The 288,358-nt window shown below is 40.1% G+C and overlaps 13 protein-coding genes and 2 long non-coding RNA genes across 19 annotated transcripts; 11 read left to right on the forward strand and 4 right to left on the reverse strand.

The window, feature by feature from the left end:
• Positions 1-14,778: 14,778 nt before the first annotated feature.
• On the forward strand, positions 14,779-63,398 carry LOC134874864 (F-actin-uncapping protein LRRC16A). Its single transcript, XM_063899097.1, is given in 39 exon segments — positions 14,779-15,173; positions 20,785-20,882; positions 34,148-34,198; positions 42,239-42,298; positions 42,904-43,025; positions 43,922-44,019; positions 44,108-44,178; positions 44,480-44,553; positions 45,307-45,382; positions 45,881-45,969; positions 46,233-46,327; positions 46,619-46,705; positions 46,781-46,884; positions 47,456-47,533; positions 48,077-48,153; positions 48,346-48,450; positions 48,899-48,968; positions 49,466-49,547; positions 49,638-49,737; positions 49,936-49,990; positions 50,156-50,328; positions 50,445-50,513; positions 50,633-50,726; positions 51,804-51,902; positions 52,085-52,213; positions 53,467-53,589; positions 53,714-53,889; positions 54,499-54,586; positions 54,678-54,845; positions 55,096-55,162; positions 56,101-56,158; positions 56,160-56,352; positions 56,720-56,835; positions 57,090-57,603; positions 58,268-58,310; positions 58,507-58,704; positions 58,877-59,014; positions 60,995-61,153; positions 61,470-63,398. Coding segments are annotated over 39 exon segments (4,362 nt in total). The 5' UTR covers positions 14,779-15,133; the 3' UTR covers positions 61,595-63,398.
• A 77-nt stretch (positions 63,399-63,475) lies between these two features.
• LOC134874865 (secretagogin-like) lies at positions 63,476-70,223 on the forward strand. The gene is made up of 11 exons (XM_063899099.1): positions 63,476-63,674; positions 65,178-65,248; positions 65,683-65,778; positions 66,586-66,675; positions 67,216-67,272; positions 67,873-67,950; positions 68,029-68,084; positions 68,192-68,237; positions 68,451-68,510; positions 69,431-69,499; positions 69,621-70,223. The coding sequence occupies exons 1-11, from the start codon at positions 63,617-63,619 to the stop codon at positions 69,744-69,746; spliced, it is 807 nt and encodes a 268-aa protein (XP_063755169.1). The 5' UTR covers positions 63,476-63,616; the 3' UTR covers positions 69,747-70,223.
• A 1,440-nt stretch (positions 70,224-71,663) lies between these two features.
• On the forward strand, positions 71,664-74,216 carry LOC134875222 (adhesive plaque matrix protein-like). The gene is made up of 4 exons (XM_063899695.1): positions 71,664-72,662; positions 72,735-72,863; positions 72,955-74,060; positions 74,145-74,216. The coding sequence occupies exons 1-3, from the start codon at positions 71,664-71,666 to the stop codon at positions 74,032-74,034; spliced, it is 2,208 nt and encodes a 735-aa protein (XP_063755765.1). The 3' UTR covers positions 74,035-74,060; positions 74,145-74,216.
• Positions 74,217-77,840: 3,624 nt separating this feature from the next.
• Positions 77,841-80,099, forward strand: LOC134875223 (mucin-2-like). The gene is made up of 3 exons (XM_063899696.1): positions 77,841-77,939; positions 78,028-78,071; positions 78,157-80,099. The coding sequence occupies exons 1-3, from the start codon at positions 77,917-77,919 to the stop codon at positions 80,097-80,099; spliced, it is 2,010 nt and encodes a 669-aa protein (XP_063755766.1). The 5' UTR covers positions 77,841-77,916.
• A 280-nt stretch (positions 80,100-80,379) lies between these two features.
• On the forward strand, positions 80,380-80,985 carry LOC134875200 (uncharacterized). Its single transcript, XR_010167174.1, has 2 exons — positions 80,380-80,831; positions 80,916-80,985. It is a non-coding gene; the product is annotated as an uncharacterized LOC134875200 (long non-coding RNA).
• A 3,410-nt stretch (positions 80,986-84,395) lies between these two features.
• On the forward strand, positions 84,396-147,408 carry LOC134875462 (protein MTSS 1-like). The gene is made up of 14 exons (XM_063900048.1): positions 84,396-84,751; positions 93,780-93,841; positions 97,520-97,593; positions 127,636-127,720; positions 129,813-129,904; positions 130,031-130,105; positions 130,728-130,739; positions 136,401-136,558; positions 136,762-136,869; positions 137,702-137,799; positions 138,272-138,497; positions 141,340-141,492; positions 141,667-141,823; positions 142,821-147,408. Exons 1-14 carry the CDS (start codon positions 84,680-84,682, stop codon positions 143,468-143,470), a joined length of 2,022 nt encoding a protein of 673 aa, XP_063756118.1. The 5' UTR covers positions 84,396-84,679; the 3' UTR covers positions 143,471-147,408.
• Positions 147,409-149,823: 2,415 nt separating this feature from the next.
• Positions 149,824-176,754, reverse strand: tmem65 (transmembrane protein 65). 2 transcript variants are annotated; one of them, XM_063899943.1, is made up of 7 exons: positions 176,160-176,754; positions 158,884-158,928; positions 157,498-157,565; positions 157,285-157,339; positions 154,230-154,272; positions 153,642-153,747; positions 149,824-153,029 (listed from the first exon to the last, which is right to left on the reverse strand). In XM_063899943.1, exons 1-7 carry the CDS (start codon positions 176,422-176,424, stop codon positions 152,904-152,906), a joined length of 708 nt encoding a protein of 235 aa, XP_063756013.1. In that variant the 5' UTR covers positions 176,425-176,754; the 3' UTR covers positions 149,824-152,903. The 2 variants fall into 2 exon arrangements, with proteins under 2 accessions (XP_063756013.1, XP_063756014.1); XM_063899944.1 differs by having other exon boundaries at positions 154,230-154,316.
• A 1,503-nt stretch (positions 176,755-178,257) lies between these two features.
• rnf139 (ring finger protein 139) lies at positions 178,258-187,993 on the reverse strand. Of its 3 annotated transcripts, none has more exons than XM_063899584.1 (7): positions 187,484-187,993; positions 187,053-187,199; positions 184,411-185,066; positions 183,444-183,591; positions 183,236-183,342; positions 182,423-182,674; positions 178,258-181,509 (listed from the first exon to the last, which is right to left on the reverse strand). In XM_063899584.1, the coding sequence occupies exons 1-7, from the start codon at positions 187,644-187,646 to the stop codon at positions 180,745-180,747; spliced, it is 2,238 nt and encodes a 745-aa protein (XP_063755654.1). In that variant the 5' UTR covers positions 187,647-187,993; the 3' UTR covers positions 178,258-180,744. The 3 variants fall into 3 exon arrangements, with proteins under 3 accessions (XP_063755654.1, XP_063755656.1, XP_063755655.1); XM_063899586.1 differs by having other exon boundaries at positions 187,120-187,199; positions 187,484-187,602; XM_063899585.1 differs by lacking the exon at positions 187,053-187,199.
• A 366-nt stretch (positions 187,994-188,359) lies between these two features.
• tatdn1 (TatD DNase domain containing 1) lies at positions 188,360-195,145 on the reverse strand. 2 transcript variants are annotated; one of them, XM_063898520.1, is made up of 12 exons: positions 195,058-195,145; positions 194,459-194,524; positions 194,332-194,381; positions 193,921-193,984; positions 193,719-193,829; positions 192,795-192,837; positions 191,977-192,062; positions 191,850-191,890; positions 191,101-191,177; positions 189,268-189,338; positions 188,873-188,999; positions 188,360-188,753 (listed from the first exon to the last, which is right to left on the reverse strand). In XM_063898520.1, the coding sequence occupies exons 1-12, from the start codon at positions 195,134-195,136 to the stop codon at positions 188,651-188,653; spliced, it is 918 nt and encodes a 305-aa protein (XP_063754590.1). In that variant the 5' UTR covers positions 195,137-195,145; the 3' UTR covers positions 188,360-188,650. The 2 variants fall into 2 exon arrangements, with proteins under 2 accessions (XP_063754590.1, XP_063754589.1); XM_063898519.1 differs by having other exon boundaries at positions 193,686-193,829.
• Positions 195,146-195,690: 545 nt separating this feature from the next.
• On the forward strand, positions 195,691-198,675 carry ndufb9 (NADH:ubiquinone oxidoreductase subunit B9). The gene is made up of 4 exons (XM_063898499.1): positions 195,691-195,844; positions 196,975-197,167; positions 197,720-197,833; positions 198,325-198,675. The coding sequence occupies exons 1-4, from the start codon at positions 195,756-195,758 to the stop codon at positions 198,454-198,456; spliced, it is 528 nt and encodes a 175-aa protein (XP_063754569.1). The 5' UTR covers positions 195,691-195,755; the 3' UTR covers positions 198,457-198,675.
• Positions 198,676-204,288: 5,613 nt separating this feature from the next.
• LOC134875224 (zinc finger MYM-type protein 1-like) lies at positions 204,289-206,481 on the forward strand. Its single transcript, XM_063899698.1, has 3 exons — positions 204,289-205,421; positions 205,557-205,662; positions 205,931-206,481. The coding sequence occupies exons 1-3, from the start codon at positions 204,289-204,291 to the stop codon at positions 206,459-206,461; spliced, it is 1,770 nt and encodes a 589-aa protein (XP_063755768.1). The 3' UTR covers positions 206,462-206,481.
• A 7,774-nt stretch (positions 206,482-214,255) lies between these two features.
• On the reverse strand, positions 214,256-272,266 carry LOC134874482 (uncharacterized). The gene is made up of 5 exons (XR_010167068.1): positions 271,982-272,266; positions 267,301-267,414; positions 223,180-223,247; positions 215,461-215,526; positions 214,256-215,328 (listed from the first exon to the last, which is right to left on the reverse strand). It is a non-coding gene; the product is annotated as an uncharacterized LOC134874482 (long non-coding RNA).
• pomca (proopiomelanocortin a) lies at positions 220,045-223,297 on the forward strand. Its single transcript, XM_063898507.1, has 3 exons — positions 220,045-220,098; positions 220,902-221,027; positions 221,741-223,297. Exons 2-3 carry the CDS (start codon positions 220,911-220,913, stop codon positions 222,287-222,289), a joined length of 666 nt encoding a protein of 221 aa, XP_063754577.1. The 5' UTR covers positions 220,045-220,098; positions 220,902-220,910; the 3' UTR covers positions 222,290-223,297.
• On the forward strand, positions 225,964-229,133 carry edn1 (endothelin 1). The gene is made up of 5 exons (XM_063898540.1): positions 225,964-226,166; positions 226,397-226,547; positions 226,883-227,038; positions 227,214-227,315; positions 228,201-229,133. Exons 1-5 carry the CDS (start codon positions 226,106-226,108, stop codon positions 228,337-228,339), a joined length of 609 nt encoding a protein of 202 aa, XP_063754610.1. The 5' UTR covers positions 225,964-226,105; the 3' UTR covers positions 228,340-229,133.
• Positions 272,267-282,222: 9,956 nt separating the features above from the next.
• si:dkeyp-92c9.2 (uncharacterized protein LOC571482 homolog) lies at positions 282,223-283,985 on the forward strand. The gene has a single exon (XM_063899831.1). It carries the CDS (start codon positions 282,312-282,314, stop codon positions 283,299-283,301), a length of 990 nt encoding a protein of 329 aa, XP_063755901.1. The 5' UTR covers positions 282,223-282,311; the 3' UTR covers positions 283,302-283,985.
• The last annotated feature ends 4,373 nt before the right edge of the window (positions 283,986-288,358 follow it).

Raw genomic sequence — 288,358 nt, forward strand, 5'->3', positions numbered from 1 at the left:
GGGGCATTATGCGGTCCGTTGACCTGCTGCCTTACCTTGTGTGCCCTAAGGACATCTCTTCCGAGCAGCAGTAGTATTTCTGCCTCTGGGTCCAGTTCAGGGATGTGCTCGGCAATGTGATGGAGATGAGGCTGATGAAGAACAGCGTTCGGTGTTGGAATCTCAGACCGATTATTCGGGATCTCATGACACTCAATGAGTGGTGGGAGAGAAATGAGCACTGTGCCATCCAGTGACTCGATTTCGAATCCTTCTGCCCTCTTGCCGGATGTTTCTATGATGCCGGAGCAAGTTCTGAGATGGTACGGGAATGGTTTGCTCTTCACACTGAACAGCTTGAAGAACTCTGGTCTTGCTAATGAGCGATTGCTCTGGTCATCCAGGATCACATAGGCTTTGATGGCCATGTCCTTTGAACCCTTGGGGTAAAGCTTTGCGAGACACATCTTTGAGCATGAGCGGCTCCACTGGCCTGGACTGCAAACTTCTGTGCAGCTTGCTCAACGACAGCAATGTCGGGATCGTCTTCTCCCTCCCCGCCGTACTCTCGTGACGGTGAAGGAGCCTTGACGGTTTGAGGAGGTGGGCCAGGGTTGCATGGCTGTATCATGACTGGTGCTGTTGCATTCAAAGCACTTCACAGAGAACCTGCAGTCTTTGGCAAGGTGAGAGATGGAGGCGCAACACTTAAAACATATTCCTTTCTCTCTGAGGAAGGCCTTTCTATCATCGAGGAGTTTATTCCTGAATGTTCTACACCTTTTAAGGGATGGGGTTTGTTATGTAACGGGCAGTTCTTGTAAGGGTCGTTGGTTGTGGAAAGATCCGTTTTGTGCACTGAGATGGGTTTGTTGGTGTTAAAGTTCCGTGAAAATGGTTTGTCAGGTTTGGTGGGTGTTGTGGTGCTGCCTTGATGAATGAAGCTAGGGTCGCTACGCTTTTTTTGCCTCGTAGCTAACAAAGTTGCAAAAATACTCGAAGGGGGGGAAACGCCCGTCGCTTCCTTCTTTGTACCGTGACCTGCGGACACCCACTTCTCCTGAAGCCCGTAAGGGAGTTTGTCCACGATTGGTCCTATCCCGCGAGAGGTGTCCAGATAGGACAAGCCGGTCAGATATCCATCTTCTTTAGCACCTTGGATCTCTGCAAGTAGATCCCCAAGCTCACGTAACTTCAAGTGATCCTTGGCTGAAATCTTAGGAAAGTTGTCCAGGCGCTGGAACATTGACTTTTCGATGACTTCGGGGGCAGCATAAGATTCACGCAACCGTTCCCATGCTTTGTCTAGAGCAGATTGGGGTTGTTGACATGCACCGATCGCATGCGTTTAACCTGTTCACTAGATTCTTTTCCAAGCCATTTGGTCATGAGGTCCAACTGTTGGGTTGCTGTTAGGTTGACTTCGTTGGCTGCACTTGAGAAGGAGGAGTACCATGCACGATAATTCTCGGGCTTGTCATCAAACTGGTACAGCCCTGAAGTCACAAGGTCTCTTCGTACCAAATACTGTGCCAAAGGCTCCCCTAAATTGGACGTGGGTGTGCCAGTTTGAGGGAAATGTCGTGGAGTATACGACGGAGCATGAGCATTCATGGTGGGGTTGGCTCTACTAACCTTAGCCTTTGTTTCAGTTTTAGTTGGGTCAAATAATTCTGGTGGAGACGGTTGCTTGATGTCTGCATTTTCCCTGCTGACAGGTTGTAATTGTGAATCGTCTTCCACAGGTGGATGCCATGATATGAAGCTGTCATGTGACCTTGCTTTTAGTGAGGGAGCAACGGGTAAGGGTGAGGAAGGAGAACGATTTTTAAGGCTGATCTGGGATAGAACGTATTCACTGGTGCGTTCGATTTTCCCCTTTTCGGATTCAGATTTCCCGTCTTCGATAACAGACTGCATCGCCTCTGCGTCTTCCAACACTCGAGCTGTCACTATGGCTGCGTCAGCTTCTCTATGAAGGGTTAGCACTTCCAACTCTGTGTCTAACCTTATAGTTTCCAATTTATTTTGAGCGTCTCTAGTAGCTCTTTCTGCTTCTCTAGCAGCCTTTTCCAATTTTAGCTTAGCCTCCTGGCTGGCATATGAAGCTCTCACCTTTGCTGCTTCTGCTTCAGCCCGAGCATGGGCTGCCCTTACTGATGATGCTGATGTTTTGCTGCTCCTAGCACTGCGACAGCCGCCTGTTGCTTGTTGCCATCGCGACCACTTCAAAACATCCATTGCTGCCTTTTCACTGTAGTGTTCTCGTGCAGTGTGTCGAAACTCTGACTAAACACTGAGTTAAACCGTAGCCATGAGACAAAGTCGTAGTAAGCTTGACCTTTTACTTTCACTTCTTCATCAACAGACGGTGAAAACTGCAAATACAATAATACAAAAATATTGTGTCTATTTATGACAACCTTATGACTAACATCACGTTATGCCATAGTTATAAATAACAACAGAAACTGTCCAATACTGAAATGAGGCATTCTGATTGACAATTGCATCACTTTTTAGCTTGTATACAACACATCAAACAGTTTTTCGAACTAAATCCATCATAATATAACATCTTCAACATGTCCTTTAACAATCAAACAACTCACGGCATTGCCACTCTGATGCCTCCAAGTGGATGCTGATTGATTATGTTCCGATGCACATGTCGGCCATTCTTTCTACCCAGCTAAGTTCAACAGGAAGATCGCCGGAAGAGACTGAACCGGAAGTGACTAAACCGGAAGTGACGTCGTCGCAAAAACTAAAACAACAAAATAATATTAATTTTTACATTAGCTAATTTAAACTGTAAAGTAATTATTTAAGAAATAAATGTAATAATATTAAATGCCTGGAGAGGCAACACAATTACATTTTAGCAAACTTTTAGTCAAAACATTTTTCTCTCTATAAACTAAGTCAGGTTGACAATACAGTTATCTGAAATTGGAATCAAGGTGACAGTATTAAGTGTTGAAATTCGTAAAGCAACATCTCCCTCTCTTAACACTTTGTGTAATATCTGGTGTTCTGCTATAACGGTCATACAGAGGCAGAGCGCCTACCCCTTTAAGAGAGAGAGAGGGGCGCGGCGCTGCATGTGCGTGTGCATGGTAGAGCGAGCGAGAGTGAGCGAGCGTGTATGAGTATTGAGAAGTGAGCGGAACAGCAACACCAAATCATATGTGTAACAGGTTTTAATAAATACAACGGCTTCCAAAAAAGAGATTGCCTGTCCACTTATTTGGGTTGGGTGGGTTATTGAACCCGAAGCCGGAAGGTAAAATAAAATATCCTGCATGTTGAATGTCTGACAGCCCACCAACACTTCAGTCTCGTATCGTCTCGTCAACGAAAACAAAATATAGATTTGGTCATAGTTTTTATTATCAAAAATCAATTTTTAGCTCGTATTTGGTTTAGTTTAATAAACGTTGTTGACGAATTTTTTTTGTCATGTTTTCGTTGCAAAATTAACATGACCAAAGAAAACCCCCGTCTACGGAAGCTTCACTTTATTCACCCCATTGTACAAATTTGGCTGCAGTTCCTAGGGGGCGATCGCGGGCGGTGAAAATAAAGGCCCTATGGAGCTAGGGGCTGTACATCATTCCCCTGCTAGTTACAAACCCCAAAATCTACTGTGGTTTCCGAGAGGTCGAAGGGGATTTTCTTAAAAGGGAATAATTGGGGGTCATAGCCTTTTGTTTTCTTCAGGTTGGGCAGTTGGACCCGGTTCTGCTGCATCCCCAAAAGAAACCCGATTTGGTAAATTGAAGAACCCCCGAGGGTTACGACGAAGAATACGCTTTTGGTTGTCACGAACATCAACACCTCTTAAGGTCCCAAACGCCGTTTTTAAAAGAGAAAGAAAAAGCTCTTGGAGGACTCTGAAAGGACATAACCCGAATTTTTTTTTTGTTAGGCAACTTTGGATGTATGATTCCACACCATACTTTGTATTGAAAAAATAAATTTAAAAGTTAACTGTTTACGAGCAGGGTTTTGTTTTCTTCCTGAGCGTATGTTCGATATTGCTTAGCTCCCAAAGGGAAAAACCCCGCTTTCTGAACAAAAAAAACATTCCGTAAAAAAAAGTTGATTAAGAAAAAGCCGCGTCAGTGTGCTGAAATTTTTTTGCAAAAAATTTCAAAAGGGACGTTTTTTCGTTCCCCCAAGGGAGATAAAAGGAAATGTTTTCCTTTTATTCTTATATCTTCTTATGCACCTATCTGCGTGGTTTGCAAGAAACCCGGTATTTAAAAAATTTGGGGGGAAAATTGGCATTGTCAATCCCTAAAGGAAAATTTGAAAAAATGTGACTGGCTCATGATTGTACTTTGTCAATTACTTCAAAAAACAGGTCGGAAATAATTTGTCAAAGCAAAAAGGAGGTGTGCCTTCAGGGTAATCTTGGATTGATTCCACTCATTAAAAAAGCAAAAAAAAAGCAGATCAGTTGAATGGACTGATTTTAATGACTTTTTTTTTTAAAAAACAACACATAACCACCCCAAAAAAATGCGCTAAAAGAGGCGATCTCAATGAATATTTTTTAAAGTGAGGTAAAAAGGGCCGATCAGAAAATTTGGAAAAGGGCGGGGCCCCCCATGAAAAAGGTGGGAGAGAAAAAAAAAGTCAGCATTAGGAGTAAAAATGGTCTTTATGGTGTCATTATCCTCTAGAAAAATAAACATTTTTATATAAAAGATACTAGATAAAAACATAAAACCGATTTAAAACCTTGTGAAAGAGAGATTTCAAAAACGAACAGAAAAAAGTAATACCCAATTTTTTTTCCCCAATTGAAGGCAAAAAAAACCTATACAGCAAAAACTTTAAAAGAGGGATGATGTGAGGGCAAATAGGAAAAAGAGCAAATTTTAACAAGGCCGGGGGCCCCCCACCCCCCCCACCACCCCACAAAACCCAAAAACAAAAAAATCGCAAACAAATTTTTGAACAGAAACAAGAAAACCCCGAACTACAACAGAACACGGGCCCAAAAAGTTTCTTTTTCAGACCCTTTAGGGGAAAGAGGCTCTTAAATAGAAGGGCTCCCCCGATTGTCTGTCCTGCAATGTGCAAGGGGGTATTGGTTGTACAAATTTTAACCTTTCTTCAAAAAATGATTTCTTTTTCTTTTGGGAAAAAAAATTTTTTTCAAAAGTGACATTCTTCCTTGCGATGTCCCTTATTTTGTACGTTTAAAAAAAAGCAACACAGAAGCCATCCCCACATTTGGGGAATGTGGAAAACCCCCCCTTGCTTCCCCTTGGAAAAAAGGGGAATCAAAAGGGTTTAAAAGACATAAAAAGATGAGTAAAAAGGTTTCATAAAAATTTCAGACGATGCTATATTAACTTTTAAAACTTTCAAAAGTGAAAGAAAAGGGGCCCGGGAAAAGGGGGAAAATTTTAGCCTTTAAGGAGTCTTGAAGTACAAGGGCGAAGAGGCCTGAAGGGAAAAACAGGGTAAAAGGGCAAATACACAAAAAGGGGACAGTGAAAGGGCGAGAAAGGACCAGAGGGGGGACAGTTAAGACAGGAAAATCTCGTGAGAATCTGGAAGAAAAACAAGAAAAAGAGGGAATTGTTCAATGGTGATTTCATTTAGTTATGAAGTTATGCCTTTGTGTCTTTTATAGGAATTTAAAAAACTGGGGGTGGGGGGGGGGCGTGCTAAAAGAAAAGGGGCGGGCAAAAGGCAAACCCCAAAAGGTTTAAAAATCGGGGCAAAGGTAAACGTCAAAGTAAGGCCCAAAAAACAATAAGGGCAGAAATTTTTCCCTTTGCAAAGTTCAAAAATGCTAGCTGTGTGCTTTTCAGCCTGCACGCATTTTGCAAAATCCCAAGTCTGTTGCAAGAATACAAACTGGCTTATGCTTTTTTGTCACAGACTAACTTGACCCAAAAAAGGGGTTTAGGTTGACTCGGAAATTCTGCCCAAGTTAAAAGTGAGGTTTCATTAGGAAATTTTAAAAAACAGACAGAAAAAGGTGTACAAATTCAGAGTACCCCCTTGAAGTCAAACTTAAAAATGCCCCAACTTTCCTTCCTTTTCCCTGATCTGTTTTTATACTTTTTCGATATGTTATAAAAAAAATGTTACCAAAGGGGTTTCAAAAAGATAAAGGTTTTGACTTTTGGAAATAGTTAATTGTGTACACATTGTTTTTTTGGGTTAAATTTTCCCCATGTAGCCCTTAAAGAGATCCCGCCCCAAATGCTCAGAAAAATGCCGTGATTTTCGGGCCAGCTGTCAGAGGCGGGGGAAAAAGGGGTAGAGGGGGGTTTGGAAAAGGGTCTGGGAAATGGGGCTGCAATTTACAGCGCCCAAGTTACGTTTTGCGCAGTATTTTTGCACTGCCCTCACCCAAACTTTCACAGATTCGTTTTCGGCCCAGTGGATACTTTCTGTAAGAAAGTGTTAAATTTTAATAAACTTTTTCAAAAAAGTCATGTGGACTTATATTGTAGAGACCAATTTTGAAAGTTATTTAAAAAAGCAATCCAATGAAGATTTTAAGGTAAAGGTTTTGTCTGATTGGGCCCTTCAATGATGATCTAAACCCTGTACTGAGATAATCTATTATTATATAAATATTCAAGGAAATCTGTTTTAGGCTACAAAATTAATACCCTTATTTAGACCTATATCAAATCGAAAGTGGAGAAATAGGATGTTCTGGGGAGTGGAGGAGATTTTCAGTCATATCTTCTCTCCCCGATCGGTATCCCCAAATTTGATTTTGGCTTTTTTAAAAAATAAATGAAGACTTACAATTGATCTCCAAAACTTGATTAATCCCCAACGCCCGGTTACCTCCATGGGATTTTCGCCCCCGATGGGAAAATAAGGTTTTCTTTGACATCCCGAGGGCTAGCACACTAAATTTTTTACGAAAGGCCATAAAAAGGAGTTCGATTACAACAGAAAAAAAAGGCACTTTTTATGGGGGGTCCGCTAAAGGAAAAAGCGCCAAGCGGGGAAAGGTCCCGATGAAGGGGAATTGGGGGAAAGGGAGAGGGGTCCCAACAAATTTTATTCTATTTCCCTTTTGGAAAGGAACATCTTTTTGTGAGAAAAAATATAACAAGCACTTTCCCCCGTTTCAGCCCAATTGGTTTTTCTTTTCCCCCGTCCTCTGTCGGAGGGGATTGAGACCCATCGGGGAGCCTTCACCCCCTGCAGGCTATAGGCTGACAGTCGTCGTACATTTAAACACCAATCAGAAACCATTCTTTTGCTAAAATCGCTTTACCTTTATCCTTTCCATGCTTTTATACTTTTCTAATGTTAGGTTTAGGCAATTGTGTGTGCCAGCCCCCACCCAAGTCGGGCCTACAAATGCTTGGGGGGCCCCTCTAGCCTCAGGGGGGGGGGTGTCCCCTGTGTGGGGCGAAGGGCTGAAAATTCCATCATTTGAGGGCCCCCTCATTAAGTCCATCGGATAACTTTTTACGAGGCGAAGGTAAGAAATTTTTCTTAAAGCAAAAAATTTTTAAAATGGCTTTTAAAAAAGGGGTGAGTGGAAAATAAAAAAATGTATTCCTTTTTTGACGGAGGGAATAAAATGTTTTTTGGGGCACAGCAATTTCTATGAGATCGACGGCGCACCCCTCCGAATGGGTCCCCCAAACACACACAAGCCCAAAACCATCTCCCGCTTTTTTAAGTTTAGAGTGAGTGGCCCATCGATAATCGAATTGGTCTTGTGGTTGGGGTTCAGACACATCTTCATTTCAGAAATTCCAATATTTTCATTTCAAACCCAACTTACATATGCATTTCCTCCCCGGGAAACTTGATGGCACCTCAAAAGGGCTCCCCCCTGGGCCAAGGGGAGCGGACTTCATTGACAAAAATCAAAAGACTTTTTGCGTCCCAATTAAAGGGGGAAGACGTGAAAAGATAATGCGTTTAAACCCCCCAGGGGGGGGGATTTTGAGCCGGGTGGGGTTTTTAGGCCTGAGTTATTTCTCCCTCAAAAACCTCCTTTAAAACTTTTCCACTTTTTGTAAAACTTCAAAACTCGCCATCCTTTTTCCAAAAATAAAACCCTAAATCAGTTAATACTTTTAACCTTTTTTCCCCTTTTATATCCCCTTTTTTTAAAAAATTTTAATCAACCCTTAACCCCCTTTCTAAAATCAAAAACCCCTCACCCCCCTTTAAACAAAACCCCTTCTAGATCTTTAAAAAACATAAAATTTTTCAAAAAAACAAAAATGGCCCAAACCTTTTAAATTAACTTTAATAAAAATTTAAAATTTTCCCCAAAAAAAATTAATTGATCCCCACATTTTAAACCCCCCTTTTTTTCCCAAAATCCCAACCAAAACCTCCTTCCCAAATCTTTACCCCCCTCAAGATTTTTCTTTTAGATGTACCAAGTTCTAAAAGTCCCTCCCCTAAAGGATCATTGAATTTTCTGGGATCCCGAAAATTTTTCCTTTCCGGAACCTTAAACAAATTAAATAATAACAATTTTTTTTGGGAGCCCTTTTTTCTTAAGTGGAAAACCAAATCTCCGGCCCGGAAATTCCGCAATTAACTATGGCGCATTCAAATCCCTTGGCCCTAACTGTGAGGAAGATGCCGGTTTTTCCCTTTTGGCCCAACTTAACTGGCTTTCCGGAAATTAATATAGGGCAGGGATTGTGAAACTTGTTTTGAAAAATTTTCTTGGGGGAAATAAAACAAAAAAAAAAATTTTTTAAATACAAACTAATGTAAAATAAAAAAATAAAGCCAGGGTACAATGTGCATACAACTAAAAAATGCCCCGCTGTCTTGGTGTGATTAAAAATTACTTCCTTACTCCATAGAGTGAAAAGTTACCCCAGCCCCACTCCCCTCCCGGGACCCCCAAAACCGCCCCCCTCTCCCGCCCCAAAAATCTCGAGGGGCCATGAGGAAAATTCCAAATTTACCCCTTCATTTACCCAAACCCACATTTTCACTTGTAAATCTAAAACTACTTACCCTCACTGATATATTTTAAAATTAATGCAAATTTACAAGTACAATATGAATACACCCTTTAGCTTTACATGAAACTAAATTTTTCCCACCCCAAACTTTACTATCCCGGAAACTTTTTATTTCCGGGCTGGTTGGGCAGGGCTGCAGAAGGAAACAAAACCCTCCCGGGCTGTTCACTGTGAAGTCTGCTGCTGGGCTCCCCAAGCTGATCACGTTAGGTTTTCCCAGGGGGCACATTTGGAAGCCAACGTTCCTCCCAAGCGAATTTGATGAGGCCTTTCACCTTTTTTTTCTTTAAATTAAGGGGGTTAAAAAAAACATAATAATTTCCAAAATTCCCACAAAACCCCTTTTAAAAACACTTTAACGGGGCCCTTTAAAAATTCCACAACCACCAAACCCCTTTTTTCGGGTTCATTAAAAATTTTAAAAAATTTAGGGGGGGCGGCCGGTAAGAAACCTCCCCAAAAAAAAACAAAAAAAAATACACATTTCAATTTTTTCAAAAAAAAATATCATTTTTAACCCAAACCCCACTTTTTTCTTTTCTCGGGTTTTTTTTTTTTAATGTTTTGAAACATAGCTTCAGTTAAAACTGTTAAAATTACCAAACTTACATGCGAATAATTAATTCAAATTTAAAAAATAAGGTACATCCCCACGGGGTTATCACTCGTCAAAAAATTTTTAGTTTGCCCACCCCCTTTTGATTACTTTTCCTTTGAATGCTAAAAAATTTTTAAAAATTTTTAAACAAATTTATCTACACCATTTTTTAAAAATTTTTTTTTCCAAATTTTACCCTACAAAGCCCGGAAATTTTTCCCCGGTAAATAAAAAAACCCCCTAACCCCCCCTATTTTTTTCCCCAAAAAAGAAATTTAACAAACCTTAAAAACTTAAGTTTTTAAATTTTTAATAATTTTAAAAAAAACCCAAAACAGTAGGGGGTTCAAAACAGTCCCAGGAGCCAAAAAGTGCCCGGGGGTATGCGCTGTTGTGGAGGGAAAAGGGAAAGGGGAAAGGGGGACACAAGGTGCCGTAAAGCAATTTATCACGCATGACGTCATCCGATTTACAAAAACCTAATTTTAGTCAAAATCAAGCGAATATAAAATACTAGCTATGTGTCGTTTGTGAGGATTATCCATTCCATGTTTAAAAAACTATAGCAGTGATTTAAAAAAAAATTATATCCAAAGAAATGTAGGAATCTATGGGTGGGGCTCCATAGGACCACATTCATTCTGCACTGGCCCACCAGCGCCCCCCAGGTGCAGTACCATACCGGAACGGTTTTGAGAGTGAACGTTCTCGTCAATATTAAAAGTTCTCTGTCCAAAGGCACTGGCCAGAGGCATTCAAGTAAAAGATCATCATAATCCATTACCGATTAAAAACACAGCAGAGATCAAATGTTTCCATGACTGAAGGGAGAAACAGGAAATTTCATTTTATTTTTAGCTTGGAAACAACATTCTGATCTATAGTAAAACCTAGATATTTATATGTAGAGACCATTTCAATGTCACACATTGGACTCCTGAACTTGTTTGTTTTGTGTCATACTCGGAAGTTTTATCAATTTTATGGATTTCGCACTGGAGTCACAGTAATCAGGCTTGTGTTGCTGATTCGCACATTATCGTTTCTCATAAGAGTTCAGTTTCAATTGATGCTGGTCTTTCAAACGTTTCCAGGTCTGCCACATTAGACGGAATCACTTTGGCCCAGTAGTGTCTGACTACCTGTGAAGCTCATCAGGGTGCGTAGCTTTTTGGGGGTTCCTCTGTCCTATAATGTGTTGAAACGGCTTCTCTGTAGTCCTTTTGACTTCTGCAACATAGTGACATCACTATGTAACAATCAAACTTCTATTGGCTAGCGCTCCATGCTAAGGGGCGGGGTATCTATCTAAGCGGTTGACCAAACACAACCGAGCTGGCCAGCTAACCAATCAGAGCAGACTGTGCTGTACTGGGCTCTGCTTTAAGATAAGATATGCTTTATATATCCCAATTTGCGAAATGTGTTTCGCCACAGCAGCATGTTAACAAGGCATTGCACACAATGTGTAAATAAAAAGGAGTAGGATATAAACATAAAATATAAACACCTCAAAATAAAAAATGAAACAAAACTTAAAAGTGAAATATATACATAATGACAGTGACATATGTACTTTATCTAAAGACCGTTTGTCAGTTTTACTATGAAGGGCCAATTATAGCTCACAAAATATAAAAGTGATATATGGTTTCAGACAGTGTGAAAAGAGGTGCTGTCGCACATGCAATATGAGAAATATAAAGAGCTACTTGAACATTAAAGCATGGAGACATGTCACAGTAAAGGTACAAAAGGACATATATGAACCTGAAAATGAGCAGGATAGGGCCCCTTTAATAACAAATTCGGTTTACCTAACTGCATAAGTGGATTATGGACTCTGGGTATGGACGCATTAATACATTTAGGAAGTCTCTTATGCTAAATGTTCTCTGATGTCCTACTATAGGCACAAAAGGAGCCAAATGAGCCAAATCCGCCTCTGGTTTGAGTGGGAAAATTAATCTGTACTATGATACTGTATATAAGAACTGGACATAATTGCCATGGAATCCTACATTTGTTTGTGGACTCTTCCATGTTAGAGTGAATCACTTTGGTGTCACAGCATCAATAACAAGTGATGATATATTTCTAATGATCAGAGCCAGGAACTGCAGCTGAACGTCACAATATAACAAGACACAACTGTAATGCTTACTGGCTCAGAGTTCAGGCAGAGTTTAGACTTGGCTTCGGAAGCAGAAGGTCACCGGTTCCAAGTCCCCGAAAGACAGAGTGCTAGCAAAGTATCCCTGAGCAAGGCACTGTTCCCTACACTGCTCCCCAGGCTCCATACATATGGCAGCCCACTGCTCCTAAGACAAGGATGGGTCAAATGCAGAATACAAATCTCCCCTCTGTGGGACCATTGAGGGTTCCTTCTTCTTCACAGTAGTTCTCTTAATTTTGTGTGTATAGATTTGATGACATTAAAATAATTCATCTTTTTGGTTGGAGAACACTGCATCAACTAAATTAAATCTCACAGAAAAGAGACATATTTAAATGTAAGATTATGTGTGACATTTTCTGATAAAGCAACTCATGTAGACAATAACAATTATGATAATCAATCCTATTCTACTTACGCCTGCACCTCACCCTTAGGATACAGTATATGTTACCTCGATGGGGTCTAATCGTGTAAGACTGTTCAAATTTCTATCATCTTGTGCTCAATTCAATGAATATTCTTGAATCTAAATAAATCTCAAACCTCTGCCTGCATCACTTTGAGTCTCCTTCATGGCATCTTGAGTAACCTGACTCTGACGTATGATTCCTGTGACATTCTGGAAAGAAACTGTTCCTGTTGGGGGCGGGTTGTCACTTCCGTTGGAGGACCCTGCGTTTACTTAACAGGAATGTGAAATTCTTCTGAACTTACCCTGGAGGAAGTTGAGGGATCAGTTTCCACTAAATGGTTCGTGGTCTGTGCACACTGATTCAATTACACACTGGGGCGTAATATGCATCTCCTGTCCGGGAATATACTCATCACTTTTTTTATTCTTTGATACTCGACCCCTTGGGCATGGATGCATAAATGAATTCAGGATGTGCCCTTACAGTATATGTCTATGCTAAATGTTTCTCAAAAGTCACATTAGAGGCACATTAGGAGCCCAATCAGCCAAATCCAGCTCTAATTTGAGCCAAAAATTGTCTTTTAAAGTTGATATTTGTTTTGTTGCCATTGCCGTCTTGGTTTTTGATGTTCATTCATATCTCAACAGCTTATGTCATAGCAAGCTAGCTTGCGTCATTATCTGTCAGCCTATCTCCTAATTGATTGTTAAATATTGCAAAGGAATCAACCAAATCGTGTGAGGAAATATCTGTTGAGTGATGGCACAGAAAATCCCTTTTGCGTTTTTTTGGATTTATGAGTCTTAATCCAAACCAAAAGCAGATGCAATTGTTTCAGCACCTTGGACAGATCATCCTCTCACACCAGCCACTTTGTATCTGTTATAAACCCAATTTTCCTATATCGTTTAATACACTAAAATATATGTCAGTTTTTAAAGAAGAATTGGAAAACTTGGCGGCTTCAGTTAGTTTGAAGATTGTTTTAAGAACCTTTAAAACTCACCTGAAATACCTGAATACACAGGATATCATTGCATTATATTACATGTGCTCCAAGTTTACAGTGGTCAGTTAATCAGCTGTCTTGTATACAAAAAAAACTAGGTCAAAAAATCCTGTAAAATCATGTTTGGTTCAGGTCAAAATCTAGATGGAAGTGTAGGTCACATTTACAGATTGTTAAATGGTTCCATCTAGTGTTCAATTTATAATAACACACCGGAACTGTTTCAAACAGATCTGTGTAGAGCAGCATACTGTAATGATTTTAATCACAGGAGCAGTCTTGAAGATATTTTTACTGAAATATAAGTCAAATCTACAATTTGGAAACGTCTTGATAGTTTTTTGTTTAAAATAATTTTAAAAGTGCAGATATTAAATAGGTGCATGTTAACAAATTTGCAGCAGGTAGGATTTCTATTGACAGTGACATTGTATTATAATATGTAGGCCAACTAAATAGTAGCGTAAGGTAAAAATCATATTTTTAAAATTCTATTTGAATACTCGAGTAACGTTTGTGTTGTATCATCACCACTACTCAAAACGAATTATCACTGGTGTGTGTGTGTGTGTGTGTGTGTGTGTGTGTGTGTGTGTGTGTGTGTGTGTGTGTGTGTGTGTGTGTGTGTCAGTGGTGGGAAGTAACTAAGTACATCTACTTCAGTACAATTTTGAGATACTTGTACATTACTTGAGCATTCCCATTTTATGCTACGTAATAGTGTACTTTTACTGCACTACATTTATTTAATCCCTTTAGTTACTTTACAGATCTGGATTAGTGATGTGAAATATAATCAGCCCTTAAATCAGACTTTAGTTCCACTAGAATCCAGCAGCTACCCTGCAGTATACAAAGTCATTAAAACTAGCTGCACCTTTACCAGCTCTGAGAACACTTTAATGATCAATCATTATAAAACATATCAGAGATATTATTCTGAAATGGACCAATCAAACAATGACTACTTTTACTTCTGGTACACTAAGTTTATTTTGATGCCACTACTTTTGTATTTTTACTTGAGTATAATTTTGATTGCAGGACTTTTCATTTTAACAGAGTATTCCTACACTGTCATACTTCTACTTTTACTTGAATACAAGATCTGAGTACTTCTCCCATCTCTGGAGAATATATATAAAAAGTGCAAATAAAAAATTAAAATATTGAATGGGTGTATGTTTAGTATATGCAGTGCGTAGGATTTATATAGACAGTGACAATGAAAAATGTCGGCCTACAAAATAGTAAGGTAAAAACGCCTGATTTAAGAAATAACCATTTCCTTTTCTTTAAAGTAGATAGAGCAGGTTGTTTTTTCTTATTTAAATGTATACGTTTTTAGTTATGCATTTAACTTACTAATACAATTTTAAAACTAGTACAATTCTTTAACATTTTACTTTAAATCCACCAAAAGAGAAAATTCAACACTCCCCGGCTGTTATATTTGTCTATGGGAAAATTGTAATAGTTGATGTACATGTAGATGTCCACCAGGGGTCGCGGTTGTCCCATTTTTAGCAGCATAAAAACTTTTCAGGACAACTGAAGGAGAGGAGGGGTCACTGGAGTGTGTGTGAGTGAAGAAATGTGCCTCGCTGATTTGTTGTCATATTACACACACCGACTGTGTTCCCTCTTGGACTATGTCTATGTCCCAAACTGAAACCACCTTTATTTAAGTCCTCCTGTCACGTCCAGCTAGTGTAATTCAGAAGTAGCGCAGTTGTGTGTGAGTGTGTGTTTACAGGCATGGAGGATGTACTCAGTAACAGTTAGGTAAGCAGGGTGTCGACAGGTGAAGAAACGGGGCTACACCTTTACGGTATTTTATCTCTTCCTGAGGTTAAACCTGCCCTGTCCTCCGGCTTCACTTCTCTGCTGTACCCGCTCCTCCTGTTCTCCTCACCGGATTCCTCTTCGGGGTTTACCTCGACAGCAGAAATGTCGGAGGAAAAAACGGATATTTCCAACGAGCTGTTCGGTAAGATAACGTTAAGTTGGTGGTCGATAAAGTAGTGTAACTTGACCTGACTTAGTCGTTGTTTTGTTGTTGTTGTTGTTGTCCAACTTATCTAACAACTTGGTGTAACTTTTGCATCATGTCAGGTACAATTCAGGCTTTCAGTTCACTAAACTAAATGTCTGAAAACTTGATATAAACACATTACCTACTCACTAAGGGCACCATTGAGGTAACCTTTATCATAGTATTGATACTTTAAATTATGATTAAGTTATCAAAGCTGTGTTTTGAAGCCACTCATAAAAAGGTATTGCATAATTTATTTTAAAACTAGACTTAAATGACTGTCATAGGGATAGGAATACAAGGTAAAAATGTCAGGCTGATTAAACAAGGCAACATCTAAGTTATATTGTAGATATGCTAAATTGGCAGGCTAGTCCTACTACAAAAGGTAAAAGAATAGAATAAAGTTAAATAAAATATTATTATTTATTATTTATACCACAGAAATTATCTTGACTTTTATGGGGGCAAACTTTTCATTGGGTGTCCCAGTTAATTCTGCAGTATTGCTGTGGCTGCATTTCAGTATGCAGTTATTTTCATGCCTTCAGGGCCAGGCAGCTACCTGAGAGCTGCTCCTCTGTGCCACTTCCTTATCTGAAGGGGGGAGAGGGAAAGCTTTGAGAAAGGGGTGTGTCCTGTGAAATTCCTTTGGATTGTGAGATATAATCAACCCAGACTACATGGACGACTGAGTGTCAGAAAGAAAAAGAAAACAAATGTAAATCACTCCGGTTTTTGTTATGGAATGAAGCCTAAACTGCTGACTTTAAGTTAAAATGGCACTAATGTAGCAGGCCCTGATTATCTTCGTTAGTTTGACCAAAATACTCCTTTGCAGGGTGATTGTTATGAATTTAAACAGTTGCCATCTGGTATTTTTGGTCTATTATCTTGATAATTAATTGACCAAACTGTACTTACCAACAGTAGGAAGTGGCTGTAATGTAATACAGAGAGATGGAAGAAGTACTCAAAGTATTTACTGTAAGTAGCAATACTACAGTGCACAATACTCAGTTAAAAGCAAAAGCCCTGCATTCAAAATTGTACTTAATTAAAAGTACACAACTATTTGCTTTAAAATATAATTTGAGGTCCAAAAGTACTCATTTAGCAGAATGAGCCAATTGAGCACCATATCTTTACTAATATTATATTATAATTATTGATGAATGAAATTGTTCAGCACTTCAATGTTGCATTTGTTAAAGGTGTGTTTCTTTGAAATATCATTTTATATAATCTTTATAATAATCTGCAAAGTATTAAGCAGTTTAAACTGTGAAATAAATGTAGTGAAATACTGAAGTAAAGTACAAGTACCTGCATGTTACAGTACTTGAGTATATGTACTTTGCAACATTCCACCACTAGGAATACATCATTATAAAACTTCCCTGAAGGCTAAAATAATTTTTGAGGACTTTTGAGTTCCCAGTCTGTTCTCTTAATCAGACTGTCATTAGAAATCAACAGCAAACCCAGCACTGGGTGGTGAGGCTGACTCACACACCCCGTGCTCTCTGTTACGGTGTCTGCCTCTCGTTCTCACACTGTATGTCACACTGGACTGACTGATGAATGGGGCTTTTTGTTGCCAGCTCCTGCTGATGAAGGGCAGACTGACCTGACGCTGCTCATCAGCAGCAGTGAATACTAAAGACCATTTCATCAGGGCTGGACTTGATGTGGACAAAGTGAAATGAAAAGTGGTGTAGGATGGTGGACACTTTGGGAGGGGGCCACACAGCTCATTGAAATACTAAAGCATAGTGAGTCAATCACTAGTTAGCATTGATCATTCCAATTCAGAAATGATTTAAACAAATCATCGTCAACAAATCCTATCAGCAGCTCCTCCTGTGCTCATTGTTAGGTGACAGCTTTAAAAAAAGTACAAAAGGATTCATTTCATTATGAATTCATCTGCTGTTCCTATTCTTGATTCATTGCTTAATGTATAACATTAGAAAGTAGCTAACTCCTATTGAGCTCCACCTACAGTCAAAAACCCAGAGGGATTCAGTTTACTATAACATAAATGATCAACAGCAGCAAGGTTAGATTAGAAAATAGTAGGCTTGTTTGCTTGAGAAATGACTAAAACTATCATTTTAGCACCAATATAGTTCTTGATAACACTTTTTTTGATTGACAAAAACACATTTTTAACCATCTTATGGACTTGCTGTTTTTGCTTGTTTAGTCTGATTTAAGACAGTTGGGGCTTTCAGATATTTGGTCTCAAGTCGGACTCAAGTATAAAGTCCACATCTATTTTTGACTGATAAGCATGGATGGATGGATGGACGGTCGGACGGTCGGACGGTCGGACGGTTGGTCGGTCGGTCGGTCGGTCGGTCGGTTGGTCGGTCCAAATATGTAATACATCTAACTTTACAGCAGCGGAAAAATGAAGAGACCACTCCAATGTTTCTTAAATCTTTATCTCTACATGTATGGCAGCCATTCCAGTGTGAGTTGAATTCCAACACAGATAAAAATTGCCAGTACTTTATAGAATACAATAAAAGAAATAAAAAAATGTAACTCAAAAGACGTTGTAAAAAATAAAACAAGAGAAACTGATAATGCTGAAGTGGTCTCTTAATTTTTTCCGCAGCTGTATCAAATGATAAATACTATTTTGATCATCCACAAAAATCAACAGAACACAAGGCATTAAAAAGTTACTTAGAAATGTCTGTGGGTTAGATCTGCTCTTCTGCACTTGGGATGGAATGCTTCCAGAGAGAAAAAAAGCCCCACATTCTCACAATTGAGGATCATAAATTAGCATCTGCTTAGCATTTTTGCTGAAATGAACACTTTTATGTTATATACAATTTATCTGATGCTTTTATCCAAAGCAACATTTATAATAATTATGTTTGGGCATGAAGATACAAACTCTAAAAAACAATTATCTTTTATTGGCCCAAGTGCGGTCGAAACAGGTGGAAGTGATTCTCTCAGCTCCCCTTTTGGACGAGTAGGTCATCACATCAAAAAGTGATTTTATGAGAAAGCTGTTGTTCTAATCCACAATGATTGGTATTGTAGTTAAAATCCCATGTGGTGCTAGACGCATCCCTGAAAACATTTTGGGTTTCACTCATTTATAGCAAATGAAAGAGATCACTGCAGGATATTATAGTGTTGGAGCAGCCATACACTTATAAGAGACGTGTCGCAGGTTATTACAGTAAAGTCTGCTGTGGGAACTCCTTGTTTTGAGTGAGTTGGACATGGGGAGAAGTCCATGTGTTTCTGATCAGCCTGCACACTGCTTCCTGCTCTAATGTTTTCATCCTCCTCATGACCTCATCATGTGTCTGGGCTCAGCATGATGTCACCAAGGGCGGGCCAACGCTGTCATACTCATCTATACTCCCTCTCACTTGTTGTTTCTATATTTTACTCTACCGTCTTTTTTTCTTAGTGCCTTCTTTTTTATGTCTCTTCCCTCCCTCTCATGCTCCCTCTCTCTCTCTGTCACTTAATCTTACTTCTTCACCCTCCCCCCTCTTTTCCCCATCTGTCCCCGGATTTTCCCACCACTGTCAATGTGGGGAAAAAACAGCTTCACTGTAAATCCAGCAGACCTTCTGATCAGAATAAAGACCGACGCATTAATGCAGAAAGACTCATTACATCTGCTTAACCCTGTAAAGCCCAAATATAGAAAAACATTAGTCATTTCTTTTTACCTTTCAGATGTTGTTGTAGGAAGCGTCTGGTGCAGAAATGAAAAAGTTTTCACGTTTTTTATGTTTTAGTTTTTATGGACATTTTGTAATATTGCAATGTAACATAAAATAAATTAAAATGAAATTTGATGAACGTATTCCACAATGTGTACATTTTCTACACATTGTGATATAAAAAATATATATATTTGAGGCATTTTACTTACTTGAATCTGACAAATCCAAATCCAATAAAACAAAGAGATGTTGCTTGGTTTTGAGATTTGGAAGTTGTGTGAGTGTATGGCCAGACGGAGGGACCTATTAACACATTTACTACCCAATAGAATTGTGAGGCTGAACAAAAGGACCGTTTGACTAACACTGTAAATGTAGTCTTTAAAAAAACAAAAACATTTACTGACTTTTTTTAGGATAACTTAAGGTGATGTTGTAAGATTACAACCGAGGCCTCACAGGGTTAAATCAGAAAGAATATCCCGCTAAACCAGGGGTTATATGATGCAACATATACCATGGACAGTAGACATATAGTTTTCACGCTGCGCTCTTGCATACCAAACAGCCCATAAGCATGTGGTGTCTCCTTTTCAGTGATGTACATCTTAAAGGTTATGGTTTGTAAAACATGGTGGAAACATAAACTCAAAGGCCTTATGGGGTGTTACAGTCCAGGTTTAGGGAAGCTTTAGGTTTTGTATGTTGTGGAAAACAGCTTTACATCTATCATTGCTTACATTGTTGTTTCTAAACAGAAGTAAAACGAACTGTAAAAGAAAGAAATCAGGGTACCATGCACAGTATTTCCCAATCAAAATGAACAAAGCATCTTTTGAAAATATTCTAATCACTCACGTTTACTTTTTTTTTGTTACCTAGAGCATTTTATGGTATTCTCATGCCCTCTTCTAATATGATTTCAGTTTTACCCGTAATGGCAAAGAACATAACTTAAATTGAAATTAATTATCAATCCTTGCCACATAAGCTTGAATGATTTCCCTGCGACTCACAGTCAAGTTTGAGAAGATTTATCTAGCTAACTACCGGAGTTAATGTTTGATAAGTCTTTTCAAATGAGCTGATATGATGATCAAGATGGACCAAATAATGTTCGATAATTTAACCTAGGTTGGCAGATACAGCTCTGAAAAAAATTAAGAGACCACTACAGCATTATCAGTTTCTGGTTTTACTATGTATGAGTATGTGTTTGAGTTAAAGTATTTTTTAATTTAAAATGAATGTATTCTATAAACTACTGACAACCTTTCTCTGTGCTGGAGACATACACTGGAATGGCTGCCATACATGTAGAGATAAAGATTGAAGAAACATTTGGGGTGGTCTTTTTTTCCAGAGCTGTATTATAAATTCCCATTATTATACATCACAAGAGATGTTGTGATATTTAAGATATACAATTCTTATTCTATCTAACCATAGCTCTTATGGTAAAAAAAACAACATATATTTATGTTGTTTTGCATTGTTGTTGTTTTCAAACTGCCAAGCAACAAGAACGGCTGAGCTACTGTAACCTCCGGTGAGCTCCATGCATATGCTGCAGGAACTGATGCTTCGAACTGGGAATACTGCTCAAGTTGGTTGTTTTTGTAAACTCAAGTTAATCATAAACATGACCCCATTTTAAGGCACCCTTAAGCACCAAATGATCTGCATGTTAATGAACCCCTTGGCTAGAATTAAAGCTGTGTTTCTGGTTAAGCAAGCTGAGCCCTGCAGAATGCTCAGCAGGAGTGAAACAGGGCTTCAGGCCATCGACTCTCCACTCTGATGCTCTTGTACCGGTTCTGTAATATTTTGTCATGTTTCCCTGTCTGTTGTAGAGAGTGTGCGGGAGGCGGTGGGCCGCAGGGTGAAGCTGACCCTGAGGCGCAAAGTCCAGCTGGAGGTCAAAGGGGACAAGGTGGAGAACAGAGTGCTGGTAAGTGACAGCTGTTCAGTTTTCTAATTACCACAAATACAGTGGGAATTTCATCAACATGGTCTTCAGGTCATCAAGTACAGTAGTTTGCGTTATCGCAGAAGGGTTCATGGGAGAGGTGAAAGAATTCAAACTGATCTTTTTTACAATATGGGACCTTTCATCAAAACGATGATCTTTTAAAAAAAAACATTATTCTCCTTTTTCTTAAACAACAAATGCAGTGTCATAGACAGAAAAACAGTTGTGCAGGTTGTCAATTATTTTTTAATTATAAGACAACAGTAATAGTACAAAAACATTTAGAATGATAGACAAACAAATGGTGGAAATCACAGCACAAAAAACTAAAACAAATCAAAACATAAAAAGGCTGAGATAAATGTTAGTCATGGTTGATTATACTAAATCTGTATTCTAATTCAGTTTATTATTGTTATTGATTATAAATTTAAAAAATGATGAATCAGTTAGGGAAGAGTACACAAACTATTGATGATCTTTTTTTAACATAACAAAGTTGTTTCTTTCTCTTTGCTTTTTCTGTTTTGTTTTCTTTTAATTTAGAGCGTTAACCCCTTATTAAAAGCTGAGACCATAATTCCATGGAAGATACGTTTCCCTCTAACTAATTGAGAATGCAGTTTAGTAGTATGGAAAATTAATTTTGAACTTGAATATATGTTTTTTTTTCTCTGGTTATGGTCCTACATTTTTAAATAATGAAGTTTGGCATTGAAGTGTTTTGAGTGAACGCAATAGATTGTATTTTAACACCATCAAAGGGTTGTAAGTCAGCACAGAAAAAGAAGTCAGTAAAGGGAACTGCCTTAGACCTATACTGTGTAAGGTTATCAAAGGTCACTACTACTGTTTGAGGTCCTTTGCCCTGAATAGTAGCAGCCCAGCTTCCATAGAAAAGTTGGCAGGCTGCCTGATTTATTATATGAGTGAATCATTTTATTGCTCCTTTAAAGAAAGAAAAGACTCTGCAGTGGTGTGGGTGTGTTGCTACACTTCAGAAGATAAAATATGAACCAGGAAGTGAAGGTTTACCCAGACACTACAGAACATAACATACTACTTTGAGGCAGATTTGAACAAGTTATCACTGCCGCAGTGATTAGTTTTTCAGTCTCTACGCCTACATAGTTGTATACTGCAGGGCCTAAACCTATTATGCAAACTCCACAATTTCATGGCTATTACACATAAATATGTGTCCCCATTCTGAAAGTTTCAGGATAAAGAACCTGTTTTTGTCCTGATCCATCTATATAAAAAATGAGCTGATAAGTTTTGGGCCACGTTGTGATGTCACAATGTTTTTTGGGGTTGTGCAACCGTTAGCCAATAACAAACCAAGGTAACACCCGCCCACCTTATCACCTGAATCTCCTCCTAGAGCACCACTGGGTTTTTTTAAACTAATCATCTCACAGAGGGGCGTGGCCAGCAGCAGCTCCTTAACATTTAAAGCTACAGACACAGAATCAGCACTTCCTAAAAAAGGCTGAAGCAGAAGGGTCTATGGGACACTACAATGATCTGTTTGGTGTTTCAGCCAATGAGAGACATGTTCTGTATATATCTGAGACCTATAATATATTGTTGAAAAAAAGCATGATAGGGGACCTTTAAGCCATGGTTTCCTATGCTGTATGCGCTGTAGAAAACCGAGATAAATGTGTCATTTGTGATATTGAATATACAATCTGATTGATAGCGAGCAGAGTTATCGTTCATGGTAGCAAGTAATTACAGACAGCTCACTACAATTAACAAATGGCTCTTTACAACACCAGTAGAGTGGTTTGTGTACCACATTGCGTTCCATACCTTTTGAACGTTATGAGTGCACCATCTGATAGTCATATTGCATTTTTGCACTAAAATAAGCACACTACAGTAATACGCTTATTGAGATACAGCATAACACTCGTCTAATTATTAAGTTCTGATGTGTTGCATGTATCTTCTGTTGTTGCTGAGCTAAGCACTGAGTCTTAAGTCAACCCGCAGGATGGCTGCATGTGGTTGTTAAATACTTTGAATGACTGTGGCTCCAGAAGCTCAGTCTGAGAGCTGCTGCTGCAGTGAGTAGTCATCTGATGGCCAGTGTCTGTCTGTCAAGCTCAGACCAGTGCTTCCTTGTTTCCCTCAGATGCCGTGAATAAAAAGCATGATCAGCATTTTCTTCCTTTATAAGAATTTGTGTTTGCTCCCATTCAGCTGCAAGAGCCACTATTGTTGGGTGTTTATCCCAAAGGTGTTGGGTGGGGTTGAGTTCAAGGCTCTTTGCACACTAAAATACCCGAAAGTTGACTTTAATTAAATGAATTATGTCAGCAGATTTCACATGACTGTATTAGGTTAGTAGTATTTGGTTCAAATTAATATTATTGCTTTCAACTAACCTAATACAGTGAAATTTGTTGACATAATACATTCAATTAAAGTCAACGTTTCAGTTTTTTCAAGTACAGTGAAGATTTTCCACATCAATTCCCAACTAAGAAGACCATTCTTTCTGAGTGAGGGCTTTGTCATGATGAAACAGGAAAGAGCATTCCCCAAACTGTTGCGGCAAAGTTGAAACTAAAATATAATGAGACTTCCCATGCTTGGAAATAGGAAGTCCAGGCTAAACCATAGCTAACAGCCCCAGATCTTTAACAGCAGCATTTTGTTTCCAGCTTGTGAGTGTGTGTCATTGTCGCAAATTGTGCTCCTGGAGACTCTTACTGAAGCAGGAAGCATCACAGAGAAGCATCTGCACACTTTAAAGGTGTTTATATTTCTGTCTGTCTATGGACTTGTGCCCTTGGACTTGGACAGTGCAGACGCCTTTCTGCTTGCTCCTGCTTTTGCTTACTTTTTTTGATGATTTTTCCTATTTTTCCTTTCTGAAAACCTCGAGCAGTGGCTCCTGGACCTTAAGTTATCACTGGGACGGTTATTCTTCAAAAATAGATGGAGGGCTTTGGCAATATTTCAGTAGTTTTACGACGACCTCAGTCTGATAGTAGCGTGGCCTAGCAACAGCTAAAGCCTAGACTGCTGGCTTAGCTTAAGCTAGTTAGCAGCAAAATGCCTCCCCTTTCTGCAGATGACTTTCAAAAACTTCTACAGAAGATCGCCGTGTTGGAAATAAAAATGCACCGGTTGGAATTTAACGTGGAAGTGAATGGACTATGTGGGAATGACACCACTCTAGCAGTTTTCCAAAAGAATCGACAAGGGCATGCTAACTCACAGCTAGTTAGCAGCTACAAGGATTCCAAGGAACAGGAGGACCTGTGCTGGGTGATACATCTACAAGTGGTAGTCCTCCCTGGATCTCTCTGGGTGCAAAGCCTAAGAGTAAATCATCATGGGATTTGGGAGGACGAATAACCGGCAGAGCCCAGTGCTCTGAGGTCTGTGATGCGACCGGCTGGCCTGCATTGATATAACCCAGGCAGAGCGCCTCCTCACCCCCAGTTCATACTAGGAATCAGCCGTGGACAGCTGCTAAAGGGAGGACTGCAAACAATCCTCCTAAACCACCAAGCGTGCCACTTCAGAACAGATATGCTCCACGGACACAGAACCCAAGATCTTTTTCTGATGACCTGGATGCTTCTTCACACAGCAGGGTAAGGACCAAAAGTTACTTGGAAAGTAAAAGGCTACAGGGAAAGCTAACAACTAGGCCTGAAACTCTGATGGTGGGTGACTCTGCTGTAAGATATTTAAAAAGTCTAAACAACACCAAAGTACTCTGTTTTCCCAAGGATATGGTTGGTCTCTGACTTGGCTAACAAGATCCTGCATATTGGGGCTGAACAACCGACTGTGAAAAATGTGGTACTGCACATTGGAACAAATGATGTCGTGAAACAACAGTCAGAAGTGCTAAAAGAAGACTTGCTGAGGTGTTCATCAGTGGCCCTCTACCGCCAGTCAGAAGAGGAGTGGAGAGATTCAGCCGATTGTTTGCACTGAACACGTGGCTCTCAACTGCCTGTACTGAACATTCTGTTCATTTCATTGACAATTCTAACTTTTTCTGGGACCGCAGACATCTTTTTAAGGCAGATGAACTTTTTCTGAACAAGTCAGGAGTAAAATTGTTTATTTCCAACATATTCAACTGCCTGTGTCATCAATCTGTTCCCTATGCCAAGGACAAGCAACACGAGGAATCAAAACAGGAGAAAGACACACCACAGTGCATAAAAAGCCTTGAAGACCTATCACTGCACCTTCCTGAGGAACGTCGTGATTATGGGAGACCTATGAGAAAAAAGGAGGGTTCTCGACTGCCACCCATCCCCCTTATCAACGCCTTTGAGGATACTGTCCCTTCAACAACCAAACCGCCATCCAGCTCTCTGGGCCCAGACTTCTCCAACCAGCAGCTCAGTGACCGCCTACAATCCTGCCTGAACATGGTTCAGGAGATTCGCAAGCAGACCCCCGTCCCTCAACTACAATCACCGAAGCAGACGCGTGCACCAGCTCCCCCGTATTCATCACCATGCCTACCACAATCATCCAAAACAAAAGGTGCACCACCTCCTCCCCCTTCGAGACCGAATCAGCTGTCCCCGGAGCCTGATAAGGATGTGTGTGTAAAAAAGGCAACAAGCTCTAACTGATATGTGCTGGGTCCAGGCTCAAGGGCGTATGGCACTCTCAACTCTTTCCAGAACATGCCAGGACCCTGCCTGACAATAGCTTGGCCGATATCTGTGTTGATAGGTTATAGATTACAAACGGTGAATCAGCTTAGAAACAGAAAGCGCTCAACTGTTTATCAAATTTAGCTGCGATTCCACGTCAGTCACAGTTTGTCACACAGAATCAGACTGATAGTGTATTTAACAAGCTGAAACTAGCTTTATTAAATGTCAGGTCGTTATCAAGAAAGACATTTTTAATCAATGATTTTATCAACAAGCACAATCTGGATTTTCTGTTTTTAACTGAAAATTGGATAGATCAAAATAACAGCACAGCTGTTCTTATCGAATCAACCCCTCCCAACTTTAGTTTTATGAGTCAGGCTAGAATGCATAAGAAAGGGGGTGGAGTTGCTATTTTGTTTAATAATTCCCTTCAACGCAAGCAGATATCTTATGGAACCTTCCCATCTGTTGAATATGTGGCCCTTCAGCTGAAATGCTCCTCTTGAGCTATGTTCCTAAACATCTATAGACCCCCCAAATACTGTGCAAGCTTTTTTGATGACTTTGCTGAACTGCTGTCTATAATGTGTATTGACTTTGACCGTCTAGTCATTGTTGGCGATTTTAACATCCATGTTGACTAGCCCGGGGACAGAGGGGCTAAAGAACTGTTCTGTGTTCTTGATAACTATGGACTGACTCAGCATGTAATGGTTCCGACGCACAACAAGGGGCACACTCTAGACTTAATCATCTCAAAGGGTCTGAACATCTCTGAAGTTGCGGTGACTGATGTTGCACTCTCTGATCATTGTGTCTTCTTTGAGAGCTCTATTTCTGTTCACACAAATGTTCAAAAAGAAATTACCACAAAAAGGTACTTCTCTGAAAACACACAAGGGAAATGTTTGTTCAGAAGTTTTCTCCCACACTAGCCCTTGCTAATATCTCAGTAAATGAGCTAGTCGATCTTTTTAATTCAAAAGTAAAAAATGTCATAGATGCCATTGCTCCCACTAAGGTAAAGGAGGTATGTGGCAAAAAAATATCTCCATGGAGAAAGGCCATGAGCGTGAGAACAGAAAAAAGAGGGTGGAATAAAAAAAGTCACGACAGTCTTTCTTCTCTGAAATCATTGCCAAAAACACAAACAACTCACATGCCTTGTTTGCTACCGTTGGGAGACTAACAAACCCCCCAGTGTCAGTAGCATCAGAATTTCAATCCACCAGGACCTGCAACGAATTTGCCTCCTTCTTCACTGACAAAATTCAGAATATCAGACAGGCAGTCGGTGTTTCTGTATCAGGTACAGCAAATGTGTTCTCCTTGTGTCCACTTAAAATCAATTCAAACACCATGACACAATTCCATCAGATTAATGATAAAGACCTAGAGGACATTATTCAACATCTGAAGTCCTCCTCCTGCTGCCTTGATATTATACCTACAAGCCTTTTCAAAAATGTTTTTCATAGCATGTCCTCAGATCTACTTCATATAGTAAACAGGTGTCTTCACTCCAGTGTATTTCCACAGGCCCTAAAAACTGCAGTCATTAAACCGCTCTTAAAAAACAATAATCTGGACGCTTCAGTAATGAATAATTACAGGCCCATATCAATCCTCCCATTTCTACGTAAAATCATTGAAAAAGTCGTTTTTAAAAACTGAGTAAATTCTTGGATGCAAATAACTGTTTTGATGTGTTCCAGTCAGGCTTTCGACCGCACCACAGCACTGAGACTGCTCTTGTTAAGGTCTTCAATGACATCCACTTAAACACAGACAGTGGCAGAGTCTCAGTGTTAGTATTATTAGATCTCAGCACTGCATTTCACACTGTTGACCACAACATATTACTAGACCGACTAGAAAACTGGTTGGGACTTTCAGCAACAGTTCTGAATTGGTTTGAATCTTACTTAAAGGACAGGAAACACTTTGTCTCTATAGGCAGCTACACATCAGAGCTGACCAATATGACATGTGGGGTTCCTCAAGGATCCATCTTGGGGCCTCTTCTCTTTAACATCTAAATGCTTCCACTGGCTCAGATAATGAAAAGCAAAGAGGTTACCATAGCTATGCAGATGATACACACATTACCATTTCACCAGGAGACTATGCTCCAATTCAAACACTGAATAAGTGCATTGAACAAATCAATGACTGGATGAGTCAGAACTTTCTCCAATTAAACAAAGACAAAACCGAGATAATTGAACGACAAAAAGTCAGTGCTGAGCTTCAGTCAGCAATGTTCAAAACAACAGCTAATGCCAGAAGCCTAGGTGTAGTCCTGGACTCTGACCTGAATTTCAACAGTCACATTAAAACAATCACTAAGTCCACCTACTATCACCAGAAGAACATATCTAGGATTAAAGGACTAATGTCACAGCAGGATCTAGAAAAACTTGTCCATGCTTTTATCTTCAGTAGACTGGACTACTGTAACGGTGTCTTTACAGGTCTCACTAAGACATCCATTAGAAAGCTGCAGCTGATTCAGAACGCTGCGGCTCGAGTCCTCACTAACACTAAGAGAGTGGATCATATCACTCCAGTTCTGAAGTCTTTACACTGAGAGAGTGGATCACATCGCTCCAGTTCTGAAGTCTTTACACTGAGAGAGTGGATCACATCGCTCCAGTTCTGAGGTCTTTACACTGAGAGAGTGGATCACATCACTGCAGTTCTGAAGTCTTTACACTGAGAGAGAGGATCACATCACTCCAGTTCTGAAGTCTTTACACTGAGAGAGAGGATCACATCACTCCAGTTCTGAAGTCTTTACACTGAGAGAGTGGATCACATCACTCCAGTTCTGAGGTCTTTACACTGAGAGAGTGGATCACATCACTCCAGTTCTGAAGTCTTTACACTGGCTTCCTGTCTGTCAGAGAACTGATTTCAAAGTTCTGCTGCTGGTTTATAAAGCATTGAATGGTTTAGGCCCAAAATGCATTTCTGATCTCCTGCTACATTATGAACAATCGAGAACCCTCAGGTCTTCTGGAACGGGTCAACTTTCTGTCCCCAGACTTAGAACTAAACAAGGAGAAGCAGCGTTCAGTTATTATGCTCCAAATATCTGGAACAAACTCCCAGAACCCTGCAGGCCCGCTGCAACTCTTACTACTTTCAAATCCAGACTGAAAACATCTCTTTTTGCCGCTGCTTTTAATTGAACTGTTCTGATCAAACATTGCACTGTGACTTTTACTCATGTATTTTATACCTGTTGTGTTTATTTCATTATCTTTGCTGTTAAATGACTGTTTTTAAATGCCTTTTTATAATGTGTTGATACTGCACTATTTTTTAATGCTCTTAGTGTCTTTCATGTTTGTAAAGCACTTTAAATTGCCTTGTGTTGAAAGGTGCTCTATAAATAAACTTGCCTTGCCTTGACTGAAGTGTATCTGTGATTGCACTGCAACCCTACAAGATCAAGTCCTCAAACTTTACTCGTGTGTAGATGAGAACAAAATAAGTCAAGTTCAAAATAGGTCCTGCATTAAGGCCCTGGCCCAATTAGGGCTCTTCAGATGTCTAGTTGCAGAAGTGGAAAGTACATTTACTCAAGTACTTTTTGACTTATCTGTACTTTACTATTTCCATGTATTGCTTTTATATACTTCTACTCCTCTACATTTCAGTTGCAAATATTATACTTGTATCATACGTAAGTTTGTACACATAAAAAGGCATGATATGCTTATATGTTAGATTGCATTCCTGTATTACTAATCTACACTTACTCAGTGCTTTTACTTTTTGAATTTAAAGTACATTCAGCTAATAATTCTTCCTACTTTATATTATTCTGAAATAGGCCATTGTGCAGAATGAGTACATTTTGAGTATATTTTCATGCTAAAACTGTTGTACTTTTACTAAAGTACAGGATCTGGATACTTCCCCCAACAGTGTCTACTAAATGAATGTGAAGGGCAGGTTCGACAATAAGGGCTATCCATCAAGGGAGCGAGAAGTAAGGGGGTAGGAAACGGATAATCCCCCCCACACACTTTAATTTATTGGTCCAAATTGGTGTTGTGGCTGGAGTCCCATCAGAACATCGTCTCTGACAGTTAATGTAGATGTTCCAAATCAGTTTCAGTAGGGCAACATTTCCGGATGCTGCTGCAGCTGCACACTAAGTGATCTGTTATTTCTGAATCATGGACGACATGTTGAGTCCATCTTTTTATCTAAATGTGGTTTGATCACGTCATTTTTCAAGGTTGCAATAAAGTTTTAGTATGATAGATTTAATGCCGAGTTAGGAAAGAGGCGGATGTTTCTGTGGCAGGGTCTCTGGTTTCAGGTTCCTGCAGGTATGTGAACTCACCTCAGCTCCCTCTGTGAGAGCGTGTGAATTAAACCTCCAATCAAAAGGCTTGTGGATGTTCTGATTTAACCTAAGAACGCTACTGACACTCAACCACCCTGTCAACCAACAAAGTGCTTCGAAACACATTTTCTGTCTCATATTTTTCACATTTCTCTTCCTTTGACCACATACCACTGCAGTCAGCTCTTGTCGGGACTTGACTGAAGCAACCGACTCACAGCCACAGGGTGTTGGGACACACACGAACACACACACCACATTCCACAGCTGTACACCAGCAGATTAAAAACTAAATGCCCTGATTTCTTCAAACCAGCAGTGCTGAATGTTTCATGCTGATGTGTCTGGCAGATTTGCTTCAATTGTTTAAAGAGATTCAATACAGATTGTTTCCTGAACCACGTCATAAGAAAAATAAACCGTAAATCTGAAAGAGGAAGGCAAACTGCTGTAAAGAAGTTTCCCTGAGCCAAAATAAAAAGCAAATACAGCTGAGACCTCTTCAAAGTTTAACTTAAGGACAATACGAGGAACTGGGATTTATCATAACAGACCATCATTCTGTAGCCTACATTTTAATATAAGTGGCAACAAAAACAACTAAATGCTGAGTTCAGTAATGAAGAACATACAACACCTAAATTACATTTTCATTAGGTTTCAAAGCTTTAGGTTTGTAAGGGTGCGTCCCTTTTATACCAACTTTTGTCACATAAACAGCAACAATTGCCGTTCATGCCTCTGCTAGCTGCAATTATTAGTTTAATTAGTTTAGGTCATAAAAAGTCATAAAGTAATGAAAAATACTTACCACACATATTTCCAATGCTGAATTTGTGTTTAAATATAAATAAATAATGAAAAATTGCAAATGTTCACGACTTTACATTACATAGCATTTAACTGACGCTTTTATTAAACGCGACTTACAATGAGTGCAATAAACCATAAATTAAGAACAACATGGTGAGCGATAACATATTTACTTCAAACAAGCAATATTATTGTAAGTGCTGCTGTATAAGAAAACTCTTTAAGCACTGAGAGCCAGGATAACAAAAAGGCGTGTCTGTGTTGGGGTGTACCTGGTTCCGCTTCGCAGTGAGGGAGTAGCAAGCCGATTGGCAGATGCAGAGCGAAGTGCTGGAGTGTATGGTTTGACCATGTCTTAGATGTAGGATGGACCAAATCCCCTCACAGATCGGTAGGCAAGTACCAGTGTCTTGAAGTGGATCCTGGCAGCCATTGGAGGGAGCGGAGAGAGGTTTAGTGTGGGAGAACCTGGGGAGGTTGAAGACCAGTCGGGTAGAGCATTCTAAATTAGATGCAGAGGTCGGGTGGTGTTTGCAGGTAGACCAGCCATGAGTGTGTTACAGTAGTCGAGGTGTTAGATGACCAGAGCCTGGACCAGGACCAGCACCACCCTCTGTGTCAGTAGGGGACGTTCCTCCTGATGTTGTACAGACTGTATGTGCAGGAGCGTGTTGTAGCAGCAATGTTAAAAGTTGTAACTGGAATCAATGAATAATTTTTTTTTGCCTGTAAAATCTTTAAATAAGTGAACAGAAAAAAAAATAGTGACTGACTAATGGTTTCCCTGACCTTAATGGACGGCTTTAGGGAAGATCAAATAAAATATCACTTTAACATTTTGGTAAAATACAAACACGTTGGAACACCAAATTGAAAAGGATCCTGTTGCAGTTTTAACAATTATATTTGCAAACAGAGCCACATTTACTATGTCTTTTATTTTAGGTTTCCATAAAATGACTTACTCCAGCTTAGTTTATCTTATTTTTCCTCCAACGTATTACCGTTGTGCTTTAGCCTGTATTCTGTGTGTTCTCCTTATATGCATATGTTGCTCTATGGAGTTACACAACATAAATGTCAAACAGCAAGATCCCATTGTTTGATTGGGATTTAAAATAATTAGGGTCATGAGTATGTATTTTTGCCCCAATATTGTATAGAAATATTGATAATTACAAAAGCTAAAGTTCTGTCTTTGAAAACCCATATTGTTATCAATACATCATCTGAATCAATAGACTCTGCAGTACATCAAACACTGTTAGCCGTGCAGCCCGATCCAGATTTCTCACTGGGACCCATCTGTGTTCTGTTATGTATTCTCCATATGTGGACTCATTCACCTGCTCACTCCCACGAATCAACCTGCTGCTGCATCTGTTAGACACCTGAACCAGGACGTTTCCAGACTTCATTAACTGAGAGCAGGCTGTTCAGAATCCCTGGCAATCCCCTCAGTCACAGAGGACGTAGCCTTTGACCTTGAGTAAATGTGGGATGACCTTTTACTACGCTGGAGGGAAACCGTTCATTAAAATGAGTTATTACTTTTCATTCACTCATCTCAAAGGTTTTTTTGAATGCAAAAGAGATTTTGTTCAACGACATAAAATGTGTCAGTAAGTACCCCACTCATAAATGTCCGAGGCCTTTTTGTGTATTAATAACAGAGGTGGCTAACAAGTGGCTAAGTGGGACTACTAAACGCCATCACACCGAACATTAGCCACCTTTAGCTTAGCGGCAGTGACATTATGCCAGCGTGATGTAGTTAGTTTTTACTTCTGGTTATTATATTTAGGTCATCACTGCACCACTCTGTTACACCTGGTTCTATTTTTCTCTTTCTCAACTTTTCATTTCAGTGAAAATGTGCTTTGACTTGCACCATTTAAAACCCTAACACAACACTCATGCACTTGTGATTCAAAGAAAGGTTACTACTGTGGTCAGTTAGAAACACACAGTGGCAGCGGCTGAGCCAGCGGCCACAAAGTGCTCTCGCTGTGTGCCAGCACAGAAGTTCCACACATGGTGAAAGATAATATATGGTATTATCCCTCTCAGTGAAAAACCTCTCCTGAGGCCAAGCTGCCAGCTTTCTCTGCCAGTGAAGCTGTTTTATTGTTTTAACTTGTGCCTGTTCTGACATTTCAGTCTCATCTAACCATGCATTGTTTTTAAATTATAAAAGTACAACACAGCTTGTATTAGACATGATCATTTTTGTTGTAACTTGTGTAGTACAGAGTGTTTGTTCTGGAGATGTATGCTTAACATTTCTGTATGTTAAAAAACTATTCATTGGTTTGTAGATCTTTTATGTCTTTCTTTTCTTGTTGTCTTGTGATGTCTGGTCTTAATGCAGCAGTTAACGTATCTCTAACCCTAACCCCCCTAAAGCAGGGGTGTCCAAACCTTTTTCACTGAGGGCCACACACAGAAAAGATACGAATGACTGGGCCACATTATAAATAAGTTATTGTGCTTTTTTTTATATAAGATTTGTTTGAAAATGTTTTCAACTTTAATTGGCTGAATTTGTTTGAATATTGGTACATGTATTATATTTTTAGATATATTTAAGAAGTACAATATAGAACAAGTACAAGAATGGAAAAATGGACCACGGGCCGCATTTGGCCCCTGGGTCGTAGTTTGGACACCCCTGTCCTAAAGTAAAAGTAAAAGAAGAAATGTAGTAAAGAGGTCAAATCAAATATTATGTCGTAATAATACACTTACTATGACAATACATTCAATAAATAAATTGTGGACAACGAGGCAAGGCTAACATGTAGTTTAAAAATATACAGATTTAACCATGACATGTCTTTTAGCTGAGGCGAATGACATACACCTCAATACCATATACATTTCTATGGCAGCAGTTAGGGGTTAAGTATCTTGCCCAAGGACACTTTGACATGTTGACTGCTTAGGTTGGGGATCGAACCACTGTATCTTGGTAGATATCCATTTACCCTTGAGACACAGCTGCCTACAAACCAAGTCTCCATTTATCTTTTCGGTCAAAATGGATAGAGGAGATGAAATATTAAACTTGTTCGGGTCTACAGCAGCAGCACTCAATGAGCACGGAATCGGGAGGACTGGAATTAACTTAACTAATGACTGAGTGTCACGAGTTTCACATCGACTACATTTATACTAGCAAACTAAAAATTTGACTAAAAAAGGGATGAAGTTGACAAGATATAATAAAACTAACCAGAGCAATTTCACAAGAAAATGAATACTCCCAGGTAAATCAAGTCTCCTCAGCTTTTAGCCTTTAAGTGTTTACTAAGAGTCTCACAGGAGACAAGTCCCTCTCGAGTCCAAGTTTCCTTCTCTGTTATCTCTGATCCTCTGTCTGTCTCTGTCTAATGTGTCTCCTTCTCTGTCCTCAGGCCCTGGCATCCCATCGAGCCTATCTGCTGACAGCACGGGTCCCTTCCAAGGTCAGTAAATCTCGAATGTAAATCCTCCTCTGACTCTTTCCTTTTTCCACACTTCACTTTCCTCTCTACATCTGATCTTCATCTTCATTCTTTCCCTTCTTCAAGTTTTTTCAAATCTTTATTTTTAATCCTCCTTCCCCCTTTTCTCCTCTTTAAGAATGTTTGTCATTTGTTCCTGACTGACATGCTGCTGCTTGTTCATCCGGAGTCAAGTTGTGTTTTTTTTTCAAGTCTGAGCATTTTCTGAAACTCTAACTCTGTCAAATAACACACATCGACATTTGTGGTTCCCAGAGGAGGAGCCCACTGACTTTGGTGACCTGTCCATACAGGCTTATATTTCATATCTATGTTTGTTATTATTGTACTTCAAAAAAAAATATATAGATCATATGTATTTATTTTTCTACAAACAGAGGAATGTGTGAACAAACTCAAACAGAAAGCAAAGTGATGCCTGACTGTTAAGGGAAGAGAGAGAACAATCCTAACAGTGTTTTTGCCCCACTTTTGCTATTCAATAATAGTTCTAAAAAAGCCCCAACTCATCAGTCAGTTGTTGGGTAAATAAGGATTGTGTGATTATTTAGCCTGACAGGACTTCAGGGGGGTTTGTTTAGCAGTATACTGTACATAAGATAGATATTTCATCTGTAAAAGGGAAGTATGTCCTGTGTTAAGTATTTATGGAAAATAAAGGAACTGAAATCACACAAATGACTTGGCTGCGTGCCAGGTCACCTTTAGTACGGATGCATCATAACCTGCCAAACTTGCAAAAATAATGCTGATTTCAAGGTCTGAGAAGTTTGGGAATTACCCCAAAAGTTGGTTACAATACGTAAGTTGATTTCCTTGTGTAATGTTTGAAAACACAACATTTCTTGCAGTTTGAACTCACCCCTTACGTGCTGAAATTGATTGTGCCACCATGTGGTATGTATTTGGGGGTTTAAGTGAAATATTTCAATTATTTCGACTGGATTGCTATGAAGTTTGTATACATAATACAACCCTCAGGATCATCCTCTGATTTTACATCTTACACCACACCATACAAAAATAAAATACATTTAAAGGGGCCCTATCATGCTAATTTTCAGGTTCATATTTGTATTTAGCGTCTCTCCTGGGACATGTCTCCATGCTTTAATGTTCATAAAGCTCTTTATTTTTCTCATACTGCCTGTGCTGCAGCACATCTTTTCAATCAAGTAGAATTTGTTTGAGCAGTAGTGGTACATAGTGTTGTCACTATCGCAATGGAGGTGTTCCATTTACATGCTTTAAAAGCTATATAATATGGCCTCTTTTTACCAGGCTGTGCAACTAATCTCTGCCTCTATTCCTCGTATTGCGCTCACATTATTGCTGAGTCTTTATTTGTTCCTTGACTTCTTCCTCCCAGTTCTCTTTTTGTCTGACTCATTGTAGGGTCTCTGTTCCCTTCTCTCTCGCTCTCTCTCTCTCTCTCTCTCTCTCTCTCTCTCTCACTCTCTCTCTCTCTCTCTCTCTCTCTCTCTCAGACCAATGGGATGATGAGTACGAGTACATTTTTCCTTCCCTGGCTGTCTCTCCTGCTGTGGGATAGTGGCAGGATGAGGAGGACATTCTGCTGTCTCTAAAAACTCCAGCGGTAGGAGATCTTGAGACTTTGGGGAAAAAAAGCAGCCTATCACCTTAGTGTGAAGGTTAAAAACTTACGCTCCCTGGCGGGGGTGAAGGAGTTGAGGTGGACAGAGTTTTTTGGCAGGGGATTGTCCCCGAGGGGCTGCTGGCGGTCCCTGTACAAACCCCCTGTTGACAAACGGACCGGTGACCTCCAGTGTAGGATAGTATATGGGGCCATAGCTACGAACAGGTATCTGGTGCACCTCAATCCTGACACCGGGGAGGGCTGTCCTTTCTGCTCACAAACAGAAACTTTACATCATTTGTTTGTTCAGTGTCCCAGGCTGGTGAGACTTTTCAGTCAACTACAGTCATGGTTTCAGGGCTTAGGAGAACTCTTTTCTTTTTGTCTGTTTATTTATGGTCCACCCTACTCCGCAAAGAAAAAATATGTACACACACTAATCAATTTCATTCCAGGACTGGCCAAACTATCTATTTGGAAAACGAGGAAAATCCGTGTGAGGGGTGAGGGCTCTGAGGATGCAGCTCTGATGCTGAGTTTTTACAAACTAACCAAAAGGGCTGAAATGTTTGTGAACATCTGGGGTGTGCAGGATGTGCTGTGTTCAGTCAGAGAGAACTCTCTGGTTCTGAATTTGTAATCTTTTTTTAATTTTATTTTTTCTTCTGTATGAATTTGTTTTGTTGTAGTTTTTAATAACAGAAAAACTAATGTAATTGAAACTAACTAGAAATAAAGGTCTGTTTAAAATTTTTAAAAATCTCTATCTCTCTCTCTCTGACTCTCTCTCTCTGACTCTCTCTCTCTCTCTCTCTATCTGACTCTCTCTCTCTGACTCTCTCTCTCTGACTCTCTCTCTCTCTATCTATCTGACTCTCTCTCTCTCTCCCTCTGACTCTCTCTCTCTGACTCTCTACCAACATGTGAACCGGTCTCACCATATGGAGACATTTGATAGTTTTACCCACAATGCAGCTGTGAGAACACAGCTTGTGGGAAAGGAAAACAGCAGGAGGAAGAAAAGTTCAACCTGGAGGGCAAGCGACAGAGACAGAAAAACATTCTTTGAACAGGTCTCTCTAGATTCTCGAGTACTGAAAGCGCTGAGAACGTACTAAACATCACATTTTAATCCCAAAGACGCTTAGATCTAAAGCCTAAACTGTTGAGCTTCCTAGTTTCAGGCTTCAGAAATCACTTTAGAAATTATGGGTCATCAGAGTCCTGTATTTTTAAAAAGGAGAAGTGAACCCATGGTTAAGCGCATTTCTAAAATTACTGACGCCTTTTTTTCTCAGCCTCTATTTTAATGTCTGTCTGCCTCCAGGTTTTGGGCCTACTTCTCATGAGTGTGTGAATCAGGCCAGGCATTATGGGAAAGTGTGATGCAGCATTGTTGATCACTCTGATGTTGGACATGGCGATTGGGCCAAGGCGTCTTAAAGTTCTCAAATTTAAAACCCACATCCTGCTGAAGTGTCTTTGAGCACAGACAGATCCTGACCTCTTCCCTCTTGGCAGGAAGAATGCCTAAATCAGCAGCCTTACATTTATGACAGCTCGGTATATGTACTCACAAGTATGAATCCAGACACCCAATGTGGTATATTTTGAACTTTAGTGCACTCAACCATTTAGTTAACAAAAGAGGGTGTAAAGAGTGAACTATTTTTCAGAATAAATTCATGATAATTAATAATCTTATTGATCAATTGAGAGGAAAGGAAATAGATTTGAATATTGCAGGTGAAATGATTATAACAAGCTCCTATAGCTCCACTTATCGAAGTATGGAAGTCTATATTACACAGGAATTATAATACAAAATTGATAAAACAAATAAGTTCCACACTGCCTGTATGTCCATCTATTTCCGTTTACTGAACTTGTGCTGCCCCTTTAAGAGAGTTAGCAGAGTGTCGCTCGTTTGGCACCATTTGTCCATGCTGACTATAATACTTTACATCATATAGCCGCGGAAAAAATTAAGAGACCACTCCAATTGTTTCTTAAATCTTTATTTCTACATGTATGGCAGCCAGTCCAGGGTGTGTTGAATTCCAACACAGAGAAAAAGTGCCAGTAGTTTATAGAATACAAAAAAAAATAAAAATCATTTAACTCAAAAGACCTATAAAAACTAATAATTGTATAATGCCCTCGATATTGACTTAAGTAAAAGAAAAAGTATAATAAAATATGTACTATTTTGATAAGCAATTAATTGTTACCTTTTTATGCATTTTTCAGGGTTTTTTATATATTCACTGAAATTATTTGTTGGACTGTTGAACAGGACGTGTTATCTTTGTTCTCTGACATTTTATAGACCCAAACATGAATCCACAGATCCACTACAGATTAATTGATGATGAAAATAATTTTGGGTAGATACTGTAAGAAGCTTTGCCTGTCAGACCTCTTACAGTACAGTGTATTTTAAAGGTTGGAAAATATACTGCACATGATAAATACACACAAAGCAAACTGCAACAACTCATGAAACCTAAAATAACCACTGGATAAAATCTGTTAAACTTCCTCTTCCAGCTGAATGTCTTCAGTGTATTGTTGTGACATTTTAGTTATTCTTTCCCAAAGCAATTATGTCAAAAGAAGAATTTAAATATGTCCCAACCCTTGAGGATCCACAGCAAAATGATCTATTACGTTGTTTAACCTACTCACTGGATTTCTTTGTTTTACAAACAGTTAAACAAGACATCTTAAGTTTGGAGGAACTGAAACTGAATGACATTTTTTTTCTGACATTTGATAAACCAAACAATTCATCTAGGTAACAATCTGCAGATCAAATGACAATTAAAATGATCCTTAGCTGCTGCTCTATTAAAAAAATGTGCCTATCAAACAGGCCTCTGACTCTGCCGTGACTTACCATTTTGGACAATGTATTACGTCAAGAATACAGTTCACAAACTGCAACACTGAAGAAACTTAAATAACCCCCTGAATCAAATCTGCTAATCTCTGCCAGCTGACCCCTGATCTGTTGTTCCAGAGTGGCCCAGTGGTTTTTCTGTGTGTGTGTGTGTGTGTGTGTGTGTGTGTGTGTGTGTGTGTGTGTGTGTGTGTGTGTGTGTGTGTGTGTGTGTGTGTGTGTGTGTGTGTGTGTGTGTGTGTGTGTGTGTGTGTGTGTGTGTGTGTGTGTGTGTGTGTGTGTGTGTGTGTCTGTGTGTGTGTGTGTGTGTGTGTGTGTCTGTGTGTGTGTGTGTGTGGAACAGAGGGTGGTTTGTTCCTCAGTGTGTACTGTCCCGGCAGAGAGAGGCAGCAGAGGGTGAAAAAAAAGACAATGGCGGAATTTAACAGCTGGCAAGGAAAGGAGGGGAGGGAGGGAGGGCACTCCCTTCTCTCTCCTTCTTTCCTTAGATAAAAGTCCAAATTCATATTCACTCCCCTCTGTCTCCCCTCTGTCTCCCTCTCTAGGTCTCTCCCCTTCTTTATCCCGCTTCTACATGGTGACTCATTCCCTCTTTCTTTTCCTGTCTTTGTTATCTCCCTTTTTTCCCCCTCCCTTTCACTTGCATTTTCTTGGCAGCGAGTTAATAAGTTAGTTATTTTTACTTTCACCCTCTCTCCTGAGTAAAGCGGAAATGTGTGTGAGGTTGTGTTCCAGACTTTTGTTCTGCAGAGAATGTGTTGCTTTTGTTTTTCACTTTCCTGATATCTGTGATCTCTTTCCAGAGTCCTTGTTGTCCAGCTTCATATCTTTAATCCGTTAAATAAAAACAATTCCATCTGCAAAGACTTGCATCACAAATGTGCGCACCACATCTGTCTGTCGTGTACGAGCATGGGACAGATGTTCATTTATATATAATGCTAATCCATTCATTATGCATTTAAAGAGGCCCTATTATGCTTTTTTGGGTTTCCCTTCCCTGTAGTGTGTTATATAGGTTTTGGTGCATGTAAATGGTCTGCAAAGGCTACAATCTCTGTGTTCCCTCTTGAGGGAGTTTCTCTCTAACACACTCCACCCCTGCCTGAAACACCTCCATTGGGCTCCCCTTCCGTATTATAATGACATCACTCAGTAACACTTACATTTCTATTGGCTAGCTTTCCAACACATTGTACGTGAAAGGCTAAGGGGCGGAACATCTCTAAGTGTTTGACCAATCAGAACAGAGCTGGCCAGCTAACCAATCAGAGCAGACTGGGCTCTGGTTTCAGACAGAGGGTGAAAAGAGGTGCTGCAGCACAGGCAGTATGAGAAAAATAAAGAGCTTTCTGAACATTAAAGCATGGAGACATGTCACAGGAAAGGCTAAATACTTATATGAAACCTGAAGATGAGCAGAATATGTCCTCTTTAAGATCAATGCTCTGATAAAACGTGTTACCCACAGTGACTGTCTTAAGCTCTCATCATGCTGCAAAGCTACAAACAAGTTGAAGCTTGGCGAGAGTCAGCTTAGCCGACCTAGACAGTGACGATGTGATGTTAAACAAGATACTGTAACTGTAAAAAATAAGTACATCATTCCTTCTCTTACAGTCCTAATGAAAAGTATTTTAAAAGCAATTTCAACTCTTGTTTTTTTAATTTAATGTACACTAGAGTTTGGTCACTTTGTTGCGTGTGACCCTTTGCTTTTGACTGCTAGAGTTAACATTCCTTATCAGTCTGACTTTATGACTCATTTATTTGTGCTGCTATATTTATAGCATTTAGCATTATCCCTAAAGTGTCAGTTAGGAAGGGTTACCTACTGTAGGTTTGGTGAGGCCTGTCAGCAGATATTTCTCCCATTCAGCAGCATGATCATTGCAAAGGCCAATCAGTGAAATTGGGCGACCCACTGTGACCCACAGTCCATAAAAATTCCAAAGGTGTTGTAGGGGGTTAATGTCATGGCTCTCAGAAAGCCAGTCAAGTTCTTCATCACCAAACTGGAATCACTGGTGTTTATGTTGATCTAAGCCAGTTCTGACCAGACACCTTTAGAGGAACTTGTTCTTCTACTTCTGGGAGTACTGGTCTTTTCCCCCAGGCTAAAAAAGCATTAGGTCGACATTTCTGCAGTAAATGCACCTAAATTACACTCAACCTTACTACTCCTAACAGATCGTTATCGTAACTACTGCTACTGTGGTGTGATCTTTTCAACAAAATCATATCTATTTGACTCTGTAGCTGTAACTCTTGTGATTAATGAACTCTTGTATTTTGTGTTTGTGCCTTCTACTGCAAACCACATTTCCCCTCCAGGGAAAATAGAGATTAACTGAATCTGGAGCTTGTTTTGTGTACAGAAGGCTTAGTGTTTTGCATTTTCCTTATTTAAAAAAACACAATGTATTCCTAAAATGTTGAAAGCCCATTGTTTTGTCTTAACATCATGTATACTCAAGTGTTTCTGCCATTGAAGCTAAGGAACCCTAGCAATAACAAGTCAGAAAACAGTTTCCTTGAATATATACTCTTGGAGGGTTGAAGCCTATTGAAAAAATATATTCTTTGACTGATATTGCAATTGCGATATGATTCATACCTTTGTTGCATCAGTATTCAAGTTTTTCTAGAAAAAATATTTAATTGGTGGTAATTTATTTATTTTTTTGCAAATAAAAATTATGCTTCTGTTTGTTTTCAGTCTGTATGAGAAAGGGAGGTCTCTGCAGCACTAGAATATTAAATACTGAATTATATTTTGACACATATTGCACCTTATTTGATGTGGATATTGAACTCTTATTGGGATTTTAATAGAATCACAATAACTTGTTCAGCCCCTATCCAAAGTGTGAGTTTGATATCAGATGTGCAACAAAACAGTAATGGCTCTTTATGACCTTTAACCCCATATATTGAAGTGTTGTCTAATATTCTTTTCTCTTTTTCTCGCCCAATTTGTCTTTCCTCCACCTGCTTTGATTTGTCAAATACAGGCACGTAAAGAAAACGCTCAAAAGCTCTACGTGTGAGTGAAAGTTGGATAGATGTGGAATGTATGCGTTCCGTCATTGTAAGATTTGATATGTCGTGCCTGTTAAATGTTTCCTGGGAAAATCCTGGAGTTTTTACAAATACAAAGACATGTATTCCCATGAGGAACATTGTGGAGAGCAAGTTCTCCTTTGGTTATTTGATGAAGCAAAAACCACAAAAAGTCCACATTAAATGTTTTCTATTTTCGTAATACAGCACATGTTGTCCTGCTGATGCCTCCTTCGGCCTCTAGTTTATTTGTTGTTTTTGTTTGTCTGACTGTTTTTTCTGTTTATTGTAACTCTTGTAAAGCGACCTTGGGTCCCCTGAAAGGCACTATATCAATTAGAGCAATTATTATTATGAAGAAGAAGATCTCAAAGTACAAGATTAATTTGATGTATATTTAATGCTGAATTTCATCCTCTGTCTCCTCTTCCATATCTAGGTTGAACACTCCTTCAGCTACCTGGATATCCAGGGAATCAGCAGCAACAAGCCCACTCAGGTACACAGACACACAAACAATAATGCCACACTTATTGTGCATACAAACACATCTGCCTACATTTGGATGGCAGCTTAAAAGTTGCACAAACACACACTTACAGAGATGCTCTGATGTATTTCAGCACCTGATGTTTGAGGAAGGATAAGGAGGGATATTAAAGACCGATTTATTGGCTAAATGGCTAAACTCAGGTCAATAAACAGATCAATCAATAAGAGAATTGTCTTTTAACTGCACTCCCTGACTGCATTTTTTTGCCTGGCAACCAAATAAAAAAATGTTTTCTTTCTTTAAATGTTCTGATATCATATTATTATTTCAGCCCTGTTAATGACTTTGTGAAATCCCTACCTTGAGACTTGAAACAGTTCTAAATCTTCTTTTTATTTCTATACATCCTGAAACTTACCTTTCAAGAACGTGCGACGATGCCATCATATTCGGGGTCTTGAAATAAATGACTCGCAGGAGGACTGTTTTTTTCCCCCTCCTACTACAGCTAATTTTGTCCCTATTTATTAGTTCATTAAAATAAATAAACACAAGGATGCATCCTTTTGAGTGGTGGCGTGATGTTGCTATGTGGTTGTCGCCCCCTGCAGTTGGTGTTGGAGTATGAGCGCGGGCTGTGGAGCCTCCGGCTGGGTTCGGTGGAGGAAGTGGACGAGGTGATCGCTCACATCGGCAGCTGCTTGCACCGCATCCGCCCCGCCAGCTCACCTGTGTAGGTACCACACTGAGGATCCAGTCAGGGAAAAGTGGCAGGGAGCTCTTCAGAGGCTCCCAGAGGCTCAAACAGGAAGCAGACTGTTCACTCTTTAACTCTTTAATCAGAGACTAGGAGGATTTTAAATGCTTCACAGCATGTGTCTAAACAATTGTCTAATAACTTATTGTTACTCTATGGGAATGGCGTACATGGTTTTAGTGAGAAACTAAAAACATGTAGCTCACTTAAAAGATATGTAACAAAAGTATTTGGGCATTAGTTTGGTAAATTATAATTCAATTGTAACTTTTGATAATAAATAAGTTATGTCCTAGAAGGATGTTCTTAATAAATTGTAGATTTGCTTGAACACAGATGGTGGACGAAGATTATTTACTCTAATCGTAGCTGTAATTACTTACAGACCTAAAATACATTTCAATTTAAAAGAAAAAAACAAATGTGTTACTTTTACATAAGTCAGTGATCTCACTGATAAATTCCTACATCATCAGTAGACGAATAAATTACTCAACTAACAAAACATTATTCTGAAACGATTTGAAACAAATGAATTAGCCATGAAAATTATTTGTCAAATTACTCAAATAGTTTATTAGTTCCAAGCCATCAAATGTGAAAATTGGCTGATATTTTTGTTTGGATTAATAGAATATGTATGGATTGTTAGTCCGACAATAATTGATCAAGACATGAGCAGCACATGAATTGAAAAAGGAAAGTGTGAAGGGAGTAAGTTGTCAGTAAAACTCATTTAAAGGGCCTCTGGTTCCCTGCTTCTTTTCGTCTGTGAAACTTTACATGACAATCATTTAAAAAGTTCATCAAGTTTAGAAATGATTGATTCTCTTTTTTCCCCTCCCCTCTTCCGGCCTCTCTCTGTAAGGAAGGAAGGTGATGAAGAAGCTGAGTCTGAAGCCTCCCGAGAGGACGGCGTCTCTCCAGGCCCTCTGGGAGGAGCAGAGCTCTGCAGACCCGGGTCCCTGCGGTAAATCAGCCTCAAGATGTGAAACCAATATTTAGTCAAATTTAAAGTGTATTTACTGTAAGTGGGGTTTTTTCTCACTATTTTGCAGGCGGGTTTTCTCATCAGTACTGGTGTGTGTGTGATTACCTGGGTCTGCCGTACAGAGAGGAGGTCCAGTGGGTCAGTGGTGTAGCCTGAGAGTCAATCTGTTTCTCTTTGTTTCTCTCATTTCTATTTCTATTTTTGCTTCATATACTCCTTCCTGCTTTGGTTTGAGTAATATTTATTACCTGCAGTATACTTTGTGCTTCTGCCATTATTTCTTTGTCTGTTACATGTCTTGTTTTTTTTCTGTTTAATATTCGTGTCATTGTGTGGGCTGTTGCTTCCTCTCTTATTTTCCTCATTTTTGCTTCTTCTTTTCATGTGCGACTGCACCTCAACACACCGTAGTAAAGCTAATCCCTCTTCTCTTCCCCAGGATGTGGACACCATCTATCTCACTCAGGACACCAAAGAGCTCAACCTGCAGGACTTCATTCACCTGGAGAACAGGTTTGTACACTGTTCAGCGCCTTGGGTTTGCTGGGAAAAATGTGTGTGAATATGCATTAAAATTCCAACAGTTAAACAAAGTTAAGATACACCAGTGAGAAATACTTTGATAATTGTATTTTTACCAACACTTTAACAACACAATCTGTTGAACCTTTGAACATTTAGTTTGGGGTTCTGGATGAAGGGGTCACGAGATGCAGTTATTCTGTCGGCTGAAATACATAACATCTATCAGGTCTAAACATTTGGGCATAAGCCAATTTATTTAGCTTTTTTTTTTTACACAAACCATTATAAGAGGGCAAAACACAACATGAAACGGGACAGAATTAGCTCCAACAAAGAGTGGGAGTATATGAAACAGTAAATAACTTCTGTGTGTGTTTGGTTCTTTAGTGAACCAAAGTTGACTTGGTTATATGAAATGTTGGGATCTTATTCACTTTGTTTGTCTTGTTATTTATTTATGTTTCTGTACACAAGTTTTCATCATATCATACTGTCTTGTCCTTTATGTGTATCTCTTTCCTTTACTAAATCAAGGAAAAATACATTTATTTTCATCAGTTTGAATTGTTTCTTTATTCTCTTTTTTCATTTGATTTGTTTTAAGATAACATTTCTGAATCAGTATAAATCAACACAATTTACTCCTATTTTTACTATTCACTCACTATATTATCAATATCACTATTATCATAGCAGATACAGTACATATTTAAGTTATTTTTATAAATGTTTCCCCTGCAGGGATCTGGTGGCGATCATCGCAGCTCTGGAGTACAACCAGTGGTTTACCAAACTCTCCGCCAAAGACTACAAGCTGGTAACATTTATACAAACAACTATATACACGTGTGTCTGATTCCTAGGTCAAATAATTAAATAGAAAGAAAAGTAATTATCAGTAGACGTGTGGGATAAAAAAAAATCTATTGCTATGACGTACGTGTAACCCAGCGGATCACCTACTGCAACAATCAAAAACCTCACGCACACTCAGGTCTGGCAGCTCCAATCTCTTTGCTTTTCCACGGACAAAACTGGCCACGTTTGATTGACTGTCCTGGTTTTATCTTTCTTTTATTTACCATGTACGCTCTGTTTTTTAGCTAAGCTCCCTTGTTTTGCACGTCCTGCTTTTTTATTTTTTAAATATGTTTCATAGATCATTTTTAACTAAGCACCTTGAGATGACACTGTTTTTAAAGTGTTCTATTCAAACAAAATGTATTATATTGTTGTTATTATGCAGATGTTTGTGCTTCAAACTGAAAACCAGCTGAGATAAAATTAAAATTGTGTGTGTGTTTCTGCCCTCCAGTCAACAGATATATGTGAGCAGATCTTGAGGGTGGTGGCTCGGTCCAGCCGCCTGGAAGAGCTGGTGCTGGACAACACTGGACTCAGAAGGTCAGAGGTCAAACAATAGAAGCCATATCCTGGTCATGTTTTCTGCTTAAATCATTTTTTTCTTTTTTCAAAACTAATTCCTCTGTCAAGTAAGTAAATGAATAATCTGTTCCCAGGACCAAAGTCCATTCAGGAAATCAAATGTTTGTTTGCTAGCTTGTTGATTGTGCCTGATGTAAGGTGAGAGGTTATCACATTTCACACCATTTAGTCTTGCCAAACGTGATCACTCCTCGTGCCGCTCTGTTCTTTCTCCTCTTCAGTGATTTTGCTCAGAAACTGGCCAGCGCTCTGTCCCACAACCCCGCCTCCACGCTGCACACACTCACCCTGAGCAACAACTCCCTGGAGGACAAAGGTTAAAACCTGTGCACTCACACAAACATTATTGAGATGCTTATATAGATCACATACTGTTTGTGTCCTTAGATGTGAGATGGAGATACATTTATGTAGATATGGCACATTAGATTGATGTATTTTTTTTTTGTTTCCAACATATTTGCAATAAAGTTACATCTATTGCTTTTTTTATAAACCATTAAGTCTTTCAAAGGCCTCCCAGTGCAGTGATGCGCCCCCTGGTGGCTTTGTTGGATGACCCATAAAGTCCTAAAACTCCAAAGACAGAATTTGTTACTCTCTGCAGGTGTTGCTGCTCTCAGTGCTCAACTCGCCAAACTGCCCATGGGCCTGAAGCACCTGAACCTGTCCAGGACCTCCATGTCTCATAAAGGTGAGCAGAAGAAACAAACATGAAGTCATATTTTATTATTGTGAGACAGGAGACTATATGTGTGTTTTTCTATAGGTATAAGCAGCCTCTGTCAGGCTCTCTGCGCCAACCCTGCAGTGGCCTCCGCCCTCACACACCTCGACCTGTCGGGGAACTCGCTCAGAGGAGATGACCTGCAGGTATGGAGACACCTCCTCCATTTCTGCAACCCAACAGTTTATCATACTTTTTTTTGGTAAACTTTGGACTAAATTGGAGATCGAGAAGCTCCAAAAAAAGGCGTTTTTTTAGGAGCTCTGATATTCTTAAATTACGGCATTGATGTGTTTGGATGTTGTGATGTCTCGAGAGGATTAGGATCTTCAACTTGAGGTGTGGGTCCGATGAATTAAAGACAGCAGGCAGCGATTCCAAACTTAATCTGGTGTATTTTTAGTTTTCTCACAACCATTACAAACCTTTATCCTCACTAATTAACAAAGCATTTTTGCTGACTGCTATATAAAAAGACTAAAGCCACTTCTCCTCAGTGTGCACCTAAATCATTATCTCTTTTTTCTGCTGTATCCCTCCCCCTTTGTGTTCTCTCACAAGAACAATCAGCAAGCACTCTTCCGCTGGGCAACAACCATCTTCCGGAATGCCCTGCTGATTATGGGAGTTCTAGTCCCTGTTGCATCCACTGAGAGGGGATGTATCTGCCCGATAATTAAGCACCCTCTCACAATGTGTTTTTTTTCTTCTGCCCAGAACCTGCACAGCTTCCTGAGTAACCCAAACTGCCTGGAGACTCTGGATCTGTCCAACAGTGACTGCTCTCTGGATCAGGTAAAATCAGGCTGTACACAAACAAACGTTTTAATCTATTATTCATCTTATTCACAAGTTTAAAAAGTACAGTTATTAGACATTATGGAGATGGGAACTGGGACACCATGATAAGCTATAAGCTTCTCATCTGAGTTCATGTATTAAACAGAAACATTACAAGATAAAAAAAACACTAAATGATCAAACCCTACCTGATAAATGGTCCCAAAACATGTATTTAATCAGTCTAAACATGTGTCTAGCAAGATATAATAAGGACAAATACATTAAAAGGGAAATGGTATAGATACTGTATATTCATTTCAGAGTAAAGTGAACTTGTGTAGAATTCCCCAGCCAATTATTACATACTGTATTTACACTTACACTTTCAAGACTTTGTTAGGCCCACGTTAAGATGAAGATAGAGAGTTAATTAAATGACTTAATGGTCATGAAAACACATTATTCTATTGCAGGTTATTTTTGTCTGCACTACTAACCTGGTTTGAAATAAAACGTGTTTTCACCTTGTGCTTAAGTGTAGCTTTATGTCTTTAGGTGTGTGCTTCTCTGCTCAGAGGATGCCTGAAGCATCTCTCTGTCCTCAACATGTCAAAGACAGTCTTCTCTCACAGGTCAGATATTAAAACCACCCTACTATCACTATTCTATTTCAGATTACATTATACACTTTGTCTTTGGACTGGATTGGCAGATTGCTCCGACACACTATTCAACAAATGCTTGATAGTTTAAATGCACATGTATCTGTTTGAGATATACACTGGTTGTGTTGTTTTAACACGTCTGTCCTCCCCTTCACACAGGAAGATTAAAGAAATCCCTTCGTCCTTTAAGCAGTTCTTCAGCAGCGCTCTGGCTCTGAGCTCAGTCAGTTTGTCAGGAACCAGGCTGCCTCTGGAGGCTCTGAAGTAAGACAATCCCCCTGGAACCTCAATACCCTCAGCAGTACAAGAATGATTCATTTTGTGAAGTCCAAAACAAATTAGGAGTCAGAGTTACGGATGGCTGCACATCAACTGTGTGAAAGCTTCATTTCACAGGGAATATTTACAGTTACTTTTATAACTGGCTATGTGTATAGCATGCAGATACTGCATCAGTTAGCTTAAAGCAGAAAATATTTCACGTAGATTGAGGGATAGTTATGCAGGAAGAGATCCATGACAGATGAGAAAACAGACTTATTTCTCTACAAAGCTGTAGGTGTAGTGAGAACAGCAAATATGCAATGACTTGAACTACTTTTTTCTACTGTTTTAGTAATTCAAAATATAAAATATTGCGATATAATAAGGCGATGATACAGCTTTCTGTAAGCTCCTGTAAACTGATAAGTGTTGTGTTTTTTGTCCGCAGAGCGTTATTGTTGGGGCTCGGCTGCAACCCAAACCTCAGCGACGTGTCTCTGGATCTCAGCTGCTGTGAGGTAAAACTGAACCTTAACACACAGTTTGAAAATGAGGAAACATAAAAAACTCAAATTGATTCTAAAGAAAGAGGGGACATATTATGTTCTTTTTTATCTCATGTTTGTGTTTCGTGTTTCTCCTGTGACATGTCTCCATGCTTTAATGTTCTAAAGCTCTTTATTGTTCTCATACTGCCTGTGCTGCAGCACCTCTTTTCACCCTCTGTCTGAAACCAGAGCCCAGTCTGCTCTGATTGGTTAGCTGGTTGTCTCTGTTGTGATTCGTCAACTGATTAGAGATGTCCCGCCCCTTACCCTATCACGTACAATGTGTGGGAACACTTGACAATAGAAGCGCGAGTGTTACACAGTAGAGAACAGAGGGATTTTAGCCTTTGCACACCATTTACATGCACAAAAACCTATAGAACACACTACAGGAAAGGTGAACCATCAAAAGCAAAATAGGGCCCCTTTAAAGTAGTTTATTTAAATGTTACACTCTTTCCTCTCAGCTGCGTTCAGGAGGCTCCCAGATCCTAGAGGGGTGTGTGGCAGAGATCCCCAACATCTCCAGTCTGGACATTTCTGACAACGGTGAGAACATTTTAGGTGTGAAACATTCATATTGGCGCCGTGTTTACTCTGATGCCAGCCTGTTGATGTTTCTGTGCTGCTCCTCCTCAGGGCTCGACATGGACCTGACCACCCTGCTGGTCTGGCTGGCCAAGAACCGCTCCATCAGACACCTCTCACTGGGCAAGAACTTCAACAACATCAAGTCCAAGTGGGTGACTAAGTGACCAAAAAGCAAGATATACCAGCTCCCTGAAAGTTACATTACTGCTGGATTGTTATTTTATGAAAGTACTTTAAAATAATGAATGTGACTCAAGGATGCACTTAAGTGGTGCCATATATATGTATAATGTTACTACACAATGCATTGGTTTGTCATTTAATCACATTTTGATTTACTCTGCAGAAATGTGTCTCAGGTCCTGGACAACCTGGTTCACATGATTCAAGAGGAGGATTCAGTACGTGAACCATTTAAAAAAATGGAAATTATATATTTTTTATTGTGATTCATACCAGTTATCTTGCTGTTTTTACCATTTAGAATTACCCTCTTGAAAAAAATAAACTATATACTGTATATAGTTTATAATATAATATTGAATATAAATGTGTTTCCCCTGCAGCCGCTGACCTCTCTGTCCCTGGCTGACTCCCGGCTGAAGACCGACCTGTCCATCGTCCTCAACGCTCTGGGCAGCAACTCCTCTCTGACCAAGCTGGACATCAGTGGAAACGCCATGGGAGACATGGGGGCCAAGATGCTGGCCAAAGCCCTTCAGATCAACACCAAACTCAGGTGAGCAAGGAAACCACATTATCCTGCAAAACAAATATGAAGTGTGGGAGCTGCTAAAGCTGTGAGGCTTTGTGCGTTTAGGTATGTTCTGATCAGCTTGGTTTGTGTGTGTGCAGGACGATAGTGTGGGACAGAAACAACATCAGCCCCCAGGGTCTACAGGACGTCGCTGCTGCTCTGGAGAAGTAAGTATGAAGCACTCACTCGAGGTAGCATTTCTATATGCATGCTATCCGTCCCGCTCGGACTTTGTACTAGCATTAAGGAGTAAGTCATGTCATGTTACTATTTTTTCCCCCCTCAGGAACTACACCATTCGTTTCATGCCTATTCCCATCATGGATGCTGCTCAGGCACTGAAGGCGAGCCCAGAGAAGACGGAGGACGCCTTACTAAAGGTCATTGCCCTGTTTCTTAAATGTTTTAGAGTTATCTATGACATAATAATAATAATAATAATAATAATGATAATAATAATAATAATAATAATAATAATAATAATAATAATAATAATAATAATAGATTTTATTTAGAGGTACCTTTCAAAGCACCCATAGACACCTTACAATTGATAAAATATTCTTAAAAACGGTATAAAGGACAGTAACATGGGACATGTAGCACTACAGTGAGTAGGTTGAACTGTCACATGTGTTGGGAGAAGGAATTCCAAAGTCTCGGAGCAGTGCAGCTAAAAGCTTGAGCACCCATGCTGACGAGGCGTGGGGCGAGGACAAACAGTAGACCAGCGGAGGGAGGTCATCCACACACCCACTCTACGATAAGATAAGATATAAGAGTATTAAAGGGGACATTTTCAGGTTTATATCTGTATTTTTGGTTTCTACTAAAAATATTGACATGCTTAAATGTTCCAAGAACACTTATTCGTCTTGTACCGTCTGTCTGAATATATCTCTATACGCTGTCTCTCTTTGAAACGCTCTTTTTTAGCGTCTGTCTCTTTTAGGAGCCCCTCTGAGAAAGCTTAGTCTTCTCTAATTGGCTTCCAAAGAAAGTGTGAAGGTAGTTCAAGCTGCAGAATGACTGATTTCACAATAATATATATAGGTATTATTACGTTTTTATCACCAACAACTACATGTCATATAGTTTTAGCCACGCAGTTGGTCCAATTTGAGTTACTTTTCAAAATACCAGGTAGATTATCGGTACAGTATGGAATCATATCATATAAGCATAACATGTGTGTTTAAATGTACAAAGTTGCTAGTAACTATGAGTGTTACATAAATATAGTAACAGTAGAATATGTGCCCCCTTAAATGTAGGGAAGAAGAAGTAAATATGAAAATAAAGGGAAGTACTCAAGTTAAGTACATATATGTCAAAAAGTACTAAAGGCATTTCAAATACCTAAAAGTTTGAAATCTAATATTTTCTGTTTAAAATATGATCTGTTCTCACATTTCTAAGTCGTTTTGAGAGTTAATTAGTTGTGTTTTGTGGAACAGATGGAGCAATACCTGCTGAGGAACCATGAGACGCGTAAATACCTCCAGGAGCAGGCGTACAGGCTGCAGCAGGGGATAGTCACCACCACCACGCAACAGGCAGGCACTCCAGCACACACACACACACACACACACACACACACACACACACACACACACACACACACACACACACACACACACACACACACACACACACACACACACACACACACACACATATCCCATCTGATGAGAACATAGAAGGGTGTGTATTCTGACCTGTGATGTGTGTGCTGCAGATGATGGACATGATGTGTGTGAAGGTGCAGGACCACCTGAACTCTCTGAGGTTCACAGAGACCAACTCGGTCCAGGAGGACATGAAGGTGGCAGAGAACTTCATGAAAGACGCCAGGAACTCCAAGACAGTAAGACCACATGATTTATGGAAATAATAATAGATTGTTTAACAAGTTAATGCGTTTAACTTTTGAAGCAATGCGGAAAGGCGTCCCATTTGCCATATCTTTGAAAAACAAACAAGAAATACATTACTTCCTGTCTATCAAGAAAATGAGAACTTGTGTGGAAGTTTTAAAATGTGCCTCAAACGAAAGCATCTTGTGTGCGGGCTGGTTTTACTCATGCATGCTATATGAAGCCTGGCACTGGCTAATATAAAGAAGACATTCACTGCAACAGTTATTTCAAAGAAATCCATGTCAAAAATGAAGAAAACAAAAAAAAAGAAACACATTGAAAATATAATTCTGAGCTTTAAAACCAACCTTACAAAGATACAAAATAATCCTCCAAATCCCGTAGTTTACTGAATATCTAGAGACAGTAAAAACTCTCCTTTATGTGTTAGACAACTAGCTCCTGTCTTAAAACATGCATTGGGTGTTAAAGTTACACATATAAAAACATTTCCATCCTTTAAGGTGCAGATTATCAACTGCCTAACATTGATAAGGGGACTATATGCACATTTTAACTCACGATTATCCTGGCCAAAATAACTATGATCTACAATATTATACCAATTATCATAAAAACTATGCTTAAAACTCTCAAAATGGCACCCAAACAAAATATAATCACTTTACATTGCATTTTCTTACCGAAGATATCACAGATTGTAATTAAAAGAACAAACAAACAACGTTAAATAAGGTAAACATCCGACGGTGCCTGTGCATAAATGAAACGTTACATCAAATGTAAAATGAGATGTGTGTGTCAGTTCTTTCTCACATGATAAATCCTTTATGTATTTTCACTTATATACAATGACCATTGGCTAAACTGCTTTCAACTAACACATTTCCGATTATCCCAATAATGGAAACTCACCAAGATTAAGATCATTTTATATATTGTAATCAGCAATATATAAATCCTATTTCAGTCATTTACTTTGACCTGCCAGCCAACTAAATACGTCTAAAGCCATACCTTAGTACTTTATTACTTTCCTCCTGTTTAAATATTTCAACATAAAGAGCTGTTTATAAGACCTGCAGTGAATAATAAAAGTAATTTGACATTGTACTCTTTCTCCATGCCTCAATTGATAGACAGTTCAAAAAGGCAAATTGACAAATTGAAAAAAATACACAAAAATACTTTCAAAAATATATCTTCTTCTTCTGAACGACCTCCCCTCTCCTCCCTGCAGCTGCTCCCTAACCTGTACCACCTGAGGAGTGGGGGGTCCAGTGGAGTGTGTGTTGGAGCCATTCAGGACAAACTGGAGTCCATGGCAGGAGAGGTTTCCCGGGTGATGGACGAACAGCTGCAGGTACTGAGCTGCTGTTATGACCTGACACTACCTGTAACACGCAGTCCTCTGGGACAGTCATTTGGAATGTAATATTATATTTATGACTTTCTAAAATCAAACTGTGATGCCTCGTTCTCCCCAGACGATGCTGGTGTCCATGGTGGACACTGCCGAGGGTCTGTGTCCTCATGTGATGAAGAGGAGTAGCCTTCGCCAGGAGCTCTTGAAGGCCGGATCAGGGAGGATGAGCGTTCCCCGCAGCTTCATCAGCACCACGCTGCTGCAGCAGTCCGGGGTCGACATCATCAACAAGATAAGGTCTGATCTGCTGCATGAGCAGTCATTTACGCTCAGTAGGAAAAAAATCCATGACTGTTAATTCAAGGAGAACATGTCTAGTATTGACTGACTGATGTGGAATTTCAAGGTGGTAAATCCATTTCTCTTCATTCATGTGTCATGTGCTGCCATGACAAACTGGTTTTCTGTGACACCCTGTGTGCTGAAAACTGTGAAATTACAGAAGTCTACATTTAAATACATGTTTTTGTATTTGTTTTACATATTGTTGACACCTTAAGCCTTTATGTTATATATAAATAATGAAAAGTCCATTTTAGTTTTTTTGCCTTTAGTTTGTACTTTCTTAATCCTGTTATTTAGTAGTTTATACCCTTTCTTCTGCTGCAAAAATAAACATCTACTTACAATCTAACAAGAACCATACTTGCAAGAACCATGCAGGATATGCACATCTGTCTTGTAATGCATCTGAAGGCCTTCAGTAAACATCTAACACTTAAATAAAATAACACCTGTAAAAATGACTCACAGCCAAGTGTGTGTAACAAGTTGGTCAGAGTATACTAAATAGTATTTTCCTTTTTTGTTTTATTTATGTATGATGTTTTTATCTATTGGAAACAGTGAATTGAAGCTGAGCGTGGCATCTTTTCTATCTGATCGCATCGTGGATGAGATCCTTGATTCTCTGTCCAGATCACAGCACACTCTGGTGAGTCCCCTCTCTGCATGTCAGTCTGTCTTTCTTTTTGTGTGTTTTGATGTCATTACATCCCTATCTTACTTTCTCCTTCTGTCTTCAGGGTGACCATCTGATCAGGAAGAGTAAGCCACTGCTGCATCATGATCCCCCGCTGGAGGCCGAGGTTCTGGATGAAGTGGTTCTGCAGCCAGCCAATCACAACCAGGAACAGAAACAAAAACATGAGAGGGATCCCAAACACAGGCTGGAGGAGATGGACACATGCAATGTAAGAGAAAAACAAAACAACAATAACTATTTTACGCCAGTCACTGCGTATCAGTGTGTAAACAATGTTTTTTTGTCTCTATATATGTTCTGTGTTGTAGTGGAAAATACATCACCTCAGCACATTTGCAGTTCTGAGCGGACATTGTGGATAAAATAAACATTTGAAATGTCTACTGTAAAAAAAACTCTTGCCACCCATCATTTTAACTCCTAAAATAAATGAGTTAAAACCTGTTTTTGTTCTTCAGATGACCCCTAAATCCAAGAGGAAGAGTATTCTGGTCAGGATGCTGCGCCCCGTCTCTGTGGCATTTGGTGAGAGAGAGAAAATCTTGTGTTATAATGTAGCAACTATAGACACAATCCATGTCCCTTACTTCTCCTCAGAAATACTGTTCCTGCCCTGAGCATTTCCTGTTCAAATCTTACAAAATGGTTACTTATATATTTAAGTTGCCTAACCCTCTGCTGTGCACACTCACTCCAAAGTGTGGATATTTTTATATCAAATATTATTTTGTTTCTGTCGAGCTTTGTAAACCAAGTGACCAATTAGATGAAGTTAAAACCATGAAAACAGTGGTTTTTTTTGGTAATTTTGGATGTAAACTTAATAGAATTTGGAGCTGGGTTTATAATGTTTCCAGTCAGGATGCTTTTTTTTGTTCTCCTTTAAAGGTTTACAAGCCAGTGGCCTGGTAATATTTCCTCTTTTTTTGTTGTTGCTTTTTTCACCAGGTTGGAGATACAATATGTGAAGACCATGTCAGGTTTTTTAGGGTGTTGATACCCTCAAACTTTAAATTGTTCACAAGCTCTACAGAAGCTCAGGGTCTTCATCTCCATTTTCTTAAATCAACATTCAAATCCTTGTTTTTACTGATAATGAGCAGGTGTTCCAAGAGCACCACTGTATAAGATTGTTGATTTCCTCTCTATATAAATTCTCATTGTTGCTTGTAGTTTGGCAGATCATGTTACGGTCATCTATACACTTTACAACAGAATTCTCTTTATGTACAACTAGAACAAGAAGGGACTAAGCCCAAAACACTGGGGCATTCCAGTGTTGGACACTAGAGTGAAAGAGGTGTAACCACTAAAACTATCTGACTCAGGTCCAAAATTAAGTTGCAGAGCATGGTTCTCTCAAGTCCACTTTGTAGTTTTGGCTTTATTCAATCAACAGGCTGCAATAATCATTAGTAACAGTTTACTTTCCCACATGGCCTTGCCTTCTGTTGGACCAACAGAGATGGAATTTGACCTGGACAAAGCTCTGGAGGAAGTTCCTATCCATGTCGAGGACCCCCCCCCCTCCTCCCCCTTCACAGCCATTGGACAGAGCGTCAGCCTGCTATGGAGACCTCCCCCCTCCCCCTACACCACTGGATACAAAGTCCGTCTGTTTAAGTGAGCTGCCAGCTGTGGAGCACAAGATGCTGGAGAGTCACACCAAACAACGGCCTAAACCCAAGAAGAGGACCAGACCCAGCCGACCAGCTGTAGGTGTCCCTCAGGGAGCAATAGTTGTTGTTTTTTTTGTCAACTGTTTAGTATGAGCACAAGCACACATTTGTCATTTATTTATTCACATTCACCATTCAATCTAAATCCAATAAATATGTATTTAGATCTGCTAACAATAACATTCGTTTAAGAAACGGATAGAACCTAAAATATTGTTGAATTTATTGTTAGAAATGTGTTTGATCTTAAGGTTGCATATCAGTGCTTTTCATGTTGGGCCTATTAACACTTAGCCATGTTTGTGATATTAACATACGTTTATGAAGGCCTTTAATTCCCTGACGAGGTTATATGCTGCCTGCCTAAAATGTAATTGAGTCTCTTCTCTTTGTCTCTGCTAAGCGGAAATCCACCGGCAGCTCGGCACCGCAAGATGCAGAGCCAAACAGCATAATGGGAAAGCTGGACGAGGGCCTCGATGACTTCTTCACCAAGAAAGTCATCAGACTCAGTTTCAAGTGAGGATCAAGATACAAACCTAGACCATTGTTACAGATTTTGGCAGGAGCACAACAACTCAGTTCCATCAACACATTTTTGTGTAAAAGACAAGGCAGATTGTACAAAAGCAGAGTACAATTGTGTGTCATCAGCATAAAAAAAGTGACCAGATGCTTTCTCACAATGTTAAAACCTTTTTGAAATGGTTAGTTTGTTAGCTTGAATAAAACTGAATTTAGTTTTCTTAATATTATTATTTTCTATCCTGTAGACTTCCCAGTGTAAAAGGTCCTACCTCAAGCCCGCAGGAATCAGCAGATAAGAAACGTGAATCCAGGAAGAGTGGTTTCTTTAACCTCATCAAATCCCGGACGTCCCGCTCGGAGAAGAGCACTGGAGCTGCCTCCAACACTCCTCCCCACCCTGCCTCCACAACCACTGCCTCAACCTCTCACTCTATTACCCCAGTGAATGAGGAAACAACGCCAACATCACCCACGCCTCACACAAAAAACCCTGCCACTGTGGTGGACCCCCATCAGGAGCTCCACAGGGAACCATCCTTGGAACACACAGATTCTGAGATGGAGGTTTCTCTGACGAATACTGAACCTGCTGAGGAGCGGAAGACTGAGGAGGATGTGGAGAAGGAGAATGTGGAGAATAATGAGAATCTGGAGAAGAAGGGGAGCCCCCAAATGTCCCGCCATATTGGATTCCCTTTGATGGGCATGGGCCTGATGGCTGAGATGAAGGCAAGGCAGGAGAGAATGGCTGTAAAGAAGGTAGGTGAAACTTAGCTGTCAACATTCATAATAGTATTTATTAAACAAATTATTGGTACCAGGAGTACGGGTAGCTAAAGGTGCTACTTTTTTGACATTCTGTTTTGATGGCAAAGCTAAAAACTTGCATCAACTAGTCAAAACAGCTAATTACAACAACCGGTGTGACCTCTTAATGCTATGCTGTGAAGGATAGCATTGCTATTAATTTGTATTAAATTGATGTGGACTCAATTGTTAGGAAATCACAGCAACATAAACTTTAAAATGAAGATTTAGAAAGCCAGGTTTTTTAAATGTAATGTAATTGTTTATAATAAAAAGGATTATAGAACAGGGATAAAGTGCTTATTTATTATCTGGAGTCTAATAATTTATAATAAATTATTATTTTTATTATTATTATTATTATTATTATTATTATTATTATTATTATTATTATTATACGTTAATATTAGAATGTTTTCGTTTTTATTTGTATTTTTTTTTTTTTTTTAATCATTGTTTTTTATTGTATTATCATATTTTTTGTTTAACAAAACATGTTTGACTTATGCAATACTTCATTTCAATATTTCATTTGATTGCCACCGACTGCTTCTCTTTAATTGTTGTGACAATTTATCTTTAAACATGAATGAAGATCTCATCTTTCTGTTTTTAGTCCGAGTCGTCATCTTTGCTGGACAAAGTAGAAGAAGACAAAGGTGAGTCTCTTCTTCTTACATTTTTGCATTGGCACTTGAGTATGTTGTGTTTCCAGCCAAACTTAGAAGATTAAATATTTCCTTTTTATTACATATATCTTGACAATGTGATAGCTGTAAATAAATGTCCTTAGTCATTAATTCATTGTTGACATCGCACAGTATTAACAAACTGTCTCTGTCGTTTTTTCTGTAGCCAAGTCGGACGTCCATCCCACTGTCCCAGCAGAAACTGAAGAGTGCAAACCAGAGCCGATACCAAGGTCAAAACCACCAAGCGTCACCCCCAAACCCCCTCCTCAGGTCGCCAAACCCCTCCTAGGGCCCCGCATCTCTGGGCCCCTCAGTCCTGTCAGTCCAACCAGTCCCAGGTCAAGCAGCAACTTCATCCTCGGTAGGCAACACTCTAAGGACTAGCTTTAGATTTTTCAGAACAACTGTGGGACATCAGGCAGACATGAGAAGCTTTGACCATTTCAAATATCTTAATATTACCACAATCAGTATTTGTATTCTTTTTTGTGTAGTAAAAATAAATAAATAGTTCTTTGGTCTCTGTTTCTCAGATGAATCTGCTGAAGCAGCAGCAGGAAACTTGTCAGCCAAAGGTCCACTTCCTGCTCCTCGCCTGAAGAGGGTGCCGTCAGAGCAGGAGAGGGAGAGCACCAGCAGCAGCTCAGCAGGACCCCTGTCCCCTCAGGAAGGTGGGTACCTTATAGAAAAGGCATTACCAGTAGCAAAAGTAACAGGATTTTAATTAAGTCATTTTTAGTGAATAACAAAACTGTATTATTGTTGTTTTTATTAATTGTACCATGTGAAGTGTCTTTGAGCTCCCTGAAAAGTGCACTTTAGATTGATGAAATAAAATCAGGATCATAATCGCCGGTAGGTTTACACATATGAGGAATTGTCTTTGTTATATGTGATGCATACGAAGACACAGAAAGAAGGATACGTAGCTCAAAAAAGAATATGACTGTTATCACAGCTATTTAAAAAAACTAGTTTAAGACTATTATAAAAAAATAAACGTATTATTATTTTAAAACAATCCTTATTGTTAGGGTTGTGTAGAAGTAGTAGAATTGAACTCATTGGTAGTATTTTATTTAAATATGTCACATTTTGGAGTGTCCTAGGGGCATAGTTTTTAGGAGGTTCACCTAGCGTATTAGGAAGATAAATAGTCAAAGTCCACTTTATTGTCAAAGTTTCCACATGTGTTATACATACAGAAATTGAAAGACCGTTTCTGGCAGTCCCACAGTGCAAATATAAACAAGAACATCTAACATAAAAAGATAAGAGCCTAGAACAAAAAGGGGGGGGGGTAAAAAGGGGTATACAAAAAAAAAGTAATATATACATATGTTCGACACCATCAACACAGTTTGACGGAAGTGCAAGTAGTCCTTTAGTGCAGAAAAATAAAAAAAATACTTTATATGCCAGAGCAGTTTTATGCATGCCCCGTTTCTTATTTTGCATTATTCCCCCCATCTTAAACACAAATCAAGAAACCCAAAACACTGAAAGGAGAACAAAAAAAAGGTAACAATGAATCTGCAGGGACTCAACTAGCACTCAAGGAAATAAAAACTATTGGGAAGATAGATGAAGGACCGGCCTTGCTACCCTTATACTGTATGTTCTTTCTCCATGATGAAGGTAGCGTGACTCAGCGCTCAGCAGAAACACTACATTTACCAGGTTACAACTTGTTTAATGAATGCTTTGTAGGCCGTATTTGACGCCTCCACACACCATACACATCAGAAGCAAAGGTCCAAGCCTGTACTCGACGTGTCCAAGTGTCAGTGTGTGTTGTAGTTTAACACGCGACTGTAATTAAGCCTTTAAAAGAACTCTGTATTTTTCCTTAAAAAAGCATTTCTTCGACATCATCACAAAGGCAAGTTGTTGTGCAAAAAGAGGTGTTTTAAAAATAAGAGACAAGCAAAAAGGATAATGTTCACATTTAAAAAGTGTTTATTACACCCTGACAAATTGTGACAAAGTTATTTACAGAATGGTAACTTGTTAAGATATCCTTACTAATGATCATCAGAATATGGTAGTATTTGGGTAAAGTGGGTTTTGTAACAGTGATCCATTTAAAATGAAATAAATAAAAGAAAAATATATATATAAACATAATAAGCTAAAGGGACGCTATTATGCTTTTTGGAGTGTACCCTTTGCTCCAGAGGGAGTTTATTGTTAGTTTTTTGAACATTAAAGCATGCAGACATGTCCCAGTGGAGGGACAAATACAAATATGAACCTGGAAATGAAGTAAGAGGATCGAAGGATAAAATAAAGATATTTCAATTAATATAAGAAGTTGAAGTAAAATGTCCAGTTAAACATAAAAAAAACAGAATTAAAGATATTTAAGAAGCCTTTAAGAAGGCACTGCAATTATATATATTTGAGGGGGAAATATTGTTTTTGGTTTTTCTTTCCTAAACAGAGTACAATGTATGTATTCATGTAAACAAATAATCAAAAATGAATGATAAACATTCAAATCAGTCCACAATAATCATTGTCATTACTGTTAGGTCCAGGGACATTGGGGCAGTTGATGGTTTTATTACTTACTTTAATAATAAGGGTGTTTGGTGAAATGTTTCATTACAATCTATACATCAGTGTTTTTGTTTCTTCTCTGCCTGCAGATGAGTTTCCTGGGGATGGTGATGCGTTCGAGCCGCTCAGTCCAGCAGTAGATCACAGCGCCGGCGGCAGACACTGGTCGTCTCTGAAGAATTCAGCAGTTCCCCCTCTTCTAGCCAGTGAGGACGACCGAGAGAGAACCAAGTCCCTCCCTGCCTACGGTTCAACTAAACTCACTCCTTTCTGGCTGTTACATCTTCTTTATTAAACCGAAAATTAGCATATAGGGCCCCTTTAAGTACAATACCTGAGTAAAAGCACTTAGTTATATTCCTCACTACTCATGTGGCAGGTAGTGTGTTTTAAATCAAAAGGTGTTAGTCAAAATGCATGCGTTTGGGAAGTAATGTGCAACTGCTTTAGATTTTTGGACGGTCCTTCCTCGATTTCCTAGTCAAGGAAAAAAAACATCTTTCATTGTTTTTAGTCCAGCTGTTCCCCTCATGCTCTTTCTTCATCTGTATTCTCTCCCTGCAGTGAGTCCTCCATCTCTGGCAGACACTGATCTCAGTCCAGCTGAGGAGGAGTTTTTATCTCCGACCGCTGATCTGAAGTCTGACAGCAAATCAGAGGACGATTCAGACGACGCCCCTTCAGTCTGACACCAACAACATGTCTTCTCTTTTGAATACAAAGTCATACAGTCGAATCAGGGACAGTGGACAATGATTCATTTTTACAATTCCTGGTGAGGACACTGTAAAGAATTTCTAGTCACGCGATTATCAGTTTCCTGACCCTGGATCAGTGCCAGCTGTTCAGCCATGGACACCAGAACAGCCCCATTAACGCCTCTGTCAACAGCTCTAATAGGACCATAAAGAGAGGCCAGATGTTGTATCTGCTGCAGAGACATCTGTTAGATAACCATATCCAGATATAAAATGTCAGTTAGTCCAAAGCACTGAGGAGAAAAAGTCTCTCTGTCCAAGTACGTCCAGGTGAGGCGGTTTGTTTCACTGTATTTCCACCCTATTTTTACCCTGTAAACATTCAACATTCAACGCATTTTGTAACGTTAATTACAAAATGCCGAATTACAAGAAAGAAAGTTTCAAAGCCAAAGATAATTCTGCTGCTGAAGCCAGAGTTGAACAATTTATTTTATAAATGTATCAACATTTCAATCTAATGTTAAGAAAATTCCGTCTTCATTTTTAAAGAACGTCCATCTTTTCCATGATTGCTAATGATGCTAAACTGCTAACAAAGGTGATGTGAAATTTTACCATAAAAAACTTCCAGATGTTATAAATATATATATATATATATATATATATTTATATAGAGCTAGTGAGGGTTCCTTAACATCTCTGTTTAGTTGCTTCTGAGCATTTCCTTCAGCTTTCAACCGCATCTCGTTCCTTATATGCGTCAGTATACAGTGGAATATACAGTATGTGTCAGCTGTTCTGTGGCGATGACTATCTGTAGATGGAGATTGTGAGATGTGGTTGAACGCTGTGGAAAATCCAGGAAGTGGGCTTTGATTTGGGATTTTTTTGTTTTATTAAATTACTATTTACAGGTTCAAGATGCTCAATAACAAGGTATAAATCATTACAAAAAAACACATTAATAGATAATATAATAAATATGTATCATTTCAGTTATACAGATGTTTCTTACACTGAAAGAAATCTTTAAATTAGATTTATTTTACAGTGTGAAATGCAGAAAAACAACTCTCTCGGTTGAGTTGCTGTGTTCATATCATGTCATATTAATTTCTGACTTATATAATATGTATTAATATATATATACTGTTTATTTCAACATCCACCTTTATGTAACAAAAACTCAAAGCAGTTTCTGAAATGTCAAATACTGTATATCTAATCTGTTGTCTAAAAGTGCCTGGAGAGTCAAACCACACTGACAAAAGCTATAACCTACAATGCTATGCTGTAGTTGTTCTCCATATTTAGACTTGTGAACACCTTTATTTCCTGCTGTCACAATTCAAAAGGTTAGCATAAAAAACATAACTGCTTGATTCCTCACATTCATCAGCTTTCAACCTGTCTCTTGACCTGTAACATACAGATGTCTGTGAATCATGTACTGCTGCACTTACACATCTGTTATGTACCAATGTAAATATGTGCTAACAATACTATATGTTTATGGTTCTGTATAAAATAAATGGGGTTTATATCAGAGTAAAATGCACAAACTCTGGGGTTTATATTGTAAAAAAAATACTAGAAAAAGATGCTGTTGAATCTGCATGAGTTTCCTTTTATGGTGATGGTTTTATTTTATGGGGAAATATTTTTCTGATCTTTTTTTAAAGACTTGTTTTATTGTGTGTATTCCAGTGGTTCCTCAAGCCTGGAAATGTGACATTTCTGTCAAATATTTCTGTATTTGTATGTTTATACCAATAAATCCAGTTTAACTGATGGTCTCTCTGTTTCTCTCCTCCCCTTCTTTTTTCTCCCACTCTCTCCCCCTCCCTTCTTAATATACAAGCTGTTGAATCCCTCTCCGGTGTCATTTTGTTGAGAGACGATTGAGATCAGAACACTTTTCCTTTCAGAGAATAACGGATCATCTGAGTGTTGTATCTTGTTTTCTTTGTGTTGTTGTCACCAGCTGGACCGCGGGCAGGTTTCAGCACCATGGACAGACTGGACGCTGCCGCTTTCCTACAGATCTGGGAACATTTCGACGTGGATGGTAAGAAGAGATTTAATGGCTCTGATGTCAATATGAGTGTCAGCATGTAAACTGAGTGAATAATGTTTAATGTACTTTTAAATGTGTTTAGTTTAAGGTAAGCTTTATTGACCCACAGCGCGCTAATTCAAATATTGGAGCACAAAGACACAATCGGTACAGATAAATTGAGAAAGTCCACCAAAAAATAAGTGGTCTATGTAAAAAGTAAAAAATAAACAACAAATGTAGACATGAATTGTAATAGAGCAGCGTCAGTGTCAATATATGTTGTTTTGTTAGGTCTGTGTTATCAGTGTACACCAGACCAATGTATCTCTTAGTATCAGAATCATAAAACAGGGTTTCATGCAGCTGCTCCAATTTAATGAAATAAATGAAATGTAAAAATATAGTATATGAATAATCATAAGTAGAAATGCGAGTTATAACTATACAATTAAATAAAGAAATTAATAAAAACATAAGTAAAAGAATATGTGCACATTGTACTACAATATATAACATTATATATTTTTTGTGAACATGTATATAACAATATCAACAGTGGTGTATTAGTAATACAAATATAGTGTTTGTATTGATTTTGAGAGAAAAAAAAAAGTAAATGATGCAAAAAATCTGTTACATATAAACATAATATAGCATTTCATGCTCAATTATCAAGAGCTCCTGTGTGTAGGTGTAGGGAAAAGTATGGTTATAATATAATATATGGTAAAGTAGTGAAATATAAGACTAGAGTATAGAATAACGGAGTAGATTGCAATAGAACAGGATAAACTATACATTTACTGTAGAAGACATTTAACATGTAACTCGTGTCATATTGTTTTGATAAGTTTAAGACGATATTACGTATATGTCATGACATGGACAGACAGCTGTTTGATCAATCATTTTAATGCAGCAAATCAAAGATGACTCCGGGATCAAATGAGTATATACTGCATGACAAATAAATTGATTAATTTATGATGTAGGTCAACATTTTGTTTTACATTTTCAAACTTCTGTTAGATATATATTTCACTACAGTTTTATTAATTATTACAACTTGCCTTTGAACAGTACCAAATATTGTAAAACTAATATTTTAAAGCTTTTAAGGTGGGTTTAGAGAAGTGGTCCTCCATGTTTCTTTGGAAAATCCAGCTGTCAGGAACCAGAACATGCATTTTGTAATTTTAAGCAGCACATTCATTAACTGATCAAGAGTGGAAAGACAATAAAAGGTATGAATTAAGAATGATGATGATTCTTTAAATTATTTTAAAATAATTATTCCTGACAATATCACTGATAATCAGTTTAAAGCTCAAACATCCAGCTGAAGCCATAGCAGCAAACTTGCTAGCCAGAAGCAAATCAACAAAAATGCAAGGGTGAAGGACTTCTGTCAATCTACACACAAGCAATTTTACCCAAAAAAGTAATAATAACAAATACATTTCTTCCATTATATCCTTGTTTGTTAAACAAAATTAGTGTTTTTTTGTTTAGATAGCGGTTACATCGAAGGAAAGGAGCTGGACGCCTTCTTCCAACACATGCTGGAAACATTTGGATTGAAGGTAAATAGAATAAATATAAGGCTCTTACATTAATAGTTTTACCCCCTAATTGTTGATAAAAAATAATGAAATGTAGTCATTAGTGGGAATATAAAACAACTTGACCTTTTGATTTCATCTTGTTGGCCTTGTATGATCAGTACATCTTTTCACTTATTCTCATGTTTAAATAAAAATAGCGTTCAGCCTTTCATTTGAATTCGATATCAATGACCAACCCTCTGCTACACTGTTTTACTTGATGATTCCACAAGGGGGCACCAAATTCAGAAATGTCAAAATGTCCAAACCCTGGCTTTAAAAATGTAGTTTTACTTTGCCTTAACCAAGTATCTACTTTGACACATCCATTCATCATTCAACTGAGACACTTTAACAAATAACACACTGCCTGAGTTGATTGGAAATCTCCATTAAGTCCATGCTGTTTTCAGAGAGAGGAAATAAATGAGGAGAAATTCATCAGACTGAGAGAAAGGTTCACATCTGCTTACGACTCCGCAGCTGACGGACGCCTGCAGATACAAGAGGTACACTTCCTTTTACATACTGCATGTACACTTTGCTGATTATACTTGATCACTTTTAGAGTAAGTAACATAATAAATGCAGAACTTTTACTTGTAACGGAATAGTTTTACATTGTGGTGCTGTTTTAGTACCTTAACTAGAGGCTCTGAACACTTCCTCCACCACTGCATCCAAACAGATTATCTGTTTTATGCACTTCTGTCAGGATAGGGATAGTTTCTGCAGGTTTTCAACTGCAGTTTGAGGTCAGCGATACAATAAATACAGCCACAAATAACCTCTATGGAAAAAAAGGTATCGAAAACAATGTATTATAGGTCTCAGATATACACAGAACATGTCTCTGATTGGCTGAAATACCAAACAGATCATTGTAGCATCCCATAAACCCCTCTGTTTCAGCCCTGTACCAAAACAGCAGATTCTGTGTCTATAGCTTTAAATACTAAGGAGCTGCTGCTGGCCACGTTGGTCATGGTGTTTTAGGAGGAGATCCAGGTGATAAGGTGGGTGGGTGTTACCTTAGTTGGTTATTGGCTAATGGTTACACAACCAAGAAAAACATTGTGACATCACAATGTGGCCGAAATCTGATCAGTTCATTTTCAGACAGGTTTTTATATAGATGGATCAGGACAAAAAGAGAGGGATTCTTTATCCTGAAACTTTCCGAGTCTATTTAAGCTGGGGGGGACATATTTACGTATAAAAGACATAAAAAAGTTGAATTTCCATAATATGTGACCCATTTAAAATGTATGTATCATGTCGAAGCCTCATCAGTTACAATTGATGTGTCTTCGCAGCTGGCCACCATCATGCTGCCAGAGGAGGAGAACTTCTTGCTTCTGTTCCGCAGAGAGACGCCGCTGGACAACAGCGTGGAGTTCATGAGGGTGAGGGTCAAAGGTCAACATATGATACACGTACAACATATTTGCGAAGTATATAAAAGGAGGACGGGAAGCTCAGGAAATATAGAAATAACACAACACAGCATTGGAGTTGATTAAATACTAAAGAGAACATGATGCAAATTAACAGCCCTTTCAAGGAATACGTCAATCTAGTTGTGATGCTGAATGGATGGTGAGTTGGTCGGTCAATATTTGAAAAATGTGTTAGATTTGTTACAACTTTGACTATGATTTCTGTTTCTGTTGAAAGGTTCTTAAAGTTTTTGGTGACCTTATCTCTCATTCCTTTCCAAAATCTCCACTTGTGTAAACAAATATGATTTAGACACAGTTTAATAAACCTTTTGAGTTGTTAGAGGCTTTTTCTATTTTGGAAAAGCACCAACTACACAACAAACAACTTTTTTTAAGAAACATAGAGAATTACAGTATAAGTGTATTTATGATTTTTAGAGTTGCGGTTGTGATTAACATTTCATGTTCATTGCATTTTCAGAGATGTGTCTCTTGTTTTTGTAGATCTGGAGGAGCTATGACACAGACAGCAGCGGCTACATCTCAGCCATCGAGCTCAAGGTAACTGATGAGTCTGTGGCTGAAGGGTAGGAGGGTGGATGAGATCACAGTGATCTTCTGGATCTGGGCATCTGTGACTATTGATTTATAGAAATATGCTGTGTGCCTTGAATATTTGCTGATATGATATATGAGCATTATTTATTTGGCTTGCTCAAACGTCTATATGTTGTATTGTTTAATTAAATATTTAGTTTTATTGCATTGTCGGAAAAATATGAAGGCACCTTGTTGTGAATTTGTTAACTGAAAAGTTTGAGGAGATCTGTCACAATTTAACTTAAGAAACACATAAATAAATACATTCAAATAGATAGCAAAGTTCTATATTTGTTAAGATAATTATAGATTTTTTTGCAAGTGCAACTGCAAAAATGTATACATAATTTCTGCTAGTGCTGGAGAAAAAACAGTAAATTAGGATATTTATGTTATGTTAGTCTACATTAAAATAAAGCTTTCTTTTTTCAGTTTCATTTCTCCAAACTTTAGACTTATGTCTGCTTTCAGTGGGCATTATTTAGAATGATTTGAGGATTTAAAGCAAAGCCTCTATTACTGTATCTCCTCTGGATTTCAGTCCTCTTTTTGTCCCTTCAGGGCTTCCTTCATGACCTCTTCCTACAACATGACAAGTCCATCACCCCTGAAAAACTGGAGGAGTACACTGACACCATGGTAGACTGCTCAAATGTTCATACTGCTGACATCTTTTTGTCTTTGACTGATTCCTCTCTGACATGTTTCCTCCTGTAGATGAAGATGTTTGACAGAAACAGGGATGGCAGACTGGACCTTAATGATCTGGCCAGGTACTGTTGACCTGTGTCATCTGACAAAGAGGAGACGACATTACACAACATTTGAAAAAAATAGAATTATAATGATGTTTCTAAATATAAATCTCTTGTTGTCTCAGAATACTGGCCCTGAAAGAGAACTTCTTACTGAAGTTTAAAATGGACGTAAGTTTAAAGAAATTAATGAGATGTTAATTCATTTAGTATTAGATTTTTTAGCAAGAGAAGACACTTACAACTCAGCTTAATCTGACTATGTATCTCTAAAAGGAATCTATGCTTTCAGTAGTTGCATGCTAACAGTAGACTGCAAATGTTTCATACAAATATTGAAATCCTATTTTTGGCCATTATGCTCCATTCTGTGTTTGCTCTCAGGCTTGCAGTCAGGAGGACAGGAAGAGAGACTTTGAGAAGATATTTGCTCACTATGATGTTGTAAGTTTGAATTTAGATGTGTGTTTAATGAGTGACCAAAAGGAGCAGGGAGGGTTTTACATATAAAACACATCGAAATCCTATAAAATAACACCTGATTCCAACCTTTATGAATATGTGCCAAATTCAATTCTGATGGAGCGACAACACATTTAAGGGCTCTATCATGCTTTTTGACATCACTATGTAACATTTGCGCTTCTGTTGGCAATCGCAACAGAGCCGGCCGACTAACCAATCAGAGCAGACTGGCGTCTGGTTTCAGACAGAGGGTGAAAAGAGGTGCTGCAGCACAGGCAGTATGAGAAAAATTAAGAGCTTTTTGAACATTAAAGCATGGAGACATGTCCCAGGAGAGGCACTAGATACAAATATGAACCTGAAAATGAGCATGATAGGGCCTCTTTAAAATTGTGCTGTGCTATAAATGGGTTTTTTCGGCCAGAAAAACATTTTTTTATTAGATAAAAACACAGAGAAGCTCATCTTAAGAAGCATTATTATTTCCGGTGGTCCATCTGTACAGTACATACATTTGAGGGATTTCCTCTAAATTTGTCAAATATGTCCACTTGGATTTATGGATCAATTGATTAGAATTTGATAATTTGGTACAATAATCACTATGACCACACATATTTGGCCATAAAGGAAGAATTAATTTGCTTACTTTGACAGTGTGCGTGCACGCAGTAGCAATCGGGCTTACCTTGGAAACCATATGATCACTGATTCAAGTCTTAAGGAGGCCGAACTATGGCAGCCCCTTTGCTCTGACACCTCTCCAACAATGCATGTTGTGTTTGTGTATTTCGGGCCTAATGTGTACAGGTCCTGTTTGGCATGTGTGTAACTGCAACTGTGAATCAACAACAGAGTGAAACACTGAGAGAATAAATAAGGTATGCCTTCTTCCATAGAGTAAGACGGGTGAGTTGGAGGGCCCTGAGGTGGATGGATTCGTCAAAGATATGATGGAGCTGGTGAAGGTGCCCTTACATTCCCTTATATACAGAGCTGATACACAATGTTATTGATGAGATATCAGTCAGTGTCACTCATCAGGAGTCTTCTGACCTCTCTGTAACTCTTCCACACCTTCTCCTCCAGCCCAGCATCAGTGGCACAGACCTGGACAAGTTCAGGAAAGCTCTGATGGGTCACTGTGACATCAACGGAGACGGAAAGATCCAGAAGAACGAGCTGGCTCTCTGCCTCGGCCTCAAACTCAGCTAACGGACCCCCACAACATTCACACGCCTCTTTCTTTCCTCAACCTTCTTTCCATATCCCTTCTCTCTTCTACAGTTCTAAATTCTTTCATTTTTCAATTTCAATGTGTATCTTTTACTGTTTCCTTCTGTCTAAACCATTACTTCTACCTTCCTATTTTAGCAGTATCTCCTCCCTTAAAGGCTCTCAGTTGGTGTTTAAAGAATGATGTATCTACATACATGCGTTATGCTCATATATACAGTATATAAGCTTAGTACATTTCCATAGTTATATATATTTATATTAAAATATCTAGCAGGTGAGATAATGATAAAAGTGTGTTAAATGTGAAGCCTTGAGTTGGGACATAAAAAAAGTTTCAGTTTTCTTTCTTTCTTTCTTTGTAATGTTAAAATGTATGAAACCGTGTTTGAATGACATTTTAGTGAAACTAGTATCATGAATGATGTCTAATAAAATAGTTTGTGTCTTTGTGAACTGTGTCTTTCTTAACTGACACCATCAGAGTGCTACATAAAGTACTTTCAATCACAGCCGGTGGCTTTTATAGTAACCTAAAAGCAAGGGCTGCTTGGAGGAAAGAAAATCAATTTGAGTCTTAGTATGTGCTTTGGGAAATCATAGGCAGTAATATCAAATATGCAGTTTTCAATAAGTCACTTCCAAAGTATTTTTTAAATCCCAAGTATATTTAAGTATACAAACAGTGGTATCAGGTCCCTCAACATCTCTCAACTTCAGTGGAAGAAAACAATTTCTTATACATCTTAGTGGAACATACATGTAGATTACAACTTAAACATATATGTGTATGTAGTTTATTACAGCTGGTCATTTCATAGTGATTTAGATCAAAAGATTATACTTTTTAAGTTGTAGTTTTTAGATCTTCCTTTGCCTCTGTTGTTTTTAAGCAGGAAAATCAAAACCTAAATAAACCAAAACAAAACTAATATAAACATCTATTGCCTGTCAGGGGAATTTTGCCAAGCAGCCAGGTAAAGGTTATCATTTGGTTAAACAGACTTTCAAAGCAGAAATTTGTCAAATTAGCTAAAGACACCTGCCCAGGTTGCAAGAGGGCAGAGTTCCCAAGCTGATTCCAATTACTTCATCAGTGTGATGATTGGGCAGCTTATGCACTGGCACTTTAAAAGGACCACTGTCTTTGCATCAGGCAGGAATCTGAAACAACAGTTTATGTTTGTATTTGCTGCACACCACTTACAGACTGTTTGGTTTCAGCTTTACAACAAAAATGTCTTCTGGATTTTGTGTGAGGTAAGATACTCTTATTTTGTCAGATTTCCTTTTTTGTTATTCTACTTATCGGTTTTTGGTTGGCTAATGTTCAAATCTCCTTTTTTAGAGTGATTGTGCTCTCACTCTTGATTTTTGGGCAGCAAGCAAAGGGTAAGAATTGATGGTTCTCAAGCTGCAGGTGAATTCAGTTACTTTCCTTTAAGGCTGTGTTTTGACTAATGTTTCTCTTTTTTAGCACTCAGCTACAGAAGTGGAGGCTCCAGTGGCATTACACCTCACTTTGATTTTTCAAGAAGCCTCAACCCTGCTTCCACTTCCAGTGATGCCAGTTCAGCACAGCCTGAGAGTGTTTTGGGTAGGTCAGCACCCTTTTACACTGATAGAGCTTTATCTGAGAATATGAAGCCAGCTGCTGCACCAAGTGCAGGAGGTTATAGGGGTTCTCATGGCAGGCAAGTAAATGGTTACAGTCCAGAGGGAAGTGTTTCTAGCTACAGGCCAAGCCACCCAATCATTCAAAAACCAAACCAACTACCTCAAGTTAACCCTATTGCAAATGGTGTCCTTCAAACCAAAGATGCCATGTGGGATTTCACTTCACCCCAGAATGCAAACTCTTTTGAGTCTGGTATTGCTTCAAGTTCTGCAATTGAGATGCACTCTGGTCCGTACTCTGAGCTACCTGATGCAGTGCCATCCAAGCCCCAGCAGCCCTATAACCCTCAAAATCCCCAGCAGGCCGGAGACAAGCCTAAGCCCCACCAGCCCAAGCCCTATGAGCCAGCCTACCCTTCAAATCCCCTGCAGTCTAAGTACCAGCCCAAACCCCAGCAGGCCAAGCCCTACCAGCCTTCCTATCCTTCAAATCTTCAGCAGCCCAAACCGCAGCTGTCCAAGCCATACCAGCCTGCCAACCCTTCAAATCCTCAGCAGTCCAAGCCCTACCAGCCTGCCAGCCCTCTGACTCCTCAGCAGTCCGAGCCCTACCAGCCTGCCAAGCCTTCAAATCGTCCGCAGGCCAAGCCCTACAAGCCCGCCTACCCTTCAAATCCTCAGCAGGCCAAGCCCTACCACCCTTCAAATCCTCAGCAGTCTAAGCTCTACCAGCCCGCCTACCCTTCAAATCCTCAGCAGGCCAAGCCCTACCAGCCTGCCAGCCCTTCAAATCCTCAGCAGTCCAAGCCCTACCAGCCAGCCTCTCTTTCAAACCCTCAGCAGTCCAAGCCCTACCAGTCCGCCTACCCTTCAAATCCTCAGCAGGCCAAGCCCTACCAGCCTTCAAATCCTCAGGAGGCCAAGCACTACCAGCCTGCCTACCCTTCAAATCCTCAGCATGCCAAGCCCTACCAGCCCGCCTACCCTTCAAATCCTCAGCAGGCCAAGCCCTACCACCCTTCAAATCCTCAGCAGTCTAAGCTCTACCAGCCTGCCAACCCTTCAAATCCTCAGCAGTCCAAGCCCTACCAGCCTGCCTACCCTTCAAATCCTCAGCAGGCCAAGCCCTACCAGCCCGCCTACCCTTCAAATCCTCAGCAGGCCAAGCCCTACCAGCCTTCAAATCCTCAGCAGTCTAAGCTCTACCAGCCTGCCAACCCTTCAAATCCTCAGCAAGCCAAGCCCTACCAGCCTGCCTACCCTTCAAATCCTCAGCAGGTCAAGCCCTACCAGCCTTCAAATCCTCAGCAGGCCAAGCCCTACCAGCCTGCCTACCCTTCAAATCCTCAGCAGTCCAAGCCCTACCAGCCTGCCAACCCTTCAAATCCTCAGCAGTCCAAGCCCTACCAGTCCGACTACCCTTCAAATCCTCAGCAGGCCAAGCCCTACCAGCCCGCCTACCCTTCAAATCCTCAGCAGGCCAAGCCCTACCAGCCCGCCTACCCTTCAAATCCTCAGCAGGCCAAGCCCTACCAGCCTTCAAATCCTCAGCTACCCTTCAAATCCTCAGCAGGCCAAGCCCTACCAGCCTTCAAATCCTCAGCAGTCCAAGCTGTACCAGCCTGCCAACCCTTCAAATCCTCAGCAGGCCAAGCCCTACCAGCCTGCTTACCCTTCAAATCCTCAGCAGGCCAAGCCCTACCAGCCTGCCAAGCCTTCAAATCCTCAGCAGTCCAAGCCCTACCAGTCCGCCTACCCTTCAAATCCTCAGCAGGCCAAGCCCTACCAGCCTGCCTACCCTTCAAATCCTCAGCAGGCCAAGCCCTACCAGCCCGCCTACCCTTCAAATCCTCAGCAGGCCAAGCCCTACCAGCCCGCCTACCCTTCAAATCCTCAGCAGGCCAAGCCCTACCAGCCTTCAAATCCTCAGCAGTCTAAGCTGTACCAGCCTGCCAACCCTTCAAATCCTCAGCAGGCCAAGCCCTACCAGCCTGCCTACCCTTCAAATCCTCAGCAGTCCAAGCCCTACCAGCCTGCCAAGCCTTCAAATCCTCAGCAGTCCAAGCCCTACCAGTCCGCCTACCCTTCAAATCCTCAGCAGGCCAAGCCCTACCAGCCCACCTACCCTTCAAATCCTCAGCAGGCCAAGCCCTACCAGCCCGCCTACCCTTCGAATCCTCAGCAGGCCAAGCCCTACCAGCCTTCAAATCCTCAGCAGGCCAAGCCCTACCAGCCCGCCTACCCTTCAAATCCTCAGCAGGCCAAGCCCTACCAGCCTTCAAATCCTCAGCAGGCCAAGCCCTACCAGCCTTTCTACCCTTCAAATCCTCAGCTGCCCAAACCTCAGCAGGCTAAGCCCTACCAGCCTGTCAATCCTTTGAATCCTCAGCAGGCCAAGCCCTACCAGCCTACCTACCCTTCAAACCCTAGGCAGCCTAAACCTCAGCAGGCCAAACCCCTGCAAGGGCCACTCCAAACTAAAGCTGAAATGTGGGACATTTCTCCTTCTGAAGGAAGTGTTGCTTCTGGCTCTAATGTGCACCCCACTGACTCAAACCCACCATTGAATGTTGATCCAAGAAGTTTGAGAGAACTTCCAATGTCCTTCCCGTACCAGCCCAGGTGGCAGCAACAAATGGTGCCAGTGTAGAACAGACACCATTGACCTTCCTAACTGTAAGTTGGTTTAACTTGACTATTGCTACAATGAAGTAAAGGAAATGCTTTGCAAATGTTCTAAATTGTATTTTCTGTTCTCAGGTTACTGAACTTGCCTGGAAGAAGTCTGTACTGGCCTCAACTTTGAATTCAATAAAATGATTGGAACACATTCTCTTTGGACTTGTGTTTTGTGCTGCACAGTATCCCAGTTCCTGAACATGAATGATGTCTGATAAAATAGTTTGTGTCTTTCTTAACTGACACCATCAGAGTGCTACATAAAGTACTTTCAATCACAGCTGGTGGCTTTTATAGTGTCCTAAAAGCAAGGGCTGCTTGGAGGAAAGAAAATCAATTTGAGTCTTAGTATGTGCTTTGGGAAATCATAGGCAGTAATATCAAATATGCAGTTTTCAATAAGTCACTTCCAAAATATTTTTTAAATCCCAAGTATATTTAAGTATACAAACAGTGGTATAAAGTCCCTCAACATCTCTCAACTTCAGTGGAAGAAAACAATTTCTTATACATCTTAGTGGAACATACATGTAGATTACAACTTAAACATATATGTGTATGTCGTTTATTACAGCAGGTCATTTCATAGTGATTTAGATCAAAAGATTATACTTTTTAAGTTGTAGTTTTTAGATCTTCCTTTGCCTCTGTTGTTTTTAAGTAGGAAAATCCAATCAAAACCTAAATAAACCAAAACTAATATAAACATCTATTGCCTGTCAGGGGAATTTTGCCAAGCAGCCAGGTAAAGGTTATCATTTGGTTAAACAGACTTTCAAAGCAGAAATTTGTCAAATTAGCTAAAGACACCTGCCCAGGTTGCAAGAGGGCAGAGTTCCCAAGCTGATTCCAATTACTTCATCAGTGTGATGATTGGGCAGCTTATGCACTGGCACTTTAAAAGGACCACTGTCTTTGCATCAGGCATGAATCTGAAACAACAAAAATGTCTTCTGGATTTTGTGTGAGGTAAGATACTCTTATTTTGTCAGATTTCCTTTTTTGTTATTCTACTTATCGGTTTTTGGTTGGCTAATGTTCAAATCTCCTTTTTTAGAGTGATTGTGCTCTCACTCTTGATTTTTGGGCAGCAAGCAAAGGGTAAGAATTGATGGTTCTCAAGCTGCAGGTGAATTCAGTTACTTTCCTTTAAGGCTGTGTTTTGACTAATGTTTCTCTTTTTTAGCACTCAGCTACAGAAGTGGAGGCTCCAGTGGCATTACACCTCACTTTGATTTTTCAAGAAGCCTCAACCCTGCTTCCACTTCCAGTGATGCCAGTTCAGCAAAGCCTGAGAGTGTTTTGGGTAGGTCAGCACCCTTTTACGCTGATAGAGCTTTATCTGAGAATGTGAAGCCAGCTGCTGCACCAAGTGCAGGAGGCTATAGGGGTTCTCATGGCAGGCAGGTAAATGGTTACAGTCCAGAGGGAAGTGTTTCTAGCTATAGGCCAAGCCACCCAATCATTCAAAAACCAAACCAACTACCTCAAGTTAACCCTATTGCAAATGGTGTCCTTCAAACCAAAGATGCCATGTGGGATTTCACTTCACCCCAGAATGCAAACTCTTTTGAGTCTGGTATTGCTTCAAGTTCTGCAATTGAGATGCACTCTGGTCCCAACTCTGAGCTACCTGATGCAGTGCCATCCAAGCCCCAGCAGCCTTATAACCCTCAAAATCCCCAGCAGGCCGGAGACAAGCCTAAGCCCCACCAGCCCAAGCCCTATGAGCCAGCCTACCCTTCAAATCCCCTGCAGTCTAAGTACCAGCCCAAATCCCAGCAGGCCAAGCCCTACCAGCCTTCCTATCCTTCAAATCTTCAGCAGCCCAAACCGCAGCAGTCCAAGCCATACCAGCCTTCCTACCCTTTGAATCCCCAGCAGGCTGCCAACCCTTCAAATCCCCTGCAGTCTAGGCACCGGCCAAAACCCCAGCAGCCCTCCTACTCTTTAAATCCCCTGCAGGCCAAACCGCAGCAGTCCAAGCCCTACCAGCCTGCCAACCCTTCAAATCCTCAGCAGTCCAAGCTCTACCAGCTTGCCAGCCCTCTGACTCCTCAGCAATCCGAGCCCTACCAGCCTGCCAAGCCTTCAAATCGTCAGCATGCCAGGCCCTACCAGCCCGCCTACCCTTCAAATCCTCAGCAGGCCAAGCCCTACCACCCTTCAAATCCTCAGCAGGCGAAGCCCTACCAGCCTGCCAGCCCTTCAAATCCTCAGCAGTCCAAGCCCTACCAGCCTGCCAGCCCTTTGAATCCTCACAGTCTAAGCCCTACCAGCCCGCCTCTCTTTCAAACCCTCAGCAGGCCAAGCCTACCAGCCGCTACCTCAATCTCAGCAGGCCAAGCCGACCATCTTCAAACCCTCAGCAGGCAAGCCCTACCAGCCCGCCTCTCTTCAACCTCAGCAGTACAAGCCCTACCAGCCAGCCTACCATTCAAACCCTCAGCAGGCCAAGCCCTACCAGCTTGCCAACCCTCTGACTCCTCAGCAGTCCAAGCCCTACCAGCCTGCCAACCCTTCAAACCCTCAGCAGTCTAAGCTCTACCAGCCCGCCTACCCTTCAAATCCTCAGCAGGCCAAGCCCTACCAGCCCGCCTACCCTTCAAATCCTCAGCAGGCCAAGCCCTACCAGCCCACCTACCCGTCAAACCCTAGGCAGCCTAAACCTCAGCAGGCCAAACCCCTGCAAGGGCCACTCCAAACTAAAGCTGAAATGTGGGACATTTCTCCTTCTGAAGGAAGTGTTGCTTCTGGCTCTAATGTGCACCCCACTGACTCAAACCCACCATTGAATGTTGATCCAAGAAGTTTGAGAGAACTTCCAATGTCCTTCCCGTACCAGCCCAGGTGGCAGCAACAAATGGTGCCAGTGTAGAACAGACACCATTGACCTTCCTAACTGTAAGTTGGTTTAACTTGACTATTGCTACAATGAAGTAAAGGAAATGCTTTGCAAATGTTCTAAATTGTATTTTCTGTTCTCAGGTTACTGAACTTGCCTGGAAGAAGTCTGTACTGGCCTCAACTTTGAATTCAATAAAATGATTGGCACATATTCTCTTTGGACTTGTGTTTTGTGCTGCACAGTATCCCAGTTCCTGAACATGAATGATGTCTGATAAAATAGTTTGTGTCTTTCTTAACTGACACCATCAGAGTGCTACATAAAGTACTTTCAATCACAGCTGGTGGCTTTTATAGTGTCCTAAAAGCAAGGGCTGCTTGGAGGAAAGAAAATCAATTTGAGTCTTAGTATGTGCTTTGGGAAATCATAGGCAGTACTATCAAATATGCAGTTTTCAATAAGTCACTTCCAAAATATTTTTTAAATCCCAAGTATATTTAAGTATACAAACAGTGGTATCAGGTCCCTCAACATCTCTCAACTTCAGTGGAAGAAAACAATTTCTTATACATCTTAGTGGAACATACATGTAGATTACAACTTAAACATATATGTGTATGTCGTTTATTACAGCTGGTCATTTCATAGTGATTTAGATCAAAAGATTATACTTTTTAAGTTGTAGTTTTTAGATCTTCCTTTGCCTCTGTTGTTTTTAAGTAGGAAAATCCAATCAAAACCTAAATAAACCAAAACTAATATAAACATCTATTGCCTGTCAGGGGAATTTTGCCAAGCAGCCAGGTAAAGGTTATCATTTGGTTAAACAGACTTTCAAAGCAGAAATTTGTCAAATTAGCTAAAGACACCTGCCCAGGTTGCAAGAGGGCAGAGTTCCCAAGCTGATTCCAATTACTTCATCAGTGTGATGATTGGGCAGCTTATGCACTGGCACTTTAAAAGGACCACTGTCTTTGCATCAGGCAGGAATCTGAAACAACAAAAATGTCTTCTGGATTTTGTGTGAGGTAAGATACTCTTATTTTGTCAGATTTCCTTTTTTGTTATTCTACTTATCGGTTTTTGGTTGGCTAATGTTCAAATCTCCTTTTTTAGAGTGATTGTGCTCTCACTCTTGATTTTTGGGCAGCAAGCAAAGGGTAAGAATTGATGGTTCTCAAGCTGCAGTTGAATTCAGTTACTTTCCTTTAAGGCTGTGTTTTGACTAATGTTTCTCTTTTTTAGCACTCAGCTACAGAAGTGGAGGCTCCAGTGGCATTACACCTCACTTTGATTTTTCAAGAAGCCTCAACCCTGCTTCCACTTCCAGTGATGCCAGTTCAGCAAAGCCTGAGAGTGTTTTGGGTAGGTCAGCACCCTTTTACGCTGATAGAGCTTTATCTGAGAATGTGAAGCCAGCTGCTGCACCAAGTGCAGGAGGTTATAGGGGTTCTCATGGCAGGCAAGTAAATGGTTACAGTCCAGAGGGAAGTGTTTCTAGCTACAGGCCAAGCCACCCAATCATTCAAAAACCAAACCAACTACCTCAAGTTAACCCTATTGCAAATGGTGTCCTTCAAACCAAAGATGCCATGTGGGATTTCACTTCACCCCAGAATGCAAACTCTTTTGAGTCTGGTATTGCTTCAAGTTCTGCAATTGAGATGCACTCTGGTCCCTACTCTGAGCTACCGGATGCAGTGCCATCCAAGCCCCAGCAGCCCTATAACCCTCAAAATCCCCAGCAGGCCGGAAACAAACCTAAGCCCCACCAGCCCAAGCCCTATGAGCCAGCCTACCCTTCAAATCCCCTGCAGTCTAAGTACCAGCCCAAATCCCAGCAGGCCAAGCCCTACCAGCCTTCCTATCCTTCAAATCTTCAGCAGCCCAAACCGCAGCAGTCCAAGCCATACCAGCCTGCCAACCCTTCAAATCCTCAGCAGTCCAAGCCATACCAGCCTGCCAGCCCTCTGACTCCTCAGCAGTCCGAGCCCTACCAGCCTGCCAAGCCTTCAAATCGTCCGCAGGCCAAGCCCTACCAGCCCGCCTACCCTTCAAATCCTCAGCAGGCCAAGCCCTACCACCCTTCAAATCCTCAGCAGTCTAAGCTCTACCAGCCCGCCTACCCTTCAAATCCTCAGCAGGCCAAGCCCTACCAGCCTGCCAGCCCTTCAAATCCTCAGCAGTCAAGCCCTACCAGCCAGCCTCTCTTTCAAACCCTCAGCAGTCCAAGCCCTACCAGTCCGCCTACCCTTCAAATCCTCAGCAGGCCAAGCCCTACCAGCCTTCAAATCCTCAGCAGGCCAAGCACTACCAGCCTGCCTACCCTTCAAATCCTCAGCATGCCAAGCCCTACCAGCCCGCCTACCCTTCAAATCCTCAGCAGGCCAAGCCCTACCAGCCTTCAAATCCTCAGCAGTCTAAGCTCTACCAGCCTGCCGACCCTTCAAATCCTCAGCAGTCCAAGCCCTACCAGCCTGCCTACCCTTCAAATCCTCAGCAGGCCAAGCCCTACCAGCCCGCCTACCCTTCAAATCCTCAGCAGGCCAAGCCCTACCAGCCTGCCTACCCTTCAAATCCTCAGCAGGCCAAGCCCTACCAGCCTTCAAATCCTCAGCAGTCTAAGCTCTACCAGCCTGCCAACCCTTCAAATCCTCAGCAGGCCAAGCCCTACCAGCCTGCCTACCCTTCAAATCCTCAGCAGGTCAAGCCCTACCAGCCTTCAAATCCTCAGCAGGCCAAGCCCTACCAGCCTGCCTACCCTTCAAATCCTCAGCAGTCCAAGCCCTACCAGCCTGCCAAACCTTCAAATCCTCAGCAGTCCAAGCCCTACCAGCCTGCCAACCCTTCAAATCCTCAGCAGGCCAAGCCCTACCAGCCTGCCTACCCTTCAAATCCTCAGCAGGCCAAGCCCTACCAGCCCGCCTACCCTTCAAATCCTCAGCAGGCCAAGCCCTACCAGCCTTCAAATCCTCAGCAGTCTAAGCCCTCACCAGCCAGCCAACCATTCCAAACCTCAGGCAGGCCAAGCCCTACCAGCCTGCCAACCCTCAGATCCTCAGCAGTCCAAGCCCAACCAGCCCTGCCAAGCCCTTCCAAATCCTCAGCAGTCAAGCCCTACCAGTCAGCCTACCCTTCAAATCCTCAGCAGGCCAAGCCTACCAGCCTTCAAATCATCACGCGTGTAAGCGCTACCAGCCCGACCTACCCTTCAATCCTCCGCAGGCAAGCCCCTACCAGCCTTCTAACCCTCAGCAGTCTAAGCTCTACCAGCCGCTACCTTCAAATCCTCAGCAGGCAATCCCTACCAGCCCGCCTTACCCTCAAATCCTCAGAAGGCAAAGCCCTACCAGCCCGCCTACCTTCAAATCCTCAGACAGTCTAAGCCCTACAGTGCCACCTTCTAACCTTTCCCAGCAGTCTAAGCTCTACCAGCCGCCATTACCTTCAAATCCTCAGCAGGCCAAGCCCTACCAGCCCGCCTACCCTTCAAATCCTCAGCAGGCCAAGCCCTACCAGCCTTCAAATCCTCAGCAGGCCAAGCCCCACCAGCCTTTCTACCCTTCAAATCCTCAGCTGCCCAAACCTCAGCAGGCTAAGCCTTACCAGCCTGTCAATCCTTTGAATCCTCAGCAGGCCAAGTCCTACCAGCCCACCTACCCGTCAAACCCTAGGCAGCCTAAACCTCAGCAGGCCAAACCCCTGCAAGGGCCACTCCAAACTAAAGCTGAAATGTGGGACATTTCTTCTTCTGAAGGAAGTGTTGCTTCTGGCTCTAATGTGCACCCCACTGACTCAAACCCACCATTGAATGTTGATCCAAGAAGTTTGAGAGAACTTCCAATGTCCTTCCCGTACCAGCCCAGGTGGCAGCAACAAATGGTGCCAGTGTAGAACAGACACCATTGACCTTCCTAACTGTAAGTTGGTTTAACTTGACTATTGCTACAATGAAGTAAAGGAAATGCTTTGCAAATGTTCTAAATTGTATTTTCTGTTCTCAGGTTACTGAACTTGCCTGGAAGAATTCTGTACTGGCCTCAACTTTGAATTCAATAAAATGATTGGAACACATTCTCTTTGGACTTGTGTTTTGTGCTGCACATTATCCCAGTTCCTGAACATGTCCACACCAACTTGCTTGTTTCCTTTGAACTTCAGGGGTTTCTTTTCCTTGCTATTGGTTTTTATAATCTAGGTACAATAACATTGTGAACAGCAGCTCACAGTACTGTGTTTGCTAAATGTATTGACCAGTAAGTTTGAAAGACTTGACTAATAATGTTCTTCACTAAACATTTGGAACTCTGGTGACTTTGCTTAAAGGGTCAGAACTCTCAATGATGAGGATCCAAAATTATTTCAGGTGGCAGACTCTTATCTGGGGCCTAACTTGGTTTATTGGATGACACATGACAAGCTAGTATTACTTGAACCAACACCTCCAGAAACAAGCTGCAGAAATGATTGGCTTGGAACTAAATCCAATGGTGACGAGGCAGGTGGATTTATGGGCATTAGTGTACAACTCAAGCCTCCATGGGCTGCTGCATGTTTCAAACAACTGCTTGTTATCACTGCTGTGAGAATGCTGTTTACAGATTAACATTTTTAAAGGCTTTCTTCACCTCTTTTTTGTGTACCATCACTGCCATATTTGGAGTATTGATTAACCTGGTGGCTCACTGTAAAGTGAGACCTGCATTGTTAGGAAAGGAGTCAATGGAGCTTCAGAATAACAGTTGGGCAATAAGAATCTGAAAATAAAATATAGACAAACAAAGTTCTTGAAATATTTTTCATGTCAGCTTTGGATTGGAATTCCATTTTGCAGTGTAATGTACCTATTTTTGGGATAGAGGTTCAAGCAGCATAACATCCTGACAAATGCATCACGTACAGAGAGCTTGGTATTCAACGCAAACACACTTTCTGCTATTTATTTTTCATGAGGTTTTAAAAGTGCACTGATTAAAAAGCGGAATGGATAAAGTAGACTAATCATGATAAGACTTAAAAAATACCTTCTGTACTCAGTTTAAAATGCTGTGGATCATAGTCTCCAGCTCTGCTTCTTTTCACTTTCCTCCCACTTCTTCTCTCTTCTTTCTCCCTCTCCCCCCTCTCACTGATAGCTGTTATTAGTTTAGTCTTCTCCTGTTTGGAGGAGATAATGACACAGAGCGAAGCTTTTTGTGTCTATCAGTTTGCATGTGGTTGTTGTTGCTCCCTGTCATTAAGCAGCCAGTCTGTATGGTTAAGATGACACAGCTTTGACCGTTTGAAGCTTTGCCAGCTTTACCATCTTATCCCAGATCTTCCTCCAGCAAACAGGTCGGCCCCAAAGGCTTTAGTCCAGCCACCAAAGCTCCGGTGTAGGGCCAAAAGTCTGCAGGTTTTCCCTCTCAAATGCTGTTGTGGAAATTGTTTTGCAGATACATGTATTGTACATCACTGCACGGGAAAACAGTCCTACATAAACAGCATTTTAAGAGACTCTTCCTTCTTTGAATTCATATTTGAAATATTCAAAGATCTTCAAAGACATTTGACGTATTGTACTGACAACATTTATAAAGAACTAATTCAACTAACATTTTTGTGTTTAATGGTGGTAATAAGTGTATTTTGTATAGCTATAGTGGGATTATTCTCCTTAGTCTACTTCTCTGCTCTGATTCTTACCCTTAGACATAAAGTAAAGAAAAAATCGAACATCAAAGAATTGACATGCCTCTGCTATTGCTTTAAAGTTACATGTCAGCTATATTCCGATATTTTTGATGGCCACAAGCTAAGAACTAACAAATATCATCCTAACAATAAAGGAATGTGTACAGTACATGGAGGTGAATGAGAGGCACACTAAAAAAATGCTACAGATGAATCGGGTCAATAAATGCAGTCCATTTAGTTTGGAGAAAGTATTCAAAAAGAGGTTCACTAAATACCTTTTACCACTAGGTGTCCTCGATCTTTAATGAAGGCCACTAATGAGAATGTATTCAGATGAGAGAATAACAATGAGAAAGGGAAGAGTACAGGCTGATGCAAATATTTGTAACTTAATCCAATCGTTGAGTAAATAGAAACCCATAGGAATCCTCAGAAGTCATGAAAAAGTTTGGCATGAAGCAGGGAAATATGTTGTTAAGACATAAATGCAACCAACCTGATTTTAGTAAAACAATGCAGTAGTTTAATGTAATTTCTGGTGGAGTTCTTTAAGTTCACAGATTTTGAAAAAGAGGAAATATAAGTGATCCTGCTGTTTTTTTCCCAAGGTTTTTGGGGCTCTTGTTGAATCTGGACACATCTGCATGTGCAACATTGGAATGCAAACTACATTGTAGATGAGGCAGGTTTTAGTATTAACAAATATTATTCTGTAAAATGAAACTAACTCTCCTTGTTTTATCATGTGTTGTCTTCTTGCCGTCCTTCTCCTTGTTTCCTCCTCACCCTAAACCTTTTACAGTTACTGTTACAGTTCAGTGCACTACTCAGTAGGTGGCGATGTCGCTTTAAATATTCGAGAGATCAGAGCTGAGCCTATCAGGTTATCTATACTGTACTGGAGGTCAATACTAGACCTTTTTGGGACGATTAAAGGTATTGACTCTGGTTTGATATCCAACTGTGGTTAAATGATTGGAGTACAACGTTTTTCACAAATAACGTTTACATTGGTTCTTGTACAAATACTATTTAAATAATTTGATTTAATTGTATGGTATTTGTTTTATTATAAATTTGTATTTTCTAATTCTATTTCACAGTATAAAGTTGATCTTTTCTGTGAAACTAATGTGTGTTTATTATTGGGCGGTAGTGGCGGAGTCCGTAGGGACTTGGCTTGTAAAGCCGAAGGTCACTGGCTCTAGATCCCAAAAGACCATGTGCTACTGAGGTGTCCCTGAGCAAGGCACCGTTCCCTTCACTGCTCCCTGGTAGCCGTACATATTACAGCTATCTGCTCCTAACACAAGGATAGGTCAAATGCAGAATGTAAATTTCCCTTCTGTGGGGCGATTAAGGGTTCCTTTCTTTCTTATTTTTTAATTGTCTTATAGACTCCTTATTATAAATTAACTTTTTTAAATTCAGATCTTTATTCTAAATGTTGTTTTCTTTGTTTTAATTGGCCTTATTGAAGATTTAAGTGGTATTATTGATTGTTTAAAAAAAACGATCTCATTGATTATTGAGTGTCGATAAACAAGGCATACTGTTTTCATGTTTTTATTTTTCCTTAAGATTAATTGTTTATAGCCTACTAATCTTTGCTATTCATTATATTTCTATGTCCATTATTATTTCATCCAATTTAACCCTCTTTTTTCATTAACAGAAAGCATCCTCAGCTGAGGGCGGGGCCAATTGGCGGCGCGTTCACGTCCCTTCAGGCTCGCGCCCTTGCAGCCACCGCCGCGTCTCGTGCAGCAGCGCCAGTGAAGCAGCTCGCGCTCTCTGTGTAAAGTTCTCGTGCTGTTTCCAGCTGGCAGTCCTCTCCGCTGCACCATGCGTCTCCTACCGCAGACACTATGGGATGTACCCGCTCTGAGAGGACACTAACCCCGGGCTCTGCTGCTGCCTGTGTCAGCTCTCTGCTCTCCTTCAGCCGGGGAAACCCTGCCGCGCCACTCTGAGCGTTTTCATCCACACCGCGCCGCTTTCCTTCTTTAATTTATTTGTTTCCTGCCGTTTCATTTATGGACCACATAAGCTCTGAATAGAGTGTTTGTAATTTCCGTTTACACAGCTGAAGATGGAGTCGGTGATGGAGAGGGAGTGCAGCGCGCTGGGGGGGCTTTTCCAGACTGTCATAGGAGACATGAAGGTAACATCATTATTATTTCCTCTGACTTGTCATTAAAACTGTTGATAGCTCCAGCGCCTGTAAAATCTCCTGTTGCATTAAAGCAGGAAAAGCAGACATTTTATCCCATGTGAAATTTCAAGGCGTCATCGTTAATTTGCTAATTATCCAGGAGGGGAGAAAGGGGGAGTGAAGTGGGTGTGTTCAGGGCCTGGTGCCTTCATTTCTGCAGTGAACTCCCACAAAATAAAGAGCCTACTGCATTTAAACCCAGATTCCTCCTGCTGGTATCCACACACAGCTCACAGGATGAATGACAGTGACAGACTGTTGCAGTGCTGTCACAGAGCAATGTCTTCCCTGAGCTCCACACACAGACTTTTCGGGAATGTTTTCAAAGCTTTTTAATTACGAGAGAGCTGTTAATGACTGAGGATGGACTGGTTTGGATCATCTGCTAGAGTTGTGCATATAATCTAAAATAAATCTGCTTAGTTATACTTGCTTATCTGTAAAAGACATTGTTTTGTGTAGCAACCTAAAATGAAGTTGCTCAGATACAGTATGTTGTCGGGATTGGTTGATTTATGAATCAACAATAAAACATGACCTTGTTCCAGCTTCTTAAAGGGGCCTTATTAGGCTTTTTAGGTTTTTTTTACACTCTTCCCCCTGCCTGAAACGCCTGGATTGGACTTCTTGTTTACTTCTGTAACACAGGGACATCACTATGTCAATCTCGCGCTTCTATTGGCTAGCGCTCCAACACATTGTACGTGATAGGCTAAGGGGCAGGACATCTTTTAGGCGGTTGACCAATCACAACAGAGTCGGCCAGCTAACCAATCAGAGCAGACTGGGCTCTGGTTTCAGACAAAGGGTGAAAAGAGGTGCAGCAGCACAGGCAGTCTGAGAACAATAAAGAGCTTTTTGAACATTAAAGCATGGAGACATGTCACAGTAGAGACACTAAATACAAATATGAACATGAAAATGAGCTCTTTGCGGGCCTTTGGTAAATTGTAATGGATTTTTAAAAAAACATTTTCTTACTTTATACATGTGACAAATTAAGAAGTAAAATATATCTTGCAAGTGAATAAAAGATGAATATCTAAGAAATGATCGAACCTGTTTCATGATATTTTAGTAAATATTTTAAAATATCAATTTTTCTTTTCTTTTAAGATAACTTTTATGACTCTCCAGAGTCTGTTGGCATATTGAGTTTAGCTCAGTTTGTTGGCTCACTGTCTGGCTTATTGTAGCCTCCTGTTGACTAAGTGTGTGTGGGTTTATATTACTTATATGGGGATATACATCTTTCTTACACACTCACATTGTGATGACCTTTTCAACACAAAATCAAGTCCCCCAACCTTAATCAGCAAAAGGTCAATTTGAGGTTAAAATATTACATTATACAGGATATTATATAAGAGTCAATATAATTTCCTGTAAAGTGATTGAAACACAATCCAGTGTGTCCATGTGTGTGTCAGGGATGTTTGAGTCTATAGGAGTGTTTTAGGTTGAGTGTCAAACTAATCTCTAGGATAAGTTAAGGTTAGTGTGTATGCGTCTGCAGGTAAGGGTCTGCAGCAGCCTCACAAAGTAACACAACACACGCACACACACCTGTTTCCATGGTGACATAATAACAGACAGGTGTTTTCTCACAGGTGTGGTGGTTGGTTCACAAAGGGAGGTCTGGGAAATCTGCCACACCCTCTTTCCCCTCCTTCCCTCTCCCTCTTTTCCTCCTCTTCTCCCCTTTTTTCTTGCTACTCCTCTTGGTCTTGTTCTCACCCTTTTCTTTTTCTCTTTCCTCTTTTCCTTCATTTTCTTGTTGTTGTCATTTTTGCTACATCAAGCCCCACCTCCCTTCCTCTTCATCCTTTCTCATCTCTTTCATGTTCCCCTGATTTTCACCTCCTTCCTTTTCCCACTCCTTTTTCTGTTTTATTTTCAGCATTTTCAAGCACCTCCCAATTTGCTATTACTTTCCTCTCCTTTCCTTTTTCTTCATTCCTCCTCTTTTGTGTCTTCTTACATTCTGGTTTTCTCTCGTAACCTTCCTCTGATTTTCCTTTCCCCCACATTAGTCTTTAAATCCTAATTCTTAAATGTTTGTTTCAGTGGCATTTTGTTTCGTTAGAAAAGGCCTAAACGTGTAACAAGCTTGTGTTTCTCCTGATGCACGTTGATACAAAAATGAATCAAATGCAACCACACGTTTTCGTAATGTGTGTAAAGACTCACCCCTGCCTTCTGTTGTTTGTTGTATTCACAAACATGGATGCTGCAGAGACGAGCTGTGAGAGATTTTGCATCGTGAATCTGACCAGAGTAGACCTGTAGAAGGTTTTACTCATAAATGATAAGCATGTTCAAAAAGAGTCAATTATGGCTGGTCCAAAACAAGCTTATGTTAACTACTTTTAATACAGTTTAATGTATTATATTTCACAAGTTCATGAGATCTATTTTCAACATGTTGAATTTGATTATACAAGGTAACAAAGAACTTAAGCTGCAGATATATGTATATAGTGGAGTAAAATGATAAAGTAGCATAATGAAGTCGTCTACTTAAGAATAAAGTTAGTGTCATTCAGTTTTCCTCTCAATAATCCATGAAAACACAAAAACCTACAATGTGTTAGAACTTCTCTCAATACTTTCAGACTTCCTGTGTTTGGCTCTCAACTCCAAACCTAAGATTTTTTAACAATACATACAAATAAAAAAAAAAGTTATTATTATTATTAAAGCAGCTGGTCACTTTAATTTTTAACATACAACCCGGAGCAATAATCACATTTTCTGGGACTATTTTCAGCAGTGGATGAGTAAGTGTGTTCATTGTAAGGAATATGCTCCCAGTGTAACAGTGTGGCTTATTGCTGTGATTTTAACAATGGAGCTGTGGCTTAGAGGAAGCAGATACACCAGACTTTGATACAACTTGAACGTTATTGTTATTTTTATCTTTGATTGCTGTCTCAATCTGTTTTAGTAAATCAAATGCACCCACCTGTGAGACAGCGTGATGCTTCATTTATACCTGTGACTCGCAGACAGCCAGATGCAGGTTTGTTCCCTTGTTAGCATAAAGGAGTGGGTGGAGAGAGACTTCACTGTGTCACTGTGGAGGGACTCCAGGCTGCTGCTCCTGATTGTCTACATGCACAGGTTGTGTTTAATCTGAGAGACAGGTAACAGCCCCCAATCCTTAAACTAAATATAAACCATGAGAACATATTATAATCACTACCTGAATGTCACAATTCCTGCGCGTCTGTCACTTATAACAGGGCTGTTTTTCTTTAATTCTCAAAAAGTTATAAGATAATATGTGAAAGACTCAAATATGAGTATCCATTTCATACTGCAGGAACTTAAACCCTTTACATGGGATTTAAAAAAATATGAAACCTGGCTTTAATGCAAAGTTATCCTTTGTTGCCACCTCATTTTACACTAGAAGTGTTCAGGATACACAGCATTAGCAACACAAGTTGGACCATACAGCATTTAAATAATCAAATTGATTTAGGGACAGTCAAAAATAAGATATATTCTGTAGGTATTAATCTTAATTGTGGTTAAAGGGGCCCTATTATGCTGACATATGCAGGGGGGGGGGGGAACTCCCGTTGGACAGAACACACAGATTTTAGCCTTTGCAGACCATTCACATGGACATAAACCTATATGACACACTACAGAGAAGGGAGAATTTTACACAATAATTGGTTTATATGCTCTTAGTTCAGAGTCCAGGCCTGTGCTGAGGTCCAGACAAGCTTGTTGGTGCTCCAAAACAAACCACCCTGTATTTCTTTGGATTGCTCTACTGTGGACACAATTTTGTTCAATGATGAACTAAGATGTGTTGCAATGTTTAGCTGTGTGCTTCTAAGTAGCTGGTTGTCCTAGTTGTCTTTGTTTTGACCTGAACGAACAGTGACAATCGCCGCCTGCAGCCCCTGGAAGTATCTTGTGACTCGTATCTCCTTCTGAACTGAGCCCAATGCTTTTTTGATAGCCGTCCATGAAATTAGCAGAATAGTGGAAGTAAAACAAGAACCCAGAGCAAAGGCTTCAAAGTTTAGGGTTAGGTTTCAAGGCTCTGGGAAAGATTTTTTACATTCAAACCTGTGAAAAATCAAAATTGTTCAGTATACATGTACTATATGTTAAAAATCACCCAAAACAACTTTACTTTAACATCCTAAAATGATCTTAACTCCTTGTAGTCATTTATACTGAATATGTAAATGTGAGTGTGTCGGGCTGTTCATCATCATCACTGTGCAGCTTAAATTGTAGACACATTACTGCTGATCCGTTTAAGTGGAACCTATCTGAATGTTTCTCCCTGGAGGAGAGACTTGCTCATCCTCTAATACTGAAAGCTGCTTCCCTTAATCTTAAAAATGTATTTTAATGTGAATAGACGTGTATTTGAAGGTTTAAAGAGGCCCTATTATGCTTATTTTAAGGTTTACATTTTAGTTGTGTTCTTCTACTGTGACATGATTTCATGCTTTGATGTTCAACGAGGCAGAGTCTGGTCTGATTGGTTAACTGGCTGGCTTTGTTGTGATTGGTCAACCCTTAGCCTATGATGACAATGTATTGGAGCGCTAGCCAATAGATGTGCGAGTGCTTCATAGTGAAGTCACATTGTTAATTTAGGAAGTAAACAAAGGAGTCCAATGGAAGCGTTTCAGGTAGGGGGGGTGGGAGTGTGTGTGGGAGAGGAACTCTGGGATCATTTACATTCACAAAAAATCCATATATAACAAACTAGAAGAAAGGGAAAACCCCCAAAAGCATAATAGGGAACCTTTAATGTGTGTTATGGTAGCATCATCCTAACACAGAGTGTGATTGGACCACAGGAAGAGGATCTTGAACAAGGGATTGATTGGCAATTTCATAAATAACAACAAATTATCAAAACTGTGGAGAATACTTTTTGGATGATAAGCTTATCGAGCAATCCATAATAAATCCACATTCATTTCAGCACATGCTGGCTGACTTTTTTCTCATTTATTGGAGAAGGTAGATAATCAGAAGTGGGCCTTAAGCTACAACAGGTTAGGAACCCTGGTATAGATCAGCTAAAAATGAAAAGTACTGTAATTCCTACTTAAAATAAGAACGACACATCAATCTATTGCATGTTAAATGTAATAGTTTAATATTTCATGAGGATAGGGAGTAATTGATGTGAGGCAGCATGGGACATGCTTCCTCTTCCTGTGAGAGTCAGACAATTGACTGGAAGCACATTTCATTGTATTGTGTGAACACCTGTGAACACCACGGTGAAGCTCACTTAAAAGAAAACCCTTTTAACCTTTTGCTAAAACAACCAGATTTCCTAGCTTGTGCGTGTGGTTTAATCTAATGCTTCTAGCTGAATGCTAATCACCATTTATCTTACAAGGAGCCGTCTGCTTAATCACCTCTGAGCTAAAATAATCCTGCTCTTTTTTTATTTGGGTGGCTTTTGTGTATCAGTATTGGGATCGTCATGGAAACATCACAGACAGTTAGCTCCGGTACCTCGGCCAAATGGGTCAATTTGATTTGAGTTTTTTTTTGTTGGCCTGATTATTGACTTTGTTTCTCTCTCTGACATCACACTTCCTCTGTGCTGTGCTTACTGTGTGAGGTCAGTGGAAGCAAGTCTGATTGTTAGAGATGAAATATTACTGAAAGGACTCAAAGTATTATCAATCTTCTCATCTGAATTAATGCAAGACTATTCTTTTAAGGTCCAATTTAGCTACATTTCTCTGGTGCATAAATGGTGTTTCTCTTACAGGGTTCTGCATGTTCATAGCAAAACAGTTCCTGTTCATCTGCTGTTCCTGCCTGACTTTCCTGCAGTGACAGATCCACAAAGATGTACACCTTTATGTAGTGGGGACCTAGCACCCCAGTTTGATCCACCTGGGGACCTTTTAGAGAAGGTGGATGCTTGAAAAGCTTCACAAAAGAAAATTATGTTTGCACTTTTGCGAATATTCAGTCATTTCCTCAGGCTTTTCACTTTTGCTTGCAGATCAATTCCCAGCTGGAGGAAATAGATTAGTGTTTATTATCTCAGAGGATCAGTGATAAAGAAAAAACAAACAGGGATTTCTTGCTTTAAAGCCTGTGCAGGCGCTCAGAGAGCCAAACAAACAGAGCAGAGGATTCCTGAAGGACCTGCAGCCTGCTGCCTCCGGTTGTTGCCACGGTGACAATTTATGTCCTCAGTGACTGATTGATGCAGCGGCCCTGCCCTCGCCTGGGTGTGTGAGCGAGAGAGGATTTAATGAGATGTGGGTATATATACAGCGTAATAGCCAGGAGATGATGAATGGGTCATGAAAAGGATAGGATGAAAAGGAAGTGAATGAAAAATGTGCAGCGTATGAAAGCAAGGTGGAAATAGAAGTATGAGGAAAGGAGAGTAAAAGAAACAAAGAAAAAAACGTGTGAAACGGAAAAACATTGTGTCTGTGTGTTTGGCTGAGGATGCATGCACGTGTGACCCTCCCCTCCCTACAATATCCTTCTCCGTCTGAAGCCCCTCTGCAGCTGCAGCAGCAGCACCGTTACTATAGCAACGGTAACCAGGCGATGACGCTGGGCCTCACTCCCACAAACAGAGGGAAGGCTGAACACACCCAGCTCAGTGTAAGAGAGAGGAGGGTGACGCCCACAGGGTGCAGGAGGGTTTCCAAATCTATCTTAAAATGATAGTGTGAATATTGAGCCAGATATGAATCACTGTCATCATGGCCATAATTACCTCTGTTAGAAGACTTATTGTCCCAGAAAAATGATATTACTGTATTGAAGACTATTACATGCTCACTACACCCACTCAAGGAGCAATGACCTTCTAGTTCTTAACTGTAAGCAGACAGATGAATTGGAATATAAAAAATATCCTTTAAAAACAGTACTTAAACAGAAGTTACAACGCAAGCAGTGTTAATAAAATCCCAATAGTGAGGCAAACACTCCCATCGCCGTCATGTCTTTCCAGCACAGCTGTAAATATCAATCTTTTCTATAATGGCCATCAAGGAATCCAGCCATAACCCAATGTAAAGAAAAATGTTAACGATGTTCTTCTTTTTAAGAAAAGTCTTTTGATGGTAGGAAAAATCCTGCTGGTAATTCCTTATGAAAAGCAAAAATGATAATGAACATGTCAAAAAATCAGAACACAAAAATGGGATTATTTTTGGAACAGGCCTAGCTACCTTTACTTTACTGGTTGTGAAGAAATACACTAATCCCAGTTTCTCCAGGGGGATAACTTTAATGTTTTGTTTCAGTCCAACATCCAAAGATATTCACTTTATTTTGATATAAGCAGAGAAAACATTTATTTTGTCATTCTTGCATGTACCTGCATAGTTGACTTATCAATTAAATCTTGAAATAGAGCTCCAGAACAAAAGCACACACAGGTCACCAGATGTCCACTTCTCGAGATATAGGGAACTTTAGCTGCAATTATAACTTAAGTAAGTTATTCCTTTTTTAGCTACTTACAGTAACAAAGGGCTAAAGAAGTACAAATGGAACTAAAAAACAATAAAACCCTGAAATAAATGTGTATTGCTCTCCATCTCCATTTTTGGCAGTGGCAAATAATTAATCTCCATAATCTGTGTTTCAGGCTTTCTGCTACTGTACTGTGGAGAAATCCTGTCCTCACCCTGCATATCTAAAGTACACTGAGTTCATACACACCAGGCATACACAAAGAGTTCAAAAACTCTTTTTGAATTCTTGGATTTAGTCAAGTCTGATCTACCAGATCTACTGCTCTACCCTCAGATGTTTTCACTGCTGTAAAAAAAAAGAAAGCCCCACCCCAAAAACATGAGAGGCTCCCCGCTGACATCAGAAGCGTACCCCAGTTTCTTCTCTGTGTGTGGGGCTGCAGTGGCTCAGCGTTGCCCTCCATGCAGCATGCTTTCTGAACACACACCCAGCAGTACCGCACTGCAGCGCCCTGCTCACTGTCTCATGTTGAACCCAGACAGTGGACCCAAACTGTATGTGCATGCCTGGGGGCGCTTGTTTTGCTTCCTTTGGACATGCTGGGGTGGGTGGGGTGTATGGATCGGCGTATTGATTAGTCTCCTTGTTGTCTGTTGGATCACTGCTGCCTCTGATTTATGTATTTTGAACCTCAGGAGCTTTTTCTATTAGCAAACTTTCTATGAAGAGGAATTACTTTGGCTATTTTAAAGTTGAGATTGTCTGTCTTTAATGTAAATTAATATGAAACAAAATGTGTGTTTGAGAACTGCAAACCAAAGAGAACGTGATGGAGGCTCTTATACCAGTTATAGCTACTCTCGCAATATCACATTCTCACATATCCAGTTTCTTTGTAACCTGGTTTGGGCAGACATATAGGAGGGGAGGTACATTTGTAAAATATAGGATGAGAAAGAACTAGGCCTAGGCTTTTTTGATTACCAGCCATTTGCATAGTGTTTTCCCCACCTTTTTTAAATGAAAGATGATCAAAACCCTCTTTAAGTTTACATTAAAATACATATTTGTGTTTTTTACATTGCCTTTTATTGTGATGAATGAGGTCAGGTTTCTTTTTACGTGTTCACCAGCTAGTGTCTCATGTGATTAAGAAAGGTAATGCTATTTTAAACAATTTATTCATTCATTTTATTTACAGATCATTATATTATATTTATGTAAAGAACCAAATCTCCCCATACCCCACTTCCCCCTCAACCCACATTGACACACTGACCTGATACTTTTCTTTCAGCACAGAAACTGACCTTATCCAGGATATTTGCCAGACACAATCGATCCACTCTGAAAAGATGTTTGTTCAAAGCAACATTAGAAACTGTAGAGCGCCACTGTTTAACCTTCTAAGAAAAAGAATCAACTTGTTGGTTCACTGCTGCTGTGTGTGTGATACAATCTGCTTGGAAAACATTTGAAAGTTCAATATTATGATCTTTTGTTCCACTTTTCATTTCAGGGCAGTTACCCTGTCTGGGACGACTTCATCAGCAAGGCCAGCAAGCTCCAGTCCCAGCTCAGGTACTGATGGACGTAACACAAACAAATGAAGGAATCATTTACATCACTTTGACGAAACACGCTGCACATTTAGAATACACAATGAGTGAAAGAAAAGACACACATGCCACGACAAATTCAGAAAACAGAATATTTCATAGCCCATGCCAGCTGTCTGCCAGTGTTACCAACTTTCTGCACCTAAATTATTCATTTTCAGACACTCTTTACTAAATAAAAAACATTTTACAACTTATTTCAAAAGTATCGAGGAATATATTTAAAAAAATGATATTATAATTCATTGTCATCCATGCAGTTCAGTGTCATCCCGGTTTGATCGAGTGTATGGCCTCATCTGCAACCTCTAGCAACTTTTGGAGCTTATTTAATTGGATAAGGGTAAAGCCAATATCTTTCATTTGAATAATAATCTAATCATTATCTAAAATATAATCCAATAAAATGATTTATGAAATATCCTGAAATCCCATGATGGCAATGTTGAAAATGAAAAAATGAAATATCTTTTAATCCTCTTTTTTACATATTTATCAGTTTTTTTGTGTTTTGGTATTTGCCTGTGTTTGTGTTGTCAAATGTGTTTCATTTGCTTGTTTTTTTCTTAAATTGTAGTATGTTTAGATCTCTCTGTCATTGGAGTTAATAAGGCATTATTTATTCTTCATATATCTAATCATAAGACATACCCAAGCTACCTAATACATTTACATTTAGTTTCTATGAGATTAGATGCTTCAAGACAAAAAGAAAGAGACCAAAACGAATGGTTAAACTGACCCACTGATGATAGAATGGCGCAGTGATGACAGATTTTTGTAGGACGTTAACATGGCAAAAGCCCTCTTGAAAAAGTGCAAGAGGGTTTCAATACGTTAATTATACTTATACGTTTCCACATTTTAATGAGACTTGAAAAATTGAACTGTAAATGCAATCGCCAGATAGTACAAAGCTAACGTTAGGCTAAAAACAAACTACATCCCGGTCACATGACACTTGTTAGCAGCAAAGTTTTTAAGACGTATTAAAGCCTCAGACGTTCTCTAGGGGGATTTTACTTCTTAGAACAAAACGTCAACATCTCGTTAGCTTCTATAAACCTATGACCTTGTTTTGGTTATCAAACTAAAACCCATTCTAAAGCCATTGAGTTTGAGACGAGGGAGTGCTAACTCATTTCTGGGTTTGGGACTCATTTCTGCCATTTTATTGGCAAAATGTCATCATGCAAATGTGTGCACAGATAATACACAAAAACACACATGTCAAGAGTGTGTTTAACGTAAGCTCATGAAAATCCAATCAGTCTTCTTCATTAAGTGTTTAAATGTCATGCTCACCTCGCCTTGCCCTCATCTGGTTCACTGACACAACACACACATGCACACACAAACACACACACACACCAGTGAGAGTCAAGTACACAGAAACACAGAGATAATGTACACGTAGAAACTGCAAACAAACAAACATTAAACATTAATTTGTAATGAACAATACTACATAAACACACATGAACCTTTCAGTCATTAACCACCCACTAACATCAAACTGCACACACACACACTAGCACAACTCAATTAACCTTCCGTGGCTGGCAGACATTAATGATGCCACCATAAAGTCATTATCAGTGAAAGGGATCAGCAACAGCCTCCAGAGATTCTGCACTGGGCCAGAGGTCAGCAGAGGTCACAGCTGATTACCAACTCTGACTGCATCACTCCTCCTCTTCCTCATCACAGGAACACACACATTACCATCGCTGTTGCTTGTTGTATCCTGTCAAACCTGTCTACACATTATATGCCATTACAGAGGGAGCACATTTAGATTGACTTTCCATTTCCCTTTGTACAGCAGAATCAAGGTTAACCTCAGGATGCAGGGACGTAGTCAAGTATGTTCAAATGAATATTAAAGTAGAAATGTTATGCAATGCGACAAGTGTTTTCCTCTTAAGATTATTTGATTATTATTATTATTATTATTATTATTATTATTATTCATTTTTTAAATTTGGACAAAGAGATGATTTTTATTTATTTTTTAAAAACGAGGCAAATATCACGGCCTCTGACGACCATGAACTGAACTCTGTATGACTTTCGATTGGCAATGTTTGCTAGAGGGGGTAGGATTACAAAAGTTCTTATGCTTCTTCTTGCCCTTTTTGAACATGAACTTTATTATTTGTACCTTGTAAAAAAATCTTTGTTAACATGTTCAATAAATAGACTTAAAATAAATACATATATATATATATATTAATATATATATATATATATATATATATATATATTTATATATATATATATATATTTATATATATATATATATTAATATATATATATATATATATTTATATATTTATATATATATATATATATAAATATATATATATATATATATTTATATATATATATATATATATATATATATATATATATATATATATATATATATTTATATATATATATTTATATATATATAGATATATATAGATATATATCTATATATATTAATATAGATATATATCTATATTAATATAGATATATATCTATATTAATATAGATATATATATCTATATTAATATATCCCTTTTATAAAAGATGACGTGATGAAAATAAATATTTGGTTAACAGATGATAAAAGATAAAAGACATGGGGATTACCAGCAGTTAAACATCTAAAGCAACATCCTTTAGCATTCTGTATTTTCATGATTTGGCCCTTCAAGCAAGTGCAACAACAGAAGACATAGCAGGGCCAGCCGATAGCACTAACCCGGCTAGGTTGCCCGCCTGTCCGGCTCTGGTTCTGAGCTATCTAGTCAACAGCAGCTACTGTTAGCAACAGTAAGCGGTTAGCAACTAGTTTTCTGTCCATCAGCGGGAAACCCAGAAATCATTTTCTCTGTAAAGTACCGTAAACTTTTACAAAGTTATCTCGGGTAAAGGTGGAAGAATTTCTCAGATGGTTTACTTAAGTAAAAGTATCCTTAATACGTTGTAAAAATACTCTGTCACAAGTAAAGGTCCAGTGGAATCAACATATACTACTCACTTTCCAGTACGGCCCATATCAGAATGAAAGGTATAAGATTTTTGTATCATAATTATTAATGCATTATGTCATCGGTAAAGGTGGAGATCATTTGTATTACTTGATATACTGCTGGCTAGCTGAACCTACAATACATAATGATTAATTAGTTGATTATTTTCTGTATTATGAATCTATACCTGCAAAGAAATGTAGTGGAGAAAAAAGTAGCATCATTTGGAAATACTCAAATAAGTTAAAGTACCATTTAATTGAAATGTTCTATTTACATTCCACCACTGCTCTCGGTGACTGTACAAGCTGCTCACCAAGGTTAAACAGTAAAGGAACAGGAATTCAGGCTGACAGATACAGTACCATTCTCCCTATCACAAGTCAGTGCAGCACTTTACAAATTGGGCTAACTGAGTACCTGAAAGCTGTTGTGTTAAGGTCAAGTAGTTACATAATGTAACTTTAATACTGTGCTCTCCCTGAAGTTGACACTATTGAAGCTGGACCCAAACTAGAGTTTAATCAAACGTTCTATGACACAGACACTGAATTTAAAACGATATATCAAATGCTATCTCCTCCTTTAACCTAAACTTCCTTTGCTGTGTTTCCCAGGTCGACGGTTGTCGCGGTAGCAGCCTTCCTGGATGCCTTTCAGAAGGTGGCCGACCTGGCGACCAACAGCCGAGGTAAGAGGAAACCTCTCCGTCCGTCTGTCTGTGTTTGTGTGGAGGTCGCATTTGAAGTACTTTTCTTTTGTGTTTTCTGGAAGCTCTTTGTGTTTTTCACCATCAGAAATGTAAACTGCTGGGGATGAATCTCAATAATTGATGGAAGTTGTTGGACTTTATTGATTGGCTGCTGGATGTGTCAATCAAAGGATTTCACATTGGATTTTGTCATATTCTTTGTATTTGGCATTTGCTCACGCTTGGTTCAAGTGATGGAATTGAGCCATACGGACTTAAGGGTACAAAAAATCATACATTTTGTGAAGGTAACACAAACATTAAAGTCTTTATTAAAGATAACATCATTATTCACACAGCTTTTGCATTGAGCTCAAACAACATTCATCTTCATGTGTCTGGCAGTTCAAGAGGAATTCATTTGATTTCTCCATTTACGATGCGTCTGTGGCTCTGGCATGCAGACTGAAAGTCATTATTTTCCTTCAATATCAGAGGATTTGTGTAAAATCACCAAAATAAACTAAATTCAAAAAGTCCTATTAATGTTGCATGATACCCTAAAGACCATGTTGTTGAGTACTTTTATAATCAATACCATCTCGGCCTATTTGCTCACTTAAAGATGTGTTAAATATTTATTATAGTATATTGTTTGATGTCTAGAGATGCAATGATAAGGAAACTAATTGATACAATGAAATTATTTTTATTTTTTGGGGGGCGCTAAGATTGGAAGCAGCTGTCAACGTGACAACGACCTAGGCTTGGTAGAAAGAGCTGTTCCTGTAACGTTCTTTGAGTTTTGGTTGGACATCTAAAGTCTTTGAGCAGCTGGGAGGGACATTTCTACATATTTTCTGACTCAAAGAAATAAATAAAAATGGCACATTAATTGATGAAGACTTTTTCTTCTTGCTTTGTGGTCGTCAGTGCCAGTAGGTCTCAGTGATCAGTGCTGCTGTGGTGGAGACGCAGTTTGCACATTTTCCATTGATTTGTACTTTTCCATTATCGACAAATGATCAGAGGTGGCTGTCTTCCCCAGCGCTGGACTGGAACATCAATAGAGGTGGCTTCCTGGATTCATTAGAAGAAGCAGGAGGCCTTGATGGACAGTTTAGTGTGTGTTCTCTTTGTGCTTTATGTTTTTATGCAGTGCAGTGTTCATTTTTATCTTTATGTTGGTACATTTCCTAGGTAACTTAATATCTTCATGGTGTGTGTGTGTGTGTGTGTGTGTGTGTGTGTGTGTGTGTGTGTGTGTGTGTGTGTGTGTGTGTGTGTGTGTGTGTGTGTGTGTGTGTGTGTGTGTGTGTGTGTGTGTGTGTGTGTGTGTGTGTGTGTGTGTGTGTGTGTGTGTGTGTGTGTGTGTGTGTGTGTGTGTGTGTGTGTAAACATTTAGAGGTTTAGAACCACACCCCCCTGTCCCTACATCCTCCTCAAGTGAGTTCCTCCACCTACCTGCTTTTACCTGATGTGTGTATATCAGTTATACTGCAGACTTGTTCTGTACTCAACCAGACCACGCTCTTTCCTAAAGAAAGTTTTGCCTACCCTAAACATAACCATAACATGTGTCATTATGAGCAGATGTGGTATTGCAAGGTTGCTTATTTGCAGAAAACCAATGATATATAGGTGAACCTTTTTGCTGATTCCAACATCGTAGATTTTGACCTCTTTTTTTTGCTGTATTACACTACATGTAGTGCTCCCTTTTGTATTAATGGGATTTTTACATCAAAGTATTTAATAACCTTTTGGTAGTTTAGTCAAACCCTTCAGCCGTAGTCCTATTTGTGTTTAATTTAAATGTTAAGCAAGTTATACAAACTCTTGCTCATCAATCAGTAGGCACTTGGAGATATGGGAGATAAATAGAGCTCCGGAAAAAAAAAGAGCACTCCAAATGTTTCTTGACTCTTTATCTCTACATGTATGGCAGCCATTCCAGTGTCTGTCGAATTCCAACACAGAGAAATGTTGTCAGTAGTTTATAGAATACAATAATAATAATAAAAAATCCTTTAACTCAAATTCATACCTATAAATAATAAAACAAGAGAGAATGCTCAAGTGGTCTCTTCATTTTTTCCGTGGCTGAACAGTACATGTATGTGTTCCCTTAGCTGGGGGCCAAGACCCTCCCAAGGGGTCCTACATGTAAGATAAATCTTAGGGCTTAAGAAATCAGAAAGAAGAAATACCCAATTACTACTTCCAATGACCCAATTCAGACTTTTCTCCACAATTGTCTTTACTATTGTACTTCTCGTAGCTCCCTGCCTGCGACAACCATCTTGTTTTTGGGGTTGATTATATGTACGTCAGTCCCAGCCATGTAAACTTGATATCTCAGGAAAGCCTAGTGGGAATTTCTTCAGATTGGCCACAAAGGTCCAGTTGGGCTCAAGGATGAACTGATTATATTTGCTGATAAAAGGACTTCACAAAACACTTTATTTTAGTTTACCTTTTACACTTATTATGACCATTCTACACAAATGTAACACAATAATTCAGATACACAATGAGGTGAAGACATTTTGGACAGACATGCAAACTACAGCTTCACTGGCAGAGTCTGACTGGCCTAGTTTAATAATGGAACAGAGAGAGTTTCTGTGTAGAAATTGCCACACAGCTCACAGGCCTACAGAGTTAAATAAAACCCTCTTCTTTAAAAAAGCACACAGTCTGTACACATAGGTCTCATCATTGGGAACATCATATGTAGCACATAAAACTACACTGTGAATATTGTGTCATCTTTCATGTTGTTCGGCCTGCAATCTGCTCAACTCTGACAGATGTGTTGAATTATTAAATAAGAGGTCACTCCTACCAGTATACCCAGTATACCCAGTCTGCTGAATTCCTCATCTCTCATACACTGCATTTCTAATGGGATGGTGAGACATCAGATGATAGAGGGGTGATGGAGGAGGGATGGAAAGTGAGAAACAGATGGACCTGGTGTTGGAGAAGCCAAAAGCGATAAAATAGCACATTAGCAGGAGTTTGAATACAACCCAAAGAGATGATGTGCAGTGCAGGAATGGGAGAGGAGAGCAGGTAGAGTGCAGGGATAGAGGGCAGATGGCGCCGGGGAGAGGAGAGGATGGAAAAAGATGGATGGAGAGGGGAAGGGGGAGGGAGGCTGTTGGCTGTCATGTCCAGCCGGCTGCTGCTGGTGCTCATGGCAACAAGATGGAAATCACTGCAGGATTGAGTCAGAGCAACAGAAGAGATACCTTATCTTATCGCTTATTTTATCTCCTCTGAATCCTCCAATGGGGGCCAGAGCCCTGATGGTCACTTTATCTGTCTGGGATTAAACCATTCATCAGCTAGGCAGAGAAATAATCGATTGGAATGGCATGCCTAACAAAGACCTGCGTTGGTATTGAGGTATTTGCTTTGGAAACATTTAGATATGTTTACTTTACTTACTCTAAAACAAGATTAATATCAAAAGCACGTTATGATATACAGGAATATTCTTGTTGAAATGTATTTGGAAGATTCAAACATTGTTTCTTAAGTAGAATATCGTTATCTTCTCACAGCGCACGCACACAGACAGAAGCAGCACAACACTATGGAGATGAGATGCAGACATCCTCCTCTCTACCTGTTAGTGTGTGTCGGTCCATGGTTACTATAGCAACCTGCTGTCGAGGCAGATAACGTCTTTAAAGGGCCGGTGAACGCCATCCCTTCAGCAGAGGCCACGTCAACATGTCGACACCTGGTAACTGGGTCGGACAGAGGAGGAGGTGGAAGAGGAAGAGAGAGGTGAGGGATAGGAGAAGGGAGGAGAGGACAGATAGGAAGATGCGTGTACAATCAGGTTGGGTGCAGTTGAACTTAATCTCTAACAATTTGTATATGTCTTATAAAAAATATATTTCAAGCAAAAAAAAAATGATACTTCACAAATATGAGCGATGGGTCTGCACAATGCAGGGTTTGCTGTCTCATGTTAGTGAAGCTTGTGGAGAATACTTGACTTCCAGATGGGAGTGGAAACTGTTTTGTACACCTTAATCCATCTGCTCATTCAACCACAGATAATAAAGAGGAACCTCAACATCCCGGGGTTAGTGAAACGCTATCAGAGCTTCCGTATCCCATTGGCAGCCTAACTGCCAGCAGTAAAAACTGTAGTAGCTCATGAGCCACCAAAGGCTGTAAAGGCCAGATGTTGTTTTGGGGGTAAAACATTCCCACCATGAAGCTGTGTGAGCTGCAGCATATGGAACTCAGCCCCCCCCCCCCCCCCCCCCCCCCCACTGGTCCTTTTCAGTAGCAAACTGAAGCACCTGAACTGACATCTAGCATTTAAGCATCTAAAGCAGCAGCATGATACTGTATTTATCAATAATAACTTGTTTAAAACCTTTATATTTATGTGATAGTTAAACATCGCTCTCCAAAATAATGAGCATTCAGGAGCTGCTGTAACAGTTTCTGATAGTTTCAGGAACATGAACAGACTCAATCAGACAGGAACTTAGCAGAACACCCTTGTCCTGTATATATTTTTATACTGTAACAATATGACATCTCTTCGCCCGAAATAAATGCCCTAGACCAGAATGTAGGTTTGTGTACAGTAGACAAAAGTGAAACCCTGTTTTAAAAGTGAAAGTGCTTTGGGCGTTGAAGCACATTTTTGTATTGCTCAAACGCTGGTACTAGAACTTCCTTATCTGTTTGTAACGTCATTGGGTCAAAAGATACTTTTTTCCTATTGGAAAAATAGACGCTCAAAATCAGCGTAGATTTTATTTGGATACCCCAGTAGAAACAATAGCCTTTATTTAAATTATTAGGTCCTAAAAGTGGTTTAATGCACTTAAAGCAAGAGTTATTTTCCCTCTCCTTTCATTTGACTGTAAGACAAGACCAGACGTGACGGAGCGAAAAAGAGGAAGGACAAGTGTGCATGCTCTTTGAGCCTAAGACCCTGGATGATCCAGGTATTATTGTTCTTTAGTCATGCCAATTTTCTCTTGATGTGTCACTAAGAAACTTTAAAAGGCCTCGCTGAATGCAATTCTCCTCATACATCTGCACACATAGTAGTTTAAACACCAAAAGTATCACAGGCTCTGGTGCAGTCACTATCTTCATTGGTTTTTCCGTGTAACTCTCTGTTCTCCTGCCTCAACAGAACATCTATAAACCGGTTACAACAGGTCCACAATGCTGCAGTCAGATTACTCACTCGGTCCAAAAAAACTTGCCACATCACTCCGATCCTTTCCGCCCTGCACTGGCTCCCTGTCCATCTCAGAATGCAGTTCAAAGTTCTGGTTTTTACATATAGAGCTGTCCATGGCCAAGCCCCCGCCTACATTCACGACCTGGTCCACCCTTACAGGACAAACCGGGGCCTTGAGGTCCTCTGACAGGGCCTTTTAGAGTGCCACGGAAAAGGCTAAAAACTAAGGGGGATCGTGCCTTTGAGGCGGTGGCTCGGAGGCTTTGGAACGAACTCCCCCGGGGCCTGAGAGCCGCTGACTCAGTGGAAATGTTTAAGGGGCATCTGAAGACTCACCTTTTCAGACAAGCTCTTGGGGTGTCGTGGGAGGTGGGTTTTTAGCTGCCCCTACACTGGTGTTATTTGTACTGTTGTGTTTTATGCCTTTTATTGTACATTTTACAGTTGTTATTGTGTACTGTTCATTTATGTTGAGAAGGGTACTATATCAATACAATTTTACTTACTTACTAACCAAACAACCACACTAAGAGTGTTGTGGCTCAACGCAAAACTACTATTATATCCAGCAGCTGATCACAGACCTGTATTGCAAGCAATCCTTATGAGAAATCAAATGAATCCAAATAATTTGGGAACCATAGCATTATGGTATGTGTATAGCTTTTCAATTAAAAAAAACACAACCACTCTTGATTCTACATTACATATCTTTTCAAATCACACAATTTAAATATTTTTGGTATTTTTAATGGCGCTACAGTTCCATCAATTAAAAGCAGTTTTGTTAAAATAAATACAAAACACTACAAAACTCTTAGTCAAATTGATTCTCTCAGTTTATGCCTTTTTAACTTAACTTTTAACTTAGTGATACATACAAATGCATTTTCCACCTGCAGTGTTCCCTGGGAAGTGTTGGAAGTGGGAAGAGGTGTGTTGAAGCTTTTTCTATGAAGAGCTCTTTCTCAGCAAGGTTGCTCATAGTTTGTAGAGATAGCATAACTTTATGTTGTCTATGTCGGGGAAATCTAGACAAGGATGATTGCAAATAGTCTCATCCTGTGTGGGAGAGGAAGTGATTCTGATAATTGTAAACATGACTCAGCGTTTACCAGGTGTTGTTTACAATGCAAGGTAAAAAAAAGTGTGTGTGTGTGTGTGTGTGTGTGTGTGTGTGTGTGTGTGTGTGTGTGTGTGTGTGTGTGTGTGTGTGTGTGTGTGTGTGTGTGTGTGTGTGTGTGTGTGTGTGTGTGTGTGTGTGTGTGTGTGTGTGTGTGTGTGTGTGTGTGTGTGTGTGTGTGTGTGTGTGTGTGTGTGTGTGTGTGTGTGTGTGTGTGTGTGTGTGTGTGGGTCCTCAGCAGCTCACAGATGGCCTCCTTTGGCAGCTTGTCCTTTAGTGATATCATCTCAGTCGCAGGTGAGTGATGTCATATCTGCAGTGTCCACACATGGCAGCATTTTCAGGATGTTTTTTTTAAATCAAGGTCAGATAGAGCTCCTCACATAAACTTCCTTTAAAAAATATAAACACACAGATGTATTCAGCTGTTTCATGCAGAGTCCTCTAATAAATACACACATTGTTTCTGCTAACAAACTGATGTTTGGTAATTATTATTATTAATGATGCAGATAGTTGGCAGATGTTTACAGTGCTTTTCAAAATAAATTCCTAAAATGCTGAGGACTATCGGGACTGTTTAAGGTCAAAGCTTGTTAACATCACAAATATCTTAGCCACTAAGTCAGTCATGATATCTAATACTTACCAAATCGATACCACAATGATTTAAAAAAATTGTCCGTAATTGTTTTTCAAAAATATGCCAGGTACCAAGTACTTTCAGGGCTTCAAATGAATAGCATCCAATCGCCCAGGGGGCAATATAAAATGTTTTTGAAACAGACATTAGATCTTACATAAGACAATTCTTTATCAGGGTGTGTTGAAAAAGGCAAGGAGAGCTAGTTAGCTGTTAGCTGTTAGCACACGGTGGGCACAGCATCCTGCTTGGCTAAACAACATAGCCAACAGCTAACAGCCAAAGAAGCAGGCTCCATTGAGCTACATTTAAATCATTCATGCTCTTTTGATTAAACATTTTTGTAGTGAGCTAAGGTTAAGCTTAATCATGATGTGTTCAAGTGCAATCTTGTAAAATGTTGTTTTTGATGAGAAACGTGAATGAATGGTTGTCTGAAGGTTTTCACTTTTATAAAACATACATTTGCGAGGAAATTAGGACCTGTATAACTCGAAAACCACTATGAAAACAGAAGAAAAGGAGTGTGTGTTGAAGAACAATGGATTCATTGTTTTTTTCACCGTGATATGGAAATTGTTGAATTTCCCTGGTACTGTGTTCAAGGTCAAGGCACTTTTAGAATCAAATCACACTACACATTGGCTTTGGAGATGATGACCCAGTTTTGTTTGGCCAAGTTAGCAGTTGTGTTTGGACGAGTGCTTTGTAATGTTATTGGTTACATTTACACAACATGTCATAGGAGCTAGTCAGGACATTATCAGGCTGATAGGCCTAAACTACTTCCTTACAAGTTTCTGCCTCCATTAGTCAGTAGATATTAAGATTTATTGTACACTTGCATAAATAAATTGGCCAAGTATAATTCTACAGCTGACTTCCACGATGGCGCCAGCCGAGGGTTCTGGGAGATTTGTTACATAGCTGAGCTCTTACAGGGTCTTATGTAAACAACATGGTTAATACATATGAGATGTAGTGAAGATCACTCTGTCCTCTCAGAGTCTTTAGACATCTGAAAATAGCTGTCACATCATCATCACCTCTCTTTGTACCTCTTTCATTTTCATGCTCTTCATCTGTGCTGTATTGCCTCATGTTAGTTATGTTCCTGCCCTCACTTCTCTGCATACCATTCACACAGTTGCTATGTGCCCGCATACTTCGGGGTCCAGTGGGAAACTGTAGCTTTCTGTCAGTTGCTGCTTCACTTCAAACCATCTCACGTTTCCTCTGAGATTCACACTGAACCCTTTACTGAACATCTGAAACTGGGGGATGTTTTACATGTCTTTGCAAAGACCTCATCTTCCTACATATCATAAATAACAAATGATTGTGAGATAAAGAAGAAAAAAAAGAGTAAAGTAAGGAAATGAGTTTTCCATATGTATACAGAGAACAGCTGGAAAGAAGTGAAGGATAGCAGATGCTCAGAAAAAAAAACTGTTTAATAATTTAGATTAAATTTGAATTGATATATTTTGGAGATAGAAAATTAGATCTAAATGTTAAAATGGTAGGTGCACATCCTTCTCCATTTCCTCTTACATTACAATGAGAATTTCTAAAATATTAAAGCACAATATTACTTAATTGTTTTTGGAAATACAGCTCCGGAAAAAATTACGAGACCACTCCAAATGTTTCCTAAATCTTTATCTCTACATGTATGGCATCCATTCCAGTGTCTGTTGAATTTCAACACAGAGAACAATTTTCAGTAGTTTAAAGAATACAACACAAAAATAAAAATAAATAACTCAAAGACAAACCTATAAATAATAAAACAAGAGAACCTGATAATGCTGAAGTGGTCTCTTCTTTTTTTCTGCGGCTGTACACATCATGTAACACAAAAACCCCAATTTTTCTCTGTCTCATACTCTGTGTGACATGCCAACAGTTTCCAGCTGGGGGAGGAAAATCAGTTGTGGGAAGTGACTATCTATTTGCCAACTTGTGATTCATATGATTCATTTCACAGTTCAGTGGTTACACAGCAGATCAAAGGGGGCAGAACGCTCTCAGAGAACAGGATGATGTTGTACCTGGATCAGACTTTAATCAGCAGACATAAACATGTGCTGATGTCAGAGGCTTGATCTGGCCTGCAGTCAGGGGGCTGGAGTTTCTGTAAAACTAAACTCTCTGATCTTATGCTCCTCGTCCCACCAGCTGAGCACACATCTCTATATCCTGCGCTCGGAGGTCAAACATTCACAAACACAGGTCATGACATGTATGCACTTATAACAGGGATTACAATCTTTAAATACTACACTTGCTGCTACCCTGTCTGCTGACTGTGGTTATTTAAATGGAGCTAAGAAGGCTCAGATAACACCTTTCTTTAAGACTACATCTGGTCCTGTTTTGATTACAGACATTCTTCTGTGGATAAGTGCCCATTTATAGATAGTGGAACATCACTGTTAGATGGTGCATGTCCAGCTAAGTAAATAACAAAGTGCTTCAATCTAAAAAGAGACGCTTTTCTCCTCCTGTCCATTGAAAATGTAAACAAATACTGCAGATTTCCCCTTTCACTTACTTTCAATAAAACATTTGACATCTTTTGGGAAACTAATGCTGCTTTAGTATTTTAAAAAAGGCAGATTAAAAAGGTCTCGGAATTTCAGCTTGGTCTGTGCGAAGCCAATTCTCAGGGTTGTATTGTCGACCAATTTTTTAGGCGGTAAGATAGAGCATATCTACATTTAGTTAGGTGACGAGACCAAGTCCAAAGAGACAGGAAGCTAAGAAAAAAAGAGACCAAAAGCGCAGAGAACTCAAGAAAGCATGAAACTTAACTTAGACCAATGCAAAGAAACACAAAGATCAACATGCTCCACATTGTAGTGAGTGTAGTTTGGAGTGAACTCAGTCTCGACAGCCCTTTGGCTTTACAAACAGCAAACTAAATCGAGCTAAATGCTAAACTTAGAATTCTATTGGACATGAAATGCTATTAGTCAAGTGGAATGGCACTTGGAGAGCACAGACCTCTGTGAAGGTCACTGAAGCATTCAAATGCTTCTTGGATGGTCCCATTTCCTAAGTTGGGAAGTTGTCTTCCAACTACGACGTGTTCACGAGCTTTGACACGTAATACAAAAGCGTCTTAAAATATGACAGCGTAATATAACCGTTAAATCCTCCACATGATTCGGATCCTCTCCAAAATGTAATAGATTCTTTCTTGGTGAAGGCGGAAAAATGTGGCCCTCATGTTGGGACAGACAAACGCTAACAGACTAACCCCAACGACAAAAGTGATAGAAACCTTATATGTGTCTTTATTAGGGATACCTGGCAAACCCACTCAGGACACACAGTAGAACTGGTCCTGCAGGTCCACATTAGACTACAGACCTCAAAATGTTCTCCGGATCTTGAAAAAGCTGTAAACTGTCGGCAGAGCTAAAATCATTCCCTGAGTGAGCAGCTCCCTAATCGTTGGTCTCTGCTGGAATCACAACTCAAACTGATCCTCAGTCAGCTTATAAATCACACACCTGTGTTTCTCTCACACTGTGTTTTACGTGAGATGTGAACTCACTGCCAGCAGCGGCCGCAGCAGCAGCAGTGTGTGGTCTTTAAGGGCCTCATTTTGGTATGGCATCGCCACGGCAACAGCAACAGCTGCCTTGTTTGACGTCACAGAGAATGTGATCCTGTGTTAGAAACACACACATGAACACATGTAGCATATGAAGTCAATGCAGACAACCATGTAGGCTTACTCTATATCCAATTAATGCAAATGACTAGAGCCAGAGCTAGCGGAGGATAACAGCGTGTCCTGGGACAGTTAATCCACCAGCGCTACACCTGCTTCTGCTGAGCTGGGCCCAACATTTTCATTTTCATCTGTCCGGTTACAAACTCTTTACTCAGCTGCTGCAGAGTGTGTTGGATATCCATCCCGTTAAGAACTGTAACTTTTGCGTGCTGACGATTTAAAATTAACATACTTTTGGAGGAGGGAAAACTTATTGAAAGATTGCAGGAATAAAGAAACATCCTTTCATAAATAATGTTGTGCCATGCCAGTATTGGGGGTAAAATAACTCTATATTTTGTGAACTTGGCGTATTATTATTGACTACAATAAGGACGAGTGTGTTAAATGGTGTATGTTCAGTAAAATATACTTAAGGTTTGCCTTTTTTAGTAGGTCGCGATAAGATGTGCCTTTTATTTTAGGCATACAAATCTCTCCTAAAACATAAAAGCAGAAAAAGAGACCACTCCACATTTTTCTTAAATATTTATCTCATTCCAGTTTCTGTTGAATTCCAACACAGAAAAATGTGTCATTAGTTTATAGAATACAATTTTAAAAAATCATTTAACTCAAAGACATACCTATAAGTAGTAAAACCGGAGAAACTGATAATGCAGAAGTGGTCTCTTAATTTTTCCCGGAGCTGTATGTCATATCAATTTGTAATAAAGGTTACAAACCTTATAAGAAGGCTTTGGGATTGTTTCCTTTAAAGCATCTTGTAAGAAACAGAGTGAAATAGAACAGATTTTCCTGATACCAAATCAGAGGAATATTTCCTACAAGTAAATGACTGCCAGTTCCAAGAGCACATCAAACCTTCAAATCCAAGTTTTAGTTTTAAATTTGGCAAGGAAGGACACAAACAAAACAGAAATAAAAATAAATAACTAACTGAAATATAAAACATGCACAGAAAAACAAGCGTTATTGCCAGAAAATCTTGCTAATTGCTAATTATTAAAGCGATATCCAACAATCTGTCTCTCTGAAATGTTTTTGTCTCTCGGCATACAGTAGCACCTTAACAGGGGTGGTGGGTGGTGTGTGTGTGTGTGTGTGTGTGTGTGTGTGTGTGTGTGTGTGTGTGTGTGTGTGTGTGTGTGTGTGTGTGTGTGTGTGTGTGTGTGTGTGTGTGTGTGTGTGTGTGTGTGTGTGTGTGTGTGTGTGTGTGTGTGTGTGTGTGTGTGTGTGTGTGTGTGTGTGTGTGTGTGTGTGTGTGTGTGTGTGTGTGTGTGTGTGTCAGCCAGAGGGTATGTTTGAATTATTAAGCAGGGGTACCCAGCAGGTGAGGCTGTGTGTGTTCTTTTCATCCCCTGCACAAACCGCTTCTAATTAGTTGTGAACCCCACCCGTCTGAGGCAGCATGAGAAAGAATAATTAAGCGCTCCCTCTGCAGGCCCAGACTGGGGCTGTGTCGGTCTCTGCGGAAAAACACGAGGAAGGAGGAACCTCCAGCTGCTGATGTTCACACTTCTTTTGAGGAAACCGGTCGAGAATTAAGAGTAAATGAAATGCTATGGAAATGAAAATAAAATGTTAAAGAGGACATGTAACTCCGAAGTGAGACCAGCCAGCTTATAGGACTCTGGTAGCTGTCCCTCCTGAGAGCGGGGTGTTGTTGTGGTGACGGAGGATACCGTAGGAGGTCACAGCCATTTGTAAAGGTTGAGCGGCTGTTTAATAATTCACCAGTACACCATCGCGCTGCAGAGATGAGCTCTCCCTTCACTCACTTTAATACGACTTCACTTTCCTGTTGACATATTAACCTCTATTATCTGACACTACAGCTCCACTCATTTTCTGCATGTTGTTTGGAATAAAATGACTGCATTTGGCATGTTATGAGTTTGTGGCGACCAAAACAGCGCTAAAACAGAGATAATTCTTTACATAATACATATTTAAATTCATCAGGAAGACACAAGCACAACTCATTAAGCAACTTGTTGCTTCACGTTCACACTAACACGTTTATTAAGTGGCTACATTCGAGAATCTGCGATGTGTAGTTCTTCTAAATTGACAGAAAATCCACTAAGGGAAAGAGTTACACATACAGAATCACACTTGGAAGAGATATTCTGTAGGTGTTTGTGTGACACATTTGAAAAAATCATAAAGCATTTATTGACAATGTGAAATATAAGACACACTTTTTTTTAGATTTGTCTTTAGGCATTATATTATTGCCATATTAAAGTGTATTTGTTCATACAGTATATTTTGTTATATAGGGACATTCACAAAGATCACACATGAATCTTTGGCGGTGTGTGTCTCCTTTCTCCAGGGAGCTCCAAATGGTTGGATCTAAGTGTCTGGTTTAACAGACGAAAGCCAATCACAGATGAGAGAGAGCTGCCTCAACAGGCCTTTGCTAGTGAACGCATGCACACACACACACACACACACACACACACACACACACACACACACACACACACACACACACACACACACACACACACACACACACACACACACCTGAAAACCTGTCAACAGAGACCACCCACACAGTTTGTCACTGACAAAACACACACAGAGCTACAGTATGATCACTTGATGATCATGTCATGCTCAGCCTCTCTAAACTGTATCACTAGTGAGACCTGCTGTGATTGAGTATTTTCAAATCAATTTAAAACGGATGTTTTCTCATTTTTTAAAAATCATATTTCACCTCAGTCTCTCACAGAGATTTGCCGCAGATCAAGTGACTTTAATTGAGTCAGACCAGGTCATGAACCTGGTGACTTCAGCTGCAAAAAGTACCTGCAACTCACCTTTGACTTTAATTACTGCTATTGTCATTTTTTTTACATGTTGACGTTTCACTCTGTTTCTGGCCTACTTTTCCACACAGAAAACTGATAATGTTTTAATAAGGAATAACGAATCAAATTGTATAATTGACTAGTGTATCAATCAGTCTATCAATAAAGTTTTATCAGTTTGCATCAGTAGCAGAGGATGGACAGAAAATGACTTGTTTTGGACAAGTATAGGACCTGGGGGACTAAAACAGTAACAGCATTGTTGCTCCTGTATGGCTTTATATAGTTTATGTCGTCATTAACCTTTTCTTCTATCAAGCGTCTTAGTTGAATATTTGATTCTAATTGGTCAATTGTGACTTTTCAGAGGTTTTTAATACTCAATAACACACTGGTGCTAAGAATAATAATGAGCATTGCGCAGCAGAATCAAGATAGAGAGGGAAAGAGGTTATGAGTGTTGGACGTCAGATAAATGAAAGATGAAGACAGACAGGAAGTAAACACTAATGGGAACATGGTATGGGCTCTGGCAGTGTTTAAGGACGTGTTCAGTGAGTCAAGTTGTTGGTTTATTTAGTATGTGGCCGTGTAATAAGCTATATAATAATGTGGATAATGTGGAACGACCACCCAACAGGGTGATCATGGAGCCAGTTGTGAAGCGGAGAGATCTTTATCACATCATGCCTTACTTGTAACTCCTTGACCACACTTCCCCACAATCCCCCATTTTCAAAAAAGCATGATGTCTTTAGCCCTTACACAATTAGATGATTATTAAATAGCTTTTATACGGAAAGGAATCTGCCACAGCTCTTGGCGGCCAATGGAATTTCACTCACAAAGGATATGCCTTGGTGTTGGTCACATTTCAATCTTAGTATTATAGATTTGTTTCCCCAAATAACTTTTGGTGTGACAGAACAAGTTAGAATGTGTGTTTGGGTTAGGAAATTGTACAAAACTATTGTTGGATAATGACAATGATAATTATATTTAAACAATGTTTACCTTCCTCATGATCAGTTCGCACTGAGGACTTTCTTTCAAATGCAGTAGAAGAGAAGAGACAGCAGACTGTTGCTTTTCATAGGTAAGCTTTAAGTGTGTGTGTGTGTGTGTGTGTGTGTGTGTGTGTGTGTGTGTGTGTGTGTGTGTGTGTGTGTGTGTGTGTGTGTGTGTGTGTGTGTGTGTGTGTGTGTGTGTGTGTGTGTGTGTGTGTGTGTGTGTGTGTGTGTGTGTGTGTGTGTGTGTGTGTGTGAGATTAGTGGTAAGTGCTCTGCCTTGTGTATATGGAGATAAGGTAAATCTACAAAGAGACATTCCCCTCCTCTTAAATCACACTGTTATTATCTCCGTCTGTTTGAATGTCTTCCTTTTTATTTCCACACTCAGAGCTCTTTTCCCTGTGCTATAGTAGCTGCTGTTTACTGTCAACATGTTGACGTGATTTCACTGCTGCTGTTGATAATTACAGCTGACACTTTATAACAGTTACCTGCTCTGTGTACTCTACGAAGCACTGCAAAATGACAAGAGCACACAGCTCATCATTTGGAGTAGCAGGGTTCAGAAGGATTCACTCTTTCCATAACTTATTCTCTGTTGGTTTGGATAAAACCAAGAGCCCATCCCTTTTCTGTTACTGTACATTTTTTTAATGTTGCAAAATGTTAATTTGCGTCAGTGTCATGTGACCTGCAGTTCAGACTTAGACCACTAGGCTGAAATTGCTGCACCATTTAGAAAGGAGGACAAATATAATACAAATGCCAGTTTATCTTCCTGGTAGATCGCTTCGTGACATAACCCGGCGTATTTTGCCATATTTTTCTGATTAGGAAAAGTGGAAATGTTTTATCTTCATTTTTATTGACGATAAAACATTTCCACTTTATACAATCTTGTAATAATGAAATTATTGTTAGATGCTGTGCTGTGTTTTGGCTTCCAACACGACCCTAGCGTTCAATGACAGAAAAAAGCATTTTGTTACAGATGGATACAAATTCCCCTCCTGAATGGAAAAAAATAACAAACCCCCCACTTTATTCAACTTTAGATTCAGGTTTTGGATGCTAACCATATACGTCAGCAAAATAACAATCAAATTCTTAATGTGTAAAACTAGCGGTCCTGGTTACTTTTTTGATATTCAATTACACAATTATCCACTCAGTCCAGAAGCTGAATTGAAGGAATACATTTCCTAACTCTGTTCACAGCATAGCTATCATAAAATGCAGACTTCCTGTTGGACAGTGCTACTGCTGCAAAATATCTCCTGGAAAGATGGTGGGCTAAAAAAAAGTTTAGCAAAGACATCAGAGATCATAGAGGTTCCAATCCAAATGACTGAACTTCCAGCTGACTCAGATAAGGACACATAGCTAAGTGGAAAGGACGCATACAGCTTATGGATCTGTCTTTTTTTTTACCCTGAACATCCTAGACCAGATGCAATGGCTCACAGATACCTGACACAACACTCCAGAAACTCCCCCGCTCATTTTGAGTCATTTTAGAAAGCACACTTACTTAATCTTATACCAATAACCTATGGTCTGCCCAAGTATTGCCTTAAAGGCCTACTGAAACGGGTTTTGTGTGCTTAAATGGGGATAGCAGATCAGTTCTATGTATATTACTTGATCGTTTGGTGAAATTCTTGTATTTTTGGGGAGCACGTACAAGCTGAATAATTGTCAAGAAAAAAATATTTTTATCAGCCGGCGAGGACCTTCTCAAAACAGTCTGCCTGTACCGGAAGTAGCAGACGTCTTTCTCGTGACTTAACGAGTGTAACTGTACCGGTGTTGCAACCATGGCTAGCAGTACTAGTGAGAGTGATTTCAGCGATGAAAGCGTCAGTGAGCTCTCTGATGCCCCTGAGCCGTCATCAGATGGAGAAATCGACGTGGCAGAGCCACTGGGAGTCCAACCATATATGTTTGAGCAAGCCGTGCGGTGTCAGACGCTGGGAGTGACAGTGACAGTGGTGAGGACAATGGAGCCGGTGGAGGGATAGACCATGATATAGATCGCCTACAAAATACAGAATGGTAATTAGTATTCCTTTTGACCCTGGCCTGTTACCCGTCTACTGTCTTGGGCGACATCTGTCGCCAAGATTCTAAACTGCCTCCCAGTCCTGGGCGACATACAGCGCCCAAACGGCATCGTGTGTAGAAACGTTGTTTAAACCAATCAAATATGTATTGCTGTTGTTATACCCTTTGGGACCCATGATAATGCACAACCAGTAGACAATCGTGCCATTGGCATCGTGAAACTGAAAGGAGTCCATTTATTAACAAATAGTAATAATAATGTCAATGACCAATACAAAAGTCAATTCCACATACATGTGCCTAACATTACAGGTGGCCACTGCCACACCGCACACAAGAGATCCATTAAAAAGCTGCCCCGGCCCTACTCTTTCACAGTTCATAGTACAAAGTCAGAGAGTATGAGGACTGCATCACTGCGATGCATGGTCTACAAAGCACTTATGATAATGTGTATAGATTAGACACTTGTGGATTATATTTATATTAGCTGCAGAAGGCCGCAATGCATCGCTTCCCACTCGAGATTTTCGTCATTATAGCCTAGAATTAACAAAGCAAAACTCGACGAAACACAACAGCAACATTGGACGCCAAACTTGTGGTTACACTCGTGACGTCACGACAAAGCTCCGCCCCCAAGGATCTCAAACAAGAACATTTTCCGGGATTTCATGGCGCACAATTTGAAGTTATTAATTATTCCAGTAATTCGACCGCAATGACATGGGTTGCACTGATATGTTATTCAGTTGTGTACCATTAGACTGCATGGTGTGTAGTGCTGCACTTCAGTAGGCCTTTAAGAACACAGATTAATATCATGATGATTTCCACCAAATCATCAAACCCTTCCCCTACCTGACTCTATAGAGATCATAAAACAACAAGCTTAAAAACATTAGGCGAGTGTGACACCTATAGCGGAAAGTAGAATAGCAACCCCAGTGTGGCTGTGTGTACTTCAGGTAACTCCCAAAGTGGGTTTTTAGATGCTTTAGATTCTAGTGCAGAGTGCCTTCCTTTCAGACAGAAAGACTTTGCAGCAATCGAAGCAGCATCTCTTTGCAGACGAGCTCCAACTATGAAGTGACACAAGCTTTTAGCATTCAGATACAGCTCTCTCACGCACACACTCTCTCTCTCACACACACACACACACACACACACACACACACACACACACACACACACACACACACACACACACACACACACACACACACACACTCTCACACACACACACAGAGGGCAGGGGGTGTACACAGTCAGCCTGCCAACGTTTTCAGACTACAGATTAGCGGTGAAATAAGAACTGTGGTTTCACTCGGGGGCCTGGCAGCAGCTCAGGTCAAACAAATCAAGCGCTCACTTTGCTTTTGTTTTGGTCTCAGTTCTGTGTGTGTGTGTGTGTGTGTGTGTGTGTGTGTGTGTGTGTGTGTGTGTGTGTGTGTGTGTGTGTGTGTGTGTGTGTGTGTGTGTGTGTGTGTGTGTGTGTGTGTGTGTGTGTGTGTGTGTGTGTGTGTGTGTGTGTGTGTGTGTGTGTGTGTGTGTGTGTGTGTGTGTTAGCTGAAACTCGTCAAGGCTGCGGACGATACCGCCAGACACTTTGTTTTAAAATGTCAGGATTAAAGAGCGTCTGATATCAGCGTGATCTTGTTTCTGTATTCCAGTTTCTCTGTAGATTGAAGTGTGAGTGTGTACAGTGTGTGTGTGATGCTGGGAGGTTGGTTTGTCTCTGTGTCCTCCTCAGTGCTGTTCACTTGGTCCTGTTTTCTCAGCTGCCACAGTAGAAAGATATAACTGTTCCACTCGATCCATGAATATTTTCCCAACCTTTCCTCCAGAGCTCCACAGAGGCTGATAAATCTGCCGACATGTGTTTGTTGAACTTCAGTGAATTACAGCGGAGATTACAGGACAACTGCTACTGCATTCTAACAGGTGCAACTCCAGTTCAAATACAGTTTACAACACATACCCACCTGCAAAACCAGTACAATTCAGACATCACCTTGGGCATGTGTCACCATCTTATCTGATATTTTTTTATTTTATCAGCTAAAAAATCAGCTGTAGTTCAGTTGGTTGTTGGTAATTATTGTTTGCATTCATCCATTGTAAACGGGATGAGTTCATAATAAGTTCCATAATTCTGAAGTGGGGGAAAATATTTTGAGAAGAAACACTTCAATGCTGTGTAAATAGTCACAATTTTAAGAATAAGTCACAGTTAAAATTAATAACTTGTCTGAATGAATGATCATTATTTCACAGTAATATAACATGTCATGGTTCTACTTTGTTTAATAAATCCATTATTTTATGACCCTATTTATTTTTGTAAAATTAAGTGAATTACAAATTTACCTTGAAATTACAACTTAATTCTTACCATATTTTGAATGTTTGTTCTTAACTATATGACTGATACTATGACTCAATTATCCAAATCTGAGAGTGGTTTAAAGGACTTCTGAAATGTCGAGGTGGGAAATGTCTTCATTGTTTTTATATTGAGGAAATTAACATGACCAGAATGACCTTTCTAGAAGTTGTCATTTAAAATCTTCAAACGTATGGATTTGCACTCCTCTTTTTGATAGTATATTTGATCAGAAACCTTAAAACATAATGTTTCTTGAAAGAAAAATCTAATTTTAATGCCAGGCAAAATAAATATGCTTTATTGCTCATCAGGACTTTAAAATGAAGGTGCATGTTTTATGAAAAAAAAAATATGGACACTAATTAAAACGACCAGCAAATCTCAAGTAACCTCCACCTGTTCATGATGATTTCTTTGAAAGGCTGTGTCTAATAATCGTAAGGTTGGGGTTTGGATCCCAGCACTGCAGTCAACATGCCGTTGTATCCTTGGGCAAAAACGTAACCCCAAATTGCTCCTGATGGCATGGCTAACGATGTGTGAATGTAAGTGTCCTTCAGCATGCTGCCCCCTTCATGGTAGCAGTTAATGGATGAATGATGACTTGTATATGTCCTCCTTTGAGGAGTTGTAAAGACTTACAGGCTCATATAAATCTTTCTTCATTCATTCACTTGTTGAAGGTTACACGGTGAAACGATATGTCAAATTCCAAAATGTTGTTATTCAGGCACTACCAACAACAACAAAAATGTGTACTTGCAATTGTGTTTGAATGTGCAGCAGCTTACTGAGTGGAGGTCAAAGCAGCTGACAGCACAGCAGCTGTCTCACCGCTGATGATTGACAGTTATCACTGTCCATGACAACGCATACGCTCCCGCCGGGACACCAGCTATACCCGTTACAGCTATAACAAAAAATATAATACCATTTAAACCCACACTGGTTATGATCATGTGTCTACAACGTGAGACCGGTGTGCATAAGCTCTGAAATTAAAAGATTATTTAGAAATTGCTGTCGTGTTAAACAAGTAATCCTAAATGGTTTGAGTTCATTCCGCAAATTATAAATGATACGACTATCTGATACACGATAGTAAAATCCAAGCAGCAGCAAACTGATACATGGGTCTAACTTCAGGACGTAATGAGAGAGGGGAGATATTCCCAGGATGCCTTTTAAAAGAATCCTAAGACTGTACTGTAAACACCCCCCTCCCACGCACACACACACACACACACCCCTGCAGAAGGCATCCTAAGACTGCAGCCTGCACTGCCTGGCATCTCTGGACTGCTCCCCTCCCTGGTTCTGTGTCTGGTATTCCAGGACCTCACGACCCCGTCACCCCCCGAAGACCTGTGAGGAATTCTGTTTACTCCTCGCTAAAAACTCCCACCTTACACCGTAACCCACTTAAAGTAGAATGCCTTTAAAAAAATTACATTTATTAGAGAAGCTCTTTAATGTCCCACAAAAAAGACTCTTTTAATGTCCCACAAAAAAGGAAAAAGTGGATCCTATTTCCTGTATTTAGTGAAATATTGGATTAAATTGGTTCTCGTCCTCTATAGAAACAACCAGTATGCCCATAAATCTGAGAAATTATGAATATTGCACCTCAGTTGTGCCTGCAGAACATTTTCAGACGTCTACAACTATCATTAATAGGGAATGGAAGTCTTTTTTATTATTATTTTTGTAGTATACTCCACTTTTATCACATATTGTCCGGTCTGCCATGCCCTGTAAACACTGTAAATCTTTGAATCTATCTTTGAAAGTGGTTATGTAGCCTGAGAGGTGAAACCCAGGGCAAACAGGGTCCTGCTGCTCCTGCTCATAAATCTGCTTGCTGTGAGTGTACAGTACAGTATGAACAGAAGCTGCCTCCTATCAGTGTCAAAGGGGTTTGTAAATGATGCAAAAGATAACTTAACCTGTGAGTGAGGTTGGGAGTGCAAAAGGGATACAAAAAAGTGGTACAGGAATGAGTCCTTAAAGCTGGAATTGAGTTAGCCATTAAGATTTACGGTTCCCTCGTCTCATGGTTTTGATTAGATGCCTGAAATAACACAAGTTTACATGATGTTCATATTTTATGTCAGTAAATAACCCACCTGTGAATGTCTGAAGCGTTTATGTGTCATAAAAACAGCGGTTGCTACAGTAACAGGTGACTACTAAACGTCAAGGCTGATCATGAGCTGCCTTTAGCTTAGCGGTGGTGAAGCGCAGCCTTGCAGCCGAGGTGTCTACAGGTGAGTTTTGTATTTGCAGCATTTTGATTATTTTACTTTTAGTAAACCCTGCTCATGTTTCAACACGTTGGAAAATGTTATTTAAATGCTGTGGACGTGTCGTCAGGTTGGTGAAGGTGTTTCTTCATTTGCATGTGTTTTGCCTCATTTATGTTTTGCGCATTTCTCCTAAAGGAAATGTTTTGGGCTGTTTTAACGCATTTGCTGGCCAGCAAACCAAAGTGTTAATATGTGGAGACTCTCCTGCTGAACAAAACGTGAAAGTATCATAACTAGACTTTGCCAAAGATCTTATTTTCTGCAATATTCCAAAATTGTTTCCTACCCAAAAAGTTCCCCCTGCAGGGTTTAGTACATAAACAAGCTGTAAACTGAATCTGATGAATCACGGGTGGTAAAGATGCCTGAAGAAACTCCTTCTGTGTGAAGTAGATGTTGGTGTGCAGCTTAGTCTCTCCAGCCGAGCTCAAAGTGACCTCTGTGACGTGTGGCTAATGAGCTGTAACTTGGTATTTGGAGCCTCGGCAAGCGATGGACGGCAGCGACACTTGTTCTGCTTGTTGACATGCGAGACTTATTGAAGAGATAAAGTGACCTTGTGCTATATGAGAGAAAGAGAGATGCTGACGCAACCACCAGGCAACACTATGCAGCTGTTTGACCCTTACCTGATTGGTTACCTCTGCCGTCTGTTCAGCCAGTCAGACTGAGGCAAGCTGTGACATCATGACTCTTCTTTTTGTGGAAGTTTGACATGTTTTTTTGTGCTGCTTTTCAATTAGGTTACAGTGATAAATGTGTTACAGAGAGATGTAATCACTAGAGCTCAGAGAGAGAACAGACATTGGAGCTGTCCACACTAAGAACGATAACTGAAATATGTTGTTTTAAAAGTTGTTTTCACTCAAGTGGAAGGCAGAGAATTTTGTACAAGCATTTGCAATAGTTTGCCAGTTTGAAGCAAATATATATCTGCATTTTTTCTTGTTATGAGATTGTATTTGCTGTAAGTCACTTTGGATTGAAGTGTCAGCTAAATTAAAGAGGCATTTAATGAGCCACAGCCAATTAAAATCCCTTTATCTCTCTTTCCTTACCTCTGTGGAGTAACGGCAGCAGCTACTTTTCTTTTTTCTTATTAAACTTTTATTTATAAGATAAATACATGCTAAATCCAGTGTTTTCTAAGTGTTATATCTGCCGTATGGCTGTTAGCCAATTTATGGCATATAACTATTTTCGAACGTTTGTTCTCTGATCGTCCACCCAATGCAACTTAATAAGGCTTACATTTCGTCATATTACACGAGGACAGAGTCCCACCCTCACTGTTTGAGTGACAGTACATGCAGTGACCACTGATTTAGCAAAAATGTGGAAAAATTCAAACGTTTTTGACAAATGTTTCCTCTTCTTCTGCCTGTTTCCATCCATTCCTCTGTCCTCTGCTCCTCCTTCATCTTCTTCTTCCCCTCTTTTCTCATGCTCCAGTTCTCAAAAATAGCTCCCCAGTCGTAACATTCCTGCAACAACATGGCCACAGTGGGTGTATGAGTGTGTGTGAGTGTGTGTCTTCAGCTGCTCTGGTTTCTCAGCCCAGTTCCACCGGTGTTTGATTCGAGCAGCTCCTGTGGGGATGTGACGGCCGAGTTCATGTCTCAGTGGATCCTACTGTATGGAGGGAGACGGGTTTAGATTCCAGGTCACAAGTGTTGTCTGCAAAGTTCAACACCCTGCGCCGGTTATACTGTCGTTATCTGTAGATCCGCTCCACAGTGAGTGTATCGTCTCAGAAAAATCGGTCAGGACACTCTGAGCAGCCTTTAAATTAAGGTTACATTCAGGCTCTGTCTGGATCATATTTGCTACCCTGCTGGAAGCGTGTTAGAACTTTTTATTAACTGTAGTTTAACCGTTAACACAGTGATGCAGCAGCAGAATTGTATGCAGAGAATTAAGGAAATTATTCAATACTAGAGTTTGAAAAGTAAAAATAAATCTGAAGGTGTGGAGTGAGACTCAAGTCATTTGTATATATTATATAAAATATATTTTCAGACAGCAATGTTATAGACTGCAATGCTAATGCTATAAAGCATATTGTTGATTTCTCTGAGTACTAATTTAAATACGCTGAGCTTTAAATAAATCACTGCAAATGGATATAAGTCAATGCAAACATATAAGCAGTCACACATTTGAGACAAAAACTTGTTTGATTTAGAAAAAAAATGCTTTAGGGAAAATGTCTGTGTTACCAAAAGTGAAATGAACTTGGAGACGCAAAAGACATCACGAGGAAAATGTTACGCAAAACTCACAAATGCATTCAGACACTTTATTCTTTGACTAGTTGCTTGTTCTGCATGAAGCTGGGATCAGAACTTCCTGTCAGGGTTTGAGTGGATCGGTTTGGTGTTGCATTTAGATGAGCTGCTGAGGAGCCTCCAGGCCGTTCAGTCTGCAGCTGCAGGTCAGACAGAGACGCTGCTCTGTCCCCCTGAATTGGGTCAGTCAGGCCTCAGTGCCAGTCATTACACACACACACACACACACACACACACACACACACACACACACACACACACACAGACTCAGTCAATCAGCTGAATTGACCAGGATATGATTGACCGACTGACCCTGCAGGAACAGAACTACTCTGCTGAAACCAGGATGGGGAGTTTGATGATTGCATGACAGGAAAAAAAAGCCTATTCAAACTTCTTTGTTTTAAAGTGCCAGACATTTGTTAATGGAAGTATTTGTACAATATGAAAATCTGTTTAACTTTTTGGACTGACCCTGACTTATTAGCTTGAACAATAATGATGCTGTTGGTTGGAAATGTATCAGAATATGCTTTTATAATAATACACAACTAGTATGTTTTCTTTAAACTAACAATGATATCTCTACTTCTGCATTTGTATCAATATCGTATTTAATTAATTTGGTCCATATGCATGGGATATTCATGAACCTTCATTTGAATGCTGATTTTTTGGGCAACCAATGCCTTTAATACAGTGACAGTGCAGTTCAGAATCGGGGAGACAGAGGGGAAGACGCGCGGCAAAGGGAACCAGGCCGGATCCAAACCCGGGTCCACTGCATGGGGACCAAACCCCAGCACACGGCCGCCTGCTCCACCCACCGAGCCACACGACGGCTGGAATTCAAACATGTTTTTTCTTCTTTGGTTGATTTCTTTAAAACACATTGAAGCTGCTTTATTAAAAAGTGATACACAAGGTTATTAATTAGATTGATTTAAATCAAATATGTTGTTTGCCTGTGCAGGTAAAAGTAATGGCTCAGAAACATCAACATTTATTCCATAATTAATTATGAAGCTACTCGATTGTAATCAGACAAGAATCGAAGTGATGAACATCTCTTGATTAAATTACATGAACTTATTCCTTTAATTTAGCATGCTAGGCTGCCCAGAGAACTATAATAACGTGGTCCCCGGCTTGACAGTTAGCTTGTGCTAGCAATTAGCTTGTTTGTTACTGTAGTTTGGTAACCAGCCCAGCTTTGCCTAATCTGCACAGATTTGATGATGAAGAGTTGAGTTCAGCTTTTACATTTTTTTGTGATAACAATTTTGGTTCAATTTTCCCTTCCTGCTCGATGGGGATGCTTTAATTGAAGATAATGTTGATTTGAAAGCATCCAAACGGACAAAGACAAGGCAAGGCAAGGCATGCACACTTCAAAGTTAAAAAGCTGCATATAATGTCATCATAAACAAAGAGAACTGTGTAAAAGGTTTTTGTCTTTTGCATTTACTTATTAGTTTAGTTGTTTCACTAAAATAAACATGATTTAAACCTATCATGGCTTTAAAATAATATGCTATAGTTGAAGACACTCTTATCTGCTTGTGCCCTATTTCGTGATTCAGAGTGAAACGGCAGCTTCATGTGTCAGTGAAGACTTGTCCAGGCAGCATCTTGGCACAGGCAGGAATACCATCATCTTAAATCCGATCCCATTACTCGGCAGTTTTGGTTGAAATGATCATCTTCCCTTTGTTCCGCTCTGCATCTCACCTCGTTTTAAATCTCTGGTTTCTAAGCCCGGGGCTGGGACCCGACATGTAGTCACCACAGACAAAAAGGACCATTGTTGGGTTACAACCATCTTTAAATATCATTCCTGTTAAACTCATATGAAACTCCAGGCTCTTAAGAATCTAAACATAATACATAATAACAGTACATGATACATATAATAATACAAAAGAAGATTTGGTTGCCTGAAGAAGTCCTGATGCCAAAACACATCAGAGTTTGTATACCCAAGTCTACCATAACAATGCTCACAATAAAGGCATTTTAAATGTTTAAATAGAGTGCCTTGGACTTTTATACATATCCTTATCTGAAAATCATCTCAACATCCTTTGGGCTCCTACCCAAACATGGTTGGTTAACAATTGGTTGTCATATTCTGTCTACTGGCTATGTTTAAGTTGCAGCAATGCAATACAGCTCCGTAAAAAATTAAGAGACCACTCCAAGCCATTCCAGTGTCTGTTGAATTCCAACACAGAGACATGTTGTCAGTAGATAATAAATACAATTAAAGACAAATATATAACTTAACTCAAACACATATCTATAAATAGTAAAACAAGAGAAACTGATGATTCGGAAGGGGTCTCTCAATTTTTTCCACAGCTGTATATCTGGTGTTCAGTTTAGCCCTCCTTCAATCTTGCGACTGACCGCACCTACTCTAGCTGTGATGTTGCTGCAGGCAGGACTGCACCTGTGAGACTGGAAATGGCCAATAGTGTAATAACAGCTAATGTGTGTCACTGCAGAACAGCTATAGAAAGGAGCTGAACACAGTCTGAGCACAAACTGACCTGGTTTGTGTGAAACCAAAAGGCAAGGTTCATTTTGAGTCAGTAAATTAGGATAAATCTGAACAAACATACTTATTTTTAGCCAAACCCTGAAGTTTTACTAAACCTAACAATTTTTTTTTGTTGCATTTTGTTTTGCTTCATCTCACACTGTTACCCTTGTGTTTGAAACCTCCTGGAGACAATATTTTTTCAGTCACAAAGGGTCATATGAAGTTGAGAAACCGGGCTTCCAGCTGCCAGTGCAAAACCAGGGCGAAATTGTGTAAATCCTGCAACTCTGGGGAATGAATTTGACTCTTGAGAGCTACAGGGGACTGATGAAAGTGCTCATGTGTTCAGCAATGTACAGTATCAGTCTTCAGGCTTTTGTTGATGTCCTGCATTGATGATGTGCAAATAATGCCACGGTGGAGCTTTGTTTGACAAATGTTGGACTGATACAAAAAAAAATATGCTCTTCCCACTTCCACCATCGTTTTGTTGAAACAGTCTCTTGGCACTAGCAATTCTGAATATTATAATCCTTTTAAAGTACACTGGAGCTCTGCGGGTGATCGTCTGCAGTTTATTTCACATTGCTCAGTTGGCTGATGTGAAGTCAGCCTGGACTGATCCAGAAGTACAACACCTTATTCCTCAAAGGAGCACGCCAGAGAGGAGGAAGTGAGAAGATAGGATGTAACACCTCCTTAAGTGAGAAGAGAGGAGGAAGATGGAGAGAAGGTCGGAAGTGTAATGGAAGGAAAAGAGAGAAGAGGAGAGCGGAGGATGATGTGTGAAAAGAGTGAAGTGAGGATGGTGGAGATATATGGCGTGAAGGAGTAGAGATGGAGTTGGAATTGGAGACTTCAGTGGTGAGAAAAGTCAGTATATCAGCCTCCAAATGTTCCTGTGAAACCCTAAAGGAACACGCTAACATGTCTTCTGGATTCTACAAACGATGGCCACCATGGTGCAGAACACGTAGAGCATAGACTTTATATATTGGAAGATGAAGCACAGTGATGTCACCCATTGGTTTGTGGACCACGGATTTCAAGCCATCTTTTTTTGAATCAAATTGACCAAGGGTGGAGCTAACAACAATGGAGTGCTGAACAACACATTTTTATGCCAGACAAAATGTTACAGTTTACTTTGATGAACAGAAGTCTCAATGCAAAAGAGCAGGGAATTAGAACATAACTGATTTCAGTATAAAATGGTGTTTCCGACAGTTCTGCTCGGATTGATTCACCTGACCTTTGAATCTGCAGGTCTACAACTTTACTAGACACATACCAAAACAGTCCAAAAACTATTTTTATGTGGCCTTGATCGATAATGACCTAATTTTATGGTGAAATAAAGCGGAAACCAGTTTCCAACAAGGACATAATATATTACTAGAGTGAAGACCTTTCTTGGAGAGTCAAAGTGAAAACATATTTCCGGATCCAGTGGCTTCTTACTTGGTCCATGCTACACCTTTCCATCAATGAAAATCACTTTAGTAGTTTACCATAATCAAGATGACATAGAGAGAAACAAACCGAAAAGAAACCAGGACCTCCTTGGAGACAGTAATCAAACTGATTTAGATGTTAGACTTGAGTATTTATGCCTGAAATGTTTCCAGAAAGTGTTCGCAGAGACTTTCTGCACGTTTATATTCCTCACTGTCAGTCAGAAAGATTCAAACATTCTCAGCAGCTAATCCATCATCATCAACAACGAACAGAGCATCCTGACCACATTTACACTGTCATTGTATCCCTCTCTACTGATGGTCTTCTTGTGTAGGGAGGAAGGGTTGCCCTCAGTGGCTGCACATGTTTAAGGTTATTTGGAGGCTGAAGAGGAGAGAAAAGGAGAGAATGTGAGAGGAGGATGTGTAGGAGAGAGAGAGGACATGTTGAGAGAGGGAAGAGCAGAGGAGAGGAAGAGGTGTCAGTGGTGCAATGCAGTGCTCACCACCCCACCCAGACACACACACTCACATGGAGACTATACTTATGGGGACCTTTCATTCACGTTATACACGTCCTAGGTCAAAAAACCCTAAATATTAATTCAGTTAACATTTATTTATATGATATACTGTAAAAAAAATAGTGAAAAGAAATGATCTTATAGGGTTGTGACTAAAGATTATTGCCCTTGTCTATTAATTTGCTGATTTATTTTCTAGATTTATCTACTAATCGTTTGGTCAAAGTGTCAGAAATTGTTCAGGGGTATGTTTATAAATGTCTTATTTTGTCAGTTCAAAATCATTTACTTTAATATAATCTAAAAAAGAGTGATTGAAAACAGCATTATCTGACAATTTTGCATGAAAAAAGATGTACAAATTCAACTATTATCCAACAAGTTGATGATTATTATTCCCTGGATCGATAAACTGACTTATCATTGCTGCTCTATTGTCAGATATTGTTAAAGAAAATGACAAAATCAGAAATATGAGAGAAATATATACAAAATAAGGATGCATATACAGTAGGTTGGATTGTATGAACCTTGCATGCCGTTATGAAGGTCTTCAGATGTATGCTAGCACAAACATTAGCGTGTTTTCCAATGGAGTGTGTTAGAGGTGTTGTTGGTCTCTAGGCTGACAGGCTGAGGTCTGGTGAACTTTCCCCCAGGAGGGAGTGCTCTGTCTGGGGGAGAGATAGGAGGACCATCTGGCCCCTCTGGGTGCCTGTTGAGCTGCAGCTGCACTGACAAGGAGCTCTCAAACTGCCTCCACCCTGCTGGAGTGTCCTTTAGCAAGGGACACATTTAGAAGTCCCTGTCAGCTTCAGGGCTGCTGTTCTGGAAACCACATCTAACCTCCTAATTCTTAACCTCGACTTAAAGTAGTTCTCTCTCTCTCTTCCTGCAACTAATGTCTACAATAATGTTGATCAAGCTCGTATACGTGTCTCTCCACTCTAGAGTCTTTAGAGTAATATTTAAAGGGGCCCTATTTTGTCCTTTTTAGGTTCATATTTGTATGTAGTGTCTCCATGCTTTAATGTTCAAAAAGCTCTTTATTTTTCTCATACTGCCTGTGCTGCAGCACCTCTTTTCACCCTCTGTCTGAAACCAGAGCCCAGTCTGCTCTGATTGGATAGCTGGCCGGCTCTGTTGTGATTGGTCAACCACTCAGATATGTCTCATCCCCTTAGCCTATTGCTTACAATGTGTGGGAGCTCCAGCCAATAAATGCGCTTGTGTTACATAGTGATGTCACTATGGGGTTGTGTTATAGAAACTGCCTCTGGAGGGAACACAGGAATGTTAGCCTTTGCAGACCATTTACATGCACAAAAACCTGTATAATACAAACCAGGAAAGGGAGCAAAATACAATAGGGCCTAAACTAAAAATAGCTACTGTTTTTTACCTTGTTTTGTGTACTGTCCAACAGATTTACAGATCATTTAAACTCATAATTAGATGAAACATTTATTACATCGTTCTTAGGGAGGCAGGACAACAGACACAGTTAACCTTTTACTGCTGTAGCTGTTACATTCATGTGACTCTTCTGATTGAGTTGTGACTTTGAGGGAAAAGAGACCCTTTTTTGCTTTTTAACAAAAGGAGAACTTGTGAGTAAAGTACAAGAGAGGCTTTCAGTTGTGATTGCGTTATAGTCAAAAGTCCTATTGAGGCTACATATGTACTTGTTCTGGCTGTTTCCTGTATGTCTTCTATTTGTGTTCATCTCAAATTGCTTCATGGATTTCAGTCTTTTTTAATTGTGCGATGTAATCAATCTCAGCTTCATTTTTTAAAGCGTTTTAACCCATTCAAAAAGAGCTTCCAGTAAGCAGCAGGCACAGTTTGACACATTTGTCTGACAGATTGTCTCCCTCTTGTTTTCAGGAGGAACCCGGGACATTGGCTCCGCCCTCACCAGGATGTGCATGAGGCACCGCAGCATCGAGACCAAACTGCGCCAGTTCTCCATGTGAGTTCATCTGAGGGCTGGATGCTGTTACAATGGTCTGACCTAGACTCTAAAAGAAAAGAGATACAAAGATAGACACATCTTCTATTTAAGACATTTTCATAATTAACATTTGAGTCCTGGGGGCTGACATCCTGGCAGAGAAATGTGTATGTGTGTGTTGAACAGGTGTAGCATCTCCTCCCCCCTCTCCATGGCAATCTGCTCCTCTTCCTCCTCCTGCTTCAGCTTTTCCATTCACACTTCCTGTGCAATTTCTAAATCTATCTCAACATTATACAGTAGTTAAAATGTATTACACTGATATTCATTTCATTTTGTCTCCTTTATGGGCCTCAATTGTTTGATGGATTCAATTATTTTGCTTCATGTTTTGTAAGTTAAATATTGTATTTGCACCTGTGATGGAAATTATTTTTGAGCAGGACTACACCAAAACACTGCTGTAAGCTGACAACACTGTAGGGTTATTGAAAGGCTTGGCAAATAAAAACAGAACATGAACAATTCAACCAATAAAAGTATTCAGTCACATATTTAACAGATTGTTAGACAGGTCAAACATGTTTGCCTCTTATAAAATCATGTCTGGATTCCAAAAACAAAGAGCTGTAGACTATCTCCCTGGTGTAGCTTATGACCTTCTTCAGTGATTCCTACCATTAAAAGGACATTTCAACATCAACACAAGCCTAATGTGGCAATATATTGACATGTGTATTTAGTAAAAGATAGGAGTTAGTTCCAAATGACTTAGCAGCCCCTTTACCCCTCTCTTTACTCTTGGGCCCTGTTGGCTGCCTCCTGAGAAGGTTGTGTTTCTCTCCGTTCAGCTTTAAACTTATTTTCTGATCCTCGTTGTCTCACTGTAACGTCTCTGAACGTTCAGCCTGTCTTCCTCTTAGCCCAAACTCCTTCCTCCTCCTCCTTCTTTGCCTCTTCCTCTCTCTCCATCAGACCGTAACCCCTCCCGGTATGAACAAAGAGTTAGTCAGACTGAAATGAAAGGATGAGACCGCCAGATGAGTTGGTACAGGGACAGAGTGAAACTGGACAGTGGTTATATGATGCATTTCCACATACAAACCACATCCGTCCATTCCCCGACAAAGCAAAGTGAATGCGATTCTGTCACCCTGGGAAACTGTGATTGGCAAGTTCGGCACATTAATCAATAATAAATATTAAAATAATCTGCAGGTGCTGCAGTATTTATAAGCAATGTTTCATCATACATATGGCATGTTTTGTCTGATCCCAGTTTTAAGGTCTCTTAATCTTTTTGTAGCCCGGAGAGTTCTTGATTTTAAGTGAGGCTTGGTTCATGAATTTGTTCTTAAATCTAGAGTTTAGCTTTCTTAGGAGACTAGGGCATAGGCTTGTATTCAGAAGTGGAACTGTTGTTTGTTAAGGTTAATCAATAACCTTACTTTAATCTTTTTTCAGATTCCTTTAATACATACTCAGTACTTTCTGATGAAGTTGTAGTTTCTTATTTACTCAAAAGGGCACTGTGCTATTCTGATTTACCCGATTAGTTTACTATTGGCGTCTTCTAAGTATCATCTATCATTGAAATGTAAACCTAAATTAAACTGTAGAATTGAAAACAATAACCTTGATGAATGATTTACGTCACACAAATCAGCGCTCTGGAGTGTTCAAGATTCTGCTCTAATCTGTGAACAACACACAAATAATGAAACTGTGGATTCTGAAGAAGTGTTCTTCAGAACATTGTTCAGAGGAACTTAGAGTAACTTAGAAAATCCTCCTAAATCCCAAAAAGTGGGACCCTCCCTTGCAGGAACAAGCATTCATTCCCAAAAGCCGTCTCTTACCAGTGCAATGCAAACCAGTGTTTCTAACATAAATTCAAGCTTGGTGTGAAACCTTGACCCTTGGTTCAATGTTTATTCAATGTGTGTGTGTGTGTGTGTGTGTGTGTGTGTGTGTGTGTGTGTGTGTGTGTGTGTGTGTGTGTGTGTGTGTGTGTGTGTGTGTGTGTGTGTGTGTGTGTGTGTGTGTGTGTGTGTGTGTGTGTGTGTGTGTGTGTGTGTGTGTGTGTGTGTGTGTGTGTGTGTGTCTACAGGGTGTTTCTGGACTGTCTGATCAGCCCTCTCCAGGAGCAGATGGAGGAGTGGAAGAGAGTTTCCAACACTCTGGACAAAGACCACGCCAAAGGTAGAAAAACACTGACAGAGAGAGACACCATGCACATATTTATGTGTGTCAAATGTCTGAGTGGTGTTTATATATTTATGTGAATATCTGATACATATTTCTTGTTATGTGTGTGTTTCTCCACAGAGTACAAGAAGGCCCGTCAGGAAATCAAGAAGAGATCTTCTGACACTCTGAAGCTTCAGAAGAAAGCTAAGAAAGGTTTGCAATCTCTTTAATGTTTGGTCACTTATGAGCAGTTATTACCATTATATATCAAATCTCATTTGGTCTGAAAACCCTTTCAAATATGTAATTACAGGAAGGATTGGAATGATTTCATTATGAGTCTGTCATAGTTAAATGTTGGTGGTGTTCATGTGGTGGTTTTATCGTGGAATAATCCAATCATTTGTGGTGTTGAAATGATTATGAAGAGAAGAATGTAATTAAGTAGAATTTGGAAGTTACTTGATGTTATTAAAAATAGACCATATAATGTAATACAGTTATTGAACAATCAGAATCGATTATTAAAGAAAGCTGCGTTAAAATAAATATTCCAGATTAGGACATTTTGCATAGTACTTTTTGTAACATTTAGTACTAAAGCATATTTTTATTCTGATACATACGTTTTCTTAAATAACTGATAAGTTAGATGGAAAAGAGTAACTCTACACTGTCGTATGAGTACTTTTACTTAAGATAACATTATATCTAGTACTTTTCAAACTCTAGAGACATGTATTTGATCATTTGAAAGTTCATGTTTTTTTTCCCTGTTCCAACAATCTGCCTCCTTCCCTTCCTGTGGTGTCCCATAATGCACTGCTCCATCCAGCTGATGTATTTGGTAAGTTGCTTTTGTCTTTTATACATAATTATTGTAAAGAAACAGGGGTACGTTGTTATCAGCTGTCATTACTGATTTTACTTGGGATACTGTTCAGTGTTTATGGTATCTCTTCTTCTGGCGGTGGTGGCAAAGTGGTTAGGGACTTGGCCTGGGAACTGGAAGGTCACCAGTTCAAGTCCCTGAAAGACCAAATGCTACCGTGGTGTCCCTGAGCAAGGCACCGTTTCCTTCACTGCTCCCTGTACATATGGCATCCCACTGCTCCTAACAGTGGGATGGGTCAAATACAGAATTCTCAAATTTCCCCCTGGGATTAATAAAAGTACTTCTTTCTTTCTTTCTTGTATTTGTCCTTTTTAAAAATCCCCCTGGCTTTGAGTCTAGTTTGGTGTTAATATAGCACTAGTACAAAACTGTGATGGTCTTGGCTTTAATGTGGCAGTTGGAGGTAAGCAGATATTGAATCATGGTGAATACAAGACGGAAAGTTATGGTTTTATTAAATGTTATCAGAGAGCCAGAGAAAACATTGCGCCTCTCTTTGAAAATCATATCCAGCCTGCTTTGGTCGGCTGAGAAATGTTCCCAAGTTGTTTAGATGTTTGTGTGTCACACATAACCAAAGCCTGAACACAACAAAGCGCTGAGTCATGCCGAGTCTTCAAAGAGAAGGATTTCCCCAGCTTGTTTTTTAAAACATGAGATATTGTGACACAATCCCAACAGCAAACCACAGCAGAGAGGCTGACATACTATACAACAATTAGGAATGCATGAAACAGCCTGATTATTAATATCTTTGTCTCAGATAGTGTGGTATTCTTTCACACATGTTGGACTATACATAACAAGGCCTGGCATACTTACTGTAGAAGCTTAAGATGTGTTTGAGGTCATTTAGAAACAATGCTTCTATAACATCAATACACATGTGACTACAGTGAGATAATACAGGGAACAATGGAAGCCTCAGGCTGTTCCTAATCACATGCCATACACACGTACTGACGTACAGTGGGGAGAACAAGTATTTGATACACTGCCGATTTTGCAGGTTTTCGCACTTACAAAGCATGTAGAGGTCTGTATTTTTTATCATAGGTACACTTCAACCGTGAGAGATAGAATCTAAAACAAAACAAAAAACAACCAGGAAGAATTCCGGCTCTCACAGACCTGTTAGTGTTTCTTTAAGAAGCCCTCCTGTTCTCCACTCATTACCTGTATTAACTGCACCTGTTTGAACTTGTTACCTGTATAAAAGAGACCTGTCCACACACTCAATCAAACAGACTCCAACCTCTCCACAATGGCCAAGACCAGAGAGCTGTGTAAGGACATCAGGGATAAAATTGTAGACCTGCACAAGGCTGGGATGGGCTACAGGACAATAGGCAAGCAGCTTGGTGAGAAGGCAACAAGTGTTGGCGCAATTATTAGAAAATGGAAGAAGTTCAAGATAACGCAAGGCCCCCATGCTCAAGCCAGTGCATGTCCTGGCCGTGTTTGGAGGAAGAACAAGGATGAGTACAACCCCAAGAACACCATCCCAACCGTGAAGCATGGAGGTGGAAACATCATTCTTTGGGGATGCTTTTCTGCAAAGGGGACAGGACGACTGTACCGTATTGAGGGGAGGATGGATGGGGCCCTGTATTGCGAGATCCCTGCTGCAGTGTGTGCATACCTGGTCAAGAACTACAGGAAACGTCTGATCTCTGTAATTGCAAACAAAGGTTTCTGTACCAGATATTAAGTTCTGCTTTTCAGATGTATCAAATACTTATGACTTGCAATAAAATGCAAATTAATTATTTAAAAATCATACAATGTGATTTTCTGGATTTTTGTTTTAGATTCTGTCTCTCACAGTTGAAGAGTATACCTATGATAGAAATTACAGACCTCTACATGCTTTGTAAGTGGGAAAACCTGCAAAATCGGCAGTGTATCAAATACTTGTTCTCCCCACTGTATGTAATTGTGGGTTCCAATGCACAGCATGTAAATTCAAATACTATGATGTGAGAAATGTCCGGACGTACAGTAAACTAGATCAGCATGAAAATGAGTTAAACGGACATCATCAACCACCCCAAAACACACTGCAGACTGTCCAGTGGCTCAGGTAGTCTAAACAATTAACAGTTTAAATGACAGACGAAAGAAGGGACGTTAGGTGCATATCAGAGGACAAACACAGGAGCTCACACATAGTGGAAAACTTACTAAACACTTTAATATTTCATAAAGGGAATTTGCCTAAATAATACTGAAACATATTGCATTGAGTTAAAGAGGAATTATTGATTTAAATTTGTGATAAACAATTCTCTTGCACTGGTAGCTAAGATTGCTAGCATTGTGATGGATATGTGGGAAGACGTATGGGTCGTGTTTACTTCAGTGTGAACAGTCCGCTGTTTAGGGCATACTTAATTGTTGATTTAGGAAGCATTATGCAGTTCATACTGTATACAGTGTCTGTACACACACACACACACACACACACACACATCCCCAACAAGGTGAATTGTACCTTTATCCAGGTCAATCATCAGGTCAACATTTGTAATCCTTTACAGTGATTTGGGTTTACTGCTAATTAGCTTAACATGCTAACACCCTTGTTTGCCATCTTGTCTTTTCTGGAGACAGAAGTAACAGTTTTAGGACTGGAGAGTGGAGCTGGGGAAGAGCATGTGCGGCTTAGTCGCCCCCTGCTTGCTATTAAAGAGAATGCCGTTTTAAGGCACTTCGCTTTTCAGTCCCAGATGTGGCCCCTTGGTTGGATCACATACTGTAGGGTAGTTTACATGTTCCCACACAGAAAAATGTGTGAAATTAGCCTGCAATTTGTCACGTTTATGCATCACATTAAGAGGGGCTGACAGCTTGATGGGGGATCAGGCCCTATCTGACAGCGTTATTGCTTTGCTCTACACTGAGCTGCACAGACACACAAATAAACACCCAATGAAACCTCTGCTTTTAGAACAAGTAGTTCCAGTCTGATTCATCGAACTAAAACGAGTCGTATTATGAGTGGAAACAAGAGCCTGTTGTTCCAGCCGACAAAGGCCTCGATAGCTTCCAGCTTTGAACTGAGCCTTTAAGACAAAACAAACAGGACCCAGGATTGACCCCAGAGGAACCTCAGATGTGGTCAGGTCTGCTTTGGTCGTCGAGCCCTTCCAGGCTGTTTACTGCATGATAGGAAACTCCCTCTGCAGTGGAATGAATGTTACGAAGGAAAAAGAGATTCAAAGAGGGAAATGTTGGAATGATATCAATGTAATGAGAGAGGGATGAAGACAAAATGAAGGGAAACCTCTGCTGAGGGCGGAATGAATGCGATGGAGAGTGGTGGAGGGAGGAGTTCCCTTTGCCGTCTGTGTGAATGAAGTCAAAGATGAAGGGAGTTAAAAGAAAGGAAATTAAGAGACAGTCTCCTCTTATTAATTATTAAGTAACCCAGTGATCTTATTTATTAAAAACACGTAAAAAAGAAACTGCTTTTCTGTAACTGCAGTACAAAATAGAGAAGCCTGCTACAATTTTCCAGTTTACCTTTTTTGGCCATGTACTTACAGTAAGTAAACATACAAGGGAGTCTGATCATCTCTTTACATGCACATGTGTCCTTCACAAAGACCTTGAACTGGTAAAATATATCTGTTGCATTAAAGTTGAATGATCAGCGTGGAGCGAGGGGCACAATACTCCGAGTAACAAATGAAGCTGACAGTTAGAGTAAACACACAGTATGGATTAAACCAGATTATAACCCAGATTAAGTTGCCATGTGACATTTAGTTGAAATGTGTGATGATGCCTGATAAGAACAATTAACAATCTGACAGATGGACAGTCTGGTGGATGTCTGGTTGGTCAGTTTGATTAGATGTCATCCTTTAGTACTTTTGTGAAAGAGAACATGCTATACTCATTTTCAGGTTATATGTCTATGTAGTGTCTCTACTGGGACATGTCTCCATGCTTTAATGTTCAAAAAGCTCTTTATGTTTCTCATACTGCCTGTGCTGCAGCACCTCTTTCACCCTCTGTCTGAAACCAGAGCCCAGTCTGCTCTGAGTGGTTAGTCTGTTGTCTGTTGTGATTGGTCAATCGCTTAGAGGAGTCGTGCACCTTAGCCTATCACATACAATGTGTTGGAGCGCTAGTCATCAGAAGCCTGGCGTTACAAAGTGATGTCAGGGGGGGGAGTGTGTGAAATAGAAACTCCCTCTGGAGGGAACACAGGGATTCTAGCCTTAGCAGACCATTTACATGCACAAAAAACCTGAATGACACACTACAGGAAAGAGGAAACCCCAAAAAGCAGAATAATGTTTAATCTTTCATTTGTGTTGAAGTAGTAGTACATGTTACATTTCGAAGGATGTGAGTTGGATCTTCTGCCCTCGGGATTGGTTGCTTAAATTCCGCGAGAAACCAGTAATGACATTCCCGTCTGTTGGAGGATCCTTCAACAGACGGGAATGTGTCAGCCATCTCCTCCCTCTCTGTATCACTGGAGCCTCTGCCCTCTGAACACCTCTCAGGCCGACCACAGAACCCGGCCTTGGATCTCACTGGAGGAATAAGGAACTTTAATAACATGTTTATATCTGTCCTGGAGAACAGACGATGGGATTACCAAATGATCGTCTTAGAGAGGAAAAAGTCTTCCCCCTTAACAACAATAAAGAAGTCAACAGTTGTTAAATGATTAGTTGATTTATTTATAGCATCTCAAATGAGATGCGGTTGGAGAAACTGCAGTCAGAGGCGCTTTTGGCTCTGGAGTTGCGTTAATTGTTCACTCTTTTATGACCATTTTTTGTGGGATTTGTGGGGAAAACGTGGGAAAGATGTCCATGCAGTTCCAGTGGAAAAAGGTTATCATTTCATCAAGGATAAAGAAATAAATAAGATACTGTGGTGTGTGTTAGCTGGATGTCAGCGGCTGTGTGTGTTACCCTGAATGATGCCTGGTGCTGGAAACTCTTTCATTCCATAATGTATGTTTAGGGTTAGTGGGAGGCTCTAACTATTGTTTGGAAGAGGTTGAGGGTTTGCAGACTCAGAACCGGCTGCTCCTTTTGAATCTAAAGTCCTGTGTAATGGAAGGAAAGTGGAGATATGATTTCTGTATTATCATATATAGGGTATGATCACCCAATCAGAAATAAGTCAGACTTCCCTTTCTTTGAGACTTAAAACCTTTCCCTGGACTTTTCCTTGACTGTTGCTATGTAATTAGTTGACATGGTGCATAATTGAATAATGTTTGGAGAAAACATAAACTTCATTTTGACTTTGGCTCTGTGAAGTTATGGTGGCTATTTTTCCTTTCCTCTTGAGAGTTTTCTTTTAGTTCATTTAGAGAATTCTCCTCTCATTAATTGTTGATGATTGTATCAGACACTTCAAATCTGTCCTCACACTTTCATGTGGAATATCTGCTTCTTCTTTATCTAGTGTACTTATGTTACTTAATTATAACTCTGTGTGTGTGTGTGTGTGTGTGTGTGTGTGTGTGTGTGTGTGTGTGTGTGTGTGTGTGTGTGTGTGTGTGTGTGTGTGTGTGTGTGTGTGTGTGTGTGTGTGTGTGTGTGTGTGTGTGTGTGTGTGTGTGTGTGTGTGTGTGTGCAGGCCGCGGGGACCTCCAGCCTCAGCTGGACAGTGCCATGCAGGACGTCAGTGATAAGTACCTGCTGCTGGAGGAGACGGAGAAGCAGGCGGTGAGGAAGGCGCTGGTGGAGGAGAGGAGCCGCTTCTGCTGCTTCGCCTCCATGCTGAAGCCCGTCGTGGTCAGTCACACACTCACACCCCAGATTACAAGAATACACAGAAGCTTTGTGAAACAGACTCTGACTGTAGGAAGTAACTGATCAACCAAAGTGTACTTTTAGTAAAAAGCCTGTACCCTACAGACCCAGCCTGTGTTTGGTACAGAGTGCAGGGAGGAGGTTTTGTTGTCAATTTCTGAGCCTGTTGATGTGTGTGTGCTCAGGAAGAGGAGATGTCCATGCTGGGGGAGATCACTCACCTCCAGACTCTCACAGACGACCTGAAGACTCTGACCATGGACCCACACAAGCTGCCCGCCTCCAGCGAACAGGTACAGACCCTCACATGAGAACCCAAATATCTGCTGACCCAGGATCGATTCAAGAGTCCTTTATTGTTTCATCTAAATTATTCAAGTATCAGAGAGTCAAATCTTGGGTTAGGACTCCTCAACATTGGAGTAATAAAAGCAATGAAATGAAAAAAAAGACACTGAAATAGCACTGGGCAATATTTTACAGTAATATACATAATGTGGGTATTGTTGTTCAGTGATGGGGAGCTAACTACAACCCAGGGAGTACAACTAAAGCAACTGCAGATGGAATTCAAAAGATCCAAACAGTGCAACATAATAAAATAAAGTTAACATATACAAGAAAATAAATAAATAAATAGTGCATGTGACACCATGATCCAAGTAAAACGCATGAACAGATACGGAACTAAACTTCCAACTGTTTACAGACCATAAATAAACCAAAAGACACTAATATATCCACAAATAAATATTGACCCTGCACCTTTTTAGACAGTTTGACCTACTGGAACACAGTTTTCTAATATACGACTTGTACAATCTTAACATCTTAAAAAGTCTTCTCATGCAGGCAGCTGACACTACACCAAGATGGAGTGTGTGTGTGTGGGGGGGGGGGGGGGGCAATGCATAAAAAACATGTTTGTTGGCAGGTTCAATTAAAAATGATCAAATCAAAAGTAATAATGTTCTTTTGTGGTCTTAAGTGGCAATGGCAAAAAAAAATTGATTGACTTAAATCATGGTATGGAGCTCTGAGAAGCATGCTGCCATGGTGACGAGGAGCTGTGCTGCAGGGTTTTGTGATTTAAAGTTTCAGAGTCCTCTCTCTGTCTCTCTCCAGGTGATCGTGGACCTAAAGGGCTCCGAGTGCACCTGGTCCTACCAGACTCCACCCTCATCACCAAGCACCACCGTATCCAGGAAGTCCAGCATGTGCAGGTTGGTAACCATGGCCACAGAAACTGCCTATCATCTGAACCAGCGGATTTATTAAATCCTTTAAGTCTGTTCTCTACTGCCCCCCTGCGGCCACTAGGGGGAGGGGCAGCTTTACAATGCCCTCATGATCATCTGTAATTTCTCTGGCTTAATAAATACTCACATTTATTTATGTATTTATTTATTTAAAAAAGAGGATGAATTTGATGTGAAAATGTGTGCATAAAATAAATTGATATTACAAATGTAAAGCAGATGTGTTGAAAATCAGGAAATATTAAATGGAGAAAAATGTTATAAATATATATACTTGAAAATAAATCCGTACATTGGGAAAATGATGGTGATAACGGCATGCAAACAGCTGTGATATAAATAATGGCATCACTTTGAACCAGCTGCTCCTCAGTGACCTGTGAAATGTATCAAACATAGAGAAAACCTCTAACCCCCCCCCCTCTCCACCCTGCAGCAGCCTGAACAGTGTGAACAGCAGCGACTCTCGCTCCAGCGGCTCACACTGCCACTCCCCCACCTCCCATTTCCGTTACCGCGCCTCCTCCTCCTCCTCCTCCTCGGTGCTCCCCCAGCAGGCACCAGCCCGCCTCTCCTCGGTCTCCTCCCACGACTCTGGCTTCATCTCCCAGGACGCCTTCCAGTCCAAGTCCCCTTCACCCATGCCTCCGGACGGCTCCCAGGTAAGGAGAGAGGAGGAGGAGGCAGAGGAAATGTTTACCACTATACTGAAACACACTCTGCTGCGGTCAGTGAGGTCAGGAAACCCCTCCAGGTTGCTAGGACACTATGTGATCATTATGTGAAGGATCAGCTCATCCTTGTGAGTGTGTCAGCAGCTGATACTATAGCACACAACAAATCTGTGTATGTGCTTTGCCTGTGTGTGTATATGTTGCATGCCACCTGCTATAACCGTAGTCTGAGCCGACTCTCCCCTCTTCCTCCCCTGTCATAGTAAATGATCTCTCATACAGATGGAATTGTTTATTTTTATTTAACTAACAGAGATTTAGTTTAAACCTTATTAGTATTTTTAATGTAGTAAACCTATCAAATCCAAAATCTTTTTTTTATTGCAGGCTTATGTTTGGATTCAAAATGAATAATAAGAATAATCCTTGTAACCCTTCCATCAGGCGGTATACGTGTTTTACTGTAAAACAAGCCATGATTTAGAAAATATTTGTCACAGAAAAATAAAACACATTTGGTTCACCAAAATGTAAAATAAATATATGTTCACCTTTTAGCATAAAGTCCTGTAACTGGTATACAGCTGCCTCCAAACCCTCCCACCTGGATACCTGCTCTTTTTTCTGTCTTGTTTCGTCAACCATGCACATTAATAAGAACTCAAAAGTACCTTTCAGAACTTTATCCCTAATGATTAAACAAAATAACTCTATATTAGTAGTAACTATATTTTCTGGTAGTTCTGAAACATTTCCTTGGTAGATGCAGCAACATTATATCTATTCAATGCATTTTGTATGCATGTTCCATAGCTCTCTGACAGAGATGAGACACATCGGTCTGTTGTTAATGATGAATTGCATTTTGCACAAGTTTTGAATGTGTATATTTTAACCATTCACACTGAAGCACTTATTAGAATATGTGCATAAAGTGTTCCGAAAGTCTTCTTCTTCTCTTCCTGTCTGTGCTGCTGCAGCTGATCGTTCTGCTTGTGTTTGACTTTATTACTAACCTGTTTGATGTTTGTGTTTCTCTTTGTTTTTCTTTGCCTTTCTGTGTGTGTGTGTGTGTGTGTGTGTGTGTGTGTGTGTGCGCTTTGCATGGCTCTGCTGCAGTCCTGTGTCTCTGCTTTATCTGAGGAGCCTTCCTCTTCCTCCTCCTCACCCTCACACAACCAGCCCCACTCTGGGCTGCAAGAGGTGAACATCTGCACGTCATGAACACACACACACACACACACACACACACACACACACACACACACACACACACACACACACACACACACACACACACACACACACACACACACACACACACACACACACACACACACACGTTGTTATGTTAAAGGTGCCACATGTAGCCTTGCAGCATCAGTGTGATTCTGATGATGTTGGCTGCTTGGTATAATGGCAGAAACATCTGGCTGTTTTAATCTCCATTACATATAACACACACCAGGGTCAAATTTTATCAGACCCACTCATTATTATAAGATAACTAAGACAAGATAAGAATTACTTTGTTGATCCCACACTGGGAAATGTTATGTATTTGGATGAAGAAGTTCTTAAAGTTAGGTGTGTCAGATGTAGTAGTCTACAGATGTTTCAACTTGCCAGACACATCATTAAACATTTGGCATTAAGGTAAATAGAATAACCTCAAATAAAAATGAAGAATAAACAATCAGAAGTACACAGAATGAAAAATGTATTTAAAAGTGAAGTCATTCAAATCAAAGGTCAACAGGTCCGGCTTTAGCTGTTTGACCATGATACCATTTGTCTCAGGTCTTAGCAGAGGGGACAGAAGCAGCCCCCATGTTTAGTGTGGATTGTGGGAACAACCCGCTCGACAGGACGGGTCATGAGAGCTGATCCTATCTGTCAGCCCCCGGTCTATGAGCTGCTCCTGCTACATGTAGCACCTCCACTCCATGTGTTCATGTCCTCAACAGTCCTCACCCTCACTTTAAATTTTTGTATTATATCTCTTCCTCCCTTTCATCCACCCCCACTTCAGTTGTCAAATGGTTTTGACCATCACGCTGCCCTCTGTCTGCACGGACTGGTACTGCAGGCCGCGGACACCCTCCACCCTCCATACTTCACCTACTCCTCCACCACCACCTCCCCCATCTCCTCGCCCTCCTATTCGTCCGTTTCCCCCACCTGGCCGTGGCCTCGCTCAGGCTCTGGCCAATCAGGAGAGTACCTGCCCCTCGGCCCCTCGGGGCCCGCAGGGTTCCCGTCATCCAGAGTCCCGACCTGGAAGGTTTGACCCTCGTTCTGCCCCCACGGCCTCCTCCTCCTCCTCTTCCTCTTTTATCTCCATTGTTTTCCTGTCTTTCTCGTAATGTCTCATCTCATCATTACAGTCTCTTCTTCTTCTCTTCAGTAGTGTTATATTTCTTTGTTGCCAAACCCTACAGCAGTTAATAACACATTACAGAAAGCCTCTCTCTTCACTACAATGACATTTCTCCTAACTTTAGATGAGGGTTTGACTGACCTGTGCACATACACATTTATTTAATCCGTATTTGTGTATTTTTCTAAATTGTATTTAAAAAAACATATTGATCAATGCACTCCCAGAATCAATCAATTATTTATGTATATATTATTTATTTTTTAACAAAAATGTTAATTATATTCTCTTGTATTCTCTGTGAATCTTGTTTTATTCCATAAAATATAGCATTGTACTATTTAGACGGTCAATAACCACAGTAATGACAAATTGTAAGAACTGAACGTGACTCAGTCCTCAGTGAGACGTAAAGAGGGTAACGCTGCTTTGTGTCTGGTTTCTGTGTAGGACTGGGCCAAACCGGGCCCTTATGAACAGTCCATGGTGAACACCCTGAAGAGGAGCAAGGACAGGAAAGAGACTACAGATCCCAGCAGCCACCACAGCGCTGACGTCACCACCCCAGGAGAGGTTAAAGGCCCCCCTGGGACCTCAGCCAAGGTCAGACTTTGTTCATTTCAATGAAAAGGGTAAACACAGGTCACATGACCTGTTTGGATGTTTTAAATTAGACGGAAACTTGGTATTGTGTGATTGATCTGACGGGAAGAGACTCATTACAAATCTAAAGGATCAGTGGCGAGATGTTTGAGGTGTTTGTTTGTGTGCTTACAGGATGACAGGGAGGCCCATGAGGAGCTGGCCCGCGCTCTGGCCCGGGGCCTCCAGCTGGACATCCACGGCTCCAGCAGAGACTCCCTGCAGGGCTCCAGCGGCTACAGCAGCCAGACACACACACCCTGCTGCTCAGAGGACACCATCCCCTCACAAGGTTATCTCTCTCTCTCTCTCTCATACACATACACATACATACACACATACACACATACACACACACACAATCAGAGCACAACATAAACATTGAACCAAGGGTCAAGGTTTCACACCAAGCTTGAATTTATGTTAGAAACACTGGTTTGCATTGCACTGGTAAGAGACGGACTGCAAGGGAGTTTTCTCCAGTGGTCATGAGGGTCCCACTTTTTGGGATTTAGGAGGATTTTCTAAGTTACTGTAAGTTCCTCTGAACAATGTTCTGAAGAAGACTTCTTTAAAATCCACAGTTTCATTATTTGTGTGTTGTTCACAGATTAGAGCAGAATCTTGAACACTCCAGAGCGCTGATTTGTGTGACGTAAACCATTCATCAAGGTTATTGTTTTCAATTCTACAGTTTAATTTAGGGTAAAAGTACCAGAAAGAAATGACACAGTAAGTTACGTTGAAAATAAGAAACAGTATAGAAAGTCATAGTATAGTATGTTGAGCATTTTGGGGAAAAGAACAGTCAATTATGTCGAATATAAAAGAAACGATATGTCCAAAATATCAAAAATATTCCTAAAAACGACATAGTATAGTATGTCAAATATGTATGAATAAAAACAAACATCGTAGATCATGTCCAAAACTTCCGAAAAAAGTTATACTAATCTATATGTTTAAATTGATGAAATAAGTCAATTATGTTATGTCGAAATACAAGAGAAAATGACAAAGTAAAGCTTTTAGCAACAACAAAGTATAATATGCAATACAATATGGAAAAAAGTCCTATTGTAAGAAGTTGAAAATATCTGACGAAAAAGTACAGTATTCAAGTCACATCCAGAAGATATTTTATTTAGGTCATAATAAAGTCATAATTAAAAAGTCATAGTAAAGAGTTGACCTATTTTAGAATGCTGTGACATGTTTATGAATTATGTAAAACATGGCTCTTTACTACAGTGTGGTGGTTAACAGTGCTCTCTGCCCCCCCCCCCCAGTGTCAGACTGTGACTACTACTCTGTGGGGGCGGATCAGGAAGGCGAGCACCAGCAGGACTTTGATAAATCCTGCACCGTCCCCAGGAACAGTGACATCACTCAGTCCTACCGCCGCATGTTCCAGTCCAAGCGGCCCGCCTCCACCGCTGGACTGCCATCCAACCCCTCCGCCATCATCACCCCGGGAACCGCCACCATCCGCCGAACGCCATCCTCCAAACCCAACCTGCGGCGGCCCTCCGGAGGCCTTAACCTGGGCCCCATCCCCATCAAGCCTCCCATGATCCCAGTAAAGACCCCCACTGTTCCTGAACACCCAGGCTTCCCCAGCAGAGCGGCCTCAGAGGACGGAAACACTAAACGGACCCCGCTCAGCCCCCCCTCCACGCCGTTGTCACCAGGCTGCAGCGGGCCTCTGTCCCAGAGGTCCAGCTCCTGGGAGGCCCAGCACCTGAGCGAGGGCTCGGATCCTCCCACCCCACCACCGCAGCCCGGGGGGCGGATGTGCGAGTGGGAGCGCCGGCCCCTCCCGGAGCTGCTGGAGGAGACAGAAAACTGCGAGGTGGAGGATTTTCTGGTGGCTATCCGCAGAGGCGTCAGGCTCAAGAGGACGTCCACCAATGACCGATCAGCGCCGAGTATTCACTGAGACTCTGAGGGGGGATCTGGGGGGGCTCGAGCCAATGGCTGGTTTAGCAAAGATGCTCTTAGAGGGATGGGTATAAATGAAAGTAAACATCTACAGCTGTGACATCAGTGGACGCAGAGGATGGGAGGAAGGTGCCTGGCGACTCTGATCAAGGATCGGGTTTGTAATGGTTAAATCCTCTTTGGAGGGATATCAGAGCGTGTATGTGCGTCGTTTGATATCCCTCTGATGCAGACTGAAGGGAATCATTTGGGTAAAAGAAACAAGTTTCTCTTCCAGATTTAGAACACAATGGTGTGTTCAGGCCTACAGTTCCACCATATAGCCACATTGACCTGCTGGGGAAACTGACTGAAGCGCTCCTCCCCCTGTCCAGTATTGCCCTTGACTAGTTGAGGAACACTGGTCAGTTCCCCTGGGCAACTTCAGAACATAAGAGCAAAGGACGTCGTTGTGTGATGAGTTGTACAAGGAGCTTCTTGTAGCATAAATGATTTATTAAACATTAAGTAAATGTAAAAGCGTGGTGTTGGGAAGGAAGGACGAGTGGACATGAAGGGAAAGAAGTGGGAGTGGTAACAGCGAGCTGGAGGGAGTGATGGATTATTTTCAAAAGATCAAATCATTATTTGTATGTACATATTTATATTTCCATGTGTTTGTACCTTTATGTTTGTCATACGCTCCTTTTGCATCCCCGTAGTCTCCCATTTCACTTGAAGGTGCCAAAAGCCTGTGGGCTGAGCTTAACTGAAATATTCTCTATTTAATGAAAGGATGCTGGACTCTGTTTTCTGTATAAGCATAGAGAATAAAGAGCGACTGACAGAAAAATTGAGCTTTGACACAAACTGAAAGTATTTGTATGTGTTAGGGTAGCATATTAAAGTGGTGTGTACCATTCACAGATATCTGGCACAGTTATTAATGCCACGATGAGTAGATAAACCTGCATGTTCTTAAAGTTTGCCCCAGTATAAACAATCCTTTTGGCTTTTAAATGACGTAATACCAGCAGTGGATGTAAACAGTGTTGAGAGTAGCAGATCAGGAACTCTGGAGCCTACATTGTGCTAGATTAAGTCTGCTGTCAGCTGTAGAAAACTATGTAAAAAATTGAAATTAAATAAATAAATGAAAGCTATTAGAACTATTTTATAGAACTCCTGCAGACAGACAGGATCCATCACGTTGTTGGCCTCCAGGTTCAACAACCCCTCTGTCGCTGTTCAACTGATCTACCAGCTAAGTAGCAACGTTGTGTTAGCATACAGCTACTATAGAAATCAGAGTGATGTGATCTATTGATCTGTCGTAGTGGAGCCAGCGTGCTGAAGCTGAGGAGCACTCTGGAGGAGTTTAGTACTGGGAGAGTGTGCTGCAGTTCTCTGGATTATACCATTCTAAAGTATTTGATGAGGGATTGCCAACAGTCTTAGGATCACTGATATGCTTACTACACAAAAATCAATAACTGTTAGTCCACTTTCCCAATACAGACTCCACTGTAAAGTGTGTTTACTGCTGTGAACATCAACAGTTTGAGACAGCCGTGATGGAGGTCTTTAGCATGTTCCAATGTGATGTTATAATAGCTAGCTACTTGTTGGCTAATACCATATAGTGTAAATTGATCATTTGGATACAGCAGTATATTTACTCAGGTTCTGTTCAAAACTGTGCTTGATAATTTCCCTTCTATGCTACTAAAAAATCTCATGCTATAACCTTGCTGAGATAAACCATTCTGCATAGAGAATGTACACTTCTTTGAAATGTACCCACCTTTACTGGAGTATTTTTACAATTTGCTATTACTGCTTTTAATGAAGTATATGATCTGACTTTGTCCAGCACAAGAACACATTTAATTCCTCAGACTTTTGGATTTGTTTGAGCATATCACTTACAAGAGGATCTTATATCAGATAGCTTTAAATTAGTTTATCACGTTGACAAAGGCACAAACAAATCAGATTTTGGTAGTGAAATATTTATTTTGTTTAAATAAACTAATTTGGACACTAGCCAGTGTAGTATTGTTCAGCCCTGTAGCATTACACAAATACTGATCATAGTACAGACGCAGTACAGCGTTTGCTAGCTAGCAGATCTAGACACGACTCCCCTACACAGACCTCCATCATGGCGCCAGATGGTTCAACTTCTGCCCCGACTGAATCCTCTGTTCACTGCGGCAAACCAGCCGGCTACAACACTTCCTGCTGTGCACTGATATTCATATATAACCCAGCTTGTAATTACTAAATGTCAGATGAGCTAAAGCAACCTGTGTCTGCGGGTGGTTAACGTATCAAGCTGCAGTAGAAGAACCTGCCCTGTTGCTACTGAATAGTTACTGTTAGTAGAAGGCCATCACAAGTCCAGTTGTTTATTCATTTGAATGTTTCCACTCATGTTCCTGTGGCTTTACACGTTTTAAACTCCAGACTGTCCCGTCGAGCATATAAAACATATTAACAACTGTATTTAATATGCATGTCTTTTTTAGTTAAAGGATTTAATGGTCTGTTTTTTTCTACTGGAATCCTTTTTTCTTGGTCTGCTTCGACTAGACGCATTTTAGAGGCCGTCCTTTGATGCTGCGTGTCCCCACAGGGGTCAGTAACGTTTCAGATTTAGTGTGACAGCAGTTTGACTCCCTGTATGAAGACTGAAGCCTGTCTGTTTTATATCCGTTTTTATTTTCCAGTGCAGGTTATCCAATACGCTGGTGTAGCTGACGCGATGCAAAGCGTATGAAGCTGAACGTTCCAGCCTGTGAGGAGTCAGTATCTGTGAACACACACTGAGGAGTGATTCAGGATCAAACCCATTAGCAACACAACTTATTCTCAATGCAAAACGGTTTGACGTTATTCAGCAATTATTTTTTCAGAAAGAACATTTGTTAGAAAAAATCTTAATAAAAGTTAGAGTCGAAACACTTCCAGTCCTCAGTGTGTGTGTGTGTGTGTGTCTCTGAGCTGTAAGTAAAACAGCCGTCAGTGTGTACATTAAACTTTTACTTTGAGACAATTTGCCAAATTTCCTACAGTATATGCTGAATGATGCCCTGGGTTTCTTTGTTTCCTGTTTCATTTTCTCTTCTTGTTTCAGAACGTGCTTTCACATATAAATATTAAACATGTGGGTTAAGTTGCAGCTAACTTCTTTTCACGTAAACTTTAAAATGATTTTTTATCTTTTGGGAGGACAGATTTTAAAGTAAAAGTGGATCCTGTTCCAACATACATGATGGTGCTGGGTGGGGTGTTATTTTTAGATTTCATTAGCACCTTTCCAACAGCTGAGCCAAAACAAGAGTTATTAAAGCCTGAGGGCCGGAGAGGGGGGGGGGATAAAGGGAAATCATTTGGGACTCAGAGGAAGTAAAGTATTAAAGCCCCAAACTTTTGAAAAAGATATACTTTATTTTTTCAATTACTCTAAAGTGTGGGGCCAAAGGAGGGTAAATTAAAATCAGGGACAGATGGATACATATTTGTTTTGTTGGCAGGACCGGCCCTGATCCTCATTTTGACATGTGCTGTAGAATACATCATCACTAATTATGTGAACACAAACATTACATTTAGCTTTAAAATCTACTCAGCCTTGAACACATCGTACAAGTGAAAGCTGTGAGGACAGAAATGTTTTTGCTGAAAAGATCAAGGGAAGAGGTTTACTACATGTTTCAGCAAAGGAGGAAGTTTAGACTTCATTACCCAGAAGGCATCCGACTTCTCCGTTACTGTGACACAGTCCTGTCTCTAAAGTAACGGCAACATGTTTTTTATTTCATTACTGGGCGACCTGTTTCTGACCTGTATTTGTGTTTGACGCTCACTTCCTGGATAAAGTGTCTCCTGTTTTCTATGTATACCAGCTGTTTTGGCTAAATAATAAAATCGTAGCATACGATGTGCATCTTATGACTTCAAACGTGTTGGTTTTCTTTTTTCCTTACTATCCAACATATATAGATTGTAGTGTACGACGGAGTATTAGGGCCACATATGAAGAAAAAAAAATATTTTTGCCGTGTCGAGATTAAAGTCGACACGGCGACTTTAAAGTCAACATGTCGACATTAAACTCGAAATGTCGAGAATAAAGTTGAAATGTCATGTCGAGTTTAATCTCGACATGTCGAGAATAAAGTTGAAATATTATGTCGACTTTAACCTCGACGTGTCGAGATTAAACTCGAAATGTCGAGAATAAAGTTGAAATTAGTTGGGAGACATAGCAACCGCTCCCACAGGTCCTGCACTGAATCCGAAATGGCTTGTGTAGATCATTTGGTCAAATTATACTTCCGAATTGGATTTAACAATAAAGAGATCCTCGCTGTTTTAGCGCAGAACCACAGTGTGGTGATTAGTGTAAGAACCATGCGTGACTCAAACTGCACCTGTGGAGCGGTTGCTTTCTCTCTGAATAGTTTTCAGTGTCAATTGACATAAAATCGAGATTATTCTCGACATGTCGAGATTAAACTCGACATAATATTTCAACTTTATTCTCGACATTTCGAGTTTAATGTCGACATGTTGACTTTAAAGTCGCCGTGTCGACTTTAATCTCGTCACGGCAAAAATATTTTTTTTCTTCATATGTGGCCCTAATACTCCGTCGTAGTTACGACGTCGTAGTAGTGAGATGTATTATGTGTGTGTGTCTTTATAAACTTAACAAATACTTTTAGTTTCAGTTGTGTTACATTTTAAAATAAAAACCTGTTCCACAAAAAGCCAAACAAAATAAAGGGTTAACAGCTCAAAAATAAAAGACATTTTAGAAACTGACAATACTTTTGTATAGTTAGTGCAGTTTATAAAGTGAGAACCTGGTGAGCAGTTGAGTTTAGGCTTCAGTAAGTATAGAGGGGAAAGCGTGAATATTTCTATACTGTAAGGGCCTTTGTTAAAAAGAGGTATAAAGCTAACACTGAACATCGTGATGTGTTATATTTAGAGGGGCGTGAAAACCATGCAGTGATGGTTTTTTTCTATAATAATTTAAATAAAAATACTATGTTTGATATTTACCCAAGTCTACACAATGCTGATTCTTTTGTTGTTACTCCTGTTGAGCCTCAATAAGCAGAATGATGTTGGAAACGGTACCAAAACGTGGCATCAAATCAGCAACACTCACAAAATATATCTGAGGAAAGATCGTAAAGCCACTGAAAACTCTAAATACTTCTACGTGACATTAGGATTCAGAAACTGAAGGGACGACTCAGCGTCAATCAAACACACATTACTCCTCTTACAGTACCTTCAGTATTTCTTAGATTGTTCTGGTGTTGGAGCACCCTTCCTCCTGCGCAGATACAGATGGTCTGGATTACCATAAATAAACTGCTCATGATTTCGGAGAGGAGATATTGCTGTTGACATATTCATTTGTTGGTCTATTTGTGCACCTCAAGCCAAACGACATATTTTACTGGAGAGGAGGCAGACAATCAGAGCTTCGATTGCATCATGGCAATTCAATTCTTGCAAAAAAAAAGAAAGAAAAAGGGAGCGCTTTATAGAGCTAGCTTTAGTGAATCTGCACTTTCCTTCCGAGTTTGATTCTCTATTTTTATTGCACTTATTGTAAGTCGCTTTGGATAAAAGCCTCAGCTAAAGGAAATGTAATCCAATATCTCCAGCACTCTGTTATAAATAGAACTACAGGTAAGAGAGGAACATTGATTTGGGGTGAGCTGTGCCTTTTAGTGTGAGAAAAACCCACCTGAATTATTATTGAATGCCGTTTTTAACACACAAAAACTAAAACACTTCATCAGCACTGTATGGGCGCCTTTTGAAAAGATTAGATTAATAGTTAGAAAAGAAAAACAAACACCAGCTGTAATTATATATTGATTTAAATATCACGTTAATATGACATACATAAGAAATACACTAAACAAAAGCAGTCTGTACAGCGCCACACACATTTCTAATAAACTATGTTGTCTTATTTTCACTGCACTTAGTTTGACTTTTTTAAGTAACTATTCTGTCTGCATATTTATATTGGTTTCTCAATGTTAAATATATTTTCTGTAACTTATTTTTGCTTTTCCCTTGTATGTGGTAACCTACTTGGTAATAAACCTGGTTCTGATCCCATTATTTGAAGTAAGGAGCTGATCCAGAAACCTTCTTTAAGATGCAGTGTGTATTGAATGTGTGGTTGTGTTGTGTGAGATAGTCGCACACAATCTGACCTCAGATCTGCTGCCCTCAGCCTTCCTCAGTCAGTTTCAATGCCTAGCTCGAGGGCACTTCAGCCATCATCGACGAATGAGAAGGCAAACAGAACTTCAGAACCACCTGCAGAGCCAGAGGTAAACACTCCCAGATTTATTAGGTCAGTTTAAATTGCACATTATGTTGCAGACTGTATAAGCCGTCCGTCCACATGACTGCTTTGGAGTACATACAGGTATCAGTGCACAGCTGCTGACCCAGAGTGTCCACAAGAGGGCAGCACAACACAGCATTCATTTAGAGGTTATACTTTAGTTCATACGCTCAAAATCCCTCTCCTCATTTCTTTAGAGACTGAAAATCATCAAGAGAAGAGAGGGATGGAAACAACATGTGTTCTCTACACAGGCCTGAAGACCCTGAGAGAAAACACTACACGACGTGATATAAACATGAGATGATACAAAAACATTCAAAATCATGAGACTGAGAACATCCATTATTAATTAGTGACTCCTTATTTACCACATGATTCAAACACATATTGCTTTATGTTCTGCACGTCAAATCTCTTTAAAGACAAACTCCTGAGGCCTTTACAGTAAAACCAAGACAACCTTATTATGTTAAAACCTTTCAAACATTGAACTCAGAGGCTCCATTATTCCCCAACATTTCTCACCATCTCCATTTTTAATCTGGGGATTTGTGTCCTCGTCCCTCTAAAGATGAACATGTCTCGTCCCTGCATCACAACATCCCCCCCCCCCCCCCCGCTGCTGTGAAAGCCAGGCGAGGGTTAATATAAACAGAAGTGTGAGTCTGAAATCACTCCCTCACTCACTCATTCACCTTACATCCCCCCTCTGGAGGTAACTGTAGTAGAGATGATATGGATTAACCCTTTGTATTACTCTTGCAACTGCAGAGACGCAAAGAGGAAGTAAGGCAAAAAATAAATACATATTTTCCCATTAGCAACACAAGCATGTTACTTTAAATGATTATAAACTTGTGCAACAATATATCTATAGTTTATATGTAAATTGAATTAGCAGTCTCTCCCTTTTGAATTAGGCATAAATCAGGAATACTGTGGAAAAGCTACGCATAATATTCCATTAATTTATGGGACATTTATACATCAGCAGTATTGTGCTACAAATGTTACTGAAGAATCTATCAGATGTTAGGCGTTGTATTTAGGACAATCAGAAACAATTTCTGTGGACTCTACTTTGTTCTGATGCATTGTGGGATATTTTTAGAGCAAATTATTGTGCATATATATATCATAAAGAATCTTAATTAGTGCTGACAGGTTTATTTGTTTTAAATGAACCAATCATGAAATTATTGAATGATTTTAGGGAGAGGGGGCACAGGGATTTTAGCCTTTGCAGACCATTTAGATGCACTAAAACCTATAGAACACACTACAGGAAAGGGAGGAGCCCCCTAAATAGCATAAATAGGGCCTCTTTAAAGCAAGCAACATTTATTATCTGATATGGTTGTATGCTTCAGATTCTTGTATTTTAGGCAATTAGTTAGAATGTTTTCTTTGTACCTTGCCTTGGATCACCAACACTTACCTTTCTTCTTCTCTGTTTTATCAAAGAATAAAGAATTGTTGATCCATAAAAATCAACAGTGAAAATAATAGCTTGTAGCACCTTTACTGAAATAAGGAGTAAATGGGGATTGGTTTCAGATGCAGCCAGCAAAAGGACTGTATTTACAGAAAGCACCTTGAATATGTGCAGAAAGCTGGAGTGTGAGAGAAGCAAAGAGTGAGACGGATTATACATTTAAAAAAAGACAAGCTCTGAGGTGTGGAAATCAATAAAACCTACTGAAGTGACTCATGGTGTATGCTAGACTGTTTTAGACTGCACGCTCTTATTGTTTGTTGCAAATCCCAACCATCTGCAGATACCAGTCTGATGAAGCAGAAACCTAAAAAGAAAAAGCATTACACAGATGGCCGGACGCAAATGAAGCGTCCTTAAGAGAAATAAGAGAAAAGAGGGTGTGGAAAGAAAGCAGAGATACAGAGACACCTTGGGGAACAAAGAGTACAGCCCAAAACTGAAAATAAACATCAGTTTCCAAGCCTCGCCACTCAGCGCCTCCTTCAACCTGTACAAGACATCTGACTTTCCAGCATATTAAAAACCACCTGACAAGGAAACAAACACATCTGGTTATAGAGCTACATCAGTCCTTCATGCAAAACACAGAAAGACTCCCATGGAGGTAGCAGGGGCACTGTTGTACATGTTTTTTGGCAACTGAAGAACAGCATCTTGTAGTGACTGACTTTTTTTCCCAAAATGGTTTAAAAGTCTTTCCAATATATAAAGTGTCCCGTCATATTTCATGTGCTGCTTTACAAGTTAATTAAAAAACAAAATAAAAAGGACATGAGCATCAGGTTGTCTGTTGATCATGTAGTGACGTAGTGTTTCCGAACATGCTGTATGTGTTTCTACTGACCCCCCCCCGACACCACACTCCCCCTCTGTGGACAAGAAGAGGATGTCTAATAAAGAATATTATTAGCACCCTGTTGTGGCTGAAGCTGATATGTGAATCAGCTGTAGAGTGAAGGGGTTAGGACAGGTGAGCCACCCAGGCAGCGTTCACAAAAGCTATTTGACCCATGTCAAAAACTGAGATTAAAAACAGACTGGTCTCTATTGACAACTAAATGTTTTCATTTCCAGGACTAACTCATGCTGTACAGATCCAATAGACCTCAAGCAAATATGTGATTGTGATTTAATATCATCTTTTAAGAAAATGAAAGATTTGAATAGTGCCTGTTTTCTCATTCGATATTATTACTGAAAGCCTTGTTTTCTTTCAGGGTGAATAAGAAGAAACGATGATGGATCCCTGGAGATCTGTCCCTCATCAAAAAGTAAAATGTGCTCATTTAAATGAGTGTCAATCCATTATGTTGACATGTTGGATAAACATATGGCAGGTGTTGATTGAGGAGACAGTGTACACACCACAGCTCAGGTAGAAGCCAGAGAGAGCCTGGGATGTGAACCGAATCTCATCAGCTAACATAAACTGCTTCAAACGGTTTGGAGACTGAAGAGGTGTGAACGCTGCCTGAGCAGGAAGACAGAAACACCCGGCTAAAAATACTTTTTCTACTTCTTAAAAGTCTGTGCAGTCCGTTGGTGTGCAGGGGCTGGTTAGGAAGACGGTGATGCTGTGTCGATGCAGGGCTGTGCTTCTTTCTCCTTGTCCTTATCGTCATCCAAGAAAAACAGCGGGAACATCCCCAAGATACAGCCGATGGACACTCCGATGGCTTTACCCTGCAGGAGGAGAGGAGGAAATGATATCATCAAGAGGAAACCTTCACTATGACCTAAAATAAAATCTGTTATTAGACAGAGCAGAGTTCGCAGCTCAGATAGCAGAGATACAGAGGAGACTCACAACTTCACTGCTTCATAGAGTCATTGGCAGTGCTGCTAATTTTGAGGCAGCTATCTCCACATGACTTTTTGAAAGCTTTGATCTTAACTAAGTGACAAAAGTAAAGCGACAGCTGTTTTGGGGGATTCTCTTTTCATACCTCTCTTGGTCTGTGGATTGTCCTTGTAAAACATTTCCTCTGATGTGCCTCATGGAAGAAAGAAGTCTGACACACTGCCTTCGAGGTTAAACTGCAACTTCAGCTTGGGACCTTTGATGCATCTAACACCACCAACTTTTTCACTGTAGTCATATCCTTGTTGTTGGCTTTGTGTTGAAGTCCTCAAATTAGAGATGCACATATTGCAATTTTCTTGGCTGTCTGACTTTATTTCCTTCTAATAAGCTATACAGATATCTTTGAAACTTTTAATTATGGAACATTTAAATTCAGTTACAACACATCTTTTAGATTTTATTCAGCGGATATAAATAAATCAGTATCTCACCACGTGTGAGCTGACCCGGGTCTGCCACATGTCCGCCTGTTTGGGCGTCAGTTCTGGACCCTGCATCCCGAATTTGGACGCCAGAGACTCCACATAACCTGCAAGACTGCATGCACACATATTTGTCTTATTATATGTGAGAGTTAAAAATCCTTTACCATCCCAACATTCCAATCATTTCCCTAATTTGAAAGCTTTTGCAGGAGTTAAAGCTATCTTTAAACTGCTGTAAAGGATGCAAGGGTAAAAACGCCTGTTACCGTTTAAAAGTATTTTCTAACCTCCCTCATCAAAAATTCAGGTTGAACATGGAAAACAAACTTGTTCTCCTGGAGACAAAACACCAAAAGCAGGAAACGAGGATTAATACGAGTGAAAATGCAGCAAGAGACGAGTGGAAAATTAAAACTAGAAGTAGTACAAACTAAAATCCCACATGGTTAAAACAACAACACAAAGAAACCTCGGTTCATTATTTTAATTTAAAATGCCGCAAACACAGACTGTACCTTGAACCTTCTCTCTTCAAAAGACATCACACATCTACCTGAACAAATCACACATCAGAGCGTTCAAAATGCTGCTCACCCGAGACCTGCCAAATCTGAAACCAGGTTCCCCAGCGCAGCAGCTGCAGAAACACAGATAGGGAAACACTTTGATGTCTGCTGTTCTCTGATGAAACACACATAAAGTGACAGATAAATAATGCACATCAGAATCACATGATGAATAAAGCATTTAAGGGATTTAAAGCTCCTTTCATCCCTGTTTCAGGTCTAGGTTGAATGGATGTTTGCGGGCCATTGAACTGGGTTAGTAATGCTGGCTGGCTTGCTTGAGGTTCGGATGTGTTAGCAAAGATATTCTAATGGAATCATAAATATATGTAGTGTTAGATCTGTCCATATAGCTAAGAGCACAAACTTTCCGATAGAGTGGTGCAGGAATGAGTCCTAAAGCCTGGATAGGAGTTAGCATGTTAGCACATCTGGGAGACTTTTTTTAACGTGTTTTGGTCAGATGCCTTAGTTGCTAACAACTAAGATTACTAAACCTCATCAAGCAGAACTTCTAGCTTAGCGATTGTGTTGTGAATGTGACCGTGATGTAGTTCATTTATAGCTTAACGTTAGCTTTTTATCTCTGCTGATTGCATTTACACTTCAAAAATCAAAGTGGTGCTGCTAGCAAAACCGGCAAGTATCATAAATGTGTTCCACAGATCTCATTTCATACTTTGAAATTCAATGGAAAATCGCATTGAGTTTGTTTTGTTGTCAATGGAGCCCTCGCTATGCTATCTGGCTCGGGCTACAGAAAAGAGTCCTCACCGCAACACTATTAGCTTTAACAGATAGGTCCTCATTCATAATGGAAGGAGCCAGTGGAGACGGTTCAGATGTCTGATCAGGATGCATCGTGGATAACTATGTTGAGACGCTTTCTGAAAGTAAGTCCAACTGGGATCAAGCGTAGAAAAGAGCTGGAGGACGTCTAAAGAGTAAAAGAGGTCTGGCCTACTTGCATTAGTCTGTTCAAGTGCCCGAAAATAAATTGATGGAGTAATTGAAGTAAAATATACAAATAATTGGCTGGTATTTAGGCTATTATCCACCTCTAGAGCCTGTGTTGTCCGTACAATGCCCATGTCTGAGCAAAACTTTAGAAACTCCCCCACACAAATAAGTGCATGTACCTAAAAATGTGCCGTGCCAAGGGGCCCACATAGACCTGTAAGAAGATGAAAAGCAGAAAGAGGAGTCCAAACAATAGACCATGGCAGCACAATGCAAGATTAGAGCCAGTGGGAGTGAGAGAAGGTGTTTAAAGTTTCACAGATAAAAGAGCACCTTTGGAAAACCTCCAACACAAGTCAGCTCATTTTCCATCTGCCTTCACGGCATTACTGTCAGCAGAAGCAGCTTCTGAACAGTTCTAGTTAATGTATAACATCGGCAACACTTGGCAGCTGTGAAGAATTCCCACTGCAGCTTGGATTTTCACAGGGGACGGCTGACAATGCGGTAGAAATTACACTTGTTCACGGTTATTTAAACTTAAGGTGGCAAGTATGGGTTTGTTTTCCCCTGAGTGGATCTCCAGAGGCATCAAAAGCAGCGGTGCTTAGCGCTTGATGCTAGCACAGTTTCCTCAGGAACTAAAACTCCAGACAGACTTTTCCAGTCCAAGTTTCGCTCAAAGAAGTGAAGAGCGATACAATCTCACAACCTCATTTCACCAGCACCTCTGACTGATTGCATATGACAGTAAGGATGATGAAGAGGAGTCAGAGTTAAAGCTGGGAAAGGTCTCGTCTCATATCAGTCGTTGAGCATCGCTGCAGGCCGGATGATGATGACACAAATATGAAGCAGCGCCGGGATGGATAAAGACGTCAGAGCGGGGCTATTGATCTGGAGACTTTTTTTCCCCCCATTTGCACTTTGCAGAGGAAATTGAAGCCAAGTATCCATGGAAACAGAATAATCTAGTGGCGAGGAAAAGGGAGAAGACGAGCTCCAGTGCCTTTATGGTTTCCACAGCCTGATAAAGACCTGACCTGAGACCCAGAACAGCAGCCATGATGACAGCAGGCGGTGTACCAGGACTACTGAGGAGTTTAAAGAACATTCTCCAGCGCAACTTTACACAACAGGTGGCATCAGCCCGGATTTAGAAGTAACAACATGTCTTTGGTGATGGCTGATGGAAGAGGAGGCAATGCTTTCACACTGAATTATGGAGGGAGAGTTGTATCAATATTTCTTGGGTTAATAATTACTCAATTAATTCATTACAAGTGATGCTTTGTAACTAAAGATAAAGACATCCATGCAAAGCAGCCTAAAGGATGAGTTTGCTGTACCCTAAGGCTTGGTGCAGCCACAGTCAACGGAAATGTATCGATAGTGTGTGCTACATTATAAACATAGAACCAATAAAGAGTAACATAAAGAATGTATGTTACTAGCTGGTTATTAAAAAGAAAACCAATCAGCAGAGACTAGACTGCAAGCTCTTATTTTGAAATGTAGACGTAGAATTAAGATCCACAAAAGCATTTTTGCTGCCGAAATTAAATAAACAGGGTTCACAAATGCCTGATCAACACATGTTAATGATAGAAACACATCCACAGATATTGTTCTTTTACTTCTAAAATGATTTTGTTTATTTTTGTTATTTGTCGAATTTTTGCAGATTTGCACAAAAAAAACGAGTTTACAAATATATTTTTTGCATTTCTGGAAAGTTATATTCACCAACTACACATTTAAACATGGACTTTTGATCTGTTCACAAATATAATATTGAGACCAATGCACCTCCATACTGAAGCAATAACATTTGTGAGGACTTTAAAGGGAACCCCGGCTGCTGATCATAAATATTAGGTATGGTCATTTTAGTCAAAAATACTGTGCAACTGATTATCAATATTTAAAGATTCACTTTTCAATGTTTTTGAAGAGAACATTATATATTTAAGACGAATTTTTGATTTATAAATGACTTAAATTATTATGCAATTAAAACTTTTGACAAACAAATGTGTAAATGGAATTTGGGACCAGATACGTCTATTTAGATTTCATGATGACTTGACTACAGACTGCCAGGTCCAATTCTCTGCTCTTACCAGCCATGGTGGAGATCCCAAGAGTGACTCCGATAGAGAGTTCTATCTGTGTTCCCTGGAGGAGAGGAGAGAGGGGGGGAGGTTTTCATCCAGACTCAAGAGTTTTAGAAACAACACAGGTAGAGGAAGATGTGAGACTTGCATTTTTCAATCATAAAGGCAATTTGTTACCGTTAAAACAATCTGAATCATTGTGGAAATAAAGTCACTTACTGCTGCGATCATGATGGCATTATCAAGGAACCCAAATCCAATAAAGGGGACGCAGTTGTGGAACAAAACTGCAGACAAACAGGAAGAAGGATTAACACAGAAGCTGACATTTACATTGAATGCTTGCACTTTGCTATCAGGGAACTGCAGAAAGCATGTTCATGCCTCATGTGCTGTGTTTAACACTAACATGAGATAACTTCAAACATATTTCTTACACATTTCCATTGGTGAAGGGAAGTGTTTAACTATTTTAAAATCAGGAAGATGACAGTTTTGAGAACTTTCAAATACGTTTTGAAGAAGTGAAAGTCATTTTTAGAGTTTTAATTTATTTTGCAAAACATTGAAGTATTGAATTGTATCAGGTCAATACATGCAAAGCATTTTAATACACACAACAGACCGGCCTGAGCAGTGTTGCATACTTAATGAGAGGAAGGAGCAGAGTTTAGAGATATAGCTTGGACTCAAACAACACTTAGAATCTAAGCCAGCTGCTCTGTGAGCTTGGACTTAATGTCAGCGTGTAAACATGCTCCCCATGCTGATATGGAGATGTCTAGCAGGTTAATATCATGTTCACTGTCTTAGCATGTTAGCTTTAACATCAGCTAATAAGCGCTTAACACAAAGTACAGCTGAGGCTGATGATCTGAAACGCCTGCATGCTTCTACAGTGGAAAAGAAGAGTTCACAATGCTGTGGTTTAACTGTTTTGATAGAGCAAACAGGATAATATAAAATGTCCTTTATTCTAACACTTATCAGTCTCTGTTTTTATTTGTGGTTTCTGATATAGTATGTTTATTATATATATATATATTTAATGCTGCATTATATTACATAAACACTACAAAGAAGACATGCAAATCAATACTTTTATACTGAAAGCCAGATGAATATCCAACAATTGACTATCACATTGAATCAGTTTAGTGCATTACTTTACAAATCCAACAGTGCAGTGTGTGTTTGTTCTCTTTGATTCGTAATCTAAGATGTCATTATTATTGACTTCTTACTCCACTGTGGTGGTCTCCACAGTTTCCTCCTGTGGATAAATACCGAATGAAAATATCTATTTTATTGGGAGCTCTGCCTTAAAATCACAAGTCTGATTATGAGTTCATCAGTTATTGGACTGAGGTTATCACTGAAGTTCAGACTGGTATACGATAGAATTACATCTTAGACGTATAAAACCAGCAAAGCTCATTAATGTCTGGTCAGCTTTATTTCCAACATACACTTAGAAAAAGAGATGAACTACTCAAAGTGTTTATTAAAGAAAACAGAACCGCTGACATGATACTCCTGGAGGAGTTTCAGGTTGCAGTTTTGTTTCCAGAATATACAGTAAATGTGCGTCACATTTAAGCTCACCATATTTGATCTGGGCTCTGGTCGGCGGCGAGGGCTCCTGGTTCTCTGAAAGGAAAAAACATCAAACATTAACTGCTGAACACACACACACACACACACACACACACACACACACACACACACACACACACACACACACACACACACACACACACACACACACACACACACACACACACACACACACACACACACACACACACACACACACACACACACACACACACACACACACACACACACACACACACACACACACACACACACACACACACACACACACACACACACACACACACACACACACACACACACACACACTTTATTTTTTAAATCCTCCACATAATATAAAATTAATCTTCAGTGATGCAATGTCTCTTTACAGTTTGTTGTGTTTGTACGTTTTATCATTACAAAAATAATAAAGCAATGCCGATTCTTTACTCAAAAAAACTCTCAAAGATGCAGAAGACTGGACCACCGGAGACTTTAGTCCCAGTGTCTGCTGCAGCGTGGCCACACTGCCAACACACTGGTCACATTAAGAGCAGCGATGAGGCTGCGCTTTTCATTTAACCCTGCTCTGTCTGAAAGTGACCTTAGAGCACAGTGATTCCAACATGGCTGCTAGACACAGTATTTACAGTCAAAAGCCTCAATAACTGCCTCCATCTGCCATCAGAGCCCACACTGCTGCAGGGTGTGCAAACGAGCCCAACACAGGAAGAAGTTATGTTGAGCCATGAGAAAAAACTATATTCGTATATTAGAAAAATAATTTGATAAATAAAACCCATGTGATTAAATGACTTTTTAGATGCAAGTTTTGATTTGGATTGCAATCAGGCATTGGACAAGCATGAGCATTATCAGAGGCTATCATTTTAAAGCAGCTTTTAACAGTCTGTAGAATAAATGCATAAAATTATATTTGAAAAGGTTTGCAAATACTAATGAACCTACATGGAGTCTGAATCTGCCGCTCCCTTCGGATATACAGAGCTTTATAATTAATATTTGTTTATTCTGCCAACTCTCAGTGGTCTCATAGTGATACTATGGGCTGCCGCACGAGGCTGTTTTCAGCCAAGTGCAGTAAGAAGCCCCTGTGCTCTACTTAGCAGGAAAAAGCAGACAGAGTTAGAGACTAGCTGGGGAACATGGTGGAGCATTTAGCAGCTGAACGACAGATACTTCACTTTTCCAAGGAGCTCAAACAGAGAGAAATATTGGACTTTGCATTCATTAGGTGAACACAAACACAGGACACAAGTAATGATCATCCTGCAGCATTACTGCTGCATGTGTTCAGAAGCAACTGTTTGCCAACAGATATTCAAGAGGCCATATTATGCTTTTGGGGGTTTTCCCTTTCCTGTAGTGTGTTCAAAGGATTTGTGTTGATGTCCCCTGCCTGAAACGCCTCCATTGGACTCCTTTGTTTAATTAAGGACCATAGTGACATCACTCACGCTTCTATAGGCTAGCGCTTCAACACACTGTATGTGATAGACTAAGGCTGAGACATTTATAAGCGGTTGACTATTCACAACAGTTAACCAATCAGAGCAGACTGGGCCTCTGGTTTCAGACAGAGGGTGAAAGAGGTGCTGCAGCACAGGCAGTATGAGAAACATAAAGAGCTTTTTGAACATTAAAGCATGGAGACATGTCCCAGGAGAGGCTATACAAATGAAAATATGAAAAAATGAAAGCTCTACAGTCTGGATTTATTTAGCCAAATAAAAGATGCTGATCTGGGTGAAATGAAGGGCATGTTGAAGTGTGAATAATATTAAGAGATCCAGATATTTCATAGTCTCGTTCAAACTACTGTCTGAGTTTAATTAGCATGAGAGGAGCTGTGTACTGGATGGATTTGTAGAGCACTATGTGGAGACACTAAGCTAACTCTAGACAAGTAGGGGACTGGAGCAGAGTGCATTCTGGGTCATTAAGAGCCCAACTACAGGAGTAGGGAAATTACAGCAGAGGATTAATCTGAAGTCCTCTTCACTTTGTGTCTACTGTATTTGTCTTGCACAAGCTTCACCTACTTTCTTCCAACTGAGAGAAGCAAAGAGCACAGAAATAACTAGTGGTTGTGTGTGAGTGTGAGTGTGAGTGTGAGTGTGAGTGTGAGTGTGTGTGAGTGTGAGTGTGCGTGCGTGCGTGCGTGCGTGTGTGTGTGTGTGTGTGTGTGTGTGTGTGCGCGCGTGCGCGTGTGTGTGTCAGCCTTAAGACTCCTCTTTCAAAACAAACAGGCAGCAGCACAGTGGTCAGACTCACACCGCTGACTGACCAGTCTCAGTGGAAAGGTCAGGCTCTATTTCAGGATGCAGGGGTGCAAGGTTTCTTACAAACCAGGCCAGGAATAACTCCGGCTCTTCATTGATCACAGCGCCTCGTGCGGCATGAAAAGGCACCTGTTACTTTTACTACTTTACCCACCTTATGGTTTAATAATAGAACAAGGTCCTCAATAAATTGGCTCATCTCATTTTTAATTCAGCCACTCAAAAATGTGGTCTATAAAAAAAGAAACAAGCTGATGCCAATAACCCATTTTGTTTTTGTCAAGGCCACAGTTTAAATCCCAAAATATTGAATGTATTATAATTCAAAACTAAAGCTATACCTTCTTGAATCTGGAGGAGTCAAGTGTTTAACATGTGTGCTTCAAAGATCACTAATTATAACAGACCTGTTCTTTTACATTTTCTAAACCCACTGAACGCCCCTCTGCTGTGCACTCATGCATCATATTTCAAACATTCACAGAAACGTGGAGACCTGCAGCCTGTTCTAGTAATCAAAACTCAGCCAGACTGCTACATTGCACCTTATTAAGTTCAAACTGAAATGTTGAGACCCCTCAATTGATTTTGGATTAAATGTTGGAGTGCCAGCTCGGCCGACTGTTTGTCCTTCTGTTTTGCTGCCTGCAGCTTTCTTGTGAACCGCTCATCCAAACACAGTTCACAGTTGGTACTGTGCTTCCTGGGGTCCTTAGCTAAACACAAGCCAAGGGTACAGTCTATCAGTTATGACATACAGACAAAGACTCTTTGAAGTTGAACGAGTCTTGTTGAGTGTTTCATCATTGCATTGCTGGTGCATTTCACAAAAAATAAATCTACATAAGAATGAATGTAGGTCTGTCTCACTCTTCTCAATTAGCTCGGGGATTTATCTGGCTTTCTATAAGCAGTTTGAATGCAGAGTATTTGGCCTTTTTTTAAATACTGCAACAGACCAATTTAATCTCTGCATACCTGAGATCGATGCGTCGGGGATTGCAGGTTCATTGTGGTGCCAGCATTCAATTCCCCCGGCAGAAAGGCTTTTCTTTTTTAAATCAACAACGATCCTGAGTCTAATCATAGAGCGCTCATTCATCCCAGAACATTATACAATCCCAATACATCTTTAGAGCGGGGCAAGTCCAATGAGAGACACCAGATCTTGGAACTGGACAATGACTACATGAAACGTTAATCTCAACTATTTGCCAGTCAAATGACAGAAATCCATGGATCAATGAAATTACAGTCATCTTATTTAAGCCCCTTTCTCTGAAAACGCAGGTACTTAGCACATGTTCCCATATCACCATTTGTATATATTTTTTCATAAACAGATGCAAAACTCCTCAATTGCTTTTAGGAGAACAATTAAAGTGTTCACTGTACCAGTCCCAACCAGAGCATTCAGATTTAACGAGACGCCTTAAAGCTCTAATCTTGTTTGCCTGGGCAGTGAACCTCGGATCATTTCTCGAGGGCACTATAGGTTTGTCAAATTGATCCGGAATGAAATTGCACAAAAATGATTGAAGGTTCAATTAAATGGCACTGAGATAAGGAATGCTACCTGGTCTTAGAGTCCATATGATACCCATTTCCTCGGGCACCACACTCAAACTAAACTTACTTTATTAGAATCTAAAAGCAATCTTGTATCTCCATTTTTCATCCATCCCAGAGTTTTGTTTTGTGATGTATCATGAGTGTTGCAGCCTCACAGGGTTGCTGCAGTGGCTGTTGACTTTTGTCTCGTTGAAAGGAGACAACTATAGCAGACGCACTGCTGAAAATATGAAGCCACACGTTGGGAATAACCCATTTTCACCCTTTGTGATTTTGGCTTCCTAATGACTGCAGTGCGAGTACAAACACTGGGACTCCTGGGAAAACACGTCCAGAAATAGGTCTGACTGAAGCAGGCAAAACATGCAGCTGATAATATGCCAATAGCAGCAGATTTGGAGTCCGACAAAGTATCTCAGAAAGTACATACTGACAGAAGACGGAGTCCAACACAGCTCTTATGTCAGAGTGAGATTAAATCAAACACAAGCTGAATCTGTGTTTGTGCATAATTAGACGTCAGCAGATGCTCCATCATCTGTGTGCTCTCACACTGCTAATTAAAAGAGTGGAACTGCTTCCTGCAAAACACTGCACACCTGACACACACACACCTAGAAAAACACACCAACAGTTCAGAGTGTGAGGCTTTGATGCAACTGCAGGGGAATATTCTGAAATAAATCAGAACTTAAGTTAATGTTATCCTACATTTGAGCAATTGCAGAACCCATTGTTCTGCCAAAATGCATCCCACTGTCCCTATGATACTAAAAACAACACACTGCTCAGTGAGCATCTGTGCTTATCACTGAACACTACATTTGTTTGAAGCACTGAATCATTTTGGCACTAAATCACATCTGTTCATACATTTGCATTTTGGATAATCTTTTGGGGCTTTTTTTTCCTTAGGTGGTTTCTTGGCCTTGAGATCTTAAAATGAGAGTTAAATGAGACAATTTCCACAGATTGTCCTAAAATGAACAAATAATCATATTTGAATGGAGGGATGGACTACATACTATCACATGTGAACAGAAATATCCGTTTAAATCGATCACAAAAACAATGACAATGCTCACTAAAGAGGTAGAAACAGTCAGCTTTGTGAATGTGAAATTATAAACAGAAAAACTAGAATGTACTGAAATAACTCAATATGACAAAACTGCTCCAATGAGACACTCCTGCTCGGGCTGAAATTGGGGCAGAAGCAGCCACTAATGACGAGCTAAGGGCCAACGACAAATGTCAACAAATTCTTACTCAATAATGAAGCACAAACAAATTGGAAGTTCAGTCTAATTAACAGGCAAACAACTAAACACAAATGGATTATTTATCATATTAGTTTGTCCCCTTTGTACAAATCAAACCATTATTTTCTCTTTTTGATGACTTATTGGATGTTGTACTTTGATTTATTTGACGGTATTACTTTAATATCTCATGCTTATATTGGAACTTGTTACTTCCTATATTTATTTCAATATTTCTATTTGAATCACTTTTATTTTAAATTAAGTCCAAAACTGATTAGCTTTCGCAAAACCCAATTTTCCCCTGGATAAATAAAGTATGTTCTGGTTCTGATGGTTTTGCTGCTGTTTGGGAGTCTGAACCAGGTTTGAAGAATCTTCCCAAATACGTTTTTCTATAGATTATACATCCTCTAAAATAGTGGAAAACCCAACACTATTGAACTTGACCTTTAACTGCTGATCCTCAATAAATGGCCTTTTGCTTCAAACTTTATAGAAATGTTCTCAAATGATTTTGTATGAGTACATAAACATTTGTCTATGCTTTAATTAAAGACAAATCAGTGAATAGACAGACTTTCCTATTGAGTAACCAGGCAACACAGGCTGTCATCTTACACTCTGCTACAACCTCACACACATACACACAAAGTTAACACAGACCAGCAGCTAAATGCTTTCCCCCCTCTACCAGCCAACCATGCCGCTCCTCCACTTCATTACTTGGATATGTCTTTATATGAATTACTATGCATGCCAAACCCATGTGGGGTAAACCTAATTGGCAGTGTCATTTTGGCAACAACAATCCATTTAAAAATACCCACCCATCACTGTTTTCACTCTGCAGTCTTCTAATTAGCTTTCACACACTTTACACTTCAAATCTCCAGGCGTCAGATGCTTCAGTTTAGAGTGATGAAAGATGATGAAACTGAAATATTACTCAGTCTTATTGAAACCATCACTGACTGTGCTCCAATACAAGATATAATGGTGAAGAATAATGAACTAGTGAAACTGAGGAGGCTCTGAGGGATTGATTTTTCATTTCCACCGAAAGTCATTTCATTCAAATGACCATATGGCCAAAAGCCTCACCAGAAGTACACATGTTGTGAGGGCTGGACAATATGGATCATGATGAGCGGGCATAGAGGGCGGTGCAGTGATGAAATGTGTTTATTGGCAGTCCCGGAAGCTAGCCTTGCAACTACTCCCAAGATAAAAATATGATTTTTTTAATATGGCAGAAAATGAGATCTGTTGCCAACACAGTTATGATAGCTACACGCTTTGTTCAGCAGAAAAGACCTCCACATATTATCACAACAATCAAACCGGCAGAAGTTAAATGCTATAAACAAACCACATTACGGTGGCATGGCTGCGCATTGATATTGCTCTGTTAAAGGCGGCTTATTGTCAGGGATATGGGGTTTAGTAGTCTCATTTATACTTGTAATCAATCACTGAATGTAAACACAGATAGAAGCTTCAGGAATGCACCGGTCAGGCCTTTACTGCCCCTTTTTCATGTTGTAAAAACAACACCAAAAAAAGGTAGAAATATTGCGAGCTTAGGTTAACCACAGATTTCCTTATCACCGTTGATTTTGAGGCAAGGGAACAAAAAGGTGGTAAAATGCTAACAAATTCCAGTACTCCTCCTGCACCGCCCTACACCTCTTCAATTATTGGATCGTAATGGGACACGAATGCTGTATTTCTCACGTTTAAAGACATTAAAGAAAAGTGATGTAGTGATCGTCTGGATTCAGATGGCACCGTATGACTGTAGAGCTCCGGAAAAAATTAAGAGACCACTCCAAGTGTTTCTAAAATCTCAAACTCTACATGTATGGCCACCATTCCAGTGTCTGTTGAGTTCCAACACAGATAAATGTTGTCAGTAGTTTATAGAATACAATAGAAAACTCAAAGACATGTCTATAAATAATAAATAAAGAGAAAATGATAATGCTGAAGTGGTCCCCTTATTTTTCCCGCAGCTGTAGGTCAACAATGTTGTTCAAATGTTGATTTTGAGGGATTTGTTCAGGATATAGTGATGATTGATTTTCCTACCATCTCCCAGCCCCGTAGCTGTTGCAGAATAAGTGTAGCCTGAGCTCTTGGGGTTTTGAACTTTCTATTAATATGTAGTTATTCAGACACCAGAGCATGGCTCACTGACAGCAGTTAATCACAATACAACTGGTTAGTCTTCACATTAAATTGAATAAAACATTGATTTATATATATCAAACATGTTAGAGCTGCAGGGCACTGTCCTGTTAAAATAGGAAGCAGTTGCCAACATAAATTGTAGCCATACAGTTTAAAGCAAACTCTTTATTTTTATTCGGAGTGTTCACATCTGTTCTGCCTCATTGTGCAGCAGCTTTTGATTCACATCGAGTTCATTTCTGCCCCCGCTATAGCTTGAGAAATATGCATCAAACTACCACATGCAAGAAACTGCTGTCATGCAAACTAAAGATAACCCCTTTGAGTGAAGATCATTTATTCTGATTGGAGGCTGGTTTAAATTGAGTTTTTCACCAAGTGAATGTGTAAACAGCTGCTGACACATTCTACAGTTTATCTTTGGAGTCCTGGAGCTGATAGGAAATGCTGACATCATTTTATTAAAAGTTTATAGTTATAGAAAAAGCTCTTCGCTATCTGCGTAGGCCTGCAACAGGGAGAACACAAAGATATGGAGCTCTGCTGTGTTAGTGGAGGACAGCAGGAGTCCAGATAGTGTCAGGAGTTTAAGCTGTGGTTACAAATGGGACATTCAGATTTCAGTTTTCTGTGCTTCAAACACAAAGCAGAGGCCTTCTGCCTGACAGCCTTAAACGGTTTTCACTTTGCTCGACACACGGCATGAGTGGCGTTGTTAGACAGCTAACAAGTGCTGTTCCTTTTTTATATATTACACCTGACAAAAAAGACGAGGACAAAAATAATGTCAAAATGACCACTGTCTTGTTTTGTAGCGTAATGAATATTTGATCGAGCTCGTGACGAACCGCAAAACGTTTCCTGCAGCAATATAGTAACAATAACAGCCATACCATATTTCAACAGATTGTGCTTTTATATTGACATGTATTAGCAAGACAAAACTGACGTATTAAGCTCTTTCATTGTGTAAAGACAAAACAGTGACACTGTCATCAAGTAGTAGAACATGGTGCTACAATACATTCATTGTGAGCCGTTAATTCCTTGTTCTTACCATCACAAGATTTAAAGGTTTTAAATAGGCCGCTGGAAATGTCTCTCCCATCTTGATATCATCGTCTTAAAATCTAGTCCCATAGAGTTTGTTATTTAACAGCAAAGGTCAAATGCATTTATTTGAAAGTATTGCATTTTTTTTGCACCACTCTGTGGAGACCTCTGTATTTCTTCACCCTCCATCCCCCCTCTCTCTTTTCCTGTTAATATGTAATTGTCAGCTCTGACATGCTGAGAGATCTCAATCCCCCTGCATGAGGCAGCACTCTCTGCTCAGCTGAAAGCAACATTATGCTGCTGTCGAGCTGGCAGGCTGCTGCTTTGATTTAAGGAGACAGCTCAGGTTTTAAGGTGTAGTCCTAATTTACGTGTCAGTCAAACATCAAATCTTTAGTTCTCACTCAAAGTTCCAAAGTGCTGCTGAGCACGCCAAACCTAAACAGATCGTTCATCTGTCTCAGGTCTCAGAGGAAATAACGGCTTCATTCCCAGCAAACCCCAAACTTCAGTGCTACAACCTCCTGAGCAGGGAGTGTAGAATGGATCACAGTGTTAAACTCACACACATTTAAAAAAATGGTGGAAAAAAGGTTAAAATAGGAGGTGTGGGTGTGGTGTGTATATTATTGGCGTGACAGCAGGATTTACTATATTAAAGATCCTCTGCGGGTAAAAGCCACTATACGCTGACAATGCAGTGACAACAAAGTTAATGGGGCTATATGGAGAACGCTATCGGAGTTTAACAGCATATTATACAATCTGAATTCATTATCAATCACTTATTGAACCCAAAACTGATTGTAATGAGGTTACTTTCTAATTATATCACATTACATTTTAGAACCATGTTTTCACCTATTGGTGCCATGCACATTGTTATTTATAATACTGAGTCGCAGGAAGTTATAGGTAAACAAAGAAAGAGGGAATGCGCCTGTGTCTGCTTCGGCACACTGAAGTGTCCTTTCCCCACTAATTAATTCTCGGTAGGTTTGTACTGTTTGCCTGAATTCCTCGCTGCCATCTATTATTGTCGCTGGTGGCAAACCTAGAAAGAAAAAGGCAAACCTCCAGCACTGAATGCAAAGGAGAATACAATAAATGCACTCCTAACGCGTTCCTTCCTATACAGAATAAAAAGCCCATAGAATGAGGTTTACATCTGCACAGGGGCCCAGATGAAAACAGCACTGCTGTCTGGATACTATTTAGTTTCTACATTACATTCTGTCTCTTATAGAAAATAATTACTTTATTGATCCCAATTTGGGAAATTGTTAAGGGTTAGGGTTAGCCGAGTTAATCAAGTTAACATGTTCCGTGTCACACGTTCAGCATTCAAATGTAACTGTTTGCAAGTTTATTTTCAATTCAAAAAGCTGTATGCAGTATTTGGACTAAGAAGAGTATTGTATGAGATTGTTCCAAAGCCAGAGAGACACTTCTGAATGATAAAAGGTTGAAGTGCAAAGTTAAACTCCTGCAGTCTGAACTACATGCCGCTCCACAGGGTGTGCCACAGGTTCCCAGCAAGTGGTTAATGATAAGCTAAAGAGACTTCAGTCCATCTGTGCACTCACTGGATTGTCCCCTCACAGTATCCAGCCCTCTGATTCTATTCTGTTTGTGCACTGAATCACAATCATTTAAGATGATTGTTGAGTCATAACATCTTAAAGTGAAATTGATGCCTGTAATATTTGCATAGAAATGTGGCATGTCTGATGATGACTTATCATTTGCAAAAAGGCACCATCTGCTCATTGGATCTAAAATTAGCAAGTGGCCCTTAAAACTATTGGTCATTCACTAATGATGTAATATCAACAGCATAAGGGGCCGGTTCCATATTGGATCTGGTCCCCAGTAGATTGAATAAACGTTTCACACCCATCTCCCACAAAGGGTCGTTTTTTTATGAGCAAAAGAGCAGTTTAGAAAAAAATAAGGTGATCACCATGTTCATTTTAATACACGTTATATACAGTGGTATGCAAAAGTTTGGGCACCCCTCTGAGATTTCATGACAATTTGCTTTTCCTTTATAATAGAAGATCACAGCAACAACATTTGTTTTCCTACAAAGATGTAGACGTTTTAGTGTTTTCCAGACCAAAATTCTTAGGGTAGCATTACATAGTTTTATTATAATAAAATAAAATGCAAAAAATGGGATGTGCAAAAGTTTGGGCACCCTTATAAATAGCATTCATTTCAACACCTGTACGGATTTATAGCTGACAGGTTGCTGCACAAAATTGCTTTGATTAGCTCATTAGACCTTCAATTACAAAGACAGGTGGAACCAATCATGAAAAAGGCTATTTAACATAGGTAATAGCTGGCTGTGCCTGGCCTAGGTTCTTTCTTAGGGAGTGGCAAGATGGGGACCTCAAAACAACTCTCCACTGACCTGAAAGCTAAGATAATCCAACATTATAAATTAGGAGAAGGGTACAAAAAATTATCTGACAGGTTTAAACTGTCTGTCTCCACAGTCAGAAACGTAGTTGTGAAATGGAAGGCCACAGGAACAGTCCGTGTGAAGGAAAGATGTGGTAGGCCGACAAAAATAGGGGAAAGGCACAGGCGAAGGATGGTGAAAATGGTCACAGAGAAGCCACAGACCACCTCCAGAGAACTACAACAACATCTGGCTGCTGATGGTGTAGTTGTTCACCGTTCCACAATCCAGCGTACTTTGCACCAGGAAGAGCTCATTGGAAGGGTGATGTGCAAAAAGCCTTTCCTGAGTGTTAATCACAAGAAGAGTCGCATGAGGTATGCAAAAGCACATCTGGACAAGCCAGAAGCATTTTGGAACAAAATACTGTGGTCAGATGAGACCAAGATTGAGTTATTTGGTCATAACATGAACAGGTATGCATGGCGAAAAAAACACACTGCATTCAATGAAAAGAACTTGTTGCCCACTGTAAAATTTGGTGGAGGATCTATCATGTTATGGGGCTGTGTGGCTAGCACAGGTACTGGAAAACTTGTTAAAGTTGAGGGCCACATGAATTCCTTACAGTACCAGGAGATTCTTGACAAGAATGTTCTAGAGTCAGTCACAAAGTTGAAGCTACGCCGGGGTTGGATTTTTCAGCAGGACAATGATCCTAAGCACCGATCAAAATCCACCAAGGAATTCATGCAGAAGCACAGGTACAATGTTCTGGAATGGCCATCCCAGTCCCCAGACCTTAACATTATTGAAAATGTATGGATTTATTTGAAGAAGGCTGTCCATGCACGGAGGCCAAGAAACCTGACTGAACTGGAGACGTTTTGTGTGGAAGAATGGGCCAAAATACCACCTGCCAGGCTTAAGGGACTTGTCTGTGGCTACAGGAGGCGTCTACAGGCCGTTATTGCAGCAAAAGGAGGCAATACTAAATATTAATGGAATTATTTCTTAGGGGTGCCCAAATTTATGCACATGCCTATTTTTGTTTGAATGCACATAAACATGTTTCTGTTTGACCAATAAAAGTTATTTCACTACTGAGATGTTTCTGTTACCATAAGGTATAACATATGTTAAAATGAAGTTGCTGCTTCAAAAGCTCAGCAAGTGACAAACTGATGCAGTGGTTTTCCTAAGGGGTGCCCAAACTTTTGCATACCACTGTACGTTTCAATTATAATTGCAAAGAAAACGTAAACAAGGTTTGATTCCCGCCTACATCGCAATTAGTTCCTTTCTCTTTTTTGGTTTAAAGCAGCAGATGGGTTCAGCTACAGATCAGAGCTGATGTACAATAACCCAGAGCCATCAAACACATTCTGCTGCTGCACATAAATCCAAATGTATGACGATGTGGGAACCATCATTTCAGCTGTATGGTGTCTGGTGAAAGAGTTTCGTTTCTGGACAGGCACAGTTTCAATTTCAGAATCCAATACTGAATTTTCGGTCCAATGATTACAGATAATCATGACAAACAGCCTCTTTTAGGACATCGATCTGCAAGACTGTGGCATCACTTCACTCAGCCTGCCTTCATATGAAGAGAGTGGAAGAGGTATCTGCAGCAAAAACAGTCTGTGGCAACCTAGACCTACATTATTTGGGTAAGCCATTTCTTCCAATTACTTGTATGTCAAACGTGTACACGAGTAAGGACAGATTCACAATGTGATGGTATTCTAATTGGACATCCTGTCCCAATCCAACTGGAAAAGTTTAAAAACTATTTCACATAATTAACGTCACAGAAATAATAAGGTTTGGATAACTAAGGCACAGACCAAGGAAGCAGAGGGGTTCATGGGTAAATGTAGTGTGAGCTGTATATAAAATGTTTTGTTTTTTTATATTCTCCCTCTGAGGATTCATTCCTAAAGCGCGGCTGCACTTAGCTGATTCAGGGAAAGCTTGTGAGGCTCTGTGTGCACAGGGAGGCTTTCATTGGCAAGTGGCCTCATGAAAATCATTTAAAATCCCTTCCCATGCTTCAAAGCACGTTGAATTCCAGCCAATAGTTCCTCAATACTGTACACCTAAATGTTTTCCACAGCACCGCCAAGTGACAAAACCCTCTATTTTTAGACCGAGAGAAAATAAAGTGAATACAACTAATGATTAACTAGTTTCTATTTTGGCTAAGGTCTGATTGTGTTAGAATATTGCAGGTTGAAATGTGTGGTATAACTAGGGCTGTCACTTTACGTTCGAGAATCGATTGCACAATCGATTGGACCGACCAACACACGTTTCGAAAACGAAAAGAGGGAATCGATTTTTACCAAATAACTTGTTTTTTAATGAATTAAAGAAATAAAAAACATTTTATTTCTTTATGATTATTAATATTAACATAACTCACAAACAAGCAGAAAAGAATTCCCAAAGTGCAGTAGGCATTGCGAGGGCTAAAAAGTAAATTCCCACCAACTGTCCGCACCGGAAACAGCCTGATAGTGTCGGCTGCCGCGGCTGAGTGTTTGCCAAAAAATGGAGGGCACCGGCGATCAACCTGCGCGACATGAGAGACGAGTGATAACCCCTAATCACATGAGGAGTTCGATATGGAAGCACTTCGGATTTTGGGCAGAAGGCAAAACTATGAAGGAGGACAAAGTGGTATGCAAACTGTGATCGTGAGTTCCCACATCACTGCAGCACTACAACTATGAGGGGGCCTCAAACAGCCAGAAGCCGGCAGTAACGGTTTCCTCACTGATGTTGTGGCAGTCCATACTGCTTATTGTTTTTCGAGAATGCTCCTGTTTGTTATACACGAACTTCACGCAATAAATAAATGCTGACCTGTACGTTGCGCCCTCTTTACGTTCGTCCTGATGGCAGTGTGTTGGACTTTATTTTGAAAATGGAAACGCAGACGTGGATAATCAATTCTACAATCAATTCTATGGAAATTTAAGCCTAAAAAATCGATTGTGATTTTTTCAAAAAGTGACAGCCCTAGATATAACCCTTTACACGTGTCACATTATTACATATTAAAAGATGGTCTTTTAGGAGAGAGGATAAACAAATGCCAGTCAGAAATGAGTTTAGTCTAACTGTCCTTTTGACTTGTCCCAAGCATCAATGGCGTAATAAATGATATAAAAACCAAATCAATTTCCAGAGCATCTTTAGGGAAAAAAACCACAATGTATCAGCATTTAGCTGTCTGACATTTCAGACAATTACCTATCGAGAGTAAACAAACTGAAACACTCAATAGTTCAGAGGGAGGGGGGTTATTGATACAAACTGTCAATGTGACCCAAACCCTAACCCTGGCATTTCAGTTTAAACAAACTTCTTCTCAGATTCTGTTCCTTCTTATCTAAACTCCTTACATGAGAGAATGTGACTTCTTTAACTGATGTGACGAGATCTACTAGTCAGGCAACGATTCAGTCTGGTAAACGAGTCGGAATTACAGAGTGACCGTTCTTTCATTACCAGAGGATCTTTGGTGGATTACAGACGGAGAGTCTAATCTTCGTATTAAGAGCCAAATCAGATCGAACAAGAAGTTCTAATTTAGGTACAGCCTGATATGTCTGCCATTTTAAGTCCCTCGTTTCAGTCCATTCACCTTCTTTTTAGTAGCATGGGCTGGGCATTATGGTAGAAAAATAAATACAGTAGCACAATAGTCATGATCAAACACTTCAATATTGAGATGATACTGTAGGATTGACAAAAGGTACTTTTATTAAATATTTACAATGATATCTTTGATCTTTATCTTTGGATATAATGGCTAAGTGGTCAAAGGCAAATAATAACAGTCTCTTATGTTCAGAAATGTACAGCTTTTTACTAGAACCCTTTAAAACCAGGAAAAAGCACTACTAAGACACTGAAAATTAAAGAGAACGTCTAGTCTTATTATTAAACATAATACTGCCCAGTCATACAATCATGCGAGTGAAATGTTACAGGAAGACTGTTGGATTGAAAATGCTGTTTGGCAAGATTTAAAAATATGCCTGTTAGACTGCTCTGGACATCTCTATTACAGTCCAATCAGGCCTGGACGGACACATCCTAATTGAAGCTGTCATTAGAAGCGTTACCTTACACCTGTGAAAGGGCCTTTACTGAATGTCAGAAAATCTCCATTTAATTTGACTCCTCATTTTCTCTGCATTTACATCAACTAATAGCCTCTGGAGAGGAGCATGTGCATGAATGTCTGAAATGTAGATGAAATATTTTAATGAGCCTGGATGTCAGACTAACTCACAGGGCGAAAAATGCTTCACAGCTTAACAGCAAAAGCCTTCTCTCACTGTTCTTTATTTTGCTAATTGGTGATAAGAGTGAAGGGGGTGGGCTGGGGGTTCTGATTTGAAGTTGACTGCTTATTAGCGAGGACTATAAGAGCCAAATATCGAGAAGACTCATTAATATACTTGTCAGTGCTGCAGAAAGAGAGCGAGATGCTTTGGTGAATGGCTGTTGCGGTTCTATAGTATTTTCTTGACCATTTTAAGGTTTCACAAATCAGTTTACTGCACACAAAAGACAATTACTGTGTTACACAAGTGCGTTCACATCCCCAGGGAGAGGGAGAAAGGGGTCAAAATGATTAAAAAAAATAAATAAAAACATTTCATGATTTTGAATATTGTATTACAGCCATCACTCCAATTGCACTCATTCATTTCTTATTCTAGGCATGTTTGAGAATAGTTTAAATAAGAAAACAGTCAGCAACAGTAGGAACTGTTACAAAAACTCTCACCAATAATATTGTTATTACCTGATTCCTTTTACTTGTAAATGCTTATAAATATAAATGCATTGTTTTTTTCTGAGCTTTCTATCATAACTAATGTCAGGGTTCCTGAAATCTATGAGGGAAATAAATCACACTGTGATGGATTTCTGAAACACAGCAGGGATAATTAGTCGTGTGGGTCCAACACTTAAGGAGCTCATAGCTGGCAGTTGCCGTTAATCACTTTTAATAATAAAAGAATACAAACACATGTTTTGTAACCTTTAAAACTTAGAATCAACCCATACCTTTTTTCGTTTTATAATTAATTTCTCTGGAATGTTTCTGGTTTAGGAAAATACTAAAGATGTTTAATGAATCAATCATCAGGTTAGCAGACTCTTCAAAACCTGCCATACCTGTGCAGAGACCACGGCAGACGCACTCCTACAGAAAACCTCTTACACAACAGTCTCTAAAGAAATGTTTGCAGATGACTGGGTGTGGATGCAGAGCCTGGTCTCAGGAAGATGTTTCTCTTTTCTTCATTTTGCTTGAAACTACATGTTATGTAATGTTGCAAAGTATATATATACGTTCCTTAAGTGTATTGTAGGCTGAACCAAAAGCTTCAACTTTGTAGGCAGATAGATAAGCAGACAGAACAGGGTTTTCTTTAAAAAAATGTTTTACATAATACTGAGAAAAAGAAGCTGTGGAGAACATTGTGTTGCACCACAAAGAAATGAGGAGCTCTTTGAAATCTTGGATCTCTACACATCTGTGGTTTTGATGCATATTCATTTTGAATGGAAGCTGAACATTTTGAGAATTAATTTAAAGGTTTTCCCTGAAATGAAATTACTTTTGCAGGAATTGGGAGATCCCCATGACACTCAGATTTTTGTACCCATGATTCATCTGCTGATTTTACTATTTCAGTCCGAAGATGAGTCACTCTGTTTGAAAGGGGAAGGAATGCCTCAACATAAAAACCAACAGAAATGACCTTATGCTGGTGAGGGAATATGCACACATATTACATTCAAGTGTAATATCTAACTTGGATATTGTTTTGTTCTGTAAAAACCAAGAAAAACAGACTTGACATGATATGGTTATTAAGTTTGTGCCAAGTCTTGGAGTGTACCAGATGCTAACTTAGCTTTAGCAGTGTCCTCAACTGAGTTTGTTACATGTACAGGTGTCAGTGTTGGTCAAGTCATATCATCTTCAAGTATTGAATGTGAAATTAACTTCCTAATAGGTTACAATCTTAGAGTGTACGAGTCAACTCCAGACAGAATGTGCTAGTTGTAGAGGGCCACACCCCTTTTCCACTGTTGATGCAGTTACTACGGCAGCCACCTGATGTTACCACTGAGCCACATGTTTTACTCCTTACTCCTCATTTATATAATCCAGGTGTGGCCTACTATACACCTTTAAGGGACTGCCAGTTTTCATTCAAAAAACTCCACCCATAAATTAGCACTCCTCCCAGAAGAGAGGGGGGACCCATCATTGAAACACCTGCTGAGTGAGAGAGGACTTAACCCTAATGCACGTGCATAAGATGTTAGGAAATAAGTGTTAATCGATATCGGTTATTATGGGGGCGGGGAAATATGGGCGCGTGCCTCGTACCTGGGACTTCTCATTCATTCCCACTTACAGCTGTCACCTTCTTTATTTCTTACCTTGTACAATGGCTATGGACTCGAAACTCTGGAGCTCCTTCAGTAAACAGGTCCTCTCGTTTGGCTGGAGGCGGTAGATAAAGTCTTTGGCTATCTTGGCAGAGTTTATCGGCTCCCTCGGCTCGTTTCTCCCGTGTGTTCCCATCAAGCAGCTCGGTGTGTGTCCACCAGTCCCCGACAGCCTCGGCGGCACTGCCTGCCTCAGTCCTGTCGGTAACTTCTGTGCCACCAGTGGGAAAGCTCTCTGTAGACAAAGCTTTAGCATTGTGGCAAAATAAATAAATGACAGCTAGTATTCAAATGTACTCTTCTGTGTGCCGAGATTCGTCGTCGTCTCCCCGCTCCAGCAGGGCTGCGCTGGGGCAGAAGTTGTTTCTTCGGTCCTACTAACGTTAGCTGCTAATTTCGACCTCAAAGATAAAGAAACTGGTGACTTTTGATGTCCGTTTCACTAAAACTTGGGATAACTTCCAAGCAGCCGTACATATCTTCTTTTCTTGCTGTCCGCCGACCAAACCGTCTCATGGTCTAAGACTCAGCGGTCAGTAGTTTGGCAGATGAAGTTGAAGCTAAAGCAGAAGCTCAACTAAGCAGCGACAAGTCAGCAGAATAATACAACTTCCGGAAGCCGCTTTCAAAATAAAACGTGTTGCTTCCGGTCCAAACTTCTACGTTAAATACACTGGAAAGAATGAGTCTAGCTTACATAATATATGTATATATAAATAATTAGCACAACACAAGTCTTTAACTTCCCTTTGTGGTCAGGACAATTACCGACTAACCACAGCATACAAAGCACTTAACTTCTATACATGTATGTATTATGTATATTTTATTACTCTTCATTTTACATGAACATTTTCCTCCATTCCTGTTTTCATTGAGATGTCTTGAGCACACTTGACCCTTATCAATATTTAAATATATCAGCCAGCCAAATAAGTGTGTTCATTGTTTGTTTCCTTCATATCACCGCATCACATAATTAGGTAAAATAGAATAGCAACAGATAGCAATAGAATTAGTTAAGGAATTTCAATCAGCTTGGCAATAATCTGTCCATCCATCCACAGCTGTAGGCATTACTGGCTGAGTTTACTGGTACTCTGTTTAAGGCCCTCTGTCACAATCCCCTTAACAGAAAAATACAACAAGTTAATTGCGTGTCAAACTGTGAGGGATGTGTCTGATAAAATTGTAAATGCATTGGTCTCAGATTGTCAGGCATGAAAGATTCTGTGATTAATGCATAGACAATAACACAATTAATGAAAAACAACAACAATAAGCTGAGACAAAGATACTGTATATCTGTGCTATTATTGATCAACTAAATGCTAACTCTTTTTTTCACATACTTTAGTCAAAAATGGCGCACAACATGGACAGTAATCCAAAAGGGAACCTGTATATGCAAGTATATGAGTGTTTATAGTTAGCTGGCGAAATATTTGTCATTATATGTTCTCATCATATGGTTTGTATGAGGCATGACGACCTGCAGCAGTTGTGCAAATGTGACCCTTACATTTCTATCAGAGTTCACTTTGATATTCAATGTGTGATACTGGCCATTTCTGGTTGATTGCCTCAAATATGAAGTAATAAACATTAGGATCTGTTTTTGTATTGTTTATCTGCTTCCTATTTATGTTGTTGTGGTTCTTTATTATATATTTTGTTGGGGTAGAGTTGAGGTAATGCTTTGTAGGTTGGTCAATAGTAGGCCCAATGAGCTCTGCCTACATCTTTTATTTTCTTTAAAAAATATATAACGTTTAATTAGTTTGTTAATTATAAATGTTAGTCAATTTGTTGTATTGGGAATATATGACAGGAAAACATTTACAAAAGCCATCACCCAACACTGCAAACCGTAACTCATTTGTATGTACTGAGATAAATAAAAGATAGTGTAATGACGCCATCTACTGGTTCAATCAGAGAACTGCATCTCCACACAGAACGCTGTACTCAAATGTGTGCGGAAGTGGATGAATACAATGCAGTAGCTACCTTAGCTTATTTGTGTCACATGAGTACTCGACAGTCATTTCGAGGTGATGTCACTGATATCTGAAATAGAGTCAAAACGCAATATCAAAGATGATTTTATTTACATAAATCTCTTTTTAAAACAAAAGGCAAAAAGAAACAGCTTTTACCTTTTTAAAAAGCTTTCAGAACAATCAAACTAATAATCAAAGTCCTTCATAGCTGAAACAGGTCAAAAAGCACAGCTTTCTAATCAAATTCCCATCTCTTTCGCATCGTCAACAAGAAGTTCACGGATTCCTTGCAGCTTATCTTCTGTGAGCAGTAATTACAACAGTAATGAACACGAGTTTGTAGTCAAACCCTTAAAGACGTTCAGGCTGTGGAAGTCTAAACAATGTAATACTCGGAGGAGTTGTGCTTGAAAGTGGTTTAACACAAATTCACAATGAAGACCTCTGACGTCACTGTACTGTCTAAAAGGTGAAAACATGGCTCTTAAATATTTTCTGCTTCTTTCTTTCATTCTAGTAGTTCAAGATTTTAATTCAGTGTTCAGTGGGACATCTGCTGCTGGAAAACAAGTGAAGAATTGCTTCTTGTAGCTGAAGTTGGACGGAAGGATAAAGCTCCTGTCCGACTGTACCAGTGATTAGAAACATATATGTGCATTTACTGAACAATATGGGAACATAAATCACTCCTGGTGTTACAACATGGCTAAAAACGGACACATAAAACAAATGACGGTTAATTTTTTCCTTGTGAAATGGTAGACTTCATGGTAGACAAACCAAGTGGCATCTTTTCATACTGTATTTGTGTCAATTACAATAAGCAAAGAGGAATCATTTTAATACAATTGCATTATTTTTCTTATTCCAAGCCATTTCTGGGTTTGAAACGAGAACTAACCCAAAGTGAATACTGATTTGTGTTAAGAGAAATTTGCATTATTGAAAGAAAAATAAGTCTTCTCTTGTCCTAAGGGAGAATGTGTGCACATGTTTTATTATATGTACAATAACGTACACAATTGTAAGCGAGGTCGCACAAGAGACCAGTAGTAGGTAATGATAGAGGTATATCAGTGATTACAGTAGCAAGTCACTTCTTTTTTTTTTTTTAAATCAAACACACCTCAGTTTTTCTCTGGTTTGGCGCAGTTGATAGAACACTGCCTCACTCTCCTGCCTTCAGTCTCTCTCTGAACAATACACTGTTTAAGTTAACAGACAAAACTGTGGAGCAGGTGTGAAACAAACCTGAGCTGTGATCAATCTGTAAGTCAGGCTTTGAGAGCATGTGTTGCTGGTTTAGTAAGACAAATATCTCGGAATCAACTGTGCAGCAGCACCTCTTTTCACCCCTCTATCTGAAACCAGAGCCCAGTCTGCTCCGATTGGTTAGCTGGCTTGCTCTGTTGTAATTTGTCAATTGTTTAGAGATGTTGGAGCAGTAGCCAATAGAAGTGCTAGTGTTACATACTGATGTCATTCTGTTACGGAGTGTGTAGGAGAGAGACTCCCTCTGGAGGGAATTTTAGCCTTTGAAGACCATTTACAAGCACACAAACCTATGTATCACACAACAGGAAAGGGTTCAGAAAGCATAAAAGGGCCTCTTTAAGAGATATTTGGCACAATAAAATAAAACCTAGAGACAATAATATCAGTAAATTGTGATTTAACGCGCCTCTTTCTACAAACTCCCAAAACATGACTTGCAGATTAATAAACCCTGATCTGTTGAGTCGCTCCACAGTTTTGTCTTTAAGCTAACACACTCCAGCCTTTCCCCTTCATTAGACTCCAAGGGAACATGAACTGCAGGTTTAAGACATCGTCTAAGCACATTGCATGTCGGCACACACAAACAGACTTATAGACACACAAATACTCATTGGGGCTGCACAGAAATCGAAACAAAGTCGCAATCTAAATTCTTTGGACGAAAATATATTTCCACAGCGTGCTTAACAAGGCAGACTTGTGCGGAACAGAAATGCTGCAGAAAGTATGATGCTTAACTCGCTCATGCGTTTCAGCTTTGAGGCATCGGGGAAAAAACGAGACAGCTGCGCCCACATAGCAAGATTTATACCTCCGATCATTTGGGGATAAAATGATTTTTAAAAGAAATAACCCCTATGAGTTTTTGGTGTACATCATGCAGTCATCACACACACACACACACACACACACACACACACACACACACACACACACACACACACACACACACACACACACACACACACACACACACACACACACACACACACACACACACACACACACACACACACACACACACACACACACACACACACACACACACACACACACACACACACACACACACACACACACACACACACACACACACACACACACACACACACAGCAGTTACTCTTTCCATGAGCCCTTATAGAGACAAACCCAAATCAAAAAGAAACTAAAGAGGGAAAGGAGAATGATATCCCTGACATTTTTGGAGAACAAATTAAGATAGTGTTTTATAATTATTTTTTTAACTTAAATATAATAAAGATATAAGTATATTCTCTCTATAGATCTCTTGCTGTCAGTCCTCGGTGGAGTCTGTGTCGTCGTTGATATAGTCTTCTTCTATGTGCGCGTTGCCGTTTTGCGTCCCCCACTCGTCCTCGTCGTACTCTATGCTGTCGTTGTCCTCCAGCAGCTCGTTGTCCGGCTCTCCTGCAGCCTGCCCCCCCGCTGCCCCTCCCTCCCCCGGCAGCTCTGCGTCCACTTGTCCATGGTCGTCCCCCCCGGGCGCTTCGGCAGCGACGTCCTGCGGCGCTGCGTAGCCCCCGTTGTTGTTGGAAAACGCCGCTCTGTCCCGGCTCTCGTCCTCCACGTACACCCTCTGGTGGCACATTGGGCACGTGTCCTGGATGTAGAGCCACTTCCTCAGGCACAGCGCGTGGAAGTAGTGGTGGCAGGGTGTGATGCGTGCCGACGTGGCGAACTCCTGGTAGCAAATGGCGCACACGTCCTCAATGTCCCTCAGCTGGTCGCCGCGCATCTCCGGCAGCGAGTTGATCTTCTTGACGGCCGTGCGGCGGTTGATGAAAGTCTTCCAGCCGTTCTTGGCCTGCAGGTAGATGTTGAAGTAGGCGTGCAGGCACATCATGCAGGCGCGGATCTTGCTGCCCGACTCGAACATCATGGTGTAGGCACCGTTGCCAAACATGATGACGCCGAACAGGAACTCGATGATGTTCCCCGAGGAGCGCACGTAGTACACGTAGTCGTCCAGCTTCTCCCAAAGGACATTGGAGAAGCCATCCACCATGAAGAGCCCGTAGACGGTCAGGGACACCACCACCTGCAGGGAGGGGGGAGTAGGGAAACAAATTATTTTTTAACATATTACATTTAGAAGTTCCTCTTTTAGATAACTACACAAAAAGGAAAAATGCAAATTAACCATCACCATTTTCAAGCTATTTATATTTTCAAAAGGGTATTCTGGAATTTATTTGACTATTTTCCGTTTGAAAAATCAAAAGACTAAGGGAAGTAAGTGAACGTCCATCTTGTATCACAGATTATTACATAGCTTATAATAATACTGGATTCTGATCCATTATATTATCAATTTGGACATTCAGAGGTCTGTTCTTTTTTGATAGAAGACTGTTGCTAAGAACGCTCTATCAAGGGAAGTCCGATCAATTTAAGTTAAGCAGTTGCCAAAAAAAGGAGGTTGTTTTCTGTCAGCAAATCCCGTGGAATACTTTTTGAATATTCATCTTTATATATATGCGGGGTGCATAACATTTTAGATTCAAGACAGCTTAATAGTGCCCATTCAAGAAAATAAAAACATAAAAGGAGAAAGGAAAAGGAAAGAGGCTTAAAGCCACAAAGTGCTGGGATAAAGTGAGGTCACCAGAAGAAGACAGACAAGAAGTAAACACTAACAGGAACACGGTATGGGCTCTGCAGTGTGTAAAGATTGTGAACAGACAAACTCAAAAACCTCAATCTGTGCTACGATCACTTTGAAATGAATAAAAGTATGTCGATATGTTGTGTCGAACTATTGATTTATTTAGTAAGTAGCCATTCAAAAAGTGGGATAATATGCAGGGAGGCAATCATTATAGCGTGCTGGTAGCACATTATACGTAACATTTCACATACTGAATATGACTATGCACAGCCAAATGAGACCTAATAATAGGTATCTTTGTGTCATTTTTGAAACAAAAGTACAAGTAGATTGTCCCACTCACCTTGAGGCAGAGCTCTACGCAGAAGGCTGTGACGGCGAACAGCCAGGTATTGAGGGCGTAGTGGTGCCACAGGGCGTAGCTGAGCACCACCGGGAGCACGAAGAGCGCAGAGGACACCAGCAGGACGGGGAAATGGCGGCGGAAAGAGGAGACGTGGGAGGCGCTCAGGGACATCAGGACGGGGTCGGTCATGCCGTGGATGAAGTGCAGGATGGCGGTCAGCAGAAGGCACATGTTCCGACTCAGGCGCACCTGGAAGACAAACCAGAGGGTCTCAGTCATTGATATCAAATACTAAATTGTTGCATGTCTACTTTAATATATCAACTGAACCACAAAAAAACTACATTTTACAACATCACATTTAAACATCCTTCGGAAGGTTAGGACCTATTTGTTGCCAATAGGACATCTAAATAAGACCTAAAGTCCTGGGGCTTGAAATGTTGAGCGTGAACCACAACTTCAGTAAAGGTAAACTCTCAATGAATAAAACAATAACCTCAGAGCTACAGAGACTGAAAATAATAACAAATTGAGAAGAAAAAAACAATGAGCATGGCAACACTCGAGGAGGTTTTTTAGGGGCTTTAGAAAAGACCTTGTTAATGGTGCTTTGTAAGACAAGGTAGAGAATGTTCAAATTCAAAATTACAAAAATAGAGGAAAAAGATGGAAGGTTCTTAAACACATTCAGCATCAAATTAAAAGCATGTACTGTCTGATTCCTCATCCATTTTTACATTGACTGATTAAACCTGACTCAGTATTCAAACTCTCAACCAACTGAAGAGATGGAGGCATTTTTCCTACCAGGCGTTCCTCAGGGTCCAGGCTGCTGAGGCCGGTCTGCAGGGCCAGTATGAAGAACAGAACAGGAGCTACAAAGCCTAAACGCTTATCCTCCTCCTCCGTCGAGCCTGAAGGGTCAACATGAGACAAACAGTTCAATTCCAGGAGCTTTCTTACGAGCAATATTTACGTCAGAAAAGAACGTTTTGTAAACTATACTCAGCCGTACCTATGAAGGCCAGGATGCTGAGGCCGAGGTAGTGTGCCACGGAGGAGATGACAGCACTCATCCCCAGCACGGTGAGCGTGGAGTCACAGCCGGAGATGATCAGGTTACTGGTCAGATCCCAGAACACGTCCCAACTCAGCAGGTAACCCTGGCAACAGAGAGGTCACACAAGGAAGCATGTCAGCATCACCTAGAACTCCCTTTGCCCTTTGTATTCAGCTTGTGCAAGCTTTGTGGTTGCTCTTTAATATGGGATCCAAGAAGCACTGCTAAATGACCTTAGCACCAGATTTAATTCTCCCAGGGAAAAAGTCCCATTTGCTTGGCTTTACACAATTTGGAGCCGAGTACAGACATTCTTACCTTCAAATTCTGCATAACTGCAAAAAAGAACAGGGCTACTGCAGTGTTCACAAATTTAAAAAATGGGTTTAATGGTCTTTTTAAATTAAAAATGAATTCAAGTTTTTTACGGTAGTAATCGTTAAAGAATAATTCAAAAACGTTAGTGGCCACTAGGCTTATAGCAATGCATTACATCTAGGGTTGGTCTCCTCCAAAAAATGAACTGTATAAATCTTATTTTTTTGTACTCCTTTATGTTTGTTTGTCTTATAAAATGTTTTTGTTTTTTTATTGTTTAATTATTATTTTTGTCTTTATTATTATTATTATTACAATATATATAATCTGTCAAAACACTCAGTGCATGCACTGGAGTTTGTCACAAACAAAAAATAGCCAGTGTCTAGTTTACATTCATATACTATGTTTTTGTTCAAGATGATCACTTTGGTGGGAGTGGCTTCGAACATAAACCTGAAAAAATTGTCCGTCAGTGTTGCCAACTTTAGTGATTTTTAGATTTAGAGTCAAGTGAGAACAAATGCCTTTTAGGGGATTTAGTTGAGTTCTTTAAGACCGGCAGATATAAGATTTAAAGGACACTTAAAGGTTCTGGTCTCACCTGCGAGTCAGAGCCCCCGTCTGTGACACCGCCTGTAGCATCTCCGCTCTCCCTCCTCACCGCCCGCACCACGTAGACCAGGATCAGTGCCTGGGCAGTGACCCGGGTCAGCCAGAACACCCGCAGCACGTCTGGGAATCGGATCCTCTTCCACGTGTCCTCTAGCAGCAGCTGCAGCCCGTAGATCCGGTACATGTGGCGCACCAGCAGGTAGACGTACCGGCATGAGTAGTAAAACCATTTGAGCCTCATGGCCAGGCACACGGCCGTGTTGAGCGCCAGCGCCAGGCCCGAGAACACGGCCACCAGCTGCCTGACGTCCGCGGGCAGCTCGATCATTAGCCCCCACAGAGGGATCATGATGTCCAGCACCACCAGCGCGGCAAACACCGACTGGAGGTTGAGCAGGAACACATAGCCCACACCGAAAACCAGCTGGACCGCAGCCATGCCCAGCCACAACGTCGGCCCGTTTCTAGGCAGCAGTCTGAAACCCAGGGCCGCTTTGTAGTAGGCGCTGTAGAAGTCTATGTGAGAGGTGGCGTAGTAGTTGATGAGCACCGCAGCCATGCCCAAGAGCACAGCAAAGAAGAGGGTGTAGAACTTGAACAAGGCTTTCTGAGAGAGCAGCAGCACCATGCTGGAGATGAGGATACCTGAGACACAACAGAGGGGCAAACATTAGGGCTGCACAATTCATCAAAATCACAATATCCAAAGCACAGCAGATTTTGGTATTGGAAAGAATCTGAATGAAGTATTGTGGTGCTGCAGAGATATCACAGCCTACAAAAGGTATTCTACAGAGTTGATTAAATATACTTGTTTGGTACAGATCTTCATTGTAAGAGAGAAACTCAGACATTTATCAAAAACCTTTAACCTGCATTCCAGGTGCACTTGTTAAAAATGACCTGAAGATGAATAATTGAGTGTTAAAGGAATGCCTTCCACAATACATATAAGAGTGTGTACCATCAACTATATACTGTTTGTTTTGCCCTTATTTTTGTCATGCATGACCATCACGACATGTTTTTTTTCTAACATAAATCAGCTCTGTTACTGAAGAGGAGGGGGGGAACCGGTCAGACGGTCCTTGGTATTTCTATTTGTATCTTGCTATCACTATGGCATTGCAGTAAATTATATCAAATGATACACAAGATACATAGTTTAAACTTGTTTTTGTTTTCTTATGAATACATTTTCATTCTTTACTTGTGTACCTCAACGGCACTACATAAAGTTGCTTTGAGCTGTAACAAAACAAATTTAATTAAACTGAACACAGCAAAACAGAACTAACGTCATCTAAAAACTGAGTAGCAGCAATAGAACAATATTAATTGTACTCTTTGCTCTGAATTTAAGGTCAGTATACTGGCTTTTAATGTCTTTACAACACACTGCTTGTGTTCCACTGTAGTTCCCTTACAACATTAACCTGTACCTGTCTGAGGAGCTTTAGAGAGAGATAACCGTGGATCAGCTTTCAGAGTTCAATGTCTGAATTGACTCAGGGCTGTGAACTTTGTTGTACAAGAGGTATTTGTGGATGTCTTATTGGAATTTATTGAAATACTGTTGTTTTATTTGTAGAGTATTGCTTTTTCTCAAAGTGTAGTTTAAACAGTTACTCTTTGTTTGTGTGCATGCAACAAACATCAAAGATTGTGGGCTGAAGAAACATGAGCTTGTTGGTTGACTTACTTTAACCTTATTTAGCCCCTTTCCCATCTAGGCTAAACCATGAGGACCAAAAGGACTTCCATCCGGCCTATGCTGTCCAAAGGTCTTCAAACTGCACAAATGGACAGTTATATAACGTTGTTTGTCTGGGAACAGTGTTTTCTGCTAATGACTTGTTTTCTCTGACACACAACTGAATACATTCAAGTTAGTTTTAATCAGACAAAACAAGACAATTAAGCAAGTCAACTTGGGCTTTTGGAAATTGTCATGGGCCTTTTTGACTATTTTAGGGAATAAACAATTAATCGGGAATGGAATTAAGATAGGTTCAAAGGTTTTATTTGTCATATGCACAGCAGATACAGCGTTGTTGGCAATGAACATTTTATATCCAGGGCTCCTCCAACAACTCAACATACACAGTGCAAATAAGATAAATAAAATAATGCAAAAATTAGACAAGATCATAATCTTTGGTAGCAGCACTAGTGGTTTTTGCAAAGATTGTTAAGTACGCTCAGCTAAAGGTAATTGGTCAACTACTGTAAAGGCTAAATGTAACAGATAAGCAGGGAAGTAACTAAAAGTGATTTTTTTTTAAACGACCTATACAACCTAAACAGATCAGATTAGTTTGAGCTAGGGGTCATTTATAAACTGACAACTGGGTGTACAGAGTTAACTAATGGAAACATAACTGTCGGGTTTCTGCCACTCCAAGTAGCAGTACTAGTAGTTCAAATATTTGACCATATTGACAAAAGTGTGAGTTTCACAAATATCAACTTTGATGTAATCATTAGTGTAAAACAAAACACCCAGTTTTAAATCAATTTAGATAATATTTGCAACATGACAGGCGGTGTTGATAAGGGAGAAACGGTAGTTTATCTGACAGGCTGTAGGGGGACATCTGCCAACAAGATTAAGAACCTCAGCTTCACAACCTTGGTTCTGATAAGAGTTCAGGAGAAGGTAACAGGGATAAAGAAGTATTTTTTGACAGGCAGGTACCAGGCTTCCTAAATGTCCCCCACAGTTACTTAAAGGACCACTGTTGGATTCCGGCGTCGACACAGAATTTGACACGACACCTGTGATAAAAAAAATACCTGGTTTTAGCGGGTAGCTAACCTGATAGCAAATATTTAGCATCACATTATACAAAATTACGTTTGTGGTGCAATATTTTTAACACCGTGTCAGACATGGCAGGCTTTTATTGATGTTATTGCCGGTGGTTAAGTCGGCTTTAGTCGGTATGACAGGTGACATAGCTCCACACTGATGACAGGCTAACAGTTAGCTTAGCTGTCAGTTAGCTTAGCTGTTGTTTACACTATGTGGAGGATCCTGTTCTGGACTTTCAAATACTCACCCATGACTCTGACCAACACCTTCCCCATTGCTCCGGCCCATCCCGAACCCGGGTCGTAGTAAGAGTTAAAAATGGCGTCGATAATAAAGATACAGGGAACTCGCAGAGCCACATCAAGCACCGCTAAGGCCTGCTGGCCTAGCCGGAGTTGAGTGGACGCCATGCAGTTTCAGTGGAGGGCGTACAGTCCTGAGGAGCCCCGGCTATCCATGTAACATTAAAATAAATGAAGGTCCTCCCCCAGCCGCCTCTAGTGGGTTTTGCTTTCCCTGGCGTTTAGGCGATAGCTGGTAACCTGCTGACGTCCGCCATGTCCTCCCAGCTAAACCTCCTGTTGCTGCTTCTTCTTCTGTTTAATGTGTGGTTGCTCCCATCAGGAGTGTTATGGCTCCAACAGTTACAATTCTGACTTCTCTTCAAATCCCGTCACGTCAGGTATCTTTTAAAATTGTGGAGAATTCTTGAATGAGGTTGCTTTGGGAACACCGCAGAAGTTGCCAGGCTGTTGGTTCCGACGTAACGTGACGTAACTTCCAGCGTCAGTGGGTGTGGCAGCTGAAGTAGCATTAGAAACAAACGTGGACATTTTTGGCAAAACCAATATATTAAATGAAAACAAAAAATACTACCTCCTACACAAATTCATGTTACATTGATCGTTTTAAAAACAGGTTCAATTTAATCTGCTTAAAGCTGTTTTTGTTTTTTTGTTCTATTTATTTACTTGTTACCTTCTATAGTTCCCATTTTGTGCAAAGTTCTTACAACAGGAACATTTAGGCGAACCTTATATTCATGGTGTGCTCTATGGCCAACAGTGGAAACATATATATATAAGGGGTACATGAAACATAACAAAATAACCAAGAGTTTAAGCATTTTGCGAAAACACTGTTTTATTTCAGAATAAGACCAGAAAAAAATTCACAATTCAAAATTGGCAAAGGGAGAGTTTATCAACCATTCTCACACATACGAGCATGCACGCGCACACACACACACACACACACACACACACACACACACACACACACACACACACACACACACACACACACACACACACACACACACACACAGACACACACACACACACACACAGACACACAGACACACACACACACACACACACACGTCCCTCTCCTGAATGTGTATTCTGCTCCATCCTCAGCTGGAGCTAAAGAACACTTTGATGGTGTTGTTGTAGATCGCGTTTGACAGCTCCAGCGGGTCTTCCTCCCTCGCTGCTGCCATCACCTCGAGCACTTGTCTGAAAAATACAAATATTGAAACCTCAAATATTGAAACCTCATACATGTAAAATTACTTGCAGACTGATTATTTTATCAATAAGAATGTTCCCTCTTTCTTCTCCAAAAAATAACTCACATGATGTGACAGGGCTCATTCCTGTCCTTCAAACAGTGCCCCGCCTCCCATTTCTTCTTTGTGGGAAATGTCGTTTTTACATGTTTGGAGCCTGCATGAGTGTTCTTTACGCCGCACCATGGAGCATCTGGGAGAAGGAAGGTATCAACAAATTAAACCCTAACTTACAACAGCAATGTGATACACTAAATACCTAGATTTTTTGTTTTATTTTGTATTATGCTGCAGTAAAAACACAGCATGGTAGATTTAAAATGTTTAAAACTATGATATAAATGATGTTGCAAAATAAGAATTGTAGTTCTATTTCACTGGATAATCAGGAACACTTAGCTTTATGCTACTGTATTTACTTCAAATACCATCTTTGATACAATAGACCCGCTTTATCTCACCTGTTTCTATCATGAGTCTCTCAGTGGGGATAGACTTCATGGCTTCAATATTGGCCTCTGTTTTCAAGGAACTGAAAAATAAAATAAACAATAAACAGCTTTTAAATTGCCATATTGTAAATATGTATCTTCAAATACTTAAATTATATTTGATATGTTTAAAACAGAGACGGCTGTGTAATCCACTACGGAAGCCGATAACGGCCATGGATTTTTCTCTTTTTTATGCACTGTTATGTCGTGATAACGACTTATTATGTCGTTATCTTGACATAACAAAGATCGTTTTCTCGTGATAACAAATTAATTTATAATATGTTAGACTTGATTTCAACCATTTCAACCTGATTTCAACCTACAAGAGCTGCCACGAACGGCTTCCGTAGCCACTGGTTGTAGGTGTAGCCTACCAGACGAGGCTGAAGTTAGCATCTGATTCAGAGCTTCCGATTCGGAAGTTAGGGGGAAAGTAAAGGGATATTTAATTTACAGTGCTGAGCGACCAATCCTCCGTTTTTTGAACCTCTTAAATCGCTGCATAGCCGATTTATTTGTACACCGATTATCCCAGAGAGTCTAAACATTCTTTATAATAGTGTTTCAGATTTGTGAAAGCTTTATTCTATTTGTGAAAATGCAAAGAAGGGAGATTTCGCTGCTTTTTTCACATCCAGACCACATTAGACCTAGTCCTGATCTAAAAACCAACTGAAACTGAAAGTGTAATATAAAGAATGTTTAGTCTCTCTGAGATAATCCAGTCCAGATTTGATGAGTCTATGCATAGTGGTTTTAGATCAGGACCTGGTCTAATGTGGTCTGGATGTGAATAAAGCATTGAAATCTCCCTTTTTTGTATTTTCACAAATAGAATAAAGCTTTCACAAATCCATAAGTGTGTTATAAAGAATGTTTAGACTCTCTACGATCATCGTGTACAAATGAATCGGCTATGCAGCGACTTAAGAGGTTCAAAAAACGAGGGGGATTGGTCGCTCAGCGCTGTAAATGAAATATCCCTTAACTTTCCCCTTAACTGCCGAATCGGAAGCTCTGAATCGGATGCTAACTTCAGTGTCGTGCCTACCGGTAAGTTACACTTTATGTTAGTTTGTTTACTTGACTGGATTTGTTTAGGGGCTACCGGTTAGCAGATGAGAGGCTGACAAACTCCTATCTATCCGGCTGTGTCAGCTAAGGTAACTTAAATATTTCTGTTATATCGAGATAACGAAATAATTAATTTGTTATCACGAGAAAACGATCTTTGTTATGTCGAGATAACGAAAAAAATTATCCAGAAAACGATCTTTGTTAAGTCGAGATAACGAAATAAATGTATCCAGAAAACGATCTTTGTTAAGTCGAGATAATAAGTCGTTACCACAACATAACAGTGCATAAAAATAAAAAAATTCCATGGCCGTTCTCGGCTTCAATAATCCACAAAGCTGATCAGCTGTTTTTTTATCTTGAAGTATTTCATATATTCAATACCAGGACTGTATTGTAATGTTATTGATGAGATTTAAAACTTGACATTGACAAAGGTTTAACAAAAAACTCTCCAAAAGACATATTGTGGGAGTCAAATTTCCAAATGAAAACACTTCCCTTCACTTAAGATCAAATTACATATTTCTCATTCATAACATAACATAAATGTGTTTAGCTACAGACTTTGGCAAAAATGGCAATATTTTGAAGTCCATTTCCAAGCTTTAAGGCAATAGTTCGTTTTGTAGGCTCTCATCAGATATTTTGTGTATTAGACCTGATGAGCCCAGATATTGTTATGGTTGTCTGGTTCAGGTGAAGACAAACTCCTCTCACCATCCATTTATTCCAATGTAGAGGTCCAGGTCAACGAGGGCAGCAGCGTCCTTTGCTGTCCCGTCAAATGAGTGGACCTGAGAGGAGAAATGACAGGTAACTGGATCATGATATTCCCATTTACAATTTATGAATTGAAATTAATTGTATTTTGATGACTGCATTGTTGCTTATCATGATAATTACATTTGTTTTTAAGATTTTCAAGCAACTGGTTTAGGAATGAAGATAATTTTGTAGTACTAAAAGAGTAACACAGTTATACAGGAGTTTACATACTGTAATTTAAAATGTGTGGATTAAATTAATCACTTCGTTTAAACTGTAGCTTTCCTAGTATCCAACATTAGTGTAAATTGTAAAGTGCAATACTTTATTGTATACTTTCACCCCAACAGCTAACTTTATATTATATTACAATTTATATTATATTTTATTTGCTGATTATTTGTTTTGCTTCATATTGTATTTTGCTGCTGTAACAAAAACCTTTCCCAGTTTGGGATGAAAAAAATAATTCTGATTCTAATTCTGATAACTTTAGAGAACAGTATGCTATACAGTAGTAATAAACTAGTATAAAACAAATGTCGTGGGCTGCTGGATAGCTCAGCGGTTAGGACTGAAGGCCCACAAGAACATTGCCGACACATCGTCCCCTCTGTCTCATCTTTTCACTTCAGAGATTTCCAATAAAGCCCCTTTGGCCCAAAAAGACACCTTAATAAAAAATAAACAAATGTCCTCACCACTCCTCCGACACATCTCTCCCGATTCCTCTTCATGATTTCTGTCGAAGGAAAGACAAAGACACATTAAGATGATTGTGTAAAGAATCCCTCTCATGCAGCAGACCTCCTGAGAGCAGAATCCCACCGATGAACTCCTGATGGGAGTTTCTGCAGTGCAGGAACATGGGCAGCTTTGTCTCCTCTGCAAGGTCAAACTGCCTCTCAAAGTATCTGTTACACAGCAAGAACAGAAGAACACATTAGGGGTATATTTCAGGGTGTACTTCCTGTAGCCATTGTGGAGTATGGACAGTAACAATGCTTTATTTATTTCCAATTAGTGCTAAAATAGTTGACATATCAAGGAGTTTAGCAACAAAAAATGAATGGACGACTATGTTGATGAGTGAGTCAGCATTTATCAAACTAAAAGGCCAAACACATTGAGTTCACAGATTCTTTGATGTGAGGATATTCTGCTTTTGAGTTTTATATCCATCTAATCGCTATATATATATTTATTTTTTTTTTTCTCTGCTGGTCGAACAAAACAAGATATGTTAAGATGTCACTGTGGTCTGGGAATTTGCAGTGGATATGTTCTTTTGCAGTTTTGACAAACAATAAATAAAATAAATAATTAAAAGACTAGATTTTGAGGAAAATAATCATTAAGTGTATTTATAACGTTAAGTTTAACAAGCCTTTCGTTCCATGCTTGGAGGGCATCAGAATATCTACAATTTTATGAAGCACTGGATATTTTGAAGTCCTCTATAATCATTTAAATTAAACAATGTAAGAAGGAAACATCTTAATTTCCAAGTTACTGATTAAACTGCTCAGTGACAAAACCAAAAACTATAGATCAGAACTTCCCACATCTAATCTTTAAAGGGTTATAAAAACGACATGCAAACAGTTACAGCAGCTTTTTATATGCAATAAAACAAATAGCCTTACTTTAGTTGAGTCTCTTTCGGGCAAAATTCCAACCTGTCAAAATCTGGAAAAATGAGAAAGACAACCCGGTATCAACATATAATTAAATTAAATAAATACTTGTTCTTACGACCCACACATCTAACCCCCATACGTGGGACACTTAAACACATAATATGTAAAGTTTTGCCAAAAGTGGTTTATTAATCAAAACCATAGAGAGATAGAGTTTGGTGGCATTGGCAACTAGCACGGGAATATAATAGTTTGTCCTGTCTGTCGGCCTCTTTTGTTTAGAATTATTTCACTGTTCATCATACAGGAGGTGTTTACCAGGAGTTGAGTTATTCTCAGAGACCTTCTCCTTTCCAATAGTAATTAGTCAGATCAAGAAAACTAGTAAAAACACTGAATTAATGTGTTTCACATAAAAAAAGAGTGTTTCTCGGAGGTAATTTGGCACAACACAGACATACTTGAGAGGCTGCCAGCCGAGTTACTCACATTGTTTTTGCTCATTTTGTTCAAGATAAAATGTAAAGATGTGGCTCATAACTGGATAAAAAGTATATTCATTACAGCTTCTTGCAGACAGCCACGTCATGACAAAATAAAATTGAGTGACTGAGACATTGCTCTGGGTTGTGGATATTGGATAAGATAAACATGTCTAGTCACTTTTATACATATTGATGCATTAATGTTACATATTATACCTTTAATAATGAATTATAAAATATAAAATGTGTATTCTATAAACATGAAAACACTCATATAGTAGTATAGAAAAGCAAGGAGCCATATGTAACTAATTTCTGAGGATAAATGTGAATCATTTTGTTTCGATCACTGTGTTTTATCTTTTTTTTTTGTTACGTTACAAACACAGCACACACTGTCAGCAGCTCACACCTAGTCCACACTCTCCGATAGCCACCACCTTGCCTCTGTGTGCTGAGGCCAGCTCCCTCAGCCCTGAGAAGTACTCCAACTCTCCATTCTGCTCAAACTCAGAGCAACGCGTGGGATGGCAGCCCACTGTGCAACAGAACTTATCTGTAATAACAATGAAATGGGAAAAGGCTAAATATAAAACAGATAAAGAGGAAAGAGTCAGATTTTGCTCATTCATCATTGTTATCATCACCTCTGGTCTCTGCCAGTTTCAGGGCCTCCTTGCTGTCTTCAAGATTTCCTCCTGTGATTAAAAACTGTAACAAACATTACATTATTGATGAGAAAACATTTTCAGTGTAATACAACTGTTATTAAAATGTAATGCAGGCCATCAAGGTTGGTGATAGACTTTACTTAAAAACAGAAATGACCTAATGGTGAAGTTAGAAACAATACCTATGGGATTTATCTTCTGGGAACTATGAATATACTATGTTTGAACTAAATGATATGGCAATCGTTTTAATATTTGATAAAATATTTTAGTTTTGACTAAAGAGGTGGACAGACAAGACGACAAGCATTATAATCCCTAAAGAAATGCTGCTTGTTTTGCAAAAACTATAATAGGTGTACTTAAAGTGTTGATGACATTGCTTACCTTTTCGACTCCGGTCTTGACCGCTCTGTCAATTATCTGATTGAAGTCATCTGTCAAATAAAATCATAGCTTGCCTCATATTTTCTGCTATTAACAGCCCCACGTCAAAAGTGAATGAGTTGCTCACCGTCATGTTTCTGCTTCCCTCTGTAGAGTCCTCTGAACATGGGATCTGTCAGGTTCACACCGATATCTGGAGAGGGAAGGTTCTTTATGTCAATATTGTTATCATTTCTTCATTGTTAGTGTATACCTAGTGAAATTGCACCAGTGAACATGGGGCTTAACAGGGAGAGACACAGAGGTGGAGAAGTTGATTCTTACAGAGGTAAACAATCTATTTTCTCCCAAAACCAACTTCATGAAACACTGTCTGGTTTCAATATTTAAGATTCAAAGACCTTATTGTCATATGCACATAGCTACAGCATAGTTGTTGGCAATGACATAAAGGTGCATTCTTTACTTTAATGCCAACGTAATTATAACTGCTAAAAGTAATAGTATCCGTAATGCAGTATGAGCTGTCACCAGGATTAAAACTATTTATCTGACGTAAACACATACAGCTGCAAACTCGGTGACTGCTGTGTTGTCATTTTCAGCAGGGCTAACTCAAACTAGCTCTCATGCTAACTATCACATGTAGGCTTATCTTCTTACAACATTCACTTATACAGACTGACACTCAGTTATTGATCTTTTCATTAAACACAAGTGTCTCACCAATGAATTTGTGCTGAGCCATGGTGGAAAGAGAAGCACTCCTGAAAAGAACCACACATGTAGCTCTGAGCAATCCCATGCTACAATACCGTAATTATTCCAACAGAGGAGAAATTTCTGAAATATGTTGTTTTTTATAAATATTTTAATACCAGCAATGAAAGGTTTTTTAATTTGTTTACTTGAATACTGTACACTTATAATTATAAGGCAATATTTTTAATTTTATGCTAAGTAATCTTTGTATTTCTACAGGACAATTTCAGTTTTCACTCCACTGCATTTAGATGCCAACATTTACTTTACGGAGAAGAATAGGCCTAGGTTTAAAACAAATAAACAAAACATGAACCAATTTATGCATTATGTTGTTGTATTATAAATGATCGTTGATGAAATGTGCACCACCTTGACCAGCTGCAAAATTAATGTTTGCATATTATGCATAAATAAATATAACCCAAAAAACGAAAAAACAGGATGAAATAGGCCATTCTACATAATGATTTTGAGAGAGGGACTTTAACTCCAAACGGAGTATGTTCACACTGGTATCAGTTGTATTTATTTCAGACCAAGAAAGTGTCAGGACAAGTATAAGCTGCGCATTTCTCACGAGTTTACGGTCATACAGTCCACTGAAGAAATCCCAGAATCCCCCGCGCCGCTTGCTGAGAAGGTGACAGGGGACGGTAAACATGGCCTCTGCCTTTCTTACTCACCACCAAAAGGTGTTGCGGCTTTACAAAAAATCTCTCAGACACATTGAGTCATGGAGCGACAACAGGTAAGAGGAGCTGTCTTCATTGAAGCTCTGTTGGGAATAATGAAACAAACAGGACGCTGGGAGTCTGTTTGCTGTGCTGCTAAGCTAACAGCTAAGCTAACTGCTAACCAGGTCACTCATTCCTCACGTCAGGCCGTCCTCCTGCAAAATATATTCACCAACTAACCCACTATTCATCAAAACAAGTAGACAACCCTGACATTTGACTGTTTATCAAAACCATTCAATTGTTCAAAGAGCAGTTGTTAATCTTTACTATGACGGGTGTCGACCCAGCAAAGGAAACCTAATAGCAATAATTAAACTTTATTCTCAGTCAAACAAATATGAATATCTGTAACTACAGATCACAATACACAGGCTTAATATGAATTAAAATATTTTATAGGTTAGGGATTTCCTTTTTTGACATTTGGCAGTTCTTCTTTATATTATTATTATTATTATTATTATTATTATTATTATTATTGATCAAGCGACATTATTAGTAGCACATATTTTATTCTGCTCCACATGATGAAGTGAATTACTAAAAATGTTCTCGTTGATCAATTTTATGTTATTTTATTATACTGCATTATGTAAAGTATTTAAGGCTTCTTTTTCTTATACATAAAGTAGTTCAGTAATTTACTCCATATGTAGTCAAAGTACACCCTTAAATATCTATAAGAAGTTATACAATATTTAAAGACACATAAAACTGACATTGTTTTGTCAGAAAAACTAAATTAGACCCTAAACCACACCGAACCTTTGAAGGCAGTTACTATCATTTAAAGCTTGAAGATATGATTCATATTTAGGGTTTTTGATAAGGATTTCTTATATCTGCTTAAATGCAAACACATGTTGGGCATTGTTCTCTTGTATTGTTGTTGGATTAACATACTGTTATGTGGTAGTTAAAAATGTCTTTCAAACTTTGCCTTGCAGAAGAATCTAAACTAATTTGATATTCTATATGTCCACATTTAAATATGCATGATAATGCTGGAACAAGTGTAGAGCTTCTCTTGAGAGGAAGAAATGCTGTGCTGAAAAAATAAGCATGGTAATGTTTTGTTTGTGTCATGGAGAGATGCCTTTTACTGCGGCATTCAAGTGTTACTGTTGTTTTTGTGTTTTAGACACAATTACAGGTTCCATGCTTGCGTTCTACGGGGTCGCTTCGATGACAACAAAGGAGAGAAGGACATGGTGAAGGCCACCATGCTGCTGAAGGCAGGAGAGGAGGAGTTCTGGAAAAAACAGCACCCCCAGCCCTACATCTTCCCAGACTCCCCCGGAGGGACGGCCTACGAGAGATACGAGTGCTACAAGGTGAGGGCTGGATGTGCTGCATCTGGAAAAGCAACCAGGACATATTTTCTTGTTCAATAATTTCTCTTTCATTACTAAGAAAATGTGTATATAGCTCTCGAGTTATTGCCTAAGTTGTGACACAGGTTTTATTTATAATAATTTGAGAAAGTAAAAGAAAACTCCAAAATTGCAAAGATACATACAGTTAATTTGCAAGCTTCAGTTATATTGCACTGAGAGATGTTTTAATCAAACCATTAATCAAAGATGTTTGACAAATATATTGTCGTACAGGACTTAGGTGAGGGAAAGTGTCTGTCGAGTTTTACTGCCCTCTGCTGCAGATGTTAGGGGAGTGCAGCTGGATTGTATCTACATATACATTTTAAACAAATCTCATATTCTTATACATTCTGATCCTGAAAAGACTTCACCTGTTAACTTTTTCTTCTAATTCTCAAAACTTAATTTTGGTGTTCTAATTGATCTAGTGTGGAAAATATAGTAGGAAAAAACAGACAATCCTGATGTAACATGATCAAAGTGTTGATCTCTGGATTGTCCCTACAGGTCCCTGAGTGGGTTCTGGAAAACTGGCATCCCTCAGAGAAGGCCGAGTACCCGGACTACTTCTCCAAGAGAGAAGAGTGGAAGAAACTGAGGCTGGAGAGCTGGGACAAAGAGGTGGGCTGCTCACACACATTTTAAACACCACCAGGCACATCTCACTTCACCTTCAGACAAAAAGTGAAAATATTTCAGTACTGCCCACCTACTTTTCTAAAATTTGAACCCCGAAATGACCATTTGTTCATTCCGCACAGACAACTGATTGGGGGCCATGTTTAAAATCACAAAAAACATTACTTTAAAAACCCTCACATCTCGTGTAGCATCATCGTCTCTTGCGTTTTCACTAAAACTCTACTATTTAAAACATGTATAAATAAACAGCCTAAAGCTGCTTTCACATGAGCTTTGCCTTTATCACAGCTAGTTTGTTTTGTTTCTATGGTTACCATCCCCATTTTCCTGTGCCGCCTTCATATACTGTAGCTGTTATCTGATTTGTTACGTAGAAATGTAGAAAGGCCAACAGCAATTGAGGTCAAAGTTGAAATAATTAACACTTTTTCACCTGTTCATAAACTTTGTTCCATCCCGTCTGGTTCTAGATCGCCCAGTTGCAGGCTGAGAGTGGAGCCGTCGGGCCCAAGACTGAAGCCCTCCCCCCCGCCCGCAAAGAGGGAGAACTCCCCCCTCTGTGGTGGCAGATCGTCACCCGCCCCAGGTGGCAAGGCACATAAACCCCCCTCTACCTCCTCCTGAGTGGAAAGCCCTGTCCACCACACAACACCATCAGCACGGACTCCTGGCATCACCTCTTCAGGTTGCAGAGGAATCAACCTGTCTGAATTTACTCTGATCCTTCAGTAGTCAGTTAAAGGAGGTTTGTGAATTTGGTCTTGTAGATGTATCAATCAAAACCTGTAACTGTTCCAATAAATATATATATATAATGTAAATTGTGTTTGGTTGTTGTGCAAAAACTCATTTAAACACAACTCAAAAGAAAATACTCTATTTGTGTACATCTACAATGAGTCAAAAGTAGAGCATGAACAATGAGTCTACTTTAATTCCGTCCGAATATCCTTTGCATCTCTAAATATCCACTACGATTTAATGCGTGTCAATAGATTTTCTCATCTAATTCTACATGAAAACAGCTCTTTGGGAATTCTCCAGAAAACATGAGGGATATACTGGTGCTCTTACTTATCGTCTAAGAACTATGCAAGGCATCGTCTGTGATCATCAATATTTATTTCTGGCTAATGGCAGAACATAGTTTGCAGCCTCTTCAATATATGGATTATGGAGACACTTAGAATTCAATCATTTGAAATTGACATTTGTTACTGTATTCAAGAGGTGCAAAAAGTACTCAGATCTTGTACTTAAGTCAAAGTAGCACTACCACAGTGTAGGAATACTCTGTAACAAGTAAAAGTACAAAAGTATTAGCATCAAAACATACTGCACAAGTACACAATGTCAAAGTACTAATTTTCCAGTATGGCCAATATCGGATTAAAAAAATGTTTTTAAAATTATATTTATCAATGCATTAATGTCAACGTTGCACTTAGTAAAGATGGGAGTTATTTAAATGACTTGTAGCTTAACCTATTATAAAAACAATGTCATCTCAAGGTGCTATTGTGAAGCACCTTGAGATGAATGTGCTATAGAAATACAATATATTATTATTTATAGATGTATATTATGTATTATAAATCCATACCTGCAAAGTAGCAAGTAACTACATTTGTGGGAAATAAAGTAGTGGAGTAAAAAGTAAATATGTTATTAAAGTACAGTACTTGATTAAATGTACTTTGCAACTTTCGACCTCTAGTATATATTCTGATGTTTTACTAATAAGTTCTCACTAAAGGTTTACATATTTAGAAAATGGTTTGAAAATCTAAAGTGTAAGTTTTTAGATAAACTAGCAGGGCACTAGTTGTTATTAAAAGTTATTTAAGCGTCTTTGAGTACCATAAGAAGCGTATATAAATGTGATTTATTATTATTAAAAGTTAGAGAAGTAATGCATATATTAGGACTATTTTCAGAAGTATCCGGCATCTGAGATTTGAGTGATTGTTGAGGAACAGCAACCTTTAAGAGAGCACCAAATTCTGAAAACAAACTGTCATAAACTCAGTCTCTAGTGAATCCTAATTTCAAACATTGGAAACACTCTCACTGAACATCCTGCTTTTGCAGGTGTATACAATATGTCTTTTTCAAATATAAGGCCACTTGCTTTCAAAAACCTTGAAGAAAGCTTTCAGAACAGTACTTGCTTTCAATTGTACAACCACGCAATCGCAACTTTTGCCAATAACCCCAAACGTGTGTGTAAGAACCGGCGATGAAGCCAATGAGCTAAAACATTAACTATGATCCATTAGTGTCAGGAATTTTCAAAACTGGTATGTTCGACTTACATTCCAACCTATCTCTCTCGAAGGATCCCAGCGTTGAATTTACCTTAACGGCAAACAGCGTGTTTGTGTGTGTGTGTGTGTGTGTGTGTGTGTGTGTGTGTGTGTGTGTGTGTGTGTGTGTGTGTGTGTGTGTGTGTGTGTGTGTGTGTGTGTGTGTGTGTGTGTGTGTGTGTGTGTGTGTGTGTAGCTCCCACTGGCACTGACATCCTATCCTGATAATCTTCAGGACTGGAAGCCAGCAACCTGGTGGGAGGTATGGATTGCATATAACAGGATTAGAGTAGTGTGACTACAAGTTACAGTAATTTACATTACACAGCAAATTAAATGGAAAAAGGGTTGTTGTTGTTGTTGTTGTTGTAATATTTTTCATTAGGAATTATTATGCTCAAGAAAAATAAAAATAAAACATGCTTCATCTGTATAACTGAAAACAAATATAAGAAGTATAAAGACTCAGAAACTGCATCGGTACTGCATTTAGTCATCCATTTGATCGTCTGTTAAATCCAAATCTTAAACATGATAATAAAGGCTTCCATATTTTCTGAAGAGCCCGCTGTCTAGACTTGAATATGTAAGATTTCCTCTCTAATGGAAGGCCTGATAACATCTGTCGTAATGAGTCAATCAATAATGCTCGGACTGTGATCCTTTTTCCAAAACATTGCAATACAGCTTTGAGCGTAGAGCAAGCTGAGGTCTATATATGTTCGCTCGTTTTGACTTTATTTATGCCTATCTAGACATAAATCCAACAGAGTAAAACTTTGGGTCCAGTAAAATCAAAGAATTGATTTGAAAGTGTCAAAAATGCAAGTCTTTAGCCGAAGCACTGACTGAATTTCTGGTAGAAGGCTAATATTCACTCTCTGGTAACACTTAACTAACCTCTATAAAGGTTTGATTTGTTAAAATGGTTTACAAAATAAATGTCTAGTAGTTTTAATCAAATATAGGAAGGCACCATAAGGGATTGATTTTCAATGTATGTTTTATACAGTGGGGCAAAAAAGTATTTAGTCAGCCACCAATTGTGCAAGTTCTCCCATTTAAAAAGATGAGAGAGGCCTGTAATTTTTATCATAGGTATACCTCAACTATGAGAGACAGAATGAGAAAAAAAAATCCAGGAAATCACATTGTAGGATTTTTAAAGAATTTATTTTCAAATGATTGTGGAAAATAAGTATTTGGTCAATAACAAAAGTTCATCTCAATACTTTGTTATATACCCTTTGTTGGCAATGACAGAGGTCAAACGTTTTCTGTAAGTCTTCACAAGGTTTTCACACACTGTTGCTGGTATTTTGGCCCATTCCTCCATGCAGATCTCCTCTAAAGCAGTGATGTTTTGGGGCTGTCGCTGGGCAACACGGACTTTCAACTACCTCCAAAGATTTTCTATGGGGTTGAGATCTGGAGACTGGCTAGGCCACTCCAGGACCTTGAAATGCTTCTTACGAAGCCACTCCTTCGTTGCCCTGGCGGTGTGTTTGGGATCATTGTCATGCTGAAAGACCCAGCCACGCTTCATCTTCAGTGCCCTTGCTGATGGAAGGAGGTTTTCACTCAAAATCTCCCGATACATGGCCCCATTCATTCTTTCCTTTACACGGATCAGTTGTCCTGGTCCCTTTGCAGAAAAACAGCCCCAAAGCATGATGTTTCCACCCCCATGCTTCACAGTAGGTATGGTGTTCTTTGGATGCAACTCTGCATTCTTTCTCCTCCAAACACGACGAGTTGAGTTTTTACCAAAAAGTTCTATTTTGGTTTCATCTGACCATATGACATTCTCCCAATCCTCTTCTGGATCATCCAAATGCCCTCTAGCAAACTTCAGACGGGCCTGGACATGTACTGGCTTAAGCAGGGGGACACGTCTTGAACTGCAGGATTTAAGTCCCTGGCGGCGTAGTGTGTTACTGATGGTAGCCTCTGTTACTTTGGTCCCAGCTCTCTGCAGGTCATTCACTAGGTCCCCCCGTGTGGTTCTGGGATTTTTGCTCACCGTTCTTGTGATCATTTTGACCCCACGGGGTGAGATCTTGTGTGGAGCCCCAGATCGAGGGAGATTAGCAGTGGTCTTGTATGTCTTCCATTTTCTAATAATTACTCCCACAGTTGATTTCTTCACACCAAGCTGCTTACCTATTGCAGATTCAGTTTTCCCAGCCTGGTGCAGGTCTACAATTTTGTCTCAGGTCTCCTTTGACAGCTCTTTGGTCTTGGCCATAGTGGAGTTTGGAGTATGACTGTTTGAGGTTGTGGACAGGTGTCTTTTATACTGATAACGAGTTCAAAAAGGTGCCATTAATACAGGTAACGAGTGGAGGACAGAGGAGCCTCTTAAAGAAGAAGTTACAGGTCTGTGAGAGCCAGAAATCTTGCTTGTTTGTAGGTGACCAAATACTTATTTTACCGAGGAATTTACCAATTAATTCATTAAAAATCCTACAATGTGATTTCCTGGATTTTTTTTTCTCATTCTGTCTCTCATAGTTGAGGTATACCTATGATAAAAATTACAGGCCTCTCTCATCTTTTTAAATGGGAGAACTTGCACAATTGGTGGCTGACTAAATACTTTTTTGCCCCACTGTATATATAGGAGGTCACAGTTGGAATAATTTAAAATGCGTCTACATAGGAGAAGTCCCAATTGCTGGGAAATACTGATTGTTATCGATATATACAATGGAACCATTAAAAGGTCCCTACGCAATCTTTTTCAAACAACACTGTAGTGGTTTTGCCAAGCTCTTTACAGTATATTTTTAACAGTTACATTGTAGATATAAATATTTATATTTATAAATAGTTGTTTTCAATATTCACCCAGGGGGCAACCTGCATTCTTTCATGGCCAACAGGAGCAGACTTCACTGGTTACAACAAATTGAGATTGTATAGAAGTCTATGAGAAAATGAACCAATTTGTATTTTGTCCAGTTTGGGTGTTGTGTGTTTCTCTACTTCGAAATGTAACAAAAGTTAAATGTAGGCCAAACTCAATCATTCATTCAATCATTACTCCAAAAAAACAAGCACGTCTTTCACAGTGATGTCATGGAATGAAGTCAACATGTTAGACAGTGGGATGGATGGTTAAACCTTTTTATATGTTGTTGTGATTTTTGATGGTTGTTGCGCGCTATTTAGCGATGAACTTTTTTTATTTATAAACATATGCATGCTTTGTTTAACCTCCCTAACGAACTGTCACAACAAAGACACAGACACTGCAAATTGACACACCAGAAACCAGTGGCGGCTGGCCAATAGAGGGCGCTAGGGCGCCGCCCCACCACTCACCTCACCACATTTCCTTGAATAAGACATACATTTTTTTTAAATTAAAATGAAATAATAAAATAAAAATATTTCGAAATATATGTATATATTGTTTTAGATGTGCAAGATAAATATTTCATAGTTAATGATGAGTAAAGTTGTTTCGTCCGTTGACATTGTCTGATTGGTGACGTATTTCCGCCCTGGGGCGCAGCAATCTTTGCCCATAGACTCTCGTTAAAAGTTGTACATGCGCAGTAGCTCCTCTTCAATACAAGAGATATGACGATGTTGGGGCGCAGGAGCCTCTCACAGCTGGATTTACGTACCACCGTCCCGCCATTGGGACGGCGGCGGGGCTGACGTCACAGCCGATCCGATCGTCTCCAACTCCCGCGACTTGACGGTCAAGTCGCGGGAGTTGGAGACGATCGGACAGAGATGCAAAATGGAGAAAGATATATTAAATAATTCAGTGAAGTCACTTCAGAGAACACCTTTTGAGAGGAGAACATATCAGGAGAAGCTCAACGTGAAAGAGCTCGGACCTGATCAGCCGAACATCGCGATTCATCAGCAGTCAAAAGACAAAGGGAGACAATATACTCGTTGTTTTTCCAGGACCTGGTTTAGCAACAAGGCTTGGCTAACTGCGTGTAGCGAGGCTACTGCTTTATTCTGCTTTCCCTGCCTCCTTTTTCAAACGTCAGGATCTGACCCAGCATGGATTAAGACAGGTATGACTGATTTGAAGCACTTTTCAGAAAAGGCCAAGAAACATGAATTAACTGGGATCCACATGGAAATGCACTGCGACTAGCCATGTTTGGGAAAATAAACATTTCATCTCAGCTTGATGAAGGCTACAGGGTAGGGATCCGTAAGCACAATGAGGAGGTTGACAAAAACAGGCACATCCTATCTAAAATAATAGACTGTGTCAAGTTCTGTGGTGCATTTGAACTTGCCCTACGTGGCCATGATGAAAGTGAAAGCTCAGAAAATCCTGGTGTTTTTAGAGGATTGGTGGATTTTGTAGCGTCACTGGATGCAGTTCTACATGATCACCTGCAGACTGCCACTGTGTTTAAGGGAACATCTAAGACTGTACAGAATGAACTCCTTGACTGCATGCTGTCAGTTTTGAGAGAGTGCATCATTGGAGAAATCAGGAGTGCAGACTTTGTCTCCATCCAGGCTGATGAAACAATGGACATTTCCACTCAGTGTCAGCTGGTGCTTGTGATCCGCTACACTGACAAAGCCCATCATGTCCAAGAGTGGTTTTTTGAGTTCATACCTCTCCAAAGTGCCACAGCTGATTCCATCACCATAGCACTTCTGGATAGGTTGAGCTCCATTCTCCCTGATGACCAGAAGAGCAAGCTCATTTCCCAAGCATACGATGGTGCAAGTGTCATGAGAGGAGCCAAAGGTGGTGTACAGACGAAGGTCCAAGACGTGTATGTGAATGCACACTATGTCCATTGCTATGCTCACCAACTTAACCTCCTCATGCAGCAGGTGACTTCCCATATCCCAAAAGTGAGTAATTTCTTCTCAGACCTGGCTGGATTCTCTAGTTTTTTTTCAAGATCTCCAAAGAGAACCAGCGTGCTCGATAGAGTGCTGGCCCACAGACTCCCAAGAGCAAGCACAGTGAGGTGGAACTTTCATAGCCGAACTGTGAACACTGTTTTTGAGCACAAAGAAGACCTGCTCCAGTGTTTTGAAACCATCAGGGACTCAGAAGAGTTTGATCCTATCACTGTGAGAGAAGCTGGAGGGTTTGTGAGGCTGCTGGAGGATGATGGTTTCAGCTTCTTCCTGAAACTGTTGCATCTCATCATGCCTAATGTGGACATTCTCTACAACCAGCTCCAGAAGCGGACCATTGACTCAGTCTTTGTTCAGGGAATCATGCAGCAGTTCACAAACAACATACAAAAGATCAGGTAAATTAATGTGTATGTTGTGCTATTTAATATTACTGATATTGTGTTAATCTCTATTATGCTTGAACCACTTCACATTTCTTGTTGTTTTAACTGGTGACTAAAGATGAACTTTTCTCTCCTGGTTCTGTTCAGAGATTACCTCCCTACTCTCTGTGGAGAACACAGTGGCAGTGTATCTCAGCTGGCCAAGAAACGCCGCACACTGGGCCCAGATGATCTTCAGAGGCTAGCCACAGAGGTGAGATAGAAGCTAAATGTGTGGTGTAGGCCTTTTACAATGCTTTTAATTATTGTAGTACTATTTTGTGAAAAAGTGGGGAATACCTTAGAATAGGCCCTATATAATATAATAGTCTAGTTTTATAGAGGTGCAATGTTAATTTGCATTGTTACTATTAAATGAACACATATATTCAAAAAATAAATCGTTTTTATATTTTAAATAATTAGAAAGCTGACTAATAGCCATCTCCATATTGTATTAAACTGGTGCATTCATTTTTTAGGTTTGTGACACTATCTTGGGCCATGCAAAACACAGATTTGCCTTCACAAAGCATCTGATCAGTGCTACACTGCTGCAGGCAGACAGATTCCAGCAGTACCGCAGCCAGTTCCCTGAAGCAGCACTGAACACCACCATGGAGGCTTACCCACTGCTGAACAAGAACAAGCTGAAAACTGAACTGTCTCTCATCTACAGCAACGATGAGTTCAAGAGCTGCAGTGGTGCTGTGGCTCTGTACCAGCTCTTCATGGGGAACAATCTTCAGGACACCTTCTCAGAGACTGTGGCACTGCTGAAGATCCTCATCACAACTCCTATGACCACAGCTGAGTCTGAGAGGTGCTTCTCAACACTGAAGAGAATCAAGACCTTCCTCAGGAACACAATGTCACAGGATTGTCTTAATGCATTGGCCATGCTCTCTATGGAGAAGAATCTTGTCAAAACCATCCCTGACTTCAACCAAAGAGTCATTGAGAAATTCGCTGCTGTCAAGGATAGAAGGGCAACATTTATGTACAAAAAGTAGAACACTACATGACATTATAATCTGTATATCTCTATATTTGTTCATACTATATCTACATATTCATACTACATCTCTTTCATTACATTCTGTATATCTGCATATATATATAGCACATCTGTATATATATCTGTATGTATTGTCCATGTTATATATGATATATATTATTTAAATATATAGAGATAGATATAGAGATAGATCTAGAGATAGATAGAGCGATAGATAGATATTTATTATATATGTATATTGGCCCTCTGTATAATAATATAGCACATCTGTATATTTGTTCATACTACATCTGTTTATACTATGCCAATTATTCCCACCTCTTTATACTGCCCTTATCTTTACATAATCACTCTTAACTGCATATACTGTACATACTCTATATATCGCACTTGTTTCTCTTTGCACTTCTATCTATCTATAATGTTGTTTTTGTTGTTTTCATTTATGTAAATACACTCGTTTGATATCTTAGTACATGTATGCGTGCTTTTTTTTTAAAAATACATTTTGGAGTTGTAGCCCCCCCTGGAGAAAACTACACCAGCCGCCACTGCCAGAAACCAGTGAAAATCAGCGATCCCATTCGCCAGTTGGCAAATCCACTCCCCCATAAATACGCCGATTACCTGTTAGACGGGGCGTTTTATTTTCTCCTCACAGTTACTGCCTCAGATCGCCGCAGATCGGACCGGACTGGATCCCTTAACTGCTACTCGCAAAGGACGGACCCTCCGCAGTTCCTCTTCGCCACTGGACTGTCGTTCGACCCTTGCGATCCAACGCTTGCAGACTCCAGATTAAGGGAAGTAGCTATTTCTCCTGCTCTCGGCTGTTGGTTTTAAGTAATCAAAGTTATATTGGTGTACCCTGAGTCTCCCTCTTATTTGTATATCGAGGGCTCTGCGACCAGAAGCTGACGGACGGTGTGGCAGGCCGGCAAAGTGCAAACTCTGGCACTGGATTAACCGGACTTGAACAGTGAAAGACACTTTCTTCCGGCAAAAAGGGAACCAGAGTGGAGTTCGGTATTAACCGGATTGGACTTTTTAGTATGGTTGAACCCCTTGTCTGAACTGCATTTTGTATTTGAGTAGTTTAGATCAATTGAACATCATTCTAACCATATCTCATTTAAATATCTATACATGGACTGTTTTAAAGTAACTTCGAATTATAAATAAATCATTTTATACACATGTTGGTGTCCTTCTCACTGTGTTGGTGTGGCCAGGAATCCGAATCTTTTAATATAAATTTGATGTTAATAGACCTTAGTAGGCCATTACATTAGTGGCGTTGACGGCAGGATTCCTTCCATACAGTGTAGAATGGCAGATGATGAATATGACGTTGCAAGGCCCAGTGTGTCATCAGAAAATGGGGGCAGGCTAGGAAATAGTCAGCCTGTGGTAAATGCAATGATGATGCCTTGGTTTATGGGTGTTCCATGGATCCCAAAGTTTAATGGTGACAGAGGTGAAATGTGTTTTTCAGAATGGCATGGGCAGGTTCAGGCGATGCTGAGGGCACAGGGATTAAATGAGGAACAGAAAATAGATTTTATTTTTGGGGCACTTGAGGGTAATGCAAAAAGGGAGATGCGGCTTCTTGACCCCACCAAACTCTCAAGTAGCATAGCCATGCTGCAGGAGTTAAAGAGACTGTATGGACGTGTAAGCCAAGTAGTCCAGCTTCGGGCACAGTTTTTCAAATGTTACCAACAGGAAGAGGAGACTGCTGCTTCTTTCCTTCTTCGGCTCCGTGAATTATTCCACAAATGGAAAGAAGTGGAACCAGCTGGCTCCGCTCAGGATGAGTTGACTATCCGAGACCAGCTTGTCCTTGGTTTGGTATGATACAGCAGGAACTTCAAAGGCAGGTGCGTAGAAATCCTACAATGTCCTTCCGTGAGGTGTGTAGTGAAGTTAGAGCTTTAGAAACTGAACTAAGGATGGAGTCTGCATGTGCATCACATGTTTCAGTACCACAGCCACGGTCGGCCATGGCATCACCTAGCCTGGAAGAATGGAGAGACACAGTGAGAGCTGAACTCAGGAATGAAATGAAAGACCAACTGTCTATCATTAAAGAAACCCTCACAGAAGAGATCAGACGCCAACTCTCCCCTCAAAATGCCCCAGTTGGGCACAGAGACTCCACCCCACCCCCTAGCAGACTAGTTCAGAGAGGACATAACACACCCTCACCCAGGCAACAAAGGTTTGAGTGGGACCAACGTGGCCAACCTATTTGCAGAGGCTGTGAGCAGGCTGGTCATATCCAGAGAAACTGCCAGCATGTAAGGGGACAGTTAAACTAACAGCCCCAGTCACTGAGAGCCAAGTGTTTGGGGAGGGGAATAAGGGAAACCAAACAGATAGGCCCTCTATGGTTGAAATACTAGTCTCAGGGGTAAAATTACCCTGCTTGCTCTGCCAGATCTGCACTGGCTAACTCTCAAGGCAGCCAATGGACTACAGATCCCCTACACCGGGTACGCCATCCTGGATTTCTCAGTGGGAGGAGTCACTGTGCAAGGTAAAGGAGTCATCATTGTCAAAGATGAGTGTCTGAAGGCTGAAAGAGGTATACTAGGGATGAATGTGATTTCACACTGCTGGAAAGAACTGTTTCAGGGAGTCCACCCCGGGCTGACTGCATTCGGAGCCACCATGTCCAAACAAGCTAAAGGAGAGTGGGAACGTGCCTTTGCTGTCTGCCAAAAGGTGTCACAAACAGATTCCTCAGACGTACCGGTGGGAGTGGCCAGGTTGACCCGCCAAGAATCAGTGGTTGTGCCTCCAAACAGCGAGATGGTGCTCTGGACACAGCTGTATGGGGCGAAGACCAGGGCCCTGTCTTGATTCGCACACTTCTGCCCTTCGGACACTGACTTTGGGGGCTTAGGGCGTTCACACTGGCAAAATCGGCAGAGTTCAGCGCACTAAAAGTACCCGGATGGTGCCCCTCAGATGGAAAAAAATTGAGTGTGAAACGATGGACACTTCGCGCACCTCACGGGCGCCATCTTGGCTACGTAGCGGAAGAGGAGGAGCCATTTCGGGATCTTGGCTGCTTTCATGTGTGTATGCTAAATGTTTACGCACATTCCCCCTCCCTCCCCTCAAAATGTCAAATTTGCATACCAGCTCGCATTCAGCAAGTAAACGCAGTATCCTCCCACGATTGCGGAGACGGTGAAGTTTCCACATGGGGTGGAGAAAGGGGTAGACCAAGGAGAGAAAAATCACCAAAACCACACTCATTTTTAATTTTTGCTCATGTAGGTTTGTTTACAAATGTAGTTTATTTTTGCTAATGTTTCGCGGGTTTAGAGTCGCAAGCAGATTTGCGTTCGTCACTTCCGCCAGGTGCTTAACGTTAAGTGCTGTCCCGAATCGAACACTTATCAGCGAAGGTGCGCACCACAGATGTCAGTGCTCTGCAATGCAGGACCCTGAACCTCAGTGCACTGAAGTCTGAAGTGTCCGGTTCGAGACATAGCCCAAGTCAGATTTTTGTGCCCTAGTGGAAGGACCAGAAAGAGATGACGAGTGGCAGGTAGCCCGCACCGTCGCCTGGGTGGTGAAAGGACGGCTCCCCATAAGGGTATGTAACCTAAATCCTTACCCAGTCATAATACCCCAACGGCGCCCGCTTACTAATATCTTCCAGGTTGAACCGAGCCAGATTCGGGGAGAAAGGGACCTTGTGCTGAAAACCTCAGACCCAGGTGTAATAGAGGTAGATGTCCAGGTGAACCGGGTCACCTGTGAAGGCCAGCATCCAGTGAACTTGTTTAAAGGAGAGGGATTGTCGACCGAACAACAGCAGAAAATGGACTCCCTGTTGCAACGATGGAGGGATGTCTTTGCAGCAGGGGATGAGGATTTTGGCCAAACAAATGCTGTCCTCCACTCCATACCCACAGGCTGTGCACCACCTAGCCAGGAGCGCTACAGACCAATCCCACCAAGCCTCTACCCTGAGTTGAGGAGCCTTATCCAAAACATGTTGGACACAGATGTTATTAAGGAAAGCTCTAGCCCTTGGGCAGCACCCATCGTACTGGTGAAAAAGAAAGATGGATCCTGGCGCTTCTGTGTCGATTACAGAAAGCTCAATGCCCTGACTCACAAAGACGCCTACCCCCTGCCCAGAATTGAAGTATCCCTCAAGTCTAAAACAGGCCGCTTGATACTCCACTCTAGACCTCGCCAGTGGATTTTGGCAGGTGGAAGTGGATCCAAGGGATCGGGAGAAGACGGCCTTCACCACTCCCATGGGCCTCTACGAGTTCCAGAAGATGCCTTTTGGGCTTTGTAATGCCCCTGCCACTTTCCAAAGACTGCTTGGGAGGACAGGTAAACGAGTCCCTACTGATCTATTTGGATGACGTAGTAGTATACTCCCCTGATTTCGATACCCACATTGAACACCTGGAGCAGGTCTTCGAAAAGTTGTCTATCCATGGCCTGAAGTTACAGCCTCATAAGTGCCACTTGTTTCGGAAAAAGGTCAACTACCTTGGACACGTCATCTCAAAGGATGGAGTATCCACAGACCCTGAAAAGACCACTGCTGTAAAGAACTGGACAACCCCTTCAACCGTCAAACAGGTACAGTCATTCCTTGGATTTGTGGGATATTACCGTAGATTTATGAAGGGTTTCTCCAAAATCGCTGCACCCCTTAACACTCTCCTAGTAGGTTCTGCCAGTATGCGACAAGGGAAGAATGCTGTTGATTGGACTACAGACTGCCAAGTGGCATTCGATGCTCTGAAGACTGCTTTGGTGAGTGCCCCAGTTTTGGCATATGCCGATTTTGCAAAGCCATTCCATCTCTACACTGATGCTAGCCTAGGAGGATTGGGGGCAGTGCTATCACAAGTACAGGATGGCAGGGAGAGGGTAATTGCTTATGCCAGCAGAAGCTCACACCCCACTGAAAGGAACGACCAAAACTACAGTTCATTCAAACTGGAGTTTTTGGCCCTCAAGTGGGCTGTCACTGAAAAGTTTGAAGATTATTTGTGGGGCAACAAATTCCTTGCTTTTACAGACAATAACCCACTTGTCCATTTGAATACAGCACACTTGGGTGCCACTGAACAGCAGTGGGCAGCCCAGCTGGCAAACTTTGACTTTGAATTGAAATATCGCCCTGGCTCTGCAAACAAGAATGCTGATCTTTTGTCCATGGGTTTGGGGTTGCCCGGAACGTATCCTGTCTGACCAAGGTGCAGCCTTTGAGTCAAACCTAGTGGCACAGCTGTGCAGCCTTTATGGGTGTTCAAAGGTCCGAACCACACCCTACAGGCCCCAAGGAAACGGGGCCTGTGAAAAATTTAACAAGACTATGCTGTCCCTTCTAGGATCATTGAGCTTGGAAGACCAAGTACACTGGCAAGACCACTTGCCTTCTCTGCTCCAGATGTATAACAATACCACTCATGAGACGACTGGAATGACCCCACAAGACCCAAGAAATGCATCACCCCTGCGAAGGTCTCAAAGCCAAAATAGGGGTAGGCCTCCAGACAGGTATGGACAGTAAGATTGTCAGGACGACAACTGTTAAAGGGGGGAGGAGTGTCATGGAATGAAGTCAACATGTTAGACAGTGGGATGGATGGTTAAACCTTTTTATATGTTGTTGTGATTTTTGATGGTTGTTGCGCGCTATTTAGCGATGAGCTTTTTTTATTTATAAACATATGCATGCTTTGTTTAACCTCCCTAACGAACTGTCACAACAAAGACACAGACACTGCAAATTGACACACCAGAAACCAGTGAAAATCAGCGATCCCATTCGCCAGTTGGCAAATCCACTCCCCCATAAATACGCCGATTACCTGTTAGACGGGGCGTTTTATTTTCTCCTCACAGTTACTGCCTCAGATCGCCGCAGATCGGACCGGACTGGATCCCTTAACTGCTACTCGCAAAGGACGGACCCCCCGCAGTTCCTCTTCGCCACTGGACTGTCGTTCGACCCTTGCGATCCAACGCTTGCAGACTCCAGATTAAGGGAAGTAGCTATTTCTGCTGCTCTCGGCTGTTGGTTTTAAGTAATCAAAGTTATATTGGTGTGCCCTGAGTCTCCCTCTTATTTGTATATCGAGGGCTCTGCGACCAGAAGCTGACGGACGGTGTGGCAGGCCGGCAAAGTGCAAACTCTGGCACTGGATTAACCGGACTTGAACAGTGAAAGACACTTTCTTCCGGCAAAAAGGGAACCAGAGTGGAGTTCGGTATTAACCGGATTGGACTTTTTAGTATGGTTGAACCCCTTGTCTGAACTGCATTTTGTATTTGAGTAGTTTAGATCAATTGAACATCATTCTAACCATATCTCATTTAAATATCTATACATGGACTGTTTTAAAGTAACTTCGAATTATAAATAAATCATTTTATACACATGTTGGTGTCCTTCTCACTGTGTTGGTGTGGCCAGGAATCCGAATCTTTTAATATAAATTTGATGTTAATAGGCCTTAGTAACTCTTGGCCTGGTCAAAGAGAAAAATAAACTGTGTATCTGTGAATTCTTTAAGGTAACACTTAATATTAAACATGTATTATTTCTGTTCAGTGTAGACAAAAGGACAGAAAGTCAGACTGAATGTAGTTGAAGGAGTTGGTGAATAAAGTGCCTCCAGTTCCCAAACTGTGTCGATAATGTCATCGGTCGGCTGGTCTGACTCTTGTTCCATAGTGCCATTACCACTTTGTGTTTTTCCTGAACATACTAGAGTGTGTGTGTCCATAATGGACTGAATGGAGGTTCAAGGCCATGGAAGTCATCTAATGGGTTTGTATTTACCGTCCTGCCCCCCAAAGATGCTCTGTTTGTTCCATTAGAAAAACTGAAAAACAGACGGTTGAGTCTATGACGTGATTAGAAAAGAGCCTGATATCAATCCAACAAAACTTGAGTTCTTAAGTTTTAAGCTATGCACCAAAAATGTACGTTTAAAAAATGTATTTGGCTGTCTTTGTATTTGTATAATTAGAAGACGCAACAAAAAAGGATGACTCACTTAGAAACTGGTCCCGGGGAATAATTCAGAATAACCTTGAAACAAAGACAAAGAAAATGTTTTCTCCAATGTAGCCTAAACCAAAGGTTTCTGATGGATATACAGTAGAGTCTTACATAGAGCTATTGATAGATGTCCACCTTTAAAGAAAGGACCATGGTTGAGATTTAACCTTCCAACCCTACAAAACAATATTCGATACAAGGAATCTGTCAGAGGAAACATTCTCAATTAAATTTGAAGGGAAACATTTTTTCTCTCCATTAAGTTGGCTGATTTGTAACTTATGTTGTTATTTGCAACAAAACAGAATAACAAAGCTACTTGGTTATGTTCCGATAAAAAGAGCATGGTTTGTCTTAAAATAAGTATGTTTGTTGTGTTATCAAAACTTACATTTAAAAAAATCTAGACCTTTGGTTTGACAGTGAATGCAAACGACTGTCCTGGGTCCACACTTTCCCTGTACACAGATTTCTATGGACTTATTTATTTTGTTGCAAGACTATGTATTTAGTAGAACAGGCTGAACCTTGAAGATAAGGAGGCCAAAGTGGATAATATAAGTGGGCATTCAGACAAAAGAATGACCATGTGTTGTAAAATGGTGGGATGCGGTCCTTTAAAATAATGAAAATACGCTGAAATTAGAAATGAGAACAGTGTTTATGTTTCATAATAACTTACAATCCAACTCTCACCGCCAGAACGGTAGGCAAGGGTTCATCACAGTCACAATTACAAATATTACTTATTTATAAGAAACTAATGTCCACCAGCTAACGTGAGCTTTAAAACTATTTTAGAGCTTTTCAGGCTAGACAAATAATCCTTATTTTCTCACCTGAAAATGTGTTAAGAATAATTGACTGTTTTTTATAAAGCGAAAATAAAGTTTACTTGGCAAGTTAATGAGGCTAAAGCTGGTTACGTTTAGCAGAGTAAGCACATATCAGCTATAAAGTGGAAGAAAACCAACATTTGTTTTAGTTAAGGGGAAGTAAGGGGTAAATAACCTTTTGTTATGGTTGGTTTGTTTCCACACACACAACAATTCGTATACCTCCAGATCCAAGGTCAGTGTACCACTGTTTCCCAAGCACTTCTGACAATGACAATGCATGAAATGTTGGTCCTTCTATTAAAGACTAAAAGAGTGGCGCTGGTGGACACAGAGTTTTGATAAAAAGATGTTCAACCTTTTCCCCGGTGGTCCGTTAAACAAGTCAATCCCCTTCAAATTTATCACAGGTCACACGGAAGCCTCGGACAATGGGAAGATGCTGCAGCAGGTGAGTCTTGGTGTAACGGTATACTCTCACCCACAGGTTTGAATCCCCAATTCCACCCTCTGACAACATGTCGGTTTGGTGTTAATCTGTCTGATGCGTAGGATGACATTTAACACGTAGAATGTTGAATGGAGATTTTAATGGTGTGTTTCATGCTTTTGTGTGCCATTATGTCTTTGGAGTCTGCCGTTTTCAGAGGTTTAGGTGTTAGAATACATTTTGAAGGATGGGTTTGGCACACAAAGAAACAACATTGGCATTATGAAACATCAGTGTAGATGTATCAGGAATGTATTTACATATTACTGGTGTCTAACAAACCATTAAGTCCATTTTGATGGATGGGTCATACATGCACATGACTTTCACCCAGGAGATACCTGCTTGTGTCCCATTGTTATTAGTTTTTCTTTCCCGATAACCTTGTTTGATGCCTCTCGCGTAATGCCAGGTTGTCACGTTAAGATACATCACCAAGTCCAATGTCGTTACATCCGCAGCTTTGTAGACAAAAAACCCTACCGTAAAAACAGACAAATACGATTAAGCTATTATGCTAGCTGCACGGTCAGGCTGTAAGCAAAATGCTAACATTAGCATATTCACAATAATAAGGCTTGAATGTTGATGTTTATTGGTAAAATGCTCACCATGTACGGCATCTGCCATTGGATGAGTCCAGCAGCAGGAAATGGACTTGCAGTTACAGGTTCAGGCTGACGATAAAAGGGTTTATACACAGGTTTATAGAGTTCAAGCACAGTTACGGTTTCAGATGTTCGGAAAGCAATGTGTGAAACAACATTTACTGTTCAGAAGCAGATGGAAATGGGAATGTGTTCCTTGGATGCGTTGACATTTTTAACTTTGGACGCAGATTTAGATCTGACTCATTAAATAATAGTAGTATTGTATGCATTTATGCTAGAATCACATTCTGATACTTCAGAATCAGAATCCCTTTATTCGTCCCATAAAGGGGACATTTTCATTTTTTACAGCAAAAAACAGCCAAAGACAGCTTAAAGTTACACCAAGATACAAACATATATGCAACAATTACACAATTTTACAGAAGACACAAAAATAGACTTTAAAAACTGTTTTTTTACCCACTTACAAAGAACTGAACAGTCTGTAATTTTTATGGTAGGTTTATTTTAACAGTGAGAGAGAGAATATCAAAACAAAAATCCAGAAATGTAAATTTAAAAATATATATAAATTAATGTGGATGTAATTGGGGGGAATAGGTATTTGATCCCCTTGCAAAACATGCCTATGGGGAAGGAGGTTATCAGCCAATATTCTACGATACATGGCCCCCTCCATCCTCCCCTCGATGTGGTGAATCGCCCTGTCCCCTTAGCAGAGAACCCCCCCCCCCCAAAGCATAATGTTTCCACCTCCATGCTTGACGCTGGGGATGGTGTTCTTGGGGTCATAGGCAGCATTTCTCTTCGTTCGAATTGAAGCCTAAGATCCTGATTTTGGTCTCATCTGACCGCATGACCTTCTCATAAGCCTTCTCTGAATCATTCAGAGGATCACTGGCAGACTTCAGACGGCCTGTACATGTGCCTTCTTGAGCAGGGGACCTTGTGGGTGCCGCAGGACTTTAATCCATTACGGCGCAGTGTGTTACCAATAGTTTTCTTGGTGACTGTGGTCCCAGCTGCCTTCAGATCCTTAACAAGTCCCTCCTGTGTAGTTATTGGCTGATCCCTCACCTTTCCCATGATCATTGATGCCCCAAGAGGCGAGATCTTAAATGGTGGAGCCCCAGACCGAGGGCAATTGATGGTCATTTTGTGCTTCTTCCATTTTCTAATAATCAAACCAGTTGTCTCTTTCTCACCAAGCTGCTTGCTGGTGGTCTTGTCTTCTATGCAGCCGTGTGCCGGTCTACAGTCTTGTCCTTGATGTCCTTAGACATTAGATCCACCATGATCAAGGTTTCAAGGTTTTATTGGTCATATGCACAGCATATACAACGTATATGATGACAATGAAGATCTTATGTCCCATGCTCCTCCAACAACTCAACATACATGGTGCAAATAAGATAAATAAAATAGTGCAAAAAGAGAGAAGAATATTTACAATAACAACAATAAAGATTTGAGGATGTGAAATATATACATATGTGGAATACATTGAAAGTATTTAAATACTTTACACTGTTGAATGAGGAGGTATGGACAGATGCATATATTACGTATAACAGATGTATATGGGAGATATGTATAATATATAGATATGTGTACTATAAACAGATGTGAGTAGACATTCACACAGCTCAGGAGTTCAGCAGTCTTATAGCCTGTGGTATAAACTGTCCCTGAGTCTGGTGGTCTTGGTCTGGATGCTGCGGTACCGTCTGCCAGACGGCAGCAGACAGAACAGATTGTTGCTGGGGGGATGGGGGTCCTTTAATATCCTACCGGCCTTCTTCCTACACCGCTGGGTGTAGAGGTCCTCCATGGATGGCAGCTCCGTCCTGGTGATGTGCTGAGCAGTTTTCACCACCCTCTGTAGAGTCTTACGGTTAAGGGCGGTGCAACAGCCATACCAGGCGGTGATGCAGCCAGTCAGGATACTCTCGATGGTGCACCTATAGAAGTTGCAGAGTATCCTGGAGTCCATGTTGAACCTCTGCAGCCTGCGGAGGAAGAAGAGCCGCTGTCGAGCCGTCATGGATATGACCCTGGTGTGATGTGTCCATGTCAGGTCCTCACTGATGTTTACCCCGAGGAACCTGAAGCTGCTGACTCTCTTCACAGGAGTCCTGTCGATGGTGATGGGTGTGGGTGCCTCTCTCTGCCTCTTCCTGTAGTCCACAACCAGCTCCTTTGTTTTGCTGACGTTGAGATGGAGGTTGTTGTCCTGGTACCAAGATGTCAGGGCTCTGACCTCCTCTCTGTACGCCGTCTCGTCGCCGTCTGTGATCAGGCCAATGACGGTTGTGTCGTCAGCAATCTTGATGATGGTGTTGGAGCTGTGTGTGGCCACGCAGTCGTGCGTGAACAGGGAGTAGAGAAGAGGGCTGAGCACACAACCCTGAGGGGCTCCGGTGTTGAGGGTCAAGGTGGAGGATGTGATGTTCCCCATCCGCACTGCCTGGGATCTGCCCGTTAGGAAGCTCATGATCCAGTCACAGAGGGCGCTGTTGAGCCCAAGGTCCCTGAGCTTAATGATGAGCTTGGAGGGCACAATGGTGTTGAATGCTGAACTGTAGTCAATGAACAGCATTCTCACATAAGTGTTCCTCTGGTCCAGGTGGGAGAGGGCAGTGTGGAGGGTGAGGGAGATGGCATCATCCGTGGACCTGTTTGCTCTGTAGGCAAACTGCAGGGGGTCCAGTGAGTCAGGGAGGGAGGAGGTGATAAAAGTTTTGACTAACCGCTCAAAGCACTTCATGATATCACAAGACCTGTCTCTGGTCTTGCCCTCGGTGGAGAGGTTGTAATCTGATTTATTGACTGTGGACAGGTGTCTTTTATCCAGGTAACGAGTTGACATCAGGAGGACTTTCCTAAAGCGAGAGGACTTATTTAACCGGTCCTTGGGATCCATAATTCTTGTTGGTTGCAAGGGGATCAAATACTTATTTCCCCCAATTAAACGCAAATCAATTCATATCTTTTTATAATGTAAATTTCTGGATTTTTTGGGGGATATTCTGTCTCTTACTGTTAAAATAAACCTACCATAAGAATTATAGAATGTTCAGTTCTTTGTAAGTGGGTAAACTAACTAAAATTGGCAGGGGATCAAATACTTATTTCCTCCACTGTATATATATATTGCACATGTGGGGTGTTATAGTATCTGTTGTTATATGTGTGGGGGTCTACCGGGGGCCATGATGGTTATAGAGTCTGACAGCTGCAGGAAGGAAGGACTTGCAGTATCTCTCTGTAAGACACCGCGGGTGCAGCACCCTGTCACTGAAGGAGCTGCACAGTGCGTACAGGGTGACCTGAAGGGGGTGGGACACATTGTCCAGCAGGGAGGACAGCTTGGCTGTCATTCTCCTGTCTCCCACCACTTCCACAGTGTCCAGAGGACTCCCCAGGACAGAGCTGGCCTTCCTTATCAGTCTGTTCAGTCTCTTCCTGTCAGCAGCCGTGATGCTGCAGCCCCAGCAGACCACACCATAGAAGATGGCTGATGCCACCACAGAGTCATAGAAGGGGTGCCCCCTGCACCCCAAAATACCTCTGTCTCCTCAGCAGAATCGTCTGCTCTGTCCCTTCTTGTAGAGAGCAGCAGAGTTGTCGGACCAGTCCAGTTTATTGTTCAGATGAACACCCAGGTACTTGTAGGATTTCACAACAAGAACGCTAACAAGATTCTGTATGTATGATACAATTTGGTTGCTTGACTTGTTGTCAAATCACATTCTTGTTTAACTGTACTGTTCCACTAGATCACACATTGTGACTTGAGAAATGTTATTTTGTTAACATGTGTAGTTAGCAAAGACTATCAAAGTTAAAAGAAAGACAGTGATATATTCACAAAAATGCATTCAATCTCTGCTGTGGCCTTTCTTTCCATCCGTAAAGATAAACATTTCCTTTTGTTGAACTGTGGAAGGTGGACTTCCTAGACTATAGAGAATTACAGATACAAAATTAAACTGTTTGGTAACAATAGAGGAAGAGATGCGAGGAAGGAAGCCTTTACTTAAAGTGGAGCATTAAAACCACTCAGCTTAATGCAAAAAGAAAAAAAGAAAATCTTTTTTTGATGTTAGTTGAAATTAATTCACCCTTTATAATTATTATTATATTTATTATATATTATAATCATTTAATAATGGGATTACATTTTTGTATTTCAATTGGGTAACCATAATATCATTTTCTAAACCAAATATGTACACAGTTTGTCTCTGCCTTAATCAATTAGGTTACCGTTGTGAAATAAATTGGCAAACATACATTTTATGTTACTTGTCGATGATGATGATGATGATGATGATGATGATGATGATGATGATGATGATGATGATGATGATGATGATGATGTGTGGGTGGGGGAACAGGACGTATAATATTTCAGTAATGACGTTGTCTGTGAGAGTGTGTGTGTGTGTGTGTGTGTGTGTGTGTGTGTGTGTGTGTGTGTGTGTGTGTGTGTGTGTGTGTGTGTGTGTGTGTGTGTGTGTCCTTGGCTGACAGGATATAAAGTCTTCTGCTCAGGTGGAGAGACAAAGGTAGAGGGAACAACAGAAGTCTCTGCACAACGAACGACAAACAGCAGCGAAAGAAGACAGCGTGGTGAGTACCTTCATTATCTGTTCATCTTATATTGATTTTAACCCCATTTTCTTCATTTGAATTATATCTGCTTTTTTCTGGGTTCTAATGTTTTGAAATAATTAGGAAGAAATAGTATTCAAAAAAACTAACAATTAAGAGCATGGAATGTGAAATAAAGTTACAAATTATACTTACTTTACATGTCAAATCCAAACAATAATTCAAAAGGAAAAATATTTGGATTTCGGAGGATGTGATCTTACTATTTTACAGTTTTACACCCAAAAGTAGAATAAATAAAATGCTCTCTAATATGTAATTAAAATGATTACAACCAAGTAATTTGTGAACTACAGTTATGAAAAATAAAATATTTTGTGACAAATACATTTGTTTAATTTTTCATCTTAACAAAAGGAGGACACTGAAAGATTTTGAATATTTAGCACATGTATTGTGTCGAGCTGCCGTACTGTGACACGTCATTACCATGTTTTGTGGCAAATATGATCAATTACTGTATATCTAGAAAATAGTCATATATCATTATAATCTGGCATTTTTTGATGTTTTGTTTAAGGAGTGCTTAAACATGTAGTTGTTCAAATGTATTATTTTCATTATCAATATAAGTATTTGTAGGTATATTAGTTATGTATGATTTATGTCTTTACATTACTTTTGTTACTGTAAATGAACGCCAAGCAAATAGAGGTGATTTTAATCTGACTATGTGTTGTAAATGTGAGCATTTATTTAGTCATTTCTGCATTAATAGGAGTTTTTAATATTTGTGTGGCTGTCTCTGATTGTCTCTGAAGGCAGGTAAAATGTGTCCTGCGTGGTTATTAGTGGCTGTGGCGCTGGTGGGCGTGGCCAGAGGAGCTGTCAGTCAGTGCTGGGAACATCCGAGCTGTCAGGATGTCAACTCTGAGAGTAGCATCATGGTAACATACTGTATTTCTTTCCATGCATGTAAACGCAGTCGGTTTGAAGAAATATTACATTTCTCTGGAATCTGTTATCTTCATTTTGCACTTTAGCTGTTAATGAATGAAAAATCGATTTTTATTTTTTTTGGGTCAAGTATTTAATTGGCACATAAGCTTTACCTTGTGGTTATTTCATATAGACTATATCTTGATAATTATTATAGTGCAATATATCTTTATTTAGATATGTAATTACCAGTATACTCAGATCCATTACAGGATTAAAAGTACAAATATGGTCTTCTTACTTCATTAGAAGTCAAAGTTGTGATTTCAGTAGATTTAAGTAAAAGTACAAAAGTATTAGCATCAACATATAATTTAAGTACAAGAAGTAAAAGTTCTGGTTATGCAGAATGGATCTTTTTCACAGTATTATATTATTCTGGTTACTATTTCCTCCCTTTTCTATACATGTAGGAATATTTTAGTATTGTAGTTTGGAAACGTTACCAAATTAAGATACTGTGTGGATTAGTAAAGCAGTGCATTATACCAAAGCATATCATGTGTTTTATATGCACAAAGTAACTGTGAGTGTTAAATAAATGCAACACTGTACAAAATTCACCTCTGAAATGCAGAGAGAGGTATAAAGCAGCATTAAATGGAAATACTTAATTGAAGTATATATATATCTCAAAAACTGACTTGCGCTCCTCCTGCAGGAGTGTATCCAGCTCTGTCGCTCCGACCTCACCGCTGAGGTGCCTGTCGACTCACACCTCCAGCCTCCTCCTCCATCAGACCCTGTGTCCCTTGCTTCGCTATCTCTTTTATCCTCCACCTCCTTCCCTCCTTCATCTCCTCAGGCCAAGCGTTCCTACTCCATGGAGCACTTCCGCTGGGGGAAGCCTGTTGGCCGAAAGCGCCGCCCGGTCAAAGTGTACACCTCCAACGGTGTGGAGGAGGAGTCAGCCGAGCTCTTCCCTGGGGAGATGAGGAGGAGGGAACTGGCCAGCAGGATGATGGAGGCAGCAGAGGATGAGGTGAAGAAACAGGAGGAGGCAGAAGAGGATGAGGACCTGGTCCCCGGTGAGGTCCACGAGAAGAAAGACGGCACATACAAGATGAAGCACTTCCGCTGGGGGGGCCCGCCGGAAAGCAAACGCTACGGTGGCTTCATGAAGAGCTGGGACGAGCGCAGCCAGAGGCCCCTGCTCACGCTCTTCAAAAATGTCATCAACAAAGATGGACAGCAGGAGAGGGAGCAGTGAGGGATCAGGACGGGTACTAAAAACACATTGATTGTCACTGCCTTCCAAACAGACCCACGTGAGCTTTTCTAATTCCCCTATCAGCAGGCAACCCTGTCTCCTAGAAATTATTCTTATGCAATACATTATTTAACATCAATTAATCTGAGCCTTCATTAATAATTAGGTCTACAACATGTCACAGAGTCTTAATTGACCTTGTTAAATGTCTTATTGGGTCCAAAACTAAAACATTCAGTTTTCAATATATAAAACTGAAAAAAGCAGTAAATATACACAATTGAAACTTCAGAGGCACTATGGCACTAGTTGATCTTTTTGAAAATGACTTTCGATTTATCAATTTTTACTTTTCTTTTTTTTTTTAATATATAAGGTTTTGCTAAATTCCAAATGTTTCCCCCTTCCTTTAAAGGGAACACTTGTAACTCAACCGGTTTCTTCCCATGGGAGAGTCCCTATGAAAACCACTTTTGTGCCATCAGCTTTTGTTATTTCGCATGACAGATTTCTTATTTTCTATGTGCTCTTCTCACTGGTTTGACGGGCTCATTTGGAAATAAGCTGATATCATGTAGCACCAATCAGAATTCATCATTTAAAGTGCTGATAGAAATCACCCTTTTTTTTTAGCCATGAATACATTATATGGTATAATGTTTGAAGACTAAATACAGCTTTGGGCTTTAAATAAGTGCAGTGTGTGACTTAAAATACAGGTTTTACTAAATGTTTGCTGTTATAAAAAAGTCATTTAATGTAAACGTAATTTCTAAGAGACAGGGTCAGAGTAGGAAGGCATTGTTTTGTCAGTGTCTTCTATAACCGTTTGATTCATATGAGAGTTTGCTAGATGGTTATTATTGGTGTCATGATTTAATGTTTACTACCGGAAAGAAAAATAACGGTCATCCCGCTGTCATTCTGCAGTCAGTAACTTCACCCACAGGGACCGGTCCTGGAATGAGAAACACAGAAAGAGAGGATGGAGAGGAACGTGTTTTATATATTGATTCATGTAAATAACTGTAAATCACATGAAAACATAAAGGTATTTGCAAGCAAAACACGTGAGAAATGTTTCCTTTACTGTCCGTCTTTCATTACTTTTAATGAATGTGTAGCACAACAATCCCACCAGAGGGCAGCACCGGATTACCGCTGTATGCGCAACACACGGGACTTGAGAGGAAGTTTTTGTTCTATATTTTGTTCTATATATACTTCAAGTAAATAGGATTTTAACTAATAGATAAAACCATAAAACTTCCCCAGCGGATAACTTTTATAAAGACAATTGCTAATATAGATTTTATTTCCTCAAAAGCATTAGATAAAGCCAGGTTTGAAATTCTTGTTTAATTTTGTTGACTTATTAGAGTCAATAGGAGTTATTTGAATAGAAAATTTTAGACAGATCTTTGCATAATGCTTGAATCAGGGTGTCAGAAATGTTTAACAGTAAATGAACCATCCTCTAAGTAGAAACCTTCAGGAAACAGATAAGAATGAATGTTGAATTTTGGTGTAAGTGCTACTGATAGAAGTTGCCACCTGCTATTCAGGAGCGATAACCATTCACACACACAGGGTTAAATTGGTGTTCATTATCTTGCCCAAGGATATTAGGGGGGCATGCATAGAACCATCAACCTTTCAAGTGGAGGACAACAGCTCTACCTTCCCAGAGCCGAAATGGCTTATTAAGATGTGAGGGCAGGCTATAATCTTGATCGATCATTTCCGTTATCGGCCAAGCCAAGGAGTCTTTATATTGGCCAAACCGTCTTACAACTTGAGGTCCGTCATGTGATGTGATAAAAATGTGATGTATTTTCATTTGTAATGTCTAGAAGCGGTGCACGATTGGCCAGCAAAAGTCTCTGGAGCACTTGATTTATGGGCACTATGGATGTGGCAGATATCACAGAGATCTATTTATTTTTTATACCTTGTAACTTTCCAACTAACATCGGAAGTTTTTTGGCTTCATGCGCCAATTAGCAACTGATGAGGTCTCTGTCCCAAACACTGTAACCAGTTTTCTCTATACAGCCATGGTATGTGAGTGGCGAGCAATTCTCATTTGACTGAATATGCGTCATCTTTTTGGGTCCAGTTTTCAGTTCCTATTATACATCCTCATATGAGTTTGTGTTGTGTTCAAAGTGTTTCCATTACAATGGCATTCATAATTGTAGCTCTATTCAAGCAATTTTCTGTGTTAATATCTCAAAATGCACATTTTTTCTTGGTAATTGTACCGATGGACCTTAATTCTTCACCTGGACTCTGCATCTCCATTTACACACTCTCACCAGAGCACAACATATTGTCCTGATCCGTCACCCTGAAACAACTGCTGCCACCCCTCCACACACTCGGTCACACAGGCCAATGTACATTTTAACCCAACAGATTCTTAAGGACAGAAAAGGATGAAGAATAAACTTTGATTTCTTTATCCCAACTGTCCAGTCCAGTTCATGCTAAGGGCAAAATCTTCTCCTGCCAAGTAACTGTGCAGCAGGCACTGTACAATGAGCTGACTGGCTCCCAAAGTTCAAACTTCACTTTGACACTGCTTCAGAAGGGGCAGAAATATCCAGAGAGGAAATGTACAAAGTCCTTTTCAGTAGTTTTAATCTTTTCATGCTATTTTTTAATTCTGTACATATTGAAGTATGGTAGTCTGCTTTCAAAAAGCAAGAATAACAGAAAAAACCTCCTTATGGTGTTATTTACTTTTGCTTTGGACTCTTTATACCGCCTTTGTAAAGAAATCAAAAGTACATGTACTTAGGTACTCAACATTCAGATGCCTTTGAATTAGCTATATAAGCTAATCATTGTAATTACTGTACAGATTCAGACTATTAAAAACTAAATATAATACAACTAGTATATATTCAACACATTTGTATTCGTCTTTTATGGGTCCTTTATTTATTTTTTAATGTCCATTCTCATATTGTATTTCATTATAATTTTTTGTGAATTTTAACTGTATTTTTTTTTTACCTACCTCCTCCATGATTTCATTTCTGATTTAAAATCAAAAATATTTGTAATCTGTTGACAAATTCAACACTATTGTTAATCTTACAGTAAATTATTCACTCACATCCGTTTTTTAAATGACCGTGTAAAGTAAAATAAGGAAAACTTTTATGTCTCATATTGGTAATAAAATACTTCATTTACATTTTAAATGTTTGCTTAATTAGTTTTCAGCCAAATACTCATCCTTTCTACTTGAATTATATGATATGTTATATTTTTTTAGATTGTGGTAAAAGTTACACCACTTTATAATATAACTTCCATAGCTCATACCGCAGCTGCCCTCTCCATTCAAACAGTGGCATTAATCCTGCTGCTTGACTGCCCCCTGCTGACTCAGAAGTGTAGCTGTTGGTCAGACTCCCACCAGAGGAAGGCACAGGTCGCATATAATCACCCGGCGTCTCCCACATCCACAGAGTCGGAACCAAGGGATCTCAAAGTCCCCCTGCTTGGTCTACACTGCTGCTTATCAGCGGCCGGCTGTTAACAAACAGCATTGTCTGGGTACAAGCCAAAGGACACAGCGGCCCTGCAGCAGCAGGAGGAGGAGGGAGAGGGGGGAGCTGGGAGTATAAAGTGAGGAGGCTGCACTTGTGGAGCAGCACTGACACTGAGACACTGAGAACTCTGCGTCAATCTCCGAGGACGAGCATAGAAACACTTTGCGAAGGAGAAACGCTGGATATTTTTCCCCTTCTGGAGGATTATTAATTTCTGAGAAATACTTTTGTTTTTTAAAAGTCTGCAAACATGGATGTATACATTTTGATTTCAGTTTTGTCAATGATGCACTCCTGGATCTTCAACACAGGTAATTTTTGCGTAATTAGTTGTTTGTTGGTCTTGTGCTTTTCCGTTTAGCAATGTGTGCATAAACAGTAATAGGCCTACATATATTTTATTAGTAATATTTGGAATTAAAACATGTAAATCAAAGTATATCTCTGCACATTAAAGCCAACTCACCTGCAATTGTCCTGACACATATGGTCAGCTTAATATCTGGTATGCAGTGTTTTGATATCGATGATTTCATTACAGTGCTATCAGCTCCAGCTGCACAGACACCCATTGCCTCCACGGACACGCAGAGGCGCCATGTGCGGACCAAACGCTGCTCCTGCGCCACATTCATGGACAACGAGTGCGTGTACTTCTGCCACCTGGACATCATCTGGGTCAACACACCTGAGTAAGTCAACATTCACGGATTCAATACTTTTCTCCAGTAGCGTTAGCATAGAATGAGACGTTGTACTATCGGTAAAAATAGTAGCAAGTTGCCACTGTAAAAAGTAGTACAGTCTTTTGGGACTTGGCTTGGGAACCGAAGGGTCGCCGGTTCGAGTCCCGATAGGACCATTCAGATCCATGCGTTTATTTCGGGCTTTATTTGAGTGTAAGGAAAATAATATTAGAGTTTTAATCTAACAGAACAAATAAAGTGCACCTATTCCCAGCTTCTTGAAAATAATTTTGACCTTAAATTTGCAGTTGATTAATTATCATACTTGTTTTTTTCTCCAGGCGTGTGGTTTCATACGGACTGGGCAACAGCGGTCCCAGGAAGAGGCGGGCGGTAGCGGACTCCATGGCAACAAGCAGCGGACCCCCGCGCTGCAGGTGTGTCAATCAAAACGACGACACATGCAGAAAATTCTGCGGGCTGGAAAACCACCTCAGGTATGTCATTTACTTTCATTGCAACAAAAATAAGGCATATACACTCATCATATAGTATCAGGGTTACTAATCGCACGAGTGCTTGTTTCCAACACATGTGGGAACAATGTATCTTAAATGTAATGTGTGGAAAGTTTCCGGGATGAATAAATGAAATATGATCCCTCTCCTGCAGATCTGAAGCCTCACACACGGAGATCCTCCCCGCAATGGGCGATGCTTGTGTCGGGCTGCAGTGTAAATCCAGGCTGGCAGCAGACACGGGACGGATTAAACGGTAAGACAACACGCTCATACCTACCTAGTGTATTTGCTAAATAAATAAATGGTAATTACAACCTCAAGCAACACTACAGTATTGTGAGGCCAATAGCTCAGTAAATAGAGGAAGCATTTAGATGTTTCACTTCAATAAACCTCTGTTACAAGTAATACAAGTACTGCATTTACAGTCTGAAGTAAAAGTAAAACAAGTATAAGCATCAAAAAAGCACATCTTTCAAAAATGGTCCCATTTTAGAATCATAGTTTATCATAAAAAGTAATGCATTATTGTGTTTATAACTTCAATGTTGCAGCCTGTAAATATGTATGAACGTTTTCCACATTTAGATTATTGTTAAGAATTATAAGTATTTAAGTACCTAGTAACTAAAGCTTTAAATCAAATACAGTGGAGTAAAAAGTACAATGTGTGCCTTTGAGATGTATAAATTACAAGTACTTCTAAATTGTACAGTACATGGTTACATTCCACCGCTGATCAAAGTACATATTTTTTGCATGAGAGATGTCATCACTTGGAATTTTGAGATTAACCCCCAAGCAAGGAATTCTCAGGTTGACAAGCACAACAATAAATTCCACCTAGCCTCTCAGACTGTATGGAATTTAATGCATGGCATTCCCTGTCTTAGCAATGAGAGTAATATAGAGATACACTCTGAGCAGCATGTGCCATCATGTCTGAAACTAATTTCTCAAAGTTTGCGGCGCCATCCGTCCGCACTTCCTGACACATTAATAATTCTTCATAAAAATTGTGACTCTTAGCAGCTTAAATATGAGTGACAGCTCAAATCCACCCCGCGAGGTTCACTTTTTCCATAAGCTGAGGGATTGATGGTTCAGATGTCTGACTGTTTTTTCTCTTTGTTTACAGGATGAGGAAAAGCCTCAAGAAACGGGTGTCGCCCCTAGCGATCAGATCTGCCCTCAAAACACGTCTGTTGCTGGAGAAGTGGAGGGTGGGACAGCACCACAGGGCGAGAGCGTGGGAGGGCGAGAGCACGGCCTCCTAAACACGAGAGCTTAACCTCCGCACCTTGTCGTACAGAGGGGAAAAAGGTTTCCCAACTCTAAAGCCAGTAGAAGACAATGAAGAGCCCCAAAGAGGCCCGCAGACGTTCTTCCGGTTCTCTTCGTGGTGTCAGAGCAGAGAACATTTCTCTACTCAGTTGCGCTTCATCAGAAAGTTGAACGAGGTCAGAGACAATACAGGGAGTTCAAGTGAAAGAAGATAAGCTGAGCAGAGGATGGCAAAATCAAGGACATTCATTGATGTTGTGACTGTCACGGTCACTCCTTCAAAAACTCATCAAATAGCATTTCAACTGGAAGAATTCAACATGAATCCCTCTGTTACACAAAGTCAGAATCACTGCTGCGATTGGACGAAGGCAGTCCTGCTCATTATACTACACAATGCCATTATACAGTTGCAATAACAGGTTATTACGCCTACATAGAAGGGATTATGTGCCTTGACATTTTTTCACCGACTGAAACTATTTACTGCCTTTTACGCAACAGGTCGTCTCCTGCGTGCCAGGTCTTTGTAGCTGTGAAGTGCAGTAGCTGCTGGGAGTTTTTCATCCTGATGTTATCACAGATTCCTATGCATTTGTCATAATTTAAATATTTTTTACGACATACATTATTTTATATGTGTTCTATTTATTTATTATTTTTTTACATTGCTATGTGATTTCCATGTTGGCAGGTCACATATTTGTCATTTCTGGGAAATGTTTTGTCATCGTGGTGCCAAATTTTGGCCAAATTTACACAATTTTGTCTAATAAATACTTATTTAAAAAAACTTCTGATCAAGTCCTTCATCATTATCATTAACATGCTGTCTTGGGTTTTATGTGGCATGAATTTGATCTTTGAAGCTGTGATAGATCACTGACTTAACTTGAAGATAATTACTCTGGGAAACAGGGAACTGAATGCCAGAATCTTCTTGAGTGTAACAAAAGCAGTCTGTGCTCAGTGTTAGAGGTTTTTAAGTTGGTAAATAAAACACAAAAAGGAAAAGTGAAAGATAAAAAAGTGAAAGGAGGATGAAGAGGGAGACAGACTCAGAGGTGATAAACAGAAAGTGTTGATGTGGGAGGCGAGGCAAAGAGTAACAAAACCCGGCTCACGTTGCCCTTTCATCTCTGTGCCAAACCAGACTATACACTGCAATTTCTGAACCAGCTGAGAGTGGAAAGCTTCTTTCAGTAGCTTAGATTTCCAGAACGTTGTTTATTTTCAACCCTTTAGATATCTCCCACCTTCACACCACAGCTTTACCAACTTTTGCTGACAAGTGACTCAGCAAAATGAGGTAGTCTTGCCTTACATTATTGCACATAAAGAGCGCAATTTACAACTGCTGTACATTTAACACTTTTAACCACTCTCTCCAGTGGCCTTTACATAATGTGTCGCACCAATGGATCAGATTGGACCAATCTGATTCTCAAATGTAAATATGATGAAATGTAATACAAGTTGTTCTTTAGTCGGTTCAAACATTGGTGCGCCTCAAACTCTCTCCCATCACTCATCATGGCTGCTTGATCTGGCAGCGGAGAACAATTCAATGCAAATTGGTTGTAAAGTCTTATCTTTCCAGCCCATTTAGCAAACAAATGGTGAATTCTGCGCCTTAGGCTTATTGAAAGAAACTCCCGTTGTGTCCTCTTGCGTGCAGAGCGCAATCATAATATTACTGATGTCATATTTTCCAGGCAAGACCTACTTTTGTTTGCAAAACAATTCTGAAGACTTGCCGGCTGCAGGCGACAGTCAGGAGACAGTCTGATGACAATAGGCAGAAGGGTTGGATGACACGCAAGAAATGTGTTCAGCTGGACTCATTCCAACAATACAGGTACAGTGCAGAACACACCAAACCAAGCTCCTGTTACTGGAGGCAGATCTGCACTCTCCTGGGATTGTAAAGGAAACACTGTGTTGTAGATAAGAAACATGCTCAAAGTTATTTGTGTTAAACATGTACAACAAGTCACACTGATAAGTAAAAGTGATGTTTTGGAATTTGAAAGTGGCTCAATTATATTATTTTCGTACATATCTCTCTCACCGAGGCTTTAATGTATGATGTAAAATCTGACAAGCAACATGTTTCAGACCACAAGTGATTGAGAGCTGCATCACATGATACACAAATTTGCTCTTCGCTCACCACGAGGTTGGGCGCATTGCCTTGCTCCGCTACATACAGTTGTCGGCTGATCGCCACACCGAAAGGTCAGTGGAATCGCGGTCAAATGGCAAATAATTAGAACTTTGAGTGCCGTGCTCAGGGACAATTTTTGAGCGATGGGCGACACAGAGGGTAGCGCTTGTGCTTAATCTTGTAGCATCGCTCTCTCCATAGAAACACAACAACAACGCCAGCGCAGAGTCGCTTTACTGCGTATCATGTGAATGCAGATTTAGGGTTGAAAGAATACTCCACAACAAGTAAAAGTACTTAATTTAGGAGAAATGGACATTGCTCGAAGCACAATGGTCCATGTCATTCTTATATTTAATTATAGATAGTATTATTGTTACAAAAGCAGCTTTTACTGCTGCTCAGTGATAACTAACTGTGGTGCATGTTCTACTGGTGTTGCAGGAGAGCTTAAAGATTTAAAAACTGCACTCCAACTGGCACAGGATATAAACTTAAAATTAATTTAATGTAAAAATGAATGGTTAATCATCAAAATAAGCTGTCAAATAAATATAGTGGATAAAGAAGAGTAATATCTACTTAAGGAATAAGGTAGCATTTAACGGAAATATTAAAGGACAAGTACCTAAAAATAGTAGCTACTGTACTCAGTATTTGGATTCTCTCACCACTGACATTTTATTCTAGCACACTTCTATTGAAAATGCACAACGCTGACCTCATAGCTTATCAGATCACCTTTATCATGTTTGCTTCTATGACTGGGCTTTCTTCGCTGTTATCTTCAAAATCACTCACGTCATAATCCAGCGGGGACTTTATATATCTTCCAGTTCTGCAGAGACATTGCTCTAAAGGACATACCTTCATATTCCTACACACTGAAGAGGTTAACAGCAGGCAGACGGGCCTGGGATCAAACACAATGGCACTTACCCTCTAAACTATGCAGCTCTATGCAAGGAACTCCCCTGAGACATTAGCTTTTGGCATATGTCTTTAGTCGATTGAATAGAGCCAGCGCTATCATAATACCCCATTACACAGCGAGGAATCTCCTCGACACGACAGGAATTCTCGAGCCCGGCAGCAGAACAATACGACTATGTGCGAGGAGCGTCTGGGCGGGAAAGAGCCTGGAATTCTGACGTCTGACCAACACCCGACTTTACCTTCAACACGCCCTGTTTTCCAAGCAACAATCCCAGCTGTGAACGAGAATCTCGCGGAAGCAACCCGACCAGAGGGGATTCATTACTGAGGCAGGCCGTGTCAAACTCAGGATTTGGCTGAAAGGGTCACCAGGAGTCAGCTGCATGACTGAGCACCACGGGAAACCTGTCAGGGACGTGAGGTCGAGGAGCGGGGGTTGAGTTGATGTTTTGAAACATTTTACAGTCTATCTTTGCAAGAGAAAGTAAACACTGGCAGCTTGAGTGATTCTCCTCGGTGGTTGAGAAGTGTGTCATCCTCTCACGCCCACATGTGATGACACATCAAATTCAGAGGGTTTATTAATCTGCAGGTATCTCTCAGCACTTTGTCTGCCGGTAATCCCGCTCTCAGTCCAACCCAACACAGTTACTCCCTCCCTACCTGCTGGGAGAACAACAAATACTAAAAAGCATTACAGCTAATATCCCTGAGATATTCAAAAAATGCTTTGCTGACGGACAGGAATGTGAGGATCAGTCATGTCTGCAGGTACATGCTTCTGCTAAAGGGTGCATGATTGGACATTAAAGAGGCCTTATTTAGCATTTTTGGGTTCTCCCTTCCATGTATTTTGTTATATAGGTTTCTGTGCATGTAAATGGTCTGCAAAGGCTAAAATCTCTGTGTTAAAATCCCTGAGTTTCTCTCCCACGCACTCTGTCCCTGCCTGAAACGCCTCATTTGGACTCTTTTAAAAAAAATGTTTACACTTCTATTGACTGGCGCTCCACCACATTGTATTTGAAAGGCTATGGGGCGGGAGATCTCTAAGCTGTTGAACAATCACAACAGAGTCGGCCAGCTAACCAATCAGAGCAGACTGGGCTCTGGTTTCAGACAGAGGGTGAAAAGAGGTGTTGCAGCACAGACAGTATGAGGAAAAATAAAGAGCTTTTTGAACATTTAAGCATGGAGGCATGTCACAGTAGAAAATGTACCTAAAAAAGGCATAATATGGCCCCTTTAATGTTAAGGTTACGCCTGATTTAGCTTTATATAAAGCAAATGACGCAGTCTATTCCACACAGTGAGGTTTTAATAAATTAAACTCTGGTGATGGATTGGTATTTGCTAATGCTGTCTCATAAAGTCCAGGAATCAGGACTGAATAAGCAGTATCAGTACTTGGCATCTCTGCTCTTCCCTGAATTCATGCATCTTCACTGCATTTCAAACTCAAAGAGAGTGGGGGGCCCTGTCAGCCATTGCTCATGTGCACATTTGGAGGGAATGTTCAGAATGCAAAGAATTATACACCAAGTTTCGGCAACAGGTCACAGTTCGAACTCTGCAGTCCAAAATTAACTCTTCCAAATATATACACTTCACATAACAAATATATACACTCAATCCAAGCAGATAATACATGTGTGTTGAAATATGCATTATTTGGAACTTGAGGTAATTATTTGCATTTTTGTTGAGGAGGCTAACAGGTGTTCGTGTTAGAGCATTTCAGACAGAGCAATTCAGCAGTCGACGGTAAGACTGATGGGAGAAGGCCTGAAGCTGCACTATGGGGCTACAGTTTAACCTCATTCAAAGCTTTAAAACAGCATCATTAACTTCACAGAGTCACAGTTTCAGTTTGTACAGTCATGCTGCTAGCGTTGCTCTCATAGATATTTCTGGTCCAGTGAGGATGGCTGCTCTTTAGCAAATCCAGGAGCTGGACATTTGTTGTTCAAAGAGAAATATCTTGACCACTTTCTTTGTTTTGCAACTATGAGTGGGGATGCAGTATTAGTTGATGACATTGTATTCAAACCCCTACTAATTCAGTAAAATAAAGATACAGAAAAAGAAATATCTCGACGACTATCAGATGGATTAGATATGGTATAGATATTCATGGTCCCCAGAGGATGGCTTCTCTTTCAGCAACTCCAGGAGCAGGACATTTGTTGCTCGGAGTGAAATATCTTGATCACTATCGTTGTTATTATCATATCACTATTTTCATGGTTCCGAGTGTATGAATCACACTGACTTTGTTTTAAGCGGACATTCATGACGATGTATCCTTATGATTTTAGTGATCCTCTGAATTTTCCTCCAGCTGGTCGAACTTCTAGTCAGGACTACTTAAGTCAAAGAAAACTAGTATTACCATTTGGCATAACGGATCTTATAGGACATCTCTGTCCTTCCACGAGAATACATGGAAAGCCTAAGGCAGGGATAGTAGCAGTGAAGACCCCCACCGGACAGGAATGACAGATTAGTTGAATACCGTAAAAAAGAGTGGGGATTTTGGTGGAGTCGGGTGGCAGGCAACCTGCAGGGGTGTCAGGCACTAAGGCGTAAACTTTTTTTCACGCACTTGAGTTTTTAAGTGACTATTTTTCATGACACAACCGGAGCATTATGGCTGTACCCTGAATTTAGTACTGCTCACAGGTCATAATTAATCCAACACATTCCTTGCATGTGCATTAAACGATCCAGGCTTAATATTGTTTGCCTGGAGTTCCAAAAATCATTGTATTCCTTTAAAAGGAGATTTATTTTCAAGCTTTTAACGGTCATAAAAGCCATTCCCTTAACTCAACCTCTCTACAAAACAACCATTTAGTTTCTTATTATCTCTTCCTCAAACTGAAGTGAGTGCAGCAAACCGGATCATCCACAGTCGGCATTAATTAGGAACTGACTGTTGAAAGTAGCTAAACCATTGGAATGCAGCAGTGCACATTTCTTGTGACAAGTAAAAAACTCAGATGGCAGTTATCTTTACTTTCTTCCATAAATATCACTCTTCGGTATATATGGAGAGGTTGTTTATGTTCATTTCCCTATATTTGTTTTATGAGCGCAGCTGCTAAAATGTTACACAATCATTTTATAACTGACTTTTCCATGTCTCGATATACAGAGCAGAGTGAAGCTGATCAGACCAGGGACACAAACAGTGTTTTCCAGGGAAAATACTGCTGCCCAGTAGACAACATTTTAATACACAATTAAAAAAACACCTAGAAGAACATGGTACGGTTAGTGGTTAAAAGTTGGAACAAGAGTGGATACCCAGGCCCAACAGGCAGCAAAAGATGCTGCATGTGTACGGCCCCTTAAGCAGCTTAAATAAGGCTAGCCATAAAAGATTTTGGGGTTGTGAACTAATTCTATGCTCAACTTTGGATGGATTGCCACACAATTTGGTTCAGAAATTCATGTTCCCCTTAGGATAAGCTCAGTTGAATTCGTCCAAAACGTTTTATGACTAAATATAGCCAATTGGCTCATATTAGCATGCTAACACGCTAAACAAAGATGGTAGAAATGGTTAACATCTCACCTGCTAAACATCATGTCGGAATTGTTATTGTTAGCATGTTAGCATTTATCTCAAAGCACTACTGTGTCTAAGTATAGCCTCACAGACCAGCTACGTACCACAGCTCCAGACTCTTTGTTTTATTTCCTTCAGGTTGAATTTGATATGGAATTAAATTGTGCAAGATTATATTATTGATATGATAATGATGATAGGAATGTCCTTTTCTGCTTAAGGATTTTGACCGAGATTTTCTGACTGCTGTAATTGTCAACAGTAGTGCTGATATATAGGAACGAGAACAAACATTACACTTTCTGAGAAAACACTCCATTGAGCCAACATACAGATATCAATCTGCTTTGGGTTTTCAAAGATTATTTCAAAGACAAACCTGTCCCTGTTTATTTTGCTCTCCTTTATCACCGTGTTTGTTTACATTGCTAGGCAGTTAAAGATGGAGCTCTCATCTGTCACTCTTTTTTTTCCCTCGCTCAGCCTCTATCAACACTCCTTCTGAAGGACACATAAGGTCAACGTTGATAGACATTGATGGTGTGTATGAAGCCTTTCCCTTTGTGTGTAAATCACTTCAAAAACATACATTTCATCAAGGATAAATGACCCGGTTTTCATCTGTTAATGCATGTAAAATATCAAAGCCATACACATGTCTTTAGAATAGAGGGTTTGGACCACAAAGCAATGTGTGTGTTAAAGGTTTGAGTTAATAAGGCAATGTTCCTGATCCATTAATACCCAAGCTGTTTCATAACAAATACTGACAGTCAAAGCAAAGTTGTTTTTAAAACGTCTATTGGCAGCTGTGCAGTAAATTGCATGGCAAACTAATCTTGAAATGATTCAATAAGTTCAACCCAGGACATTAAATCAAAATCAAAGCTTGAAAATACACAAACAAAAAATGAGTTATACTACGTTAGTTAGGTTTTTAAAAATAGAAACTAATGCATTTATTGAGAAAACATAACCAGCTACCATCTGATCTCCTTCTAGTTTTTTTGTTTAAGTTTGTATGTAAATATTTTCTGTTGGAGAGCAGTGTGTTTCCTATAAAGCTTTGTTTCTATCTCTAGACTGCTCTGCTCTGTTTGTGTATGCCGGACGCTGGCACTTGGGACAATAGCCCAGGACAAATCAATCATTGAGTGACATTTTAGTAGCGGCACTCATAAAATGAATGTAGCGGAAACACTGGATATATCTTAAAGTCCTGAGCAGCCCTGCAATAAATGTATCCACTTGTCCATTTTCAGCACATTTATATTTAGAAGAAAAAAGAACAGACACTATTTTTGCCGGCTAAGACTGGTTGTTGTCACATGACATGTGGTTCATCCTGCGCCGTTGCAAAAGTTGAACTTCTTTCGACTCATGGCGCTTTGAAAATGAGGTGCTCGGGAAAGCTTGCTAAGTGACTTGGCATCGCTCTCGTGTACGAGCATGCCTTTCTTGAGTCCACAAAAACACAGCATGTGTACGGCCCGTTATTGCTAAGCTAAGCCAAGCTAAACCCGTCCTGACTCCAGCTGTGCAGATATTGGTGAAATTGTATATTGTACACTGCCATCGCTCACTAGTGATCACTCAATAGAGACCCAGCAGCATTTCAAGTAAGTCATTAAAAATGTACAAATGAAAACTATAGATTTGCTTACGATTTTGAAAGGTGATGTCATTCAATGTTTTTGACTTTCTTTGTTAAGGACGTTGACTCTCTTTGTGCCATTCCTTTTGGGGGGGGGGGGGGGGGTTTACTGTTGTGTCTTTATTTATTTTTTATTTTTATATATTTTTTAAATGTTTTATTGTAAAGATGGATTACTATTTCATTATATATGAATATGTATGAAAAGAATTTTACAAAAACTTAAACAAAAAAAACGTACAAATGTTCGGTTCTCCTCTCACTGCATTGTTGGAATACTATTGTCTCAGTCCTCAGACATTATCCCTGACAATGTTGCTACTACAACGCATGACGTTGGCAGTTATGGGAACAGGTTGTTACATAATGTGAGAGCAGATTGGATCTCAAGTTGGATTTGTCTTTAAATATCCTGACCCTAAACACATCTAACCCAGTCTCTTAAGAGGCGAGAGACACAACCAAGTGTTCAGAGCCTCTCTGCCATCCAGCTGCTGGCATCAGCTAACCTCGGCACCTAGAGTCAGGGAGGATGTTTTAGGACGGCTGCCAGGTGATAAACTTCTGGGTTCGCCTCATTGTGTCAAGTCTTTTTATATTCTCCATCGTTGTCCTCTCTAGTTCAGCCTTTCATTGTTTACCGCCGTGCCAAGATGATTGTTCATGTCGGGGCCTGGAATCTGACATTCCCCTCTATTGTCAACACACATACAATAAAGTGGTTTGATCCGACCGCAGTCTCAGCCCAAACAATAACACACGCTGCTTTTCACTATGATCCTAGATATTTTACAACCTCTTGTGTCCTCTGTGTCACTTGCTTTTTTTGCTGATAAAGTCTCGTGAAAGTCATTTGAAAATTGGAATCATCATCAATCATTTTTGCCAGGTTATTGAATTACATAACATGCTGACCGTTTTGCTTGTAATTAATTTTGTTTTTCTAAGCCCTTGTTGCAACAGGTAGTCAATTTGTAAATGCTTCACAGGTTTGCTGCCGTTTTGTTTGAAGTTGACTTAACAGAACAAATGAGTTGAGCGGCCTTCGACATGTTTCATATTTCTTTGATGTGTAAAGATGGATTGATGTAGTTCAGTGGAAGTTCAGAGATTTAATCCCATCCTGAGGCGGGAAATAAGAGAGTAACAACAATACGGGAGGAGCAGCAGAATCTGATCTATAAATACGGGAGCTCCTAGGAATGAGGAGACTGTTGACATGGTGTGAGCACTGATACAACAGGGATGCAGCTGGGGATGTAAACCACATCACTCTTTGAAGAGCACGCCAACAGGTCTGTCCAAAGTGCCATGGCTGACTCCTCATGTTTACATTTATTTTCAAGGTAAACCACTGTACATGGTAGGTTTGAGGCCTTTTCTGAGAGTTTTCCACACAATTATAAAGGCAGCGTTTTTATAAGTTCACCATCGCCAGGTTTTGTAGACCTTTTCAGCTGATGGTCTTCTTAATGCAAAGAGATCCTCATCTAACGTTGCATATCTTTAGAAACTAAAGACCAATTTTCCCTTAAAAATATAGTTTATTATTTTGGTAAATATGTTTACCTGTTTTCTAGAAAAGAATATAATAAAATAGATACTCCTTTACTATCTTTCTGTTAAATATAACATTCAGCAGTTGCTAAGATAAGTTGAGTATAGACAATATGAACAGTGGGAAACAGCTAGCAGGGCTCAGTCAACATTTTATAAAATCCGCCAACCTCTAAAGCTCATTAATAACAATGTTACATTCCATTTGTTCAATCTGTAGAGAAACCATTTTTGGGGGATTATAACCTGGCTGGCGGCAGTGACTTCCTGATCTCCTCATCAGTGAGTACCAGATTGTGGAAAGTCACTCCACCCGGCCAAGAAATAGTCCCGCACATAAACAATCACTCTCTTCCTAAATTCACGGTATCTTTATATCGAGCTATTCTAGCCGTTTAAAGTCTTTGAGCTAAGCCAAAAGACAGACATGAGTGACATAAAAATATTTCCCAAATGACAAACTTTTTATTTAGTTTAAATATTTTATCATATGATCAACACATTTTGAGAAGCATTAAAAGTTATGGATTTTAAGCCCCGGCGGACAATGTGCTTTTTTCCCCCGATTTGTTTTACTGTTTTAAAAATGAATATTGGCCCTGGCCGTGGCGCAACTGGCTGGGGCCCCTGCACCGTATGCCTGCAACCCGGGTTGGATTCCCGACCCGTGGTCCTTTCCGGATCCCACCCCGACTCTCTCTCCCACTTTCCTGTCACTCTCCACTGTCCTATCCGATTAAAGGCAAAAAGACCCCCAATTTAAAAAAACTTATTGAGAGTGACAGGAAAGTGGGAGAGAGTGTTGGGCTGGGATCCGGAAAGGACCACAGGTCGGGAATCGAACTCGGGTTGCCGGCGTGCGGTGCAGGTGCCCCAGCCAGTTGCGCCACGGCCGGGGCCCATTGTCTATTCTTATGCATGAGGAAATAGTGTGCATAAGGAAGTATTGTATGAGGAAGTAACCAAATCTTTTTTCAGAATGAATTACATCATAAAGAGACATGACCCCTGACCTTGGTCAAAGTTGCCAGAAGTAAATTGCTAAACTAAATTACTGCAAATTCTGATGTAAATGATATTCCCGGCTTGGCCAGTATCCTTGACAACTATCTACAAGGCCGTGGGGTTAAACACTTCTATTGCTGATAAACTGGGAGATTACAGTCCTGCTACCATAGCCTTCATACAGTTTGGTTATGAAATGATGTCTTCCTCGGTTTCTCTTCTGGTTCCTAGCAACACATTCAAGACATAACTTCTGCAAGACTTTGTCCCATTTCTCAATACGTTTGTCGGTCTGCATGGAGGCCCCACATGTCCCCACTCCATACTGAGCAGGAGCACCGGTTCAGACAGTGCAGCTGCACCTGGGGTCCACTGTCTGATGGGACCTGCAGCCCCATCACGTGACAGATAATAGATCAGAGAGTGGTACAGTGTGGAGCAATTACAGCAAAGACAGAGACACGTCATGCTCTAGCTGCAAACACTTATGTCACAGGAGACATTTCAGTCTGGGTACTCCTACCCAAGTCAAAGAAATGTCACGTTTCCAGCGACAGTTGGCCCGTGTTGGCTGCCGTACGTTTTTAAAGTTCATCCATCTTCATCATTTTACCTAAAGTAAACGTTTATTTGCTGTCGCGGTTACTCTCTGCTTGGATACTAAACTGTAGCTTATTGCAGCGGGATGTGTCTTTCACCATCGGACAAAACAAAGACAAGTTAAGGTATTCATTAGATGGTTTTTATGGCGGAAACTTTCCTTCTAGCCTAAATGTGTGACAACAACCAGTTACAGTGAGCTAATTTGATTATGTTACTGTCTGTCTGCCTTGGTCCGTGTTTCCAAAGTGTAGCCATGCTCTTTACGTCATATCTAACACATTTCCTGGAGGGTATCTTCTTCGCAGTGCACATGCTCGTTCGTACACCTGTGCACGGTTGTCCCCCTGTAGCCTGTGGTCACAAGCAAGATTCCCTGACTTCCAGAGAGACTAACACAAGCACAGAAGGACAGTGTTTCCATATCCTGCTATCGCTTCACCCCCCCAGACTCTGCTCTCCCAAGCGGCTTCTGTCCCTGTGCAGCGCTGATCATGTCGCTCTGCCCCGTCATTCAATAATAACGTTCCCTTTACTGCTTTTAGAGCTATCTCCATGAAGCTAAACAAGATTGCTTGCACCTGGAGCATGTTGAGGCAGCCGTTCCCAAACAAAACTCAATCTCTCTGTCAACACCGAGCCAGCCAGCTGACACCCAGCGCATCCTCAGAAACCTCTAACCCAAATAACATGCAAGATTATCACAACCCAGAGCCTCCACCTCAACTCATGTGTCGAACACAAAATGTGCCTTTGAGTGGTTGGGGAAAATCTTACATAACAAGCTACGAAATGAAACAGCAAGGAAACTGGGATGATAATTAAATAATCTTTTGTCTGCAACTGTCTTTAGAAGGTACAGTTTGACATACTGGCAAGTGTCCTTATTCCTGCGTATCTCCTCATTCCTGCTCATGGCCACAAATATCAAACACTTTTTTTTGTGGCTTTTTATTTGTATTTAAATGGATTTAGGACTAGTTTAATGGAAGTTAAGACACCTAAAAAATGTCCAACTTATTTTAAGTGTAAAGATAACCGGACCTGAAAAGCTGCAGTTTCCTTGTGATATTAAAACAGAAACTGCAAAAAGAAGAAGGAAGCATGGCTCATAATTTCTTGTCATCCTTAGAGCAACCCTAAATATATTTGGTATGTTATTGCTTCATGCATTGTTGATTTTCTGTGGTAAAACATGCCTCACACTGTTAAAGATTAATCACAGCACCTGTTTCCTGTTGGAGAGAATACAGATTTAGTGGTATCAAAATTATTGTGCTCACATCAATAATTTGAGTGTGGTAAGTTCTAATCTATTTTTATCTGGCCAACAGAATTTTTTGTGATCACAGTTCAACATGTATTGTATAAGCACTCATAGGGCCTCATTATTTAAGTATACATATTATTTGACTGAACTACAGTAGGGAAGGCAAGGAAGATTATAAAACAATTGCATGTCACATTTGGGAATTTAAGAAACTGATTCTTTTTGAATAGACTTAGTAATAAAATAATAATAATCAGATTGATCATTTAAATAACTGTGACTTGCGATAGATGAACACATTTAGCCAGGCACAAAGGGAATTGGGCTCTCTACGGCTTGACCTCATGTTTCCTACTGGGTGCGACTGATTCAGGGTCAGATCTCACCCTCCTCGCCCGCTAAGCTTTCATGCTTTGAGCCCCGCCTCGTCTGTGGGACGCCAGATGCTCTACCTGATCCCCACAGAGGTCTCACACCAACTCTGGCTTTATGAGGGCTATTTGGGGACGCCTTTCAGGCCGAGATGACCTTCCCTGCACGGACACAGCCTCGGGGCCAGAGAGGGAGTGGCAGGGGAACAGCGGAGTCAACATTATCCTCTTTTCCCTCAATGGCCTTCATTTGACCAAGCTGCAAAAACGTATAGAGGCCACCCACTGGTAGCGGACACATGAGGGCAGTGAGGGGACGGTCACATGTCCGAATTCTTGGTGATATATTCCTTAGACAAAGAGAACTACTAATGCTCTTTATCAGCGTGAACTAGACTCAATTCCTACTGTATCTTGAACATAAACTAGGGACAGTATCTGACACCTGCGTCATCCAGAAGTTACTGTACCACCTGTCAATGAGCAGGTGCTACAGTATATTTAGCAGCTGCTACTCCAAAGGCTCCATCTGCGACTGTGACATGAAAACTGACTGTAGATATGCTGCTTATCTCTCTTAAGGCTCATGTTTTGGTCTGGAATGAAAGAGTTATTATTATTATTATTCAGAAATTGTGCTTCATAATTGTTTGGGTGCTGTAATAACATTCAATATTTAAAGAAGCACACTGCTTTGTAGTAATCTTCTGAGACATTGTACCAAAACACAGCTCTTTTTTAGGAATTCAAAACAAAACTCACTCCTTGTCAGCTTGTAAACACGGAGCGGCATGTTCCATAATATTTAACGTGTTATATATATTACATTGAAAACCAAGTACACTATAATGTTGTAAAGAAATTCATAACAACAACCTCATTCTGAAGCTATACTGGCCCCATGAGGCCGCAGTGTTAATTCTAATTAACAAAACTAATCTTTGTCCCAATTCCACACTGAAGGTAATGGAGCAAATTGTCATTTAATTGGTTTACTGTTCAAGCAGGAGTTTGAGCTGAAAAAATACAAGAAATCAAATTATCTTTTTCCATTTTGTTTAAACAAAACAATGTCTGAAAAAAAACTGCAACTTGTGAATGCAGATGCCCGATAAACTTCACCCCAAATATTTTTCCGAAGAATCTTTTTTGGGTTGCTGTTCCTTGGGATATATTCGGCTATTATTGATCTTTTCACCTTTTAAGAATCCATACAGCTTTTCAAAGGGGGCCGTTCAAGCACTTTCAAGAACCAACACAACTCTTAACCTAAATGGTTACTATAAAAGCTTTAATGTTCCTGCACGCAATATGTCAAAGGTTAAATGATGTGAGAGCAGATGGTAAGCTTCGCGGCTCCACTATTCACTTTGGCGCCAACGTCGTTGAAAATAGTGCTTGCGCCACATCTGTTAGGAGATCCCACGACACAACAACAGATATAATAACATATTTAGCATTTTCTCATAAACTTAAAAACAACTATCATTCATTATTATGGGGAAATTAAATAAAATCTTATTTTATATAAATAATTTATTTTGGAAAAAAGAAAGAAAAAATGTAATTCTGTTAGGCTTAATAGAATAATTCTCACAGCAAGTTGAATGTGAATGCAAAATGTTCGATTAAGGATGGCAAGGTGGCATCGAATGAAAGGGGAAATCTGAGCCGATTATGACACAAAAACATTGGATGTCACCAGAATCATTTGGAATCATTCTCTGGATAACAAATGTAAAGGCAATGTGATGAACAAATGCCCTTTAGCCCAGTTTGTGTGGCTGAACACTGAGCATTTGTGTGGCTGTGTGTAAGACAGAGTTGATTTAGTGATAACAGCGCAGACAACTGGCACTGCTATGTCTTAACTTTCTTATCTATAGTGACACACATATAGATCAGTTGTAGCTCAGCCGGTGATCAACTGATATTCCCGTCACTGTCAAACGGTCAAAAGAGTGTCACAGCTGGCTGTGTTACTGCAGGGCTTAGGCCGGGAGCCAACTACTGAAAACATGATTTAAGTTTATTGATGATTCATGCATGCCAGTAATTCATCACTAATCCACAAAGCACATTTTCTGAGCACCATCGTCTTTCCAATTCATTCCAATGAGAACGAGCACATACTGTTGTAAGAGGTCGCCATTAGGAAAAAATGGTGAAAAAATAATGTTGAATATACACTGTATGGCCAAAAAAAAGGTCACACACTCTAATATTTGTTGGACCGCCTTTAGCTTTGATTACGGAACACATTCGCTGTGGCATCGTTTCCACAAGCTTCTGCAATGTCACAACATTTATTTCTGTCTTGCATTCATTTTTCGCCAAGATCTTGTATTGATGACGGGGGATTCGGACCACTGTGCAAAATCTTCTCCAGCAGTTCAGGTCTGGACTCTGTGGGGGCCAATCCATGTGTGAAAATTATGTCTCATGCTCCCTGAACCACTCTTTCACAATATGAGCCCGATGGATCCTGGCATTGTCATCTTGGAAAATGCCCGTGCCATCAGGGAAGAAAACAGCCATTGATGGAATAACCTGGTGATTCAGTTTATTCAGGTAGTCAGCTGACCTCATTCTTTGGGCACATTGCTGAACCTAGACCAGACCAACCCCAGATTATAGTGTAGATTTAGTAGCATAAAGAAAATAAAAAGTCTCATGTGCAATAAACAGTATATCTCATCACCCTGCAGAGTTTGCTGTAGCTGGCTGCATTGTAGTATGCTACAGTGGCTCAGTCCGTAGGGACTTGGCTGGGGAAAGGGAGGGTCGCCGGTTCCCAAGTGCTTGGCCTGTTACCTGGAGATTGAGCTGCCTAGAAAGCCATGATCAAGTTCACACACTGCTGACGAGATACATTAAAAAGTCATTAGGAGGCCTTTCGCCTCACGCAACATGAAAGATATTGAAGTGTATGCCACACACTTCTTTTAAAAGTCATCTATGCACATCACAGTGTCTACAAATAGCACAAATTGCAAGTGTGTTGATTTCCCAAGAAAAGGGAGTCAGCATAGTTTTCTCACATAGTGAACTACAGGGTACCAATCCTTTTTTTTTTCTCCTTCTTGCTACTTTCCCCCTGAACCCTCGTAATGAGGGGAGTGATATAAAAAGCATGTTAGGATTGATCACAACATTGTGTTGTTGTATTCTGAAGTTGCCACATCTAAAGCTTAAATCAGATTTGAAGGTGCAGGTACGAGCTGTACTGGAGACTGTCCAAGCACTCTAGGAGCATCTTTTTACACAGATAAATTAAAACATGACTCAGATCTTTTGGGTTTAGGAAAAACCACAGCATCCATCATTTAAAAGGACCAGCGTGTAGTATTAAGGAGAATCTATAAGCATAAATTGAAAATAATGTTGTCTATTTTTTTATTGGCATATAATCACCTCAAAGTAACACACAAAGAGGCTAATTAAGCGTGCTCATAACATTGTACTGTTGTGTTTTGAAGTTGCCAGGCTTAACAAAGACCACAATTGCAGCTCTCTACAGCGAAAATGATATGACTCAAACTGAGTATTTGCACTTGTTTACTTGAACAGAAACTGAAAACTGACTTCTTATTACAGACCTGAATTATCATGTGCCCTTTAAAAACAGTATTTTTTCCAAAGCATAACCATACTGTAGTTATGCACAAGTATTGTGAAATGAGAGAATATGGACTACACACCGCATGCAAAAAAATGAAGAAATAGATGCAGCGGCCCATCCACCGAAGGAACACTACGGCATCAGTCTGCAACCACAAAGCTGGATTCTGCCCAGTCGTACACACATGTTTGTATTACATTTAAGGGACACAAAGACAGCAAAGAGAGGAGGTGGGGGTTGTTGGATGGACAGCAACACATTGATTGGACACGCGACCGCTTTTTCCACTTGTTTTTACCCACCCCCACTCCGGTTGTTTTGGAGGTGTAAATTTGTTTTCCAGAAATGTGCTATTTGGGCCATTTTGTTAATATAACTCCAAACTGAGACATCTTCTGAGGTGTTTTGAAATAATTGACAAACATTGGTCAGCGCCTTTGTTTGGCATTCCAAGATTCCTAAGGAAAATGTTGTGTTGTCCGTCATGGTGAGCGGAAGTGATAATAGCATTGTGACACATTTATCAAGGCGCAGGTCCTCTTTGTTTAGCTGAGTGCATCCTGTCCGCCGCTGCTCTCACTGTTGCGTCCTGTCGTGCGGCTGCTGCTGCGCTCTTTTATCTGCTTAGTAAAACACCTCATATCAACTTTTTGCTCTCTGTAATGCAGACATCCGGACTAATCAATGTAAATTTCCCTTTCATGCTCACTTGCCAAAAGCCACAGATGGTAGGATGCATAATGTGTGTGTTTTTGTGCACAGTGATTGAAGTAGAAGGACGGATTGCTTTCTTCACCCTCTTAGTCTATTGACCCTTTATCCGTACAATGAGGATGACAGCAGCATGATGAAACAGCAGCCTGAGGAACTGAGAGTGAAAAACATCTCATGATTTATCTTCAGCTTGTTTTTATTCTTAACAAATTGTTTAGGGTGAGCGGAGTAAAACACTGACTGCTGGGAGATTTGCTGCTGCCCGCCAGCGGCCCGCCTCACCTGAGTGACTGCTGTTGTTTTTGCAGAGGCGGGAAGTGAAAGACGGCTGATGGCGTGACAGCTCAGGGCGCAAAGTAGGATTGCTGGTTAAGTGGCGCTTGAGCCCCCTAATGTCACCAAACCTCTTTAGAGCTGTCGGCCTTGTGGCGGCTGCCCTGAGAGAAATTGTGTTGAAAATAATCTATATTATATTGGTAATCTGACAAAATTCCTAATGTTTTAATACAGCTTGACATTGATTTATGTTTTTGCAAGATGGGTTTTTCCTTATTGTTAAGCCTCAAACAATCAGTAGGCCTACTAATCATCAAATGGAATATTTCAAAATGCTGTCTGGTAGCTCCTGCTATATGGTTAACATTATTTATGACAAACAAATAAGGCAATTTAAAAGTTGTTTTATGTTATTCTACCTACAAAAACCTATACAGTTGCACCGATCTCAACAACGCATTTTGTCATTTTTATATTCCAATTTCTGTTTTATTCAGGGATAATCCCATACTTATTCTTAATGTGACCTATAAGGCCCTGACTGCTTCTATAATCGAGAAATCAATTAGCACAACATTGGCCCTTTATGAATTTTGTACTTAAAGATTTGGGGAGCTGAGAACTGGAACCATGCGGGTCAATAACCTTCATTCATTGAGGGGGCAAAACTTGAACATATTGTTACATAATAATGTTGGGTACATCTGTGAAAGGGAGACTCGTGGATTCCAATATGTTCATTCAGATTTTCCCTCACAAAACAACATGTATCCTGATTAGCCTCTGAAAGTTGATAAAGTCAGCAGAGGATGCTCCATTGTGGAAAACCGAAACAAACAAAGTTTGTCCGTCTCTCAGTACTTTCCCTACATCCTCTGGCTGTCCCAAAACCACTTCTTCTTTCTAAACATGTACTGTAAATCTTCAAAAGTGGATCAACACATAAACTTTATCCTTCCGTTTTTTTCCGGACACTGTAGTTTGTGGCAAACCTTCCTCAAATAGGAATAAATTGGGGAGCACTTTTCAATGAAGATTTGGTGTTGTAGTGTGTATTTCCAGTAGCAGGACGGTGTATTTGTGGTAGTCTCAAAATAAACTACCTTTGTAACTGTTCCTTGTATGGAATGATCATGTCGCGCAGTGCGACAGTGTTGGTGTTTGATGTGTTTTAACAGGGTTTAGACAACAATGGAGCGCCATCATGCTTTGGCTACACACAGCCCTCATTATGTGGATTGATTCATTGTAGTTATTTAATGGGATTTGTTGACTATAAGAACAATGAAGGATAACACCAGACTTATCCTTCAATTATTGGATTTTAACCTCAATGAAATTATAAAACCCTCCATGTCTCCATTTACAAACTGAAAGAAACTGGATTTCTCTGCACAGGAACTAAGGTTTCTGAGACTGAAAACTATTGCCTTTTTATGGTTGTTGGTCACTGAACCTGAAACTAGTGTGCTCTCCTATAAGGCCAGAGAAAGACAAGGGTCAGAGACAAAAGGCTGAAAGGAACAGATAAATGAAGAGAAGAAGAAAAAGACTGATCAGGAAGGTTAGAGTGCAAAGTGCTGCTATAACCAAGAGTTATACAGCTCACATTCTTCTGATTATGTCATAACAACTACACGTTGCTAACAATGAGCATGCACCAGTGTGATTTAAAGAGGACATATGCTCATTTTCAGGTTCAGATTTGTCCCTACTTTAATGTTCAAAAAGCTCTTTATTCTTCTCATACTGCCTGTGCTGCAGCACCTCTTTTCAGCCTCTGTCTGAAACCAGAGCCCAGTCTGCTCTGATTGGTTAGCTGGCTGGCTCAGTTGAGATGTCCCACCTCTTAGCCTTTCACGTAAAATGTGTTTGAGCGCAAACCAATAGAAGGGCGAGTGTTACATAGTGATGCCACTTTGTTACAGAAGTAAACAAAGGAGTCCAATGGAGTCATTTCAGGCAGGGGGGAGTATATGGGAGAGAAACTCCCTCTGGAGGGAACACAGGGATAACAGCCTTTGCAGACTCTTTACATACACACAAACCTACAGAACACACTACAGGAAAGAGAAAACCACAAGAAGCATAGGGTCCCTTTAAAAACCATTCAGGGTTCCCCTCAGGTTGAACGTAAAACAATGACGCAACAGGAAGACATCTGCAGACAGCAAAATTGTGTTTTTCACAAAAGTAAAGTAAAACTAAATCCAAAAGAGCCTTGTAAAATCACTGAGCTTCACTTCTTCCAGCTCATTTGACCTGGTGAATAGAATCTGATGCAGTGTTTGTTCCACTTCACCAGTTCCCCTATGAATGATGAGAAACGTCTGTTGCTAACGTCACTGTTGACATAGATACAAAGACGCTTTTTTTGTACTGAAAAGACATCCATAAACATTATTCAAACAATTAATCTGCTTTAAATGGATAGTTCAGCATGTACAGAACATTCACTTTCTTGAGTCAGACGACAAGATTGATAGAACTTTTATGGTCTGTTTGCTAATGCTGAAGTTACAGCGAGCAGTGAATTAGCTTAGGACACAGACTGGAAACAGTTGGCCTGGGTTTTTCAAAGGTAACACAATTTAAATTAATTAAAAGCACACTTTCATAAATGTTATATTTATTTTATTTGACCTGTAAAAAAAATGAATTGCAGTTCACAGGGATTTATTCAACTATTTTATAAACAATGATTAATGAAATGCTATATGATGGACACAATTTTTAAACATTTGAACTAACTATACCTGAGTTGCACTTACAGATTTGATATAATAGGTAGCGGCTATATGCAACTTGCCAAGAAGCAATTTGAAATACGATACACTCACAATCCTCTGCTTTAAGTTTGCTCAGATTTTCGATATTGCAGATTTTTTGGATTTTATTGATATGCACTCTTGCACACCCATTCTTTCTCTATGCTGCAACTGTTGTCCACATGGTGCTTAAGGGAGTAAACCTCTCCTGCTAAAGAAATCTCTGTGATTAAAAGCTCCTGAACTGCTACTGAAACGACCCTTGAGTTCAAATGGAAATTGTCAGATAATATATAACATGTTCAAACAAATGGGAAACCGTGTATGGTTCCTCAGAATTCTCTGTTGTAAAAACAATTACAAACTAAATCACATGCAGGTCTATAAAATATTGATGCTTGGAGAAACACTGTTTTGACCCGGCAGCGTCTTTATGTCTGTGTGTTGTTATCGTTGGACGACAGAACAGATCAGCTAATCCCTTTTAGCACCTGCTGAAAAAGTTTCACTCAATTTGGACATGTGTTATTTTAAATGTTCATGCAGGCTTACATACAGCGTTATCCACAATCCTCATCTTGGCCTGATGCTGGTGTCCCCGGCAGCAGCCAAACCCCCCTTTACTTCTGGCGAAGCCTGGTTAAGCATGAAATATTTTTGGCAAAGTGCTGGTGACACCGCCTGTTGTTAGAAGCAGCCTGACTCTCTTCTAATTCCTGACCTGTCCCTCAGAGATCCCAGGCAACAGCCCCACGGATCAAAGCTGGGCCCCAGGGTCACAGAGTTCAGGCCCCTGGTGAGCTGATTAAGGCCATCAAAGACGCAGCGGAAACAATGGCTACATAAACACATGCTATAAACTTTACAGATTCTTTCTCTCTGACCGCACCATGAAATAAATCCTTGAGTTGCAGAGGCGATCAGAAAAAGACTGATGGTATGCAATGTATCTCCTGCTGAAAATGAGGTCACCCAGTCGGCTCAATGTGAGGAAACAGCCCCTTCTCTGCGCTGTCACGCTAATCCCACAGCCATGAGCCTGCAGCACCCCGCGCCGCCTGACACACACACGCCTCAAAACAAACTTAACTGCTCCATCACCTCGCCGCCACAGGCCGCGGGTGTCGACAGACAGCTTCTCACTGCTCTAATCCTGCTGTGGGTTCAGGGAGATGAAGGGGCAAATGAGTGGAGGGGCGTGGGGGGAGGTTTAGAGAGAAAGACGTTAAAGGCACCAGTGATGCCCAGAGGGAGCTGGAGGACAGACGCCACTAAGCCTCCAACAAGTTTTACGCTTGTACAAGATTTTAAGAATATTATTATATAATTAGAGTCACATTTAGGAACAGCTCTCTAAAGTGGGTTTTAAACCTTCAACAAAAAACATTTAAAACCATGCTCAATATGATGCAGAGTGCAACATAATGTGTAAACTAATATGAAAACTTTCAACTCTGAAGTGAAACTTGGATGAAACAAAACTGAAGTAATGATGAAGTATCACTGTCGAAAAGAAGAAAACAATGCCCTGAGTTGGCATGAGCTGTCGACTTGAAATGTAATCACTTTGACTGTCAGATTATTTTCCGTTCAGCATTGTTGACAGTTGAGAGCAATCATCAAGATGTAATTAGTGCCTTGTGGTTGTATTCATCAACCAACCAGTCAAGTTGCAGTTTACATCCCTGTCCGTGTAAAATGTCATCACTTCATCATTTTTTCCATATAGACGTTTGTGTGAAATTTAATTATAGATTAATTATTAAGAAATCATACTGACCTTGATTTGAGTCCACCATATTTTTAATCAGATAAAAATAAAGTGGATGTTTGTGCCCAAATTGAAGAAATGTCCTCCTGTCGTGATATATAGCGTTCATGAGAACCTTTTGGACTGATTGGTGGACAGACAACCCAAAAACATGTTTTTTAGGAAAGAAACATTGAAGCTCTACAGTTTTTGTCTGATAATATCCTTGTAATGTAAGCCCTACAGAAACCAAGCAATGTAGAAAACGTTACTACAGCTTTAGGAAATAATATTGGTCGGCATTCAAATATCATCCAAACGTATCATATTTGACAGAAGCAGGATTACAGTCTACTTAATATACTTTACCTCCCGTTACTGAGCCAAAAGAAAAGTTGGCAGAACGAGAGGAGGGGAAACAGGAGAAGGAGAAAAAGGAGAAAGAAATGCCATTAAACAACAGGAACTGTAAAGCCTGGTAACGACTGGCTAACTGACTGGAACTGTCACATAAACAAGCAGAAAGTGAGGACAGAACCGGTGGGAAACTTGTGGGGTCTGTGTAGTGCAGGTGGCACCTGAGAACATTCCTTCACCACGCAGTGTGAACACAGCGTCCCCTTCCTCAGCACTGCCGCCTCTCTCAGCATCATCCTAATGCATCGGAGTTGTTTGTTCCCCGTTACAGCTGACAGACCTCCCTGCAGCTCTGAAAACTTTCCATGAACTCTTTGGTTCAGGTTCAGTTAAATCAGCTGGAAAACGTGGTTGGGTTTGCTTGAAACTCTTTTAAAGTTTCACGTGAAGCATTGTGAATATTTTATGCTCAGCTTCCCAAAACACCCCTCTGGAATATTTTCCACATTGCAGGTGGAGGTAATGACCAAGATGTTTTCCATATTGTAGGACTCCACCTCCTGGGTGGCAGCTGGAGAGTTGAACAAAAGACAGAGTAGTACAAGTCATCCTGCCGTTTAGAGTTTAGCACGCAGGTAAGACAGACCCAGAATGATGTGACTAAGAAGTCGCACAGAGACTTGCGTGATATCAGGGGCGCCACGGTCCCCTTAGGGAAGATTACATGTACAGTCTGTATGCTTGCAGGCACCTGCTAAGGATTTTGGAAAAATAAATTCCTCACATTCATGTTCTGTGTGCTCCGCAGTGACCCCTCGGTTCACACACCAGCATTCCTGAGGAACTGGAGGTAGGAACGATAATTTCTTTCCAGCTTCACTAATGCAACAAGCCACAGCCTTTGTCCCGTACACATTCCTCTGACACATGGAGCACATTTGGCTGAACGAAGGCCTGACAGCTGATCTTTAGCTGATGATGTTTTGGAGCCACAGGCGAGCGTTGCATGTGAAGAGGCAGGTTGATACACTGTCAACATTCTGCAGCCACAAGCAGCGCAGTCGTGATGGAAAGAGATGAAATCAACTGAATCACGGTGCAGAACTCACTTTGATCAGCTCCTTTGTAATGTTGAGCTGCCAGTAGGTACGGTCACATCACATGGAAAAGGTCAAGGTTTGAACCTGAGGAGCCGCTCCATGTGGAGGCTGCAGAGTCTGCAGGGTGTCCTCAGTCCAAAAGCATACAGGTTAAGGGACCAAGAAAATATAAATGGCCAAGAGATTAGAATGTCAGTGTTTTTGTGACCCGAACTCTCCCCCTGGTATAGGTTTTATGCCCCCTATGAACTTGCATGAAAGAACTTCAATAAGGTTGAATGGATGGAGAAGAACAAAAGTAATAGTCACTGCGCTGTACTGAAATATGTCTACATCAAATTTACTTTCAGGAAGTGAGTCAAAAATACAATGTTTTTCCGTGGCATCTTAGGGGAAAAGAGTCCGGTGTAAAGTAATGAAATGAACAAACATAGGCAGGTCAGTGGTGCCCTCACTGGCTCCTTGGATGCTCCACTTTCCAGAGTTAGGAAGTAATTTTTTCAATTGTTAGTGGGTTGAGAGTTGTGAACTAAAGACTGACGCTAAAATTTTTAAAAATGGAGAACAAAAGGAAAATGAACAGATCAGATTAGCATGGAATACCTTACATACACATATTCAATATAGATCGTTGGTCTGTAACATCCTATCGAGCTCAGATAGCCATCCTACAAACAAATGTGATGCCGAATGAATGCATTCAAATGGATATGCTATCTGTATTAACAACATGATGACTGATAGAGCTTTTTTTTTGTGGAGCGAGCAGCACTTCCTGTCAATTGTTGCAATTGCAATATGGTTTTGTGATATCAGAGGGAATGATCATTTTTGAAACATTATTCACATAAACATTGTACAGTATGCTCAAACGATCATGGTGTGGTGTCAATTGGTTATTTGGATTTTGCATTAGTCCCTATTGCAATTTTAGGGTATTTAGCAAAACTGGAAATATTTGATTCATTAACTACAAGGGACGTGTTTCTAGATAGAACTGTATGAATCAAATCGCTTCATATTAAATTGTTTTTTTCCTTCCTTGTCAGTCTCTGCATGACTGAGTTGGCATGTTCACAGAGATCACACGACATTTCTGAGTGGTCAGATCACTGTTTGTTTAGGGCTGAGATGTCTGTGTGTAGCTGCAGGAGGTCTGCGCTGCTGTCAGTGCCAGACCAGAGAGACCCCACCTGGAAGTACTTCTGCGGGGTCAAAGGTCCCTGCTATTGAACCTGAGTGACAACTTCTATACGTAAACACAAAACACTGAGTGTAATGAGAGAAATGTTGGGGTTCACAGGAACAAAAGGAAAATGTAGTCTGTCATTGTAACATTACTCTTTCAAAGAGCTGGCTGTCGAAGACTTTTAAGACACAAATGTGCTTTGATACATTCTAAACTTTCAAAACAATAGATACAGATTTGGTTTGATTTTTCAGTTTAAATTAGAGCTGTCATCATTGTAACATTTACAATGCGATTAATCTGGAAACATTAACAAGTCAAACATTTTTTCTAAATCAACAATGCAAATGAATGACCAAGTTTGACCGAAACTTCTTCCGTTGTTCTAGTGCAGATGTTTACCATGAATCGCAAGGCAGTGAGAAGGCACAGAAAGCGGATGAATCAGCACAAGAGACATGTATTACAGCAACTAGACCACTGGACATCAGGAAGAACCGTCACTACCTCTGTGTAACTGCACACCTGAACTCAGGTGCTTTCCATGTGGTATAAACAGAGTAAAGGCATTTTACTGAACCATGTGCTAGCAAGTTTCTGGAAGTTGCACAGAAATGGGAGATATGGGTCACCACTGCAGGAACAGATCGAGCAGTATGATAGCAGCAGAGAATCTGTAATCTCATACAGAGGGCGATCACAGCGGCTCTCCGTAACAGAAGCTCGGTCCATGGTTTAGCTAAGTGACGGAAAATGTTCAGACTTCATTTCAATAACTCAGAAATCATGATGTAATAATACAAGTAAAAACCTTCTGATTTCTCTTGGCAGTTTGTAATGCATTTCTATATTAAAAACATAAATGATTATGAATATTCCAATATTTCATTTGAAATTAATGCAATTCAATTTTTGTATCAATTGAAAGCACTAATTTATATCAGTTATTATAAAAGCAGTTTGCTTTTGCAAGAAACATATCAAATAAGAAATGGATTAGCAGATTCAAGTAGTTCAAAGTATATGAAAAGTGGAATACAACTGAAAGGTTATTTTAACCCAACAGTCCTGACTGTTGCCAGCTATGATACTATAAATAAATTGTCTGTGTCCTTTAAAACCACAATGAAACTTTCCATTAGAGGAGAACATTGCAGTTGTACATTGTGACAGAGAGAAAAAAGAAGTATGATTGATGTTCTTTTAAACTATAATTGAAACAATCGAGGTATGAATTACAGGCCAAACCTTCTCGTTTATTTGTTGCTCTGACCTCGATGTAACCCAATTGTTGTACACAATAATAGGAAGCATTAAAAAGCTTTTATTATCAGGAGAGGCATCTCCTCAGACATTGTTCATCATGAGGGTAGGAGCACAAAACTGTCAGCTACAGGAAGGCTTCTGCAGGGGGGTTCAATCGCATGAGCACAGAAGAATAGATGTCACTTTGTGAGTCAGGGTGGAGGATACCGGCTAACATCAGTATTAGAAAGTCCCCGATCAAATTTGAGTATGCCAATGAGGACAGAACAATATGATGCCCAAAGGTGGAGGAAAGCCGGAAAGAATGTCAACAACAGCAGGGTTTCTTTCCTCAACAACAAAAGAGATCATTCCAGTACTCTCTTATCGGCTGGTGATAAGATGTTAAGAAAAAAATCCTTTCCATTTTCCAAACAAAGAGAGACAGATAACACTTCAGCTCTGTGTCAAGTTTACATACATAAACAGCCTTGGGGAGTAACAGATTACATGTAACGGGATTAGGTAATCAGGATACAAAAAAAGTGTGAGTTACAATCAAAAAACATTTTAAAATACATATTATTATGAGTAGACATACTAGCTGCATTTTGTTTTTGCTTTTCATTAAGGCTACTTATTATTGTATATATTTGCTAATGCAGTTGATGGATTCCTGATTTATTAACTAAAAGTGTGTTCATATTCATGTGTTAAGCTACATTTTCTTAAATAATACACTTAAGTAAAGAACATCTTATTGGTATTTGTTTTCTGTTGGATTTATTGCATTGCTTGATATTGAAGTCATCCAAAAGTAACAGAAAGTAATCAGGTTTCATTACTTTTATATTGCGTTACTCAGATTAGCTTACGATTACATTTTTGTACAGGTAACTAGTAATTGTAACACTATTAAAATAACCTGTAAGTAACAGACGCTTTCTGAACCATTACAATCATAAAGACCAAAGCATTAAAATCACTTTGACCAACAAAGTCCAGATTTCAGCCAAGGTCACCAAATCCTCTCGGAGAGTATTTAGTCTGTTCGGCGATGGCTCTTCATAACATCCACGGGAGAAGTGGGGTTATTCTTTGTGTCTCTGATTATTGAGGCATGCCAGACATTCCCTCCACTGTGTGTGATGGTGTGTGTTTGTTTGTGTGTGCATGCTCTGACCTGAGCGCAGACATGAGCACAAGATCACCTCCGCAAATTCCAAACACTTGTAGCGACCACAAGCCAAAACAACGGGATGGTTTCCTGTTTTGTTCTCGGCCCCTTTAGAAAGGGGAGACTCCCACCTTTCCACCACCCAACGTCCACCTTACGACCCCCACTCAATCACACAGTGTTCAGTTTCATAAGAGAAGGATGGAAAGTCTGGAGGGGAATGCTGAAAAGCTTGCAAAGTCTCCATCAGTAAGTAGTTTTCAATTTTAGACCCAGATTTAAATCACAGCTTTTGTGTCACAAAAGGCTCCGTAATGCAGCTTCCTGTTGTTCACTCCAAACCTGCCTTTGATTGAGTGGTACAGCTATGGTTTTATATGAAAAGGGTACAGAACATTGTTAGGTGATGGTATGTTTTTTTTCTTACTGATATTAAGGAGTCGACGGTGGTTCTACTTATTTTTAGAGCCTCCACATATATCTAGAAATGTTAAACTTGAGCTGCTTTGGATTCTGAGATTTTACCCCTCATCCAAATAGACTTCTAAAATAAACATCAGTTATCATTAGGTCAACAAGCTCTAATCATTTCAGTCTTACTCTTCACTGATAAATCCTAGCATGTGATCTACTTTTAGAGAGGTGATGATTCAACTGAAAGATCACTGGAGGGTGTAGTAGCCTACCGTCATTGATTTAAACGGGGTGGGGGAAAGAACAAGAGAAACACCCATCAGTATAACGCAACACAAATCACAAAGTTAATGTAACTAGCAGGAATTAAATGTGTCATTCAGACAGATAAAGCCACCATCTGCATATTGTTAATCAATGACTCAATGTTTAAAGACTACTAACAGTTTCCATGGTGAAACTGTTGTGGTCATCATCGTAAACTGTAGGAGTGTGTCTGATTCTGCTCAGTGTTGCCGGATGGGAAACTATACATTTGTACCAGAGGTTTTAAATTATCGCATTTTTAGGAAAATTATTGCATGGAAGTAATAACCCCAACAAACATTTGCATCTGTAAATGTCTTACTGACATACCTACAAATAAACATATAAATCATATTTCTTTTTTGGAAGATTACGCAGCTATGGCGCCATCAAGGGAGGATGTGTCAGACTCGGAAAGACGTCACGTCACATGAGCTAACAACAACTTAATAATTAAGATGACAGCGCAGACTAAAACTAAATGCTAATTGTAAATATCACAATATGGTTAAGTACATTATGGCACTTTTGGCATTATTAATCATAGAGGGCAAAATGATCGTACAAATCCGTCGAATATCTCTCTCATATCTAGATGGCTAAAGATGCTACACTGACCAAACATCCAGATGTTCATGTTTAATTTTGTGCCGCTGGTCAATATTTATTTTCCATGCGGCCCTTCGACAGGTAAAAACTACATTAACAATGTAAAAAGCATTTTCATCTGTTTAAAGAGGCCCGACTCCCTGTACTGGGACATGTCTCCATGCTTTAATGTTCAAAAAGCTCTTTATTTTTCTCATACTGCCTGTGCTGCAGCACCTCTTTTCAACCTCTGTCTGAAACCAGAGCCCAGTCTGCTCTGATTGGTTAGCTGGTCGGCTCTGTTGTAATTGGTCAACTGCTTAGAGATGTCCCACCCCTTAGCCTCAGGTACATCAGGTATAATGTGTTAGAGCGCTAGCCGATAGAGTGCAAGTGTTACATCGTGATCTCACTATGTTAGGGAAGTAAAAAATGATTCCAATGGTGAGTGTGTGGGAGAGAAAATACTTCAGGAAGGAACAGGGATTTTAGCCTTTGGGATTCTGTTGTTACAGAGATGTAGTTTTAACATTCAGTTCCAGTTTATATAATCCATACCCAGCATAAACAACTGCATTATTACTTAGCAAAGCTCATGTGCAGACAGTGAAGCTGGCACGTAACCACACACTACAAAGACAGACTATGTACCAAGTTTGGAAAATCATGTCCATGCCCAACGTATTCTCACCCAAAGTTAGACAAAGGTCATTTTGGGGAGGTTTCCTGTGGCGGACGTTTAAAGACTGGAAACTAAATGGGAACAATAAATTAGCTACACTGTAATAACAACAAATTCATTCCCGAGTTGAAAGTCTAGTCCGCATGGAACTTCCAGAACATTCAAACTCAAAACACTTTTGTATTGTGCTTTTTATGATGCTTTCGTTTCAGTATAAGGTAACCCATAACACACTTTCAAAACATGAATTAATAAAACACTGTTGACAGCTATCAGCTCAAAAGGAAATCCATCCTTTGTTATCTTCCGAAGAATCATTGAGGCAGAGGTGTTTCCCTGTTTCGGTGAAGAATAGGGACAGTGACATTCGAGAGGAATCCTTGCTGTAAATAAACAGGGAGGTTAGAGACGAGGAGGTGAGCTGTGTAGGGGAGGGAGGGGAGAGAGACTCTTTCATTGCAACAGTTGATTGTTCTCAGAGTCAAAACAACGCACGCTCAAGCCACTGTAGACTGGCATTGCGATAACAAACAACCCTTTTCTGCCATGGAGGTTTATACAATCTGAACAGGGGGGCAGTGGAAAAGGCCAGAGCCGTGTTCGCAGCCAAAGTGGGTGCAACATCTGCCTGCACGCTGCGGGATCGCAATAACAGGAACCACACAGCGGCTCCTGCAGCGCTGCAGATAAGAGCCAGAGTGAATAAGGACCCTGGAGCTGTTCATAAAAAATTCCAGTAATGAATAATACCCGTGATAATCGGCTATACGAAACTCCCTGGAATTTGGGAGAACAAAGCCATCATGTTTGCTCTGTGACACACCAACACCGTCGTCCTGTGTGCATCATGGAATCACTTCTAATTCAATTAAAAAGACAATGCCAGGGCTGAGGATGACAGAGTGGCACTTTTGTCTCATTAAATGACAGCAATCGTCTCCCCTTAATTCCCGTCAGACAGCTCTGATGCAATGGAAAACATAAATTGAAATTAAATCCTTCTCTTTTTTCTACGCCTTCACCAATATAAAGGTGAATGAAGCGAACACACCTTGCTACATCCACTGTTTATGACAGTATTCTAGGACAACTTCCAATTAAGGTCAAATGTCTTGGCTGTTGGTCGAGTACAAATATTATGAAAATACTAACTGATATTTCATAAATAAACACTCTTATCGTCTGTTACTATCAATGAGCACAAGAGGCCATAGGAGAGGGCCTTCTAATGCGCTATGTAAATCTAATAATCCTCATTTTTGTGATAAAACGAGGTCAGGCGATGCACTTATTTAATATCTTGTTTACAACACAATACAGTATGCTCTATGCGTGCTCCTGCTGATACTACACTGGGTTTAGGAGAAAGCGAAATTAATCTGATAAGTTGAAGGATAAACTCGTCATAAACAAGCCTGTAGTTTGAAACTTAATTTTCAAGGCCTCTTAACCATCACACGCTTGAGATTAATCCTTCTAAATATAGCTACGGGCTCTTGCATAAAAGATCCTCCTTATGTTGCACAAAAATAACATGACAGAAAAAAGAGGATACAGCAGGCTTATCTGGAAAAGATTATAAAGTCAATGTAAACATTCATTAACGCATAATTACAGCTGAATTTGTAGGCTAAAATTGTTAAGATACAGACTAAACAACCCTCCCTCCTAAAAAGTAAAATGATATGCTACTGTGCGTTTTTGCAAAATACATTTTGAAGGAGATGAAATTGCTCCCTTGATCATTTGTTCTATACCTGGCATCCTCAAGTGATCCTTTGCACGGTTAAATATACTGTAGAGTTAGTGAATGAAAAGTACAGTTTAAAGCAACAGAAGGTTTAAAACAAAAGTAATTGTATCCCAGACCTCTTCATGGTAATCATCACTTCAAACTGTATGGATATATAGGCAAAGATTGTGTTTTGATTACCCATTTAAAAAAGAAACACTCCCAGTCTTGTGCTTAATATTTCCCTAAACTAACCTGTGCTATGAGTTGCCAACAAGGAATAGTTTGCAATTTAAAAAAAATATCCTCATAAGCTTTTTCATCAAGAATGAGTCCAGTTCAGTTCTCCCACTGGGGGATTCTGGATTGCAACAGAGCATAGATAAACAATGACAATAGAGTCTATAAAAACAAAATAGGATTCAATAGGACTAAATTATTTACATGAGCATAGGTGCAAAGTAACAATTAACATTTGTTCAAATTAACCAGGTTTATTGCAGTAAGGACACAAATTATAATATATTGCTCCCTGCCCAGGAGACCCTCTTCCAATGGCCTGAAGAGGAAGATCAAATACCAAAAAAAAGACTCCCTAAAATAATTGATCCCTTAAGTCTTGCCCATGTGCAGAGGCTCAGTCCCCGCTGCCAAAGCAGAGGTTCAGCTGGAGCTGTTCGGTGCTGATGACCTCAACAAAGCTGGGACTCGTATGTCATACTGCGTCTTATTCAGCGCATGTTTGTGTGTTGGACCAACGAGATGAGAGGAATGATAGTCCTCTCTTGTCTCTACATTGAGTGGAGCATGCAGCTAGCTGAGTTTAGCCTAGCCATAAAGACTGGGGGAGAATGGAAACAGCTAGTTTTGCTCCATCTAAACTTTAAAAAACGCATTAAAGCTGGAGTGTTGAACTTTTGGCAGATAGGTAGATTTGGCATTAAGAGAAAATCCAAAACTTCTGTTGCCATCTGCATATGACTGCAGGTTAGCCCACTTGGCACTATTTTATATCTTTCTTTGTTTTACCTGTATGAAATAAAAGTTTTAAAACCTAATTAATGGGGCGAAGCCTGCGAGCTAGTTCAGGCAGTCAACTCGAGCACCAATGATACATTCGCACATAACGCCCCTCGTCACTCTTGCAACCAACCAAACATAGTCTGCTAAATCTGGTGCTCTATTTAATCAGTTGGATCCGCCTACCTCTGCCTCGCTAATGCTGCTGCTGCTGTTTCCACGCTGCTAATGTGTTCAGCTCACTGCTGCTGCTGGTGCGTTCACGTTGGCGATGCTCGCCTGCCCCCACCACCCCAGCTTCCTCCCCAGCCTCCATCTGTAGGCTCGGGGATAGTTATCTAATCATCACTCAATGTTCTATGTTAATATGTGGAGTGATGAGGCGGAACCTAGATGCCAAACTCAAACTATATACTGTTTCTAATAAACATATTAATGAAACACGTGAGTTGTCTGACTGAAATGAGCATTGTTGGATGAAGCCTGAGATCCAAGACTTTTATTGTCAACAACTCTTTCACTAATTATTGTGCATATGACAAAAAAGAACTTGAATAACCACACATTAAATCATGCTTTAAATGCTACAAACCATTGTGGGTATAATAATCGATTTAATACACAGGCAGAATTACTTTTTTAAAAACATATTTGCTGGTGAAAATGTACATTTAACAAGATGTTTATGAAATGAGGTTGGGACAGAACAGGAAACTGTAACATATTCAGATGAATTTCTTCTTGAAGGGATTCCAAAGATTTTTCTACAATGCATGTCTTAATTTGAGTGAAGATATAGAATGATAGGATATTTGAAATAAAAGCACAAAAAGTGTTAATAATGGCTATAGTTTCAACTCACCCAAGATATTTAAAAGTAACCTATGTTGAATCCCGAACAGTCAGTAAACTGTGTTCGTGAGAATCTCTTTGAAGTAAGGATGCCCTGAGGAGTTTGGCATCCGAGCTGGATCCACTTTCTCACCACTCCTCGTGAGTTCCCAGCCAATCAAATCAGCTCAGAGGAAGGTGGGTTTCAAATCTAGGGTCTTCAAAGAATTTAAGTAAAAAACAAGGAATGATTCCCAATAGCCGAGTGAGTCAGATAAAAAAACAAAGTCCTTCTAACACTTAAAAACAATGAGCATTTCCCCCCTGCTCTCACTCTGTTTTGCTGTTTGCTTGTTATTCAGGTTCAGCGGGAACACCCACACAAGTTCCTCATCATCATCATTCTGCCATAAGGACACCAGTTTATTATGATTGGCAGTCGACTCTATTTGCAGTAATACAGTCTTTGATCAAGCTGCTACTGAATTTCCTTTCTGTGTTACATTATCAGGAATCCAGTTGCGAAAAAATGTTGCTATGGGCAAAAAGAAAAATGTTCTAACAACAAAACACTCCCTTTAAATGTTGTAGCTTAGTCACTAAGGTTTCAGTACAAGTTCAGACTGTTAATGTTTTTATCCAATGCAGTCCAGCTGGAAGAGGAGAAGTCTTTAATTTATGGCTATAGTTCAGGTGAATGCTCAGTGCATCGTTTAAAAACAACCGCAGGGCGTGACTACACACGCAATGTTGCATAGCAATAGCAGATTTAAACCCTCAAAGCAGGAATGCAGATTTGGAGGTGTACGATCCTGAGTCAGTTCAGAGGTTTATTCTTAGTGTTTTGAAGCTGAGGAATTTTCCCACTTGATTTTGATAAAAATGAAACATCACCACATTCAACCACCACGTTTCACTGCGTTACCGCATGTTAGCTTGTCAGTTTGCTTTACAGTAAACAGTCATGATTTATGAGCACCTGTGGAGCAGGAACAAAAAGGGATTAATTAAGACATTAAGATAGTGTTGATAGAAACCATTATAGTAAATAAAATAATTTTGTCAATCTTCAAATCATTTTATAATAACAGGAGGAATGCTTTTGGATTAGATATCAATTTGGATAAAACACAGATGCCTAAAGCTGATGCTAAGCTAATGAGACTTATTCTGCCTCATTTAGTATGTATGGCTTTATTCAGTTTTAGTTAGAATAAAGTTCCCTACATTTTATTTCCAGTTTCTTGTAATCACTGTAGTGAAAAACAAAATATATTTTTAGAGTGTAAATGCAAAGCATAAATACATATGGATTCAATGCTAAATATATGAAGCTGTTTTTACAGTTTGACCATAGCTTATTTGGTGTATCTTTGACCTTTGTTACCTGCAGCTAATGTAAAATCCACTAACTCAAATCTCCCAACATGTGGTGGCGCCATCTTCATCAGAGTTATCACCTGATGAGCAGCCAGTATCAGATTCCATCTCACAACCATGTCCACAGGTATTTTAGGTCCTTTACTCACCAGGGATCTCCTCGACTCAGAACATAAGGAGGCAAATATTTAAATGTGCTTCATATTGGTGCTTTAGCCTTTATGTCAATATAACCAAAGCAATCGGGCCTGTTTCCGGTAAAAGATTTCTGATGTATATCTAGATACCCACTGATCACAGTCACAGTTTTTCTATTCTTTATTTATCTGTAACGTTTTTTTTACCCAAATTATTTTTGCAGTAATTGTTAACAATACAACTCGTTTTCTCTGGAATTGTAGATGTTACAATTTGCACTTTATGGACCTTTTATCCACGTTGGGTTAAAAGTCGAGATTCAATGTTCATTCTTGGCTTTGGAAACAGCAGGTAAAGAAATAATGCTATATAATGATGAACCCTTGATCTTGAAGATAAAGTGACAGTGATAGAAAGCTCCAGATTAAAGTAATAAATTACTTTTTTATGGTGAGATAAGTCCGGAATGAACTTTAGAGGGGCCCGATAATGCTTTATGGAATTTTCCCATAGTTTGTTATTTAGGCATGTCAAAGTTGGGGAGTTCCCGCCCAGTGCCTGAAACACCTCCATTCGGACTTTGTTTACTTCCGTAACATAGTGACATCTACCCATTTTGAACAAAAAACTAAACATCACAAAACAAGCTGAAGTGTTGAATTAAATAACCTAAAAGCCACTTACAGCAACAAGAGAAGAGTCCTTCGTCCGTTTCACATACGCTTCTTAACCTGCATGGATCTCTACTCGCATCTGCAGCTCTAATAATACACCTGTGGGAGCTCTGATTAGACAAAGCTGTTCCAGGTCTGCTCCTTTTTTCTACACACACACATCACACTATTAATAACATCGCGTGCCGGCAGTTTCTCTTTCCCCAAACTCTCACGCCATGACATCACAGGGTTTAACATATTGGCAGTGTTACTAAGTGGCTCGCGTTAAGTCGGACTGACAGCCGGTGACATTAAGCAGCATTCCTTGCTGCCCTGTTGGGGAAAGCAGTTAGAAGATCATAACATATTTGTGTGAAGTTTGATGAGCGTGCAGAGCTGAGGGGGAAGGGGCTTAGAGAGGATTTCGCTGATCATGTTAGAGCCAATAAAAAGGGTCGCTCAGTTAGTTAAAAAATATATGTACAACTGTAACATCCAAAACATTCATACAATTGATCTGTTTCAACATGTCTGTTCTGTGTGGCCCTCGGGCATCTGATATAACAGCAGCTTGACTCATGTATAATTGCGCGAATTAAAAGGTATGTAAAGGTAATAATAATTATAAATACAATGAATGCGTGCCAGACATGTCAAGTGTAAAACTTAAGAAGTGGTTGTAAAAATGGTCCTACACTCAAAAACGTCTCAGTAAAAGTACTTGTAGCTTATTTTACTAGCTTTGTGAAGATAAGAGCAATCCTTAGCAAAGTGCCTCTTAAGTGTTGTAAATCATAGACTACAATTATCTATACCCAAAGAAACCCTCCCTGTAACACTGACAGCTGCACACCTTGCATGTAAGGAAGCTCATGAGTTAGAGTAGGATAAATAAAATCCTAAGTATTGCAAACCGTGGAGGTTTTGTGAAATCATTATACGTCATATAACTGTAAAACGGATATGGGAATAGAGAAACGGGAACTGTTGAGAAATGGATTGCATGCCTTTTTGACCATCTATGAATGTTATTGTTGCACAATGACATGACGCCATGTTGAATATTTTTTGTTTGTTTCGGCTTAGAGAGGATTTCAAAGCTAAAAACACTCAAAAGCGTCAATAAACCTGTATACATGTACTTCTTTTTCCCACAGCAATTTATCAGGAACTGACAGTGTGTTATATAGGTTTTTGTGCATGTAAATGGTCTCTAAGAATACAATCAGAAACTTTCACCCCCACACTCTCCCCCCTGCCAGAAACACTAAAATTGGACTCCTTTGTTAACTTCTTTAACATAGTGACATCACTACGTTACACTTGCACTTCTTTTGGCTAGTGCTCCAACACATTATACGTGGTAGGCTAAGGGGCGGGACATCTCTAAGCGGTTGACCAATCACAACAGAGCCGGCCAGCTAACTAATCAGAGCAGATTGGGCTCTGGTTTCAGACAGAGGGTGAAAATGAGCATAATAGGGCCCCTTTTAATAGTTGTTTTGGTGAGGAGCCCCAGTAGGTCACTGGTACTAAGGTTGAATTACTGGCCCTGGTTCCAATCCGGTCTGTGGCTCTTTGCTGCATTTCATTGTAATGTCAAAGAGATTTCAGCACCATCTAAGATAAGAGATCCCCTCCAATGATTGTCTGCCTGCATAACTTCAACTACAATGAGGGGAGAATGTCATAATGATACACAATCATGGCGTAAAGTAAACAAATTGGTGCCCCTACAAACATGATATCAGACAAAAACATAGCCTCAGTAAGTTCCTGTTGCTGCATTAACAAGTTGTTTGTAGATGTTTGGGATGGGTTGTGTAGGGGCATTTCAGATAACAACCTGATCTCAAGAATATCCAAGCATAACTACGGCCTGGTCGAGCGCATGTATCCGGTATGCCATCTGATACGGCTAAGCTGAAAGGCGTGAAAACTCCTCTGCATGACGAGATACGGGATGAATCCTGAGGGAAAGTGTACAGTCACGAACACCCTCATCGTGGCTGGACCGTTGAGTCAAAAACCAGTGGCAGTGTGGTAATAAAACCAACCACTTATTAAATGAAATAAGGGAGTCAAAACGTACAGTAAGAAGGAAATGTTCATTCTTCGTTCCAAGCAGGTTCTCTCTCAGCTGTTTGGGTGATAGAACAGATTCCGAACATTCTTGGACTGATGCATCGAGAGCCAGTGGCAGCCTCTATGTTTACAGGTAGCAGGCGGAGGTGTGGCGTTAAGACTGTGGGGATACGGGTAGGTGGAGGCAAGTCAGAATCACCTTCCTGACGCATGATGTCATGGACCACCAGCTTCATTCGTTATCTCTATCCTTTGCAGACGGCTGCTCATCCTAATCCCATCAGGGCATGACGGCTTGTTACATCCCGCCTCTGCTTTCAAAGATTTGCATTCAGGGCTAAATAACAGGGCAAATTCTTCTAAATACGGTGAACAACTTATTTTGGAAGAGGATACTATCTGACAAATCCCTTGATCTGCTAAATTTCTCTTCTAAGAAGAAACTTTCCAGTCTGATATACTCTGGGTTGTGGACTCCTGCTAAGGTGAAGCAGAATTGAAAGCCTCCCTAAAGGGTTAGTAAAATCCAGGAGAGTCTCTGTCTCAGACAAAGCAGGATGAAAGTTTGGCCAGGATTGCCGTGCCAGAAACTGAGAAATGAACAGCGGCTGGCAGCAATATTATGGTTATGAAACAAACCAAGCTGTCATCCAAAAATGAAATATACAGTTGTGTAATTCTTACAAGCTTTAGAGCGAGAATCAGCCCTGATTAAGGCTTTCATGGTCACAATCAGGGGAATAAAAAAAACAAAAAAAACAGAAGAGAGGGAGAAGAACAACATTTTTTAATAATGTTTAAGTTGGGTATAACAAGTATCAAACAGTATTACACACCATGAGGACTTCACAGAATTTCTTTAACCCCACTGATTCCTGATCCCAAAACTGCCAAACATACTTGGATACACCTCAGCCACCTCAGGCTAAAATTCAGGGAGCTATGCAGTATACAGCATAAAACACTAGAAACCATGTCGCGATGGGACTTCACGAGATACAACACCAAATTGGCCAAGGCGCGTTAAGTGTGTGTCTGAACAGTGTACTTTGACTGCCTCTTGCACAGCTGTGTTGCTATGCAGTGAGACACAGACACACAAAGGGAAAACCATACCAGCATCACTGTCAGCGTAGATAATGATGCATGAAGACAATATGAATTCATAATGGATATCGGTGCTGCCAACCATAACAATGTGCGGTCTTAGCTTTGAATATTTCACTAACATCATATTCTTTCAACCACGAGAAGGATCAAGCTTTGACAGAACATATAGTTTATACCATCAGATAGGTGTGCAATAACAATATTCAACAAAAGCAACGTTTTTAATCCAGTCAATCCAAGAGAATGGTTGTAGATAACCATACTTCAAATAACCAAGATCTAAAGCCAATGCCAACGTGATGTTACTGAGAGACTGCCGCGGGATCTATTTGCTCTTACTGCCACAATCATCCAAGCATTACCTGCTAACGTGCCGAATAAGCATGAGTACACTGTTTTCCAGTGGCCATGGCAACTAGGGAGACTGATTGAGCCGCATGAGCAGGAAGTGCTGCGAGGACAACAGGATGTGCCCTGGCTCCGCCGTCGAGGGTTGAAGAATTCAAGGAAGTTATTGTACTTTGTGGAATGGGCTCAGGAATGCAGTACGTCTGCCCATTTTTTGTTGTTGAGGTCTGGGTCGTATCACATGCTGGAGGCAAAGGGCTTTGAAGATAACTCGGCCCGGTGTGATACAAGTGTGGCACTACGCGGGCACACGGATGTTTGTGGTCACCTACCTCAACGTTTGTCTCTTGGAGGTTCCACAGATGGGGATTAAAAACCTCCGTCAGCTGTTATTCAGGCGGTAGACGTTAGATCACATCAGCAAGGTGGATGGGGAAACATGTCACCTGGAAAAAATAGATGACAAATGTGGAACTTATAACCTCACTGGAAGTTGGTTATCAGCAATAACAGTGATAAATTCAGGGAGCCATCAACATCGGATGCATGCTGGGTTCCAGATAAAATAAACGGCGATGTAAAAGCAGGAACCTTGACCACTTGAACCCCAATTTTCCCCTGTAAGTAGCTCAGGCTGTGGCATCAACATTCTTTCCATACATGTTCTATATGATCATGCTGAAAAGAAACATCAACCCTTCAATGTTTCCCAAAACACCGTGAGGAAAAGCGCGCCACTTTAGCAGGAGAAAAGGCTAATTAATCATGTCATGTCTTCAATCAAATCTAACATGAAGTCAAATATTCCATCCATGACATCATTTTTATGTTGTTTTTATAAATATATATTTTTTAAATGTTGGCATAGATTCATAGTTTGATTTAATTCACACAATTCCATCATCATCGACTGTTTAAGCCTTTTAAAAAACACATTTGCAGATTCCAGCTCCTGAGATGTTAAGATTGTCTGCTTTCCTGTATTTTGCATTCCTGTACGCCAGACAACTTTGGGGACTTTGGGACTGAATTCTCATTGTGAAAAATAGATAGATCATTACGTATCAGAAGTATATTCCACCCCCAAAAAAAATAATCACATCAAATAATAATGTTAAATATGTGCATGATTTAAATAATGGTGTAATACATGTAAGTTGGCACATTAAACCCCTTTAGATATTAGTGTTTAAATGTTGGATTTTAACAATTGAATAATTATTTAAGACTCTTAACCCCGTAAGGCCTCGGTTGTAATTTTACAACATCACTTTAAGTTATCCTAAAACTACATTTGCATAGTCAAAAGGTCCTTTTGTTCAGCCTCACAGTGCTATTTGATAGTAATCCTGTTTATAGGTCCCGTCGTCTGGCCATAAACCCACACAACTTCCAAATCTCAAAACCGAGCAACATATCTTTGTTTTATTGGATTTGTCAGATGCAAGTAAGTAAAATGCCTCAAATATTTGTTTTGGTGATATTACAATGTGTAGAACATGTACATATTTAGTTATTGTGGAATACATTCATCACATTTTATTTTATTTTTCATTGCAACAATACAAAATGTCCCTAAAAACTTACAAACATGTGAAAACTCTTTCATGTCTGCACCAGAGGCTTCCTACAACAACATCTGAAAGGTCAAAAAATTGCTAATGTTGTTCTATATTTGGGCTTTACAGGGTTAACAAGCATAAATGATTTGCTGCTTTTCTCACTTTAATGTCATTGCAAACTGAATATTTGGGTTTTTGGATTGTTGATGGCATAAAACAAGCAGGGGTTTCCTTTCTCTTGGTCTTTCTTACATTTTAAATCGTATAAACAATCAACATTAAGTGACAGTGAAACCAATCGTGAGTTGCACTTGCAAGCTAGACTGCAGTTTAAATGTTTGTACATGCTTTTTAACGCTTTACTTTCTGAACTTGAATCAAACAAATTAACTGCAGCCCATTACACTGCCACAATTGTTACTGTAAAAATTAGGAATTCCTTTTTCAAACATATCATATTTGACACACCACCAAAATGCAAGTGTTATGTTTTCCTTCCTGCACTTGACCCACTGAGTTTCTGTGGATACTCAGTGGATACAGTTTCTGGCTCTGCGATTGATAACACTGCGGGCTTAATGAGTCATTTAAACTGCTCACTGCACACATCCCTTGCTCTGAGAAACCTCCAACACATCTGAGCTCTTAATCCTGACCCTCCTCTGCAGCCCGGGGCATCTATTCACACTTTTCCTGCAGACAGATAATGTATCCGGTAGCCTAACACTCTTAACTCTCGGGGTGGGTTTTGATCCCCCGTTTGTCCCTCCCTCCCCTTCAGCCCGTGCTCTGGATGTTTCCGTTGTGACAGCCCTTCTCACAGACGCGTGGATGGAGCTGTCGTCCTGTAGGTCAGAGGTCAGCCAGGTCATGGGTTAACACCACAGGCTGGTCTCCAACAACAAAACAAGCTTGACTTTCTGCTCCCATAAATCCCATCACACCATCTATTCACAACTCATTTCCACACTGAAGCACTGTCATGGGTTTTCGGGCTGTGTGTATGTCATTTTTCAGGAGATAAATCTTTCCAGCTCTATGGCATCAAGCTTTACACCCTTCCAATAAAGCAATGGAGTGAAACGTGTCAGGCTAATGGGGGGGGGGGGGGGGGGGGGTAAGTCAGGGTAAGTGAGCAGATCCGCTGTCGGATCAAATGTTTGCTCAGTGATGAAAGCTCAGCCCTGCCTGTGGAATCAGGGTGCCTAAAGGTGTAGTGAACTGCGCATCGTCCCCCCTCCCGGTGAAATGTTCTTCAATGCAGAGGTTAACAAGTTTGACCCCACACCCCCCCTCCAAAGCATGATGATTAAAGACATGTCGGCCAACAGACGAGGACGTGTGGAAAGGCACAGACCACCCTTCACTCAGCTGAGGACTTTCATTATTGATTATTCCATCAAAGAATCTTGGGAAGTCCATGAAATCACAAACCCTCAGAACAAAAAGGTGTTCACATTTTAGTTTTACCTGTCCAACAGTTCAAATGAATATTTACTTAGCTTATTCTTACATTTTAGAAGATGGAAGGTAGGTTGCTTAAAGGAAAGGAAGCATATTAAGGGAAATTACTTTTATAAGCTTTCTTGCTGAGAGTTAGATCTGAAGATTGATGCCACACATGGCGGTATACGGTACAAATTTAGAAGCAGCCAGCACCAAGTTAGCTTAGCTTAGCATAAACATCTGAAAGCAGGTTAAAATGGCTTTCCTGGCTCTGTCAAAACGTAAGAAAAATCAGCTTACTAGCACCTCCAAATTAATGTCTTGTTCTGTAAATTCATTAATCCAGCAAGTGTTTAGGCCTAAGCTTTAGTAAGGACAGCTGTCTAACAAAACTTAAACGCACGCAATTATGCAACAGTTCAAACTGCACTGAAAAAAAAACATTTTCCTATGATTCATATCAAACTTTGAAGCATTTACCTGGGAAAACTAATAATGTTTGCCCCTTTTTCCGAATTCCAAAAGGTTTTTATCTCAGACTGCAAGGGAAAAAAAACAAGTCCTGCTTGTTTCGTTTGACCCAGCACTGACAAACCTACAAATGACGCGAGTGCAACTGAGGCGCCATGCCTGGTTGTCTCTTGAGTCACCGCCTGACTGAAAGTATTTCTGATGCATCATGTTATATCCGTGAAGTATGCCATATTGGTTTAACTGATCCTGGAGAAACACAGCAGAGCAGTAGATCAGAATGTTGGAAGAATTAAAGGTCCTAGACGTTAAAATAATATCATCTATAGTACTTAAAGACTTTAAAAGTCTTAAACCCAAATTAAACTCAAGTAAATGAGAAATATTGTTGTTTTGGGGGGTTTATTTATAAAGCAGACTGTTATCCTCCATAAAAACTTTTCTTAATATTCTAGTGAAATAATCTCTTTCAATAAGATAGGCATAGCCGATTATGTTTTGTATCAAGATATTTTCACAGACTACTGAGACAATCTTGTCACACACCTTTTACCTCAATGCTTTACGCCTCAGTATATTAAAACCATTGTTTCTAAATATGGATATATTCCTGTTAATCACTATGAGAATAAGCTATTTGTAATGTTCCTGAGGGTCCTCCTGGCTTGCCGTAAAGAACCCTGTGGTCCCGTGGACCCCAGTTTAGTTCCACTTTAATAGCATTCCAGTTATACTGGTCGATCATTTAAGGATTTGTGGGAATGTAAATACTGTGCAGGGCCTCTATTCTAGTCTTTCTGATTCCGTGTGTAAAAAAACCCAGCTCATCATGCAGTGAATCACAGACTTACACTTAATTTGGCACAGTCAGTTGAGTTTGATTACTGCTGCCAAGCCCAGAGCCATTATAAAAAGCGTTTAGCACATTGTCAATACAAGTTAGGTCTAACCTGAACTGTCACCAAGGATTTCAACTCAATCATTAGAGAAAAGAAGAGATGCAAGGAGGGGAGAAAACAACATATTCATGTGCATGTAATGCCCTCTACTGGAGAGTACTGGTAAAGGAATTGGGTGCAATCAAAGTCAACAGAGCAGCAGCATCCTGCATAACATTTTAACTTTAAAATGCAATTTCTACATTTTATTCAGTCAGTTACTGTTTAATAATAATAATAATAATAATAATAATAATAATAATAATAATAAAAATAATAATAATAGTAATAGTAATAAAAGTCCCCCAAACTCCACACTTCTGTAAAACCAGTCAAATAGCTGAGTCTGAGTGACAACTAAGAAACAAATTAGACCGGTGTAAATATATATTTTACTTTAAAACATATTTGCTAGACTGTTTTACATAACAAAAGAGCCACAAAACAACAGCAGTCATTTTCAAATTGCTTCTAACAGTCATAACTGACGTAAATGGAAAGACAAACTACATTAAATTCAGAAGACAGTGTAAACAAATTGAGCTAGCAGCAGTAAGCTTAACAGTAACCTACAGAGTGAGCCTACTTTAGCATACCTGGCTCATTACTCCTGCTGGAAACAGTTGGACACTGACGATGAATTCCTTCATAAAGTCTCCTATAGACAGTTCTTCAGCCGTTCTGCAAGAAAAGTTTATGTTTTCAGTCCGCCATGTTTGTAAGCACGTTGTTTTAGAAAAAAATAACGTCAAAAGCCACGCCCAATCTGGTTAAACAGACAGGTATCTGTCAACCAAAAAGCGAAAAAAAATGTGAATCACATTTCGGCTGCATATGCGTTTCTTTTATATTTAAATAACGTTTTGACCCTGAGTTCAGCAATCGGCACTGATTACTTATATAGGCCACACCCAGCCGCACACCTGATGGTGATTAGATAAATTATGCAACCATAAAGGGGAGGGGAAACATGGAGTTTAAGAACAGTGACAGGAATGACAGCCAATCACATCACACAGAATAGCAGGACTGTGTGTAATTACATGAGGGGTATTCATGTGATGTACTGGTCAGCAATTCAATAACCTTTAGATTTCTAATGGACACATGGCAAAAGTCAAATATCAGCCCACATTTAGATTTATAGTTTCCTTAATGTTGGTTCAGTTTGAGAGCATTTCAGAGAGTTATACCAAACTGCAAAAGTGGCCCAAAATATCATGCTAATAACTGCATTCATTCATAGCTTTTTAGAAATAAAGTTACAATCAGCCCACCTATGCTGTGTAGCTAAGTGAACAATAAAAATAATATATCCTAACTTTCTCATTTGGAATATATATATATGGAGTAGCTAGTGACTAAATGTTGCTAAATAAATATAATGGATTAAAAAGTACGATATTGACTTACTGGATGCCATTTCAGTCTCAGTGGTCGTTTTATATATGCTCAGTCATTTACCAGCACCATTTATTTTTTGGCTACTCTTCTCAAAATTGCATTCCCCTTCACAAATCAGAAATCAATATAAAAATATAGCTGCAAACAGCAATGAGGGGGCCAAGCAGTCCAGAAGGCCAGATTGCCATGGCAACTTGATGAGATCATGTCGTGGGCTTGGCCAAGCACTCAGAGCAAGTTTCACGTCAATTGATCAGAGATTGGCTGAAAAATGATTTGACTTCCTGTCTTGGCGGCTTTGATGTTAAATTTCATAGGCTGTGAAGGACAAACGCTTACGAAAATATAAAAGCAAATGTGGTGTAAATTGGACAAAATGTGTGGCCTCTGGAAAAATGTTACGCTTTTCAATTAAATCAAATATGGCGGCCGCATCAATTAGGCTGAGATGACAAGTTGCCATGTGTCAGCCTTGTTAGGACCTCCCACTGTATAAACAGACATATGATGTTTTGTTTTAAGGCTAACATATTAAGAGTTCAGGCGGAACATAGTTGTGCTTATTGCAGCGCCTCCAAGTGGTCAATTGATGCACAATTTGGAGTTACCAAGAACTGGGTGACCAGTTCATGTACCAAGTTTGGTTTTGATACATCAAAGCGCTGCTGAGATATGTGCACACTTCCTGTCAAACACCATATAGGCTAGAAAGATTTGTGAGGCTTGGTCTGAAGATCACCTGTGCCAATTTTCATGAACATTGGACAAAATGTGTGGCCTGTGAAAATGTTTTAAAGTTGAGCTCGTCTGGATCCAGTGCATCTAACGGTACCTCATTTTTGAAAATCAGGCATACGGTTCAAAAGTTACGTGCGTAAATGCAACTCCAACTTTGCCCCGTTGGTGGCGCTAGAGCGTCGGAAGCACTGCCATGAGCAGCTTGGCCCCCAAAAACCTCCTGCATTGTCACCAGAGACTTAATCTGTCCAGTAGAGGGCGGTATTAGCACACAGGACAACATTAGGACATATTTACAGCATGCTGCACTCTTTTTCATACAAACTGCATCAAACTGTTTTATATTTAGTTTTAAATCACCCATAAATGTGTGCACTTATTATCTACCTTTTTTGTAAATATGTACTTTGAAATCTGAGCTGTCCGTCAAGTTTAATTGTCTGCATAAATGTGTCATCACAACTGCAACAGGCTGAACTTTGGAGCAGTTGTCAGTGCATTAGGGACCTTCATCACATCCGCAGTGGACATAAAAAAAGGTCATTATTTGACATTTAATACAGCCTGAATCACAACCATGTAATCCCTACATGGGTGTGTGTTTTCTCTGCCCTCTGTGACGTCTGCAGGTCTTTAGGAGGGAGATTAGAGTCAGATGGACAGATGTGTCATCAGGTGAACCCGTCTGACTCCAGCATCTCCACAGCCTGTCTCTTCCCTCTTTCATCACCCTGTCCTCACCATTTCTCTCCCTGCTGCATCTCTATTGCCTTTTCTGTCTGTGACCTCCTTTTACTCACCCTCCTGAAGTCACTGCCCTGGTTTACTCTCATTTCTAATGACTGTTTTCTGGCTCTCTTTTTGACTTGTTTTTTTAATCTTGTTTATCATTTTTTTATTTGGTGTGGCAACCTTTGTGTTGTTACTTTAAACAAGCTGCGAATGGGATCCTTTCTAACCTGTGACTCTGGCTTAACCCAAATTAGAATCAGAATTTATTGTTCAAATATGTGCAAAAATACGACATCAATCATAGTATCATGAGTTAATCACATAATCTATTTTGTACGTTGTATGAGACTTGCTGCTAGCACTGCAGTTTATTTATCTCATAACGGTATCATATTCTAGCCTCCCTCTTGTGTTTCTATTACTTATTATTTTATTTTTCAATTGAATCCTTTATTCAATTGTACTTTTTATGTTTTTGTGCTGCTGCAACACCTGAATCGCCACTCTAATATACATTATAGTCTTATCTTGTGTTAACTTACATAAATGTACATAAATAGGCATATGTGAATTTAAATTATTGAGCAAATAAACAAAGATGTATACATATAGGTGATAAATACACTCATAACTGTTTTATGCAGCGTGCAGGATTTACATTTGACTTACTGAAGCTCCATACTGTAGATTGTTTCAATAAATGATCATTCGTGTACAGGAACTGGATGTTCAGTGTTAAAGGGCTACAGTACTGTATATGACTTTATAATGCATTGAACTGGCAAACAAGACAAGTTACAACAGATACTTTATGTTCAGAAATGTGAAAAGATAATTACCCAAAAGAAAATCTAAAATCAGAGGAAACAGGAGCTCCTTCTGCATCATTTTGGTGCATTGATGCTACTGTTCTAAAAAAATGTATAAAATAAGATCAGTGGGTGTGTGACAAGGAGAGACTGCATTTGGATATGGATCAAAGAGTTTTTGATAAGAGAGAGGGGGAAAAAGGAAAAACAGCTGCCGGGCCTCATTTGTAAGCTTTGGTTAAAAAACTAAAAAACAAAGCAGGAAACAATTTGCTTTATCAACTGCACCGGTCTTCTGCTGCAGACTGCGGGGCACAACAGTTCAAATCACAATTACATGATGCAAATAGGTCAAACAGCAAATGATACCAAAACAAGATGTGACCCATAATTAGGATTTCAATAGACTTAAAGAGGAAGTTTCATTGGAGGAAGAACTCAGATCCTTAACTTACGTATACATATTACTACCACAAAACTCTATTCATATTACTGGAAATTATATTTAAGTTAAAGCATGTTATTGTCATCAAGAAAAGGTACTTGATGCAGGAAAATGTCCCATGTAATGTTATATATATCTTATTATACACTTATGTAAGCAAATTATTTTATAGACTTTACATGTTTGGCCCAACCACCTTGAAATGACTCAAATAAATTAAAACTATAACCTGTTTCTTTAAGAGGAAATGCAACAAGTCTTGAAGCTAGGACCATGACATTATTTTTACATTTTACAACTATTAAAAGAATTCCCACAGACATTTTATAACATGTTTTGTGTAAACATATCTTAAGCAATAATGTAACAACAAACCTAACCTGTCGAGATATCCCATCTGAAGTGTAGTAGAAGTATAACCTGGCATAAAAATAAAACACTCTAGTAACAATTTAGTACATCTACTAGTTTATTTTTTACAAGTACAATTATTACAATATTATGATTGGTACTTCAGTATATTTTGATGCATTACTTATGAAGGATTTTAAATGCAGGACTATTTCTTGTAATAGAGTATTTTACTACTTAAGTATGAGTATGTTTGCCACCATTGCAAATGTGTACACAAAGACAGTTCTTGAGAACAACTAGTTAGTACTGTTCAAGCATTGTAAACCAATAGAAAAAATACATTTGCATTTCTTCTTTTTTTAAAGCTAATAGGGACATTAGGGAGAGTTGGTCACACATGAATGACTTCAATAATAGCTGACTCAGTTTACCAAGTGCCTACGTAATGTTTTAGCCATTCTTTAACATGTAATCCAAACAAAATATTGACTTAAGAAGTGTGTGTGTGTGTGTGTGTGTGTGTGTGTGTGTGTGTGTGTGTGTGTGTGTGTGTGTGTGTGTGTGTGTGTGTGTGTGTGTGTGTGTGTGTGTGTGTGTGTGTGTGTGTGTGTCATCAGTGGACAACAGCTCTTTTCATAGGCGTCAGTGTATCCGGGTCAGCTGTGCAGGAGATGCCCAGAGTCCTGCAGCTGTTGGAGGGAAGAACAGCAGAGAAAACAAGGAGGGAGAGGTGTGTGTGTGTGTGTGTGTGTGTGTGTGTGTGTGTGTGTGTGTGTGTGTGTGTGTGTGTGTGTGTGTGTGTGTGTGTGTGTGTGTGTGTGTGTGTGTGTGTGTGTGTGTGTGTGTGTGTGTGTGTGTGTGTGTGTGTGTGTGTGTGTTGCATGAGATCTCCCCTATACAGCTCCACCAGTTCACACTGATGTTAAATAGAGGAGAAAAACAAAGATGGGATTATGTGAGAAGAGGACTGCCTTGACTGTTGTTTTCTGCATCTCGTTGACTTAAAGTAGTCATTCTGTGTTTCATTTGGGTTTAATTCAGAGTTTAAACATGTGATGGCATGTCATGAACAACAATTTGTCAAGTTAAATCATTTTACCACACTTTCTTTGTGTGTTCTATTTTCTTTTGCATGTTGTTGAAGTGTTGTTGTGTTTCTTTATCGATTCATTTATTTACCTTTTGTGTCGTTTTTTTAACTCTTTGACGGCTTTAATGTATTATTTGTGCAGATAAAAAGGGGAAACTTAAAGAGTTTTACATTATATAAAGATCTCAATGTTTGCCCTGAAGCCCAGTCTGTTAACTGCTATTTTTAGAGTCTGATGTGAGAATATCACTGCTTTCACTTAAAGCTTAGAGGACTTTTTCTTCCCCTCTCTTCTGGAGGATGACTCAGTGATCATAAATAATGGGAACATCTTGTTTGAGATGTTGCCAAACAAGCTTTTAGACATATTCGACCAGGTTATAAGATGATTGGTGAGCCATCAGGTGATTGGTTTAAACAAAAAATGATCCTGATAAAATAAACTCTTCTCCAGTTGTGTTTCGGCGTTTACTGCAGTTTTCTCTTCTCCTGTTGTAGCTTTCTATTGAAAGGCTGGAGGAAATGCTGATGGCAGATCAGCAGAAACATGACAACAACAGGCTGTTTACACATTAAACCTCCATGATACAATGCTCTCTCTGTGGCTGAATTTACTGTAGCAACGTTTATATATTTAGATCTATATGCATAGTGCTAACTAAATACGTATCTGACTATCTTTAAGAAGAACCGGACCTAAAGGTCAACTGTCAGTAATGAGTGGACTGCTTGCAACCATTATTATACTGTCATTGATTTATTAAGTTACTGAAATGAGTGGGCTGTTGAGAGGGAATTAAACAAGTACTGTGTTGATCAGGACGGCATGTTGTATTATTTTTATATGAATAGTTATCTTCTAGGTTTCTGGTGTTTGATGTGAAGGATAAATGTAGTATGTGTTCAAATAGAAATATAAATTGAAGTTTTTCAGGTTAAAAATCTCTTCTCTTCCTAAACAGTATCTTCTGTTTATGTCTTATTTTTGCTGTCCTCTGCAAACTCCCACCACCCTTCCTCTTATCTCATCTGCTCATTATTGTGTGAGTAGTTGTTTATTCTCTGGTTCCCACAAAATTACCCATCTTTAGGGAATTTAAACGGTCATTCCTTTTTTCCCGGAAGTAAAGGAGGACCATTGAGTCTCTTGTATGGGATGTTCAAAAAATAAAGCATTTCAATCAAACAATGTTTGGATGTCACTTTCTAACAATCTAGTGTTTATTGAAAGTGTATATAATGGAACTCACTGTGTCATTAGTGATTTGTATTATTACTATTATTATTATTATTATTATAGTTAATTATATTTAAGAGTTGCACTTTGTAATTCAGTTAGAAGTTTACGGCTTTGATTTGGCAATACTTCAGTTAAAAATGTAAATTTTAATAAATGGGTTTCTCACTTAAATGTCTAGTTGTAATTAAATAGAATTCAGGAAAGTGATTTTAAACTTGCAACCCAAAAAAAGTTCTTACAAATCTGATTATTAATTCTGCAATATTATAGCATTCATTAATCGTTAATCAAGCCATTAGTTTAAACTCGCAAACTGTTTCACAATAAGGAATAGATATATACAATACCATTTCTGATGTAGTGTCTACACGAGAAAAATGAATAGCAGAATAACAGAGACAGATCCAAAGCTGTTGTTTTTGACATTATTAGTGTAATATTTTAATATTGCAACAATCACACAGATATTGACATTCTGAACACAACAACCAACAAATGTCTGACTGAACAACTCTACTTACTGGCTCTTTATAGGGAGCAGTGTAGGTGAGAAAGGGGCGGTTGATTGTCAGCAGTTCAAAAGTTTGGGTGGACCAATCAAGAGGCAGCAATCAAGGAAAATGGTCCAATCCCGAGGCACCACCACCTGTTTAACCACCTTTACACACTTTAAGAAGAGGAGAGAGAGCTAGACACATGAAACCATAATGACCCAGATTCATGGCAAATGGAAGGAGGGATTGTTTCATCCATGTGTTATTGCCAACCCCTTCAAATGTTGTATCTGATCCTCTTAAACTCGACAGATCAGGAAACTCCACGACCTCCAGCAGGAGGGATTTATCTAGTTGCATAATAACACCTACCACCATGTGAGGTAAGCTCACTACGACTTACGGTAAAGCCCTTCTAGGTGCGGGTTATTCTCAGTAATTTCATCATGATCAGATATATTTTCTCATTTCGATTTGATTCATAAAGTTGTAGGCCTACTGGTCATAAATAAATTGTATAAATTGTGACGACTGACGGGTTGAAGAAAAACAAACTCTACAACAGCAAGTATAACATAGATTTCTGGGAGGTGTTAGAGCAGCTTAAGGTCTTATAAAGTTGAAAAGAGGACATTTGGGCTTTAATGTTCCGATAACTCAATTTGAACCCACAGTTTTACCCCCCTGAGCATAACGGGTATATTACCAGGCTTATGGGGGAATATTGTATGACTCCTTCCAAGTCATTATGCTTTCATTGCACTGCATGCATTCTGCACCATTTCCAGTTCATGAAGCAGAGAGCGTTTAACAGACAAGAGCTGTTTTGTGCAGAGCTGGCAAAAAGATGTGTGCTGCATTTTGCTTCATAACATCTAATGGTACTTCTGCCACTGATCTTCTAATGGTGCTACTACCAGTACTACCACTGTGTGTGTGTTACTGTTCCTGTCCTGTATTTGATTTTTTTTTAATGTGAAGTTCAAAGGTCATTATTTTGTGAACTTGGAAACAGCACTTGAGAAAACAGAAGCACCACAGGGTCTATTTGTACATCAGCCAATGAGAATTGAATGATTTTACGAATCCTTGAAGTGAAGTGATCAGAAAAAAATAAAATGTTTGCTGATATTTTTCTCAACTTCTTTTATTTTCTTTAGACTGTCATTAAATATATATATTGTTCCATAACTGGTTTTGTTTGCATTCTTTTTTTGCTTACTTTAATAAGTGTGAGCTACGATTCAAATGTAATTTTGTTTTATGTAATTATTCAATAATATAACCAGCTTTACTTTTTTCTGTTTTCCTAAATTAATTGGTTTTACATTTTTAACATATTTTTCTAATTTTTATAGTGAATAATAATAGTCAATGTTAATTAATTGTACAAAATATGAATGTGTTTTCCTTGATGATGTCATTTTATTTAGCATCATTTTAAGTATTAAATATATTTAACTTTTGTTTCTTAGACTTTTTAAAATTCTTGATAACTGTGCATCAACACAGTGTATTATGGTTTTATCTTAACACTTAAAATTACTCGTGCTTCAGATGAAAAGTAAAAAATAACTGTCAAGATCATGAGCCTAATTTATGTGTAATCTGTTACAGCTCACTTTGTTTATGATGGCGTGTGTCCGTGTGTGTATCAGCAGGCAGCAGAGCCCGTTAGGAGGAGCCATTGTAGCGGAGAGGCGGTGTGTGTGTGTGTGTGTGTGTGTGTGTGTGTGTGTGTGTGTGTGTGTGTGTGTGTGTGTGTGTGTGTGTGTGTGTGTGTGTGTGTGTGTGTGTGTGTGTGTGTGTGTGTGTTTGTGTGAGTGTGTTTGTGCGTGTAGCCGCTCTGATCGCTCACTGGCTGCTCAGCCTCTAATGTGAGACATCCCGCTCAGAGGTCGGACTGCTGGGACCGACCAGCGGTCAGTAGTCGACAGAAGTGCTCCGCGGCCGGACTCACAGCTGCACCGGAGACAAGGATCAGAACCGGGGGAAGTCAGAGGACACTTTACTCTCCGAGATGGAACGCATTGAAAAGACTCTGTGAAAGTTTACATTTCGGACATGGAGACGCAAGCGAACAGACAAGTAATCACAACCAAGTCAGCCTGAGGTTCGTTGCAGCGGAGGATGACACCTGCACCGCCTGGCGAGCACCGACCCGTTGATCCACACTTCTCTGTAGAAGAGTAGGTCAAAGCTTGCTTCTGAAGGAGCGAGTCTCTGCCTCTGATTCTGCAGAAGGATCAGCATCCCACTCTCTGCCATCTCTGGTTATCGGCTGCACATACAGGGTGTTTGTTTTGCGCTCCTTTATATCTTTACCTCATCGCGGACTGCGGCAAAACACCATCTCGAACCCGGACATCTCGTTCAAACAGGTAAGCGTCAAAGCAGCCTCAAGTTTGACAGCTATGGAGAAGATATGTTAAGAAAAATGTTGCTGTTTTTAAAGTTAGTGCGTTTTCAGCTGATTTTGAACATAGAACATCCTGAGGAAGAAGATACAAGTGTGCGTAAAAAGCTTAACATGTCTTCTTTGCGCTCTTCACCATCTTGGCTCATGCATAGATATCTCCTTTTAATAGTATTAATATAAGGAGTCTTTACGGGTTACAGAGAATAGTAGCTCTAAATAAAACCAGGTCATTGATTAACCCTTTAAAATTCAGTTTGTTTTCCCTTAAAGCTATTGTCTTATCCTGACTATCTGAGTATCACACATATATTATAAAACACAACCCTCCATTCAAATAGAGTATGTTTTTTTTACAGGGATTTATACACATATGCCCAAATATTCTACCTAAGGTGTTTGGAAACATTGGGATCCCCTCTTCCTGATTGCTTTTGGCTGCACAGCATGAGCTTGTAATGGTAGGATAGGCAGTTAAGATTTGATTATACTTTACCATATTTGGCAAGAGGTGGACAAAGTAAGGCCACAGTGTAGGAATAAAAGTCTGACTTTTAAAAGTAAAAGTCAGGCAATGCAAATGTTACTCAAGTTAAGTACAAAAGTATTAGTATAAAAATATACATACAGTACTGAAATTAAAATCACTCGTTATGCAGATCGGCCTCATTATATTATATTTTATGTTTTGATTTTAATTATTGATGTATGAATGTGTTTCTCACAGCTGGTAAAGGCTGAGCATGTTCGAAAGGACTTTTTAAACTGCAGTGTAGCTTGTGAATTTACTCCAGGTGTAACTCAAATCTTATTTAAGTGTTGGTTATATATTTCAAATAATTAATTGCAATATGCAAAGTAACTAAAGGTATAAAATAAATGCAGTGGAATAAAAGTATATTAGTAACCTCTGAGTGGTAATGGGGTAGTGGACTTGTAAACGTATGTAGTTACTTTACACCACTGTATGTGAAAAAAACCCCGAGATTATATGTTACTTTACTGTGGTTGTGTTTAACCCCTCTCTTCCTGTGTATTCACTGTTACAGGTCTCTGCACCAGGGTCATTTAAACATGACTGCACTCTTGTCTTCATGCTGTTTCCCTGATGAGAGTTCACATCTGCTGGATATTAGGAAGTAAAAGAGCTTTGCTACAAACTCTCCACCACCATCAGTAAGGCAGTATAATCTGTGGACTCACCATGGGCACTGTACTATCACTGTCTCCCGGTTCTCGGAAGTCAGGCTACTATGACAACCGGGCGGGCTCGCTCAGCCACTACCCGAGCATCAGCAGCCGCTCCCTCAACAGCCAGAAAGACCGTGGGCTGAAGAGGGGGCAATCCATTTTCCTCCCGGTGCTGACATGGAAACGACTAGTGGCTTCAACCAAGAAGAAGGGAAACTCCAAGAAAGGCTCTGGTGGCCAAATGGCCCTTGGGGACCCTCTCAACAACAACAACATTAACATCTACCAAAAGGACCCCTTGTTGCACCTCAACCGCGAAAATGTGAAGAAGTCATTGTCATGTGCCAACCTGTCCAGCTACGAGGGCCCAGCAGGTCTGGGTCTGGGGCTTGGCTACGGCATGGGGTTGGGCCAGGGCCACGGATACGGCTACAGCAAGTCACAACTGCTCTCCTCTGTAAAAAAAGTTCCCCAAGGGACGGTGACGTCGTCCCCAAAACGCGTCATTGTCCAGGCTTCCACCAGCGAGCTGCTGCGCTGCCTGGGGGAATTCCTGTGCTGTCGCTGCTACCGGCTGAAGCATCTGTCTCCGGCCGACCCAGTGCTGTGGCTGCGGGCCGTAGACCGCTCGCTGCTGCTGCAGGGCTGGCAGGACCAGGCCTTTGTCACGCCCGCCAACGTGGTCTTTGTCTACATGCTGTGCCGAGACGTGGTGGACGGCGACGTTGTGTCGTCAGAACATGAGCTGCAGGCAATCCTGCTCACCTGCCTCTACCTGTCCTACTCCTACATGGGCAACGAGATCTCGTACCCGCTCAAGCCCTTCTTGGTGGAGGCGGGTAAGGAGGCCTTCTGGGATCGTTGCCTCGCCATCATCAATGCAACCAGCGGCAAGATGCTGCGCATCAACGCGGACCCGCACTACTTCACACAAGTATTTGCTGAACTCAAGAGTGAAGGTGGCTGTGGCCCTCAGGACTATAGTCGGTTGCTGGATCGGTGAGAAGACGTTTGCTGACCACATGCCTTTTTGTACACATGCACATGTATACTTGCACACTGACAAATTCATTTGTCTCATCGGATTACTTTTGTTATTCTTTTGGAGGAATGGCGGCCTATCTGTAGACAAATGTAATGATTCTATCTCTGTTCTCCCGTTCATCTACAACAAATAGGAATTCAAACATTTCTCCCCAAGTTAATTGGCATAACAGAAGCTCACAGTTTTCTTTTTCTTGTCCTGGAATATCGTGATTGAAGAACCATTTGGCCCATACAGGTCCCGTACATGTTCCCAGCTGCTCCTCTGGCTCTGCACAACCAGGCCTCCTAGCATCCTCTCTGAACTTCTCTAAATGTGATCAATCAGTGCTGAGGACAAGAACATGCCATCATCCGTCCAACAATACCATCGAAGATTCTTCAACGGTTTCATTCTAAATGTCAAAGCGGATTCACAGAAGAATAAAACAGACAATATAATCCTCCAAGGCCAAGTTACATTTTCCAGGGCAACAAGAGGAGACATGTTGACATCCGCTGCTGGCTAAGCCCCATGTGGCAGCAGTGAGAAGTGAGTCAGAGTGACGGGGACAGCTGAGAGGTCCATGTTGGGTCCTGCTGTGCGCTGTGTGATCAGTAAAGCAGAGCAGAGTTTTGTGGAGCCTTTTGAGGGGTGTCTGACTTGAGGGGACAGTTGCTGTTTTTTTATCATTACTCACTCGAGCCTGCATCTGTGTTTCTATTTTATCTCAGGAGACTCTCCTGGTGGAAGCAGAATTTGAGATGGATGTGTGTGTGTGTGTGTGTGTGTGTGTGTGTGTGTGTGTGTGTGTGTGTGTGTGTGTGTGTGTGTGTGTGTGTGTGTGTGTGTGTGTGTGTGTGTGTGTGTGTGTGTGTGTGTGTGTGTGTGTGTGTGTGTGTGTGTCTGTTGGCATTATGCAGTGGACGGCAGCCATGGTCATCAGCTGTTTGCTCCATCCTTTGTTCCCTGCATCTTGTTGACAGAGCACCCACAGGCTGTGGTATTAATGAGATTAGCAGATTACTGCAGCCCCTCCCCTCTCTCAACCTCTGCCCCCTTCTTGTCCACTCGGCAGCCCTGCAGAGCTTCAGTGGATAATCCAGGCCAGGCTGGACCGTGCTGGACTGCAACACTCAAACAAACACAATTACCTTGTGTACTTTCTATTCACTCCGGTGCAACAATGAAAGGCTGCGTGACACACGTGTGCAATTCAGGGCGCAGAGCAGGGACAGTGAAGCTCTCAGTGGTTTGGCTTAAGAGTTTTTGGGTGTTTTTGCTGAATTTGTCCCACTTTCTCATCAGTCACATCCTCATCTGCCAACAACAGGCCTGTTTTATCTCTCAATCAACCATTGGCCTTTTTGCTTCAATGCCTTTAATCTCATCCCGTGTGATTAAATGGGTTTTAGAGGTAGTCACAGATGAGCCCAATGTTTGGCATATTTGTTTCACATAATAATGTATGAAGATATAGTTATTTTTAATTGTTTTGCCTGGATATTGTGTCCCAAGCCATGCAACAGTTGTTAAGTTAAGGCCCCATAAACTGGCAGCTTATGCTGTTAGCTCAAAAATAGTAGATAGAAAAATGGGGAAAGCACAAATTAGCTGCTAATTTTTGCACCAGATTGGTGTGAACGGTTACTAGTTTAACCAAGGATTTATGTAAAATATAACCCTTTATTTAAAAGAAAATTGCAACCCTTGTGGAAGAAATTGGATATTTTCAATTTGTGTCCTTCTGATTTTATCATCTCAATATATACTTATTTTAGTCCATACCCTCCGTTTTACTGCTTCCCAGTAAGATACTACTTGGATAAGAAGCTACTTCAACTCTAAAATCATGGATGCTTGACCAGCTTTCACCTAGGTATGGAGCCAACCATAACATTTGGCAAAACCTTAATCTCACTGTGTTGGGGCATCTGGAGGTTTCTCTATGCCCCTCCTCCACATGGCAGTAGCTCTTGCACACTTTGCTGTATCCCCCACCACAAGGTTATATGATAAACAACTGTCCTCTCTAAGATCCGACCTTTACACACAAGTGCAGACAAACCCACTCTTGGTCACACTCTTGGGTAATCTAGTCCTAATCCTCCCACTCAATCAAATAGTGAGAGAAGGATGAAAACAGGAGGGAATGAGTAAATGGTTCAGAATCCGATGAGATTTGGTGTCACACTTCCCCGTGCACTGCCTTCAAATCCTGCTCCGAGGCCTTCAGAGAAGTACAGCTCAGCCCTGTTGCTGACTGCAGATCATCCAGGCTCTTTGAAGTCACACCTGCAGCTATTTTCAAGATGGCCACCAATGAGGACATAGAAATTGACCTTTATTAATGATATTGATGTCATATCATACATTTTCTATCAAAAACCAAATTCAGATGTCAGGATACCCTATGAAGATTCTTTTTTCCCATATCTTGCCCATACGATCAAAAGAATCTGCCTATGAGAAAATATGATGCATGGTAGTGGAGTCGGTGGAGGTTTTTTGGGGTGTAGGAGTGAAGTACATAGAGTACATATTACTGGTGACATAAGGGTATTCACTGACGGCTTACGAATGAGAAGACTAATATTAGTATGAGGTTTTGTGTCCCAAATGCTTTCTAGCAAACCCTCATTTTAACACATTGTGTTTAAAATGACACAAAAAAGCTCTGAAGAAGTGTCTAAATTTGATTTCCCCGCAGTAAAATACTGTTTTATCAGCTAGGAATGACCGCCATCTTGGAAAATGTTCTAAATTTAGATAATTCAAGTGGCTAACTGCCTTTCTTTTAAAGGCCCCAGAGCGATGAACAAAGAAATGTTGGTACTTGTATCCACTTCTGAAAGATTGTTACAGCTATCAGCAGCACTATAAGGAGTGACGGCGTGATTCACACTCAGAGACCGCAGGGCTTTATCCGGCAGCCATTTTGGTCTGGTTGCTGCAGTCTGTGCATCTCTTTCTCTCTGGCCCTGGCTCTGACAAGGACACTTGTGTCTTGAACTCCCTCCCTCCGTTCTCCTTCCCAACCCCTCCAACCCCATTTCCACACACTCAGCTGTTGTTCCCGGCCTTCCTTAGATTTGACACCCCACACCCGCCAGCCATTGTCAGGACGAGGAAGGGCAGAATGGGTCTGTTTGTTGGTACCGTGTCGGTTGTGTTTGCGTGTGAATGTGGGTCAGAGTTAAGGGCAACATCTGCTTCCACCACGCGCCTCCTGCAGCCCTAATCAAATCAGGAGTTACAGTACTGCAACGTTTGACATCAGTGACCAATAAATATGCATGTTGTGACCTTTCCTTTGATGAACTCTTCTGGCTCGCTCGTAAATGGACCAGACCTAGAGGAATCATGTTCATTCAAGCCTAATTTAATTTCTTGCGCAATTTGGCAAAAGTGACGAAGTTTGGTCTTGACCAATAAGGCGATATACCCCTCAGGCCAGAACTTCCGTCCAATCACAAAGCGGTTTGTCTAATCATGTCAGTGATGCAGCTTTCAAGTCAAGCATCTCAGCTGGAGCTCTAATTCTGATTATCCAATCAAACCCCTCGGCTTGTTTCCCGACCTCTGCATACCTGACTAACAGACACATGATGCCTGTGACGTCTCTGTGGATAAATATGACTTCAGCTATTTAAACTAAATTAAGTTTATTGCAAACTGGACATTTTTCTGTGGATGGGACCTTCATCTGGGACTCCATTCAGATGGGCCTTAGCTCTGTTTTGAAGACCTTTGGTGTTTGTGAGAACAATGTGATAAGAGATTTAACCGATACGCTTGTGATATTCTATATTTTTCTTATTGTCAACATACATTAGACTATTGTAGTGCTTTCTCTACCCTGTATGCGTTTTCAAATAATTTAAGCCCATTTGTTTTAACTAAAGGCAAAAATCACTAAAAACACGTCCTGAATGTATACTTTTATTTCTTAAAGGCTAAGTTCTTTCATTGGTTTAGGGACTTGTTTCTGCCCCGGATGAATACAAATGTAGGGCAATGAGTATTTACAGCAACAGGACTGTGTTTTTTGGATGAACTAAAGAAACTACGGTGCCACAGAAAATGGCACAGAGCAATGACACAAACGGGGCTTTTATTTTTAAGTTGGGTCATCTTTATGCAATCTGTTGACAATAAGAAGAAAATAGCATACAACAAGACTATTCTTTTAAGTCCCCACAGCTCTATGAGTTGTGTTATTTCAGTATGCTGCTGGAGTTTGGTGTGAGATTCATTGCATAGCACACCTGCCACTGATGATGTAAATATGTGGGTGTGTAACAAAAACTTATTAAGAATGAAAAAATGAACAAAAACAATTTTCTGTGTAGTAGCATGCATGCCAGCCAGGTAGTTTAGTTTATTTCTTTTTTTACCTCTGCTTTTATTTGCATTTTATAATGTGATGTTTTAAATGAAACATTATGTATTTGGTAATTTAAAACTGGGTCTAAGCGAAGCGTTCCTTTATAGGAAACATGATGTGAACAGTATTAAAGTCTCTGACGTGTGACTGCAGGTATTACTATTGCTGTTTAGAAACAATAGAGACAGTGAAATAAATAAATGATCAACTCTTATTTTCGTAAGATCAATCTAAAAATAGCAAAGCATGTGAATTCATACGAGCTAAGACAAGATATAATTGACCATCTTTTATTGTAAACTCGTCTCACACCAGACTTCATTTGTTAATCTGCTCAGACGTGGTCATGATGTGTCATCTACCACAACAAGAACAGAGCACAGTACACTTATAGAACTGCTCTTCTTATCAATGCACCAGCTGGAGACACAGAGGCGGCCATTGTTAATGTGGCGTGTGTTTGTCGCAGGCTCTTCGGCACCGATTGTAGCTTCGCCTCTGGGTGCAAAAACCTTTTTTTTATTCATCACAACACCTCGTCTGTGTCGTGTCAACTTACGACATGTGTTGATACAGGGATAAAAATAAATCTCTGGCCTCCTACACCAGTTTGCATTTCCTCAGCCATCATTGTACCTGTCACAGCAAA

Source organism: Eleginops maclovinus, chromosome 13 (genome assembly GCF_036324505.1).
Source record: "Eleginops maclovinus isolate JMC-PN-2008 ecotype Puerto Natales chromosome 13, JC_Emac_rtc_rv5, whole genome shotgun sequence".
NCBI lineage: Eukaryota > Metazoa > Chordata > Actinopteri > Perciformes > Eleginopidae > Eleginops > Eleginops maclovinus.

Coding starts and splice junctions, on each gene's coding strand:
- LOC134875223 (XM_063899696.1), top strand. CDS start 77,917: ATGTCTTCTGGATTTTGTGTGAG. Junction 77,940..78,027: donor TCTTCTGGATTTTGTGTGAG/GTAAGATACTCT, acceptor CTCCTTTTTTAG/AGTGATTGTGCTCTCACTCT. Junction 78,072..78,156: donor TTTTGGGCAGCAAGCAAAGG/GTAAGAATTGAT, acceptor TCTCTTTTTTAG/CACTCAGCTACAGAAGTGGA.
- LOC134875462 (XM_063900048.1), top strand. CDS start 84,680: ATGGAGTCGGTGATGGAGAGGGAGTGCAGCGCGCTGGGGGGGCTTTTC. Junction 136,870..137,701: donor TGCCCGCCTCCAGCGAACAG/GTACAGACCCTC, acceptor GTCTCTCTCCAG/GTGATCGTGGACCTAAAGGG. Junction 141,493..141,666: donor CCCCTGGGACCTCAGCCAAG/GTCAGACTTTGT, acceptor GTGTGCTTACAG/GATGACAGGGAGGCCCATGA.
- pomca (XM_063898507.1), top strand. CDS start 220,911: ATGTGTCCTGCGTGGTTATTAGTGGCTGTGGCGCTGGTGGGCGTGGCC. Junction 221,028..221,740: donor ACTCTGAGAGTAGCATCATG/GTAACATACTGT, acceptor CTCCTCCTGCAG/GAGTGTATCCAGCTCTGTCG.
- rnf139 (XM_063899584.1), bottom strand. CDS start 187,646: ATGGCGTCCACTCAACTCCGGCTAGGCCAGCAGGCCTTAGCGGTGCTT. Junction 183,343..183,443: donor CAGCATCCTGGCCTTCATAG/GTACGGCTGAGT, acceptor TTGACCCTTCAG/GCTCGACGGAGGAGGAGGAT. Junction 182,675..183,235: donor TGGACCCTGAGGAACGCCTG/GTAGGAAAAATG, acceptor TTTGTCTTCCAG/GTGCGCCTGAGTCGGAACAT.
- ndufb9 (XM_063898499.1), top strand. CDS start 195,756: ATGGCCTCTGCCTTTCTTACTCACCACCAAAAGGTGTTGCGGCTTTAC. Junction 195,845..196,974: donor GAGTCATGGAGCGACAACAG/GTAAGAGGAGCT, acceptor TTTGTGTTTTAG/ACACAATTACAGGTTCCATG. Junction 197,168..197,719: donor AGAGATACGAGTGCTACAAG/GTGAGGGCTGGA, acceptor TTGTCCCTACAG/GTCCCTGAGTGGGTTCTGGA.
- tmem65 (XM_063899943.1), bottom strand. CDS start 176,424: ATGCTAAAGCTTTGTCTACAGAGAGCTTTCCCACTGGTGGCACAGAAG. Junction 157,566..158,883: donor CAGAGCCCAGATCAAATATG/GTGAGCTTAAAT, acceptor GTTTGTCTGCAG/TTTTGTTCCACAACTGCGTC. Junction 153,748..154,229: donor TCAGATTTGGCAGGTCTCGG/GTGAGCAGCATT, acceptor GTGTGCATGCAG/TCTTGCAGGTTATGTGGAGT.
- si:dkeyp-92c9.2 (XM_063899831.1), top strand. CDS start 282,312: ATGGGCACTGTACTATCACTGTCTCCCGGTTCTCGGAAGTCAGGCTAC.
- LOC134875222 (XM_063899695.1), top strand. CDS start 71,664: ATGCACTCTGGTCCGTACTCTGAGCTACCTGATGCAGTGCCATCCAAG. Junction 72,663..72,734: donor ACCCTTCAAATCCTCAGCAG/GTCAAGCCCTAC, acceptor TCAAATCCTCAG/CAGTCCAAGCCCTACCAGCC. Junction 72,864..72,954: donor ACCCTTCAAATCCTCAGCAG/GCCAAGCCCTAC, acceptor TCAAATCCTCAG/CAGGCCAAGCCCTACCAGCC.
- tatdn1 (XM_063898519.1), bottom strand. CDS start 195,136: ATGGGATTGCTCAGAGCTACATGTGTGGTTCTTTTCAGGAGTGCTTCT. Junction 191,891..191,976: donor CTCCCATCAGGAGTTCATCG/GTGGGATTCTGC, acceptor TTCCTTCGACAG/AAATCATGAAGAGGAATCGG. Junction 191,178..191,849: donor AGAGATGTGTCGGAGGAGTG/GTGAGGACATTT, acceptor TTCTCCTCTCAG/GTCCACTCATTTGACGGGAC.
- edn1 (XM_063898540.1), top strand. CDS start 226,106: ATGGATGTATACATTTTGATTTCAGTTTTGTCAATGATGCACTCCTGG. Junction 227,039..227,213: donor GGGCTGGAAAACCACCTCAG/GTATGTCATTTA, acceptor CCTCTCCTGCAG/ATCTGAAGCCTCACACACGG. Junction 227,316..228,200: donor GACACGGGACGGATTAAACG/GTAAGACAACAC, acceptor CTTTGTTTACAG/GATGAGGAAAAGCCTCAAGA.
- LOC134874865 (XM_063899099.1), top strand. CDS start 63,617: ATGGACAGACTGGACGCTGCCGCTTTCCTACAGATCTGGGAACATTTC. Junction 63,675..65,177: donor GGAACATTTCGACGTGGATG/GTAAGAAGAGAT, acceptor TTTTTTGTTTAG/ATAGCGGTTACATCGAAGGA. Junction 68,511..69,430: donor TATTTGCTCACTATGATGTT/GTAAGTTTGAAT, acceptor CTTCTTCCATAG/AGTAAGACGGGTGAGTTGGA.
- LOC134875224 (XM_063899698.1), top strand. CDS start 204,289: ATGTTTGGGAAAATAAACATTTCATCTCAGCTTGATGAAGGCTACAGG. Junction 205,422..205,556: donor AACAACATACAAAAGATCAG/GTAAATTAATGT, acceptor GGTTCTGTTCAG/AGATTACCTCCCTACTCTCT. Junction 205,663..205,930: donor TTCAGAGGCTAGCCACAGAG/GTGAGATAGAAG, acceptor TTCATTTTTTAG/GTTTGTGACACTATCTTGGG.